The sequence below is a fragment of the Bombina bombina genome, chromosome 6 (genome assembly GCF_027579735.1).
Source record: "Bombina bombina isolate aBomBom1 chromosome 6, aBomBom1.pri, whole genome shotgun sequence".
In the NCBI taxonomy this organism is placed as follows: domain Eukaryota; kingdom Metazoa; phylum Chordata; class Amphibia; order Anura; family Bombinatoridae; genus Bombina; species Bombina bombina.
The window spans coordinates 155,995,109-156,283,466 of NC_069504.1; the positions used below are offsets into that span (position 1 = coordinate 155,995,109).

The 288,358-nt window shown below is 40.3% G+C and overlaps 2 protein-coding genes across 5 annotated transcripts; both read left to right on the top strand.

Annotated features, from left to right (window-relative positions):
• Positions 1-3,319: 3,319 nt before the first annotated feature.
• Positions 3,320-130,079, top strand: ZNF800 (zinc finger protein 800). Of its 4 annotated transcripts, none has more exons than XM_053716646.1 (6): positions 3,329-3,466; positions 45,479-45,576; positions 45,721-45,832; positions 69,396-69,485; positions 118,857-119,000; positions 125,635-130,079. In XM_053716646.1, exons 2-6 carry the CDS (start codon positions 45,526-45,528, stop codon positions 127,242-127,244), a joined length of 2,007 nt encoding a protein of 668 aa, XP_053572621.1. In that variant the 5' UTR covers positions 3,329-3,466; positions 45,479-45,525; the 3' UTR covers positions 127,245-130,079. The 4 variants fall into 4 exon arrangements, with proteins under 4 accessions (XP_053572623.1, XP_053572624.1, XP_053572621.1 ...); XM_053716647.1 differs by having other exon boundaries at positions 45,721-45,826; XM_053716648.1 differs by lacking the exon at positions 45,479-45,576 and having other exon boundaries at positions 3,320-3,466.
• Positions 130,080-198,458: 68,379 nt separating this feature from the next.
• Positions 198,459-198,959, top strand: LOC128664351 (protein LDOC1-like). The gene has a single exon (XM_053719189.1). The coding sequence runs from the start codon at positions 198,459-198,461 to the stop codon at positions 198,957-198,959; it is 501 nt and encodes a 166-aa protein (XP_053575164.1).
• The last annotated feature ends 89,399 nt before the right edge of the window (positions 198,960-288,358 follow it).

Here is a 288,358-nt window from a genome sequence, read left to right on the forward strand (position 1 = left end):
TTTCCCCAAATATGAAACTGACAATCTGCAAAAGGAAATACATGAACCTGACTCATGGCAAATATAAGTACAATACATATATTTAGAACTTTATATAAATGCATAAAGTGCCAAACCATAGCTGAGAGTGTCTTAAGAAAAAAAAACATACTTACCAAAAGACACCCATCCACATATAGCAGATAGCCAAACCAGTATTGAAACAGTTATCAGTAGAGGTAATGGTATATGAGAGTATATCGTCGATCTGAAAAGGGAGGTAGGAGATGAATCTCTACGACCGATAACAGAGAACCTATAAAAAAGACCCCCGTTAGGAAAATTATTGCATTCAATAGGTGATACTCTCCACATCCCTCTGACATTCGCTGTACTCTGAGAGGAATCGGGCTTCAAAATGCGGAGAAGCGCATGTCAACGTAGAAATCTTAGCACAAACTTACTTCACCACCTCCATAGGAGGCAAAGTTTGTAAAACTGAATTGTGGGTGTGGTGAGGGGTGTATTTATAGGCATTTTGAGGTTTGGGAAACTTTGCCCCTCCTGGTAGAATTGTATATCCCATACGTCACTAGCTCATGGACTCTTGCCAATTACATGAAAGGAAGAAAAGAATTATAGCAATGTGTATATTGTTATTTTTCATATTTTTGATTGTATCATTTTCTTTTTTACATTTTCTGTCTATTGTATAATTTTGTAAAATAAATTTAAAACCCCCCCCCCAAAAAAACCATACAATTCTAAACAACTTTCAAATGTACTTCTATTATTAAATGTGTTTTATTATCTTGTTATCCTTTGCTAAAGGAATATTCCACTATGGCAGTAAACTGCAGGTACCAATCAGCAACTAGCTCCCACTAGTGTAGGATATGTGCATATTTTTCAACAAGGGATACCAAGAGAACGAAGCACATTTGAAAATAATTTAAAAGTGTAATAAAAATGACCTGCTCTAGCTGAATCATGCAAGTTTAATTTTGACTTCCCTATCCCTTTAACACTGACAGATGAATAAAATCTCCCCAGGATCTTTTTAGGCTGATTTTACTGACCACCCCGCTAAAATTTCAGCCAATATTAAAGGGACACTGAACCCAATTTTTTTCTTTTGTGATTCAGATAGAGTATGCAATTTTAAGCAACTTTCTAATTTACTCATATTATCAATTTTTCTTTGTTCTCTTGCTATCTTTATTTGAAAAAGAAAGTCCAAAACTCTGGACAGCACCTGTTTATTGGTGGATGAATTTATTCACCAATCAGCAAGAACAACACAGGTTGTTTACCAAAAATGGGCCGGCATCTAACTCACATTCTTGCTTTTCAAATAAAGATACCAAGAGAATGAAGAACATTTGCTAACATGAGTAAATTAGAAAGTTGTTTAAAGGATTACTAACTTTTGAATTTCTAATGTTAAATTCAACAAACGCTTTGATAATAAAGTATAATAGCAATGTAATTTACCTTCTCAATGTTTAAAACGAAGCCCCCTTTTTCAATAAAATTATATTTGATTTTATTACGATGACATCACGTCATCCAGCCCACAAATGTGGGCCGTCTAATGGCTACCCAAACCGCCAATCGTATCACTGGTTTTTGCATTTAATTTAAATAACTTATCTCCATTAAACGCATGCGCAATACAATACACTTCCTATTGCATGCACATATTGCGGCAATCAAGCGGAGATCATAGCAGACTGTGTCTTATTTAACATAAGATGGTGACGTATCCTGTGACGTTGCGCCAACTCGCGCATGCGCAATGTGTCCAAATCTCGCCATCTTACAACTGCAGTTGTCAGCACGGATTGGGAATCCGTAACAGCTGACATAGAAGTGGGTTCGTAAAAATGTATTATTTAAAACATTGATATTTTAAAAACGGTATTTATTTAATACAGAATGCATATTAGAAAAAAATAGATTTATATGTATACTCCTGTGTGATTGGCATTTGATTTCTGACTACAGTGTCCTTTTAAAATTGCATGCTCTATCTGAATCACAAAAGAAAAAATGTGGGTTCAGTGCTATGTTAGAAAATATTACAGTGCCCACTGCTTCATAATCCCACCCAGCTACTTTATAATGCCACCCAGCTAGCAAACTTTTCCATGGAGAACACTGGAATTATTAGTCACATCCACATATAAGCAAACATGTCCAGTAAATCAGTTCAATAAAATCTTGTTTTTTATTTTGGCGAAAATTGTAATAATCCTTAAAATTAAAAGAGAAAATGCCATTCTCTTTTAAAATACTAGAATCTTTTTTCTTCTATTTTTCTTAGACAATATATATATATAAACATTTTTTGCAAATTACATTTGCAAATATTTAAAAAGTGGTCAAATTATAGGTTTAACATTTCATAGTAATTGGAATTGAAACAATCGGTTGGAAATTAATTAGCAGCACAGAACCCTGCCAAGTCATTAGCCCGGTAGCATTATTGTGGGTTTGCTCTACAGGGACCGCCCACTTTTCACCTGCTTATTAAAACCTCTGCAACAGGTGTTTATTAGTGGAATCATTGTCACTAGGGGGTTCTTTAGGTTTCTGTTATGCAACATTTCCCATTGTACCGAAACAAGCTATATCTAGAAATACTATTGTATTCATAGAGCACGTGAGGTGATTTAGGTCGAATATTAAGATATTTGAGTAATTGTATTATTTTTTTATATATTATGTCACACATATGTTTATCTCTGGATGTTTTTTTTTTTTTTTTTCTAGCGGTTGATAGATTTTTCATTACACAGTTTTTATCTCAAAGTAAAGGAATTTCCAATCTGATTTCGTTTTCAACTTCGGTTTCTGATTTATAGTTTTTAAGTGATTTAAGCTCCTCGTGTTTTAACACCTTATAATTAATGTTCATATATAAATCAAAGGTAAACTCTATGACATCAAAAGTATTTTATCCGGTTCTTTTGCTCTTACTACTTCAATATATGTAATGATGATTTTTATAAATTAGGGTGTTCTGTAAAGCTGATAAAGTGCCTGGCTGAAGCGGTGACAGGCGCGCGTTATACAGTTGGGAAGACGTGCCGCCTGCCTCGTTCTACTAATCCTTTTTTTTTTCCTCTCTCCTATGCACCCATAAAGCGCGCGCTCTCCCCACCACACGGGCTCGTAACCCTTTCTTAAATTCTTCTTGGCTCCTAGAAAGAGTTGCAGAGCAATTAACTACAGTCTCATGCGATAGTTAAGGGCTTAATGTTCCAGTTAACGGAATTACCCTTTTGGATTAGCCCGTTTCCCCATTCTCCCGCATTGGCGCTGCTTGATGACGTACTATCCCCTCCTTCTCCTTCCTTGGGCTTGAGTGTCGGGGCTGGCTAGCTGGCGGGGCGTTGCGCACGGTCAGAGCGCGTCAGTCTGTGGTTGTCTTGGGCGCTCTCCGGTGTGAGTCATGTTTGGGAGGCTGTCTACTGAGCTTGAGGTAACCGGATAACCCTTCATCTGACCCCTTATTTATAACCTGATTCATTCCTTGTGCCCGCGTAACCGGCTTCCTGCGCCTAATGCGCGTCAGCAAACTCCAGGTGTTTGGCCTTTTCTAACTAGGTTTCGATCGCCTAGGGTTCCCATCCATGTCCCCAGTGGCCGTGCATGGGCTCATGCATGACTGGTGTTCCTACTAGGGCCGCCATTCCCCAGCTCAGCGCCATTGTGCCTGATGGCACCAGCTTGGTTCCCGGCAGCCTGTGCCATGGCGAACTAATCTCATTATTATACTTGCTAGTCAGGTTCTTCCACCTGGTTTACGCACGAAGCACTTAGTTAATATAGTAGCAAAAGCTAAGTGGTCGTAGAGCTTAAAAAGCCCAGTATGTCAGTCCTGTTGTGTGCGCAATGGTCAGGGCGGCCGGGAGCGCATGATCAGCTCCCAATTCATGTGCGTCGCATCCAAAACTCACTGGGGAGGGGACACGCACTGGAGTCTCAGCATGGCCAAACTGGCAGGCTAGTAAAGGCTTTTTTATACACAATCTGACAAGAGAGAGTAACCAGGGAGTTATGTATCTAGTCAAACAAAAATGAAATGTGTGTGTGTAGCTGTGTTATAGCGTGATGGGAAGTGGTGCGTATGGAGCGAGAAGGAAATAAGCCATAATTTTGGATATAGTTTAGAGCCTATTTATACAAGTGTTACTGGGACAGGGTTGTGGGGGTATATAGAAACTTCATCAAAAAGCAAAACCGTTTTTTATTTTTAATTTATATGCACCAATGTGTACCAACTTTGCATTTCTCTTGTTATTTAAAGAGACAATAAATGTTCAATACATGTCAGGATGATGTGTTCAAATCAAAGAAAGGTTTGATCAAAATATGCTGGTGTTTATTTTAATATATTGTTTAAATATTGTGCACATTTTTATTGTCCTTTAAAGCAATGGGCACTTTAAAGGCATAACTTTCCTTCTCTGCTGAAGCCAATTTTGGTAATTTATAAAGGAGTCACTGCAGTGTGCAACCAATGTATGTGTGGGACATAGTACTGCAAAACTACATGCATTTTTGCACTGATGTTTAAACTCTGTATTTAACCTCCACAAAGAGGTTAAACGTAAAGTTAGTTGCACATGGGAACTACAATTGTCATGTGGGCCAATTGGCAGCCGAAGTCTCATGACCCTGCCAGTCAGTGAGTGTTATATCAGCAGCAGCTTTTGAGGCTCATAGTGGGACATTAACTATGCATTTAAAGGATGACTAACTTTTTATTTCTAAATGTTAAATTCAATAAACGTTTGGAAGATAAAGTATATTATCTATTAAATGTACCTTGTTATTGCTTGAAACGAAGCATCCTTTCAGAAAATTAGATTTTATTATTTTAAGATGACATCACGTCATCCAGCCCACAAATGTGGGCCGTCTATGGCATAATCAAACCGCCAATAGTATCCTTTTTTATTTGCATCTAATTACAATGAATTACCGCCGTTAAACGCATGCGCAATAGAGTATACATCTTATCGCATGCGCAAATAGCAGCACTAAATTGTCCTGGATTTATTGAACGGAAGATGGTGACGTATCATGTGGCGATAACTTGCGCATGCGCAATACGTCAAAAGAACGCCATCTTCCATCTGCAGTTGTCAGCACGGATTGGGAATCCGTAAATGCTGACATACAAGTGGGTTTGGAAAAATTATTTATGTATAAAATAAATATCTTAATGCTTTATATTTGCTAATGAATACACATTAGAAAATGATAGATTGACATGTATACTCAGGACTAATTGGCATTCCGTTTTTGACTACAGTGTCCCTTTAACCACTTTGTTGCGGTAAACGCACAGAGTTGCAGCGTCAGTAGTGAAAGAATTGCATGATCTAAAAAAATAGTATGTACAGTTTTTGCAGTAGACTGTCCCTCTATATTTGAAATCAGATTTACAACACTTTGGGAAACCCACAATTTTTAAATTTAAATTACAGGAAAAGCAAGCAATATAAAGAATGTTATATTTCAATTTGTCTTTGATATGAATAATTAACTATGTTTTATTACAAGGTGTTTAATGTCCTTTCATGCACCTCCCTCTTATGGGTGCAGATATTTTACAATCTAGGTTACAATGCAGGTATCTGAGTGTTGCTGCAAACACATTAAAGGACCAGTAAATACAGTAGATTTGAATAATCATCAAATGCATGATAAAAGACAACACAATAGCACTTAGTCTGAACTGGAAGGGATGGTAAACCATGTTTTTCTCTACGCTGCCATCCGAAATATGACACACAAATAAGTATCAGTATATATATAAAGAAGTTAAAATGAGGAATAGAAAATATTCTATATTTTTTTTTTTTATACCTATTTTAATCACTTTCATTAGTGCTGCGACCGATTCCGCTATGTAGTGCGTTTTTTTGTTTTTTTTCTTCACCAATCCTGAACTGAGTCAGCTGCCTCGCTGTTTTCTATGTGCGAACGGACTATGAAAATAACGCATGTGTACTAAGTTCTATTCCTACAAGCCCACAAAGTCAGCGTTGCTCGTTCACGATAATTTTCGCACATGTGTGGTGATTTAAATGGGCGTAACTTACTGATGCAATAGTAAACACTGAATCGTAGACACTATTAGGAATCAGTGTTTACTTTGAAGACATCCAGAAGCTTCTATTAGCAAAGCGTTGCAAAATTATACAAGTAAGAATATATAAATTCTAAAAGGTTATGTCTATTTCAATATTTTAAAATGGATCGGCATATTAGCTCAATATTGCAAGCAAAGTGCAATAGTTAATTGGCAATTTAACATAAAAAAAAATATCATTAGAAATTAAAATATATTTGCCACATCCATTCAAATAAATTTCTTTCCAATATTTCAATATATATATATACGTTCCATGCTTTTTGGACAAGTCAACAATGAATCACGTGAATCACTTTTTACTTCAGTTACGTCACTGAAAAAACTAGAGCATGTGCTATGTAACTGATACACAAGAGCGCGCATCGAGTGCTGTATCGCATTGTCCTGTCAATCACTGCGATCAGTACTGCTCAGTTATCTGATGTTTCAGACGATTCACCCAGCAAAGAACGTCACAGATATGAACAATGGGTTTTCAAAGTGGGAGGAGGGAAACTATTGATGAACAGGTATACAAAACTTTAATTTTGAAGAATTTTTTTTTTTTTAAATATATATTGTGATTAGGGTATTGAATCTTAGTAGAACGCATACATATGTTATATTAGTGACAGTTTACCATAACTTTAAATTGAGCAGTAGATTTTTTTTTTTTTTTTTTTTCTCCTACATTATTTCACTTTTAATTCTCAGGCAAAATACTGCACCAAAGCTGACTTTTTTGTTGCTGTCACTGCACATTTTTTGGTACGTAAGTGCCGTATTGAGTCATTACTCTATTTCTGCTGTGTAGGATTATGTATAAACTCAGTTAATACATTGCTAGACAGGCATTCTTTAACCTAATACTGTCCAGGCAGGCATCTTGTTACCGAATACTGATGTTGCACTAAGACACTTTGCTAATTTTGCATCAGCCAGTTCATAAGTCTGCATATCTTTAAAACATTTATTTCTAATGGAAGTGAGAGTCCACAAATTCCTATTCATAACATATGGGGAAATACTTCAACTGGCCACCAGGAGGAGGCCAAGACACCTCAAAGAAAACATTAAATATCCCCCCCCACACACACACACACTTCCCCTACCCTCTGAGTAGTTCTTTGCCTCATTTGATGAAGGTAGGCAGAGAGAGGTGTTCTGCTGAAGATTTTGGATTTTAATGCTCTCAATGGATTGGTTCATGCAAGAGAGAGCAGGTGAGTTGTGGAATGCCATGCAATCCTATTAATAGAGTTATTTTGTGTGCTAGCTGCTGGAATCGCAGGGAAATTCCTATGCCTCTTCCAGCTTAACAATGTTAGCCACCCTTTTCCTGTGAATGGTGATAGTAACACTAATTTCACTCTGTGTTTCAGGATTCTCCAGACAGAAGAAGAGTAAGTCAAGGCTTGTTGCCTAATATAGACAGACTTTATTCTGAGATTGCCAACAGCCTGGTAGGTTTTTTAACTGCATACCCAGGATAGTAAAGGAGGGGTTAAGAATGACTCCTTTATTATGGTATAATTTATGGCAATTCTGGGACTCAATTAGACCTCCGACAGGGTACTTGCCGTTCGGTCCCAGTATGCTCTGAAATCGGCTGTTGTGGGATTGGGGGTGGGCGGCCACATGCCCTCTCATAGCTTTTAATCACTTTTGGCTCCCCACGAGTTGCTGCCTCAGTGTCTAAGGACGCGGATATAGTTTATGTAATAGTGCTAGCTAGCTAGAGTGCACTTTCTAAAACAGGGCCTTTGGCGGTGGGTGTGTTGAACAGTTCCCGCCGCTGGCAGTTTGCATGCCATTGCACCATTTCTGTTCTCTATTAGTGTGTAGTGGCTTTGGAGTGGCAACACGGGAGCTTCGGACAAATATGAAGGTAATAAGGCGACTCAAACAGAGCCTTTACCCTCAGTAGCTTTTGGGGTATAACAGTTTGGAAATACCTAAGAATCACTATTTTATTTCCATAACACAGCCAAAAATAATTTCCTTTATTGTGTGCTCAATTAGGGTTATAGCCTATAGATAGATATTCAGTATGTATGATTCTGTGCTGGAACCTAGTCAGGAGAAGATTGATTCTACTTGATGTGAATAAATGCATCCTATGCATATTGTGTGTCGTTGTCGCCGCCGCCCCCCTCCCCCCGCTCAATTGTGTAGCTCATGCCTTACATCTGTTCTGAAATCTCATTCTGGAGGTGCTGGTATTCAGACGTATGCATTATCCTGGCCTTCTTATTCTTCCCAGTACGTTCTGCGGATTGATAAACCTCTGTATTCCCAGATACGTCAATACTGCAAATGGTGACCTTTACTCCTACACATGCAGTTCCCTTCTGCACAAACTCCTGGTGTTGGGACTTTTCCCCAGGATTTAGCAGCCCAGTTACAGTCTGCGGTGTCAGCTGCCCTGAGTGCTTTGCCAATTGACTGGAAGAGAAGGTTAAGCACTGTTCATTTGAGTCTAGAATCAGCCGTTCTATGGAAGCTGTTATTGTCGACCATACATAACCCTCTAGAGCATCTGAAGGGACTCTGAGGATGTGTTACATTTAGATTTAAGATTGAACATTTAAGATACTTAGAGGTTTTGGCTACTTTAGGTGTACCCAAGTTTAAAAACTGAGGACAAGCAGGTACATAAATTAGACATGGTGTATTAAGGGATAGTCTAGTCAAAATTAAACTTTCATTATTCAGATAGAGCATGCCATTTAAATCAACTTTTATAATTTATTCCTATTATCAATTTTCTTTGTTCTCTTATCTTTATTAAAAATACAAGAATGTAAGCTTAGGAGCCGGCCCATTTTTGGTTCAGCACCTGGTAACGCTTGCTGATTGGCATCTAAATGTAGCCACCAATCATCAAGCTTTACCCAGGTTCTGAACCAAAAATGGTCAGGCTCCTAAGCTTACATAATTGCCTTTTCAAATAACGTTACCAAGAGAACGAAGAAAAATGAATAGGAGTAAATTAGAAGTTGCTTAAAATTGCATGCTCTATCTGAATCATGAAGTCAAAGAACATTTGGGTAACAGTGATCATAACACGGTCACATTTTAAAATCGCTTTCCATAAGTAGTGTTTTAAAGGTTTAACGAAGACTTTAACAACATAAATTGGGACAAAGTATTCTCTAATAAAAATACAAAGGATAAATGGATAACATTTAAAACTTAGTTAAATAAATATACATATCAATAAACCCGACTTCTATTTGTGTGCATCATATCATTTTAACTTTTGACAAATAAAGCTGTTTTTTTTTTTTATATTTTTGGATACTGGGACTTTTGCCTTCTTCTTTTTATCATACATATCAATACATACCACATGGTTATAAAAGTAAAATAAATAAATCCATGCCAATGTGGTTAAATAAAAATGTGTTAAGCGAAATTTAGGAAAAAAACGTAGGGCATTTTAAATTATTCAATGCAAATAGTACAGACTCAACATACCCAATATATAAAGAATGTAACAAAGCATGCAAAAAAGCAATCAAATTAGCCAACATTTTAAATGAAAGATTAATTGCAAAGGACTCTGTCAAACCCTAAAAGTTTTTTTAAGTACATATAAGTAAAATCTAAGAAGGAAAATTCTAGGTACATTAAAATGTGAGAAGGATAGCATGATTAAAGGGACAGTTTAGGCCAAAATAAACTTTCATGATTCAGATAGGGCATGTAATTTTAAACAATTTTCCAATTTACTTTTATCACCAATTTTGCTTTGTTCTCTTGGTATTCTTAGTTGAAAGCTTAACCTAGGAGGTTCATATGCTAATTTCTTAGAAGGCCACCTCTTTTCAGAATGCATTTTAACAGTTTTTCACCACTAGATGGTGTTAGTTCACGTATTTCATATAGCTTACACTGTGCTCGTGCACGTGAAGTTATCTGGGAGCAGGCACTGATTGGCTAAACTGCAAGTCTGTCAAAAGAACTGAAATAAAGGGGCAGTTTGCAGAGGCTTATATACAAGACAATTAGAGAGGTTAAAAGTATATTAATATAACTGCTTTGGTTATGCAAAACTGTGGAATGGGTAATAAAGGGATGATCTATCTTTTAAAACAATAAAAATTCTGGTGTAGACTGTCCCTTTAACAGAGACAGGGAGAAGGCTGAGATAATAAACCAATTCTTCAGTATACACAAGAGAGGAACCAATGGAGGATACTTTGAAACAAATTAGAACATACAAACCCATACTATTAACTGTGTTATCTCTAGAGGATATCAGGAAAAAGTCCACGTCCAGATGGAATACACCCAAGGGTTTTTACAGGAATTTAGCACTGTTATAGCCAAACCTCTACTCTTAATTTTTCAAGACTCATCCTCAGGTACAGTACCACAGGACTGTCATAAAGCTGATGTGATGCCACTCTTTAAAAAGGGACATTATACACTCGTTTTTTCTTTGCATAAATGTTTTGTAGATGATCTTTTTATATAGCCCATAAAGTATTTTTTTTTTAAATGGTTAATTTTGCTTATTTTTAAATAACAACGCTCTGATTTTCAGACTCCTAACCAAGCCCCAAAGCTTTAGGAGAATACCGACATATACCTACTCCAGCTTGCTTCTGTTTGTGTAAAGGGTCTTTTCATCTACAGGGGGAGGGTCTGCTATTTCCCACTTGCAGTGGTTGTTCCAGTAACCTTTTAAACAGAGCTAAACTGGAAGCTTCTAAGTAAGTTTTTAAACGGTTTTATACTGGATTTTTATATCGGTATCGGTGCATATTCTTCTTTATAGTAGTGTCTATTACATACATGTTATATGAAAATGGTTGTATACTGTTTTTTTTTAAGTCTGGCATCAATAGTTGGGAAGATACTTGAAGTGATTAGAAAGAATTAAATTTAAGAGTATATTCGTGTAAACAAGATTAGGAGTTCAAATCAGCATGGTTTTATGAGAAATAGATCATGTCAATCTAATCTAATTACAATCTATGAGGAAGTACAACTATAAATAAAGGGGAATCAGTTGATGTGATATACTTGGATTTTGCAAAGGCATTAGATACAGTGCCACATGAGAGATTAATGTACAAAATTAAGGGACTGGAAATAGCTCAAAATGTTAGCTCATAAATAGCTGGATAAAAGACAGGGAGAAACGAGTAGTAGTAAACAAATCCTATTCAGATTAGACAAAAGGTAATCAGTGGATTCTTTAGGGATCAGTACTGGTTCCTGTTCTTTTAATAGCAACAGCTCTATTTTTGCAGGTACAAAGTTGTGTAAGGTCATTGGGTCAGAGCTGGAGAAACTTGCTTTACAAGGGGATCTGCAAAAATAGGAAGAATGGGCAGATAAATGGAATATGAGATTTAATACTGGAAAATGCAAACATTTTGGAAGTAAAAATAATCTGCAGTTCTGGGGGCTAATCTCAAAAAAAAAAAGACTTTGCAGACTTAGAAAAAGTTCAGAGAAGGCCCACAAAGCTAATAAGGGGAATGGAGAATTTAAGCTATGACGAGAGGTTAGCCAAACTGGATATGTTTTCTCTAGAAAAAGGCGCTTTAGAGGTGACATGATTACGTTATATAAATTATATTCAAGGGCAATATACAGAGATGGTAGATGGTCTGTTTATTCAAAGAAAATTGTTTGTGACACGAGGACACAATTTAAGGCGGGAGGGAGGAAAGGAGATTTAATCTCCTGCAATGAAATTTTTTTTTTTCACTGTAAGTAATAAAATTGTGGAACTCCCTACCCAAAGGAGGTAGTGAATACCAATCAAAAATAAAAAGGTATGCAGCCGAACATATAAAAAGAGGCACCAGGCTGTAGAAACTTGAACAACTTTATTTAGTTTAAAAACCAAAGTACATATTCATGGTTGTCTTGACTAGTTTTGTACCACACCAGGCACTTAATCATAGGATACTGAGTGCTATGCAAACTCCCTATTTAAAGGGAACACACCAGTCTATAATTAGGCAATTGATTAAAGACACATTAAATAAATTAAATATATGTGCAAACACTAAAAATATCAAATTGCTAAGGGCAATGAAAGCACAGGTATACAAGTGATACAAACACCTATACAAGTATATGAATAATATGACAATTATTAAATGATATAGTGAATAAATATGCATACATATTCAGCATAGTGTATATAAAATAATTGTGTTGAAAACACATAAGTACAAATATCACAAGCATCAGAAAGGACAGTATCAGATGTATATATACAAATATGCTAGGTCCAATTAAAGAGCATAAAGAACTAATCTATGAAATAACTCATGTCCCATTCTCTATTGAACCCTGAGGGAGTGATTGTTCGCAACCTATAGATCCAGTATAGTTCCTACTTTTGTAGCAGCTTATGCTTCTCACCACCTCTTAATAGGGGCATCACCTTATCAATTACCTTTACTTTCATATTAAACACATTTTTCATGTGAAACAAATTATAATGCCTCGCCACTGTAGACTCTTTCACAAGGTCCCTAGTGTCGCTAATATGTTCCCTCACTCAGGATCTCAATTCTCTGTAGGTCTGACCTATGTATTGCAGAGAACAAACTTTACACTCCATTAAATAAACCACAAAAGAACTACGACAGCTCACATAAAATTTACTGGTAAACTCCTCATTGGTGACTGTGCTTTTAAAGCCATTGCCAATCTGTACTACACCACAGACATGTGCTATTCCCACACATACGTGCCTTTACTCCTTAACCATTCACTGTTACTAGTGGATCCTGTACATACAATACTCTGAGCCAGTTTAGTCGATAGTGTCATTGTTTTTTTGGGAACAAATTTACATTTTATATTTTATATATATTAACCAAAGAGTTATCATCCATTAGTATATTCAGATTGTTCTTCAATATGGAACATACCTCATAAAAATTGACTAGAATACTCTGTGGAGAAAACTATTTTATCCTGTGTGACCACATTAGTTCTCTTAGTGGGGGAAATCAAATCCCTTTGCTCTAATTTTTTTATTTCAAAAGTATTCTCTGTTTTATGTCATAACCCCTTGCTTGTAGACGTACAAACAAAGCTCTAGCTTGCTTGTCAAATAACTCATTAGAGTGTTTTGCCGTAATCTCATAAACTGGCCCCTGGGTATTGACCTCACCAAATGTGGTGAATGGCATGACTTGGCGTGTAGAATGGTATTCCCAGCGGTAGGCTTACGACATGTGTAACTAATGACAACACCACTTATAGCATCCCCACATAGATTTAAATCCAAAAAAAATAACTAAGTTGCTTGAGGGGATCACCTACAGATCTCAAATTAAGGTCATTAGAATTCAAGTCATTTTTAAAACTCACAAAATCAAATGGTTCCTTAAGTGAATTCCAATACCTTTTTAGATATACAGGGAGTGCAGAATTATTAGGCAAGTTGTATTTTTGAGGATTAATTTTATTATTGAACAACAATCATGTTCTCAATGAACCCAAAAAACTCATTAATATCAAAGCTGAATAGTTTTGGAAGTAGTTTTTAGTTTGTTTTTAGTTATAGCTATTTTAGGGGGATATCTGTGTGTGCAGGTGACTATTACTGTGCATAATTAGTAGGCAACTTAACAAAAAACAAATATATACCCATTTCAATTATTTATTTTTACCAGTGAAACCAATATAACATCTCAACATTCACAAATATACATTTCTGACATACAAAAACAAATCAGTGACCAATATAGCCACCTTTCTTTGCAAGGACACTCAAAAGCCTGCCATCCATGGATTCTGTCAGTGTTTTGATCTGTTCACCATCAAAATTGCGTGCAGCAGCAACCACAGCCTCCCAGACACTGTTCAGAGAGGTGTACTGTTTTCCCTCCTTGTAAATCTCACATTTGATGATGGACCACAGGTTCTCAATGGGGTTCAGATCAGGTGAACAAGGAGGCCATGTCATTAGATTTCTCCAACATAGGTGTGTCCGGTCCACGGCGTCATCCTTACTTGTGGGATATTCTCTTCCCCAACAGGAAATGGCAAAGAGCCCAGCAAAGCTGGTCACATGATCCCTCCTAGGCTCCGCCTTCCCCAGTCATTCTCTTTGCCGTTGTACAGGCAACATCTCCACGGAGATGGCTTAGAGTTTTTTGGTGTTTAAATATAGTTTTTATTCTTCAATCAAGAGTTTGTTATTTTAAAATAGTGCTGGTATGTACTATTTACTCTGAAACAGAAAAGAGATGAAGATTTCTGTTTGTAAGAGGAAAATGATTTTAGCAACCGTTACTAAAATCGATGGCTGTTTCCACACAGGACTGTTGAGAGGAATTAACTTCAGTTGGGGGAAACAGTGAGCAGACTTTTGCTGCTTGAGGTATGACACATTTCTAACAAGACTTGGTAATGCTGGAAGCTGTCATTTTCCCTATGGGATCCGGTAAGCCATTTTTATTAAATAAGAATAAAGGGCTTCACATGGGCTTTAAAGACTGGTAGACATTTTTCTGGGCTAAAACGATTGATATATAAGCATTTTTAATACTTCATAGTTTTGAGGAGTTATTTTATTCTTGGGAATTATGTAAAATAACCGGCAGGCACTGTATTGGACACCTTTTTCACTGAGGTTCTTCTCTAATCATAGGCAGAGCCTCATTTTCGCGCCTCTATTGCGCAGTTGTTTTTGGAAAGCAAGACATGCAGATGCATGTGTGAGGAGCTCAGATACATAGAAAAAGCTTACTGAAGGCGTCATTTGGTATCGTATTCCCCTTTGGGCTTGGTTGGGTCTCAGCAAAGCAGATACCAGGGACTGTATAGGGGTTAAATATAAAAACGGCTCCGGTTCCGTTATTTTAAGAGTCAAATTTGGTGTGCAATACTTTTAAGGCTTTAAGACACTGTGGTGAAATTTTGGTGAATTTTGAACAATTCCTTCATACTTTTTCACATTTTCAGTAATAAAGTGTGTTCAGTTAAAACCGTTACTGTCACTTTAAATTTTAATTTTAAAACGTTTTTTGTACTTTGTTATCAAGTTTATGCCTGTTTAACATGTCTGAACTATAAGATAGACTATGTTCTGTATGTGGGGAAGCCAAGGTTCCTTCTCATTTAAATAGATGTGATTTATGTGACACAAAATTTAGAGAAAATGATGCCCAAGATGATTCCTCAAGTGAGGGGAGTAAGCATGGTACTGCATCATCCCCTCCTTCGTCTACGCCAGTCTTGCCCACACAGGAGGCCCCTAGTACATCTAGTGCGCCAATACTCCTTACTATGCAACAATTAACGGCTGTAATGGATAATTCTATCAAAAACATTTTAGCCAAAATGCCCACTTATCAGCGAAAGCGCGACTGCTCTGTTTTAGAAAATACTGAAGAGCATGAGGACGCTGATGATATTGGTTCTGAAGTGCCCCTACACCAGTCTGAGGGGGCCAGGGAGGTTTTGTCTGAGGGAGAAATTTCAGATTCAGGGAAAATTTCTCAACAAGCTGAACCTGATGTGATTACATTCAAATTTAAATTGGAACATCTCCGCGCTCTGCTTAAGGAGGTGTTATCTACTCTGGATGATTGTGAGAATTTGGTCATTCCAGAGAAATTATGTAAGATGGACAAGTTCCTAGAGGTCCCGGGGCCCCCCGAAGCTTTTCCTATACCCAAGCGGGTGGCGGACATTGTAAACAAAGAATGGGAAAGGCCCGGCATACCTTTTGTCCCTCCCCCTATATTTAAGAAATTGTTTCCTATGGTCGACCCCAGAAAGGACTTATGGCAGACAGTCCCCAAGGTCGAGGGGGCAGTTTCTACTCTAAACAAACGCACTACTATCCCTATAGAAGATAGTTGTGCTTTCAAAGATCCTATGGATAAAAAATTAGAGGGTTTGCTTAAAAAGATGTTTGTTCAGCAAGGTTACCTTCTACAACCAATTTCATGCATGGTTCCTGTCACTACAGCAGCGTGTTTCTGGTTCGATGAACTAGAAAAGTCGCTCAATAAAGATTCTTCTTATGAGGAGATTATGGACAGAATTCATGCTCTCAAATTGGCTAACTCTTTTACTTTAGACGCCACTTTGCAATTGGCTAGATTAGCGGCGAAAAATTCAGGGTTTGCTATTGTGGCGCGCAGAGCGCTTTGGCTAAAATCTTGGTCAGCGGATGCGTCTTCCAAGAACAAATTGCTTAACATACCTTTCAAGGGGAAAACGCTGTTTGGCCCTGACTTGAAAGAGATTATTTCTGATATCACTGGGGGTAAGGGCCACGCCCTTCCTCAGGATAGGTCTTTCAAGGCTAAAAATAAACCAAATTTTCGTCCCTTTCGCAGAAACGGACCAGCCCCAAGTGCTACATCCTCTAAGCAAGAGGGTAATACTTCTCATACCAAGCCAGCGTGGAGGCCAATGCAAGGCTGGAACAAAGGTAAGCAGGCCAAGAAACCTGCCACTGCTACCAAGACAGCATGAGATGTTGGCCCCCGATCCGGGACCGGATCTGGTGGGGGGCAGACTTTCTCTCTTCGCTCAGGCTTGGACAAGAGATGTTCTGGATCCTTGGGCGCTAGAAATAGTCTCCCAAGGTTATCTTCTGGAATTAAGGAGCTTCCCCCAAGGGGGAGGTTCCACAGGTCTCAATTGTCTTCAGACCACATAAAAAGACAGGCATTCTTACATTGTGTAGAAGACCTGTTAAAAATGGGAGTGATTCATCCTGTTCCATTAGGAGAACAAGGGATGGGATTCTACTCCAATCTGTTCATAGTTCCCAAAAAAGAGGGAACATTCAGACCAATCTTAGATCTCAAGATCCTAAACAAGTTTCTCAAGGTTCCATCGTTCAAAATGGAAACCATTCGGACAATTCTTCCTTCCATCCAGGAAGGTCAATTCATGACCACGGTGGATTTAAAGGATGCGTATCTACATATTCCTATCCACAAGGAACATCATCGGTTCCTAAGGTTCGCCTTTCTGGACAAGCATTACCAGTTTGTGGCACTTCCATTCGGATTAGCCACTGCTCCAAGAATTTTCACAAAGGTACTAGGGTCCCTTCTAGCGGTGCTACGACCAAGGGGCATTGCAGTAGTACCTTACTTGGACGACATACTGATTCAAGCGTCGTCCCTACCACAAGCAAAGGCTCATACGGACATTGTCCTGGCCTTTCTCAGATCTCACGGGTGGAAAGTGAACGTAGAAAAAAGTTCTCTATCTCCGTCAACAAGAGTTCCCTTCTTGGGAACAATAATAGACTCCTTAGAAATGAGGATTTTTCTGACAGAGGCCAGAAAATCAAAACTTCTAAGCTCTTGTCAAGTACTTCATTCTGTTCCTCTTCCTTCCATAGCGCAGTGCATGGAAGTAATAGGTTTGATGGTCGCGGCAATGGACATAGTTCCTTTTGCGCGAATTCATCTGAGACCATTACAACTGTGCATGCTCAGTCAGTGGAATGGGGATTATACAGACTTGTCTCCGACGATACAAGTAGATCAGAGGACCAGAGATTCACTCCGTTGGTGGCTGACCCTGGACAACCTGTCACAGGGGATGAGCTTCCGCAGACCAGAGTTAGTCATTGTCACGACCGACGCCAGTCTGGTGGGCTGGGGCGCGGTCTGGGAACTCCTGAAAGCTCAGGGTCTTTGGTCTCGGGAAGAATCTCTTCTCCCGATAAATATTCTGGAACTGAGAGCGATATTCAATGCTCTCAAGGCTTGGCCTCAGCTAGCAAAGGCCAAATTCATACGGTTTCAATCAGACAACATGACGACTGTTGCGTATATCAACCATCAGGGGGGAACAAGGAGTTCCCTGGCGATGGAAGAGGTGACCAAAATCATTCAATGGGCGGAGACTCACTCCTGCCACTTGTCTGCAATCCACATCCCAGGAGTGGAAAATTGGGAAGCGGATTTTCTGAGTCGTCAGACATTTCATCCGGGGGAGTGGGAACTCCATCCGGAAATCTTTGCCCAAATTACTCAATTGTGGGGCATTCCAGACATGGATCTGATGGCCTCTCGTCAGAACTTCAAGGTTCCTTGCTACGGGTCCAGATCCAGGGATCCCAAGGCGACTCTAGTAGATGCACTAGTGGCACCTTGGACCTTCAACCTAGCTTATGTATTCCCACCGTTTCCTCTCATCCCCAGGCTGGTAGCCAGGATCAATCAGGAGAGGGCATCGGTGATCTTGATAGCTCCTGCGTGGCCACGCAGGACTTGGTATGCAGACCTGGTGAATATGTCATCGGCTCCACCATGGAAGCTACCTTTGAGACAGGACCTTCTTGTTCAAGGTCCGTTCGAACATCCGAATCTGGCCTCACTCCAACTGACTGCTTGGAGATTGAACGCTTGATTTTATCAAAGCGAGGGTTCTCAGATTCTGTCATTGATACTCTTGTTCAGGCCAGAAAGCCTGTAACTAGAAAAATCTACCATAAAATATGGAAAAAATATATCTGTTGGTGTGAATCTAAAGGATTCCCATGGAACAAGATAAAAATTCCTAAGATTCTATCCTTTCTTCAAGAAGGTTTGGAGAAAGGATTATCTGCAAGTTCTTTGAAGGGACAGATTTCTGCTTTATCTGTTTTACTTCACAAAAAGCTGGCGGCTGTGCCAGATGTTCAAGCTTTTGTTCAGGCTCTGGTTAGAATCAAGCCTATTTACAAACCTTTGACTCCTCCTTGGAGTCTCAATTTAGTTCTTTCAGTTCTTCAGGGGGTTCCGTTTGAACCCTTACATTCCGTAGATATTAAGTTATTATCTTGGAAAGTTTTGTTTTTGGTTGCAATTTCTTCTGCTAGAAGAGTTTCAGAGTTATCTGCTCTGCAGTGTTCTCCTCCTTATCTGGTGTTCCATGCAGATAAGGTGGTTTTGCGTACTAAACCTGGTTTTCTTCCGAAAGTTGTTTCTAAGAAAAACATTAACCAGGAGATAGTCGTGCCTTCTTTGTGTCCGAATCCAGTTTCGAAGAAGGAACGTTTGTTGCACAATTTGGATGTAGTTCGTGCTCTAAAATTCTATTTAGATGCTACAAAGGATTTCAGACAAACATCTTCCTTGTTTGTTGTTTATTCTGGTAAAAGGAGAGGTCAAAAAGCAACTTCTACCTCTCTCTCTTTTTGGATTAAAAGCATCATCAGATTGGCTTATGAGACTGCCGGACGGCAGCCTCCTGAAAGAATCACAGCTCATTCCACTAGGGCCGTGGCTTCCACATGGGCCTTCAAGAACGAGGCTTCTGTTGATCAGATATGTAAGGCAGCGACTTGGTCTTCACTGCACACTTTTACTAAATTTTACAAATTTGATACTTTTGCTTCTTCTGAGGCTATTTTTGGGAGAAAGGTTTTGCAAGCCGTGGTGCCTTCCATCTAGGTGACCTGATTTGCTCCCTCCCATCATCCGTGTCCTAAAGCTTTGGTATTGGTTCCCACAAGTAAGGATGACGCCGTGGACCGGACACACCTATGTTGGAGAAAACAGAATTTATGTTTACCTGATAAATTACTTTCTCCAACGGTGTGTCCGGTCCACGGCCCGCCCTGGTTTTTTAATCAGGTCTGATAATTTATTTTCTTTAACTACAGTCACCACGGTATCATGATTTCTCCTATGCAAATATTCCTCCTTTACGTCGGTCGAATGACTGGGGAAGGCGGAGCCTAGGAGGGATCATGTGACCAGCTTTGCTGGGCTCTTTGCCATTTCCTGTTGGGGAAGAGAATATCCCACAAGTAAGGATGATGCCGTGGACCGGACACACCGTTGGAGAAAGTAATTTATCAGGTAAACATAAATTCTGTTTTTCTTCTTTTATACCCTTTCTTGCCAGCCACGCTGTGGAGTACTTGGACGCGTGTGATGGAGCATTGTCCTGCATGAAAATCATGTTTTTCTTGAAGGATGCAGACTTCTTCCTGTACCAATGCTTGAAGAAGGTGTCTTCCAGAAACTGGCAGTATGACTGGGAGTTGAGCTTGACTCCATCCTCAACCCGAAAAGGCCCCACAAGCTCATCTTTGATACCAGCCCAAACCAGTACTCCACCTCCACCTTGCTGGCGTCTGAGTCGGACTGGAGCTCTCTGCCCTTTACCAATCCAGCCACGGGCCCATCCATCTGGCCCATCAAGACTCGCTCTCATTTCATCAGTCCATAAAACCTTAGAAAAATCAGTCTTGAGATATTTCTTGGCCCAGTCTTGACGTTTCAGCTTGTGTGTCTTGTTCAGTGGTGGTCGTCTTTCAGCCTTTCTTACCTTGGCCATGTCTCTGAGTATTGCACACCTTGTGCTTTTGGGCACTCCAGTGATGTTGCAGCTCTGAAATATGGCCAAACTGGTGGCAAGTGGCATCTTGGCAGCTGCACGCTTGACTTTTCTCAGTTCATGGGCAGTTATTTTGAGCCTTGGTTTTTCCACACGCTTCTTGCGATTCTGTTGACTATTTTGAATGAAACGCTTGATTGTTCGATGATCACGCTTCAGAAGCTTTGCAATTTTAAGAGTGCTGCATCCCTCTGCAAGATATCTCACTATTTTTGACTTTTCTGAGCCTGTCAAGTCCTTCTTTTGACCCAATTTGCCAAAGGAAAGGAAGTTGCCTAATAATTATGCACACCTGATATAGGGTGTTGATGTCATTAGACCACACCCCTTCTCATTACAGAGATGCACATCACCTAATATGCTTAATTGGTAGTAGGCATTTCGAGCCTATACAGCTTGGAGTAAGACAACATGCATAAAGAGGATGATGTGGTCAAAATACTCATTTGCCTAATAATTCTGCACTCCCTGTATTTAAAAATGGTTTGGATACATTTCTGGCTTGAAACAGAACTCTGTGATACAGTGGCGTATTTAGGTTTTGTGCTGCCCTAGGCACTCAAAATTCTGCTGCTTTACCCCCCTAGGTTTGAGGCTTTTTTTCGGCCATAATATTTTTACACCCCAGGATTTTAACACCCCCCTCTTACCACATTCACTGCAATATTCTCCTGTGACCTGTCCTATGCTGTTCACTGCTACTGTCTTGATCTGCGTGGCTGCTTGCAGATGCTGTCTGTGAAAGCGATGCCAGCTGAGCACGGCACTTGGGGGGCCAGGAAGGGGGAGGGAAGGAAAATGGCTATGATATTAGACAGAAGGAAGCGGGACTGCTGGCTCAACAGGCATTACACTGTCTACACTTACAGACAGTAACTCTCCTGTCCTCGCTCCTTGTCAGCCCTAGCCTACCAGCCCGCTCTCATTAGTGTGCACTGTGCAGCAGCTAACACTTAATGCCTCCTCTGCTAGCAACATTCATATTTTATTGCCTAATGATTAGGCAATAAAATGTTAATGTCGCTAGTAGAGGAGGCATTAAGTGTTGCTGTCACAGTGCACACTGAGATTATTTCTACCTACTGTCAGGACTCAGCCCGTCCATACCTGAGTTAAGTGAAAGTCCTCCTCCACATGAGTCTCCGGCTGTCTCTGTCGCCACTGACTGGACTCCTTCTTGTTCTCCTAACCCCTGTTGCCGCCAAGCAATGTGCATGCATGCGCCAGTGTTAAAACCCCCCAAAATAAATGCAATTGGCTGAGAGTGTATTAAGCAGCACTTTCAAGTTTAATTTTTTTTTTTATTAAATGATGAGCTGCATATTCAGTGCAGCCACGGCAAGTGTCGCCCTAGGCACCGGCCTCATTGGCCTATGTGTTAATACGCCCCTGCCGTGATATGATTGCTTGTGTTAAATCGGTCTCCTTATTTAATGGGATTCATTTAAGCTCAACTGGAGCTTTTTTGTAAGTATATTAGTTTTGTTTAGGTTGTAAAAAAAAAAAAAAGCCATCTAAGTTTTTTGGTTCAGTACTCTGGACAGCATTTTTTTTATTGGTGGATGAATGTATCCACCAATCAGCAAGGACAGCCCAGGTTGTTCACCAAAAAATGGTCCGGCATCTAAACTTACATTCTTGCATTTCAAATAAATACCAAGAGAATAAAGAAAATTTGATAACAGGAGTAAATTATTAAGTTGTTTAAAATTGCATGTTCTATCTAAATCACGAAAAAAAAAAATTGGGTTCAGTGCCCATTTAAGGACATCCTATGGGAGGTTTCCGCTCTTTTTGTCAGAACAAGACGCAGAGGATTGCCTCAACAACCAAGTATGTAACACCCAAGAGTACCTGGAAGCCAATCATGGTGTGGAGCAAGAATAAACGGCCCAAGATATCAAACCCAGACAACAAGAGAGCGTGAAGGGTTGGCTCCCGACCTGCACTCAGGTCAAGTAGGAGGCAGATTATCTCTTTTGCAGGGGGTCTGGACTCCTATACGTTCTGGACCCTTGGGCTCTAGACATATCTCAGGGTTACAAAATAGGGCTCTGATCTTGCCCCTCAAGGGGCAGGTTTCATCATTCAAGAATCTCTGGGGAAGCCTTCCTGTTGTGTGTAGACAATCTGGTATCTATGGGAGTTGTTGTCCCTGTACTTCAAGCAGGGGTGGGAGAAGGTTTTTATTCAAAGCTATTCATCATTCCCAAAAAGGAGGGAACCTTTCCTCCCATCTTAGACCGGAAGTGCCTCCACAAATCCTTAAGGGTACCTTCCTTCAAAATAGAAACCATCAGGTCCATTCTTCCTCTCATGCATGCAGGAGGGTCAATTCATGACTACCATAGAATGCATACCTTCACATTCCAATCCACAGAGATAATCGCCAGTATCTACATTTTGCTTTTCTGGACAAGCATTATCAATTCATAGCTCTTCAGATTGGTTTAGCAATGGCTCCCAGGATCTTTACAAAGGTTCTAGGGGGCCTCCTTGCTGTAGTCCAGACTACAGGGGATTGCAGTGGTGCCATTATTGGACGACATCTTGGTTCAGGCGACATCTTTTCATTTAGCAACATCTCACACAGAGAAGTTACCATGGTCTCATAATAGATTCTATCAACGCAGGGAGAAGCTTCAGTCTGCCTGCTGTCTTCTTAAATCCACTCCTTGGCTTTCAGTGGCTCTATGCATGGAGGTAGTAGGTCTTATGGTAGCAGCTTCTAATGCTATTTTAGGGTTGCAACAACTAATCGGTAAGTTTGATCATAAAAATAGTTGTCAACAAATCTCATTATCAGTTAGGTGGTCAGCGATTAGTTGGTCAGTTGCACAGCACCAGCTGCTTTAATCTGATGATCTACTGCAACTAAGATTGTGCCAAAAAAAATGAATTTATTTTTTAAATCTTTTTTCTCTCCGATTAATCGGACAATAATCATCAGATTAATCGGATAGAAAAAAATAAATAAAAATGTTTGCACAATACCATGTGCAGGAGTTCATCGGATTGAAGCAGCTGGTGCTGTGCAATTAACCAACTAATCGCTGACCACCTAATTGATAATGAGATTCTTTGACAGCTATTTTTTTTGATCAATCTTACCGATTAGTTGTTGCAGCCCTACTATTCATTTTGCTTACTTTCATCTGAGACCACTACAGTTATGTATGCTCAAGCAATGGAATAATTTAGACCTGTCTCATGTAATATCTCTGGATGCAGATACGGGAGAGCCTCTTTCCTGGAGGCTATCTCAGAAATTCGTTCTCCATGGCATGTGTTTCCTACGCCCATCCTGGGAGATCTTAACAGATGTGAGTTTGACAGGCTGGGGTGCTGTGTTAGGGTTCTCTGAGAACTTAGGGCACCTGTTGCCCAGAGGAAGCAATCCTTCCAATCGGCATTCTGGAGCTGAGGGCCATCTTCAACGCTCTTCAGTTGTGGCCCTAGTTGCGTTCCCTCTGTTTTTATTCAATTTCAATCAGAAAACATTACTACGGTGGCCTATGTGAATCAATTGCAGTAATCTGGTGATATAGGAGGTGTCTTGTATCCTTCATTTGGCAGAGACATATCACTGCTAAATATCAGCCATTCACATTCCAGGTGTAAACAGTTGGGAAGAGGATTTTCTTAGCAGACAGACTCTGCACCCCAGGGAATGGTATTTAAACCAGGAGGTGTTTTGCGAGATCACAGGTGGGGGTGTCTAAAGAGAGATCTCATGGCTTCCCGTCTCAATGCCAAACTGCCAGGATATGGTTCGAGATTGAGGGATCCTCAAGCAGAGTTGGTGTCTAGTAATTAGGACTGCCTTCCCTACTTTTCTCTCCCTAAGTTTTTCGTGGACTCAACAGCTTTGGTATTGCTTTCCCATATGTTATGAATAGGAATCCGTGGACTCTCACTGTCATTAGAAAGTAAATATAATTTATTCTTACCTGATAAATTCTTTTCTTGGCAGTGAGTCCACTAACCCACCCTGATTTCTGTAGTGGCGGCAGTATTTTGGCACCTCCTGTACCCCTTTTATCTCTTTACTTTTCCTTATCCTCAGCTTGAACTACTGAGAGGGTAAGGGAAGTGGGAGGGATATTTAATGTTCTGTTTGGGGTGTCTACCTCCTCCTGGTGGCTAGGTGTAGTATTTTACCATATGTTATGGACTCTCACTGCCAAGAAAAAAAGCATTTATCACGTAAGCATAAATTATATTTTAATCGACTATACTCTGTATCAGCGTACAGTCCTACCAGCCACACGTCTCATTCAAGGCCACCAATGAAAGTATTGAATATAAATTAATTTTTTTTTTCTCCACAAACAGTCACTGTTCAAAATTCCTCAAACACCCAGTGGTGGCAAAAAAACATTTATCTGAGAAAGGGTTAATTACCTCCAAGTTTCAAATATATAAACACCAGGCATGGAATCTTGGAATTGGCAGCTCCAACATATGATTCAATAAAATGATGCAATACAGCCTTGTTTGAAATGTTGAAAATATTTTATTGTTACCACAGCATGGGTTGAAAAGTATGTTTAACTCCTGTTGTGGTAACCATAAAATATTTTCATAATTTCAATTGAGGCTGGATGACATCATATTAATGAATCATATGTTGCAGCTGGTAATTACCGTAAAAACAGAGTGTTACCTGGAAACTGTTTAGGGGCTCCATGTACTAAGAGGCGGGCGGACAGCTTCTTAACTCGCGAAGCTGTCCGCCCGCCTCCGCTACACACGGGCAGCGGATCTATTGATCCGCTTGCCCGTATGTATCATTACACACTCAGCGGAGTGTGTAATGCCCGCCCCTTCAGTCGCGCGACCAATCACGCGACTGAAGGGGCTGTCAATCACCGAGAGCGAGCGAGCTCTCGGTGATTTTGCTTCGCCACCTAAGAGGTGGCGTAGGGTGTAGGAAGCAGCGGTCTAATGACCGCTGCTTCTTACATTGCGGGAAGCAGGCTCGCATATGCGAACCTGCCCCGCAAAGGCTCCGGAGCAGCTTTCGCTGCTTCGTACATGGAGCCCTAAGTGCATAGCTTTGAAGCAATTGCATTTCTGAGAATGTTTGTTTGCAAATTTAGTAGTTTGATGGAACCAAAGAAAATTTTGATAGGTGGATTAGACAGGTTAAAGCGCCAAAGAAAAACTCAGGCATTTTTTTTTCTTCTAACTCTATTTTCTATTTAATTGGAAGACAAATCAGATTCTGAACATCATATTTTATTAAGTTTTAGCTGTAAAATGGTGTTATCTATCCTCCTTTTTTTATATCAAGTAGATATATTCAAGTATATATTTTTGTTCTTTAGAGTCTTTTTCTATTAGTTTTCTGTGTTGGATGTGGTAAATAAGCAATACACTGCAAAAAGTCTGCATAAAAATACGTTTTAAAAGCATTTAGCAAAATGTAGTATTTTTTTTAAGTCAAGACACACCATTTTAAAAGCCTCTTTTCTCTGCTGCTGTGGCCATTTATGAGCATCGTGAAATGAACTGCTACATTGATCAAACAATCGCTGTGTATAATGTTGTAGGCTTAGGGTTGTGCAGTCTGCAGCATGCACTCCCAGTTCCTATGGAAATGGGGGGGCAGTTGTCAGATCAAAATAATGAATCTGTACATAAATGTTTTGTGGCAAATTCTAGAAGTGTTTTATGTTTAAAAAGACCAAGGGATTAGCAGTTCAGAAATGATAGCCAGATTTATGCCTAAACATACACCAGATGGATGAATACATGGAGATGATATATTTCCCCTATAGTTTGCCTATCATCATATTCAGCATCACATTAGTGTCCGTGTTCTTCCCAGATCTTATTTTTAAATCTTTTTATTGAAGATAGTTCAGCTGTACACTGTAAAAGATTACGTACAAATAAGTAAAATCCTAGTAATATTTAAAGCATTGATTAATTAGCCCACAAGAGTCCGTGCCAAATAGCATCCGTTATAAAGAACAGAAATATAGGAGTCAATAATTCCAGGTAGCAACAGAAATGAGTTGACTGTTTCACAGAACCATGAAAGAAATTAAATTGTAAAGTGAAATTGTATAATACATACAATGAAAGTACAATGCATTTAATGCATGATACACAATTACTAAAGGGTTCTCGCTGTCACCTGAACTCCTCAATTTTTTTAAAAATAAACTAACATTAGCCGCTTCCTATATGGGAAACCGTTAAAAGGCTAGGAGTCATGCCAAACTCTCTTCCGTATCGCAAGGGCCATCCAAGGCAAGATTTAGCGCTATAAGTTGCGGTACAGGTGCCAATACATCAGCACATTGTTGGTGTTCTTTATATGGGGTCTCGTGATTCGCTAGTCAGAGTGACTCACTCATATTGGCACAACTTGGTACCAGAGAGTCCAGGATTGGTAGAAATATATCTGACCGTTCAGCCAGCACGTTTTCCTTAGCTCACTGCATAGTTAAAACAAGAGCGTGTAGAAGCTGCAAAGAACACTTAATTAAAAGTTGTATATATTAAATTAATATATCATAGTAGAAGAGGTCTGCTTTCCTCTGCTATGGATTCCCAGCAGATTGCCTTCCAAGGTAGACTCATATGGTGTGAGATAATGACTTGAAAGCAGGTATTTTACAAGGTTTCCCTCAGAGCTTCAGAAACTGCCACCATGTTAGAGAGGCAACCACTGGAAGACTCTCCAGATCATATTTAATGAGCACACCACCCAGTTGATTGTACCGACAACCCAGTTTAAATTTTAGCCAATATTAAAGTGAATGTCAATTTTGATGCTAAAGTGCCCGGTTTTTAAAAATTTGATTAAAAACAAAGACTTTAATTCATCAAAATTTACATTTCACTCGTTGTGAAAAAAAACTTACTTTTTAATCTTGAAAGCAGCTCCATATTCTTCTCGTCGTTGCAAGCCATTTCTGACGTCAGAAATGATGAATAGGTCATCCTCCAATCACGGCTTCCCCTCCGGGGAAACAGTGTCTGATTCAACGCTGTGATTGGAGGAAGCCAGATTCCTCATTTTAGACCCAGGAAGAGGCTTTGCGACGGGTGGAGGAAGCTGGAGCTGCTGTGAAGATTAAAAGGTAAGGGTTTTTTTCTCAACAGGAGTGAAATGTAAATTTTGATTAATTAAAGTGCCCCTGTTTTTAATCAAATTTTTAAAAGCCGGGCACTTTAGCATCAAAATTGACATTCCCTTTAATATAAAATTGTTTAATATTAATTTTAAATTAGCCTTTAAACATTTAAACTAAACAATTAATCTGTGCTTTGGATAGCTTACGTAACATTTAAAAATAGCAAAAAATGTTATAAGATTGCAAAGTATTACACCTGACTACCTCATAAAATGTTCTGTGGTGAAAACTGAGTGTGACTGTCAGATTGGCACACTTTTAACAAAATGTATACCACACATTTCTGAAGAACGGACATTTTTAAATAGCTGCATTAAATAGGCGGCTTTGCAGCTGCGGAAATATTTCCATTGCTGAATGTAAAGTGAGCGTGTGTGTGTGTGTGTATATATATATATATGTATATATATGTATGTATATATATATATATATATATATATATATATATATATATGTGTGTGTGTATGTGTGTATATATATATGTATATATATGTATGTATATATATATATATATATATATATATATATGTGTATGTGTGTATATATATATGTGTATGTGTGTATATATATATATGTATGTGTGTATATATATATATGTATGTGTATATATATATATGTATGTGTATATATATATGTATATATATGTGTATATATATATATATGTATATGTATATATATATATATATATATATATATATATATATATATATATATATATATATATATATATATACACACACACATATATACGTAGCCCTCAGTTTACGCCGGGGTTAGGTTCCAGGAGGAATGGTTGTAAATCGAAACCGTTGTAAATTGAAACCCAGTTTATAATGTAAGTCAATGGAAAGTGAGGGAGTTAGGTTCCAGGCCCCTCTCAAAATTGACATAAGTAACACCTAATACATTATTTTTAAAGCTTTGAAATGAAGACTTTAAATGTGAAACAGCATTATTAACCTAATAATATAGATTGTATCATCATCAAACTAAGTTTAATAAACAAAATCATTTGCTAAACTGCACCTAATAAAATTATCACACAAACACAGACTCTATCATCATCAATCTAAGTTTAATGAACAAAAACAAAATAATCACACAACATACTGTATCATCATCAAACTAAGTTTAATGAAGAAAAACGTTTTTTTACTTGCATTTTTCTGCAGCTAAGGGAAGTGGCTGTTAGATCTTGTTCCTTTAAAAATGGCTCCATTGCTCAGGTCTGGTTATACACTGATTAATTTCAGCCATCACAGAACAGACTGTATCATCATCAAACTAAGTTTAATGAACACAAACTTTTTTTACTTGCCTTTTTCTGCAAACAGTTCTCTGCATTGTGTCTGCATCTAAGTGGCTGCTAGATCTTGTTCCTTTGAAAGCTGATCCATTGATCACGTCTGGCTTGCTTTTCTTTGCTTGTGTTTGCTGCAACACAAGCGGACAGCTCCACCTACTGGCTATTTTAATGTATGCATGTGCTAATGCTTTCAATAGCAGTCAATGCTTTTAAATAGCAGTCACATTACTGAAAAAAAGGGCGTTATTCTGAAACGGCGCACATTTAACCGTTGTAAACCAAGGGCCACCTGTATGTATATATGTATGTGTGTGTATATATATATATATATATATATATATATATATTTGTTAAAATAAAGCTGTGATTGCTTTAATGTGTTAAGTCCTGGTGAGTGCTCTCGTTTTTGGATATTTGTAAAAGGCACGCTGTGGCATTGGATGCACCCTGGGCGGTTGTGAAGTGGAGTGAGTGCAGAGTTCATTTGGAAATTTTTATATATATATATATATATATATATATATATATATATATATATATATATATATATATATATATATATATATAGTAGCATTGTTTAATGTTACACTTATTTATTAAATGTGCCTTATACACATTGTATACTCTTAAGATGAATCTGATGCACTTCATTTACTTATGCTAGTGCTGGAGGTTTTCAAACTTGTGGGTGCTTTTATAGGTGTTTAGAAATTATAACCGTAAAACAGACACATTTAATAATTGTGCCAAATGTCTCTATTAGTGACATTCTAATGCAAAATATGTTGGGGTTCTTTAGTTCAAGCAACCTTGCAATATATGTTTTTTTTTCTTTGCTCCTGGTTGGCACAGTTTACAGTCCCTATGTATATGTAGCCACTGATTAACACACATTCTGGTCTGTGAGCATATATAGCCATTTTAAGGAATTCGCAAGATGCTTTGTCCTTTCAGCCATTCGTGAATTCATATAGAAAATTACAAAAAGTTAGTAACCAGAACTATAATTTTAGCCATCATTTTTTTTTGTGTCTGATTTCTCAAGGCCTTGTGTAATATGAAAAAGGATACATTTTCTTTTAAATCTATATACATTTTATACATTGTGCATGCAATTGCAGTTTAAAGGGACATGGAACTCATTTTTTTTCTTTCATGATTCAGATGGAGCAGGTAGTTTAAAACAACTTTTTAATTTACTTCTATTATCTAATTTATTTAGTTCTTAGTATTAGTTGTTGAAAAGCATACCTAGTTAGGCCCAGGAGCTGCTGATTGGTGGCTGCACGTTTATGCCTTGTGTTATTGCTATTTCTTCAACAACGAATACATAGAGAATGAAACAAATAAAATAATAGAAGTAAATTGGAAAGTTGTTTAAAATTTTAATCTATCTGAATTGTGAAAGAAGAATTTTGGGTTTCATGTCCCTTTAAAAGTAGCTAACTTACAGCTAGAACATGTAAAAATCAAATGATTAAAAAAAATGTGTATACCAGCTCCATGCACACACAGAAAGAGAAGCAATCGGCCACGAACGAACAACAACTCAGTGGCTTGTTCTATGGCCTGGTTACCACCTGGGAGTAGCTTCTTTTAGCACAATTGTGCATTTCACAGCATATCAGTCTGATCCAAGTTCAGCCCAGCCCTGGAATACTAGGCAAATCTCCTCCTTTGAACAAGGGAAGTAGCAACCCCAGACAATCGTTTCTAACTTCTTTAGGTCTCTTCAGTTAGCTGCAGCAATGTCCTTTTAGGTACATTGGGCAAGGAGTCCACGTCAGGTTTCCCCCATCACCCTTAGGGAGACTTTCCCCAGGCTCATAATAGATACACATACATAAAGATAATCAACTTACCAGGAACAAACAACAACTCAGTGGCATATTCTATGGCCCAGTTGCCACCTGGGAGTAGCTTCTTTTAGCCAAGCTGTGCTTTTTGCATACTTTTCTAAAGTATATCACTTATTCCCCCCTACATGTCTGTCCAGCCCTGAAATACAAGGCAATTCTCCTCTGAACAAAGAAAATGGCAACCACAGACTATCGTTTCAGGTTCCTTTGGGCCTCTTCAGTGAGGTGCAGCCATGTCCCTCTAGGTAGTTGCGTGGTGTTTCATAACAACTTTCCTTACTAGGCAGGATCAGACTGATATACTTCAGGAATGTTCTCCTCTGTGAAAATCATAATTGGGCTAAAAGAGGCTTCTCCTAGGTGTTAACTCCCCATAGAACACTAGTTTTCAAACCTGCCCTCAGGCCTCCCTAACAGGCCACATTGTGAGGATATCTGAACTACAGCACAGGTGAAACAATCAGCTGATTATTAAACATGGTTATTTTACCTGCTCTCATCCAAGGTAATCCAGAAAACTTGGACTTTTGGGGAGGCCTTAGTGCCATAGAACAAGCTACTGAGCTGGTGTTTGTATCTGGTAGAGCGATTCTCTTTCTGTATGCGTTTGTATTGTGAGCCTGGAGAAGTCTCCCTAAGGGTGATGGGGGAAATCAGAAGTGGGCACCTTACCTAATGTGCTTAGACGGATATGGCTGTACCTCACTAATGAGGCCCACAGAAGGCCGAAACTATCGTCTGGGGTTGCCTTGCCGTTGTTCAGAGGAGAATCGCCTGGTATTTTGGAACTGGACTGTACCATAGAACAAGCCACTGAGCTGTTCATTCCTATGTAAACCATGAATTAACCCCAATATTGTTTTTATTTTCCTTGGTCATTTTGATAATAAAAAAATAAAATAAAACCACCACTCATGGAAAACATAGTCTAATCATCTGAAACCTCTTTTGAGGTTTAGTAACTTTTAGTCACAGTTAAAGGGATATGAAACTACTCCTTTAGTAAAAGCAAATATGTTAAACCAAAGTAAACATAAAAAGAAAAATATTGTGTAACAAAAACAGAAATAGAAAATTCTTGCAAAATTAGCGCTTTATTATCTGAATAGTAAATCAGCTCAAAGTTATTCTAGAAGATTGATGACATCAAGTAGTGATCCCAGTCCCCTTGTAGGGCTGTGGCAGGAAGTAATTGACAGTGCTCAAATGAAGTAAAAAAGAAATAAATAAAAGGTAAAATCCTTTTAACATGATGAATAATACATATTGCAATGATTTCTATTAAAGGGACATGAAACCAAACCTTTTTCTTTCATGATTCAGATAGAGCTTACAGTTTGAAACAACTTTCCAATTTACTTTTTTATTTAATGTGTTTCATTCTCTTGATATCCTTTTATTTAAAGAACCAACAATACATTACTGGGAGCTAGCTAAACACATCAGTAAGCCAATGATGAGGTATATGTGTGCAGTCACCAATCAGCAGCAAGCTCCCACCTTCTGAGCCTACTTAAGAACAGACTTTTTAATATCCTTTTAACAAAATTATTAGAAGCTTCAGACTTCATTTGAAAGCAGTTGATGCCTAGTTCATATTAGGATCCCATGCCCATGTAGAGTCCTGGTGAGACATTTTTGTATTTGTCAGTCACTGCGCTACTTAACATTGGTTATGTTGCCTTATCTTGCAGTTGGAGGAGATTGATACCTAGTCTTTTGAAAGCTGTGCTATAGTTAGTATTAGCTCCCATTACTAGTAGTGAAAACTGTTTAATTGGACGTTATCCCTAATGATCTTATCAGGAATTTGTGGTCCGACATCCAAAATACTTGGATAGGGTTCTTGTTCCTCTACTACTCATAGGTTCCAGGTGATACCGAAACATTTGTGCCCTGCCGAGGAAACTTGTAAGTAATCACAGGAGGTCTGCAATTAGCACAGTAAAACATACACAGATGTGTGGATTTATTTTTGTTTGTTTTTAGCAATTACATCAAGCTACAGAAAGAGATTTAGTAGACACAATAAGCTTTTAAAGACATTAAAGGGACAGTCAAGTCCAAAAAAAAGTTCATGATTCAAATAGGGCATGTAATTTCAAAAAACTTTCCAATTTACTTTTATCCCCAATTTTGTTTTGTTCTCTTGGTATTCTTAGTTGAAAGCAGGTTCATATGGTAATTTCTTAGACCTTGAAGGCCGCCTCCTAATCTGAATGGTTTTTCACCACTAGAGGGCGTTAGTTCATGCATGTCATATAGATAACTGAGCACACACGTGAATTTACAGAGGAGTGAGCACTGATTGGTTAAAATGCAGGTCTGTAAAAAGAACTGAAATAAGGGGGCAGTCTGAAGAGGCTTAGATGCAAGGTAAATTACAGATGTAAAACATGTATTATTATAACTGTGTTGGTTATGCAAAACTGGGGAATGGGTAATAAAGGGATTATCTATCTTTTTAAACAACAAAAATTCTGGTGTTGACTGTTCCTTTAAATATCCTACATTGGCAACTTTAAAGTTTATTTATGGAATCTGTTACTAAAGCCTCTTCTATCAATACCATGAAGTGTTGTGGGTGGTGGGAGATCTTGCTGGCTTATGGGATATTTTTAGTCTGCTTAGAAATAAGTTAAAAATGGGGAAAAAAAAGTGAGCCTCAAGTAAAATCCTGGATTCTGGTTTCCGAAAATGTTAACCTCAGGGATTTTTATATTACAATGCAGGGTTCTGTATGTGATGGAGAAACTTTACTATCTAAAGAAGATAAAAAAACACAAATATTTCTCCAACATTGGTGTGTCCGGTCCACGGTGTCATCCATTACTTGTGGGATATTCTCCTCCCCCACAGGGAAAGGCAAGGAGAGCACACAGCAAGAGCTGTCCATATAGTCCCTCCCAGGCTCCGCCCCCCCAGTCATTCTCCTTGCCGCTCTGAACAAGTAGCATCTCCTCGGGGATGGTGAGGAGTTTGTGGTGTTTAGTTGTAGTTTTTTATTCTTCTATCAAGAGTTTGTTATTTTAAAATAGTGCTGGTATGTACTATTTACTCTGAAACAGAAAGAGATGAAGAGTTCTGTTTGTGAGAGGAATATGATTTTAGCAGCAGTTACTAAAATCGTTTGCTGTTTCCACATAGGACTGTTGAGATGAGATAACTTCAGTTGGGGGAAACAGTTAGCAGGCTCTTCTGCTCAAGGTATGACTAGCCATATTTCTAACAAGACTGTGTAATGCTGGAAGGCTGTCATTTTCCCCTCATGGGGATCGGTAAGCCATTTTCTTAGTCTCAAACAGAATAAAGGGCTTATTATGGGCTATAAACTGGTAGACACTTTTAGGGTCTAAATCGATTGCTTTATTTAAGTATTATATTGCAGTTTGAAGTTGTATTTCACACTTTTATAACATTGGGGAACGTTTTTAGCACCAGGCACTTGTTAAGACACCTTCCCAGTCAGGAAGGGCCTTTCTCTGTAGTAGGCAGAGCCTCATTTTTGTGCCATTACTGTGCAGTTAATTTTGAGTTCAGTACATGCAGCTGCATGTGTGAGGGTCTGGAATCCACTAAAAACGTTCCTAGAAGGCTTCATTTGGTATCATATACCCCCCTGGGATTGGTGAAGTTGCAGCAAAGGCTGTGGCTGGGACTGTAAGGGGGTTAAAATTAAAAACGGCTCCGGTTTCCACATTTAAGGGTTAAATTGGAGTGCAATACTTTGAATGTATTAAGACACTGTGGTGAAAATTTGGTAAAGATTGGATAATTCCTTCCTAGTTTTTCACATATTCAGTAATAAAGTGTGCCCTGTTTAACATTTAAAGAGACAGTAACGGTTTTGTTTTAAAACGGTTTTTGTGCTTTATTAACCAGTTTAAGCCTGTTTAACATGTCTGTACCTTCAGATAGATCATGTTCTGTATGTATGGTAGCCAATGTGGTTCCCCCTTCAAATATAGTGTGATAATTGTGCCATAGCGTCCAAACAAAGTAAGGACAGTACTGTCACAAGTTGTAAAGTTGCCCAGGATGATTCCTCAGTTGAAGGAAGTAGACATAGTTCTACATCATCTCCTTCTGTGTCTATACCAGTTATGCCCGCGCAGGCGACCCCTAGTACTTCTAGCGCGCCAATGCTTGTTACTATACAGTTATTGACGGCAGTAATGGATAACTCCATAGCTAATATTTTATCCAAAATGCCAGCATTTCAGAGAAAGTGCGATTGCTCTGTTTTAAACACTGTAGAGCAGGAGGGCGCTGATGATTATTTTTCTGTCATACCCTCACACCAATCTGAAGTGGCAGTGAGGGAGGGTTTGTCAGATGAGGACATTTCTGATACAGGAAGAATTTCTCAGCAGGCAGAACCTGATGTTGTGACATTTAAATTTAAATTAGAGCATCTCCGCGCATTACTTAAGGAGGTGCTATCTACTCTGGATGATTGTGACAATCTGGTCAACCCAGAAAAATTGTGCAAGATGGACAGTTCCTTGAGGTCCTGGTGCACCCTGATGCTTTTCCGATACCTAAACGGGTGGCGGACATAGTGAATAAGGAGTGGGAGAAGCCAGGCATACCTTTTGTCCCTCCTCCTATATTTAAGAAATTGTTCCCTATGGTCGACCCCAGGAAGGACACATGGCAAACAGTCCCTAAGATCGAGGGGGAGTTTTCTACTCTAGCCAAGCGCACGACCATTCCTATTGAGGACAATTGTGCTTTCAAAGATCCTATGGATAAAAAATTGGAGGGTTTGCTTAAAAAGATTTTTGTACAGCAAGGTTACCTCCTTCAACCTATTTTGTGCATTATTCCTGTCACTACAGCGGTATGGTTCTGGTTCGAGGAACTGGAAAAGTCGCTCAGTAGGGAGACTCCGTATGAGGAAGTCATGGATAGAATTTACGCACTTAAGTTAGCTAATTCCTTTATTTTAGACACCGCTTTGCAGTTAGCGAGGTTAGCGGCAAAAAATTCAGGGTTTACAATTGTGGCGCGCAGAGCGCTCTGGCTAAGAATAAGTCCAATTTTCGTTCCTTTTGCAATTTCAGGAAAGGTCCGGCTTCCAACTCGGCAGCCTCTAGACAAGAGGGTAACGCTTCCCAGACTAAACCAGCTTGGAAATCAATGCAAGGCTGGAACAAGGGTAAACAGGCCAAGAAGCCTGCTGCTGCTACCAAGACAGCATGAAGAGGTAGCCCCCGATCCGGAACCGGATCTAGTAGGGGGCAGACTCTCTCTCTTTGCTCAGGCTTGGGCAAGAGATGTTCAGGATCCCTGGGCACTAGAAATAGTCTCTCAGGGTTATCTTCTAGAATTCAAGGAACTACCCCCAAGGGGAAGGTTCCACATGTCTCACTTATCTTCAAACCAAGTAAAGAGACAGGCATTCTTACATTGTGTAGAAGACCTGTTAAAGATTGGAGTGATACACCCAGTTCCAACTGTGGAACAAGGTCAGGGGTTTTACTCAAATCTGTTTGTAGTTCCCAAAAAAAGAGGGAACTTTCAGACCAATTCTGGATTTAAAAATTCTAAACAAATTTCTCAGAGTGCCATCGTTCAAAATGGAAACTATTCGAACGATTTTACCTACAATCCAGGAGGGTCAATTTATGACTACCGTGGATCTAAAGGATGCGTATCTGCATATTCCTATCCACAAAGATCATCATCAGTTCCTAAGGTTCGCCTTTCTGGATGTGGCTCTCCCATTCGGACTAGCCACTGCTCCAAGGATTTTCACAAAGGTGCTCGGGTCCCTTCTAGCGGTTCTAAGACCCAGGGGCATTGCAGTGGCACCTTACTTGGACGACATCCTAATTCAAGCGTCGTCTCGTTCAAAGACAAAGGCTCACACAGACATTGTTCTAGCCTTTCTCAGATCTCACGGGTGGTAGGTGAACATAGAAAAAAGTTCCCCGTCTCCTTCAAACAAGAGTCCCTTTCTTGGGAACAATAATAGATTATTTAGAAATGAAGATTTTCCTGACAGATGTCAGAGAGTCAAAGCTTCTAAACGCTTTTCAAGTTCTTCACTCTGTTCTACGGCCTTCCATAGCTCAGTGCATGGAAGTAGTAGGGTTTTTTGGTTGCAGCAATGGACATAGTTCCTTTTGCGCGAATTCATCTAAGACCATTACAACTGTGCATGCTCAAACAGTGGAATGGGGACTATACAGACTTGTCTCCAGTGATTCAAGTAGATCAGAAGACCAGAGACTCACTCCGTTGGTGGCTGACCCAGGATCACCTGTCCCAGGGAATGAGCTTCCGCAGACCAGAGTGGGTCATTGTCACGACCGACGCCAGTCTATTAGGCTGGGGCGCGGTCTGGGATTCCCTGAAAGCTCAGGGTTTATGGTCTCGGGAAGAGTCTCTTCTACCGATAAACATTCTGGAACTGAGAGCGATATTCAATGCTCTCCGGGCTTGGCCTCAACTAGCAAAGGCCAGATTCATAAGATTCCAATCAGACAACATGACGACTGTTGCTTACTTCAACCATCAGGGGGGAACAAGGAGTTCCCTGGCGATGAGAGAGGTGACCAAGATCATCAAATGGGCGGAGGATCACTCCTGCCACCTGTCTGCGATCCACATCCCAGGAGTGGAAAACTGGGAGGCGGATTATCTGAGTCGTCAGACCTTTCATCCGGGGGAGTGGGAACTCCACTCGGAGGTGTTTGCCCAGTTGACCCAATTATGGGGCATTGCAGACATGGATCTGATGGCGTCTCGTCAGAACTTCCTTGCTACGGGTCCAGATCCAGGGATCCCAAGGCGACTCTAGTGGATGCATTAGTGGCGCCTTGGACTTTCAACCTAGCTTATGCGTTTCCACCGTTCCCTCTCATTCCCAGGCTGGTAGCCAGGATCAAACAGGAGAAGGCCTCAGTGATTTTGATAGCTCCTGCGTGGCCACGCAGGACTTGGTATGCAGACCTGGTGAATATGTCATCGGCTCCACCATGGAAGCTACCTTTGAGACAGGATCTTCTAGTACAAGGTCCATTCGAACATCCAAATCTAGTTTCTCTCCAGCTGACTGCTTGGAAATTGAACGCTTGATTTTGTCTAAGCGTGGGTTTTCGGATTCTGTGATAGATACTCTGGTACAAGCCAGAAAACCTGTGACTAGAAAGATTACCATAAAATATGGAAAAGATATATCTGTTGGTGTGAATCCAAAGGATTCCCATGGAGTAAGATTAAAATTCCTAGGATCCTTTCCTTTCTCCAAGAAGGTTTGGATAAGGGATTATCAGCGAGTTCTCTAAAAGGACAGATTTCTGCTTTATCTGTCTTGTTACACAAACGACTGGCAGCTGTGCCAGATGTTCAAGCTTTTGTTCAGGCTTTGGTCAGGATCAAGCCTGTTTACAGACCCTTGACTCCTCCCTGGAGTCTAAATTTGGTTCTTTCAGTTCTTCAAGGGGTTCCGTTTGAACCCTTGCATTCCATAGATATCAAGTTGTTATCTTGGAAAGTTCTGTTTTTGGTTGCTATTTCTTCTGCTAGAAGAGTTTCTGAATTATCTGCTCTGCAGTGTAATCCGCCCTATCTGGTGTTCCATTCAGATAAGGTTGTTTCTCCAACATAGGTGTGTCCGGTCCACGGCGTCATCCTTACTTGTGGGATATTCTCCTCCCCAACAGGAAATGGCAAAGAGCCCAGCAAAGCTGGTCACATGATCCCTCCTAGGCTCCGCCTTCCCCAGTCATTCTCTTTGCCGTTGTACAGGCAACATCTCCACGGAGATGGCTTAGAGTTTTTTGGTGTTTAAATGTAGTTTTTATTCTTCAATCAAGAGTTTGTTATTTTAAAATAGTGCTGGTATGTACTATTTACTCTGAAACAGGAAAGAGATGAAGATTTCTGTTTGTAAGAGGAAAATGATTTTAGCAACCGTTACTAAAATCGATGGCTGTTTCCACACAGGACTGTTGAGAGGAATTAACTTCAGTTGGGGGAAGCAGTGAGCAGACTTTTGCTGCTTGAGGTATGACACATTTCTAACAAGACTCGGTAATGCTGGAAGCTGTCATTTTCCCTATGGGAACCGGTAAGCCATTTTCTTTGTTTAAGTAAAAGAATAAAGGGCTTCATTAGGGCTTAAAAAACTGGTAGACATTTTTCTGGGCTAAAACGATTACTTTACTAAGTATATTTGGCAGATTATTACTTTTAATAGTTGTTAAATCTTGGGGATTGTTTTATTAAAAACGGCAGGCACTGTATTGGACACCTTTTTCACTGGGGGCCTTTTCTAGTCATAGACAGAGCCTCATTTTCGCGCCTCTAATGCGCAGTTGTTTTTGGAAAGCATGGCATGCAGATGCATGTGTGAGGAGCTAAGAACCACTGAAAAAGCTTATAGAAGGCATCATTTGGTATCGTATTCCACTCTGGGCTTGGTTGGGTCTCAGCAAAGCAGATACCTGGGACTGTATAGGGGTTAAATGTAAAAACGGCTCCGGTTCCGTTATTTTAAGGGTTAAAGCTTTCAAATTTGGTGTGCAATACTTTTAAGGCTTTAAGTTACTGTGGTGAAATTTTGGTGAAATTTGAACAATTCCTTCATACTTTTTCACATATTCAGTAATAAAGTGTGTTCAGTTTAAAATTTAAAGGGACAGTAACGGTTTTATTGTAAAACGTTTTTTGTGCTTTGTTAACAAGTTTAAGCCTGTTTAACATGTCTGAACCATCAGATAACGATGTTCTATATGTATGAAAGCCAATGTGTCTCCCCATTTAAATATATGTGATATATTTGTGTCATAATGTCCAAACAAAGTAGGGATAATAATGCCATAGATATGATATTGCCCAAGATGATTCCTCTAATGAGGGGAGTAAGCATGGTACTGCATCATCCCCTTCTGTGTCTACACCAGTTTTGCCCACACAAGAGGCCCCTAGTACATCTAGTGCGCCAATACTTATTACCATACAACAATTAATGGCTGTAATGGATAATTCTATTGCATGCTTTTTTTTCCAAAATGCCTACTTATCAGAAAGCGTGATTGCTCTGTTTTAAACACTGAAGAGCAAGAGGACGCTGATGATATCTTTTCTGACATACCCTCACACCTATCTGAAGGGGCCAGGAGGGAGGTTTTGTCTGAGGGAGAAATTTCAGATTCAGGGAAAATTTCTCAACAAGCAGAACCTGATATTGTAACTTTTAAATTTAAATATCAACATCTCCACGCACTACTTAAGGAGGTATTATCTACTCTGGATGATTGTGACAATTTGGTCATTCCAGAGAAATTAGGTAAGATGGACAAGTTCCTAGAGGTTCCGGTGCCCCCCGATGTTTTTCCTATACCCAAGCGGGTGGCGGACATAGTAAATAAGGAGTGGGAAAGGCCCGGCATACCCTTTGTCCTCCCCCTATATTTAAGAAATTAGTTTCCTATAGTCGACCCCAGAAAGGACTTATAGCATACAGTCCCCAAGGTTGAGGGGGCGGTTTCTACTCTAAACAAACGCACTTCTATTCCTATAGAAGATAGTTGTGCTTTCAAGATCCTATGGATTAAAGGTTAGAGGGTTTGCTTAAAAAGATGTTTGTTCAGCAAGGTTACCTTCTACAACCAATTTCATGCATTGTTCCTGTCACTACAGCTGCGTGTTTCTGGTTCGAAGAACTAGAAAAGTCGCTTAATAAAGAATCTTCGTACGAGGAGGTTTTGGACAGAGTTCAAGCTCTTAAATTGGCTAACTCTTTTTTATTTTAGATGCCGCTTTGCAATTAGCTAGATTAGCGGCGAATAATTCAGGGTTTGCTATCGTGGCGCGCAGAGCGCTTTTGCTTAACATCCCTTTCAAGGGTAAAACAAATTCTACACCCTCTAAGCAAGAGGGTAATACTTCTCAAACCAAGCCAGCCTGGAGGCCGATGCAAGGCTGGAACAAGGGTAAGCAGGCCAAGTCACCTGCCACTGCTACCAAAACAGCATGAAGTGTTGGCCCCCGATCTGGGAAGGATCTGTTGGGGGGCAGACTTTCTCTCTTTGCTCAGGTTGGGGCAAGAGATGTTCAGGATCCTTGGGCGCTAGAAATAGTTTCTCAAGGTTATCTCCTGGAATTCAGGGAACTACTCCCAAGGGGAAGGTTCCACGGGTCTCAATTATCTTCGAACAGGCATTCTTACACTGTGTAGAAGACCTGTTAAGCATGGGAGTGATTCATCCTGTTCCATTAGGAGAACAAGGGATGGGTTTTTACTCCAACCTGTTCATAATTCTCAAATAAGAGGGAACATTCAGACCTATTTTAGATCTCAAGATTCTAAACAAGTTTCTAAGGGTTTCATCATTCAAAATGGAAACCATTCGAACAATCCTTTCTACCATCCAGGAAGTTCAATTCATGACCATGGTGGACTTAAAGGATGCGTACCTACGTATTCCTATCCACAAGGAACATTTTCGGTTCCTAAGGTTCGCCTTTCTGGACAAGCATTACCTGTGGCACTTCCATTCGGATTAGCCACTGCTCCAAGGATTTTCACAAGGGTACTAGGGTCCCTTCTAGCGGTGCTAAGACCAAGGGGCATTGCAGTAGTACCTTACTTGGACGACATCCTGATTCAGGTGTAGTCTCTGTCAAAAGCAAGGGCTCATACGGACATTGTCCTAGCCTTTCTCAGATCTCACAGGTGGAAAGTGAACATAGAAAAAAGTTCTCTGTCCCCGTCAACAAGAGTTCCCTTCTTGGGAACAATAATAGTTTCCTTAGAAATGAAGGTTTTTCTGACAGAGGCCAGAAAATCAAAACTTCTAAGCTCTTGTCAGGTACTTCATTCTGTTCTTATTCCTTCCATAGCGCAGTCCATGGAAGTAATAGGGTTGATGGTTGCGGCAATGGACATAGTTCCTTTTGCACGAATTCATCTAAGACCATTGCACCTGGGCATGCTCAGACAGTGGAATGGGGATTATACAGTCTTGTCTCCGACGATACAAGTAGATCAAATAACCAGAGATTCACTCCGTTGGTGGCTGACCCTGGACAACCTGTCACAGGGAATGAGCTTCCGCAGACCAGAATAGGTCATTGTTACGACCGACGCCAGTCTGGTGGGCTGGGGCGCGGTCTGGGAACCCCTGAAAACTCAGGGTCTATGGTTTCGGGAAGACTCTCTTCTCCAGATAAACATAATGGAACTGAGAGTGATATTCAATGCTCTCAAGGCTTGGCCTAGACTAGCAAAGGCCAAATTCATAAGGTTTCAATCAGTCATCATGACGACTGTTACATATATCAACCATCAGGGGGTAACAAGGAGTTCCCTGGCGATGGAGGAGCATCCGGGGGAGTGGGTACTCCATCTGGAAATCTTTGCCCAAATAACTCAATTATGGGGCATTCCAGACTTGGTTCTGATGGCCTCTCGTCAGAACTTCATGGTCCCTTGTTACGGGTCCAAATCCAGGGATCCCAAGGCGACTCTATTGGATACAATAGTAGCACCTTGGATCTTCAACCTAGCTTATGTATTCCCACCGTTTCCTCTCATTCCCAGGCTGGTAGCCAGGATCAATCTGGAGAGGGCTTCGGTGACCTTGATAGTTCCTGTGTGGCCACGCAGGACTTGGTATGCAGACCTGGTGAATGTGTCATCGGCTCCACCATGGAAGCTACCTTTGAGACAGGACCTTCTTATTCAGGGTCCATTTGAACATCCGAATCTGTTTTTCCTCCAACTGACTGCTTGGAGTTTGAACGCTTGATTTTATCAAAGCGTGGGTTTTCAGATTCTGTAGTAGATACTCTTATTCAGGCTAGAAAAATTTACCATAATATATGGAAAAAATATCTGTTGGTGTGAATCTAAAGGATTCCCATGGAACAAGATAAAAATTCCTAAGATTCTTTCCTTTCTACAAGAAGGTTTGGAGAAAGGATTTTCTGCGAGTTCTCTGAAGGGACAGATCTCTGCTTTATCTGTTTTACTTCACAAAAGGCTGGCAGCTGTGCCAGACGTTTAAGCGTTTGTTCAGGCTCTGGTTAGAATCAAGCCTGTTTACAGACCTTTGACTCTTCCCTGGAGTCTTAATCTAGTTCTTTCAGTTCTTCAAGGGGTTCCGTTTGAACCCTTACATTCCATAGATATTAAGTTATTATCTTGGAAAGTTTTGTTTTAGGTTGCAATTTCTTCTGCTAGAAGAGTTTCAGAGTTATCTGCTCTGCAGTGTTCTCCGCCCTATCTGGTCCATGCAGATAAGGTGGTTTTTACGTACTGAGCCTGGTTTTCTTCCGAAGGTTGTTTCCAACACAAATATTAACCAGGAGATAGTTGTACCTTCTTTGTGTCCGAATCCAGTTTCATAGAAGGAACGTTTGTTACACAATTTGGACGTTGTCCGTGCTCTAAAATTCTATTTAGATGCTACAAAGGATTTCAGACAAACATCTTCCTTGTTTGTTGTTTATTCTGGTAAAAGGAGAGGTCAAAAAAGCAACTTCTACCTCTCTATCTTTTTGGCTTAAAAGCATCATCAGATTGGCTTATGGGACTGCCGGACGGCAGCCTCCTGAAAGAATCACAGCTCATTCCACTAGGGCCGTGGCTTCCACATGGGCCTTTAAGAACGAGGCTTCTGTTGATCAGATATATAAGGCAGCGACTTGGTCTTCACTGCACACTTTTACCAAATTTTACAAATTTGATACTTTTGCTTCTTCTGAGGCTATTTTTGGGAGAAAGGTTTTGCAAACCGTGGTGCCTTCCATCTAGGTGACCTGATTTGCTCCCTCCCATCATCCGTGTCCTAAAGCTTTGGTATTGGTTCCCACAAGTAAGGATGACGCCGTGGACCGGACACACCTATGTTGGAGAAAACAGAATTTATGTTTACCTGATAAATTACTTTCTCCAACGGTGTGTCCGGTCCACGGCCCGCCCTGGTTTTTTAATCAGGTCTGATGATTTATTTTCTTTAACTACAGTCACCACGGTATCATATGATTTCTCCTATGCAAATATTCCTCCTTTACGTCGGTCGAATGACTGGGGAAGGCGGAGCCTAGGAGGGATCATGTGACCAGCTTTGCTGGGCTCTTTGCCATTTCCTGTTGGGGAGGAGAATATCCCACAAGTAAGGATGACGCCGTGGACCGGACACACCGTTGGAGAAAGTAATTTATCAGGTAAACATAAATTCTGTTTTTGCGTACTAAACCTGGTTTCCTTCCAAAGGTTGTTTCCAACAAGAATATTAACCAGGAAATAGTTGTGCCTTCTTTGTGTCCGAATCCAGTTTCAAAGAAGGAACGCTTGTTACACAATTTAGATGTAGTCCGTGCTTTAAAGTTCTATTTAGAAGCAACAAAGGAATTCAGACAAACGTCTTCTCTGTTTGTCGTTTATTCTGGCAAGAGGAGAGGTCAAAAAAGCTACTGCTACCTCTCTTTCCTTTTGGCTGAAAAGCATCATACGATTGGCTTACGAGACTGCCGGACGGCAGCCTCCTGAACGAATCACAGCTCACTCTACTAGGGCTGTGGCTTCCACATGGGCCTTCAAGAACGAGGCTTCTGTTGATCAGATATGTAAGGCAGCGACCTGGTCTTCTCTGCACACTGTCCAAATTCTACAAATTTGATACTTTTGCTTCTTCGGAGGCTATTTTTGGGAGAAAGGTTTTGCAAGCCGTGGTGCCTTCTGTTTAGGTAACCTGATTTGCTCCCTCCCTTCATCCGTGTCCTAAAGCTTTGGTATTGGTTCCCACAAGTAATGGATGACACCGTGGACCGGACACACCAATGTTGGAGAAAACAGAATTTATGCTTACCTGATAAATTACTTTCTCCAACGGTGTGTCCGGTCCACGGCCCGCCCTGGTTTTTTAATCAGGTTTGAAGAATTTCTTTCTCTATACACTACAGTCACCACGGCACCCTATAGTTTCTCCTTCTTTTCTCCTAACCGTCGGTCGAATGACTGGGGGGGCGGAGCCTGGGAGGGACTATATGGACAGCTCTTGCTGTGTGCTCTCCTTGCCTTTCCCTGTGGGGGAGGAGAATATCCCACAAGTAATGGATGACACCGTGGACCGGACACACCGTTGGAGAAAGTAATTTATCAGGTAAGAATAAATTCTGTTTTTGCATGATTACTCTTTATGGCAGCTAGGTTTTTGTCATCAGGCCTGAGTTCTTCACTTTGGTATTCAGACAAAGATAAGATAAGGAAGCATTTATGTGTGTAAAAAGTGATAGTCAGATCTGGTCTGACTGCTATTTCATATACAAAAACAAAACTAAATGAACAATTTCCCATACAATTTATACTCTTCAGCTTGTATAAGAAGTTATTGGAAATACATTAAAGAGAAACCAATTGTACAGTATACTATACCTTTAAGGAAAAGCAAAACACTGAATTGTGGTCTTAAACCTAAAAAGGGATGCTTTACAAATGTATCATATAACTTTCTCAGATGATGGTGACCAGTGTTATGGAGATATTTTTTTTAAATCATGTTCTTCTGTAATGCTGCATATTTTTATTAATATGGTTTAACATAAAACAAACTTCTTGTAATGTCTACATTAATCCTTAGCAGCTTAAAGACCACCCTTGGCAGGAGCAACAACAGTTACTTTTCCTGGTGTTCACATAAAATATACTTTTATTTTCCAGTCTGATGCAGCAAGCTTAGTAATACTGGCTTTGTCTTAAAATAAACCATGGAAAAAAATTACATAGCACTTCGGAAGACGCACTTTTTGCGCAATAAGGTATTCTCCAAATTTTATCCTTTTTTTTTTGCATCCCTGCATGAAACTGATAAAAATGCATGTGTGTTTTAAGTGTACTATGTATTACAGCTGTAACTTGTAATGTGGATTGTGACCTCTATTTGTTCTTTTTTTTCTTAACAGAATAAAAATGAGATTGAAGCTGGAGAAAGTAGAATGAATGCTCAAAAAATACCCGTAAGGGACAAATATTGTCAGACTGACCATGATGTGGGCCCTTTTGAGCAAGGTACATGTATGTAACTTCTTTTTTTTTTTTTTAATATCTGAATCGTTGATCTGTATACAAATTTATCAATATGTTTTATTTATTTTTAATTTAAAATTTATATTATTGCGTACATTCATAATGTTTAGGTGTGTAAAAAAAATCCTATTAATTAAAACTTTTTCTTTGCTGTTTGAGACCTGTTTTTCTGACGGCAAATACAATAATTATTAGTACTGATAAATATTAAAGGAGTCTTAAGCTACCCACACTACAACCAAGGGTGCAGTAACTCATGACTACAGTATGAAAATTCCCCTTTCGATTGGTAATTTGTTTATGGGCAAACGGTGGTTTAGATCCTAGCTGTAAATAAATAAAAAGCGCTCAACCTGGGAACGGTGGTTTAGATCCTAGCTGTAAATAAATAAAAAGCGCTCAACCTGGGAACGAACAACAGCATAACAGTTTGTTCTATGGCTAGTTTCCACCCAAGAAGCAGCCTCTTTTTGCTCAACATGTGCCTTTCACGAGAATAACTTTCCTGTAGTATATGTCTTATCCTGACTTAACAGTGTAGTCCAGTCTCGAAATACCAGTCAATCACTCTCTGAACGAGAAAAATGGCAAAACTCCAGACGTACGTTTCGGGCCTAGTGTGGGCCTCATCAGTGAGGTGCAGCCATATCCCTCTAGGTACACTGAGCAACGGGTCCATGTCTGGCTTCCCGCATCACCCTTAGGGAGACTTTGTTCAGAGAGGGATTGCCTGGTATTTCGGGGCTGGACTGTACTTTTAAGTCAGGATCAGACTGATATGCTACATCAAAAGTCTTCTCTGTGAAAGGCACATGTTGAGCAAAAAGAGACGGCTCCTTAGGTGGTAACTAGCCATAGAACAAGCTATTATGCTATTGTTCCTTCCCAGGTTGAGCGCTTCTCTCTCTTTTATATCCTAGCTGTGACAGTTAAACATATTACATTTTCCACATAAAGTCTTACGTTTGCAAGGTGTTTGTGGATTGCACCAACCGGACAAGATGCTATACATTTTCTTGACATGTTTATACCTTTATTAGGCCAGATTGGTTCTCAGTTTCTTATAAAGAGCGCTCTGCTCTATAATTCATTCATTAGTAATATGACTGTGTACTATTCTACCTGTTGACCTTTTTTGGTCCTCCAGAACATACCTCCTTTAATTGTAGAAGGATTTTTCATCTTTTGTATCATCTTGTCTCTGTTGGTCAACAGCTAAAATTGTTTTAAATGCTATTATAATTTCTAGTAAATGGCAAACTAAGTTTAAACACTGAGAATGAAGCATTTTCCATGACACAGCTTAATGGCAGAATTAAAGGGACATGATAACTATATGTTGAAGCACTTGAAAAGTGATGCAGCACAGCTGTTAAAAGCATCTCTATGTAAAAATTACCTAAAAATTTCCTAAGTTTACACACCCCACTGTAAAGGAAGTTTACTGTGAAATCTCATGAGATCACAACAAAGCAATTCATGAGCTCAGCACTGCTGAATGGCCTATTGTTTTTTTTTTGTTTTTTTTACTTGCAGCTTTACAGCAGCTCTAACTGTTCTCAGAGCACTTACTCTGGTGAGCTGAATAAATTTTGTGGTAAAATATCTTCCCTATTTACATAGAGATGTTAAGGTGATATTTTCATGTCAACTTTTTACAGTTATGCTGCATCACTTTCAAGTGATTTAGCATATGAGTATTATGTCCCTTTAAGTGTAAGTTATCTCTGTTACTTAGCTATTTATGATTAATAAATATAAGCCACCACTTCACAAAGTGATACTTCTCCAGTGACTGCTGGAAAATACTATATAGAAGCCAATTTGTATTGTTAGCAGGTTTGATAAATCCCAACTTTTTATGTACACATCTGTTAGGACTCTGTTGCATGAACTGGTGTCTGAGTGACAAAAACTTTTTTAACCCCTTAAGGACTGGGCATTTCAGACAAAAAACTTCTCCTAAAGACCAGAGCATTTTTGCCGTCACTACATTTAAACAGAAATAGAGCCTTTTTTATGTTTACCTATCAAAACTATATATATTTTTTTTAGTAGAGAGCCCAAAGTATTGATCTAGGCCCATTTTGGTATATTTCATGCCACCATTTCACTGCCAAATGTTATTTTTTCACAATTTTAGTTTTTTTTAACTGAAATTATTTACAAAAACTTGTGCAATTATGGCACAAATGTTTGTAAATGCTTCTCTGGGATCCCCTTTGTTCAGAAATAGCAGACTTTGGCTTTGGCATTGCTTTTTGGTAATTAGAAGGCCACTAAATGCTGCTGCGCACCACACTTGTATTATGCCCAGCAGTGAATGGGTTAATTAGGTAGCTTGTAGGGTTAATTTTAGCTTTAGTGTAGAGATCAGCCACCCACCTGACACATCCCACCCCCGATCCCTCCCTGACCTATCTAAAACATCTCTCTTCCCTCCCCCATCTTAAGTACTGGCAGAAAGTCTGCCAGTACTAAAATAAAAGGCTGGTTTTTTTACCCAGTTTGTAGCAAATTAGGCAATAACATTTTTTAAATAAATACCCTTTTCTTTCCTAAGATATGGAGAGTCCATGGAGTCCTCAATTACTGTTGGGAATATCATTCCTACCCAGCAGGAGGAGGCAAAGAGCACCACAGCAAAGCTGTTAAGTATCACTCCCCTTTCCACAATCCCCAGTAATTCTCTTTGCCTTCAGTGCAAGGAGGAGGTGAAGTTAGGTGTCTGTTGGTGATTTTTCTTCAATCAAGATGTTATTATTTTAAAGCCAGTGCAGGCTTGCTCTGATCTGTGCTGACAAATCTTCGAATAGCTGTACTCCACGTTAGTCTCTTCAGTAGGGCTGTAGTAGTTGGGAACTTGTGGGGTGGGCCTCACTGCATTTTCCTAACAGGTTTTCAGGTTTTTGCCCTTACATTGAAAGCCAGGGAAAGTTTTCTCTGTCCTCTCTTGCGTTCACAGGTCTCTGTGAGGAGTGGCATCCTCTCATACCGGGTGAGCTGTCCTCCTGCCGAACAGTCTGAGGTGCAAGTAAGTGCCATTTTGTTGTTTTATATAGAAGACACAGGAATTTGGCACTAAAATCGGTAACTGCATTTTATTGGGCACTTAAGGAGCAGGCACTGGGGCTTTGAGAGTGGTTAAACGTATGGGGAGAACCCAGGTACTTTTAACTAAGGTGGTTAGGTCTGGACATGTCTCAGTTTAGACATCTAATTCCTGAGACATGTTGACGGAGCGCTTTTGTGGGAATTTGGTCACATATCTGATAATGGCCGCTGGGACCGCCTTTACGATGCTTAGGGAGGCCGGTCCGTTTCTGTGGCGGTTAAGTTTTCCCTACTTGCGCACTTTTATTTTTTCAGCGTAACTGATAACGGAAGTGCTGCTACATCAAGCTCCTCAACAGAGCTGTCGATTATAGTCACTACAGACTTTGTTACTGTCAACAGGTTGTGTCCGGTGTGCAGAGGGGACAGGTAGGTACATCCAGTGACACGCTGAGGTGTAGATTTGCCTGTGTTTGTCAAATTGTCTTTTATTTCATTACTTGCCTAAGAATATTGCCAAAGTTAGCGGTTTTTATTGAGCCTTGTCTTAGCGTTTTCTGTTGGGAACGAATGCTCTTATAGGGGCAGTAAATAAAAAAAAAAAAAATAGTTTATTTGTTTTTTGTTTGTTTTTTGCAAGATGGATCAAGAGTCTGTGACTCCTGCTCAATGCAAGCTTTATCTAGAAGGACAAGTTGAACCCCTTTACCTTTTTGTTCTGATTGTATTGAGAGAACTTTAATGTACAAGGATAGACTTTTTGTTAAGCCACCATTCTCTCAGATTGATGCTGCTCAGGCAATGCCGCAGCTTTCTCCTCAAGCGTCCCAAGTTCTTACCATTTTAGTGCCCTGCGGTTCCTCACCATCTACTGGAGGAGTGTATTTGATGCAGAAACTGCGGCCCAGGTATCTGAGGTGTTAGCTGCCACTTCAGGTGAAACGCAAGAAGAATCAGATTGTAAGGTTTCTGATCCAGTCCAGGCTAACCAAATTGCTCTTTCTCTGAAGACACTTCGGTAGCCTCTGAGGGCGAGTTCTCAGATTCAGATAGTATAATTCCTTCTTCTGATGCTGAAGTTGTTTCCTTCAGATTTAAGCTTGAACTCCTTCGTGTTTTGTAAAACAAGGTTTTAGCTACCTTGGACAACTCTGATACTCCTATGGTTGTCAACCCTAAAAAAATCTATCAAATTAAATAGCTATTTTGATGTTCCCTCCTCTGTGGAGGTGTTTCCTGTGCCAGACCGTGCTACGGAGATCATTGCCAAGGAATGGGAGAGACCTGGAATCCCTTTTTCCCCGTCCTCGGTTTTTAGAAAGATGTTCCCGGTGGCTAACTCCATTAAGGAATCATGGCAGACGGTACCCAAGGTGGAAGAGGCGATTTCTACCTTGGCTAAGAACCACTATTCACATTGAGGATAGTTTTTTTTTTTTTTAAGGACCCTATGGACAAGAAGCTGGAGGCTTACTTGAAAAAGATGTATATTCATCAGGGTCTTCAGTGGCAACCGGCGGTGTGTATTGCTACTGTGACAAGTGCTGCAGCCTATTGGTTTGACGCCTTGTCTGAGTCTCTTCAAGCAGAGACTCCCTTGGAGGAGATACAAGATAGGATTAAGGCTCTTAAAGGGACAGTTCACCCAAACATTTTCTTCCCTTTAAATTATTCCCAATGATCTATTTTACCTGCTAGAGTGTATTAAATTGTTGGTGGTGGCGGTGTTGGCATCTTACTCTCCCCCTCCTGCTCCTATCGGTACCTATCCCCATTTCCATCTCTCTCCTTTTCTTCCTTTGAATTCCACTGCATTCGCCTGTTCTCCCCTCTCTCTCTGAGTGGCAGTTATCTATTGCCGCCCTGGACCAACTTCCCAATTCCTTGACAACTTTGCTGCCTGGCTTCCTTAATTTCTCTCCACAAATACATCTGCTCTAATCCTAGGGGACTTCAACATCCCCATTGACAACCCATCTGCCCCTGCTGCCTCTAAACTTCTCTCACTCACTTAACTCCTTCGGCCTCTCACAATCCACCCTGTTCCCTACCCACCGCGATGGACACTCGATTGATCTGGTATTCTCCTATCTCTGCGCTCTCTCTAATGTTGCATGTCGCCCATTTCCCATCTCAGACCACCATCTGCTCACCTTTAATTCGAATATAGATACTAAACCTACTTCCCCCTCTCGCCCCCGCACCAGTAGAAATCTGCACACTGGACGCTCCCCAACTCTCCAATCTTATTCAACTACGCTTCCCCCTCGCAAAGCCACACGTCGTCCGCTCCAACCCTGGCACTCCCAACAAACGCGTCACCTACAAAAATGCTCCCGCACTGCTGAACGTGTTTGGAGGAAATCTCGCTCTGAACATGATTTCATGCACTCTAAGTTCATTCTCTACTCTTACACCTCTGCCCTTCGCTTATCTAATCAAACCTACTTCTCCTCTCTTATATCCACTCACTCCTCAAACCCTAAAAGACTCTCCTCTATTTTCAACTCTCTCCTCTACTCACCTGCACCACCCCCCTCATCTGCATTCAGTGCTCAAGACCTTGCTGACTATTTTCTCAATAAAACACTTGCAATCCGAGGAAACATCCCAACACAAACCTGCAATCTCCCAACTCCGCTCCCAGTCACCCCCTCTGCCACTCTCTGCACCCTCCTTCCAACCACTGAGAGTGAAGTGGCTTCCCTTTTGTCTTCCTCACACCTCACTACCTGCCCACTTGACCCTATTCCTTCACATCTAATCCCTCCTCTGTCTACCACCCTCACTCCGGCTCTTACTCACATATTTAACCTATCCCTTTCTACCGGCTCATTCCCTGCCTCCTTCAAACATACGAAGGTCACCCCCATCCTCAAAAAAACCCTCCCTCGACCCTAACTCCCCTACAAACTACCGCCCCATATCACTGCTCCCACTAGCTTCAAAACTCCTTGAAAAACTAGTTTTCAATCGCCTAACCCTCTTCCTGTCCTCCAACTCATTGCTCGACCCCCTGCAATCTGGCTTCCGTCCCCAACACTCAACTGAGACTGCCCTCACCAAGGTTACTAACGATCTCCTTTCTGCTAAAAACAAAGGCTACTACTCTATACTCTTCTTACTTGAATTATCTGCTGCCTTTGACACTGTTGACCATCCCCTTCTCCTACGGTCTCTCAGTTCTCTTGGTCTCTGTGACACTGCCCTCTCCTGGATTCACTCTTATCTCTCTAACAGATCCTTCTCAGTCTCTTTTGCTGGTGACTCCTCCTCTCTATTGCCCCTGTCTGTTGGAGTACCTCAAGGCTCTCCTGGGTCCTCTACTCTTCTCTATTTACACTTCTTCACTGGGTAAACTTATCAACAGCTATGGCTTCAGCTATCACCTCTATGCTGATGATACCCAGATCTACCTTTCCACTCCTACACTCTCTCCTGTCAACTCTCACATCAGCGACTGCTTATCTGGCATTTCCTCCTGGTGGCCTCTCACCACCTAAAAATAAATATGTCCAAGACCGAACTACTTCTAATTCCCCCCTCTAGCTTCACTCCAGTCTCTAGTTTTTCTATCACTGTTGGCGGCACCACTATCTCCCCATCACCCCAAGTCCGCTGCCTCGGAGTCACGCTTGACTCAAATCTGTCCTTCATTCCCCACATCCAACTGCTCTCTTCATCCTGCCGCAACCACCTACGCAATATCTCCAAAATTCGTCCGTTTGAGTACTGAAACTACCAAACAGCTCATCCACTCCCTGGTAATTTCCCGTCTTGACTACTGTAACAACTTACTAACTTGCCTCCCTCTCTCCCGCCTCTCTCCCCTCCAATCCGTCCTAAATGCATCTGCCAGGCTAATCCACCTCTCTCAACGCTCTGATTCTGCTGCGCCTCTCTGTGAGTCCTTTCACTGGCTCCCAATTCACAACAGAGTTAAATTCAAAATTCTCACCCTGACCTACAAAGCCCTCACCAATGCTGCCACACCCTACCTGTCCTCACTCATCAACAAATATACTCCTGCCCGTCCCCTAAGATCCAACAACGACCTGCTTCTTGCGTCCTCTACCATCACCTCCTCTCATTCTAGAATACAGGCACCATCCCTCTGGAACGCACTTCCTCGAGACGTCAGGCTTGCCCCTAACCTCTCCTTTTTTAAAAGTTCCCTAAAGACCTTTCTGTTCAGGGAAGCTCATCACCCGACTTATTAACAAACTAACTTCAATTAACTAACAGTTGCCCTCTATCTCCTCACTAATATCATTCTCACCTCTGCAGTCCCCACCTCCTGTTTTCATTCCTCCTACCCGTCTAGATTGTAAGTTCCCACAGGAATAGGGCCCTCAATTCCCCCTGTATTTGTCTGTAAAAGTTTGTGTCGTATTGTATTGTTTCTCCACTGTACTGTTATCCTTGTACCCATGGGCAGCGCTGCGGAATCTGTCGACGCTTTATAAATAAAGAATAATAATAATAAATCATTTACAAGTAGCTCCTTTACTCTTCTTTTAAGCATTTAAAATAGCTGATTTAGCCTGTGGTATCCCAACCTATACTGAAAGTTTTGATACTGGAGTATATGCTATTGACAAGCCTAAGTCAACACAGCCAGCAGAAGAAGTTACACTCTCAGTGGGCTGCAGGATAGTTAAGCAATAAAATGATAATTTCCCATTGTTCTCTCTATGTATTGAGCTTTGGTGTTCCAGACAAATATTAGATAAGGAAGCAAGTCTGTTTACACAAACTTGTGACATAATGAGATCTGATAATACCTTTAATTTCAACCCATTGTAATAGGCTTGGTTTCAAAGCACAAAACCAGCTGCTTTATATACAAAAAAACCCTGAAAATGCAATTTCTCAAATATTTTATACTCTGCAGCTGGTATAACAAGTAATTGAAAAGACATTAATGGCAAAACTATTTTATAGTGTACTGTCCCTTTAAAGGGACAGTCAACACCATCATTCTTGTTGTTTAAAAAGATCCCTTTATTATCCATTCCCCAGTTTTGCATAACCAACACTGTTATAATAATATACTTTTTACCTCTGTGATTAACTTGTATCTAATCCTCTTCTGACAGCCCCCTGACCACAACATTTTATTTGTTATCTATTGACTTTCATTTTAGCCAATTAGTGCAGTGTCTGACACAATATCCGGGCGTGATCACAATGTTATCCATATGGCTGACATGAACTAGCTCTCCCCTGTTGTGAAAAGCAAATAAAAAATCATGTGACAAGAGGTGGCCTTCAAGGGCTTAGAAATTATCATTTGAGCCTTCCTAGGTTCAGCTTTCAACTAAGAATAGCAAGAGAACAAAACAAAATTAGTGATAAAAGTAAATTGGAAAGTTGTTTAAAATTACATGTCCTGGGGAAATTGGGGAAAATATTTTTTTTTTGTGTGTGTGAATTGTCTTGCCCTTGTATTGTTTTTTGTTTTTTCTATTTTCTGATTAGTTAACTGAATATATATTATATGTGTTGGGAAAACTGTCCATTCCTGTTTTTTTATTTCTCTCTAATAAAGCTTCTTGACAATATATGTGAATTATTCATTATTTTTTTCATGTGTCTATATACTGTCATTTTTTCCCTTGTAACCTATGGAATTGGACATTAAATAAAAAGATTTTATATATATATATATATATATATATATATATATATATATATATATATATATATATATATATATATATATATATATATAAAAAAATTACATGTCCTATCTGAATCATTAATTTTTTTTTTGGACTTTACTGTCCCTTTAAGTTAGCCAATTCCTTTATTACTGATGCCTCCTTGCATGTAGTCAAGTTGGGGGCCAAAATATCTGGTTTTGCGAACTTAGCGTGCAGAGCATTATGGCTGAAGTCATGGTCAGCAGATGTTTCCTCTTAAGGCTAAACTTTTGGCGATTCCTTACAAGGGTAAGACCTTGTTTGGGCCGGGTTTGGCAGAGATTATTTCTGATATCACTGGTGGTAAAGGATCTTTTCTGCCACAGGATAAGAAGATTAGGCCGAAAGGACGTCAGAGTAATTTTCGTTCCATTCGTAACTTCAGAGGTAAGTCTTGCCCCTCCTCTGCCAAGCAGGAATAGTCCAAGCCTTCTTGGAAACCCAGTCGGTTTTGGAATAAGGGGAAGCAATCCAAGAAGCCTGCAGCTGAGTCTAAGTCAGCATGAAGGGTTCGCCCCCGATCCGGTACCAGATCAAGTGGGGGGGGGCAGACTCTCTGTTTTCTCAGGCATGGATACGGCATGTTCCATATCCATGGGCCGTGGACATAGTATCCCAGTGTTACAAATTAGAATTTAAGACTGTTCCTCTAAGAAGCAAGTTTCACCTCTCAAGATTATCTGCAGACCAAATAAAAAGAGGCATTCTTATGGGAGTGATAGTTCCAGTACAAGAACAGGGTCTAGGGTTCTATTCCAATCTGTTTGTGGTTCCCAAAAAGGAGGTAACTTTCAGGCCTATTATAGATCTGAAGTGTCTAAACAAGTTTCTCAGAGTGCCGTCCATTAAAATGGAGACTATCCGTTCCATTCTTCCTTAAGAACTAAAGGGCCAGTTCATGACGACCATAGACCTGAAGGATGCATATCTCCATGTTCCTATTCACAGGGATCATCACAAAGTCCTAAGATTTGCCTTTCTGGACAGACACTTTCAGTTTGTGGCTCTTTCTTTTGGCCTTGTCACAGCTCCCTGAATTCTCTCAAAGGTCCTGGGGGCTCTTTTGGCAGTAATTTGGTCTCTGGGAATTGCTGTGGCGCCTTATCTGGAGGACATTTTGGTACATGCGCCATTTTTTCAACTTGCAAAATCTCACACAAAGATCTAATTGTCTTTTCTTTGCGCTCATGGTTGGTAGGTGAATTTGGGAAAGAGTTGCCTTGTTCCGGCCACAAGGGTGGTCTTTCTAGGAACAATGATAGATTCCCTTTCAATTAAGATATTCCTGACGGAAGTAAGAAGAGCAAAGATTATTTCCTCTTGCCTATCTCTACAGTCTGCTGTACAGCCATCAGCGGCCCAATATATGGAGGTAATTGGCCTGATGGTGGCTTCCATGGACATAGTTCCTTTTGCCTGATTCCATCTGAGAGCCCTGCAGTTATGCATGCTCAGTCAATGGAACGGAGATTATGCAGATCTGTCTCAGAAGATAGTTTTTGATTTGAAGACAAGAGACTCTTCCATGGTGGCTGTCTCAAGAACATCTGTTTCAGGGGACATGCTTCACAAGACCCTCATGGGTGGTTGTGACCACGGACGCCAGCCTAGTGGGCTGGGGAGCAATCTGGGACTCTTTGAAAGCGCAAGGACTTAGGTCTCAGGAGGAATCTGCTCTCCCCATAAACATTTTGGAGTTGAGAGCGATTTTCAATTCCTTTATGGCTTGGCCTCAACTGGCCTTAGCCCAGTTTATCAGGTTTCAGTCAGACAACATAACCTCAGTGGCTTACATCAATCACCAGGGGGGAACTCGAAGTTCCTTAGCCATGAAGGAAGTGGCTCGGAATATTCAATGGGCGGAAGCTCACAATTGCTGTCTATCTGCCTTCCACATTCCAGGAGTGGACAACTGGGAAGTGGATTTCCTGAGCAGACTGACTTTTCCTCCCGTGGAGTGGGAACTTCATCTGGAGGTGTTTTAAAGGTTAACAATCAAATGGGGAGTACCGGAATTGGATCTGATGGCGTCTCGTCAGAACGCCAAGCTCCCAAAGTACGGTTCAAGGTCAAGGGATCCTCAGGCCTTCTTGATAGATGCTCTGGCAGTTCCTTGGAGCTTCAGGTTGGCATACCTATTTCCTCCGTTTGCTCTCCTTCCGCGAGTCATTGCTCGTATCAAGCAGGAGAGGGCGTCTGTGATTCTAATAGCTCCTGCGTGGCCTCGCAGGATCTGGTATGCAGACCTGGTGGAAATGTCATCTCTACCGCCATGGAGACTTCCTTTGAGGAAGGACCTTCTACTTCAGGGTCCTTTTCTTCATCCAAAATCTGACTGCCTGGAGATTGAACACCTAATTTTATCCAAGCATGGATTTTCTGAGTCTTCATTGAGACCATGATTGAGGCTCATAAGCCTGTTACTAGAAAGATTTACCATAAGATATGGCGTAAATATCTTTATTTGTGTGAATCCAAGGGTTACTCTTGGAGTAGTTTCAGGATTCCAAGAATTTTAGCTTTTCTCCAGGAGGGTCTGGAGAAAGGTTTATCTGTTAGTACTTTTAAGGGTCAGACTTCTGCTCTATCTGTTTTGCTGCACAAACGTCTGGCGGATGCGCCAGATGTGCAATCTTTTTGTCAGGCCTTGGTCAGGATTAGGCCTGTGTTTAAATCTGTTGCTCCACCGTGGAGCCTTAATCTTGTTCTTAAAGTTTTGCAACAGGCTACGTTTAAGCTAATGCATTCCATAGATATTAAGTTGTTATCTTGGAAGGTTTTGTTTCTTATAGCTATTTCTTCTGCTCTGAGAGTTTCTAAACATTACGCTTTGCAGTACGATTCGCCTTATCTTATATTTCATGCAGGTAAGACAGTCCTTCTTTCAAAGTTTGGTTTTCTTCCGAATGTTGTGTGGGACAGAAATTTTAATGAAGAGATTGTGGTTTCTTCTCTATGTCCTAATCCTCCTTCTCATAAGAAACGTCTGCACAACCTAGATGTAGTGCGTACTCTTAAGTTTTATTTGCAGGTGACCAAAGATTTTCGTCAGTCTTCTGCGTTGTTTGTGTGTTTTTCTGGGAAACGTAAAAGGCCAGAAAGCTACTTATTTCTCTCTTGTTGAGAAGTATTATTAATTTGGCTTATGAGACTGCTGGTCAGCAGCCTCCTGAGAGAATTACAGCTCATTCCACAAGGGCTGTTTCTTCTTCTTGGGCTATCAAAAATGAAGCTTTTGTTGAGCAGATTTGTAAGGCTGCAACTTGGTCTTCTTTTGGGAGAACGGTTCTTCAAGCCTTCCATTTAGGTATACCTGTCTCCTCCCTCCCTAGTGCTCTGTGTCCTTTAGCTTGGGTATTAGTTCCCAACAGTAATTGAGGACTCCGTGGACTCACCATGTCTTAGGAAAGAAAACAAAATGCTTACCTGATAAGTCCACGGCCCACCCTGTATGTTAGGACAGTTTTTCCGACTAAACTTCAGGCACCTCTACACCTTGTGTTACTCCTTTTCTCCATTTTCCTTTGGTCGAATGACTGGGGATTGTGAGAAGGGGAGTTATACTTAACAGCTTTGCTGTGGTGCTCTTTGCCTCCTCCTGCTGGCCAGGAGTGATAGTCCCAACAGTAATTGAGGACTCCGTGGACTCACCATGTCCAGGAAGAAATACATTTATCAGGTAAGCATAAATTTTGTTTTGTTTTCTGTAGTGTAGCTGCCCCCTCACTACCATACCCCCTCCCAGATCCCTTTCCCTCAATGGATCCCACATAGGATCCCACTTCCTCCCTCCTCCCCCCCCCCCCCTCACTTTCCGGCTCTTTTTTTTTCCTAACGTGTTGCGTGGTGTAGCAGTCACGCCTCCTCCAACGATGGGCCGCCCGCCCGCCTCCCTCATTACACTCCCACCCACCAACGATCGGCACCGCTGCTGTGCGATGCAGAGAGGGCTAGTCGTGAGGCATGCAGAAATAGCGCAATCTCGCTATTTTGAGCGAGATCGCGGTTGAGAGAAGCCCAGGACTGCAGCGACTTACAGGGCACATCGCTGGTCCTTAAGGGCAGGTCGTTTAGGGGTTAAACTTTCTCTGATCAAACCTCTGTAGAGTCAGTCCCTTAAATGGACAATCTAGATCCAATACATAATTTTGATTACTTATTGATACATAAAAGAGAAGCATCCTGCAACTGGTCCCACAGCTATAAGCTGGTAAGAAGTATATAAAACATTGAAATAATCATTGTTTATCCAAAATGCCTGCCAAGCTCCGCCCACCCATTGAGTGTTTATTTTGGTATGTTAAGTTTCTCCAATCACGATCAACTCTTAAATAAGATTTCCTACTCGCACATGCTGATTTGTGCATATGCAATTTGAAATAGCTAACTGAAAAATAGTAAATGTGCTTTTTTTAACTGTCATACAAGAAAACGACTAACTGGACAAGAAGAAAGCTGTGTGTGGAACTTGGAGGCCATTTTAGGCTGCTAACAAACAATTAATATTTAAATGTTTTATGTACTTCTTGCAAGCGTATAGATATGGAACCTGTTGCAAGATGCTTGTCTGGTATGTAACAATAACTGATAAAGAAAAAAATATTGGGTTTAGACTGTCCCTTTAATTTACCAAATAACCTTCTGAGCAACATTATTCATTAAATGTTCTGTTTTGGTTAACACATTGAACTGTTTATTAAATACATTAAGGGATGTTCTATTATAAATAAAAAGTCAGTAGTTAAGAGCTTTCTGGGCTAACGCCGGTTTATAAAGCTCTTAACTACTGTGCTCTAAAGTACACTAACACCCATAAACTACCTATGTACCCCTAAACCGAGGTCCCCCCACATCGCCGCCACTCGATTAAATTTTTTTTAACCCCTAATCTGCCGTCCGCACGCCGCCGCAAGATACGTTATACTTATGTACCCCTAATCTGCTGCCCCTAACACCGCCGACCCCTATATTATATTTATTAACCCCTAATCTGCCCCCCTCAACGTCGCCTCCACCTGCCTACAATAATTAACCCCTAATCTGCCGACCGGATCTCACCGCTATTATAATAAAGTTATTAACCCCTAATCCGCCTCACTCCCGCCTCAATAACCCTATAATAAATAGTATTAACCCCTAATCTGCCCTCCCTAACATCGCCGACACTTCAATTATTAACCCCTAATCTGCCGATCGGATCTCGCCGCTAGTCTAATAAATGGATTAACCCCTAAAGCTAAGTCTAACCCTAACACTAACATCCCCCTAAGTTAAATATAATTTTATTCTAACAAAATAAATTAACTCTTATTAAATAAATTATTCCTATTTAAATCTAAATACTTACCTGTAAAATAAACCCTAATATAGCTACAATATAAATTATAATTATATTGTAGCTATTTTAGGATTAATATTTATTTTACAGGTAACTTTGTATTTATTTTAACCAGGTACAATAGCTATTAAATAGTTAATAACTATTTAATAGCTAAAATAGTTAAAATAATTACAAATTTACCTGTAAAATAAATCCTAACCTAAGTTACAATTAAACCTAACACTACACTATCAATAAATTAATTAAATAAACATAGCTACAATTACCTACAATTAAATAAAATACGTACAAATAACTACAATGAAATAAACTAACTAAAGTACAAAAAATAAAAAAGAACTAAGTTACAAAAAATAAAAAAATATTTACAAACATTAGAAAAATATTACAACAATTTTAAACTAATTACACCTACTCTAAGCCCCCTAATAAAATAACAAAGCCCCCCAAAATAAAAAAATGCCCTACCCTATTCTAAAATTAAAAAAGTTCAAAGCTCTTTTACCTTACCAGCCCTGAAAAGGGCCCTTTGCGGGGCATGCCCCAAAGAATTCAGCTCTTTTGCCTGTAAAAAAAAAACATACAATACCCCCCCCAACATTACAACCCACCACCCACATACCCCTAATCTAACCCAAACCCCCCTTAAATAAACCTAACACACTGAAGATCTCCCTACCTTGTCTTCACCTCACCGGGTTCACCGATCGGTCCAGAAGAGGGTCCGAAGTCTTGATCCAAGCGGTGGCTGAAGAACTCCATCATCGGGCTGAAGTCGGAAGTCCATCATCGGGATGAAGTCTTCTATCAAGCCGCATCTTCTTTCTTCCGGAGCGGAGCCATCGTGGATCCAACCTCTTCAAGCGACGCCTACTCGCCGAATGACGGTTCCTTTAAATGACGTCATCCAAGATGGCGTCCCTCAAATTCCGATTGGCTGATAGGATTCTATCAGCCAATCGGAATTAAGGTAGGAATATTCTGATTGTCTGATGGAATCAGCCAATCAGATTCAAGTTCAATCTGATTGGCTGATTGGATCTATTGGCTGTTCTGATCATTTTTGTTGCCTTGAATAATAAATATTTCTGCTGTCGCCTCGCTTTTTACTTTTTACTTTATAATGCAGCCACCAGGCTGACAAAATCTTCTGTGAAAACACTGCCCTATATGGGGCTAAACACATAGGGCTAGATTACAAGAGGAGCGGTATTTACCGTCTCCACTAGAGCGCCAATTGCTCTAGTATTAAGATTTTTGCACTAGTCTGGTTGTATGTTTATTTTGCCACCAGGAGAAGGCAGAGACACTGCATACCAGAGATCTTAAATAGCCCTTCTACTTCCTCTACCCTTCCAGTAGTTTTTTGCTTCGTCAAGGAAAAAGGTGTTGTGAAACAAAGGAGGAGAGGGCTCAGGAGAGTACTGCTATGCTGACTAATTCTCTTTGTTAGAGTTTTGCACACAGTCAGGCCATTGGTGTCGCTTGGTAGTCCGTAAGCTTTCTCTTGTCTGGCCAGGTGTATGTACTTTCCAGCAGTTCCTTTACTGTCAGTTACAGTACAGGACATAACATATCTGCACAGGACTGCATCAAAGCAGTTTTCAGATTCAGGACATGTAAGTACCCAACATTTTGTCACATTGGCGGCAGGAATGGAGTCTTAGTTAGTATTCCTAGCCACCACATTGCATCTGTGGAAGCTGGACCAAACTTATGAGGATTTTTCTCATAGGGTGACAGTTAGGGACAGTCTAATTGATCTTGTGGGTATTGTACTCCTAGATTGGGCTTTTCAGCAATGGGGGATAATTGTGCGCTTGGTTGGGAGCTTTGTTTCAATTTGTTTGGGAAATAGCTCCTGGAACTTTAAATTTCCCCTTGGTCTCTGGTGCGCTGAAACGTCAGCAGTGTTCAGGGGAGAGCGGGAACATAGTGTGCTTATTTTACTGCATTGGGGAAGGAGTTGATTTTCCTGCCACAGGAGTGGCTTTGGTGCACATCCAACCTCTTCCTTTCTCTCGGGATAGCCGTATTTGCAGAGTGCAACTCTACTAACACCGTTTCTTACCTGCATCATGTAAGAGGCTTCTGGATGGAGTAAGACCCTATACCTACCGGAGCACAAGGGGCTACTTTAAGTTATATATACCTTTTTAAGTACAGGTGGCCCTCGGTTTACGCCGGTTCAATTTGCGCCGTTTCAGAATAACAACCTTTTTTTTAAGCCATGTGACTGCTATTGAAAAGCTTTGGAAAGCAAAGTGCACTAATTAAAATAGCCAGTAGTTGGAGCTGTCCGCTTGTTTTGCAGCAAAGTTATGCTATTTAACAGCCTGATATTGATCTGTGTACACAGAGCAGCAGACATTAGCTATCGAGCAAGATGTAGCAGCCACTTCCCTATTATCTTCCTGTCCAGCAGCTTGACCTGAGGGTGCCTAACTGCCTATTAATCACTGCAGATTGAAATGCATAGAATAGTTGCAGACCCAATATTATCTAACATGCTAACAATGCAGAGAACTGATTGCAGAAAAATGCAAGTAAAAAAACGTTTTTGTTCATTAAACGTAGCTTGATGATGATGCAGTCTTTTGTGTAATTATTTTATTAGGTGGGGTTTAGCAAATGTTTTTGTTCATTAAACTTAGTTTGATGGTGATACAATCTATATTATTAGGTTTATAATGCTGTTTAACATTTAAAGTCTTCATTTCAAAGCTTTAAAAATAATGTATTAGATGTTACTTATGACAGTTTTGAGAGGGGCCTGGAACCTAACCCCCTCACTGTCCATTGACTTACATTATAAACTGGGTTTCAATTTACAACGGTTTCGAATTACAACCATTCCTCCTGGAACCTAACCCCGGCGTAAACTGAGGGCTACCTGTATTGCATATGCTTTATATAGGCACAATTTTTGAGTGCTATAGTTTAGTGACACATCGTTAGTTATCTGCAAAAGGGGAAACTTTATTACCTAACTTAAAGTGAAGGTTAACTTTGATGAATGAAAGCCGTTTTTTAAAAATACTATTAAAAACAGGGGCACTTTCATTCATCAAAGTTTACAAAGCAGCCGTTTTGATTAAAAATGTACCTTTTTTTTTCTCTTCACAGTCAGAGCAGCTTCCCCCTCCTGGAAATCCTCTCTTCACACGTCAGCAATGACTAATCTGGCTTCCTCCAATTACATCATGGCCTCAGGAAATGACTACCCTGGGGGGAAAGCCGTGATTGGAGGAAGCCAGATTAGTCATTGCTGACGTGTGAAGAGAGGATTTCCAGGAGGGTGAAGCTGCTCTGGCTGTGAAAAGAAAAAAAAGGTAAGTTTTTAATCAGGACGGCTGCTTTGTAAACTTTGATGAATAAAAGTGCCCCTGTTTTTAATAGTATTTTTAAAAAACAGGCTTTCATTCACCAAAGTTTACCTTCACTTTAAGGGTATATAGGGTATTGCTCTTAGCAGTGAGCTACTTTCTCCACCTTTTTGTACATTGTTAGAGAGGGCTAGTGCCTTTTTCCTTTTGTTAGTCATGGAGCATTCTGAGTCTGCAGCGATTTCTGAAATTTCATCTGAGGGTACTCCTTCAGACATTTATTCCAGTTAATTTATGTATGTTGTGCAGGTTGGTCAGGGTATGCCCCCTGCTCAGCTTTGTTGCTCTTGCCTGGCATCTGTTCTTCAGACTCATTCTCAGGGTTCCAATTCCCCGTCTTCTAAGGAACATCCTCCTGTTAATATTACACAGGGTGGACTGACAGAGTTTATCCCAGAATTCAAATCACAGTTACAGTCTGTAGTTACTGAGGCGATTGCAGCAATGCCGCCTGCAAGTAAGTGTAAGCGCAAGCTGTACATCATTTCCCCAGGATTTTCCAAGGGTAACACTCCTGCTTGCCCTTCTGTTGCCAGATTTTCCCGGGATTCTGATGTTGACAAGTCATCTTCTGGTTCAGAGGGTGATTTCTCTTCAGATGAATCTCCTGCGGAGTCTGAAAAAGAATTTGAGGATATCACTTTTCAGTTTAAGATGGATCATCTAAGATCCTTACTTAAGTATCTTAAAGGCTCTCAGTGTTCAGGAAACTAGACAGGTTAAGGAGAAACCAGTGCAAAGGTTGGATCTCATTTTTAGACCCAAGTCTAGGACTCCTGAAACCTTTCCAGTACCATCCTTGGTTTCTGAGATCGTTGCCAAGGAATGGGATAAACCAGGAATGTAAGAAACATTTTCCTGTAGTTAACTTGGAACTATGGGGCACCATTCCCAAGGTAGACTGTGCTATTTCTTCAATTGCCAAGCAAACAACTATTCTGTTGGAAGAGAGTACTTAATTAAGGACTCTATGGACAGGATACTTGAGGGTTTACTTACAAGGAACTTTTTACAGGGGGGGGGGGGGCTATTTCAACCTGCTGTAGGTATTGCGGCGTTCTGGTGTGACTCCTTATTGGATCTGGGGTTGGTGGAATCATTAGAGGAGATCCATGACCGCATTCTTTCCTTAAAAACAGCAAATTCATTAATTTGCCACACAAATGCCAAAATAAAGCCTTAGCAGTCTTTTCCAGACGTGCTCTCTGGCTTAAGTCATTGTCTGCTGACATGTTATCTAAGTCTTAAAGGGATACTGAACCCAATTTTTTTCTTTAATGATTCAGATAGAGCATGCAATTTTAAGCAACTTTCTAATGTACTCCTATTATCTTTATTTGAATAAGCAAGAATGTAAGCTTATGAGCCGGCCCATCTTTGGTTCAGCACCTGGGTAGCACATGCTGATTGGTGGCTACATTTACACACCAATTTGTGCTTTGTTGTGTCCCATATATCCACTTTTATATTCCAGCAATAAAACGATGGTAGTGTACATTGATCATTTAGGGGATACTTGCAGTTCCCTAGCAATGCAGGAAGTATCTTATATTTTGACTTGGGCGGAGGTGCATCATTGCACAATTTCAGCCATTCACATCCCAGTAGTGGGCAACTGGGAAGTCGTTGGGCTATCCACTCAAGAGAATGGTCTGTCAATCAGGAGATTTTTGACCAGTTAATAAGTCGTTGGGATTCTCCAGAGATAGATCTCATGGACTCCCATTTAAATCACAAACTGATAGATGCTTTGGCTACTCCATGACAGTATTATGTAGTTTATTTGTTTCCACTGATTATTGTTCTTTCCATAGTAGTAGCGCATCTCATGTTTCAGTGATTTTCATAGTTCCAGCATGGCCCTGCAGAGCCTTGTATGCAGACCTGTTGCGGATGTCCAGTGCTAGTCCGTGGCAGCTCCTGCAGATGCCAGATCTGTTGGCTCAAGGACCGTTCTTTCATCAAGATTTCTCTTAGTCTGTCATTGAAACTTTTATTCAGGCTCTTAAGCCTGTGAGCAAACGGATCTATTGTAAGGTTTGTAAAGTTTATTTGTCTTGTTGCTCTGATTGAGGTTACTCCTGGCATTCGGTTCTGGATTTTCTTCAGGAGGGCGTAGACAAGAGTTTGTCTGTCAGTTCTGTTAAAGGGACACTAAACGTTTGAAAAAACTTGTCTTAAATCGCTTTATCCATCTTTGATAATGATATTTCTAATAGGCTTTGCTTGTCATATTATTACCGTTCTCTTAAAATTCTGCTGCTAACATTAATTGAATTCCAAACCCACCGTTATAAGCTGTATTTTGAATAAGAAATCATTCACGATAACCTGAGTTATCAAGATGGCTGATTTTGTCCGTACTGCGCATGCACGCTCTATCTAACACAGTTTACCGTGGAATTTACTGCATTCGGGTTTACTGTGGAATCAAAGCGGCAATCTGCACATGCGCGAAAGGCCGGATTGTATTGCGCATGCGCCGGGTGATGAAACGATGCGTTAATCATATGCACGAAAACGTATTGTGATTGGAGACACGATTTTGTATTGAAGGCACCATAAAAAGGGGTTTGGCTTCTATGACGGTTTTTGCCAAATAAAATATAGCGTTTTATTACGCTGATAACACTTGTTTTAAGGTCAAAATGAGTAAGTTTTGATAAGTTATGTAGATTGGTTTGTGATAATTTAATTACAGTATATGCAAAAAATGAAACTTTTGGAATCCTTTAAAGGTCAAATTTCAGCTCTTTCTGTTCTGTTACACCGCAAATGGACTTGTTTACCAGATATTTAGTCCTTTGTACAGGCTTTAGCGAGAATTAGACCTGTGATAAAGCCTATTGCTCTTCCTTGGAATCTGAATTTTGTTCTTCGAGTTTTGCAACTCCCTCCATTTGAATCCATGCATTCCTTAGACATCAGGATGTGGTTTTTGTTGGCTATATCTTCCGCCAGAAGTTTTGTGATGTGCCTTACTTGGCGTTACATCAGAATAAGGCTGTTTTGTGCACTAGGGGGCCGAATTATCGAGCTCCGAAACAGCAGTTATGAAGCAGTGGTCTTAAGACCGCAGCTCCCTAACTGGTCCGCTACCTCTGAGGCTGCGGTCTGCAATCTGCTCGATCCTATATGATTGGGCTGATTGACACCCCATGCTAACGGCCGATTGGCCGCAAATCTGAAGGGGGCGGCATTGCACAAGCAGTACTGATGAACTGCTTGTGCAATGTTAAATGCCGACAGCGTATCATGTCAGACAGACATTGATAAATCGCCCCTAGGTCTAGTTTTTTACCAAAGGTAGTTTCAACGGGGAGCATTAATCAAGAAATTGTTTCATAGTTCTGCCCTAATCCTGCTTCTGATAAGGAGCGTCTTTTTAAATCATTTGGATGTTTTTAGAGCTTTGAAATTCTACAAGCGACAAAGGAATTTAATCAGTCTTCCAGTCTGTTCTACAATGTATCTTAAATAGAAAACTATCTTTTAATTAGATTTTTCTTTAAAAGAATGTATTTTAAAAAAAAATAGTAAAAATTGTTGTAAACTGCTCAGTGGCATCAAAGAAACCATATTGTTTCTTAAAATCCTGAGCTGGAAGTAGCTATCAGCCAATGAGCATTAGTAAGAAGTTATTATTCTATGTATTATTAGTATTATTATGATTTGTATAGCGCCGCAAATTTTTGTAGCACTGGATTCAGAAATTACAAATATTTTTGATAAGATACAAATACATAACAGACTAAACAAATCTAGTCAAACTTACAATCTCTTTTCAACTAATGATGCTGATGCTGTTTTAGTGCACACCGTTTGTGATGACCTCTTTAGATATTTCTCTTGAAATTCAACATTTTTCTGTCATGATTCACATATAGTATACCATTTTAAACATCTTTCCTTCTATTATCAATTTTGCTTCATTCTCTTGGTATCCTTTATTGGAAGGTGCAGCAATGCACTACTGAATCAATAAAGGGAGGCATATATGTTCAGCTATCTCCCTGCTCCCGAGCCTACTTAGCTATGCTTTTTTTTTGTTTTTACCAAGAGAACAAAGCAATTTAGATAATAGAAGTAAATTAGAAAGTTGTTTAAATTTGTATTCTCTATCTGAGCTATGAAAGAAAATGTTGGGGTTTCATGTCCCTTAATAAATGCACTATTGATTGCATATAACTAAATCAATGACAAATGAAGTGTGTGTGTAACTGCCAATCAGCAGGTGTCTCCTAGTAATCCATTGCTGCATTACTGAGACTGACTAGGCTTTTCAACAAAGGATACCAAGAGAGCAGAGCAAAATTGATAATAGAAGTAAATGGAAAAGTTTCTTAAAATTGCGTGTTCTGTCGGAACCATGAACATTATTAGTCTGTCAGTTTCTGGTACGGGTTGCTTCCTGTCGGTTTTCTATTAGTTTCCTGTTTTTAATGTTCAAACCTCAGAAATATATAAGGTGGTGTGTATGTATAACTGCTAATTGTCTGTGGCTGCTCTTATTTTATGGTTCTATGATCACTCACACACACCGTTCTCCCTCAACTTCTTTCATTTTACTGAGCCCTTTATGCCTATAAGAAATATTAGCAATTAAATGACAGCAGGTAGCAGGAATTACCATTATGTGTTTGAACATGTTTACTCTTTAAACAGAAAATATATTTGGAGTAGTGCTTAAAGGCACCTTAAACTCATTGGTATTACACACTTTTTTTTTCTTGGAATAAATCAACATTCTGGGTGAAATTGGAAATCTTTGGAATGCATTGTCTCCTTGTTTTCTGCAATTGTTTTCAATAGCCAAACTCTCCCAATCTGGACTTAGTTACTGGTGTAGACACAGCTAGCCATAGGCATTATATTAGCATAATCTACATTGTTTTGCAGTTTTTATGTTCTCATAATTTTGAAAACTCAGACGTAGACATTTTATTTTACAATGTTGTCCCTTTTTAATGTCACAAATGTTTGCACCGCTGCAGTTCATGCATAATTTGTGTGTGGGTAGTGCCACATGCATAAATCGCTGAATTCTCTTAAAGGCACAATTTGGCATAATCTAGGGGTTGACAGATATGTTTAAAATTTAGGATCCATTAAAGGGACACTGAACCCAAATGTTTTCTTTTGTGATTCAGATAGAGCATGCAATTTTAAGCAACGTTCTAATTTACTCCTTTTTATCAATTTTTCTTTGTTCTCTTGCTATCTTTATTTGAAAAAGAAGGCATCTAAGCTATTTTTTTGTTTAGACCACTGGACAGCACTTGTTTATTGGTGGGTGAATTTATCCACCAATCAGCAAGAACAACCCAGGTTGTTCACCAAAAATGGGCCGGCATCTAAACTTATATTCTTGCATTTCAAATAAAGATACCAAGAGAATGAAGAAACTTTGATAATAGGAGTAAATTAGAAAGTTGCTTAAAATAGCATCCTCTATCTGAATCATGAAAGAGAAAAATTGTGTTCAGTGTCCCTTTAAGAATATTTAGGAGCCAGCTATACATTTAGGAGCCAAACAGTGGTGTTTGTATATAGATATTTAGAGAAAAGCTCAAAAAGTACAGAGCCAGGGGTAAAATTCTAGGAGCCGGTGGCTCCCTGGCTCCTGAGTTTTTAGAGCCTTGATATAGCATATGTGAAATGTATCCTTTGTTTATTTTTGTATTTGAAGTAGATGATTTTGCACATTTAAACTTTTGCCCATTGTTCTCAAGAACAGAACCGTTCAGATGGGTTGCAGAAAGAGCCAACCTTATTTTCTGTCTCTTTCTGTGCACAAAGACCAATACTTAGGTACTGAAATGTTTTGTTATTTTGCATTCTCTTGGTATCCTTCATCAAAGGATACCAAGAGAATGAAGCAAATCAGATAATTAAAGCAAATTAGAAGGTTGTTTAAAATTGTACGCTATTTCTAAAAACATGAAAGTGTCTTTGTGCTTTATGTCCCTCTAAGTAACTAATATAGTACGAGCCAAATGTTCATAAATGGTGTCAATTTATTTTGATGCAGTTTAAGAACCTATCAATCTTGTCATCTGTTTCAGTTTCGGAGCCTGGAGATCCACCTCTACTACAGCAGCAGGTGCAGACTTCAAAATCTGGAATCCAGCAAATTATTGAGTGTTTTCGATCTGGTATGATTCCTCTACTTTTTTTTTTTTTTTTTTTTTCTCTTGACTTACTCAAAATTTCAAATAATAGAATTTATAAGTATTTGTTATCAGAGCTTCCCTTTGTGTGTTGTACTCATTATGGTTTATTTGTACTAGTACATGTATATCCAGGGACTGACAACTTTACAGCCCACAGCTCCTGTTTTTTTGTCTACAACGCACCCCCCATCTAATTTTGCTTTATAGTGTGCATAATCATAAAAACTTACTGTCTGATCTGAGCTTTTTTCCACAGTTGTGGAATCCCTATCTTTTCATGGACCTTGCATCACTTGATGAAAAATGTTTTGCTAACGTGCAGTAAGGCAATATGGATTAGTCTGCCAAGCACCCTAAATGTTATTTTCCAATATATATAGCTAGTCCTAAAGCCTGTGTACGTGGGCCATTTTCTGCAGTGCAGCAGTCCCACCTGCCCGGTCACGCCTCGTCACACTCAATCCCGCTCGATGCCACACCTGCTCCCACCCACCCTCTATGCTGTCTGATCCTCCGTTACGGTGTCAACGGCCAGGTATATTTGTCCTCGCACAGTCTCTACTGTGCATGACCGCTTCAGAGAAACATACCTGGTCTTTTTTTTATAGGATAATGCATATATTGATAATACTTAGAGTTAAGAAAAAATAAATTGTTTGGGGATTCATAATGCTTAGTATTTTCTTAAATATCTTTATGTGCACATACCCTTCTATGTTGGTTGGCGCATGATCATAGCTTAATTCCTTTCTTAAATTGTTAGCTTGAATCACACATTTTTCTTTTTTTAATACAAAACTTCATTTTAACTTTACTGCCTCATTAAAGTGCCATTATAGTGAGAAAAAAAATACTCTGAATCAGCATCAGTAGTCGCACTACCCGACTATGCAGCTAACACTTCTGATTGGGTCAGCAGCAGTTTCCACTCTGGACCAGCAGTTCTCTATGGCTCCTAAGCGTTACTTTAACTGGGGTTAAACCCATAGATTTTCTTCATAAATGGATAGAGTCCACAGCTGCATTCATTACTTTTGGGAATTCAGAACCTGGCCACCAGGAGGAGGCAAAGACACCCCAGCCAAAGGCTTAAATATTCCTTCCACTTCCCTCATCCCTCAGACATTTTTTGCCTTTCGTCCCAGGAGGTTGGCAGAGAAGTGTCAGAAGTTTTAGTTAGTCTTTTATGGAGGGTAGTACCTCTTTGGCATGGGACTGGAGTTTTAAGTAATCCTGTCAGTCTCTCAGTGAGAGCATGGGTGAAAGTTAGAGTCCGGAGATGCAGGGAGAGTCTTACTGCGAAACCATCCAACTCATATTAACAGCTCCACAAGCAATCAGCGTTGACGAGTTTCGCTGCCTGCTTTCTTCTCTCAAGTCCATGGCAGAAGCGACACTACTATCTGTCACACTTGAAGGGCCGTATTCCTGTTCCACGGCGTAGATTCCGGTAAGATTGTTTCATTTTTACTTTCATCATGGATGTATTGTAATTACAACTGTTTATCCGAGAGGGGCTACAACCTTTCGGGGATAACCTTATCATAGGGTCTCAGTGAGACTCCTTTTGTATCTTGGAATCAAGGGTTAATATCTCTTAAGGTGGGTTATTGAACAGGGTTTTTTTTAATCATGTTTATTTGAGTCTGTCTGCTACTGTGTAGTGATACTTCGGCTCATGGCTATTTTGGAACATAACGTCCTATGTTTAGTGACGCGGCCTTTACCGTCGGGTGCACTTTTTTTAATGGACTGCACAGTTTACCTTTAGCTCTCCATTTCCGCATTCCTGACCGTGTGGCGACTGAGAAATTCTGGTCCGCTGGTGTCTGGTTTTCAGGAGGTGGTGAGTGTCCCAGCCATTGGGGGTGTAAGGTGCCGTTTAGATTTTTCTTATTGATCCATTTTTTAATCAATATCCCAGTTATGGAGGATTCTGATTTTGTGGAGACGGATGTCTCTGATTCAGATTCTACTTCTTGCAAAGAATATGAATTGGCCCGGGTGATACATGCCCATCAGTTATGTTGCGAATGTCGTTTTAGAGTGCTCTGTTCCTCGAGATCGGGGAATCAGGGGCCCGCTGAGCCATCCGCCTCTGGGGATTCCATTTCTTCCCACAAGGCAAGTTCCCTACCACCAACTCTTACTAAGCATTCAGGTAACCTAAATGCTGCTTATCCTTCTATGGAGAGTGGCTTGTTCCCACCGGAGGTTACGACACGGTTCCGCATGGCCATATCTTTGGCACTGGTGTATCTGCACATCCCCGAAGTGTGCTTACGATATTGTCTGTGTTCCGTTAACTGGGACTTGTCAGGCGTGGGATCACCTGGTCCAGTTCAGCCCTCCGGGGGAGCGACTGCCCCTGAGGACTCAGGGGGTCAACCCTCAGGACCGGTGTCTTCATTTGTCCCGGCGGAGGTTTGTTGCGCCTTTCGTTATAGACTGGTGCGCCTTTTTGTTCTACTGAGGCACGTTTTGGCCTTGCTGGAGGATCCCACTCTTAATGGGGAGATTTCTCAGTCTTCCTCTTCGACTGGCTTGCATGATTGGACATAAGGGGATGAGGTAATCTTATAGTCTTTGTTATTTGAGTATCCGTTTCCAGTTCTGAGCTTGGAAGATTCGGATTCCTGTTGGTCTGGTCCTGCGGGTGTGTCCGTTTTTCCTGGGCGATAACCTACGGGTTGCCTGATCTTTTATTTAATCCAGTGAGGATAGATTTTCTTTGGTTTAAAGCTCATGTTGTCGTAATGTTTTCTTCGGGAACTTTCTTCTCTGGAATTACTGCTCACGATTTTGTGGTTGCACTGTTTACTTTTACAAAAGTTTGTTTAAGAGTGAGGATGTGCTAGTCCTATGTTTGTCTGTTGTCTATCCCTCCATCTCGGTTTCAGGCTGGTCCTGACTTGGTAAAAATCCTGTCTTTGAGGCCTAGTTCAGACACGTGGCGCCTAGTGCTCACAATATGACTTGTTTTGTTTTCCTTGTTTTTATTTTACAAGTTTCAGCTAGCATCCTAAGAGGACTTGATGGTCCGTGGTTTGCTTAGGGGCATGGGGGATGGTTCAGTCCTCATTAGCCTGTCAATCTAGTTGGCCGGGTTTCCGTTGAGATCCGCTGCGACATGCTCTGTTGTTTCCGATTTTTTTGCGGGGATAGTTTTCCTTGCCGTTGTGGGTTGGAGGTTTGGAGGATTTAGGTCCTTCATGCCGCCAGTTCTTGGCGGTCTTGCCCTTTTTAAGGTCTATTTGGGAGTGTCCTTTTAGGACTTGTTCCTTCTAGAGGTTCTCTTCCTTCAAGTCGAGACTTCTGGATTTCTTCCGGGTTTCTGCCGGCTTTGAGCTAGGTAGCCTGGCTGAGAGGTCTAAGGTGCTGGATCTCTTCGGAGGCGTGGGTTCAGATCCACTGCTGCCACATGCATTATTTAATTTTATTTAGAAAGTGAGGGCCGTGCGGCTTTGTCTTCTGCCGAGAGTTAGTCGTCTCCATATCGGGACGATAGGCGGTGTTGTCTCCTTTTCTAAGTGTTTGCTTAAGGGATTTTTCTACCAGGGTTTGGGATGCTCTGCATTCTTCTTCCTTGGGTGTAGTCCTCCGGAAAGTTATGTCTGAAAGGATTATGGAGACTAGCCTTTTTCTTCTCTCTCTTTCGGGTGACTCTGTTCTCATTCCCTTGTCTTGGACTTCATGCGAGTTGTCCTTGGGGCCTGGAGCTCTAGAGTGACGGTGTGACTTTGTTGCGGCCTAGCACCGTGTTTGGGTGGTGTTGACCTCCTGCTAAGGGTGTTCTCTTCCCTTTGGGCTGGGAATTACGAGTGAGTCCTGTACCCGTTCTCCGGGTTAGCCCAGTTATTGTCCCCTGTGAGGTCTGTTTTTCTTCAGACGGGGTATCTTGTGTTCCCTGAGGGTGTTGTTCGTTTTAAGGCGATCCGGGCCCAGGACCTGCAGGACTAAGTGGCCTAAGGGATTAGTTCCGGCCTAGCAAGCCGTAGGCTTGGAGTTTTAATCCTGCTGTTGCAGTTTTCTTAAGAGACTTATGATCCTGGGGACTGCTTTGGGACGCCCCAGTTTTTTCAGGGAGACTCTGTTTGGACATAGGGGCTAGCTCATTGAGCTTGCAAGCAGCATGGCCAGGGTTCATATCCACCTTTGGGTCCTGGTTTTAAACTTTAAGGCCTCCCTTGTCCTTCAGACGGAGTGTGCTCCTTTTCATGGGGGTTTTTCTCTGTGGGATTCAACAGTGGTGTCTCGATGATTTTTCATTCGTTCCGTGTTTTGATCAGTCTATGGAGTCATGTCTTGGGGCATGTGCGCTGTTTTTATCTGTGCCCTCCCCTTTGAGAGGTTAGCTTGTTTTGCTTAAAGGGACAATCAGGTCAAATTAAATTTTTTTATGATTCAGATACAGCATGTAATTTTAAACAACTTTCCAATTTTCTTCCATTAAAAAAAATGTGCACAGTCTTTTATATTTACACTTTTTTAGTCACCATTTACTACTGAGCATGTGCAAGAATTCACAGACTATACTTATATGCATTGCTATCACATGGTACAGGGGGAGTGGAAATATACATAACTTTAAAATTTGTTAGAAAAAAATCTACTACTCATTTGAAATTCAGAGTAAATGCTATTGTATTGTCTTATCTTGCATTTGTTGATTATGCAAATCTACTGTGTTTACTGGTCCTTTAAGAGCTGGGGTTTCCTCTCCCTGGAAGGTCATTGTCCTGCCCTGTGTGTAGGAGGTTGGAACAGGTGGCTTTTGTTTCTGTGAGGGACAGCAGTCTGCTGCTCTGTGGAATGCCCTGTTTCAACTGTTGGAAATTGAAATCTTAATTTAGAGACTGTTAAAGAGAGTTGTAACAGGTCTTCCTAAGGATCTATTGCACTTTCTCTGTTCCAGGTCCTAAGGGGTTCTCCTTGAGGGTGCCTTATTGGTGGAGCGGATTCGGTTGGCACCCGAGCTCTGCTGGGGTGGGTGAGTCCCCCCATTATTTCCTGTCCCTGGGGGCCTGTGGTTGGGGTCTTTCTGTTCTCCGGTCTATCAGTTATGCCTGTCGCTTGGGCTGGTCCGGTGTTTGGAGCAGGATCTGTGATCTGTTGCTCTGCTAATCGTTCTCGGGTCATTCGAGGTACGGTGAGCCTCTTTGAGGTTCTGTTTTTTTCTCCACGTTCAAAGATCTGTGGGAAGGACTGGAGACTCTTGGATAGCCTGTGACATTATCCACTGGTTGGTGGATGCTTAGCAGCCTGAAGGATCCTATTTCAGCTGCTCCTTACTTGCCCTGCAAGTATTCAAGTGTCTGCGTCATTTTCGATGACGGCAGCATGCAGTGTTTTGTCTCCAGGGGTTGTACGTCGGTTGTTCACCTTTCTGAGCTTGCTGCACGAGGTTCGGTTCTGAGAATTTAGATATTTAGAGCTACCTTTTTACGACTCTGGGGACCTTAACTAGAGTGTGGTTACACTGTGTTAGGGGAAGATTCTCTTCTCTGTTCAGACTTCCGGTCTTAGTCCGTGGTTTCTGTATCTCTGGGGTCTGGGCTTTGCCTCCCCTTTTCTTCTACGAGACTGGTTGGGTCTCTGTTAGCCTGACCCGGTTTCTCAGGTTTTTGCTCTTTTTAAGGACTCGTTGTGCCCTTTTTTAGTTTTTTTTTTCTGGAGTTCCTTATACTTGTTTTCTGTCTTTTCTTCTTTGTGGAAGAATACGGTAGTTTGTTCCCTTTCTCTAGTAAGGGGTGTGTTTGGAGACCGACTGCTGGGCGACGGGGTCTTCTGGAGGCTGTTATCTCAGTAGTTTCTGCGGTCTCTAGCAAGGCTTGTGGACTATCTGCGGGTCAGTGTCCTTAAGCCTTTTTTTTCTTTTTTCAAAAGGTTGTTCTTGGCTTTAGACAAAGCAGGATTTTGTTGGGTAGGGGTTTTTCAGGCTTGGTGCCCTCATAATGGGCCGCCTCTTGTACCCTCCCGTTTTAGCATTCAGTGTCCTCTATAGCTTGGCTATTGTCTTCCCAAAAGTAATGAATGCAGCTGTGAACTCTTTCCATGTATGAAGAAAAACATAAATTATGCTTACCTGATAATTTTCTTTTCTTCAGATAGAAAGATTCTACAGCTCCCCACCCGTGTTTTTATGTGGGGCGGCTGTAATTTTTCACCCATTTCACCCTGATATTTCTTCTACTGTTCCTTGTTCCTCGGCAGAATGACTTGAGGATGAGAGAAGTTGGAGGAGTTTTTAAAGGGACAGTCAAGTCCAAAAAAAACTTTCATGTTTTAAATAGGGCATGCAATTTTAAACAACTTCCCAATTTACTTTTATCACCAATTTTGCTTTGTTCTCTTGGTATTCTTAGTTAAAAGCTAAAACTAGGAGGTTCATATGCTAATTTCTTAGACCTTGAAGACTGCCTCTAATCTGAATACATTTTGACCACTAGAGGGCATTAGTTCACATGTTTCATATAGATAACATTGAGCTCATGCACGTAAAGTGACCTAGGACTGAGCACTGATTGGCTAAACTGCATGTCTGTCAAAAGAACTGAAATAAGGGGGCAGTCAGCAGAAGCTTAGATACAAGATAATTACAGAGGTAAAACGTGTATTATAACTGTGTTGGTTATGCAAAACTGGGGAATGGGTAATAAAGGGATTATCTTTCTTTTTAAACAACAAAAATTTTGGTGTTGACTGTCCCTTTAAGCCTTTGGCTGGGGTGTCTTTTCCTCCTCCTGGTGGTTCCTCCTCCTGGTGGCAGCTGTGGACTCTCTCCATCTGAAGAAAAGAAAATAATCGGCCAAGCATAAGTGGAAAAACATATGGAACTTACATCTTTTAAGCCTTTCACTAGGTGATAATCAGTTAGACATTTGCTTACTTTTATAAACCTGTACTAAGAAAATCCAGAAGAGGAAATCCTTATTTGGTAAGAACATTTCAGAAGGCTTACCTTATTTCTTGTGAAATGAGAAGTCTCCTCCTTTCAAGCTGCAGGTTTGTTTGTTTTGTTTAGCGTTAAAACATAATCATGAGCTAGCTATCAAGAGGCCTTTGTGAAACAGATGTGCAAGGTAGTGCCTTTTGTTTCCCTTGCTAACATTTAATAAAGTTTAAAGTAATTGCTTCTTCTGAAGCAGTATTTTGCAGGTGGGTGAGAGTCCACACAATTCTTTACTGTTGGGAATTTTATCACCTCAAGGAGGCAGACACCCTACACCAAATGCTTTAATATCTCTCCTACTTCCATGACCCACCCAGTATTTTCTTTGCCTAGCTTAGCAGCTGGTAAAGCTAGAAGTTTGAAGTGAAACTTTGAAGAGAGGGACATAGAGTAATTTAGCCTCCTCCTGTTTGGCCATGATGTACTCCCTCAGGCTCTCTACTGTATCCTCAGTAATATGGGTAAGGACAGTGGAGGGGACATTTTCTGGGTAAGTACCTGCATTTCTCACACAGCCAAAAGGCTACAAAGGATACAGTTACTACATAGCCAGTTCACAGCAGCTTAGGTCTCTCAGCAGATTTTTAACGATGTAGACTGTTAGTGCACATAAAGATTTATCATTCTATTTATTAAGCGGCTTCATTTTATTGATATAGTATATAGTTTGCTCAGTAACAGAGGGCTTATACATCTTTAATGTTTGTTGTGTCCTGTTGTTACTGTTATTTTGGTGCCATGTATTTCTGTGGTACCGACCCCTTTAACAGCTCCATTTAGCATTGCAGCCTCCATTCTTAGCGCTCCTAGTACTGACAAGCAGCTGCAGGAGTGCTAAGAAGATGTCTGAGAATCGTTTTGCAGTGGGAAGAGAAAAGGCTGTTGACATTTCTCCCCCGGAGAGCAATAACTGCCATTTCGCACCGGTTGTAATTTTGGCGTGCTCTCCCCCTGCTAATGCGGCTTCTGCGCACTACTGGAGTAAATGTCTTAACATTGCAGATCAGCATCGGAGGGAGTAAGATCCTATACCAAGATCAATAGGGGGCTTGCTCATTACTATTAGGAGTCTCTCTTGAGGTGCCTTGTTAGAATTCTTTTGTGTGTTTCGTGAGGCGGATTATTTCACACAATCGCTATCATTGTAAAGAGGCATAAATAATACAGTGTATTCTACTTTGCAATAAAATCACATTTTCTCCTGTATGGATACCATATACAAGCATTTTAAGACATTTAAACATTTATTCATACCTTGGTTAGACTTCGACCAGGCATCAAGCCCATTTTCTTTTACAAGATATGATGAGTCCACGGATTTCATCCTTACTTATGGGATATCGCATCCTGGTCAGCAGGAGGAGGCAAAGAGCACCACAGCAGAGCTGTATATATAGCTCCTCCCTTCCCTCCCACCCCGTCATTCTCTTTGCCTGTGTTAGTGATAGGAAGAGGTAAAGTGAGGTGTTAGTTTAGATTCTTCAATCAAGAGTTTATTATTTTTAAATGGTACCAGTGAGAACTATTTTTCTCAGGGTAGAGCTACAGGCTTTTCAGCAAGGGACCGGGGAGATCTTTGTTCTGTGACTCCCATACTATTTGCTGCCCTGATGATGATGGTCTTAGCAAACATTATCTAAGACCCTGTTTGTTCCCACAGATCGGCTGAAGGTGATGAAAGGAACATCTTCATTGTGTGGGACCACGTCATGCTGCGCTCAGCATTAAGGTATGTGCAGTCAATTGCTTCTGGGGAGACAGGTATCTCAGAACAGACTGGCATTTATTCCCTATACCGGGAAGGGGTAATCAGTTTGCACAGTGATCATGAGTGGTGTGCATGGGTGTCCCTGTTTTATTAGGTGAAGTCAACTGTGTTTTCAGTGCCCTAATATGTAATTAACCCGGTGGGGGTAATATGTTTGTGGGTTTGACGCTGGGAGATGGCAGAGTTATTCCCCAAGTGGTCTAGCGTTAACTGTGGTTAAAAAAGAGTTAATGACAGGACAGGGGAGTGTGTTATTTATTTGAGAGCCACATTGGCAGTACACTTTATTATGGTTTGCATTGGTTATAACCGACATTTTTATCCCCATGTGGTTTTCCTTTTGCCGGACACGTAGTTTCCGCCCACAATGGGCGAGGCTTAGCTTTGTGCGCTTAGCCGCGCAGTTGTTATCCGGATCCTCGATCGGCAGCAGGTCTCTAGGCTCCGGTGTGGCCTAAGTCAGCTTGTGTCTGCAACGTTCACAAGCAGGCTTAGGAGCCTTTTTTAAGCTAAAAAACGACCAATATTGCTATTGCTGGTTTGTCTATCATTGCTGAACTTCAGGAAAGTACATGTTCTATGTGTTTAGATGCCAATGTGGAACCCCCTATTCCTTTTTGTCCCTCATGTACTGAGAGGGCTTTACAGTTTAAAGAACAAATTTTCGTAATTGCAAGTATCTCTAAGGATGCTTCTCAGACTGATGAGACTCGGGGTATGCCGCATCTTTCTCCCCAAGCGTCACAAACTTTAACGGCCGCTCAGGCGATGCCGTGTTCTTCAACTGCGTCCACTTCATTTACTCTGCAGGATATGGCTGCAGTTATGTCATCCACTTTTACAGAAGTTTTATCTAAGTTGCCAGTTTTACAAGGCAAACGCAGTAGGACAGAGACCCATGTGGTCCCTGCGACTTCTGATGCTTTGATGGCTATCTCTGATGTACCCTCCCAGGGCTCTGAATTGGGGGGTAGGGAGGCCCTGTCTGAGGGGGAACTGTCTGACTCAGGAAGTGCATTGCCCCCGACAGATTCGGACGTCATGTCCTTCAGATTTAAGCTTGAACACCTCCGCCTCTTGCTGTGGGAGGTCTTGGTGACTGTGGACGACTGTGACTCTATTGTGGTCCCACCAGAGAAATTGAGTAAGATGGACAAATACTTAGAGGTCCCTTCTTATTCCGATGTTTTTCCGGTTCCTAAGAGAATTTCGGAAATTATTGCAAGGGAATGGGAAAGCCTGGGTATCCCGTTCTCCCCTTCCCCTATTTTTAAGAAAATGTACCCTATAGCTGACACCGTTCGGGACTCTTGGCAAACGGTCCCTAAGGTGGAGGGAGCTATTTCTACCCTGGCGAAGCGTACGACTATTCCTATTGAGGACAGTTGTGCTTTCAAAGACCCCATGGATAAGAAGTTGGAGGGTCTTCTAAAAAAACCTCTGTTCATCAAGGGTTTTTATTGCAACCGGCAGCCTGCATTGTAACAGTCACGACTGCGGCTGCTTTTTGGTTTGACGCTCTAGAAGAGTCTCTTAGAACTGAGACCTCTTTAAAGGAAATACAGAACAGAATTAAGGCCCTTAAGCTGGCTAATTCTTTTATTACGGATGCTTCCTTTCAGATCACCAAATTAGCGGCTAAGAGTTCGGGATTCTCCATTTTAGCACGAAGGTCTTTATGGTTAAAATCTTGGGCTGCGGATTTGTCCTCTAAATCCAAGCTTTTGGCTATTCCTTTCAAGGGAAAGACCCTATTCGGGCCTGATTTGAAAGAAATCATTTCTGATATTACGGGATGTAAAGGTCATCTCCCTCAAGACAAAACGTCTAAGCAAAGGGGACGACAGAGTAATTTTCGTAATTTCAAAGGAGTCCCCCCTTCCTCTTCCACTAAACAGGAAGGGAATTATTCTCAAGCCAAGCCCACCTGGAACCCAAGAAGCCCGCTGCTGCCCCCAAGTAGGGGGCAGACTTTCTCTCTTTGTCCAGGCCTGGATAAGAGACGTTCAGGATCCCTGGACACTAGAAATCGTGTCTCAAGGGTATCAGTTGGAGTTCAAAAATTCTTTCCCAAGGGGAAGGTTTCTTCTTTCTTGTCTGTAGACCATATAAAAAGAGAGGCATTCTTACTTTGTGTAAAAGACCCCTCTCCACTATGGGAGTAATTTGTCCCGTTCCAATACAGGGGCAGGGTTTTACTCAAATGTTTTTGTGGTTCCCAAAAAAGAGGGAACGTTCCGACCCATTTTAGATCTCAAGAGTCTAAACAAGTTTCTCAGAGTTCCATCCTTCAAGATTGAGACTATTCGGACAATTCTTCCATTGATCCAGGAGGGTCAATATATGACTACAGTGGACTTAAATGATGCATATCTTCATATTCCTATCCACAGAGATCATCACCAGTTCCTGAGGTTTGCCTTTCTGGACAAACATTTTAAGTTCGTAGCCCTTCATTTCGGACTGGCCACGGCACCCAGGAACTTCACAAAGGTTCTAGGGTCTCTGCTGGCGGTTCTCAGGACACGGGGCATTGCAGTGGCGCCTTATCTGGACGATATTCTGATCCAGGCGTCGTCTTATCAGCTGACAAAGTCTCATACCGACATTGTTCTATCCTTTCTAAAGACTCACGGGTGGAAGGTGAATCTAGAAAAGAGTTCACTAATTCCACAGACAAGGGTTCCTTTCCTGGGAACTCTAATAGACTCTATATCCATGAAAATCTTTTTGACGGAAGTCAGAAAATGAAAGATTCTGAATACAGGGAGTGCAGAATTATTAGGCAAATGAGTATTTTGACCACATCATCCTCTTTATGCATGTTGTCTTACTCCAAGCTGTATAGGCTCGAAAACCTACTACCAATTAAGCATATTAGGTGATGTGCATCTCTGTAATGAGAAGGGGTGTGGTCTAATGACATCAACACCCTATATCAGGTGTGCATAATTATTAGGCAACTTCCTTTCCTTTGGCAAAATGGGTCAAAAGAAGGACTTGACAGGCTCAGAAAACTAAAAAATAGTGAGATATCTTGCAGAGGGATGCAGCACTCTTAAAATTGCAAAGCTTCTGAAGCGTGATCATCGAACAATCAAGCGTTTCATTCAAAATAGTCAACAGGGTCGCAAGAAGCGTGTGGAAAAACCAAGGCACAAAATAACTGCCCATGAACTGAGAAAAGTCAAGCGTGCAGCTGCCAAGATGCCACTTGCCACCAGTTTGGCCATATTTCAGAGCTGCAACATCACTGGAGTGCCCAAAAGCACAAGGTGTGCAATACTCATAGACATGGCCAAGGTAAGAAAGTCTGAAAGACGACCACCACTGAACAAGACACACAAGCTGAAACGTCAAGACTGGGCCAAGAAATATCTCAAGACTGATTTTTCTAAGGTTTTATGGACTGATGAAATGAGTGAGTCTTGATGGGCCAGATGGATGGGCCCGTGGCTGGATTGGTAAAGGGCAGAGAGCTCCAGTCCGACTCAGACGCCAGCAAGGTGGAGGTGGAGTACTGGTTTGGGCTGGTATCATCAAAGATGAGCTTGTGGGGCCTTTTCGGGTTGAGGATGGAGTCAAGCTCAACTCCCAGTCCTACTGCCAGTTTCTGGAAGACACTTTCTTCAAGCAGTGGTACAGGAAGAAGTCTGCATCCTTCAAGAAAAACATGATTTTCATGCAGGACAATGCTCCATCACACGCGTCCAAGTACTCCACAGCGTGGCTGGCAAGAAAGGGTATAAAAGAAGAAAATCTAATGACATGGCCTCCTTGTTCACCTGATCTGAACCCCATTGAGAACCTGTGGTCCATCATCAAATGTGAGATTTACAAGGAGGGAAAACAGTACACCTCTCTGAACAGTGTCTGGGAGGCTGTGGTTGCTGCTGCACGCAATGTTGATGGTGAACAGATCAAAACACTGACAGAATCCATGGATGGCAGGCTTTTGAGTGTCCTTGCAAAGAAAGGTGGCTATATTGGTCACTGATTTGTTTTTGTTTTGTTTTTGAATGTCAGAAATGTATATTTGTGAATGTTGAGATGTTATATTGGTTTCACTGGTAAAAATAAATAATTGAAATGGGTATATATTTGTTTTTTGTTAAGTTGCCTAATAATTATGCACAGTAATAGTCACCTGCACACACAGATATCCCCCTAAAATAGCTATAACTAAAAACAAACTAAAAACTACTTCCAAAACTATTCAGCTTTGATATTAATGAGTTTTTTGGGTTCATTGAGAACATGGTTGTTGTTCAATAATAAAATTAATCCTCAAAAATACAACTTGCCTAATAATTCTGCACTCCCTGTACATGCCTATCCCTTCAGTCCAATCCTCGGCCATCAGTGGCTCAGTGCGTGGAGGTAATTGGATTGATGGTGGCGGCAATGGACATCCATTCCGTTTGCTCTTTTTCATCTCAGACCTCTGGATTAGGAGACAAGGGACTCACTTCTTTGGTGGTTGTCACCGGATCATCTGTCCCAAGGGACATGCTTCCGCAGACCCTCATGGGTGATAGTGACAACGGACGCCAGCCTACTAGGATGGGGTGCAGTCTGGAATTCCCTGAAGGCTCAGGGTGTGTGGACTCGGTCGGAGTCTCTACTTCCCATCAATATTCTGGAGTTGAGAGCAATATTCAATGCGCTTCAGGCTTGGCCTCAGTTGGCTTCGGCCAAATTCATCCGATTTCAGTCGGACAACATCACGACTGTGGCTTACATCAATCATCAAAGAGGAACAAGGAGTTCCTTAGTGATGACAGAAGTATCCAAGATAATTCGGTGGGTGGAGGCTCACTCTTGTTATCTGTCAGCAATCTACATCCCAGGAGTGGACAACTAGGAAGCAGATTTTTTGAGCAGACAGACGTTTAATCCGGGGGAGTGGGAACTCCATCCAGAGGTCTTTGCCACCCTGATTCTCAGATGGGGCAGACCGGAGCTGGATCTTATGGCATCTCGTCAGAATGCCAAGCTCCTAAGATACGGATCCAGGTCCAGGGATCCTCAGGCCGAACTGATAGATGCCTTGGCAGTGCCTTGGTCGTTAGACCTAGCTTATGTGTTAACACCGTTTCCTTCCCCGGGTGATTGCTTGGATCAAACAGGAGAGGGCTTCGGTGATTCTCATCGCTTTTGCGTGGCCTCACAGGACTTGGTATGCCGATCTGGTGGACTTGTCCTCTCTGCCACCGTGGAAGCTTCCATTGAGACAGGACCTTCTCATTCAGGGACCCTTCCATCATCCGATTCTAATTTCTCTGCAGCTGACTGCTTGGAGATTGAACGCTTGATTTTATCTAAGCGAGGGTTCTCTGATTCAGTGATTGATATCTTGATCCAGGCATGTAAGCCTGTTACTAGAAAGATTTACCATAAGATATGGCGTAAATATCTTTATTGGTGCGAATCCAAGGGCTATTTATGGAGTAAGATTAGGATTCCTAGGATTTTGTCCTTTCTCCAAGAAGGATTGGAGAAAGGGTTATCAGCAAATTCCTTAAAGGGACAGATTTCTGCTTTATCTATTTTGCTACACAAACGTCTGGCAGATATTCCGGATGTTCAATCTTTTTGTCAGGCTCTGACTAGGATCAGGCCTGTGTTTAGACCTATTGCTCCTCCTTGGAGTTTGAATTTAGTTCTTAAAGTTCTTCAAGGGGTTCCGTTTGAACCTATGCATTCCATAGATATTAAAGAGACATTATACACTCATTTTTTCTTTGCATAAATGTTTTGTAGATGATCTATTTATATAGCCCATAAAGTTTTAAAAAAAAATAAATGTATAGTTTTGCTTATTTTTAAATAACATTGCTCTGATTTTCAGACTCCTAACCAAACCAAAGCTTGCTGCTGTTTGTGTAAAGGGTCTTTTCATATGCAAAAGAAGGGGGGGGGTGTCTTATTTGCCACTTGCAGTGGGCTTTCCAGCAGAGCCAAACTGACAACTTCTAAGTAAATTTTTAAACAGTTTTATACTGGATTTTTATATCAGTATCTGTGCATCTTATTCTTTATAGTAGTGTCTATTACATGCAGTTATATGAAAATGAGTGTATACTGTCCCTTTAAGTTGTTATCTTGGAAAGTTTTATTTTTGGTTGCTATCGCTTCTGCTCGCAGAGTTTCTGAGCTTTCAGCATTGCAGTGTGATTCTCCTTACCTTTATTTTTCATTCCGATAAGGTAGTGTTACGTACCAAACCTGTTTTTCTTCCTAAGGTTGTTTCCAACAAAAATATTAATCGGGAAATTATTGTTCCTTCATTGTATCCTAATCCTTCTTCTAAGAAGGAGCGTCTGTTACATAACTTGGACGTGGTCCGTGCCCTGAAGTTTTACTTGCAGGCAACTAAAGAATTTCGTCAATCATCTTCATTATTTGTTGTTTTTTCTGGAAAACGTAGGGGCCAGAAAGCTACGGCTACCTCCCTTTTTTTTTTTTTTTTTTTTTTTTTTTTAAATAATTTTTATTGAGGTAATAGTGTATAAACAACTTACAATGGCAAGTAACATGGCAACACGCCTATTTGACATATGATACTCTTTACGTGCCTCGTACAAGAGGCATGTCTTATACATCACAACCAATCTCAGGTCAGATCCCAGAAGGGGAACTGTCAAGCCATGGGTAATACCTCATTTTACATACATGCATGCATTCTCAAATGGACATTGACATACAAATTAACCTACGGCGGTCTTTAGGCCTAATATCAGTAAAAAATATCTAAATAAAGGTGAGTAGGCCTGTAATTGTCCATGTTATCCAAAACAGAACATATAACTAAACAGTATAGCACAGGAATTAAGTTCACATATATTGTTATCACCTGAGGTAAACCTCCTCCCCAGACTTGAACAAGTCTGAGGGGTTATGTTTCATTTACATTGCAGTCGTATCCAGGTGCGTAAATTGTAGTTCTAAATATTGAAGGGAATTGGAAGCCCCGGAGCGACAGGGCTATAGAGAGAGAAGAAAAGAAAGAAGAAAAAAAAAAAAGGGAGGGGAGGATGGGGAAACTAGAGGCCAAAAATATTCTCCTACAGGGGCAAAGAGCACTTCCCGCGCTATTATCAACATCCATTCATAATTATCATTACCCCCTAAGTAGCTGCCCTGTTCCCCCAGTTTTCCCAGAGTACCCAAACTTGTCCGTGTAAACCTAGTTTACCCATGCATCTCAAGGAGAATTCTTCCATTGAGCGAATATATTCAATGATATCTCTGACCATATTAAGTGTGACCTGTGAGTTTCCCAACCAACACCTTGCTATTGCTAGTTTCGTGGCAAGGAGTATAACAACACACAACGTTCTCTCCGTTTGGGTCAGTTTCCCCAGTCCTAAGTGAAATAGGGCAGTGCCTGGTGTTTAATCTATGCAGTAAGCCAAATTGGTCCAGCAATGTCGCCACCTGTTCCCATATCCCCTATATTCTATTGCAACTCCACCAAGTATGGAAGTGAGAACCCCTGCGGCCACACCCCCTCCAGCATCTATCTGATGTCTGTGGGAACATTTTATGTAAGCGCTCTGGTACTCTGCCAGCGCAAAATTAATTTTATAAATAACTTGTATAATGTAACACAGTGTATTGCCGCTCTGGTATATTGTACGGCTTGTTGCCATTCTAATTCTGTATGCTCCCGCCTCATATCTCTTTCCCACTCCAGTACACGGAATGTCTTCACAAATCCCTCTGAGTCTAATAGGAGTTGGTAGTGAATTCTCATGGCCTTTCGGAGAGGTCTGCCAGTGAGCCACCTCTTTTCCCACTGGGTCATTTCTCTAGGATTACTTTTTTTGGAACTTCCAGGATACCATCATAGAGATGAGCCTGAAATACTCAAAGTGATACTTCTTGGGAACATCTATGGTTGACAGATCCGGAGCTTGCACTGCTAAGCCACATGGTGAGTAAAGGTCCCGGGCATGCTTTATACCCCAGACAGACCACATCTGCGGGTGCGACTCCGGTAGACAAGACAATAGCGCTCTGAGTGTACAGGTGACGGGTGTGGTGCAACCCGTGCCAAGTTACGGAGTTCTCTCCAAATTTTAATACAGGCTTTAATAATAGGGTTGTCAACTCCTATAAGTACATGTGTGTGCTGAGGGACCCAAATAAGATCTTAAAGTTCTGTTCAAGTTGTCCCCATCTGGTATCTTCAGGCGGGACCCCCCATGCTATCACATAGGAGAGCATGGCCGCTTTATAATATTTACAGAAGTTGGGAGACGCCAACCCTCCATGTAGGATAGGTTTTTGCAACTGCTGCATAGCAATCCTCGGGGGCTTACCATGCCAGATAAATCTGTTTATAACTGATTGAAAGCGATTCAGGATATAATTCGGAACTATGAGTGGGATGCACCTAAAGAGGTACGTGACCTTAGGTAATAATGTCATCTTAACCGACTGGATTCTCCCAATCCATGAGATCTCATATTTAGCCCACTTTGCGGTAAGAATTTCGAGTTCTCTTAAAAGAGGATCATAGTTCGCCCGTATTACTGTTTTCGGATCCGATGAAAGGATAACCCCTAAATGTTTTAATTGGGTTGAAGACCAACCAAATGGGTAGGTCTCCTTAAGCCAGGAGAGCTGTGCTGAGGGGAGGTTCAAGGCCCCCGTCTTTGTGTAGTTGAGCCTATAGTAGGACATTTCGCCGAACTTCTGTAGGCATTTGAAAACCGCCGGTATTGAGGTCTCAGGTTCTGTAACGAACAGAGTGAGATCATCTGCAAATAAGGCAATCTTTTGCATAGTATCATGGATCAATAGTCCCTGCACCTCGTTTGCTTGTCTAATCATGGCTGCCAGAGGCTCAATTGAGAGTACGAAGTGCATGGGGGACAACGGGCACCCTTGTCTGGTCCCATTCCTGATCTCAAAGGAACTAGAGCAGAACCCTTTTCCTCTAAGTCTGGCTGAAGGGCCAGAATACAATGCCATAATGGCTCCGATGAGGTGAGCTGAAAACCCAAAGGCCCCCAGAACCTCCTCCATATACTCCCACCGCACCCTGTCAAATGCTTTTTCTGCATCTAGTGACAGGGCAACTAGTGGGAGTCCCAGAGATTTAGATTCAGTAAAAATATTTAGTAAGTGGCGCGTGTTGTCCGAGCCCTGCCGACCTCACACAAAGCCCACCTGGTCTAGAAGAACCATAGAGGGGAGTACTTTGCTCAGCCTATTGGCCAGAATTTTTGAGTATAATTTAATATCCACATTAATCAAGGGTATAGGCCTATAGCTTTCACATCGACTCGGATCTTTACCTGGTTTGGGGATAGTCACAATTTCTGCCTCTTAAGTATTCTTTAGGGAAATATCCAGTCTGGAGGGCTGAATTAAAAACAGAAACCAGAATGGGGCCAACTTCAACCGAAAGTTTTTTGTAGAATATAGAAGAGAAGCCGCCTGGTCCCGGGGCTTTATGTAATTTTAACCCCTTAATCGCCTGAATCACTTCAGTAATAGTAATAGAGGTTGATAAAAGTTCTTCGGTTTCTTTAGAGACCTTAGGCAGATTGAGATCGTGTAAAAACCTCACTATGTCCTCTCTTGGGAGAGTTTGCCTTTTCTCCGCAGAGGATATCTGGTAAAGCTTACTGTAGTACTCTACAAAGGCTTCTCCAATGTCCCTAGGTGAGTAACACCTCCCCTCCCCTGTTTGTATATAAGATATTCTGTTTAATAGTGTTTTTTTGGAAAGCTTATTCACTAGCAGGCGATCAGCTTTGTTGCCACTATGGTAGAATCTCAATTTCAGGTATTTAAGATTTTTTTGGGTTTGCTCTAGCTCCAAATTTCGGATTTGAGCCTTTATGTTCTGCCACTCAACAACGTCTGAGGAGGAGGCACTAGTCTCAACCTTCCTCCTAAGCGAGCCCAGCCTGCTATATAGTTGTGCCAATGTCTCTTTTTTCTATTTTCTATTCTGAGACTCCTTTTTTATAAGGAGTCCCCTCATATAAGCTTTCAGAGCCAACCAGACTATGGACACTGAGGTTTCCCCAGTGTCGTTTATCCTCAGAAAATCAAGAGTCTCTTTAGACTCTTTAGACCATTCGGGCATGGAAACATCTTGAAATAGATGTTCAGGCATACGCCATCTCCTAGGCCCCTCAAAGGCACCTCTTGAATCCAAGGTAACCATCACTGCATCATGATCAGACCACGTACAAGGCATTATGACAGAACTCCGTACCTTCTGCATTGCCCAAGTGTCACAGAAGATGTAGTCCAGCCTGGAGAAGGAAGAGTGCGGGGCTGAATAGAAAGTATGATCGCAGGCATCTGGGTGCAAAGCCCTCCAGATATCATAGAGATCGTTTTGAGCTGTCAGTTCCCTAAATTTTTGGGAAGTAAAATCCCTATTTCTGTCTCCCATCAGTTTTGGATTCCCCCTCCTATCTTTCTTGGGGTCCCAGATCATATTGAAATCACCTACTAGGAGGGTGTGGCCTTGCTTCACTTTGTCTACTCGCATAGTTTCATGTTTAATGTTTAAGAGGGGGAATACAGGGGGGAAAATGAAAGAAAAAAAAAGGGGGGGGGGGAGAGAAGAAATATAGTGGGGAAAGCCTGGAGAAGGGAAGCTATGTAGAGCTTGAACTTAACAGGCCGAAGACCCTGTCGCCCTGAGATGGCAGAGAGCTCCCAACTGCCGGGTATATGTGGAGGGCTCTAGAGTCCCCTAACCGCAAGTGATTTTAGTTTAATGGATTGTGGAGTAATGGAGTAAAGTGGAATGGCATGTAGTGAGATGAATACTATGGAATGAAGTGAAATGGAACAAGAACTAATGAAATGAGATGGGATGCAGTGTAATGAGATGGGATGGAATGAAATAAAATGAGGGGGGCGGAGCCAGCAACAGTCCCACAAACCCCCCCCCCCCAAAACATGTAATTTGAAAAGCATGTATAATAAGATAACATCAATGAAAACATAAGAAGAGGCCAGTTACCTTATATAACTCTTATAGGTCCACCAGGTCTCAAATATTGACATCTTTTTAACAAAACATCAAACAAGACAACATTATTTAGGAGACAAGCATATAAGCAGGATCATGTTTGACTTCTGTATGTCTACTAGTACCCTCTGTTTAAGTGAGATCCAAGGATGCGTCTCCAGTTAGACCTAGTGTCACTCAATTAGTACAAACCCTATAACAGGCATTGAGTAGGGCTAGTGAGATAGTAGCAGACCCTTAGTAGCTCTCAACCCCCGTATACCCACTAGGGTGTTAAAATAATCTTGTCTGAGTAGATTTTCTATAGGGAGCTGAAAGCAGATCAGGCCTATAAGAGCAGTGAGTCAAGCCCAAGGCTATGGGCTTCCTGGGTTCCATTCTTGGGCGTTTGCCCTCAGGTCCGGGCTCATTCTATGTGAAAGGGCAGGCACATTAGGATCATTAGGGGGCCTCCTTGCTGCAGCAGCTGCCAGGTCCTTAGGAGCTCCTGCCCCTGTTGGGGTGTCAGGATAATATGTTGAGCTCCATCTTTCGTGGCTATCAGCTTAGTTGGGAACCCCCACCTGTATCGGACTTTATTACTTCGTAGGACTTTGGTGACTTCTGAGAAGCTTCTCCTCTGCGCCAAGGTGTAAGAAGACAGATCCGGGAACAGCGAGACCTCCCTGAATTGCCCATTAAGTTGTGGTGATCGCAACATTGCTCTCATCAGCTTATCCTTGTATGAGTAATAGTGTAGGCGGGCTATAGTATCTCTGGGTTTACCAGGAGGAAGATTTCTAGGTCTCGCCGTCCGATGAATCCGATGAATTCTATTTGTGTCGCCTGTAGTAGGGCCAAGGATTGACTGGAAAAGGCGCTGGGCATATTCTTCCAGGTCTTGCGGGAGGACCGACTCAGGAATTCCTCTCAGCCTCACATTATTTCGCCTGGATCTATCCTCCAGGTCCGCCACTTTCGCCTCTAAGGAAGACACTTGATCTGTCAAACTTTGTGTCTGCCCCACCCAGTTAACATGGTCTACCATCAGATCCTCTTGTTTCCTTTCAATGGTGTCAGTTCTTTCACTGATAGAAGAAATATCACGTCTCAGGTCTTCAAATGATCTTTCCAATTTGTCGAACCGTTAAGTAAGGGTCTGGTTCTGATTTTCAAACATGCGCTGGATGGACTCAAGCGGTAGAGCTGGGGCGTCCCCCTTCTGTCAGGAGTACTTGAATTAGAAAGTCTACTTTCCATGTGGTCATCTGGCATGTCTGAGGCAATAGATTGCTCATCTTCAGATCTTACAAATTCTCTTTGTCCCCGCGGGTGAAAATGGTCCATCACTGTTTTCCTAGGCCCAAAGTTGCCTTTTTGTTTCTTCTTCGCTTGTTGCGACATGTTGGCTGAGACTATCACTGCTAGTATAGCCACTGTACTGCCCTATGTTTAGATGTTATCTTCTTGAAATATATAAGTAGGGGGGCGGCACATAGGGCCCTTTTTAGATTGACATTCTGCTGACGGCCTCTCTCAAGGTGTGTAAGACTGTGTACAACCTGTGGAGACCCTCCACAGGGGGGGTGACTCCCCTATCTGCAGTAAGCCAGAGTACAGTAGTTATATTTATTTCCTAATCTTGAATGGAACCAGCTTTATTGTTCTTTACTTATGCGGTCCTCTCCTAGGGAAGTTGTCACCATAGGACGATGTGGGGAAAGGGGATAGAGGTATGACCCGCCAGCGATAGCCTGGCGGGAAAGGGAGGAGAGGACACACCTAATACCTGAGAAAGAAGTTTACGTTATTAGTTCAAGTGTACCTCAGCTGTCTCACCGGCTATGTCTATAAAATATACAGGTGTGATATACACCGTACCCCAGGCACACAATTATGCTGTACTATGGGCCTATATATACTCTGTAACTAATATCCCAATATGTAGCGTGCACAGCAGATAATTACACTTTTGTATATGGTGTTATATATACTTAGCATAAAGGTATAACATACGCAGTTAAAATTGACACTCCACTCTGGGCATCAGCCACAGAGACATATATGCTGACGCAGCAACTCAAATTAACTATCTTTAATACAAAAACACAGTTGTCACAGCTTCTATTATGAGATAGAGTTCCCAGTGGGAAGATGGTATACCAGCTTAGGCTGCAGTCCAGGGGGCAGGGTGACCCACCAGTATAGGTGACAGTAGTATGTGGGTCCTGGAACAGTGGAATATATGGGGTCTCAGCCTCACTAGTCAATGCAGGGGGAGCTTGTAGAAGGGGATAAACAGTAAAAGATCAAGGAGCTAGGTTATATGTATAGCAATTTAAATAACCAGGTTGCTGGGCATGCGTGTACCCAGTGCAGAGTCTCCCCAGATTAAAGGCCTTGGAGCCGGTTAGTAACCTCTAGGATGGAATGATGGATTTGCCTTCACCAGGATGGTCAAGTTACTTTATTTATTATCCCCCTAAAAGATATAAATGGCACCCTGCAGTCCCAAAGTATGAGGGCCAATGTAATTAAGAGTACCTGTGCCAGTACCACCCCACGTGGGTGAGGGCCCGGCAGCGTGGTGTTTTCCACTTATCAAAGGTTCTCCTCTGTGCCACCAGTACCTCCCCCCACACCTTTTCTCCTCACCTGGTTGTGAGAGTGGAGCTAGGCTGTTGCCCCGTGGACTGCACAACAGATGATCACTACTCCGGAGCGGAGCCCAGACCTACCGGAGTATTAAAGGGGTTTTGCCGGCTCAATGGATGCAAGAACTCACCCGTCAGCAACCCCAAACGTGTGTGCAGGGAACAATCTGCCTCTTCAGTTGTCGGGTGGCCCTAGCCGGATCTAGATGTCTCCGCCGATCATGGGGCCTCAGTAGCTTAGGAGCCGGTATTACGGGTAGGCCCATGATGTCCTCTTTTCGCACCTTTTTGTCTGGACTGCTGGAGGTAAGAGTCTATCACCTTGTACCTTATGCCAAAAGCAGGCTTATTCTCCCGATACTCCGATTGTCTCCCGGAGCCTTTCTCCTTTGCTATGTGGGTTTTTGCACGCTCCTATTAGCTCACAGGTGCCCAGCTGATGTCACTTGGGTGTTCCGGCTTCTGGAACTCAGGCCTCAGTGTAGTAAACGCGCCCGGTGCTAACGATACTCCTAGGCAAATCTGGGACAGCAGCAACGGCTCCGGAGTCACAAATAGCCAAAAGTCAACCACTTATTGTCCGGGCAGCTGCTGACAAATCTGGGAGCGCGTTAAAGGCTTATCTGCCTAGTAACCCAAAGTTGGCAATCTAAGGTTAAAAGTCCTCCACTTTAAGTCCCAAGGTGCCGGGTCAGACTAGCAAGCCCCCTAAATAGAGCTAACTGCAAAATTTGCTGATAGAAGCAATTTATTCAAAATCAAACTGCCTGCAGTTGCCGGAGCTTCTACACTATGCCTCTGGACAGCTCGGCGGCTGGCTCCGCCCCCCCCTCCCCCCCCTTTTCTTTTTGGCTGAAGAGTATCATCCATTTTGCATATGAGACTGCTGGACAGCAGCCTCCTGAAAGAATTACGGATCATTCTACTAGGGCTTTGACTTCCTCTTGGGCATTTAAAAATGATGCTTCTGTTGAACAGATTTGCAAGGCTGCAACTTGGTCGTCTCTTCACACTTTCTCCAAATTTCACAAAATTTTTACTTTTGCCTCGTCCGAGGCTGTTTTTGGGAGAAAGGTTCTTCAAGCAGTGGTGCCTTCCGTTTAGGTTCCCGTCTTTCATCCGTGTCCTATAGCTTTGTATTGTATCCCATAAGTAAGGATGGAATCCGTGGACTCGTCATATCTTGTAAAAGAAAAGGACATTTATGCTTACCTGATAAATTTATTTCTTTTACGATATGCCGAGTCCACGGCCCACCCTGTTATTTTTTCTAAGACAGGTCTTTATTTTTGTTAAACTTCAGTCACCTCTGCACCTTGGCTTTTCCTTTCTCTTCCTAACTTCGGTCGAATGACTGGAGTGGGAGGGAAGAAAGGAGCTATATATATACAGCTCTGCTGTGGTGCTCTTTGCCTCCTCCTGATACCCAGGAGGCGATATCTTATAAGTAAGGATGAAATCCGTGGACTCGTCATATTGTAAAAGAAATAAATTTATCAGGTAAGCATAAATTTCCTTTTTTCTTAATTGGAATTTGAGCTTGTCATTTCCTCCCTTTTTGAACCTTTGAATACATCAGACCTACAGTGGTTTTCTGGGAAGGTTATGCTTTATGTTTGCCACCATATCGGCTAGGACAATCTCTGAATTATTGGTTCCTTCTTGTGATCCCCCGTACCTGATGTTTCCTCAGGACAAAGCGGTGCTAGATTCTTCTTATCTTAAAGCATACTAATCAGGACGTTGTAGTGCATTCCTTATGTTCTTATCTAAAATCTTTGAAAGATTATGACAAAATATCAATGTAGTCAGGGCATTCAGGTGTTCTGGCCCCTGAGACTTTTTCTCCTTCTTCCAGTTTGTTAGTTTCTTTCCTATGGCATGGAGAGTCAACAACTTCATTCCAATTACTAGTGGGATATTCAACTCCTGACCAGCAGGAGGAGGCAAAGAGCACCCCAGCAAAGCTGTTAAGTGTAACTTCCCTTACCCATAACCCCCAGTCATTCTTTGCCTCTTTAAACGGGAGGATGGCGAAGATGAGTGTCTGAGAAGATTTATTCCTTTAATGGGTACTTTTCCTTGCAAGCAAGAATTGGGGCTATGCTGTGTCTATGTCAATCTCTTTAGTAAGAGTAATGGTGGCTTTTAGCAGTTAGAAAGCAGCGAGGTTGTCTTTGCTTTTTCCATCTTAATATGGGAAGAGTCCACAGCTGCATTCCTTACTTGTGGGAAATAATGAATCTGGCCACCAGGAGGAGGCAGACACCCCAGCCAAAGGCTTTAAATACCTCCCCCACTTCCTCATAACCCCAGTCATCCTTTGCCTTTCATCACAGGAGGTTGGCAATGAAGTGTTAAAAGATTTCAGAGTAGTCTCTTATGGAGGGTAGTACTCTTCGAGATGGGACTGGAGTTTTAAGTAGTCCTGTTAGCCTCTCAGTGAGAGCATGGATGAAAGTCCGGAGATGCAGGGAGAGTCTTTCTGCAAAACCTTCCCGACTCATATTAACAGCTCCATAGGAAATCAGCGTTGACGAGTTTCGCTGCCTGCTTTCTTCACTCAAGTCCATGTCAGAAGCTACTATGCTACTATCTGTCACACTTGAAGGGCTGTGTTCCTGTTCCACGGCGTAGTTTCTGGTAAGATCGTTTCATATTTTATACATGTATAACGCAAGAAGACAGGGTCACAGTGTGACTCCTTTTATCTGTATAGAATCAAGCGTTAGTATCTCCTTAGGGGGATTATTGAGCGGGGGGGAATAATCTTGTATGTTTATTTGATTTTATGCTGCTTTTATGTGTGAGATGTTTGGGCTCATAGGCTGTTATGGAATATACAGGTTTCACTTTCACTTTGAGAGCCATGCAGCTTACAAGCTAGGCGCGCTTTCTCATAGTAGGGACGGTCCTGCATTGTGCACCATGTGATTCATTCCCTTTTTCCTGACCGGGTGTCTATCAGAGAGGAGTCCTAAATCTCTGTACTGTCTGGGTCATAGTTGGTGGTGAGTGCCCGTGCCACTGGGGTATAAGGGTGCTGTTTTTTGGAATAAAATAAGATGTTTTATTTCTCTAGTTCTCCGGTTATTGCACTAGCGATGGAGGATTCTGTTACTTTAGAGGGCACTCCCTCTATTCCTAATTAATAATTCCTGTTTATATGGTGAGGAGGCCTTAGTTCCGCCCTCTCAATTATATCCCATATGCCTTGATAATGTGATAATATCAAACATGTTTGATACCACAGAGCCGTCCACCTCTGAGGGGTTGTCCAGTGTGGTGCGTACCCTACATTCGTATATCTCTACACATGCAGTTTTCCTGTAGCATTGCTGATCCTCCATCTGGAGGGGGCCTTTTTTCACCAGACGTTACTGTGCAGTTCAGACGGCGGTGTCTGCGGCCTTTAATGCTTTACCTCGCCCTGCTAAGCGCAAGCGAAAGGTTACATATTGCACTCCTTCCCAGAGTAATTTATTGGATTTAACTGAGGGTTATCCGAGGATGAAGTTCTTTCTGAGACTTCAGAGTATGAACATTCTGGGTCGGAGTCCACTGCCTCTAAACCTTCGACTGCGGAGAAACCAGACTTTAAGAATTTGCACTTTCTTCTAAAGGAAGTTTTTGGCTCCAGGGGCCAAATTCTGTCATCTGTTTAGCCATCAGTGGCTTAGTGCATGGAGGTAGTTGGTCTGATGGTAGGTTCCATGGATATCATTCCTTTTTCTTGCTTCTATCTGAGACCTCTGCAGTTATGCATGCTCAGTCAATGGAACGGAGACCACTCAAATCTCTCACAGAGAATAGATCTGGATCCTCTAACAAGAGACTCTCTCTTGTGGTGGCTTGTTCAGTACCATCTGTCTCGGGGCACATGTTTCCTAAGACCTTCCTGATGATTGTGACCATGGACACCAGCCTGTTAGGCTGGGGAGTAGTTTGGGGCTCGTTAAAAGCTCAGGGTCTGTGGGCTTAAGAGGAGTCTGCTCTTCCCATAAACATCTTAGAGTTGAGAGCAATCTTTAATGCCTTGACAGCTTGGCCCCAATTATCTTTAGTCCGGTTTATCAGATTTGAATCGAACAATATCACCTCAGTGGCTTACATCAACAACCAGGGAGGAACTCTGAGTTCTTAAGCTTTGAAGGAGGTGACTCGCATTCTACAGTGGGCGGAAGCTCACTATTGTTTCCTATCTGCCATCCACATCACAGGGGTGGATAACTGGAGGCGGATTTTCTGAGCAGACAGAACTTTCATCCCAGGGAGTGGGCTCCCCATCCGTAGGTGTTCTGAAAGATAACCCTCAGGTGGGGGGTTCTGGAGTTGGATCTGATGGCGGCTCGTCGGAACGCCAAGCTTCCAAAGTACAGTTCAAGGTCAAGAGATCCTCAGGCCGCTCTGATGGACGCTCTGGTGGTCCCCTGGAACTTCTCTCTCTGGCATACCTGTCTCTTCCATTTGCTCTCCTTCCACGAGGAGAGAGCATCTGTGATTTTGATAGCTCCTGCATGGCCTAGCAGGATCTGGTTCGCGGATCTGGTGAAGATGTCATCTCTTCCGCTTTGGAGGTTGCCTTTGAGGATTTCAGTGTCCATTGCTCCATCCAAATCTAGATTCCCTGAAGCTGACTGCTTGGAGATTGAATGCATAATTTTAGCTAGGCATGGGTTTTCTGAAGTGGTCATTGATACCATGCTTTAGGCTTGTAAACCTTTTACTCAGAAGATTTACCATAAGGTATGGCGTAAATACCTTTATTGGTGCGAGTCAAAGGGTTTTTCTTGGAGTCGGGTGAGGCTTCCCTGCATTTTGTCTTTTTTTCTTCAGGATGGCCTGGAGAAAGGTCAGATTTATGCACGGTCTATTCTTTTGAATAAACGTCTGGCAGATTTGCCGGATGTTCAATCTTTTGTTCAGGCTTTGGTCAGAATCAGGCCTATGTTTAAACCTGTTGCTCCTCCTTGGAGCCTTAACCTTGTTCTTAAAGTTTTGCAGCAGGCTCCATTTGAGCCGATGCATTCTTATGATGTTAAATTGTTATCCTGGAAGGTATTGTTTCTTCTTGCTATTTCTTTCACTATCAGAGTTTCTAAACTTTCGGCTCTGCAGTGTGATTCCCCTTACCTTATTTTTCATGCGGGTTAAGGCGGTTCTTCGTACTAAGCTGGGTTTTCTTCCTAAAGTTGGGTTGGATCGCAATATTAATCAGGAAATTGTTGTTCCTTCTTTTTGTCCTAATCCTTCTTCGTAGAAGGAACGTCTTTTGCATAACATGGATGTTGTGCGTGCTCTAAAATTTTACCTTCAACCAACTAAAGATTTTCGACAATCTTCTGCCCTGTTCGTCGTTTTCTCTGCTAAGCGTAGGGGTCAGAAGGCCACGTCTACTACCCTTTCTCTCTAGTTGAGAAGTGTTATCAGTTTAGATTATGAGACAACTGGACAGCAGCCTCCTGAGAGAATTACAGATTATTCCTCTTCCTGGGCTTTCAAAAATGAAGCTTCTGTGGAGCAAATTTGCAAGGCTGCAACATGGTCCTCTTTGCATACTTTTTCCAAATTCTACAAATTTGATACTTTTGGGAGAAAAGTTCTTCAAGCGGTGGTGCCTTCCGTTTAGGTCTGCCTGTCTTGTTCTCCCTCCCTTTTTTCATTCGGTGTCCTCTAGCTTGGGTATTGGTTCCCATGAGTAATTGGAATGAAGTCGTGGACTGTCCATGCCCTGAAAGAAAGAAATTTATTAGGTAAGCATACATGTTTCTTTTTTTGGCTGAGGTAAAAGTAAGGGTCAGCAGGTAGGTTTTCTTATTTTAGCTCCATGGTTGAAGACTCTAATTCTCAGAGCCTACCTTGAGGCAGGGCAGTCCACACCTTTGCGTAGTACAACTTATTCAACTCGTTCTAAGGCTACTTCTTGGGCCTTCAAAAATGAGGCTTCAGTAGACCACATTTGCAAGGCTGCAACTTTCATTAAAAATTTCTAATTTTCATGTATTTGAAAATTAGTGACCAGACCATTTTTCAGTTGTCTTACCGTTAAAGGGACACTGAACCCAAATTTTTTCTTTTGTGATTCAGATAGAGCATGCAATTGTAAACAACTTTCTAATTTACTCCTATTATCACATTTTCTTCATTCTCTTGGTATCTTTATTTGAAATGCAAAAATTTAAGTTTAGCTGCCGGCTCATTTTTGGTGAACAACCTGGGTTGTTCTTGCTGATTGGTGGATAAGTTCATCCACCAATACAAAAGTGCTGTCCAGAGTACTGAGAAAAAAAAAGCTTAGATGTCTTCTTTTCTTTCATGTAATTAACAAGAGTCCATGAGCTAGTGACGTATGGGATATACATTCCTACCAGGAGGGGCAAAGTTTCCCAAACCTTAAAATGCCTATAAATACACCCCTCACCACACCCACAAATCAGTTTTACAAACTTTGCCTCCAAGGGAGGTGGTGAAGTAAGTTTGTGCTAGATTCTACGTTGATATGCGCTCCGCAGCAAGTTGGAGCCCGGTTTTCCTCTCAGCGTGCAGTGAATGTCAGAGGGATGTGAGGAGAGTATTGCCTATTGAATGCAGTGATCTCCTTCTACGGGGTCTATTTCATAAGGTTCTCTGTTATCGGTCGTAGAGATTCATCTCTTACCTCCCTTTTCAGATCGACGATATACTCTTATATTTACCATTTCCTCTACTGATTCTCGTTTCAGTACTGGTTTGGCTTTCTACAAACATGTAGATGAGTGTCCTGGGGTAAGTAAGTCTTATTTTCTGTGACACTCTAAGCTATGGTTGGGCACTTTATTTATAAAGTTCTAAATATATGTATTCAAACATTTATTTGCCTTGACTCAGAATGTTCAACTTTCCTTATTTCCAGACAGTCAGTTTCATATTTGGGATTATGCTTTAAATTATCATATTTTGTCTTACCTCAAAAATTTGACTTTTTTCCCTGTGGGCTGTTAGGCTCGCGGGGGCTGAAAATGCTTCATTTTATTGCGTCATTTTTGGCGCGGATTTTTTTGGCGCAAAAATTCATTTCCGTTTCCGGCGTCATACGTGTCGCCGGAAGTTGCGTCATTTTTTGACGTTATTTTGCGCCAAAAATGTCGGCGTTCCGGATGTGGCGTCATTTTTGGCGCCAAAAGCATTTAGGCGCCAAATAATGTGGGCGTCTTATTTGGCGCCAAAAAATATGGGCGTCGCTTTTGTCTCCACATTATTTCAGTCTCATTTTCATTTGCTTCTGGTTGCTAGAAGCTTGATGTTTGGCATTTTTTTCCCATTCCTGAAACTGTCTTATAAGGAATTTGATTTATTTTGCTTTATATGTTGTTTTTTCTCTTACATATTGCAAGATGTCTCACGTTGCATCTGAGCCAGAAGATACTACAGGAAAACCACTGCCTGCTGGATCTACCAAAGCTAAGTGTATCTGCTGTAAACTTTTGGTAGCTATTTCTCCAGCTGTTGTTTGTATTAATTGTCATGACAAACTTGTTAAAGCAGATAATATTTCCTTTAGTGATGTACCATTGCCTGTTGCAGTTCCCTCAACATCTAAGGTGCAGAATGTTCCTGATAACATAAGAGATTTTGTTTCTGAATCCATAAAGAAGGCTTTGTCTGTTATTTCTCCTTCTAGTAAACGTAAAAAGTCTTTTAAATCTTCTCTCTCTACAGATGAATTTTTAAATGAACACCATCATTCTGATTCTTTGGACTCTTCTAGTTCAGAGGATTCTGTCTCAGAGATTGATGCTGATAAATCTTCATATTTATTTAAGATGGAATTTATTCGCTCTTTACTTAAAGAAGTACTAATTGCTTTAGAAATAGAGGATTCTAGTCCTCTTGATACTAATTCTATACGTTTGGATAAGGTTTTTAAAGCTCCTGCGGTTATTCCAGAAGTCTTTCCTGTTCCTAATGCTATTTCTGCAGTAATTGCTAAGGAATGGGATAAATTGGGTAATTCATTTACTCCTTCTAAACGTTTTAAGCAATTATATCCTGTTCCGCCTGACAGGTTAGAATTTTGGGACAAAATCCCTAAAGTTGATGGGGCTATTTCTACCCTTGCTAAACGTACTACCATTCCTACGTCAGATGGTACCTCGTTTAAGGATCCTTTAGATAGAAAAATTGAATCTTTTCTAAGAAAAGCTTATCTATGTTCAGGTAATCTTCTTAGACCTGCTATATCATTGGCTGATGTTGCTGCAGCTTCAACTTTTTGGTTGGAAACTCTAGCGCAACAAGTAACAAATCGTGATTCTCATGATATTATTATTCTTCTCCAGCATGCTAATAATTTCATCTGTGATGCCATTTTTTGATATTATTAGAGTTGATGTTAGATTTATGTTTCTGGCTATCTTAGCCAGAAGAGCTTTATGGCTTAAGACTTGGAATGCTGATATGGCTTCTAAATCAACTCTACTTTCCATTTCTTTCCAGGGAAACAAATTATTTGGTTCTCAGTTGGATTCTATTATTTCAACTGTTACTGGTGGGAAAGGAACTTTTTTACCACAGGATAAAAAATCTAAAGGTAAAAACAGGGCTAACAATCGTTTTCGTTCCTTTCGTTTCAACAAAGAACAAAAGCCTGATCCTTCGTCCTCAGGAGCAGTTTCAGTTTGGAAACCATCTCCAGTCTGGAATAAATCCAAGCCTGCTAGAAAGGCAAAGCCTGCTTCTAAGTTCACATGAAGGTACGGCCCTCATTCCAGTTCAGCTGGTAGGGGGCAGGTTACGTTTTTTCAAAGAAATTTGGATCAAATCTGTTCACAATCTTTGGATTCAGAACATTGTTTCAGAAGGGTACAGAATTGGTTTCAAGATGAGACCTCCTGCAAAGAGATTTTTTCTTTCCCATGTCCCAGTAAATCCAGTGAAAGCTCAAGCATTTCTGAATTGTGTTTCAGATCTAGAGTTGGCTGGAGTAATTATGCCAGTTCCAGTTCCGGAACAGGGGATGGGGTTTTATTCAAATCTCTTCATTGTACCAAAGAAGGAGAATTCCTTCAGACCAGTTCTGGATCTAAAATTATTGAATCGTTATGTAAGGATACCAACGTTCAAGATGGTAACTGTAAGGACTATATTGCCTTTTGTTCAGCAAGGGAATTATATGTCCACAATAGATTTACAGGATGCATATCTGCATATTCCGATTCATCCAGATCATTATCAGTTCCTGAGATTCTCTTTTCTAGACAAGCATTACCAATTTGTGGCTCTACCGTTTGGCCTTGCTACAGCTCCAAGAATTTTCACAAAGATTCTCGGTGCCCTTCTGTCTGTAATCAGAGAACAGGGTATTGTGGTATTTCCTTATTTGGACGATATCTTGGTACTTGCTCCGTCTTTACATTTAGCAGAGTCTCATACGAATCGACTTGTGTTGTTTCTTCAAGATCATGGTTGGAGGATCAATTTACCAAAAAGTTCTTTGATTCCTCAATCAAGGGTAACCTTTCTGGGTTTCCAGATAGATTCAGTGTCCATGACTCTGTCTTTAACAGACAAGAGACGTCTAAAATTGATTACAGCTTGTCGAAACCTTCAGTCACAATCATTCCCTTCGGTAGCCTTATGCATGGAAATTCTAGGTCTTATGACTGCTGCATCGGACGCGATCCCCTTTGCTCGTTTTCACATGCGACCTCTTCAGCTCTGTATGCTGAACCAATGGTGCAGGGATTACACGAAGATATCTCAATTAATATCTTTAAAACCGATTGTTCGACACTCTCTAACGTGGTGGACAAATCACCATCGTTTAATTCAGGGGGCTTCTTTTGTTCTTCCGACCTGGACTGTAATTTCAACAGATGCAAGTCTCACAGGTTGGGGAGCTGTGTGGGGATCTCTGACGGCACAAGGAGTTTGGGAATCTCAGGAGGTGAGATTACCGATCAATATTTTGGAACTCCGTGCAATTTTCAGAGCTCTTCAGTTTTGGCCTCTTCTGAAGAGAGAATCGTTCATTTGTTTTCAGACAGACAATGTCACAACTGTGGCATACATCAATCATCAAGGAGGGACTCACAGTCCTCTGGCTATGAAAGAAGTATCTCGAATTTTGGTTTGGGCGGAATCCAGCTCCTGTCTAATCTCTGCGGTTCATATCCCAGGTGTAGACAATTGGGAAGCGGATTATCTCAGTCGCCAAACGTTGCATCCGGGCGAATGGTCTCTTCACCCAGAGGTATTTCTTCAGATTGTTCAATTGTGGGGGCTCCCAGAGATAGATCTGATGGCCTCTCATCTAAACAAGAAACTTCCCAGGTATCTGTCCAGATCCCGGGATCCTCAGGCGGAGGCAGTGGATGCATTATCACTTCCTTGGAAGTATCATCCTGCCTATATCTTTCCGCCTCTAGTTCTTCTTCCAAGAGTAATCTCCAAGATTCTGAGGGAATGCTCGTTTGTTCTGCTAATAGCTCCGGCATGGCCTCACAGGTTTTGGTATGCGGATCTTGTCCGGATGGCATCTTGCCAGCCATGGACTCTTCCGTTAAGACCAGACCTTCTGTCACAAGGTCCTTTTTTCCATCCGGATCTGAAATCCTTAAATTTAAAGGTATGGAGATTGAACGCTTGATTCTTGGTCATAGAGGTTTCTCTGACTCCGTGATTAATACTATGTTACAGGCTCGTAAATCTGTATCTCGAGAGATATATTATAGAGTCTGGAAGACTTATATTTCATGGTGTCTTTCTCATCATTTTTCTTGGCATTCTTTTAGAATACCGAGAATTTTACAATTTCTTCAGGATGGTTTGGATAAGGGTTTGTCCGCAAGTTCTTTGAAAGGACAAATCTCTGCTCTTTCTGTTCTTTTTCACAGAAAGATTGCTATTCTTCCTGATATTCATTGTTTTGTACAAGCTTTGGTTCGTATAAAACCTGTCATTAAGTCAATTTCTCCTCCTTGGAGTTTGAATTTGGTTCTGGGAGCTCTTCAAGCTCCTCCGTTTGAACCTCTGCATTCATTGGACATTAAATTACTTTCTTGGAAAGTTTTGTTCCTTTTGGCCATCTCTTCTGCTAGAAGAGTTTCTGAATTATCTGCTCTTTCGTGTGAGTCTCCTTTTCTGATTTTTCATCAGGATAAGGCGGTGTTGCGAACTTCTTTTGAATTTTTACCTAAAGTTGTGAATTCCAACAACATTAGTAGAGAAATTGTGGTTCCTTCATTATGTCCTAATCCTAAGAATTCTAAGGAGAAATCATTGCATTCTTTGGATGTTGTTAGAGCTTTGAAATATTATGTTGAAGCTACGAAATCTTTCCGTAAGACTTCTAGTCTATTTGTTATCTTTTCCGGTTCTAGGAAAGGCCAGAAAGCTTCTGCCATTTCTTTGGCATCTTGGTTGAAATCTTTAATTCATCTTGCCTATGTTGAGTCGGGTAAAACTCCGCCTCAAAGAATTACAGCTCATTCTACTAGGTCAGTATCTACTTCCTGGGCGTTTAGGAATGAAGCTTCGGTTGACCAGATCTGCAAAGCAGCAACTTGGTCTTCTTTGCATACTTTTACTAAATTCTACCATTTTGATGTATTTTCTTCTTCTGAAGCAGTTTTTGGTAGAAAAGTTCTTCAGGCAGCGGTTTCAGTTTGAATCTTCTGCTTATGTTTTTTGTTAAACTTTATTTTGGGTGTGGATTATTTTCAGCAGGAATTGGCTGTCTTTATTTTATCCCTCCCTCTCTAGTGACTCTTGTGTGGAAAGATCCACATCTTGGGTAGTCATTATCCCATACGTCACTAGCTCATGGACTCTTGTTAATTACATGAAAGAAAACATAATTTATGTAAGAACTTACCTGATAAATTCATTTCTTTCATATTAACAAGAGTCCATGAGGCCCACCCTTTTTTGTGGTGGTTATGATTTTTTTGTATAAAGCACAATTATTCCAATTCCTTATTTTATATGCTTCGCACTTTTTCTTATCACCCCACTTCTTGGCTATTCGTTAAACTGATTTGTGGGTGTGGTGAGGGGTGTATTTATAGGCATTTTAAGGTTTGGGAAACTTTGCCCCTCCTGGTAGGAATGTATATCCCATACGTCACTAGCTCATGGACTCTTGTTAATATGAAAGAAATGAATTTATCAGGTAAGTTCTTACATAAATTATGTTTTTCAAATAAAGATAGCAAGAGAACGAATAAAAATTGATAATAGAAGTAAATTATAAAAGTGCTTAAAATTGCATGCTCTATCTGAATCGCAAAAGAAAAAATTTGGGTTCAGTATCCCTTTAAGGACCAGGACTATTTTTACATTTCTGCTGTGCTATTTTCATCATCCTATATTATAAAAGGTCAAGTGTGTTTGTCTGAAGCCGTCATGCGCAGTAGAGACAAACACACTTGGCCTTAGATTGACCTCGCGAGAAAGAGAGAACGAGAGAGAGAGAGAGAGAGAGAGAGAACGAACACTGCGATACCTAATAAATTGGCCCGTGTACACGGGCTTTAGGACTAGTATCCTATAATTTACTATGAAAAAATAGAACAAAACACACTTTTTCTAACTTTGACTACCAAAATCTGTTACACATCTACAACCACCAAAAAACACCTATGCTAAATAGTTTATAAATTTTGTCCTGAGTTTAGAAATACCCAATGTTAACATGTTTTCTCCAACATAGGTGTGTCCGGTCCACGGCGTCATCCTTACTTGTGGGATATTCTCTTCCCCAACAGGAAATGGCAAAGAGCCCAGCAAAGCTGGTCACATGATCCCTCCTAGGCTCCGCCTACCCCTGTCATTCTCTTTGCCGTTGTACAGGCAACATCTCCACGGAGATGGCTTAGAGTTTTTTAGTGTTTAACTGTAGTTTTTTATTATTCAATCAAGAGTTTGTTATTTTGAAATAGTGCTGGTATGTACTATTTACTCAGAAACAGAAAAGAGATGAAGATTTCTGTTTGTATGAGGAAAATGATTTTAGCAACCGTAACTAAAATCCATGGCTGTTCCACACAGGACTGTTGAGAGCAATTAACTTCAGTTGGGGGAACAGTGTGCAGTCTCTTGCTGCTTGAGGTATGACACATTCTAACAAGACGATGTAATGCTGGAAGCTGTCATTTTCCCTATGGGATCCGGTAAGCCATATTTATTACGATCGTAAATAAGGGCTTTACAAGGGCTTATTTAGACTGTAGACTTTTCTGGGCTAAATCGATTCATTATTAGCACATATTTAGCCTTGAGGAATCATTTTATCTGGGTATTTTGATATAATAATATCGGCAGGCACTGTATTAGACACCTTATTTCTTAGGGGCTTTCCCAAAGCATAAGCAGAGTCTCATTTTCGCGCCGGTGTGGCGCACTTGTTTTTGAGAGGCATGGCATGCAGTCGCATGTGAGAGGAGCTCTGATACTTAGAAAAGACTTTCTGAAGGCGTCATTTGGTATCGTATTCCCCTTTGGGCTTGGTTGGGTCTCAGCAAAGCAGATACCAGGGACTGTAAAGGGGTTAAAGCTTATAACGGCTCCGGTTCCGTTATTTTAAGGGTTAAAGCTTCCAAATTTGGTGTGCAATATTTTTAAGGCTTTAAGACACTGTGGTGAAAATTTTGTGATTTTTGAACAATTCCTTCATGTTTTTTCGCAATTGCAGTAACAAAGTGTGTTCAGTTTAAAATTTAAAGTGACAGTAACGGTTTTATTTTAAAACGTTTTTTGTACTTTCTTATCAAGTTTATGCCTGTTTAACATGTCTGAACTACCAGATAGACTGTGTTCTGAATGTGGGGAAGCCAGAATTCCTACTCATTTAAATAAATGTGATTTATGTGATAATGACAATGATGCCCAAGATGATTCCTCAAGTGAGGGGAGTAAGCATGGTACTGCATCATTCCCTCCTTCGTCTACACGAGTCTTGCCCACTCAGGAGGCCCCTAGTACATCTAGCGCGCCAATACTCCTTACTATGCAACAATTAACGGCTGTAATGGATAATTCTGTCAAAAACATTTTAGCCAAAATGAACCCTTGTCAGCGTAAGCGTGGCTGCTCTGTTTTAGTTACTGAAGAGCATGACGACGCTGATATTAATATCTCTGAAGGGCCCCTAATCCAGTTTGAGGGGGCCAGGGAGGTTTTGTCTGAGGGAGAAATTACTGATTCAGGGAACATTTCTCATCAGGCTGAATCTGATGTGATTACATTTAAATTTAAGTTGGAACATCTCCGCATTTTGCTTAAGGAGGTATTATCCACTCTGGATGATTGTGAAAAGTTGATCATTCCAGAGAAACTATGTAAAATGGACAAGTTCCTAGAGGTGCCGGGGCTCCCAGAAGCTTTTCCTATACCCAAGCGGGTGGCGGACATTGTTAATAAAGAATGGGAAAGACCCGGTATTCCTTTCGTCCCTCCCCCCATATTTAAAAAATTGTTTCCTATGGTCGACCCCAGAAAGGACTTATGGCAGTCAGTCCCCAAGGTCGAGGGAGCGGTTTCTACTTTAAACAAACGCACCACTATACCCATAGAGGATAGTTGTGCTTTCAAAGATCCTATGGATAAAAAATTAGAAGGTTTGCTTAAAAAGATGTTTGTTCAGCAGGGTTACCTTCTACAACCCATTTCATGCATTGTCCCTGTCACTACAGCTGCATATTTCTGGTTTGATGAACTGATTAAGGTGCTCGATAGTGATTCTCCTCCTTATGAGGAGATTATGGACAGAATCAATGCTCTCAAATTGGCTAATTCTTTCACTCTAGACGCCACTTTGCAAGTGGCTAGGTTAGCGGCTAAGAATTCTGGGTTTGCTATTGTGGCGCGCAGAGCGCTTTGGTTGAAATCTTGGTCGGCTGATGCGTCTTCCAAGAACAAGTTACTAAACATTCCTTTCAAGGGGAAAACGCTGTTTGGCCCTGACTTGAAAGAGATTATCTCTGATATCACTGGGGGTAAGGGCCACGCCCTTCCTCAGGATAGGCCTTTCAAGGCAAAAAATAGACCTAATTTTCGTCCCTTTCGTAAAAACGGACCAGCCCAAAGTGCTACGTCCTCTAAGCAAGAGGGTAATACTTCTCAAGCCAAGCCAGCTTGGAGACCAATGCAAGGCTGGAACAAGGGAAAGCAGGCCAAGAAACCTATCACTGCTACCAAGACAGCATGAAATATTGGCCCCCGATCCGGGACCGGATCTGGTGGGGGGCAGACTCTCTCTCTTCGCTCAGGCTTGGGCAAGAGATGTTCTGGATCCTTGGGCGCTAGAAATAGTCTCCCAGGGTTATCTTCTGGAATTCAAGGGACTTCCCCCAAGGGGGAGGTTCCACAGGTCTCAGTTGTCTTCAGACCACATAAAAAGACAGGCGTTCTTACATTGTGTAGAAGACCTGTTAAAAATGGGAGTGATTCATCCTGTTCCATTAAGAGAACAAGGGATGGGGTTCTACTCCAATCTGTTCATAGTTCCCAAAAAAGAGGGAACGTTCAGACCAATCTTAGATCTCAAGATCTTAAACAAATTTCTCAAGGTCCCATCGTTCAAGATGGAAACCATTCGAACTATCCTTCCTTCCATCCAGGAAGGTCAATTCATGACCACGGTGGATTTAAAGGATGCGTATCGACATATTCCTATCCACAAGGAACATCATCGGTTCCTAAGGTTTGCATTCCTGGACAAACATTACCAGTTTGTGGCGCTTCCTTTCGGATTAGCCACTGCTCCAAGGATTTTCACAAAGGTACTAGGGTCCCTTCTAGCGGTACTAAGACCAAGGGGCATTGCAGTAGTACCTTACCTGGACGACATTCTGATTCAAGCGTCGTCCCTCCCTCGAGCAAAGGCTCACACGGACATCGTCCTGGCCTTTCTCAGATCTCACGGCTGGAAAGTGAACGTGGAAAAGAGTTCTCTATCCCCGTCAACAAGGGTTCCCTTCTTGGGAACAATTATAGACTCCTCAGAAATGAGGATTTTTCTAACAGAGGCCAGAAAGACAAAGCTTCTGGACTCTTGTCGGATACTTCATTCCGTTCCTCTTCCTTCCGTAGCTCAGTGCATGGAAGTGATCGGGTTGATGGTAGCGGCAATGGACATAGTTCCTTTTGCGCGCATTCATCTAAGACCATTACAACTGTGCATGCTCAGTCAGTGGAATGGGGACTATACAGACTTGTCTCCAAAGATACAAGTAAATCAGAGGACCAGAGACTCACTCCGTTGGTGGCTGTCCCTGGACAACCTGTCACGAGGGATGACATTCCGCAGACCAGAGTGGGTCATTGTCACGACCGACGCCAGTCTGATGGGCTGGGGCGCGGTCTGGGGATCCCTGAAAGCTCAGGGTCTTTGGTCTCGGGAAGAATCTCTTCTACCGATAAATATTCTGGAACTGAGAGCGATATTCAATGCTCTCAAGGCTTGGCCTCAGCTAGCGAGGACCAAGTTCATTCGGTTTCAATCAGACAACATGACGACTGTTGCGTACATCAACCATCAGGGGGGAACAAGGAGTTCCCTAGCGATGGAAGAAGTGACCAAGATTATTCTATGGGCGGAGTCTCACTCCTGCCACCTGTCTGCTATCCACATCCCGGGAGTGGAAAATTGGGAAGCGGATTTTCTGAGTCGTCAGACATTGCATCCGGGGGAGTGGGAACTCCATCCGGAAATCTTTGCCCAAGTCACTCAACTATGGGGCATTCCAGACATGGATCTGATGGCCTCTCGTCAGAACTTCAAAGTTCCTTGCTACGGGTCCAGATCCAGGGATCCCAAGGCGGCTCTAGTGGATGCACTAGTAGCACCTTGGACCTTCAAACTAGCTTATGTGTTCCCGCCGTTTCCTCTCATCCCCAGGCTGGTAGCCAGGATCAATCAGGAGAGGGCGTCGGTGATCTTGATAGCTCCTGCGTGGCCACGCAGGACTTGGTTTGCAGATCTGGTGAATATGTCATCGGCTCCACCTTGGAAGCTACCTTTGAGACGAGACCTTCTTGTTCAGGGTCCGTTCGAACATCCGAATCTGGTTTCACTCCAGCTGACTGCTTGGAGATTGAACGCTTGATTTTATCGAAGCGAGGTTTCTCAGATTCTGTTATCGATACTCTTGTTCAGGCCAGAAAGCCTGTAACTAGAAAGATTTACCACAAAATTTGGAAAAAATATATCTGTTGGTGTGAATCTAAAGGATTCCCTTGGGACAAGGTTAAGATTCCTAGGATTCTATCCTTCCTTCAAGAAGGATTGGAAAAAGGATTATCGGCAAGTTCCCTGAAGGGACAGATTTCTGCCTTGTCGGTGTTACTTCACAAAAAACTGGCAGCTGTGCCAGATGTTCAAGCCTTTGTTCAGGCTCTGGTTAGAATCAAGCCTGTTTACAAACCTTTGACTCCTCCTTGGAGTCTCAATTTAGTTCTTTCAGTTCTTCAGGGGGTTCCGTTTGAACCCTTACATTCCGTTGATATTAAGTTATTATCTTGGAAAGTTTTGTTTTTAGTTGCAATTTCTTCTGCTAGAAGAGTTTCAGAATTATCTGCTCTGCAGTGTTCTCCTCCTTATCTGGTGTTCCATGCAGATAAGGTGGTTTTACGTACTAAACCTGGTTTTCTTCCAAAAGTTGTTTCTAACAAAAACATTAACCAGGAGATTATCGTACCTTCTTTGTGTCCGAAACCAGTTTCAAAGAAGGAACGCTTGTTGCACAATTTGGATGTTGTTCGCGCTCTAAAATTCTATTTAGATGCTACAAAGGATTTTAGACAAACATCTTCCTTGTTTGTTGTTTATTCAGGTAAAAGGAGAGGTCAAAAAGCAACTTCTACCTCTCTCTCTTTTTGGATTAAAAGCATCATCAGATTGGCTTACGAGACTGCCGGACGGCAGCCTCCCGAAAGAATCACAGCTCATTCCACTAGGGCTGTGGCTTCCACATGGGCCTTCAAGAACGAGGCTTCTGTTGATCAGATATGTAGGGCAGCGACTTGGTCTTCACTGCACACTTTTACCAAATTTTACAAGTTTGATACTTTTGCTTCTTCTGAGGCTATTTTTGGGAGAAAGGTTTTGCAAGCCGTGGTGCCTTCCATTTAGGTGACCTGATTTGCTCCCTCCCTTCATCCGTGTCCTAAAGCTTTGGTATTGGTTCCCACAAGTAAGGATGACGCCGTGGACCGGACACACCTATGTTGGAGAAAACAGAATTTATGTTTACCTGATAAATTTCTTTCTCCAACGGTGTGTCCGGTCCACGGCCCGCCCTGGTTTTTTAATCAGGTCTGATAATTTATTTTCTTTAACTACAGTCACCACGGTACCATATGGTTTCTCCTATGCTATTATTCCTCCTTAACGTCGGTCGAATGACTGGGGTAGGCGGAGCCTAGGAGGGATCATGTGACCAGCTTTGCTGGGCTCTTTGCCATTTCCTGTTGGGGAAGAGAATATCCCACAAGTAAGGATGACGCCGTGGACCGGACACACCGTTGGAGAAAGAAATTTATCAGGTAAACATAAATTCTGTTATTTGTTTTTTTGCAAGTTATAGGGCAATAAGTACAAGTAGCACTTTGCTATTTCCAAATCATTTAAAAAAAAAAAAAATAGTGATAGTTACTTTGTAACACTGATATCTGTTAGGAATCCCTGAAAAACCCTTCACATGTGTGTAAATATTTTTTTTAGTAGATAACCCAAAGTATTGATCTAGGCCCATTTTGGTATATTTCATGCAACCATTTCACCACCAAATGCGATCAAATAAAAAAAAAAAGTTAACTTTTTCACTAATTTTAGGTTTCTCACTGAAATTATTTATAATCAGCTTGTGCAATTATGGCACAAATGGTTGTAAATGCTTCTCTGGGATCCCCTTTGTTCAGAAATAGCAGACATATATGGCTTTGGCGTTGCTTTTTGGTAATTAGAAGGCCGTTAAATGCCGCTGTATTATGCCCAGCAGTGAAGGCGTTAATTAGGTAGCTTGTACGGTTAATTTTAGCTTCAATGTAGAGATTAGCCTCCCACCTGACACATCCCACCCCCTGATACCTCCCTGACCCCTCTCAAACAGCTCTTTTCCCTCCCCCACCTCACAATTGTCACCGCCATCTTAAGTACTGGCAGAAAGTCTGCCATTACTAAAATAAGTTTGTTTTTTGTTTATTTAATCTTTCTCCAACATAGGTGTGTCCGGTCCACGGCGTCATCCTTACTTGTGGGATATTCTCTTCCCCAACAGGAAATGGCAAAGAGCCCAGCAAAGCTGGTCACATGATCCCTCCTAGGCTCCGCCTACCCCAGTCATTCTCTTTGCCGTTGTACAGGCAACATCTCCACGGAGATGGCTTAGAGTTTTTTAGTGTTTGTTGTTTATTCAGGTAAAAGGAGAGGTCAAAAAGCAACTTCTACCTCTCTCTCTTTTTGGATTAAAAGCATCATCAGATTGGCTTACGAGACTGCCGGACGGCAGCCTCCCGAAAGAATCACAGCTCATTCCACTAGGGCTGTGGCTTCCACATGGGCCTTCAAGAACGAGGCTTCTGTTGATCAGATATGTAGGGCAGCGACTTGGTCTTCACTGCACACTTTTACCAAATTTTACAAGTTTGATACTTTTGCTTCTTCTGAGGCTATTTTTGGGAGAAAGGTTTTGCAAGCCGTGGTGCCTTCCATTTAGGTGACCTGATTTGCTCCCTCCCTTCATCCGTGTCCTAAAGCTTTGGTATTGGTTCCCACAAGTAAGGATGACGCCGTGGACCGGACACACCGTTGGAGAAAGAAATTTATCAGGTAAACATAAATTCTGTTTTTATTTAAAAAAAGTATAATTTCTGCAGTGTAGGTCCCCCTAACCCCCCAACCTCCACGGCCCCCCCTCCCAAACAACTCTCTTAACCTCCCCCTTTTCCTATTTGAGGCCATCTTAGGTACTGTCTGCCAGTACCCACTTTGCACTAAAATTGTACTGTTTTTTTGTTTGTTTCTTAATCCATATTTCTTCTATAAGGTACGACGAGTCCATGGATTCATCCTTTACTTGTGGGATATTATCCTCCTGCTAACAGGAAGTGGCAAAGAGCACCACAGCAGAGCTGTCTATATAGCTCCCCCTTAGCTCCACCCCCAGTCATTCTCTTTGCCTACTCTAAGTACTAGGAAGGGTAAAGTGAAAGAGGTGATGATAAATTAGTTTTTACTTTCTTCAAGCAAGAATTTGTTGTTTTAAATGATACCGGTGTGTACTATTTACTCTTAGGCAGCAGATGGATGAAGACTTCTGCCTGGAGGATGATGATCTTAGCATTTGTAACTAAGATCCAGTGCTGTTCCCACAGAGGCTGAGGAGTACAGGAAACTTCAGTGTGAGGAACGTTTTCATGCTATAAAGCAGTGAGGTATGTTCAGTCATTTTTTCTGGAGAGACTGTGTATTTCAGAAAGGCTGACTATCCCCATGAGGGTAAGGGTAAGCAGTAATCCTTAGAGCTATAGAAAGGCATTACTAAGCTTGCATAAGGGGCTAATTAAAATATGGTTGACACTGGTTTTTGAATGTTTGTGGGCAAACGTTTTATGAACTGGGAGTGCTATTAACGTTTTGTTGGCAACTTTATTGAGGGTACACTTGGCTTATTTTTTGGGTCTCAGAACCCACATGGCTCTGGTGCGGTTCTTTGAGGCTGTAGAGACATCGAGTGAGATGGGCGGGGCCTATTTTCGCGCCTCAGATGCACAGTTTTCACGCAGCAAGCTCCAACTCCTGAGGGCCCTTGTGGATGTTTTGGGCCAAATCGAAGCTTTAACCCCATATTTACTATCCCTGAGGGCAGGTAGGTGCCACAGCAGGGCTGTGGCAAGGTGCTGGGGGTGTTTTTTTCCGGATTTAGGCCTTAATTCAATCCGGTTTGCACAATAAAGGGTTAACTGTTAAATTTTCTTGTGGGGCAAACTTAACTACACATTTGAAAACTTTGGAGCATTTTAAAGCAGTTTTGCAGAACGTGTATGCTATTTTTCTCTTAAAGGCGCTGTACCGTTTTTTTAAGATTGTTGTTTTTTTCACTAAATAAAGTGTTTTCATGCTTGTTTGTAGTCATTACTAGCCTGATCAACATGTCTGACATTGAGGAAAGTCATTGTTCAATATGTTTAGAAGCCATTGTGGAACCCCCACTTAGAATGTGTCCCTCATGCACTGAAAGGTCAATAAATTGCAAAGAACATATTTTAGCTACTAAAAGTATGTCGCAGGATGATTCTTAGTCGGAAGGGAATCCGGTTATGCCATCTAATTCTCCCCAAGTGTCACAACCATTAACGCCCGCACAAGCGACGCCAAGTACTTCTAGTGCGTCTAATTCTTTCACCCTGCAAGATATGGCCGCAGTTATGAATACTACCCTCACAGAGGTTTTATCTAAGCTGCCTGGGTTGCAGGGGAAGCGCAGTAGGTCTGGTGTGAGAACAAATGCTGAGCTCTCTGACGCTTTATTAGCCATATCCGATGTACCCTCACAATGTTCTGAGTTGGGGGTGAGGGATTTGCTGTCTGAGGGAGAGATTTCTGATTCAGGAAAGATGTTCCCTCAGACAGACTCAGATATGACGGCTTTTAAATTTAAACTAGAACACCTCCGCTTATTGCTCAGGGAGGTTTTAGCGACTCTGGATGATTGTGACCCTATTGTAGTTCCAGAGAAATTGTGTAAAATGGACAGATTTCTAGAGGTTCCTGCTTACACTGATGTTTTTCCGGTCCCTAAGAGGATTTCGGACATTGTTACTAAGGAGTGGGATAGACCAGGTATTCCGTTCGCTACCCCTCCTACTTTTAAGAAAATGTTTCCCATATCAGACACCATGCGGGACTCGTGGCAGACGGTCCCAAAGGTGGAGGGAGCTATTTCTACCCTGGCTAAGCGTACAACTATTCCTATTGAGGACAGTTGTGCTTTCAAAGATCCTATGGATAAAAAATTAGAGGGTTTCCTAAAGAAAATATTTGTTCATCAGGGTTTTCTTCTCCAACCTATAGCGTGCATTGTTCCCGTAAATACTGCAGCTGCTTTTTGGTTCAAGGCTCTGGAGGAGGCTCTTCAGGTTGAGACCCCATTAGATGATATTCTGGATAGAATTAGGGCTCTCAAGCTAGCTAATTCTTTCATTACAGATGCAGCTTTTCAACTGGCTAAATTAACGGCAAAGAATTCAGGTTTTGCCATTTTAGCGCGTAGAGCGTTATGACTTAAGTCCTGGTCTGCTGATGTGTCATCAAAATCTAAGCTTTTAGCCATCCCTTTCAAGGGTAAGACCCTATTCGGGCCTGAACTGAAAGAGATCATTTCAGACATCACTGGAGGGAAAGGCCATGCCCCTCAGGATAAGACAAATAAGATGAGGACCAAACAAAATAATTTCCGTTCCTTTCGAAACTTCAAAGGTGGTCCCTCTACCTCTTCCCCTGCTGCAAAGCAAGAGGGGAATTTTGCTCAATCCAAGTCAGTCTGGAGACCTAACCAGACTTGGAACAAAGGTAAACAGGCCAAGAAGCCAGCTGCTGCCACCAAGACAGCATGAAGGTGTAGCCCCCGATCCGGGACCGGATCTAGTAGGGGGCAGACTTTCTCTCTTTGCTCAGGCTTGGGCAAGAGACGTTCAGGACTCCTGGGCTTTAGAAATTGTAACCCAGGGGTATCTTCTAGATTTCAAAGATTCTCCTCCAAGGGGGAGATTCCATCTTTCTCAATTGTCTGTAAACCAGACAAAAAGAGAGGCGTTCGTACGCTGTGTAGAAGACCTATATACCATGGGAGTGATCTGCCCAGTTCCGAAAACAGAACAGGGTGAGGGGTTCTACTCCAATCTGTTTGTGGTTCCCAAAAAAGAGGGAACCTTCAGACCAATTTTAGATCTCAAGATCCTAAACAAATTCCTCAGAATCCCATCCTTCAAGATGGAGACCATTCTGACTATTTTACCAATGATCCAGGAGGGTCAATATATGACCACTGTGGACTTGAAGGATGCGTATCTACACATCCCTATCCACAAAGATCATCACCAGTTCCTCAGGTTCGCCTTTCTGGACAAGCATTACCAGTTTGTGGCTCTTCCCTTCGGGTTGGCCACAGCTCCCAGAATTTTCACAAAGGTGCTAGGGTCCCTTCTAAGGCCGCGGGGCATAGCAGTGGTGCCCTATCTGGACGGTATCTTAATTCGGGCGTCGACTTACCAACTAGCCAAATCTCACACGGACATCGTGTTGGCTTTTCTAAGATCTCACGGGTGGAAGGTGAACGTAAAAAAGAGTTCACTTATCCCTCTCACAAGAGTTCCATTCCTGGGAATTCTGATAGATTCGGTGGACATGAAAATTTTTCTGACGGAGGTCAGGGAATCAAAGATTTTAGCCACCTGCCGAGCTCTTCATTCCATTCCTCGGCCGTCAGTGTCTCAGTGTATGGAGGTAATCGGACTAATGGTAGCGGCAATGGACAGTTCCGTTTGCTCGCTTGCATCTCAGACCACTGCAACTATGCATGCTCAAACAGTGGAATGGGGATTATGCAGACTTATCTCCTCAGATAAATCTGGATCAAGAGACCAGAGACTCTCTTCTTTGGTGGTTGTCACAGGATCATCTGTCCCAGGGAATGTGTTTCCGCAGGCCAGCGTGGGTCATAGTGACGACGTACGCCAGCCTATTGGGCTGGGGTGCAGTCTGGAATTCCCTGAAAGCACAGGGTTTGTGGACTCAGGAGGAGGCTCTCCTCCCGATAAATATTCTAGAACTGAGAGCGATATTCAACGCGCTTCAGGCGTGGCCTCAGCTGGCTTTGGCCAGATTCTTAAGATTCCAGTCGGACAATATCACGACTGTAGCATATATCAATCATCAGGGGGGAACAAAGAGTTCTCTAGCGATGATAGAGGTTACCAAAATAATTCGATGGGCAGAGACTCACTCTTGCCATCTATCGGCAATCTATATCCCAGGAGTGGAGAACTGGGAAGCGGATTTTCTAAGTCGTCAGACTTTTCATCCGGGGGAGTGGCAACTCCATCCGGAGGTGTTTGCACAATTGATTCAGCAATGGGGCACACCGGAATTGGATCTGATGGCGTCTCGTCAGAACGCCAAACTTCCTTGTTACGGGTCCAGGTCAAGGGATCCTCAGGCAGTACTGATAGATGCTCTAGCAGTACCCTGGTCGTTCAACCTGGGTTATGTGTTTCCACCATTTCCTCTCCTTCCTCGTTTGATTGCCAGAATCAAACAGGAGAGAGCTTCAGTGATTTTGATAGCACCTGCGTGGCCACGCAGGACTTGGTATGCAGACCTGGTGGACATGTCATCTCTTCCACCATGGACTCTGCCACTGAGACAGGACCTTCTGATTCAAGGTCCGTTCCAGCATCCAAATCTAGTTTCTCTGCGGCTGACTGCTTGGAGATTGAACGCTTGATTTTATCCAAGCAGGGTTTCTCTGAGTCTGTCATAGATACCTTGATTCAGGCTCGAAAGCCTGTCACTAGGAAAATGTATCATAAGATATGGCGTAAATATCTTTATTGGTGCGAATCCAAAGGCTACTCATGGAGTAAGATCAGGATTCCTAGGATTTTGTCTTTTCTCCAAGAAGGATTGTAGAAGGGGCTATCAGCTAGTTCCTTAAAGGGACACTCAGGTTTTATTACATTTTCATTATTCAGATACAAGATGTAATTTTAAACAACTTTCCAATTTACTTCCATTAAAAATAATGTGCAGAGTCTTTTATATTTACACTTTTTTTTAAGTCACCAGCTCCTACTGATCATGTGCAAGAACTCAGACTATACGTATATGCATTTGTGATTGGCTGATTACTATCACATGGTACAGGGGGAGTGGAAATATACATAACTTTGAAATGTGTTAAAAAAGAATCTACTAGTCATTTGAAATTCAGAGTAAATGCTATTGCATTGTCTTGTTATCTTGCATTTGTTGATTATGCAAATCTGCTGTGTTTACTGTTCCTTTAAAGGGACAGATATCTGCTTTATCAATTCTACTGCACAAGAGTCTGGCAGATGTTCCAGACGTTCAGTCGTTCTGTCAGGCTTTAGTTAGAATCAAACCTGTGTTTAAACCTGTTGCTCCGCCATGGAGTCTGAATTTAGTTCTTAAAGTTCTTCAAGGGGTTCCGTTTGAACCTATGCATTCCATAGATATTAAGCTTCTATCTTGGAAAGTTCTGTTTTTAGTTGCTATCTCTTCGGCTCGAAGAGTTTCTGAACTATCTGCGTTGCAATGCGACTCGCCTTATCTTGTTTTCCATGCCGATAAGGTAGTTTTGCGTACCAAACCTGGATTCCTTCCTAAGGTTGTTACTAATAGGAATATCAATCAGAAGGAGCGTCTGTTGCACAACTTGGACGTGGTTCGTGCTTTGAAGTTTTACTTGCAAGCAACCAAGGATTTCTGTCAAACATCTTCTTTGTTTGTTGTCTATTCTGGAAAACGTAGAGGTCAAAAAGCTACGGCTACCTCTTTCTTTTTGGCTCAAAAGCATCATCCGTTTGGCATACGAGACTGCTGGACAGCAGCCTCCTGAAAGGATTACAGCTCACTCTACTAGAGCGGTGGCTTTCACATGGGCTTTTAAAAATGATGCTTCTGTTGAACAGATTTGTAAGGCTGCGACTTGGTCTTCGCTTCATACCTTTTTCAAATTTTCCAAATTTGATACTTTTGCTTCTTTGGAGGCTATTTTTGGGAGAAAAGTTCTTCAAGCAATGGTGCCTTCTGTTTAACCATCTGTCTTGTCCCTCCCGTTCATCTGTGTCCTGTAGCTTTGGTATTGTATCCCACAAGTAAAGGATGAATCCGTGGACTCGTCGTACCTTATAGAAGAAAAGTAAATTTATGCTTACCTGATAAATTAATTTCTTCTATGGTACGACGAGTCCACGGCCCGCCCTGTCATTTTAAGACAGATTATATTTTTTTATTTTAAACTTCAGTCACCTCTGCACCTTTTAGTTTCTCCTTTTTCTTCCTGTACCTTCGGTTGAATGACTGGGTGGTGGAGCTAAGGGGGGAGCTATATAGACAGCTCTGCTGTGGTGCTCTTTGCCACTTCCTGTTAGCAGGAGGATAATATCCCACAAGTAAAGGATGAATCTGTGGATTCGTCGTACCATAGAAGAAATTAATTTATCAGGTAAGCATAAATTTACTTTTTTCCATATAGTGTAGCTGCCCCCCTCCCAGATCTTTTCCTCAAGACTTATCCCCCTCTCCCTCCTTCCTTTATGTACGGAGTGTACTAAGTAGCGCACGCACTCTAGCCCCCCTCGCACGCTCCCAACGCCCTCGCCGCACTACCGGAACAGGATCCACGATCAGTGGAAGTAATCCAGCGAAGGGCCGCCCTCCCACCTCCCTCGTATCCCCCCCACCTCCCTCCCACACCACCAACGATCGGCACCATTGCTGGCCGATGCAGAGAAGGCCACAGAGTTTGTGCTTAAAAAGGGTATTGCATGATGCCCCAATATTGAGGCATCACTGCAATACCCTGAAAGCGGCTGGAATCGATCACGATCGCTTCCAGTGCTTGAAAACAGAGGACATGCAGGTTAATTAAGCACACATCATTTAAACAAAATTTTAATTGTTCCTCATTCATGGGGCTTGTTTTAGTAATTATTTTGTTTATTGTTTATCTTAATTTTATTATTTCATTATTTTGAGATGATATCCTAGGCTCCTAATATTTTATTTACAATTCCAGAATGTTTAAGAGTCTCTAAAAGCATTGCCTGCTTGGACTCTAAATAGTGCATGTTTTATAACTGTTCTAATTTTGTTCACACCTTTGCTGCCTTCACTCTTGAAATTCTTACATGACAATTTTATTTTATTTTTTTATTTTAATTTTCTGTAGAAGAATTAATCAAGTTTATTTTCTCTTTCTCTCAGGAACAAAACAGCTTAAACACATGCTACTAAGAGAAGTTGACACCATCTTTGAATGCAAAACATGCCGCAGTCTCTTCAGAGGACTACCCAATCTGATCACGCACAAACAGTTTTACTGCTTATCAAAAGTTTGTGTGGATGAAAGTTAGTGTTTTTTTTTATTTTGTTTTCTTGGAAATGTAATATAGTATTCAGTCTCACTAAGTCAACAGGCTTCTAGAGTACTCCTCAAGTACCCCCTGCAAGACAGAATTTTTCCCTTTCTGGGCTGATTTTAGTCATTTTGTGTTGAATCTCTTGTGGGAAGTTAAGGGATTCTTTTTAAATCTTCAAAGGGACATTCTACACTAAAAGGTTCTCCCCTTTTAATGTGCTCCCATTGGTCTACTTTACCTGCTGGAGTGTGTTTGCAAAAAGCTAATTTCCATCTAAAGGGGAGGAGAGTCCACAGCTTCATTTATTACTTTTGGGAATTAAGAACCTGGCCACCAGGAGGAGGCAAAGACACCCCAGCCAAAGGCTTAAATACCTCCCCCCTCATCCCCCAGTCATTCTTAGCCTTTCGTCACAGGAGGACGGCAGAGAAGTGCCGAAGATCGGAGTAGTCTCTTATGGAGGGTAGTACTCTTCGAAATGGGACTGGAGTTTTAAGTAGTCCTGTCAGCCTCTCGGTGAGCGCCTGGGTGAAAGTTAGAGTCTGGAGATGCAGTCTTTCTGCGAACCCATCCAGACTCATATTAACAGCTCCACAAGCAATCAGTGTTGACAAGTTTTGATGCCTGCTTTCTACACTCAAGTCCATGTCAGGAGCGAGGCTACTAACCTGTCACACTTGAAGGGCCCTGTTCCGGTTCCACGGCGTAGATTCTGGTAAGATTGTTTCATTTTTATTACATAATGATAACATCTAAGACAGGCACCTTTTATCTTTTAGGAATCCAGGGTTAATATTCCTGGAAAGGGGATTATTGAACAGGGGGGGTTTATACATGATATTGTTTATTGTGTCATTGCTGCGTGACGAGGCTCTGGCAATGTGTGGAACTTTCAGGTGACTTACGGAAGTATGGCGCAGCCCTTTTTTGGCCCGTTTTCTCCTTAGGCAGGGGCAGTTTCTACCGGGCATTCCATGTGACCGGGCGTGACTTCCTCTGTTGATCAGCGGCGCAGGAGACAAAACGGTTTCTGTAGTCCGGGTCATAGGAGGTGGTAAGTGCCCCGACCATTGGAGGTTATAAAGGTGCCTATTTATTAAGTTAATCTAGTCCTTGATATCAGCGCATGCTGTGGAGGACTCTGACGCGTTAGAGGGCTCGCCCTCTTTAACTAGGTCTCATTCCTGTGTTTGTGCGGAGGTTCTGGTAGAATAGCCTGCTCAACTATGTTCAACATGCCTTAAAGTGAAGTTAAACTTTGATGAATGAAAGCCAGTTTTTTAAAAATACTATTAAAAACAGCGGCACTTTCATTCATCAAAGTTTACAAAGCAACCTTTTTGATTAAAAACTTACCTCTCTTCTTTGCACAGCCAGAGCAGCTTCCCCCAACCCGGAGATCCTCTCTTCACACGTCATCAATGACTAATCCTGCTTCCTCCAATCACAGCTTTCCCCCCCAGGGTATTGCCTGAAACCATGCTGTGATTGGAGAAAGCTGGATTAGTCATTGGGGGAAGCTGCTCTAGCTGTGAAAAATACAAAGGTAAGTTTTTAATCAAAACAGCTGCCTTCTAAACTTTGATGAATGAAAGTGCCCCTGTTTTTAATAGTATTTAAAAAAACGTGCTTTCATTCATCAAAGTTTACCTTCACTTTAATAAAGTTACGACATCTAAGAGCAAACGGATGTCTAGTACTACTGAGCCATCCACCTCTGAGGGGTACCAGTCCCGTGAGGTGCATTCCCTGCATCCATCTCCTATTGCACATGCAGCGCCCCAGGGTCCAACCATTATTCCTGCAAGAGAGATTCGTTGGCCGTCAGATTTTGCGGATCAACTGCAAACGGCGGTATCGAAAGTGATCCATGCCTTACCACGTTCTGCTAAGCACAAGTGTAGGGTGTATCATGGCGGCCCGGCCCAGGGGTTGTCTGCGCCTGAGGAGATTTCTGAGGCGTTACACGATGACGAGACCCACTCTGACTCTTCGGAGGAGGCCCCTTCTGGGTCGGAGTCCGTGTCATCTAAACCTCCGGCTGCGGAGGAGCCTGACTTTAGGTTTAGGATGGAAAATTTCCGCTTTTTGCTGAAACAAGTGCTTGCTACTCTGGAGGTTCCGGAACCAAAACTTCCAGAAGAACCTGCGATTCTTAAGCGTGATAAAATATATGAGGACAGGGTGGTGCCTCGGGCCTTCCCGGTTCCTGTTAAGTTGGCAAATATTATTAAGAATGGATGGGAGCGATTAGGTTCTTCCTTTTCCCCTTCTTCCTTTAAGAAACTGTAACCCGTCCCGGACTCTCAGTTGGAGCTGTAGGGTACTGTTCCTATGGTTGATGGTGCTATCTCCACGCTCGCGAAGCAGACAACTATTCCCCTGGAGGATAGTTCAACGTTTAAAGAGCCCATGGATAAAAAGCTGGAAAACATGTTGAGGAAAATGCTTCAACACGCAGGGTTTGTTTTTCAGGCAGCAGCGGCTTTAGCCACGGTTGCCGGAGCTGCGACATATTGGTGTGAATCCCTGTGTGAAATGGTCGAGGGGGAGACTTCCATCAACTAGATGCAGGACAATATTAAGGCGCTGAAAATCGTCAATTCTTTCATATGTGATGCCAATATGCAAATTATCCGCCTCAACGCTAAGGTGTCAAGTTTTTCCATTTTAGCTCGCAGGGCTCTGTGGCTAAAGTCTTGGTCTGCGGACATGACCTCTATGTCGAGGGTGTTGTCGCTGCCTTTTCAAGGAAAGATTCTGTTCGGTCCAGGATTGGATTCAATCATATCCATGGTTACAGGAGGCAAGAAAGCTTTCCTACCGCAGGATAAGAGGGCTAAGCCTAAAGGATCTACTTTTTCGTCCCTTTCGTGTGGACAAGGCCTAGCGCCAGCAGCCCGCTGCGGAAGCGGACCAGTCCAAGGGTACTTGGAAACCGTCTCATTCTTGGAACAAGTCTAAGCAGAGCAAGTAGCCCGCCAAGACAAAATCGTCATGAAGGGGCGGACCCCGACCAGTCTCTGGACCTAGTAGGGGGCAGATTATCTCTCTTCTCAGAAGCCCAGGGCTACAGGATAGGGTTCAGATCCCATCCGCCCATGGGCAGATTCCTCCTATCAAAGACCGGAATCTTCAAGACCGGAAAAGAGAGAAGCCTTTCTAGAATGTGTGAGAGATCTCTCCTCTCTAGGTGTCGTCGTACCAGTACCTCAAGCAGAAAGGGGTCTAGGGTGCTATTCAAATCTTTTTGTGGTTCCAAAGAAGGAGGGCACGTTCCGCCTGATTCTGGACCTAAAGTCTTTGAACAAGTTTCTGAGGGTTCCATCGTTCAAAATGGAAACGATCTGATCTATTCTGCCCCTAGTTCAAGAGGGACAGTTCATGACAACCATAGACTTGAGACACCTTCATGTGCAAATCCACAGGGACCACTTCAAGTTCCAGAAATTTGCGTTTTCTTTTGGTCTGGTGACGGCCCAGAGAGTCTTCACGAAGGTTCTGGGGGTGCTACTTGCAGTGGCCAGAACCAGAGGCATTGCTGTGGCACCCTATCTGGACGACATCCTAGTCTAGGCGCTGTCGCTCAGTATCTCTTCTTCTTTTGCTCCAATCTCACGGTTGGAAGATCAACTCAGGAAAGAGTTTCTGGCAGGATGGGGAGCGGTTTGGGGTGCCAGGATGGCACAAGGAAAATGGTTCCTGGAGGAGTATCTCTTTCCGATAAATATTATGGAACTCTGAGCAATCTACAATGCTCTGAAGGCATGGCCTCTTCTGGGGTCGTTCAGCTTCATCAGATTCCAGACCGACAACATTACCTTGGTGGCTTATATCAACCACCAGGGGGGTACAAGGAGCTCCCTAGCTATGAGGGAGGTGTTTCGGATCTTGGAGTGGGAGGAGTCCCACAACTGCTCTCTCTCAGCGATTCACATTGCAGGTGTGGACAACTGGGAAGCAGACTTTCTCAGCAGGCAATCCTTCCATCCGGGGAATGGTCTCTTCATCCTGAAGTGTTTGTGGAGATTTATCTCAGGTGGGGAGCGCCGGAGATAGACCTCATGGCGGCCAGACTCAATTGCAAGCTACCTCGATACAGGTCGAGGTCCAGGAAACCCCAGGCAGAGCTGATAGATGCCTTAGCGGTGCCTTGGGAGTTCAACCTAGATTACATGTTTTCACCGTTACCACTTCTACCTCGTGTAGTGGCACGCATCAAACAGGAGGGAGCTTCGGCCTTACTGATTGCTTGATCGTGGCCACGGAGGACGTAGTTTGCGGGATGTCATCCTCTCCGCCGTGCTTACCCTGGCGCTGGATCTGCTGGAACAGGGACCATTTCAACATCAAAATCTCTATTCTTTGAGGCTGACTGCGTGGAGATTGAATGTCTAGTCTTGGCCAAGAGAGGCCTTTCAGAAAGTGTGATTGATACTCTAATTCAGGCAAAGAAGCCAGTCACTCGTATCTACCATAAGGTGTGGAGGACTTACTTGTCCTGGTGTGAGAAGCATGGATATCCATGGCATAAGATGAAGGTATCCAGGATTCTGTCCTTTCTTCAAGATGGTTTGGAGAAGGGTCTTCCCGCTAGTTCCTTAAAGGGACAGATTTCGGCATTTTCAGTCTTGTTGCATAGGAGACTCGCTGAGCTCCCTGACATGCAATCCTTTGTTCAGGCTCTGTCTAGAATCAGGCCTGTCTTTAGACAGCCTGCTCCCCCATGGAGCTTAAATTTGGTCCTTACGGTTTTGCAGAGGGTTCCATTTGAGCATATGCATTCCGTTGACATTAAGATTCTGTCCTGGAAGGTTCTCTTCCTGTTGGCCATTGCTTCGGCACGCAGAGTATCTGAGCTGGCTGCCTTGCAATGTGAGCCACCTTATCTGGTTTTTCATGAGGATAAGGCTGTGCTTCGCACTGGTTTGGAGTTTCTTCCCAAGGTTGTTTCTATCTGTAACATCAATCAGGAAATAGTGGTTCCTTCTTTGTGTCCTAACCCTTCTTCCTCTAAGGAGTGGTTACTTCATATTCTGTATGTGGTTCGTGCTCTGAAGTTTTATTTTAAGGCTACATCTCTTTTTGTGGTGTTTTCAGGGAGGCGCAAGGGGCAGAGAGCCTCTTCTACTTCTTTGTCCTTTTGGTTGAGGAGCTTGATTCGCTTGGCATATGAGACAGCAGGACTTAAGCCTCCTCAGAGGATTACGGCTCATTCAACTAGAGCTGTGGCCTCTTCTTGGGCCTTCAAGAATGAGGCCTCTATGGAGCAAACTTGTAAGGCGGCTACCTGGTCCTCCTTACAGACTTTTACAAAGTTTTACAAATTTGACATTTTTGCTTCTGCAGAAGCCGTTTTTGGGAGAAAGGTTTTGCAGACTGTGGTGCCCTCAGATTAGGGTCCGCCTTTTACCCTCCCGGTTTCATTCAGTGTCCTCTAGAGCTTGGGTATATGTTCCCAACAGTAATGAATGAAGCCGTGGACTCTCCTCCCTTTTAGATGGAAAACATAAATTATGCTTACCTGATAATTTCATTTCCATCGAGGGGAAGAGAGTCCACCGATGGGCGGACCTAAATTTTATTTGTCTTCTGGCACCATTTATACCCTGATATTTCTTTTACTGTTCCTTGTTCTCTTGGCAGAATGACTGGGGGATGAGGGAGGTGGGAGAGGTATTTAAGCCTTTGGCTGGGGTGTCTTTGCCTCCTCCTGGTGGCCAGGTTCTTAATTCCCAACAGTAATAAATGAAGCCATGGACTCTCCTCCCCTCGATGGAAATGAATTTATCAGGTAAGTATAATTGATTTACCTTTATTTTGTCATTTGAAATAGCTGGGTTTGCCTGTATAAACCACCAAATACACTGAAAATATGAATAGCATAGTATTATCTGCAAAATGTAATCTGAAACAGCTGGTTGTGCCCAGCCATTATTAGCATTTCTTTACTTAACTATGAAGGCTAGACAGATAGCATTTACCTGCAGGCTCAGTCCATTTTTATGGGCATGTCCTTGAGAAGATAAGATGATGGTTTTAATGAGCAATGCCAGATATTTTAAATACAAAAATAAACACAAAGGAACAATTTCCCATTTATTTTAAAACATTGCTCTAGGTATAACAAGTCAATTGGAACACATTAAGGGGAAGTGAATTTGATAGTACAGTGTGAAATGGAACAAAGAAGATAACTGAAATAATTCACATTTTATAAGATAGTTTACTATGTTCTTGAAGTTTACCGCTTACATCTTTAACCTGTATTTATTCATGTTCCTAAAAAACTGAATTATCTACAGCACTCATCGTAGGTATTTTATGATGCACGCACTTGCATTTCTTTGTCTTTACCATATTTATAAATACAAGCTGTAGGTTATTCAGGTTTAATGAGTCTGTGTAAAATCTATGTAATTGCCGTGCAGAAAAAAAGCAAACCTTTCAAATCATTCTATAAAAAATAGTTTTGTGTCTTCTAAAAGTATACCCAGAAGCCAATAAAAGGGAATTTAAAATTACTTTCTTTTAGAAATGTGCTGTGTAAACAATAAACAAAGGTTTTTTTTGTATGTACTTTAATTACTCCAACTTTATCTAATTGTGTTTTTTCTGTTTAGATCCACCCAATGAAAATGATAGACAAAGTCGAGCCATAAAAGATCTGCTAGAGGCAATTTATCCAAAAGTCAACGAACCAGAATATGTAATAAAACTAGAACCCATTCAGACCAATAAAAATGCTGTTTTTCAATATGTAACACCTGCTGACGCTGCAAATGAGTGTGTTCGTAAAGGACCTGTACCAGATTCAGATGAAATTCAAGTAGATTCACCAACCTCTAATAAAACTCTAGCAACTGAAATAGCAGAATCTACTCCTACAGTGCGTTTAAAAAGGGATCTAACTACCTTTGATTTAAAGAAACCAGTGATAACAGACTGTGTTGTATCTTTGGTTAAAGAAGTAAGTATTACTCACCCATTTTCATGTCGTGTTTGCAAGAAAGATTTTAACTGTCGGAGAGGTGTACGCAGACACCTTAGAAGGGTGCACAAAAAGAAGCTGGAGGACATAAAGAAATTTATTGAACTGCAAAGAAGGCCAATTCTGACTACTGCAAGAGGGCTCAGTATAGTCGATTATACACCAAGTGGTACAAAGTGTCAAGTTTGCTTTAAATCATTTGCCACAAAAGCAAATGTAAGAAGGCATGTTGATGAAGTCCACAAAGGAATGAGACGGGATTCACCCTCTGAGGCCCCTACAAAACCTGGGATAGCTTTGGAAACTGGGTCCCCTAAAAAATCTCTGAAAACTCAGAAGTCCCCTGTAAACTCTGACTTTACCCTAAGTTCATGTAAATGTCCCTATTGCAAACGACGCTATACCTCACGCTTCCTTCTAAAAAAGCATGTACAGATTGTACACAAGACCATTCTTCCTGCCGTACATTCCAAACTGGACAAAGGACACACGGGTAACACAGACAGCAAAGTAAAAGTGGAAAGCTCTGTAGACTCTACTGCCACTTCTGGTTCCCACTCACCTCAGAATGAATTAAAGGGAGCAAATAATGCAAATGAGAAAAAGAGTACACTAACTACACAGAAGAATAAAGTTAAAACTGATGCAGATTCTCCCAAGGCAAGTCTTCCAGTGGTAGGTAGCAAGAAAAAATACCAGAAGACTAAACTTACGGCTAGCTTTGACTTTAAGCAGCTTTATTGTAAGCTCTGTAAACGCCAGTTTACTTCTAAGGAAAATCTATCAAAACACATTGAGTTACATACGGATGGAAATGGTCTCTATGTGAAGTTTTACCGATGCCCCCTCTGCAATTACGAGACTCGCCGTAAACGTGATGTAATAAGGCACATAACAGTGGTACATAAAAAGACAGCAAAAGCTCTAGTAAAACTTACTGCAAATTTGGAAAGCAGAGCGATCAAAAAACCTATTGATTGTATTCTCAGTAAAGATTTAAAACGAGGGCCCCAAAAAGATGCAACAAAAACATCTCCCATAAAAAAGCAAGATGGAGTTGAAGCTAGCATTGAAGTTAAAGTCACCAAAAACTTTTCTTTGCTTAAATGTAATAAGTGCGGAAAAGCTTTTGCAAAAAAGGCTGATTTGGAACATCATAAAAAAACCCATAAAACAAATTCCAACAATTCTTCAGTGGAAACAAAAGGAAGAAGTACCAGATCTAAAATGCATGCTTCTTGAATGTACCCAAGTAAATCGATTTTTTTTTTTTTGAAGGCAAGATATAATTCATTTGAAACTTTTTCAGCAAACTTAAAAACAAACTATCCCGTATTTGCCTTCCTATTTTATGACCTTATATACTGCTGGATGCTGCGGTTTAGAGAATAGGTCATTTTAGTTTTTGCCTGTTTATACAGGATGTAATCTTATCTAGTAGAAAAAAAAAATCTGAAGAACGTTTAATTGAAATTTGTTTTTTTGGTAGTTTCAAGACACTTATGAAGGATGACCAGCTGATGTTAAGATAGTTCTTAAGTAAGATGAGTTTTGTAACTGGATAAAATTAATTGTAACCTTGAGAGAGACATCATGTCTTTGTTACACTGATATGAGTTAAATTTTGAAAAATCCTGAAATAAGGGAACATAAGTTTAAATGTGATGTATTAAAATGACAAGCAAAGTCGGCAAGTTGCAGCGTGAGGGGAAGTGGGTCTACATTTTGTAATCTACTGCCTGAATTTTTAAAATAGAAGTCAGCTTTCTGATTGCTGTTGTGTTGTTGTTTTTTTTTTCGTTTTTTTTTCTTTTCAACTCATATTTGACTATGTTGCTGTATCCTCGAATATGGAAGTTTCTAAAGGAATATTAAAAAAAAAAGTGAAGAGAAAAAAAAAATATTCATGTGCATAATTTAATAATTCATAATTCCCCTCCTGGATATTTTAGATGAAAAGTGCAACTCAAAAGCTCACTTTTTTATACAGCTATTGAGTTGCACTTCAGTTCTAATATATCCATTCCAGTGTCAGACAATTTTGTTATTCGTTTGTGCAACGACTTACAAAATTATGCACCTGTTTACTTTTTATAGCTGTTGATTTGTATTAATATAAGTTTTGCAACACTTCATACCGAAGTTGGATTTATTTAAAAGAGGTATTTCAGAATTTAATTTTTTTTATTTTTTTTTAATAATGCATGATCCTGTTCAGAATAAACAAGTTTTTTGTCGGTCTTCTGCTCCATCCACAAAGCTTTGTTGGTTGGCCTTTTCAGCCAGCGACCATATACAACTGATACTGCAGTAATTGTTTAAACATATACATTTTTAGCAAGTTTAAATGCTTCCCTTTTGAATCCATGATAGAATTGTTTGAAGTACAATGTCCCTTTTAAGCTTGACTCAAATGCTAATTCTGAATCCAAAGCCACCTTCATCAAAATACTGTATAACTATACTATTAATCAATTCTTTTGACAATATTATATCACCATGTTTATTTTTTTATAACTTAATTTTTAAATATTACTATGCCTATGGGGAAATCTGATCACAATATAATTTATGTTTAATATATTTGTCAACCACTGCATCAATTAATAACTGGATACCAATTTGATACTTTAAAAATAGTTTGTAAATATGTATATGAGGATCCTTTATTCTCGTGTAGTGTGACTCTTTTCCTTAGCCGAATTTATTCTTGTGAAAGATCACCTCACCAAGATTTGTGCAAATCCAGATCTTAGTGTGGTGATCTTTCACAAGAATAAATCTGGCTTCAAAAAGTGCCGAACAGCATGAGCAGGCTCCTATTTCCGCATTCTGATCCTCACAAAGGATCCAAATGTACATCCTCGGAACACACACCATGGCTCCAAGCAGCTACACACTGCAAATCACAAGGGCATAACATTTCAGCGGATCCTCCCCCAAGCTTGGAGTGTCCGAACAGCGGCAGATCGAGCTGCACATGTAGCTTCCCGGCACAAAAAGAACTATGGCACTACAAGGTGATGTAAAATAAAACGCCAATTTATTAGAAGTATTCACAAATACAATGACAAACCTGGATGGCATCCAAGAGTTGGTTTGTCTGTTGAGTTCTGCACCCCCTAGAGGAGCTTAGTCATAGTCTGACTAAGCGCCTCTAGGGGGCGCAAAACTCACCAGTCAGACCTTCTCTTGGACACCATCCATGTCTGCCATTGTATTTTTTAATACTTCTAACACCTTGTAGTGCCGTAACTTCTTTTTTGTACCTGCCTTTCTTGAATTTATGACATTAACAGCAGTTTAATTGTTTGAGCAAGCTTTTTTGCAGTCTTGAATATCTCCATAGATTTTTTTGGAAAGGAAAAACTGTTAAATTATTAAGCTTGATGATAATCTCCCCCATTATAATAATATGAAATTGACCTCCAAATTTAAAACTTTCGTGTAGTTATTAAGATTTGTAAATGTGGCATTTTGTTATGACCTTTCATTTTTACATAATCTATTGCATTTTAATTTCCTGGAGTAACTGTAGGAAGCTCCAGTATTAAATTAGTACTCTGCCTGTGTTTTCTGGGATGGAAAAACCCAGAACAGAAATGTCTTACTGTGATGCAATGTTTATTATCACATTTTATTTTCAAAGCATTCGTGTTGGCACCTGTGAGTGCTTTCTGAGATTACTTAAAAAATGTAACAGTTTGTCCACTTCTCTATATTAAAATAGGTGTTTTGCTAAACCAAGCAGGACAATAGTACGTAATATGTTTTGTAAGTGGAGGTCTACAGCAATTTCCTCTTACGAGATAGGGAATGGTGGAAAATTCTGATTCAGGTACACCTGTGACTTGTAAAACAACCCTTGTCAACATTTAAAGGGCACTGCTGTAAAAATGTCCCTCTGTGATATGTACCCAATGATCTGTTTTACACGTTGGAGCGTATCATTTTGGTTATAATTGGTTCCTTTATCTTTAGTTTGTCATTTAAAATAACTGATTTTACCTGTTAATAAACTATGTAAAAATTGCAATAACAAGTTCCCAATGGGGGTGGAATAAAGAGATAATACAATTTTTTCTTTTTCAATTGCTCTCTCTAAGTATTTACCATTTTGTTCAGAGATACGATGCCTTAATGTATAGAGAGAGATAAGATTAGGAGGTCTGCTATTTCTGCTGGCTCAGTTTATCTATATGGGGATGTTCTTCAGAACAATGGATTGAGGCTTTGGTTAGCATATATTGCCATTTCATATATAAAAATAAATGTAAGGGAGCAATTGCTCATATATTTTAAACCCTGCAGCTGCGGTAACAAGTAATTGGGAGCCCAATTTTACAGTACAGGTGGCCCTCGTTTTACAACAGTTCAATTTACACCGTTTCAGAATAACAACCTTTTTTTCCAGTCATGTGACAGCTATTGAAAAGCATTGAGAAGCAGTGCATTTATTAAAATAGCCAGTAGGTGGAGCTGTCCGCTTGTGTTGCAGCAAAGCCAAGCAAGCTGTAATTAATCAGTTTAACCAGACCTGAGCTATCGAGCAGATTTCAAAGGAACAAGATCTTCCTGTCTATAAATCAATCCAGATTGGAATGCATAGAAAGAACTGTTTGCAGAAAAATGCAAGTGAAGTCTGTGTTGTGTGATTATTTTATTAGGTTTATAATGCTGTTTAGCAAATGTTTTTGTTCATTTAACTTAGTTTAATTATATATTCTGTGTTGTATGATAATTGTATTAGGTTTATAATGCTGTTTAGCATTTTAAGTCTTCATTTCAAAGCTTTAAAAATAATGTATTAGGTGTTACTTATGACAATTTTGAGAGGGGCCTGGAACCTATCTCCCTCACTTCCCATTGACTTACATTATAAACTGGGTTTCAATTTACAACGGTTTCGATTTACAATCCATTCCTTCTGGAACCTAACCCCTGCGTAAACTGAGGGCTACCTGTACGGTGTCACATTAATGGCAACAAATTTAGGACTCTACTGTCCCTTTCATATATGTACCTTTGTCTTTGCTGCTCTGGCTTTTTCCAAACCTTTACAAAATGTTCTTCTTTTAACACTACTGATGTTATTTTGACATTTACCTTACATCCATGATTTATTTTGTAGGAATCAATGTGACAAAATGAAAAATGTATGTGTTTCACTAAAAATACTTTACTATATTATGTTCAAAGAAACATTGTTATTAGAATGAAGAAAATAGATAATAAAAAAAGGAAAGAAAAGAGAGTGAACTCCTCACTAGCCAATCAGAACTATTCATCATTCAGATATAAACACCACTGCAGCATGTGCCAAATATAGAGAAAGGACATCCTGTGTTTTCCTGCATCTACGTAGTAGATTGTTCTGTTTCACACATTATACTTTAACCTGTGGAACTGTGTAAAATGTTTGAAACGGTCAACCACATAGCCTTTTAAAAATTACCAAACTTTTGTTTTAAAAGTAAACCTTTGCTAAAAAGTAAATGAATAATAGTTTAAACTATTTACCAAACGTACAATATATTTTTGTACAGTAGTTCTATTACTAAATAGCTTTCACTGTCATGAATGCAGTTTGTGAAGTTTTTACCTCATTCTGTCAAAAACAGCCCAATTTTTTACTATGAATGTATAAAATACTATCACTAATACATTTTGTAAATATGGTAGATCAACCTGAGTTTTTTGTGTGGATATATATATATATATATATATATATATATATACAGTATATATTTTAATTAGGCCTCTTTAAAGGTACATTGTAGTGTTAATTGTTCTCCCCTTTAGTGTATCCCCAGTATTCCAGTTTACCTTCTGAAATGTACTAAATTGTTTACAAACAGATCCTTCACCTTTATTTTGTCATTTAACAGGCTGATTTTGCCTGTTAAATCTGTCACCAATGCTGAAAATATGAATACATTTGTGGTCTCTAAAGAAAAAATAAGTACATAAGAGGTATTTGCAGCCCAGTGGGGTTGGTAGAGAGGGGTTCATAATGATTTAATTTTCAAATGATTTAGTATTGAGATAAGATAAAGGTGTGTTTAGAGAAAGATAAAGATGCACACTTTTTGCATTCTCAACCCATTGAAATGTATTGTAGCTTCAATGAGAAAAAAACACATTTCACCTACAAAAATAAATCTAAAGGAACAATTTCCCATACACTTATAACAAGGTATTGGAAACACATTAAGAAGAAACACTTTTACAATACAGTGCTATTTAATTGTAAGACAACTTCATCATAGTTTATGGCCAAAAAAGTATTGTGTCCCTTTCCAGTGATCGCTTCATTGGTATATTTGATCTAAGAACACAATTTTAAAATGTGAAGGATGTTTATAATTGGCTTTGAACAGCTGGAAGGCATATACGTAAAACAGGAGTCCATCATAGGTTGAAGAAAATTTATATATTTACAAAGATTTTAATAGAAGTGAATGCTGCTGATTTATTATACGTTTAATTTCCTTCCATAAGGCAGGGAGAGTCCATGACTTAATTCCGTACTGTTGGGAAATACAACACCTGGCCACCAGGAGGAGGCAAAGACACCCCAGCCAAAGGCTTACATATCCCTCTCACTTCCCCTACCTCCCAGTCATTCTTTGCCTTTCGTCACTATAGAACGTGGCAGAGAAGTGTCAGAAGATTTGGATAGTCCTGTAATGGGTATGTTCCCTTCAAGAAAGGACTGGAATTTTAAATAATCATTTCAACCTCTCAGTGAGAGTATTGATGAAAGTTAGAGTCTGGAGATGCAGGGAATGTTTTTCTGCAAACATATCCATACTGTCCCCTGAGCAATCGGTGTTAACGAGTTTCACTGCTTGCTGTTACACACTTAAGTCCATGTCAGAGTATCACTGCAAGACTGTCACACTTGAGAGGCTGTGCCTGTTCCACAGCATGAATCCTGGAGGGTAAGACCATTTTATATATTACCTTTTGCTATACAGGGTCACAGTGTGGCTCCTTTATGCCTCAATAGGATCAAGGGTTAAAGGGACATTAAACCCAAAAAATTTCTTTCATGATTCAGATGGAGAATACCATTTTAAACAACTTTCTAATTTACTTTTATTATCTAATTTGCTTCATTCTCTTGATATTCTTTTCTGAAAAGCATATCTAGATAGGCTGAGTAGCTTCTGATTGGTGGCTGCACATAGATGCTTCATGTGATTGGCTCACCCATGTGCATTGCTATTTATTTAACAAAAGATATCTAAAGAATGAAGCAAATTAGATAATAGAAGTAAATTGGAATGTTGTTTAAAATTGTATTTTCTATCTGAATCATGAAATACATTTTTTGGGTTTAATGTCCATTTAATATCTCCTTCAGGGAGATTATTTGAACAGCTAGGGGTTATTTATAACTGTGTGGAGGTGGTGAGTGCCCCAGCCATTGGGATTATAAAGGTGCCGTTTTCTCTTGTAAGATGTATCGAGTCCACGGATTCATCCTTACTTGTGGGATATTCCCCTTCCCAACAGGAAGTGGCAAAGAGAGCACCCACAGCAGAGCTGTCTATTTAGCTCCACCCCCCAGTCATTCTCTTTGCCTACTCTAAGAAACTAGGAAGGGCAGAGCGAGTGGTGACAAAAATGTTAGTTTTTTATTTCTCAAGCAAAAGTTTGTTATTTTAAATGGTACCGGTGTGTACTATTTACTCTCTGGCAGAAAAGGGATGAAGATTTCTGCAAGGAGGATTATGATCTTAGCACTTTGTAACTAAGATCCACTGCTGTTCTCACAAGGGCTGAAGAGCACAGGAAAACTTCAGTTTGGGGAACGGTTTGCATGCTAAGCTGCATATGAGTTATGTTCAGTCTATAACAAACTGTTAATTCTAGAAAAGGCTGGCAATATCCCCATGAGGGCAGGGTAAGCTGTATTCAGACACTTGGATAGGAATTTCAGCTTGCTTGAAGGGCTCATAAGTTACTGGTGACACTGTTAGGAAAAAACGTTTTTGTTCAGTAAATGTTGCAATTATAACGTTTTTTTGAAGAGGCTAGAGGGGTCATTGTGGCTTGTTTTAGTGTTTTTTAACCCACATGGTTAATTAAGAGACACTCAGGTGTTTTTCTAATAGGCCTCAAAACATCGAGTGAGGTGGGAGTGGCCTATTTTCGCACCTCAGTTGCGCAGTTTCTTTTCCTTAGAGACATCCAACTGCTTCTCCAGTGGTTCCTGCAGTGTTTGAGGGCTGTAAAGGAGGTTTTCCCCACAAATCGTTCTGAAGGGCAGGTAGGTGCCACAGCAGAGCTGTGGCAAGGTGCTGAAAGTCTTTTTTTTACCGGTTTTGACGTTTTTTCAATCCGGTTTTGCCATTAAGGGGTTAATTGTTTATTTGCATAGCTGTGCAAAGTTACTAAGGTTGTAAGATACTACTGTAAAAATGTTGTTGTTTACTGCTTTTTTACACTGTTTTGCAGAACTTGTGCAGGGAACTTTCAGACCAATCTTGGATCTCAAAATTCTAAACAAGTTCCTCAAGGGTCCATCATTCAAGATGGAGACTATTCGGACTATTCTACCTCTGATCCAGGAGGGTCAATATATGACTACCGTGGACTTAAAGGATGCGTATCTACACATCCCTATTCAGAGATCATCATCAATTTCTCAGATTCACCTTTCTAAACAGGCATTACCAGTTTGTGGCCCTTCCCTTCGGGTTGGCCACGGCTCCCAGAATTTTCACAAAAGTGCTAGGGTCCCTTCTGGCGGTTCTGCGACCACGGGGCATAGCAGTGGCGCCTTATCTAGACGATATCTTTATTCAGGTGTCGACTTTCCAGCTAGCCAAGTCTCACACGGACATCGTGTTGGCTTTTCTGAGAGCTCATGGGTGGAAGGTGAAAATAAAAAAAAGAGTTCTCTCTTCCCTCTTACAAGAGTTTCCTTCCTAGGGACTCTGATAGACTCGGTAGAAATGAAAATATTTCTGACGGAGTTCAGAAAATTAAATCTCTTAACCACTTGCCGAGCTCTTCATTCCATTCCTCGGCTATCAGTGGCTCAGTGTATGGAGGTAATCGGACTCATGGTAGCGGCAATGGACATAGTTCCTTTTGCCCGCCTACACCTCAGACCACTGCAACTATGCATGCTCAAACAGTGGAATGGGGATTATGCAGATTTATCTCCTCAACTGCATCTGGACCAGGGGACCAGAGACTCTTCTCTGGTGGTTGTCTCAGGACCACCTGTCTCAGGGAATGTGTTTCCGCAGGCCAGAGTGGCTCATTGTAACGACAGATGCCAGCCTGCTAGGCTGGGGTGCAGTCTGGAACTCCCTGAAAGCACAGGGCTTATGGTCTCGGGAGGAAGCTCTCCTCCCGATAAACATTCTAGGACTGAGAGCGATATTCAATGCTCTTCAGGCGTGGCCTCAGCTTGCTGTGGCCAAATTCATCAGGTTTCAGTCAGACAACATTACGACTGTAGCTTATATCAATCATCAAGGAGTCCTCTAGCGATGATGGAGGTAACCAAAATAATCCGGTGGGCAGAGGATTACTCTTGCCATCTCTCGGCAATCCACATCCCAGGGGTAGAGAACTGGGAGGCGGATTTTCTAAGTCGTCAGACTTTTCATCCGGGGGAGTGGGAACTCCATCCGGAGGTATTTGCCCAGCTGATTCAGCTATGGGGCACACCAGAATTGGATCTGATGGCGTCTCGTCAGAATGCCAAACTTCCTCGGTACGGGTCCAGGTCCCAGGATCCCAAGGCGGTACTGATAGATGCTCTAGCAGTGCCTTGGTCCTTCAATCTGGCCTATGTATTTCCACCGTTTCCTCTCCTCCCACGTCTGGTTGCCAGTATCAAGCAGGAGAGAGCTTCGGTAATTCTGATAGCACCTGCGTGGCCACGCAGGATTTGGTATGCAGACCAAGTGGACATGTCCCAATCCAAGGTCCGTTCACGCATCCAAATCTAATTTCTCTGCGTCTGACTGCTTGGAGATTGAACGCCTGATTCTATCAAAGCGTGGTTTCTCTGAGTCGGTCATTGATACCTTGATTCAGGATAGAAAGCCTGTCACCTGGAAGATCTATCATAAGATTTGGCGCAAATATCTTTATTGGTGTGAATCCAAAGGTTACTCGTGGAGTAAGATTAGGATTCCTAGATTATTGTCTTTTCTCCAAGAAGGTTTGGAGAAGGGATTATCTGCTAGTTCCTTAAAAGGACAAATACCTGCTTTGTCTATTCTACTACACAAACATCTGGCAGATGTCCCAGACGTTCAAGCATTTAGTCAGGCTTTGGTCAGAATCAAGCCTGTATTTAAGCCTGTTGCTCCGCCATGGAGCCTAAACTTAGTTCTTAAAGTTCTTCAAGGGGTTCCGTTTGAACCTATGCATTCCATAGATATTAAGCTTCTATCTTGGAAAGTTTTGTTTTTAGTAGCTATCTCTTCGGCTCGAAGAGTTTCTGAGCTATCTGCTTTACAAAGTGATTCCCCTTACCTTGTTTTCCATGCAGATAAGGTGGTTTTGCGTACCAAACCTGGGTTTCTTCCTAAGGTTGTTTCTAATAAGAATATCAATCAAGAGATTGTGGTTCCTTCTCTGTGTCCTAATCCTTCATCTAAGAAGGAACTTCTGTTACACAATCTTGATGTGGTTCGTGCTTTAAAGTTCTACTTACAAGCAACTAAAGATTTCCGTCAAACATCTTCTTTGTTTGTTGTTTATTCTGGTAAACGGAGAGGTCAAAGGGCTACAGCTACCTCTCTTTCCTTTTAGCTGAGAAGCATCTTCCGTTTAGCTGGACAGCAGCCTCCTGAAATAATTACTGCTCATTCTATTAGAGCTGTGGCTTCCACATGGGCTTTTAAAAATGAGGCTTCTGTTGAACAGATTTGTAAGGCGGCGACTTGGTCTTCACTTCATACTTTTTACAAATTTTACAAATTTGATACTTTTGCTTCTTCGGAGGCTATTTTTGGGAGAAAGGTTCTACAAGCAGTGGTGCCTTCCGTTTAAGGTCCCTGTCTTGTCCCTCCCTTCATCCATGTCCTAAAGCTTTGGTATTGGTATCCCACAAGTAAGGATGAATCCGTGGACTCGATACATCACACAAGAGAAAACATAATTTATGCTTACCTGATAAATTTATTATCTTGTTATGTATAGAGTCCACGGCCCGCCCTGTTTTTTAAGACAGGCATATATATTTTTAAACTTTCAGTCACCACTGCACACTATAGTTTCTCCTTTTTCTTCCTAGCCTTCGGTCGAATGACTGAGGGGTGGAGCTAAGGGAGGAGCTATATAGACAGTTCTGCTGTGGGTGCTCTCTTTGCCACTTCCTGTTGGGAAGGGGAATATCCCACAAGTAAGGATGAATCTGTGGACTCGATACATCACAAGAGAAATACATTTATCAGGTAAGCATAAATTATGTTTTTTTAATAGAAGCATTTTTTTGTGTGTGTCTGTCTTTCTGTGGATATATCTTAGCTATGGAGGACTCTGATACTACATTAGAAGTCCTGAGAGATTACTACCCTTTCTACACTACCCACTCCACATGCAGTTCCCCACGGCTCAACTAATCCTCCATCTGGAGGGGGCTTTTTTCCTGCAGACTTTACCGCACAGTTATAATTGGTGGTGTCTTACCTCCCTCTAGCAAACGTAAGAGAAAGGTTAAACCTAGTTCTCCTGACCAAGAGTCATCTTGATATTTGTCAGATTTAGCTTTTCTAAACCTTCAGCGGAGGAACCCTCCTTTAGATTTAAAATTGAGCATCTGTGTTTTTTTTTATTAAAGGAGGCTCTGTCTACGCGAGAGGTTCCAGAGGCTAAACTCCCTGAGGAACCTAAGATCCTTAAATTAGACACGGTTTATGAAGACAGGAAGGCCCCTCTGACTTTTCCTGTGCCAGTTAAGATGGCGAACATTATTAGTAACGAATGGGAAAGAATAGGGACTTCTTTTTCCCCCTCGTCTACTTTAAAAAAAATATTCCCGGTCCCTGACTCTCAATTAGTTTTGTGGTGCTCCATCCCTAAGGTGGATGACGCTATTTCTACGCTAGCTAAGTGTACTACTGTCCCTCTGGAGGATAGTTCTTCTTTAAGACAGCCTATGGACAAGAAATTGGAAACTTCTGAGGAAGATACATACAGGGTTTTTATTTCAACCGGCGGCAGCTGTAGCTGAAGTTGCTGGAGCAGCTACCTACTGGTGTGACACTCTGTCGGAGCTCATTGAGGTAGAGACTCCCCTTGACATTCAGGAGAGAATTAAAGCTCTTAGAATTACGAACTCCTTTATCTGTGACGCAAATATGCAGATTATTCGCCTAAATGCAAAGGCTTCTGACTTTGTGGTCATAGGCCGCCGGGTTTTCTGGTTGAAGTCTTGGTCTGCGGATATAACTTCTAGATCCAGACTCCTTTCTCTTCCTTTTAAGGGTAAGATTTTTGTTCGGTCCAGGGCTGCACTCAATTATTTCTACAGTTACCGGAGGGAAAGGTGCCTTCCTACCGCAGGATAAGAAGAATAGGCCTAAGGGACGGCAATTGTCTAATTTTCGTTCTGACAAATCACAACGACAGCAATCCTCATCCAAGTCCGAACAGAAGCCGGCTCAGTCCTGGAACAAGTCCAAACAGACTAAGAAGCCCACCGAGAACAAATCGTCATGAAGGGGCGTCCCTCGATCCAGGATCGAATCGAGTAGGGGGCAGACTGTCTCTTTTTTCAGATGCTTGGTTCCAGTATGTGCAGGATCCTTGGGTCCTGGCGGTTGTATCTCAGGGGATACAGGATAGGATTCAAATCTCATCCGCCAGGTACTGATTCCTTCTCTCCAGACTGTCTACAAGACCAGAAACGAGGACTGCCTTTTTAGGTTGCGTACAGAATCTCTCTTCTCTAGGAGTAGTTGTCCCGGTACCTACAGCAGGAAGAGGTTTGGGGTTTTATTCTAACCTTTTCGTGGTTCCAAAAAAGGAGAGAATATTTCGACCATTTCTTGACTTAAAGTGCCTAAAGTTTCTGAGTGTTCCCTCTTTCAAGATGGAGACAATACGGTCAATCCTTCCTCTGGTTCAGGAAGGACAGTTTATGACCACCATAAACCTGAAGGATGCATACCTTCACGTTGCGATACACAGTTTCTGAGGTTTTCCTTTCTGGACCAGCATTTTCAGTTCATAGCTCTTCCGTTTGGCCTAGCTACTGCTCCAAGGATATTTTCGAAGGTTCTGGGGGCTCTTGAGCCGTTGCCAGAACACAAGGTATTGCAGTAGCGCCTTACGTAGAGGATATCTTGGTACAGGCTCCATCTTTTCATCTAGCGGAAGACACTCAGAGTCCCTTCTCAGTCTACTTGATCACATGGATGGAAAATACACTTGGAAAAGAGTTCTCTTACTCCAAGTACAAGGGTGAATTTCCTGGGGACGATAATAGACTCCATATCCATGAGAATATTTCTGACAGATCAGAGACTTTGCAAGCCAACTACTGCATGTCTTGCCCTCCAGGCTTCCTTGAGATCCTCAGTGGCCCAGTGTATAGAGGTGATCAGACTCACGGTGTCCTGTATGGACATTATTCCCTTTGCCAGATTCCATCTCAGACCTTTTACAACTATGCATGATGAGACAATGGAATGGTAACCATTCAAATCTGTTTCTACAGATTGTGCTGGACAACCTGTTGAGAGACTCGCTCTCTTGGTGGCTCTGTCCCAAGGCACGTGCTTCTTGAGACCGTCCTGGGAGATTGTGACTATGGACACAAGCCTTTCCGGCTGGGGAGGCATTTGGGGTGCCAAGAAGGCACAAGGGCTGTGGACTCCTGATCTATATATTGGAACTCCGTTCAATCTTCAATGCCTTGAAGGCTTGGCCCCTTCTGGGTTTGTCCCAGTTTATCAGATTCCAATCAGACAATATAACCTTGTTGCCTACATCAACCATCAAGGGAGAACGAGAAGTCCCTTGGCGATGAGAGAAGTATTTCAGATACTAGAGTGGGCAGAGACTCACAGATGTCCGGGTGTGGACAACTGGGAAGCTGACTTCCTCAGCAGGCAATCCTTTCACCCAGGGGAATGGTCTCTCCAAGGTGTTTGCAGAGATCTACAGCGAGTGTGGGATGCCAGAGATAGATCTCATGGTATCCTGCCTCAATACCAAGCTACCCAGGTACGGGTCGAGGTCGAGTTATCCGCAGGTGCCCTATCAGTACCTTGGAGGTTCAGACTCATCGTTTTCCTTCATTACCGCTTCTCCCTCGTGTGGTGGCTTGCATGAAGCAGAGAGCGAGCATCAGTGATTCTGATTACTCCATCGTGGACGCGAAGGATGTGGTTTGTGGATCTGGTGGGAATGTCCTCATCTTCTTAGTGGAGGTGACCTTGTCGCAGAGATCTGCTGATACAGGGTCCCTGTCTCTAGATTCTCTGAGGCTCACTGCGTGGAGATTGAACGCTTAGTCTTAGCCAAGAGAGGGTTTTCTGAGAGTGTTATAGACACTCTGGTTCAAGCTCGTAAGCCAGTTACTCGTATCTACCATAAAGTGTGGAGGACTTGTGGTTTGAAGAGTGTGGCTTTTCCTGGCATAAGGTTATGGTTGCCAGAATTTCTCTTGTTAAGTGTATCCAGTCCACGGATCATCCATTACTTGTGGGATATTCTCCTTCCCAACAGGAAGTTGCAAGAGGATCACCCACAGCAGAGCTGCTATATAGCTCCTCCCCTCACTGCCATACCCAGTCATTCTCTTGCAACTCTCAACAAAGATGGACGTAGTAAGAGGAGAGTGGCGTATTATAGTTAGTTTTTTAACTTCAATCAAAAGTTTGTTATTTTTAAATGGTACCGGAGTGTACTGTTTCATCTCAGGCAGCATTAGAAGAAGAATCTGCCTGTGATTTCTATGATCTTAGCAGAAGTAACTAAGATCCACTGCCGTTCTCACATATTCTGAGGAGTGAGGTAACTTCAGAGGAGGAATGGCGTGCAGGTTTTCCTGCAATAAGGTATGTGCAGTTAACATATTTCTAGGGATGGAATTTGCTAGAAAAATGCTGCTGATACCGGATTAATGTAAGTTAAGCCTTAAATGCAGTTATAGCGACTGGTATCAGGCTTATTAACAGAGATACATACTCTTATAAAAGTGTAATATAAAACGTTTGCTGGCATGTTAATCGTTTTTATATATGTTTGGTGACAAAACTTATTGGGGCCTAGTTTTTTTCCACATGGCTGGCTTGATTTTTGCCTAGAAACAGTTTCCTGAAGCTTTCCACTGTTGCAATATGAGTGGGAAGGGCCTATTTTAGTGCTTTTCTGTGCAGATAAAAATACTGACAGAGACATTCAGCTTCCCTCTGCATGATACAGGACATCTCTGAAGGGCTCAAAAGGCTTCAAAGTCGTGTTTGAGGAGGGTAACAATCACAGTAGACTGTGGCAGTTGTGACTGTTTAAAAAACGTTTTTGTCATTTATTATTCTATTTTTGTTATTAAGGGGTTAATCATCCATTTGCAAGTGGGTGCAATGCTCTGCTGACTTGTTACATGCACTGTAAAAATTTTGTTAGTGTAACTGCCTTTTTTCACTGTTATTTCAAATTTTGTCAAAATTTGTTTCTCTTAAAGGCACAGTACCGTTTTTTATATTGCTTGTTAACTTGCTTTAAAGTGTTTTCCAAGCTTGCTAGTCTCTTTGCTAGTCTGTACAAACATGTCTGAAACAGAGGATACTTGTTCATTATGTTTAAAAGCCATGGTGGAGCCCCATAGGAGAATGTGTACTAAATGTATTGATTTCACCTTAAACAGTAAAGATCAGTCTTTATCTATAAAAGAATTGTCACCAGAGGGGTCTGTCGAGGGGGAAGTTATGCCGACTAACTCTCCCCACGTGTCGGACCCTTCGCCTCCCGCTCAAGGGACGCACGCTAATATGGCGCCAAGTACATCAGGGACGCCCATAGTGATTACTTTGCAGGACATGGCTGCAATCATGAATAATACCCTGTCAGAGGTATTATCCAGATTGCCTGAATTGAGAGGCAAGCGCGATAGCTCTGGGGTTAGACGAGATACAGAGCACGTAGATGCTGTAAGAGCCATGTCTGATACTCCGTCACAATATGCAGAACCTGAGGACGGAGAGCTTCAGTCTGTGGGTGACGTCTCTGAATCGGGGAGACCTGATTCAGAGATTTCTAATTTTAAGCTTGAGAACCTCAGTGTATTGCTTGGGGAGGTATTAGCTGCTCTGAATGACTGTGACACAATTGCAGTGCCAGAGAAATTGTGTAGGCTGGATAAATACTCTGCAGTGCCGGTGAGTACTGATGTTTTTCCAATACCTAAAAGGCTTACAGAAATTATTAGTAAGGAGTGGGATAGGCCCGGTGTGCCCTTTTCCCCACCTCCTATATTTAGAAAAATGTTTCCAATAGATGCCACTACACAGGACTTATGGCAGACTGTCCCTAAGGTGGAGGGAGCAGTTTCTACTTTAGCAAAGCGTACCACTATCCCGGTTGAGGACAGTTGTGCTTTTTCAGATCCAATGGATAAAAAAATTAGAGGGTTACCTTAAGAAAATGTTTATTCAACAAGGTTTTATTTTACAGCCCCTTGCATGCATTGCGCCTGTCACTGCTGCGGCGGCATTCTGGTTTGAGGCCCTGGAAGAGGCCATCCATACAGCTCCATTGACTGAAATTGTTGACAAGCTTAGAACTCTTAAGCTAGCTAACTCATTTGTTTCTGATGCCATTGTTCATTTGACTAAACTAACGGCTAAGAATTCCGGATTCGCCATCCAGGCGCGTAGGGCGCTATGGCTCAAATCCTGGTCAGCTGATGTGACTTCAAAGTCTAAATTACTCAACATTCCTTTCAAGGGGCAGACCTTATTCGGGCCTGGTTTGAAAGAAATTATTGCTGACATTACTGGAGGTAAGGGTCATACCCTTCCTCAGGACAGGGCCAAATCAAAGGCCAAACAGTCTAATTTTCGTGCCTTTCGAAATTTCAAGGCAGGTGCAGCATCAACTTCCTCTGCTTCAAAACAAGAGGGAACTTTTGCTCAATCCAAGCAGGCCTGGAAACCTAACCAGTCCTGGAACAAGGGCAAGCAGGCCAGAAAGCCTGCTGCTGCCTCTAAGACAGCATGAAGGAGCGGCCCCCTATCCGACAACGGATCTAGTAGGGGGCAGACTCTCTCTCTTCGCCCAGGCATGGGCAAGAGATGTTCAGGATCCCTGGGCGTTGGAGATCATATCTCAGGGATATCTTCTGGACTTCAAAGCTTCTCCTCCACAAGGGAGATTTCACCTTTCAAGATTATCTGCAAACCAGATAAAGAAAGAGGCATTCCTAAGCTGCGTACAAGAGCTCCTTGTAATGGGAGTGATCCATCCAGTTCCGCGGACGGAACAAGGATAGGGGTTTTATTCAAATCTGTTTGTGGTTCCCAAAAAAGAGGGAACCTTCAGACCAATTTTGGATTTAAAGATCCTAAACAAATTCCTCAGAGTTCCGTTATTCAAGATGGAAACTATTCGAACCATTTTACCCATGATCCAAGAGGGTCAGTACATGACCACAGTGGACTTAAAGGATGCCTACCTTCACATTCCGATTCACAAGAATCATCATCAGTTCCTGAGGTTTGCCTTTCTAGACAGGCATTACCAATTTTTAGCTCTTCCATTCGGGTTGGCTACAGCCCCAAGAATTTTTACAAAGGTTCTGGGCTCACTTCTGGCGGTCCTAAGACCGCGAGGCATAGCGGTGGCTCCTTACCTGGACGATATCCTGATACAGGCGTCAAGCTTTCAAATTGCCAAATCTCATACAGAGATAGTTCTGGCATTCCTGAGGTCGCATGGGTGGAAAGTGAACGAAGAAAAGAGTTCTCTATCTCCTCTCACAAGGGTTTCCTTCCTAGGGACTCTAATAGATTCTGTAGAAATTAAAATTTACCTGACGGAGTCCAAGTTATCAAAACAAAGTCAGTGGAATGGGGATTACACAGATTTGTCCCCTCTACTAAATCTGGATCAGGAAACCAGAGATTCTCTACTCTGGTGGTTATCTCGGGCCCATCTGTCCAAGGGTATGACCTTTCGCAGACCAGATTGGACAATTGTAACAACAGATGCCAGCCTTCTAGGTTGGGGTGCAGTCTGGAACTCCCTGAAGGCTCAGGGTTCATGGACTCAGGAGGAGAAACTCCTCCCAATAAATATTCTGGAGTTAAGAGCAATATTCAATGCTCTTCTGGCTTGGCCTCAGCTAGCAACACTGAGGTTCATCAGATTTCAGTCGGACAACATCACAACTGTGGCTTACATCAACCATCAAGGGGGAACCAGGAGTTCCCTAGCGATGTCAGAAGTCTCCAAGATAATTCGCTGGGCAGAGACTCACTCTTGCCACCTGTCAGCGATCCATATCCCAGGTGTAGAGAACTGGGAGGCGGATTTTCTAAGTCGTCAGACTTTTCATCCGGGGGAATGGGAACTCCATCCGGAGGTGTTTGCTCAATTGGTTCTCCATTGGGGCAAACCAGAATTGGATCTCATGGCGTCTCGCCAGAACGCCAAGCTTCCTTGTTACGGATCCAGGTCCAGGGACCCAGAAGCGGCACTGATAGATGCTCTAGCAGCGCCTTGGTTCTTCAACCTGGCTTATGTGTTTCCACCGTTTCCTCTGCTCCCTCGTCTGATTGCCAAAATCAAACAGGAAAGAGCATCGGTGATATTGATAGCGCCTGCGTGGCCACGCAGGACCTGGTATGCAGACCTAGTGGACATGTCATCCTTTCCACCATGGACTCTGCATCTGAGACAAGACCTTCTAATACAAGGTCCTTTCAATCATCCGAATCTACTTTCTCTGAGACTGACTGCATGGAGATTGAACACTTGATCCTATCAAAGCGTGGCTTCTCCGAGTCAGTAATTGATACCTTAATACAGGCATGAAAGCCTGTCACCAGGAAAATTTACCACAAGATATGACGTAAATATCTTCATTGGTGTGAATCCAAGAATTACTCATGGAGTAGGGTTAGGATTCCTAGGATATTGTCCTTCCTCCAAGAGGGTTTGGACAAAGGATTATCAGCTTGTTCTTTAAAGGGACAGATTTCTGCTCTATCTATTCTTTTACACAAGCGTCTGGCAGAAGTTCCAGACGTTCAGGCATTTTGTCAGGCTTTAGTTAGAATTAAGCCTGTGTTTAAACCTGTTGCTCCTCCATGGAGCTTAAACTTGGTTCTTAAAGTTCTTCAAGGGGTTCTGTTTGAACCCCTTCATTCTATTGATATCAAACTTCTTTCATGGAAAGTTCTTTTTCTGATGGCTATTTCCTCGGCTCGAAGAGTCTCAGAGTTATCTGCCTTACATTGTGATTCTCCTTATCTGATCTTTCATTCAGATAGTTGTTCTGCGTACAAAACCTGGGTTTTTACCTAAGGTGGTTTCTAACAAGAATATCAATCAAGAGATTGTTGTTCCATCATTATGTCCTAATCCTTCTTCAAAGAAGGAACGTCTTTTGCATAATCTAGACGTAGTCCGTGCCTTGAAGTTTTACTTACAGGCTACTAAAGATTTTCGCCAAACATCTAACCTGTTTGTTGTTTACTCTGGACAGAGGAGAGGTCAGAAGGCCTCGGCAACCTCTCTTTTTGGCTTCGGAGTATAATCCGTTTAGCCTATGAGATTGCTGGACAGCAGCCTCCTGAAAGGATTACAGCTCATTCTACTAGAGCTGTGGCTTCCACCTGGGCCTTTAAAAATGAGGCCTCTGTTGAACAGATTTGCAAGGCTGCAACTTGGTCTTCGCTTCATACTTTTTCCAAATTTTCCAAATTTGATACTTTTGCTTCTTCGGAGGCTGTTTTTGGGAGAAAGGTTCTACAGGCAGTGGTTCCTTCCGTTTAAGTTCCTGCCTTGTCCCTCCCATCATCCGTGTACTTTAGCTTTGGTATTGGTATCCCACAAGTAATGGATGATCCGTGGACTGGATACACTTAACAAGAGAAAACATAATTTATGCTTACCTGATAAATTTATTTCTCTTGTAGTGTATCCAGTCCACGGCCCGCCCTGTCCTTTTCAGGCAGGTCTAAATTTTAATTAAACTACAGTCACCACTGCACCCTATGGTTTCTCCTTTCTCGGCTTGTTTCGGTCGAATGACTGGATATGGCAGTGAGGGGAGGAGCTATATAGCAGCTCTGCTGTGGGTGATCCTCTTGCAACTTCCTGTTGGGAAGGAGAATATCCCACAAGTAATGGATGATACGTGGACTGGATACACTACAAGAGAAATAAATTTATCAGGTAAGCATAAATTATGTTTTTCTCTAGGATGGACTGGAGGAGGGTCTATCTGCTAGTACTCTGAAGGGACAGATATCGGCCCTGTCGGTGTTAATGCACAAGAGATTGATTGACTGAGCTTCCGGATGTGTAGTCCTTTGTTAAGGCTCTGGCTCAGATCTGACCTGTGTTTAGATCTGGAGCTCCACCTTGAAGCCTCAGTCTTGTTCTTAGTGTTTTGCAGCAGGCCTGGTTAGAGCCTATGCATACTGTTGACATTAAATTATCTTGGACGGTTTTTTTTTTGTTGGCTACTGCCTCTGCGCACAGAGTTTCTGAGATTTCTGCTTTGGAATGTGACCCCCCTTATCTTGTTTTACATGCTGATAAGGCAGTTTTACATACTAAATTTAGGTTCCTCCCTAAGGTGGTGTCGGATCATAACATTAATCAAGAAATTGTTGTTCCTTCCTTGTGTCCTAATCCTCCAGCGAAAGGAATGCTTGCTTCACAATCTAGATGTGGTTTGTGCCTTGAAGTTCTATCTTCAGGTTACTAAGGAATTTAGACAATCTTCCTCTTTGTCATCTACACGGGGAAGTGTAAGGGGCAGAAGGCTACTACGACTTCCCTATCTTTCTGGTTGAGGAGTGTCATCCGCTTAGCTTATGAGACAGCGGGGTGACAGCCTCCTGAGAGGATAACGGCTCATTCCACTAGAGCAGTGGCTTCCTCCTGGGCTTTTAAGAATGAAGCCTCTATGGATCAGATTTGTAAGGCGGCTACCTGGTCCTCCTTACACAAATTTTCTAAATTTTACAAGTTGATGTGTTTTTTCATCATCATTTATGCTTACCAGATAAATTCCTTTCCTTCCTGGCAGGTAGAGTCCACGACCCCGCCTGTAATTTTATTTTTGTTGGGCAGCTCCTTTTTTATATTATTTCTTCTGGCACCTTTATACCCTGATGTTTCTCCTACTTCTCCTTGTTCCCTCGGCAGAATGACTGGGGGATAGGGGAAGTGGGAAGGATATTCAAGCCTTTGGCTGGGGTCTTTCTCCTCCTGGTGGCCAGGTGTTGTATTTCCCAACAATTAGAAATGAAGTTGTGGACTTTCCCTGCCAGGAAGGAAAGGAATGTATCTGGTAAGCATAAATTATGTTTTAGTTTGCATTGGCATCATGTAGAAGGTTACCCATCCCCGTTATTTTAAACCTATTTAATTTATGTATCTATTTAAAGGTTATTTTGCTTTTTAAGTTTTTTGTAAACCTAGCCTTACTAACAACTTACCCAGATAAGTATTAAGCCTATGTTTTGTCTAATGCTTGGAACTTTTAGGATTGAAATGCAGAGGTTTTCCTGCTCAAGCCTAAATGTATACAGACTATTATGTGTATTAATATTTAGATCTATTTCAAAGTATTTCATAGGTATGATATGGTTATGAATAGGAAATGTTCTTCAGTAAATGGAATACCTTCAACAAAGACTGTAATAGTTCCCCTAAATGTTCTGTATTTAATGTAAATGTCCTTACTTGATTTGTGTATTCCATTTGCTGGAAATAAAGTAAATATTTTACAATATGTTAACGTTTTTCCGCCTGAAGTTTGCAGTAATACATACAAAGATAATACACACATGGCTGAAATACAAAAATATATATATATATTTTTTTAAAAATGCACATTTAGGCAGTTCTCACTCTGAAAGTGCAAGATGCCAGATCAGTTAGGATTTTCCATGCCGCCCTAACGATGTTAAAGCCCAGCGCTGTTAGGACGGCATGGAATGTTCTAATGTCATTAAGTGCTTAAACAGTATATTGTAATTAAAGGGACAGTCAAGTCAAAACATTCATGATTCATTTAGGGCATGCAATTTTAAACCACAATCCAATTTACTTTTATCATCAACTTTTTTCTATGTTCTCTTGATATTCTTTGCTGAAAGCTAAACATAAGTAGGCTCGTAACTGATTACTAAGCCATTGAAGAAGTTTGTTAGGGACAACGTTTCAGTCCAACTGACCTTAATCATGTTGCATTAAGGTCAGTTGGACTGAAACGTTGTGCTGATATGTTTATGTGATGTCCCTAATAAAAATTTTGTGAACTTGACCAAGTGCTGCTACTCCTTTGGATTTTTGGATACTGTGTTAGGGGTGAGTGCAGAACCCTAGTAACATGCACCTGGATTCAGTAGTGCTTTACATATTCTCTGATTTATTAAGTCATTGAAGGCTGCCTCTTATCTCGGTGCATTTTGATAGTTTTCACAGTTAGACAGTGCTAGTTCACATGTGCTATATAGATAACATTGTGCTCACTCCAGTGGAGTTGAGTCAGCACTGATTGGCTAAAATGCAAGTCTGTCAAAATAACAGATAAGGGGACAGTCTGCAGAGGCTTAGATACAAGGTAATCACAGAGGTAAAAAGGGCATCAATATAACAGTTATGCAAAACTGGGGATTTGGGTAATAAAGGGATTATTTATCTTTTTAAACAATAAAAAATTTCAAGTAGACTTTCCCTTTATTGCAAAGTTTCCTCGATCTTCACATGAATTGTGGCACAATGCAACTTGGAGAGAATTACAGAATGTGTCCATCAGTTAAATGAAAGTTCAGACCACTTTTTCCTCATGGAATGTGTTACCTTTAGAATAAAAAAAAAATACTTTATAAATTTAAAATAAGTGTGCTATAAGCTTTACGTTAAAAAGGGTCCTAGCTGCTACTTAGTCTATCCCTCCCAAAAAAAACAGACAGTACTGTTACAAACAAAAAACTCAGTGCTATAAAAGCCTGGACCATACAGTGTATATATCCATGTTTCCATATTTTTTACATAAATATTCTTTAAAATGTAATGTAAATTTTTTTTATATCACTTATACAACTTATTTTAAAACAACCTCACAGTAAGAAAGTGTTGAGTAAAAATGAGTCCCGAAACAAGTAAAATATAGAACCAATTCAGGTTAAGCAAGATATTGTTACCACTGACTATTATCACTTTTTAAAATAGCACATGTGTGTATAAAAAGTGGGTTGTCTTTACCTCTTGTGAAGATGTTCCTTGCCACTGACCTTATTGCAGACATTGCTTTTAGGATCAATGTCCTTACTGTTATCACAAAGAGCAAATAATAAGTATCTACGAAGTTGGCATTCACCAGATTTCCTGTGTGGTAATCCGTGGGTCACGTGACTGTGATCTATGGCGTCACATTACTGTCTCTCTTGAGACTTTTCAGAAATGGTTTTAATTTCAGCCGTGGATTCTCTCCGATGTACAATCCGCTGATCAGGTCCTTTTAGAAGCTCCTACTCTCACGCACAAAAAGTGCCTAATAGAGACTTTTCAGTTAAGGCTCCACAGGGCAGGTGACAATTCTTTAGGGGACATTAAAAATGTGTCCTGTCAACAGGTTTTGCCCTCTGCAAGGCTTTGTCAAGACTTTGTTTTTTTTAAATCCCTTCTTTCCTATTTAAAGTCCTCCCTTTCATTTCATTGGTCCAAATTTTAAATGTACTTTAAGGTGGTATTGCGTTATTTATTCTAAAAGTGGTGTAACCTTTTTTTTTAAAAAAAGGTGGTGTAACCTTTTTTTTTTTTTAAAAAAAAAAGGTGGTATAACCAGATCCCATATTTGGAAGCAGTCTATTCACGCTCTTTTTGAGTGTTCAACCTTTTTAAGATACTCTTTTAGATACTAAATCCAGTTACGTTTTTGTTAAGTTACTAAGAAATCCTTATGATTCTTAACATATGCAGTCAAAAATTTGAAATAATTCTCCACTATAACTTTTTGCATTAATCTCCATAAGGAACTCTATATGCAAACATTGAGATCACATTATAAAAACAATCTTTAGCACTTTCAAAGTTACTATAATTCCATGAGATAAACACTCTCTATAACCCCTTAATCACAGCTTTGTAAATCTATATTCCCCCATTTTAGAGATAGAAATCGAAGTCATTCCGTACAAAATATATAGTATATATGTATACTGTATATTTTTATAAGGTGTGTCCGTTGTATGTTTACTAATGTATCAAAATGTCCAATTTAGAATTCAAACCCAATGGGAAAAGTGTTTATATTATATATTAGTTCTGCTTCTTTATGTAGCAGTAGTTGCTCAAAGTTTTCACCTCTCCAATTGGATTTCACCTTTAAAATCCCCCAAAATTTGAAATCTTTCAGATGATTCTTATGCACCTCTTGTAAGTGATTATATAGGTTAGTATTTAGGTTCCCTCTCTCGATGCAAGACAGGTGTTCCCTAATCCGTTCTCTCAGGGTCCTTGTTCTCTACCCTATATATTGTTTGTTAAATGTGCACTCAATCAAGTAGATCACTCCCTTATCCTGACATCTTATAATCTCTTGAATTGGGAACTCTTGTCTTGTTTGTTCAGATTTGTCAGTTTTCTGTATATTACTATAGTTGGATGCTCTGCAACCAAAACAGGGAGAAGAATCCACTCAGACAGTTCCCCTGTAAATCTTTTTCTATATATATTTCTTCAAAAGTTGTGGTGAGTCCACGGGTTCATCTTAATTACTGTTAGGAATACCACTCCTCGCCAGCAGAAGGAGGCAAAGAGCACCACAGTAAAAACTGTTAAGTATCACTTCCCTACCCATAAACCCCAGTCATTCTCTTTGCCTCTATGTGCATGGAGGTGGTGAATTTTTTTGTGTGTAATTAAAATTATATTTTCAAAGAAGATTGAGTCTTCAATCAAGCTACAGGGTATAACCCATCCCACGTTAGTCTTTGCAGTTGAGATGTGGTGGTTTTAAAGTGGTGGAGAACCTGCAAAATGGTACTTGCTCCGTTTCTCTACCTAAGCTGCCCTAATTTTAGATATCTAAGTTTGTTACGTGGCTATCAATGTTATCCTAGTCGCTGTGAGGAGAATGTGTCCTCTCATATTAGGAACTGTTGTCAAGTCAGACAGCAGAGCAGGTAAGTGCTGTTTTCCTTCCTATGGGGAGAGGGGTACTTCAGAATACCTGTTTTATTTAATGTAAGGGACCGATAATGCACTCATTGGATGGGTGTTATTACTAGACATGCTCGCAGGCACAGATTATAGAGACATGTGAGACTGAAGAGTCTCAAGGCGAATTTTTTGTTTTTTAGATGCACTGTTTATTATTAGTTAAACGGTTTTGTTTTTTGCTTCAGTTTGCGGGCGGGTTTTAACCACGCCCACCTCCTTGTTCAGACCACGAGAGCAATTGATGCATTGCAGGATTGATCTATTTCAAGTGGTGGTAAGAGCACCTCGGTATACTTAGGTGCGGAGGGAGGTTATTTCTGAGGTCATTTTATTAAGTGTTTATTAAAGTCTTATTCTTTTTAATTGTTTAATTCTTGTTGTATATTAAACGCTAGAGAGTTTGAATAGAGGATAATACCAGTTATGTCTGATATGAATTCCACTAATTTCAATCCCTGCTTATTGTTTTTAGACACACAAATTGCAGCTCCTATGCAGTTCTGTTCTTCCTGTGTAAAACAGACATTGCAGGGTAAAGACAAGTTTTTTTAATGTTGAGCCTTATTTCTCTGAGGAGGATGTTGTCCAGTTAATGCCAGGACCTTCCCCTATTTTGTCCCAAGCATCTATGGCAGCTAACACTAGGCTAGATTACGAGTTTTGCGTTATGTGTGAAAAAGCAGACTTATGGGTTATAACGCTGCTTTTTCACTACCGCTGCTATTATGAGTCTTGTCAAAAAAAGCTGTATAGCGCCAATATTACAAGCTTTTTCTGGGAGGCCAAAAAGTGAGCGGTACAGCCTATTCCGCAAGATTTGTAGTGCAATCTTAAATCAGTAGTTAATAGTTTTACGCTACAAAGCTGTAGCATAAACTCATAACTAAAGTGTTAAAAAGTACACGAATACCCATAAACTACCTTTCTCCAACATAGGTGTGTCCGGTCCACGGCGTCATCCTTACTTGTGGGATATTCTCCTCCCCAACAGGAAATGGCAAAGAGCCCAGCAAAGCTGGTCACATGATCCCCCCTAGGCTCCGCCTACCCCAGTCATTCTCTTTGCCGTTGTACAGGCAACATCTCCACGGAGATGGCTTAGAGTTTTTTAGTGTTTAACTGTAGTTTTTATTATTCAATCAAGAGTTTGTTATTTTGAAATAGTGCTGGTATGTACTATTTACTCAGAAACAGAAAAGAGATGAAGATTTCTGTTTGTATGAGGAAAATGATTTTAGCAACCGTAACTAAAATCCATGGCTGTTCCACACAGGACTGTTGAGAGCAATTAACTTCAGTTGGGGGAACAGTATGCAGTCTCTTGCTGCTTGAGGTATGACACATTCTAACAAGACGATGTAATGCTGGAAGCTGTCATTTTCCCTATGGGATCCGGTAAGCCATGTTTATTACGATCGTAAATAAGGGCTTCACAAGGGCTTATTAAGACTGTAGACTTTTTTTGGGCTAAATCGATTCATTATTAACACATATTTAGCCTTGAGGAATCATTTTTCTGGGTATTTTGATATAATAATATCGGCAGGCACTGTATTAGACGCCTTATACCTTAGGGGCTTTCCCAAAGCATAAGCAGAGCCTCATTTTCGCGCCGGTGTGGCGCACTTGTTTTTGAGAGGCATGGCATGCAGTCGCATGTGAGAGGAGCTCTGACACTTAGAAAAGACTTTCTGAAGGCGTCATTTGGTATCGTATTCCCCTTTGGGCTTGGTTGGGTCTCAGCAAAGCAGATACCAGTGACTGTAAAGGGGTTAAAGTTTAAAACGGCTCCGGTTCCGTTATTTTAAGGGTTAAAGCTTCCAAATTGGGTGTGCAATACTTTTAAGGCTTTAAGACGCTGTGGTGAAAATTTGGTGAATTTTGCACAATTCCTTCATGTTTTTTCGCAATTGCAGTAATAAAGTGTGTTCAGTTTAAAATTTAAAGTGACAGTAACGGTTTTATTTTAAAACGTTTTTTGTACTTTGTTATCAAGTTTATGCCTGTTTAACATGTCTGAACTACCAGATAGACTGTGTTCTGAATGTGGGGAAGCCAGAATTCCTATTCATTTAAATAAATGTGATTTATGTGATAATGACAATGATGCCCAAGATGATTCCTCAAGTGAGGGGAGTAAGCATGGTACTGCATCATTCCCTCCTTCGTCTACACGAGTCTTGCCCACTCAGGAGGCCCCTAGTACATCTAGCGCGCCAATACTCCTTACTATGCAACAATTAACGGCTGTAATGGATAATTCTGTCAAAAACATTTTAGCCCAAATGAACACTTGTCAGCGTAAGCGCGGCTGCTCTGTTTTAGATACTGAAGAGCATGGCAACGCTGATACTAATATCTCTGAAGGGCCCCTAACCCAGTCTGATGGGGCCAGGGAAGTTTTGTCTGAGGGAGAAATTACTGATTCAGGGAACATTTCTCAACAGGCTGAACCTGATGTGATTGCATTTAAATTTAAGTTGGAACATCTCCGCATTCTGCTTAAGGAGGTATTATCCACTCTGGATGATTGTGACAAGTTGGTCATCCCAGAGAAACTATGTAAAATGGACAAGTTCCTAGAGGTGCCGGGGCTCCCAGAAGCTTTTCCTATACCCAAGCGGGTGGCGGACATTGTTAATAAAGAATGGGAAAGGCCCGGTATTCCTTTCGTCCCTCCCCCCATATTTAAAAAATTGTTTCCTTTGGTCGACCCTAGAAAGGACTTATGGCAGACAGTCCCCAAGGTCGAGGGGGCGGTTTCCACTTTAAACAAACGCACCACTATACCCATAGAGGATAGTTGTGCTTTCAAAGATCCTATGGATAAAAAATTAGAAGGTTTGCTTAAAAAGATGTTTGTTCAGCAGGGTTACCTTCTACAACCAATTGCATGCATTGTCCCTGTCGCTACAGCCGCATGTTTCTGGTTCGATGAGCTGATAAAGGCGGTCGATAGTGATTCTCCTCCTTATGAGGAGATTATGGACAGAATCAATGCTCTCAAATTGGCTAATTCTTTCACCCTAGACGCCACTTTGCAATTGGCTAGGTTAGCGGCTAAGAATTCTGGGTTTGCTATTGTGGCGCGCAGAGCGCTTTGGTTGAAATCTTGGTCGGCTGATGCGTCTTCCAAGAACAAGCTACTTAACATTCCTTTCAAGGGGAAAACGCTGTTTGGCCCTGACTTGAAAGAGATTATCTCTGATATCACTGGGGGTAAGGGCCACGCCCTTCCTCAGGATCGGCCTTTCAAGGCAAAAAAATAAACCTAATTTTCGTCCCTTTCGTAGAAACGGACCAGCCCGAGGTGCTACGTCCTCTAAGCAAGAGGGTAATACTTCTCAAGCCAAGCCAGCTTGGAGACCAATGCAAGGCTGGAACAAGGGAAAGCAGGCCAAGAATCCTGCCACTGCTACCAAGACTGCATGAAATGTTGGCCCCCGATCCGGGACCGGATCTGGTGGGGGGCAGACTCTCTCTCTTCGCTCAGGCTTGGGCAAGAGATGTTCTGGATCCTTGGGCGCTAGAAATAGTCTCCCAAGGTTATCTTCTGGAATTCAAGAGACTTCCCCCAAGGGGGAGGTTCCACAGGTCCCAGTTGTCTTTAGACCACATAAAAAGACAGGCATTCTTACATTGTGTAGAAGACCTGTTAAAAATGGGAGTGATTCATCCTGTTCCATTAAGAGAACAAGGGATGGGGTTCTACTCCAATCTGTTCATAGTTCCCAAAAAAGAGGGAACGTTCAGACCAATCTTAGATCTCAAGATCTTAAACAAGTTTCTCAAGGTTCCATCGTTCAAGATGGAAACCATTCGAACTATTCTTCCTTCCATCCAGGAAGGTCAATTCATGACCACGGTGGATTTAAAGGATGCGTATCTACATATTCCTATCCACAAGGAACATCATCGGTTCCTAAGGTTCGCATTCCTGGACAAGCATTACCAGTTCGTGGCGCTTCCTTTCGGATTAGCCACTGCTCCAAGGATTTTCACAAAGGTACTAGGGTCCCTTCTAGCTGTGCTAAGACCAAGGGGCATTGCTGTAGTACCTTACTTGGACGACATTCTGATTCAAGCGTCGTCCCTTCCTCAAGCAAAGGCTCACACGGACATCGTCCTGGCCTTTCTCAGATCTCACGGATGGAAAGTGAACGTGGAAAAGAGTTCTCTATCTCCGTCAACAAGGGTTCCCTTCTTGGGAACAATAATAGACTCCTTAGAAATGAGGATATTTCTGACAGAGGCCAGAAAAACAAAGCTTCTAGACTCTTGTCGGATACTTCATTCCGTTCCTCTTCCTTCCATAGCTCAGTGCATGGAAGTGATCGGGTTGATGGTTGCGGCAATGGACATAGTTCCTTTTGCGCGCATTCATCTAAGACCATTACAACTGTGCATGCTCAGTCAGTGGAATGGGGATTATACAGACTTGTCTCCGAAGATACAAGTAAATCAGAGGACCAGAGACTCACTCCATTGGTGGCTGTCCCTGGACAACCTGTCACAAGGGATGACATTCCGCAGACCAGAGTGGGTCATTGTCACGACCGACGCCAGTCTGATGGGCTGGGGCGCGGTCTGGGGAGCCCTGAAAGCTCAGGGTCTTTGGTCTCGGGAAGAATCTCTTCTACCGATAAATATTCTGGAACTGAGAGCGATATTCAATACTCTCAAGGCTTGGCCTCAGCTAGCGAGGGCCAAGTTCATACGGTTTCAATCAGACAACATGACAACTGTTGCGTACATCAACCATCAGGGGGGAACAAGGAGTTCTCTAGCGATGGAAGAAGTGACCAAAATCATTCTATGGGCGGAGTCTCACTCCTGCCACCTGTCCGCTATCCACATCCCAGGAGTGGAAAATTGGGAGGCGGATTTTCTGAGTCGTCAGACATTGCATCCGGGGGAGTGGGAACTCCATCCGGAAATCTTTGCCCAAGTCACTCAGCTGTGGGGCATTCCAGACATGGATCTGATGGCCTCTCGTCAGAACTTCAAAGTTCCTTGCTACGGGTCCAGATCCAGGGATCCCAAGGCGGCTCTAGTGGATGCACTAGTAGCACCTTGGACCTTCAAACTAGCTTATGTGTTCCCGCCGTTTCCTCTCATCCCCAGGCTGGTAGCCAGGATCAATCAGGAGAGGGCGTCGGTGATCTTGATAGCTCCTGCGTGGCCACGCAGGACTTGGTATGCAGATCTGGTGAATATGTCATCGGCTCCACCTTGGAAGCTACCTTTGAGACGAGACCTTCTTGTTCAGGGTCCGTTCGAACATCCGAACCTGGTTTCACTCCAGCTGACTGCTTGGAGATTGAACGCTTGATCTTATCGAAGCGAGGGTTCTCAGATTCTGTTATCGATACTCTTGTTCAGGCCAGAAAGCCTGTAACTAGAAAAATTTACCACAAAATTTGGAAAAAATATATCTGTTGGTGTGAATCTAAAGGATTCCCTTGGGACAAGGTTAAGATTCCTAAGATTCTATCCTTCCTTCAAGAAGGATTGGATAAAGGATTATCTGCAAGTTCCCTGAAGGGACAGATTTCTGCCTTGTCTGTGTTACTTCACAAAAAGCTGGCAGCTGTGCCAGATGTTCAAGCCTTTGTTCAGGCTCTGGTTAGAATTAAGCCTGTTTACAAACCTTTGACTCCTCCTTGGAGTCTCAATTTAGTTCTTTCAGTTCTTCAGGGGGTTCCGTTTGAACCCTTACATTCCGTTGATATTAAGTTATTATCTTGGAAAGTTTTGTTTTTAGTTGCAATCTCTTCTGCTAGAAGAGTTTCAGAATTATCTGCTCTGCAGTGTTCTCCTCCTTATCTGGTGTTCCATGCAGATAAGGTGGTTTTACGTACTAAGCCTGGTTTTCTTCCAAAAGTTGTTTCTAACAAAAACATTAACCAGGAGATTATCGTACCTTCTCTGTGTCCGAAACCAGTTTCAAAGAAGGAACGTTTGTTGCACAATTTGGATGTTGTTCGCGCTCTAAAATTCTATTTAGATGCTACAAAGGATTTTAGACAAACATCTTCCTTGTTTGTTGTTTATTCTGGTAAAAGGAGAGGTCAAAAAGCAACTTCTACCTCTCTCTCTTTTTGGATTAAAAGCATCATCAGATTGGCTTACGAGACTGCCGGACGGCAGCCTCCCGAAAGAATCACAGCTCATTCCACTAGGGCTGTGGCTTCCACATGGGCCTTCAAGAACGAGGCTTCTGTTGATCAGATATGTAGGGCAGCGACTTGGTCTTCACTGCACACTTTTACCAAATTTTACAAGTTTGATACTTTTGCTTCTTCTGAGGCTATTTTTGGGAGAAAGGTTTTGCAAGCCGTGGTGCCTTCCATTTAGGTGACCTGATTTGCTCCCTCCCTTCATCCGTGTCCTAAAGCTTTGGTATTGGTTCCCACAAGTAAGGATGACGCCGTGGACCGGACACACCTATGTTGGAGAAAACAGAATTTATGTTTACCTGATAAATTACTTTCTCCAACGGTGTGTCCGGTCCACGGCCCGCCCTGGTTTTTTTAATCAGGTCTGATAATTTATTTTCTTTAACTACAGTCACCACGGTATCATATGGTTTCTCCTATGCAAATATTCCTCCTTAACGTCGGTCGAATGACTGGGGTAGGCGGAGCCTAGGGGGGATCATGTGACCAGCTTTGCTGGGCTCTTTGCCATTTCCTGTTGGGGAGGAGAATATCCCACAAGTAAGGATGACGCCGTGGACCGGACACACCGTTGGAGAAAGTAATTTATCAGGTAAACATAAATTCTGTTTTTAACCCCTAAACCAAGGCCCTCCCGCATCGCAAACACTAAAATAAAATTATTAACCCCTAATCTGCTGCTCCAGACATCGCCGCCACTATAATAAACATATTAACCCCTAAACCGCTGCACTCCCGCATCACAAACACTAGTTAAATATTAACCCCTAATCTGCCGCCCCTAACATCGCCACCACCTACCTACATTTATACTTTATAAATTTAAAATAAGTGTGCTATAAGCTTTACGTTAAAAAGGGTCCTAGCTGCTACTTAGTCTATCCCTCCCAAAAAAAACAGACAGTACTGTTACAAACAAAAAACTCAGTGCTATAAAAGCCTGGACCATACAGTGTATATATCCATGTTTCCATATTTTTTACATAAATATTCTTTAAAATGTAATGTAAATTTTTTTTATATCACTTATACAACTTATTTTAAAACAACCTCACAGTAAGAAAGTGTTGAGTAAAAATGAGTCCCGAAACAAGTAAAATATAGAACCAATTCAGGTTAAGCAAGATATTGTTACCACTGACTATTATCACTTTTTAAAATAGCACATGTGTGTATAAAAAGTGGGTTGTCTTTACCTCTTGTGAAGATGTTCCTTGCCACTGACCTTATTGCAGACATTGCTTTTAGGATCAATGTCCTTACTGTTATCACAAAGAGCAAATAATAAGTATCTACGAAGTTGGCATTCACCAGATTTCCTGTGTGGTAATCCGTGGGTCACGTGACTGTGATCTATGGCGTCACATTACTGTCTCTCTTGAGACTTTTCAGAAATGGTTTTAATTTCAGCCGTGGATTCTCTCCGATGTACAATCCGCTGATCAGGTCCTTTTAGAAGCTCCTACTCTCACGCACAAAAAGTGCCTAATAGAGACTTTTCAGTTAAGGCTCCACAGGGCAGGTGACAATTCTTTAGGGGACATTAAAAATGTGTCCTGTCAACAGGTTTTGCCCTCTGCAAGGCTTTGTCAAGACTTTGTTTTTTTTAAATCCCTTCTTTCCTATTTAAAGTCCTCCCTTTCATTTCATTGGTCCAAATTTTAAATGTACTTTAAGGTGGTATTGCGTTATTTATTCTAAAAGTGGTGTAACCTTTTTTTTTAAAAAAAGGTGGTGTAACCTTTTTTTTTTTTTTTAAAAAAAAGGTGGTATAACCAGATCCCATATTTGGAAGCAGTCTATTCACGCTCTTTTTGAGTGTTCAACCTTTTTAAGATACTCTTTTAGATACTAAATCCAGTTACGTTTTTGTTAAGTTACTAAGAAATCCTTATGATTCTTAACATATGCAGTCAAAAATTTGAAATAATTCTCCACTATAACTTTTTGCATTAATCTCCATAAGGAACTCTATATGCAAACATTGAGATCACATTATAAAAACAATCTTTAGCACTTTCAAAGTTACTATAATTCCATGAGATAAACACTCTCTATAACCCCTTAATCACAGCTTTGTAAATCTATATTCCCCCATTTTAGAGATAGAAATCGAAGTCATTCCGTACAAAATATATAGTATATATGTATACTGTATATTTTTATAAGGTGTGTCCGTTGTATGGTTACTAATGTATCAAAATGTCCAATTTAGAATTCAAACCCAATGGGAAAAGTGTTTATATTATATATTAGTTCTGCTTCTTTATGTAGCAGTAGTTGCTCAAAGTTTTCACCTCTCCAATTGGATTTCACCTTTAAAATCCCCCAAAATTTGAAATCTTTCAGATGATTCTTATGCACCTCTTGTAAGTGATTATATAGGTTAGTATTTAGGTTCCCTCTCTCGATGCAAGACAGGTGTTCCCTAATCCGTTCTCTCAGGGTCCTTGTTCTCTACCCTATATATTGTTTGTTAAATGTGCACTCAATCAAGTAGATCACTCCCTTATCCTGACATCTTATAATCTCTTGAATTGGGAACTCTTGTCTTGTTTGTTCAGATTTGTCAGTTTTCTGTATATTACTATAGTTGGATGCTCTGCAACCAAAACAGGGAGAAGAATCCACTCAGACAGTTCCCCTGTAAATCTTTTTCTATATATATTTCTTCAAAAGTTGTGGTGAGTCCACGGGTTCATCTTAATTACTGTTAGGAATACCACTCCTCGCCAGCAGAAGGAGGCAAAGAGCACCACAGTAAAAACTGTTAAGTATCACTTCCCTACCCATAAACCCCAGTCATTCTCTTTGCCTCTATGTGCATGGAGGTGGTGAATTTTTTTGTGTGTAATTAAAATTATATTTTCAAAGAAGATTGAGTCTTCAATCAAGCTACAGGGTATAACCCATCCCACATTAGTCTTTGCAGTTGAGATGTGGTGGTTTTAAAGTGGTGGAGAACCTGCAAAATGGTACTTGCTCCGTTTCTCTACCTAAGCTGCCCTAATTTTAGATATCTAAGTTTGTTACGTGGCTATCAATGTTATCCTAGTCGCTGTGAGGAGAATGTGTCCTCTCATATTAGGAACTGTTGTCAAGTCAGACAGCAGAGCAGGTAAGTGCTGTTTTCCTTCCTATGGGGAGAGGGGTACTTCAGAATACCTGTTTTATTTAATGTAAGGGACCGATAATGCACTCATTGGATGGGTGTTATTACTAGACATGCTCGCAGGCACAGATTATAGAGACATGTGAGACTGAAGAGTCTCAAGGCGAATTTTTTGTTTTTTAGATGCACTGTTTATTATTAGTTAAACGGTTTTGTTTTTTGCTTCAGTTTGCGGGCGGGTTTTAACCACGCCCACCTCCTTGTTCAGACCACGAGAGCAATTGATACATTGCAGGATTGATCTATTTCAAGTGGTGGTAGTGTTCTTCCTGTGTAAAACAGACATTGCAGGGTAAAGACAAGTTTTTTTAATGTTGAGCCTTATTTCTCTGAGGAGGATGTTGTCCAGTTAATGCCAGGACCTTCCCCTATTTTGTCCCAAGCATCTATGGCAGCTAACACTAGGCTAGATTACGAGTTTTGCGTTATGTGTGAAAAAGCAGACTTATGGGTTATAACGCTGCTTTTTCACTACCGCTGCTATTATGAGTCTTGTCAAAAAAAGCTGTATAGCGCCAATATTACAAGCTTTTTCTGGGAGGCCAAAAAGTGAGCGGTACAGCCTATTCCGCAAGATTTGTAGTGCAATCTTAAATCAGTAGTTAATAGTTTTACGCTACAAAGCTGTAGCATAAACTCATAACTAAAGTGTTAAAAAGTACACGAATACCCATAAACTACCTTTTAACCCCTAAACCAAGGCCCTCCCGCATCGCAAACACTAAAATAAAATTATTAACCCCTAATCTGCTGCTCCAGACATCGCCGCCACTATAATAAACATATTAACCCCTAAACCGCTGCACTCCCGCATCACAAACACTAGTTAAATATTAACCCCTAATCTGCCGCCCCTAACATCGCCACCACCTACCTACATTTATACTTTATAAATTTAAAATAAGTGTGCTATAAGCTTTACGTTAAAAAGGGTCCTAGCTGCTACTTAGTCTATCCCTCCCAAAAAAAACAGACAGTACTGTTACAAACAAAAAACTCAGTGCTATAAAAGCCTGGACCATACAGTGTATATATCCATGTTTCCATATTTTTTACATAAATATTCTTTAAAATGTAATGTAATTTTTTTTTATATCACTTATACAACTTATTTTAAAACAACCTCACAGTAAGAAAGTGTTGAGTAAAAATGAGTCCCGAAACAAGTAAAATATAGAACCAATTCAGGTTAAGCAAGATATTGTTACCACTGACTATTATCACTTTTTAAAATAGCACATGTGTGTATAAAAAGTGGGTTGTCTTTACCTCTTGTGAAGATGGTCCTTGCCACTGACCTTATTGCAGACATTGCTTTTAGGATCAATGTCCTTACTGTTATCACAAAGAGCAAATAATAAGTATCTATGAAGTTGGCATTCACCAGATTTCCTGTGTGGTAATCCGTGGGTCACGTGACTGTGATCTATGGCGTCACATTACTGTCTCTCTTGAGACTTTTCAGAAATGGTTTTAATTTCAGCCGTGGATTCTCTCCGATGTACAATCCGCTGATCAGGTCCTTTTAGAAGCTCCTACTCTCACGCACAAAAAGTGCCTAATAGAGACTTTTCAGTTAAGGCTCCACAGGGCAGGTGACAATTCTTTAGGGGACATTAAAAATGTGTCCTGTCAACAGGTTTTGCCCTCTGCAAGGCTTTGTCAAGACTTTGTTTTTTTTAAATCCCTTCTTTCCTATTTAAAGTCCTCCCTTTCATTTCATTGGTCCAAATTTTAAATGTACTTTAAGGTGGTATTGCGTTATTTATTCTAAAAGTGGTGTAACCTTTTTTTTTAAAAAAAGGTAGTGTAACCTTTTTTTTTTTTTTAAAAAAAGGTGGTATAACCAGATCCCATATTTGGAAGCAGTCTATTCACGCTCTTTTTGAGTGTTCAACCTTTTTAAGATACTCTTTTAGATACTAAATCCAGTTACGTTTTTGTTAAGTTACTAAGAAATCCTTATGATTCTTAACATATGCAGTCAAAAATTTGAAATAATTCTCCACTATAACTTTTTGCATTAATCTCCATAAGGAACTCTATATGCAAACATTGAGATCACATTATAAAAACAATCTTTAGCACTTTCAAAGTTACTATAATTCCGTGAGATAAACACTCTCTATAACCCCTTAATCACAGCTTTGTAAATCTATATTCCCCCATTTTAGAGATAGAAATCGAAGTCATTCCGTACAAAATATATAGTATATATGTATACTGTATATTTTTATAAGGTGTGTCCGTTGTATGTTTACTAATGTATCAAAATGTCCAATTTAGAATTCAAACCCAATGGGAAAAGTGTTTATATTATATATTAGTTCTGCTTCTTTATGTAGCAGTAGTTGCTCAAAGTTTCACCTCTCCAATTGGATTTCACCTTTAAAATCCCCCAAAATTTGAAATCTTTCAGATGATTCTTATGCACCTCTTGTAAGTGATTATATAGGTTAGTATTTAGGTTCCCTCTCTCGATGCAAGACAGGTGTTCCCTAATCCGTTCTCTCAGGGTCCTTGTTCTCTACCCTATATATTGTTTGTTAAATGTGCACTCAATCAAGTAGATCACTCCCTTATCCTGACATCTTATAATCTCTTGAATTGGGAACTCTTGTCTTGTTTGTTCAGATTTGTCAGTTTTCCGTATATTACTATAGTTGGATGCTCTGCAACCAAAACAGGGAGAAGAATCCACTCAGACAGTTCCCCTGTAAATCTTTTTCTACATATATTTCTTCAAAAGTTGTGGTGAGTCCACGGGTTCATCTTAATTACTGTTAGGAATACCACTCCTCGCCAGCAGAAGGAGGCAAAGAGCACCACAGTAAAAACTGTTAAGTATCACTTCCCTACCCATAAACCCCAGTCATTCTCTTTGCCTCTATGTGCATGGAGGTGGTGAATTTTTTTGTGTGTAATTAAAATTATATTTTCAAAGAAGATTGAGTCTTCAATCAAGCTACAGGGTATAACCCATCCCACGTTAGTCTTTGCAGTTGAGATGTGGTGGTTTTAAAGTGGTGGAGAACTTGCAAAATGGTACTTGCTCCGTTTCTCTACCTAAGCTGCCCTAATTTTAGATATCTAAGTTTGTTACGTGGCTATCAATGTTATCCTAGTCGCTGTGAGGAGAATGTGTCCTCTCATATTAGGAACTGTTGTCAAGTCAGACAGCAGAGCAGGTAAGTGCTGTTTTCCTTCCTATGGGGAGAGGGGTACTTCAGAATACCTGTTTTATTTAATGTAAGGGACCGATAATGCACTCATTGGATGGGTGTTATTACTAGACATGCTCGCAGGCACAGATTATAGAGACATGTGAGACTGAAGAGTCTCAAGGCGAATTTTTTGTTTTTTAGATGCACTGTTTATTATTAGTTAAACGGTTTTGTTTTTTGCTTCAGTTTGCGGGCGGGTTTTAACCACGCCCACCTCCTTGTTCAGACCACGAGAGCAATTGATACATTGCAGGATTGATCTATTTCAAGTGGTGGTAAGAGCACCTCGGTATACTTAGGTGCGGAGGGAGGTTATTTCTGAGGTCATTTTATTAAGTGTTTATTAAAGTCTTATTCTTTTTAATTGTTTAATTCTTGTTGTATATTAAACGCTAGAGAGTTTGAATAGAGGATAATACCAGTTATGTCTGATATGAATTCCACTAATTTCAATCCCTGCTTATTGTTTTTAGACACACAAATTGCAGCTCCTATGCAGTTCTGTTCTTCCTGTGTAAAACAGACATTGCAGGGTAAAGACAAGTTTTTTTAATGTTGAGCCTTATTTCTCTGAGGAGGATGTTGTCCAGTTAATGCCAGGACCTTCCCCTATTTTGTCCCAAGCATCTATGGCAGCTAACACTAGGCTAGATTACGAGTTTTGCGTTATGTGTGAAAAAGCAGACTTATGGGTTATAACGCTGCTTTTTCACTACCGCTGCTATTATGAGTCTTGTCAAAAAAAGCTGTATAGCGCCAATATTACAAGCTTTTTCTGGGAGGCCAAAAAGTGAGCGGTACAGCCTATTCCGCAAGATTTGTAGTGCAATCTTAAATCAGTAGTTAATAGTTTCTTTCATGTAATTAACAAGAGTCCATGAGCTAGTGACGTATGGGATATACATTCCTACCAGGAGGGGCAAAGTTTCCCAAACCTTAAAATGCCTATAAATACACCCCTCACCACACCCACAAATCAGTTTTACAAACTTTGCCTCCAAGGGAGGTGGTGAAGTAAGTTTGTGCTAGATTCTACGTTGATATGCGCTCCGCAGCAAGTTGGAGCCCGGTTTTCCTCTCAGCGTGCAGTGAATGTCAGAGGGATGTGAAGAGAGTATTGCCTATTGAATGCAGTGATCTCCTTCTACGGGGTCTATTTCATAAGGTTCTCTGTTATCGGTCGTAGAGATTCATCTCTTACCTCCCTTTTCAGATCGACGATATACTCTTATATTTACCATTACCTCTACTGATTCTCGTTTCAGTACTGGTTTGGCTTTCTACAAACATGTAGATGAGTGTCCTGGGGTAAGTAAGTCTTATTTTCTGTGACACTCTAAGCTATGGTTGGGCACTTTATTTATAAAGTTCTAAATATATGTATTCAAACATTTATTTGCCTTGACTCAGAATGTTCAACTTTCCTTATTTTCAGACAGTCAGTTTCATATTTGGGATTATGCATTGAATTATCATATTTTTCTTACCTCAAAAATTTGACTTTTTTCCCTGTGGGTTGTTAGGCTCGCGGGGGCTGAAAATGCTTCATTTTATTGCGTCATTCTTGGCGCGGACTTTTTTGGCGCAAAAATTCTTTTCCGTTTCCGGCGTCATACGTGTCGCCGGAAGTTACGTCATTTTTTGACGTTATTTTGCGCCAAAGATGTCGGCGTTCCGGATGTGGCGTCATTTTTGGCGCCAAAAGCATTTAGGCGCCAAATAATGTGGGCGTCTTATTTGGCGCTAAAAAATATGGGCGTCGCTTTTGTCTCCACATTATTTCAGTCTCATTTTTCATTTGCTTCTGGTTGCTAGAAGCTTGATATTTGGCATTTCTTTCCCATTCCTGAAACTGTCTTATAAGGAATTTGATCTATTTTGCTTTATATGTTGTTTTTTCTCTTACATATTGCAAGATGTCTCACGTTGCATCTGAGCCAGAAGATACTACAGGAAAATCACTGCCTGCTGGATCTACCAAAGCTAAGTGTATCTGCTGTAAATTTTTGGTAGCTATTCCTCCAGCTGTTGTTTGTAATAATTGTCATGACAAACTTGTTAAAGCAGATAATATTTCCTTTAGTAATGTACCATTGCCTGTTGCAGTTCCCTCAACATCTAAGGTGCAGAATGTTCCTGATAACATAAGAGATTTTGTTTCTGAATCCATAAAGAAGGCTTTGTCTGTTATTTCTCCTTCTAGTAAACGTAAAATGTCTTTTAAATCTTCTCTCTCTACAGATGAATTTTTAAATGAACACCATCATTCTGATTCTTTGGACTCTTCTAGTCCTCTTGATACTAATTCTATACGTTTGGATAAGGTTTTTAAAGCTCCTGCGGTTATTCCAGAAGTTTTTCCTGTTCCTAATGCTATTTCTGCAGTGATTTCCAAAGAATGGGATAAATTGGGTAATTCATTTACTCCTTCTAAACGTTTTAAGCAATTATATCCTGTTCCGCCTGACAGGTTAGAATTTTGGGACAAAATCCCTAAAGTTGATGGGGCTATTTCTACCCTTGCTAAACGTACTACCATTCCTACGTCAGATGGTACCTCGTTTAAGGATCCTTTAGATAGAAAAATTGAATCCTTTCTAAGAAAAGCTTATCTGTGTTCAGGTAATCTTCTTAGACCTGCTATATCATTGGCTGATGTTGCTGCAGCTTCAACTTTTTGGTTGGAAACCCTAGCGCAACAAGTAGCAAATCGTGATTCTCATGATATTATTATTCTTCTTCAGCATGCTAATAATTTTATCTGTGATGCCATTTTTGATATTATTAGAGTTGATGTTAGGTTTATGTCTCTAGCTATCTTAGCCAGAAGAGCTTTATGGCTTAAAACTTGGAATGCTGATATGGCTTCTAAATCAACTCTACTTTCCATTTCTTTCCAGGGAAACAAATTATTTGGTTCTCAGTTGGATTTTATTATTTCAACTGTTACTGGTGGGAAAGGAACTTTTTTACCACAGGATAAAAAATCTAAAGGTAAAAACAGGGCTAACAATCGTTTTCGTTCCTTTCGTTTCAACAAAGAACAAAAGCCTGATCCTTCGTCCTCAGGAGCAGTTTCAGTTTGGAAACCATCTCCAGTCTGGAATAAATCCAAGCCTGCTAAAAAGGCAAAGCCTGCTTCTAAGTTCACATGAAGGTACGGACCTCATTCCAGTTCAGCTGGTAGGGGGCAGGTTACGTTTTTTCAAAGAAATTTGGATCAATTCTGTCCACAATAGATTTACAGGATGCATATCTGCATATTCCGATTCATCCAGATCATTTTCAGTTCCTGAGATTCTCTTTTCTAGACAAGCATTACCAATTTGTGGCTCTACCGTTTGGCCTTGCTACAGCTCCAAGAATTTTCACAAAGATTCTCGGTGCCCTTCTGTCTGTAATCAGAGAACAGGGTATTGTGGTATTTCCTTATTTGGACGATATCTTGGTACTTGCTCAGTCTTTACATTTAGCAGAGTCTCATACGAATCGACTTGTGTTGTTTCTTCAAGATCATGGTTGGAGGATCAATTTACCAAAAAGTTCTTTGATTCCTCAAACAAGGGTAACCTTTCTGGGTTTCCAGATAGATTCAGTGTCCATGACTCTGTCTTTAACAGACAAGAGACGTCTAAAATTGATTACAGCTTGTCGAAACCTTCAGTCACAATCATTCCCTTCGGTAGCCTTATGCATGGAAATTCTAGGTCTTATGACTGCTGCATCGGACGCGATCCCCTTTGCTCGTTTTCACATGCGACCTCTTCAGCTCTGTATGCTGAACCAATGGTGCAGGGATTACACGAAGATATCTCAATTAATATCTTTAAAACCGATTGTTCGACACTCTCTAACGTGGTGGACAGATCACCATCGTTTAATTCAGGGGGCTTCTTTTGTTCTTCCGACCTGGACTGTAATTTCAACAGATGCAAGTCTCACAGGTTGGGGAGCTGTGTGGGGATCTCTGACGGCACAGGGAGTTTGGGAATCTCAGGAGGTGAGATTACCGATCAATATTTTGGAACTCCGTGCAATTTTCAGAGCTCTTCAGTTTTGGCCTCTTCTGAAGAGAGAATCGTTCATTTGTTTTCAGACAGACAATGTCTCAACTGTGGCATACATCAATCATCAAGGAGGGACTCACAGTCCTCTGGCTATGAAAGAAGTATCTCGAATTTTGGTTTGGGCGGAATCCAGCTCCTGTCTAATCTCTGCGGTTCATATCGCAGGTGTAGACAATTGGGAAGCGGATTATCTCAGTCGCCAAACGTTGCATCCGGGCGAATGGTCTCTTCACCCAGAGGTATTTCTTCAGATTGTTCAAATGTGGGGGCTTCCAGAGATAGATCTGATGGCCTCTCATCTAAACAAGAAACTTCCCAGGTATCTGTCCAGATCCCGGGATCCTCAGGCGGAGGCAGTGGATGCATTATCACTTCCTTGGAAGTATCATCCTGCCTATATCTTTCCGCCTCTAGTTCTTCTTCCAAGAGTAATCTCCAAGATTCTGAGGGAATGCTCGTTTGTTCTGCTAATAGCTCCGGCATGGCCTCACAGGTTTTGGTATGCGGATCTTGTCCGGATGGCATCTTGCCAACCATGGACTCTTCCGTTAAGACCAGACCTTCTGTCGCAAGGTCCTTTTTTCCATCCGGATCTGAAATCCTTAAATTTAAAGGTATGGAGATTGAACGCTTGATTCTTAGTCAAAGAGGTTTCTCTGACTCTGTGATTGATACTATGTTACAGGCTCGTAAATCTGTATCTAGAGAGATATATTATAGAGTCTGGAAGACTTATATTTCTTGGTGTCTTACTCATCATTTTTCTTGGTATTCTTTTAGAATTCCGAGAATATTACAATTTCTTCAGGATGGTTTAGATAAGGGTTTGTCCGCAAGTTCCTTGAAAGGACAAATCTCTGCTCTTTCTGTTCTTTTTCACAGAAAGATTGCTATTCTTCCTGATATTCATTGTTTTGTACAAGCTTTGGTTCGTATAAAACCTGTCATTAAGTCAATTTCTCCTCCATGGAGTTTGAATTTGGTTCTGGGAGCTCTTCAAGCTCCTCCGTTTGAACCTATGCATTCATTGGACATTAAATTGCTTTCTTGGAAAGTTTTGTTCCTTTTGGCCATCTCTTCTGCCAGAAGAGTTTCTGAATTATCTGCTCTTTCTTGTGAGTCTCCTTTTCTGATTTTTCATCAGGATAAGGCGGTGTTGCGAACTTCTTTTCAATTTTTACCTAAGGTTGTGAATTCCAACAACATTAGTAGAGAAATCGTGGTTCCTTCATTATGTCCTAATCCTAAGAATTCTAAGGAGAAATCGTTACATTCTTTGGATGTTGTTAGAGCTTTGAAATATTATGTTGAAGCTACTAAATCTTTCCGAAAGACTTCTAGTCTATTTGTCATCTTTTCTGGTTCTAGAAAAGGCCAGAAAGCTTCTGCCATTTCTTTGGCATCCTGGTTGAAATCTTTAATTCATCTTGCCTATGTTAAATCGGGTAAGACTCCGCCTCAGAGGATTACAGCTCATTCTACTAGGTCAGTTTCTACTTCCTGGGCGTTTAGGAATGAAGCTTCAGTTGATCAGATTTGCAAAGCAGCGGCTTGGTCCTCTTTGCATACTTTTACTAAATTCTACCATTTTGATGTATTCTCTTCTTCTGAAGCAGTTTTTGGTAGAAAGGTACTTCAGGCAGTGGTTTCGGTTTGAATCTTCTGCTTATGTTTTTCACTTTATTTTGGGTGTGGATTATTTTCAGCAGGAATTGGCTGTCTTTATTTTATCCCTCCCTCTCTAGTGACTCTTGTGTGGAAAGATCCACATCTTGGGTATTCATTATCCCATACGTCACTAGCTCATGGACTCTTGTTAATTACATGAAAGAAAACATAATTTATGTAAGAACTTACCTGATAAATTCATTTCTTTCATATTAACAAGAGTCCATGAGGCCCACCCTTTTTTGTGGTGGTTATGATTTTTTTGTATAAAGCACAATTATTCCAATTCCTTATTTTATATGCTTCGCACTTTTTTCTTATCACCCCACTTCTTGGCTATTCGTTAAACTGATTTGTGGGTGTGGTGAGGGGTGTATTTATAGGCATTTTAAGGTTTGGGAAACTTTGCCCCTCCTGGTAGGAATGTATATCCCATACGTCACTAGCTCATGGACTCTTGTTAATATGAAAGAAATGAATTTATCAGGTAAGTTCTTACATAAATTATGTTTTTACGCTACAAAGCTGTAGCATAAACTCATAACTAAAGTGTTAAAAAGTACACGAATACCCATAAACTACCTTTTAACCCCTAAACCAAGGCCCTCCCGCATCGCAAACACTAAAATAAAATTATTAACCCCTAATCTGCTGCTCCAGACATGGCCGCCACTATAATAAACATATTAACCCCTAAACCGCTGCACTCCCGCATCACAAACATTAGTTAAATATTAACCCCTAATCTGCCGCCCCTAACATCGCCACCACCTACCTACATTTGTTAACCCCTAATCTGCCGCTCCGGCCGCCACTATAATATACATATTAACCCCTAAACGTAACCCTAAATCTAACCCTAACACCCCGTAACTTTAATATAATTAAAATAAATCTAAATAAAACATACTATTAATAACTAAATAATTCCTATTTAAAACTAAATACTGTACATACCTGTAAAATAAACCCTAAGCTAGCTACAATATAACTAATAAAAAAGTTTGTATTTATTTTAACTAGGTAGAATAGTTACTAAATATTTATTAACTATTTACTAACTACCTAGCTAAAATAAATACAAATTTACCTGTCTAATAAAACCTAACCTGTCTTACACTAACACCTATCCTTACACTACAATTAAATCAATTACTTAAATTAAATACAATTACCTAAATTACAAAAAAACCCCACTAAATTACGCAAAATAAAAAAAGAAATGATCAGATATTTAAACTAATTACACCTAATCTAATAGCCCTATCAAAATAAAAAATCCTCCCAAAATAAAAAAAAAACCTAGCCTAAACTAAATTACCAATAGCCCTTTAAAGGGCCTTTTGCGGGGTATTGCCCCAAAGAAATCAGCTCTTTTAGCTGTAAAAAATAAAAATACAAACAACCCCCCAACAGTAAAATCCACCACCCACACAACCAACCCCCCAAATAAAATCCTAACTAAAAAAACCTAAGCTCCCCATTGCCCTGAAAAGGGCATTTGGATGGGCATTGCTCTTAAAAGGGCATTGAGCTCTTTTTCAAGTGCCCAAACCCTAACCTAAAAATAAAACCCACCCAATAAACCATTAAAAAAACCTAACACTAACCCCTGAAGATCCACTTACAGTTTTGAAGACCGGACATCCATCCTCATCCAAGCCGGCAGAAGTCTTCATCTAGATGGTATCTTCTATCTTTATCTATCCGGCGCGGAGCGGGTCCATCTTCAAGACATGCGGCACGGAGCATCCTCCTCTTACGACGGCTCTTCTGGAATGAAGGTTCCTTTAAGTGACGTCATCCAAGATGGCGTCCCTTGAATTCCAATTGTCTGATAGAATTATATCAGCCAATCGGAATTAAAGGTGAAAAAATCCTATTGGCTGATTGGATCAGCCAATAGGATTGAGCTTCAATTCTATTGACTGATTAGATCAGCCAATAGGATAGAAGCTCAATCTCATTGGCTGATTGCCTCAGCCAATAGGATTTTTTTTTCACCTTTAATTCTGATTGGCTGATATAATTCTATCAGACAATCGGAATTCAAGGGACGCCATCTTGGATGACGTCACTAAAAGGATTGGATGACGACTTCTCCCGGCTTCGTTGAGGATGGATGTCCAGTCTTCAAAACTGTAAGTTTGATCTTAGGGGGTTTGTGTTAGGTTTTTTTTAAGGGTTTATTGGGTGGGTTTTATTTTTAGGTTAGGGTTTGGGCACTTGAAAAAGAGCTAAATGCCCTTTTAAGGGCAATGCCCATCCAAATGCCCTTTTTAGGGCAATGGGGAGCTTAAGTTTTTTTAGTTAGGATTTTATTTGGGGGGTTGGTTGTGTAGGTGGTGGGTTTTACTGTTGGTGGGTTGTTTGTATTTTTTTGACAGGTAAAATAGCTGATTTCTTTCTGCCCCGCAAAAGGCCATTTTAAGGGCTATTGGAAGTTTATTTTAGGCTAGGGTTTTTTTTATTGGGGGGGGCTTTTTATTTTGATTGTGCTATTAGATTAGGTGTAATTAGTTTAAATATCTGATAATTTCTTTTTTTATTTTGTGTAATTTAGTGTTTGCTTTTTTGTAAGTTAGGTAATTGTATTTAATAAATGTAATTTATTTAATTGTAGTGTAAAGTTAGGTGTTAGTGTAACTCAGGTTAGGTTTTATTTTACAGGTACATTTATATTTATTTTAGCTAGGTAGTTAGTAAATAGTTAATAACTATTTACTATCTATGCTACCTAGTTAAAACAAATACAAACTTGGGGGCGGAGCCAACTGCAGTACTGGCTGGACGTGTCTGGGTGCAGCTCCCGGGCCCATGATCCTAATTCTACGGTCCAATTGTGTATCTCAGCATTCCTTTATAATCGGAACCTATGCAGATGAACCCAGGAACTGTTAGTTTAATTTTATCTACTTTTTAGGGCTCCAGTGAGTCTGCACCGGGATACCGTTACTGGCCTATACTGTGGAGCTGAGAGGGGGAGCCGCCATATTGAAAACGCTACTCTTCTATCTTATAACCGTCTACCTAGCATGGCAACTGAAAATGTACCTCTCATAGTTTCCTCTCCAGCTCGCACCATGAGATTCTCGCCCTATTTTTTGGAGGAGTTGAGGCTCTTACTTCAGAATCACCACGCTTCCTTGGCTGACAAGCTATATGCAGCACCTAGCAGTGATGGCGGCTGTCAACTCCGGCAGCCCGCCATTGTTGAGCCCGTCTTGCCTGGAAGAGATGGGGGCAGTGTTGAGGAGCCCCGGCGCTTGCCCCCCCGCCTGCAACACAGCTATGGTGAATCAGGAATGTGGCACAACAAAAAAGCCAGGCCATCTTGTCTATCTGGCGGCTAGAGGGGCAGAAACTACTATAGCAGCTATGGGTGCCCTCCCTCACATCGGCGCGATCCCACTTGAGGCTCTCGCACAGATTCTGGCGCTCGGTCATAGCAGCAAGCCCCTGAAGCTACATGCTGCAACTTTAGCTACCGCTACAGTACCTCTGCATGCTCTCCTACACGCCTCAGAGCAACAATCACAGACTCCATTACAAGTTAGCGTAATACCCTGCGCAATTCACTCTCTGCTGAGACTTTGGGACCCTGGGGGTAAGTTGCAAGCTATAGGAGTTCGCACACATGCTAACAGATGTCTATACCTGTGGACACATACTTGAAGTGACATATCACACCATAAATAGCCCAGAATGTGGCGGATCCAGCTCTTTAAACACAGGGCACTGTTTTTGATAACCATTTCCCTGGCTATGTCCCATAAGGAACACTTGTGGAGATGGGGAATGAAGAGACACTCTTTTTCAGTATGGAGGCTGGCGTGGAGATGATTTCTTTATGCTTATTAAAAGAAACTATTGCTTGTTTGGGAGTGATTTAAAAGTGAGACGCTTCTCTGCCATGCTGAACATTTACTGTTTTTGTTTGACAGTCCCGGGGGCCACGTATTCCTCTTCTCTAGACATGCAGAATGTTTATCTCATAGTCACTAGTTATGTTGGGTTGGTTTTATTTTATTTGTAGTATTGTGGTTGTTTATGATTGTTACAGATGCAGACTACATGACATGTCTCTCACAGATCCAACAAACGCCATGTTCAATTCAATTATTTGTATAGCATAACTTGTTGTTAATATATATCTTGTATAGTCCTGTAAGACACACTTAGTCTGTTATAATTTATATTCCATAGATAATAGTTGGCCCTGCGCACTTCCTATTTAGATACCTTGCTCTTATATTATGCCTGTATGGATGTGCATCTGATGTCTTTCAGTTCAAACTTATCAATTTAATGAGTAATTTGTGTATGTATTTATAATGCACTTATGGCTTCCCAGACTGCCCTCCTTAACATTTTGGAACTCCCATATTCCACACTTCGCTGACTATGCTGTTTAATGCACTGCATTGGTAATATTTATGTAGTCCTCATATCTGCTCACTAAAATGGGTCTTGTTGTGCCGTCTGCGGCCGGGACGGCTCGGCTGGGACTTCAACCTGCTTTTTATATCTAATGTGGGATGTTTGTTGTAGACCTAATGATTTATTAATGTGCATACTGGGGAGGAGCATTTGTCACGTCACCTAAGTGGGCCGGACCCACATGACTACTCTGACTGGTGGTTCCCCTCCATATAGAACCCTATTTTAGCCATGTCTAAACAAAAGATATAGTTCTTTAGGCTCTAACGGGCCAAACTGGTCAGAGGCCTAGTAAGAAACCAACCCTTCTGTATCATTCCCTTGGTAACCCATATGCTCCTGAGAGCAATACTGAAGCTCACCCCACTTCTGAGTTAGTATAATATAAATTATTCTGTTTCTATGCCACACTCTATACAACCACCCCCTCCCCTCCTCCCAACTATAATGTCTCACCTAGTTAAGGTGACTTAAAAACACGTTTTTCTAGTCCACGCCAGTTAATCTCTCTTGACTCTCATCTCCATACTACTACCTCCCCCCCCCCCCTTAATATACCTCCTAGTATAGGAGGGTTAAATATGCGGCTTCTCTTGCCAATGCCGCACCTCCACAACCTTTATCATTACCTACTAACTGAATGTGCTAAATGGTTTTCTCTTTCTTTGTTTTTTCCCCACCTCGAGTTAATATCTAGATTAGGTTCAATAATGGCCTATTGAATTATAAGAAAGATGTTTAAGTTTATTTGCCATACCGAACATAAAGTATTAAAAACGAGGTTTATCTCTTGAGATCCATAAGTGGTCTCCTGGGGTCGCAATTACCTTCTTTTTCCTACAATATTATTTAGAAGGTCCCTAGGTGACTGATAGTGCATTTATACAATGTTCACATGATATATATATTATTAATTTTGTGTTTTTTTATGATCTAATTTTTCTTATTGTTCGTACCTTCTGTAAAACTGCTATCTTACCTCTTGTGACACGAGATTCTATATGTGTAATATTGTACATTTCTAAATGAACCTCAATGAAAAAAAAAAACGAAAAAAACAAATACAAACTTACCTGTAAAATAAAAATATACCCTAAGATAGCTACAATGTAACTATTAGTTATATTGTAGCTAGCTTAGAGTTTATTTTATAGGTAAGAATTTAGTTTTAAATAGGATTTTTTTAGGTAATGATAGTAATTTTTATTTAGATTTATTTTAATTATATTTAAGTTAGAGGGGTTAGTGTTAGACTTAGGTTTAGGGGGGTAATAAATTTAATATAGTGGTGGCAACGTTGGGGGCGGCAGATTAGGGGTTATTAAATGTAGGTAGGTTGTAGCGATGTTAGGGGTGGCAGAGTAGGGGTTTATAATATTTAACTAGTGTTTGTGATGCGGGAGTGCGACGGTTTAGGGGTTAATATTTTTATTATAGTGTCGGCAATGTCGGGAGCGGCAGATTAGGGGTTAATAACATTATGTAGGTGTCAGCGATTTGGGGGGCAGCAGATTAGGGGTTAATAAGTGTAAGATTAGGGGTGTATAGACTCGGGGGTTCATGTTAGGGTGTTGGGTGTAAACATAAATTTTGTTTCCCCATAGGAATCAATGTGGCTGCGTTACGGAGCTTAACGCTGCTTTTTTACAGGATTAGACTTTTTTTCAGCCGGCTCTCCCCATTGATGTCTATGGGGTAATCGTGCACAAGCACGTAAAAATATCTCACCTCGACTTTCAGCAGCACTGGTATTGGAGTGCGGTATGGAGCACAATTTTGCTTTACACTCACTTCTTGCCTGCTAATGCCGGGTTTTTATAAACCTGTAATACCAGCGCTGTAGGGAAGTGAGCGGTGACAATAACATGCAAGTTAGTACCGAACAACTCTTACCGCAAAACTCGTAATCTAGCCGACTGTGTCCTGCAGTTCTTCTTTAACTCATTTTTAAAGGCAGAGATTGCTGCATGGGTATCCTCAGCCATATCTGCCGCCTTAGCCGAGTTTCCCAGATTCTCAGGGAAGCGCAAGAGGAAATCTAAGATTTCAGAGACTAGGGTATCTGTTTCTAATGCTGACCCTAAGTTTCCTTTAAGATTGGACGATGAGGAGAATTCTCGATCAGAGGGTGAGATTTCAGATTCAGACCGTATAATGCCCTTCTCTGATACTGAAGGTTCTTCCTTCAGGTTTAAGCTATTTGATGTTCCTCTTCAAAGGTTTTTCCTGTCCCAGATAGGGCTAAAGAAATCATAGCGCAAGAGTGGGAGAAACCAGGAGTGTTTTTTAATCAGTGTGTTTAAGAAAATGTTTCCAGTAGATTCTTCCATTACGGAGGTTTTATCTTCAGTACCCAAGGTAGAGGGTGCCATTTCCACTCTAGCCAAGAGGACGACTATACCTATTGATGATAGTTGCGCCTTCAAGGATCCTATGGATACAAAGATGGAGGGTTATCTTAAGAAGATATATGCACATCTTGGTCTTCAATGGCAACCAGTGGTCTATATTGCTATGGTGACTAGTGCTGCCTCATAGTGGTTTGAGGCATTAACAGATTCTCTACAGGAGGAAACGCCTCTTGACGAGATTCAGGACAGAATCTGAGCTCTCAGGTTTGCCAATTCCTAAATTGCTGATGCGATCCTCCAGGTCCTTAGATTGGGAGCTAAGGCTTCTGGTTTTGCTGTATTGGCCAGATGGGCTTTATGGTTGAAGTCCTGGTCAGCTGATGTTTAATCTAAGACTGAACTGATGGCTCTTCCTTACAAGGGGAAGACCTTATTTGGACCGGGTTTGGTGGAAATAATTTCTGATGTTACAGATGGAAAAGTGTCTTTTCTGCCCCAGGATAAGAGGAGCAAATCGAAGGGACATCAAAGTAATTTTGTTCTTTTCACAACTTTAGAGGAAAGTCCTCCTCATCTTCATCCAAGCAGGGTAATAACAAGCCAGCCTGAAAATTGACTCACTCCTGGAGAAAGAGTAAGCAGGCCCAAAAGCCTGCTACCGACTCTAAGTCTGCACAAAGGGGTGGCCCCTGATCCAGACTTGGATCTAGTGGGGGCAGACTCTGTTTGCTCAAGTCTGGTTAAGGGACGTTCCAGACCCATGGGCGGTGGAAATTGTGTCTCAAGGCTACAGGTTAAAATTCAAGGGTTGTCCCCCCAGGTGCAGGTTTCACCTTTCCAGGTTATCTGCAGACCAGATAAAGAGAGAGTTGTTCTTGAGGTGCATCAAAGACCTCTTGGCCCTGGGGGTGATTGTTCCGGTTCCAAAGTTGGAACAGGGTCCTCTGGGTTTTTATTCAAACCTGTTCATGGTTCCCAAAAAAGAGGAAACCTTCTGCCTGATTCTAGACTTAAAATGTCTAAACAAATTCCTCAAGGTTCCATTGTTCAAGATGGAAACCATTCTGACAATTATTCCTTTGATCCAAGAGGGTCAGTATATGACGACCATAGATTTAAAGGACAATTACTTACATGTTCCCATCCACAGGGATCATCACAAGTTTCTGAGATTTGCATTTCTGGATCGTCACTTTCAGTTTGTGGCCTTGCCTTTCGGCCTGGCCACAACTCCCAGAATATTTGTGAAGATTCTAGGGGGCCTTCTAGCAGTGGTCCGGTCAAGGGGGATAGCAGTGGCCCCCTATCTGAACAACATTCTAATTCAGGTTTCCTCCTTTCCAAAAGCAGCATCTCACAAAAAGATGTTACTCTCCTTCCTCCGGTCTCACGGGTGGAAGGTAAATATGTAAAAGAGTTCTCTGGTCTCTGGTTCCAGCAACAAGAGTTGTGTTTTTAGGGACAATAATAGACTCTGTTCTGATGAAGATATTCCTGACGTAGACCAGAACAGTTACACTCCTATCGGTTTGTCAAGTCCTTCAGGAGACACTTCGTCCTTCAGTTGCTCAGTGTATGGAAGTAATTAGACTTATGGCGGCAGCCATGGACATTGTGCCATTTGCTCGTTTTCATCTGAGAGCTTTACAGTTATGCATGCTCAATCAGTGGAACGTAGATTATCTGGATCTTTCTCCAAAGATAGTGATGGATCAGAAGACAAAGGATTCTCTTCATTGATGGCTTTCTCGGGAGCATCTGTCCTGGGGAACTTGCTTTTGGAGACCATCTTGGGTGATAGTGACTACAGACGCCAGCCTGGTGGGCTGAAGGGGCAGTCTGGAAATCCCTCAAAGCTCAGGGTCTTTGGACTCAGGAGGAGTCCAAACTACCGATCAACATTCTGGAGTTGAGAGCAATTTACAATGTGCTTTTAGCTTTGCCTCAGTTGGCCTCGAACCAGTTCATCAGATTTCAGTCAGACAACAAAACATCAGTAGTGTACATCAACCATCAGGGAGGAACACGAAGTTCCCTAGTGATGAGAGAGGTGTCTCAGATCATTCAGTGGACGGAAGACCACTGTTGTTGTCTGTAAGCCATCCACATCCCAGGAGTAGACAACTGGGAAGCGGATTTTCTAAGCAGGCAGACTTTCCATCCGGGGGAATGGGAACTCTATCCGGAAGTGTTCGTCAAACTGGTATCCAGATGGGGGATGCCAGAGTTGGATCTCATAGCGTCCCGCCAAAATGCAAAGCTTCCAAGGTATGGTTCCAGGTCAAGGGATCCTCAGGCCTTTCTAATAGATGCCCTAGTAGTTCTGTGGGACTTCCAGTTGGCTTATCTGTTTCCTCTGTTTGCCCTCCTGTCTCAGGTGATTTCCCGCATAAGACAAAAACAAGCATTGGTGATTCTAATCACCCCAGCTTGGCCTCAGAGAATCTGGTATGCAGATCTAATGGAGATGTCAACTCTACCTCCGTGGAAGCTTTTCCTGAGGAAGGACCTTCTTCAGGGGACTATTCTTCATCCAAATCTCATTTCTCTGAAGCTGACTGCTTGGAGATTGAACGCTTAATTCTATCTAAGCGGGGGTTTTCAGGGCCATTGATTGAGACACTGATCCAGGCTCGTAAGCCGGTCACTAGAAGGATTTACCATAAGATATGGAGGAAATATCTTTTTTGGTGTGAAGCTAAGGGATATTATTGGAGTAAGGTTAGGATCCCAATAATATTATCCTTTCTATAGTAGGGTCTGGATAAAGGCTTGTCTGTTAGTACTCTGAAGGGTCAAATTTTGGCTTTATCAATCCTTTTACACAAATGTTTGGCAGATGTGCCGGACGTTCAGTCTTTTTATCAGGCTTTAGTCAGAATTAGGCCTGTGTTTAAGGTGATTGCTCCTCCTTGGAGCCTTAATCTTGTTCTAAAGGTTTCACAACGGCGTCCGTTTGAGTCGTCTTTGCATACTTTTTCAACATTTTACAGATTTGATACATTTTGCCTTGGCTGAGGCAGCTTTTGGGAGAAAGGTTCTTCAAGCGGTGGTGCCTTCTGTTTAGACATGCTGGTTTTGTATCCCTCCCTATTCATCTGTGCACTCTAGCTTGGGTATTGGTTCCCCACAGTAATTAAGATGAACCCGTGGACTCACCACATCTTTAGAAGAAAACTAAATTTATGCTTACCTGATAAATTTATTTCTTCAAGATGTGGTGAGTTCATGGACCCACCCTTTGTTTTTTGGGTAATTGTTTTAGGTTTTTGACTAAACCTCAGTCAACTCCACACCTTGTGTTACTACTTTTTCTACATTTACTTTTGGTTGAATGACTGGGGTTTATAGGTAGGGAATTGATACTTAACAGTTTTCACTGTGGTGCTCTTTGCCTCCTCCTGCTGGCGAGGAGTGGTGTTCCCAACAGTAATTAAGATGAACTCGTGGACTCACCACATCTTGAAGAAATACATTTATCAGGTATGCATACATTTTGTTATTTCTCTTCTTCCTTAAAGGATTACTTTCTGTTATAATTTTTAAGCTAAACAACTAACATATTAAAGTTAATAAACATTAATTTAAACCTACTGACCTATATTTTCTCCAAAACGAAGTTTCATAACGTTCTAAAAGTTATATCTTTTATTCGCCGATGATGTCACGTTATCCTGCCCACTATTTTCAGCACTGCGTGTTCAAAATACTTAAACCAATAACTTTGTGTTTAAAGCGCCATTTTGAAACCTAGGTATTGTAAATGGATTGGTACAGAGCAAAGGATACCCACAGAGTGGGTTTGGAAAACAATTAAATTTGCAGACAAGATTTCTGATATACGGTAGAGATATGTTAATGAAATGCTATTGATAAAAAGTGTATTTGGGGTAGTTAGTTAGTAACAGGCATAGAAAATATTTACTTACAGTGGCCCTTTAACTCACTTGGGGCCAAAATAGATTTAAAGGGACACTAAACCCAAATTTTCTTTCATGTTTCAGATAGTTTTCTCTTGCTATCTTTATTTTAAAAGCAGGAGTGTAACACTTAGGAGCTGGCCCATTTTATTTTTAGCATTCTGGATAGCACTTGCTTATTGGTGGCTACATTCTAGCTGCTAATTTGTGGCTGCATATATAAATAGATTGTTATTGGCTCACCCATGTGTTCAGTTAGAAACCAGTTGTGCATTGCTGCTCCTTCAACAACTTATACCAAGATAATTAAGCAAATTTGATAAAAGAAGTAAACTGGAAAGTTGTTTCAAATTGTATGTTCTACCTGTTAGGTGTTTCCCCAGGGGGGTAAGTGTCAGGTCAGGCCGAAGCCACGGGCCCAGTGTACCACCTGAGGCATATGTAGATTATCTGATAAGGGCCCCTTAGAATGACTCAGACCACGCAGCATTATGATCTAAAGCCAATCCTGTTTATTGCGCAGTGCAAGCATTTCTTATAACAGCATACAGGGTTAAGGGGATGACACGTTAGGACCGCGTCATCTTACACAGTTTTACACAGTAGAGCACAGTGTGATTCTGGGAATTCACCAGCTCATAACAATCATGTCATAGTCATAATACGCTAACATCTGCGGAGACGACAAGGTTTCTGAACCATCTTATTGACATTATCTTCTTCTGGGCATATAGCCAGAGTACATTGACAAGGCCGAACAGCTAAGGAAACTATCATAACATGCACATAATTCCCACTACATAATAACCCAGTATAATAAAGTTTAATCATTACAAAATGGATGTTATTCATCACAAAATGGCTGCGGGGAACAAGATGGCTGCCGTCAGGTTCATATTACCCCTAACATACCATCCTTTTATTCTAACAGAATAACATAAAAATAGACAGGCATAGAAAATTAGTAAAGCCTTATATTATGGTAACAGAACTCTGTGAGAATGCTAAGGAGAAAAATGTTCCTGTGTCGTGATATACTTTTATAGGCTAATTGTCACTGCATATAGATACAGCCCCTCCAATACCTTCCATCTATCTTCCAGCCTTCCCAAAACTACCGGTCTACCGGCACAGAGACCCAACCAGCCCCCCCCCCCATCTACCCCCAAACAACGCTGCATCGTTTATTTCTCCACCTGCATTGCTAGCACCCCCCAATATGTCCAACAGTTCCTTTTCCACAGTAAAGCATGACATAGCAACAGCACAACTGTCTCTAGGTGGCCTCTGAACACTTTAAGAACAGTCTTTGTCCATTTGAGAGCGATGCACCTTGACACTTTGCTATAATACAGTTCTCCAACAGTTCATTTGCAGTAGGGGTGCTTATCCACGGTTCTTCCGCAGGGAGATACTGGAAATCTGATGGTTTGTTCATGGGGTAGACAAGGCAACCAGTGGATACCCATGGCAAGCAAACACTCGAGTCACAGGGAGTCTAGGAAGCAAACAGAAACAGTACAGGATGAGTACACACCGCAATACAATCACAATTATGTCCAAATAAAACGTCACTTTCATCCTATGTCATTTAAAATCAAACAAAACATTGTTGATATATAATACAAACTAAATACATTGATATTTCTCAGAGAATAATTTACAACTTCTCTATACACTTTTAAATGATACTTCATGAATACTAAGCAAGTGAAAACTTGCCAGACTTCATTAAGGGCCTGAAGGGTTATGCCAAAACTTATGCTAAGGCCTGCCCTGTAGCAAAAATGGAAAAAAAGAAAACAGTCAATAAAAATAAATGAATTTGGGGACACCCGGGCGGCGGCCATCTTACAGGTCGCACTGAGCTTCAGCTCCTCAAGCTATCTTCACTGGAACCTGATTTAGCAGTGCATTTTTAGCAACACCTTGCTTAAAACAGTGGAGAGGCTGGACTGAAGAAGTCCGAATTCAATATATAGGGTTTTTGAATAGTGACTAGGCTCTATAGCCCTCAGTACCGGACTTTGCACTTTGAGGCCTTCCCCTATTATAGAAGCCTCAGCCTGTCCCCACAACTAGCTGTGCCCTGAGTGCGCAGAAGACACTACCAATCTTTATAACTACGGAGCATAGCTGATGACTTACTTCTCTACAACAGAAACTCTGCTTTCTTTGGTAATGAGGGACATACCATATTTACCTTAAACCCTCGCATTATCGTTTTCAAAATGGCGCTGGACTCTAAACTGTTCCTGAGGGAAGTCAGAGCCTTGCTGGAGGAACATCATAATAAGCTCCACGCAGTACTCAATGAAGAATTTAGTTCCCTACAAGCGTTATGTGCTAATATAAAAGGAAAGAGGCAGCCTTTGCAGGAGCTGCAGAATAAATCTCTCCCGCACCCGACCCAACTATCTCCTGTCAATCCGACCAAAGAGGCCCCACAACATTCACCTAATGGCGAAACTTGCCTGAAAAGGGACTTCAGATCTGAGGGATTAAGTCCGGAGACACCAGGGAATGGAGCTCTGCTATCGGCTCATGTTACTCATTTTCAGGAGGTCAGTCCGTTTGTATATGAAGGGGACAAATTATCTCCAGAAATCAGCGGTTTGCTGAGTCCCCATATGTTGACTAAGGTCTGGCTTGGACTCGGAGGCTTGGGAGGATCCGAGATGCCTGTCACTCTTGAGGGCTACATCTTTACTATGCCGCGATATGACACAGTGTGGGAGAGGGCATTTGGCCTGCGACAGGCAATAGGCACAACGGAATCGCTGCTATCCCAAAGGGCTCGCAGAGAAACGGCATCCCTAACTCAGACGAGCAAGCAGCAAGCAGAACAGCCGAGGGAGATACCTTCTTTCCCACACAGCTTCATGCAACAGCACTCGGCACGGTCACTTAAAACCGGGGTAGGTTAAATGCCCCTCTTAATTGAAGTCGCATGGCAGACTTTTCTTCAGGCAACCCTGATGACAATCCACAAGCCTGCGTTGCGAAATAACACTCACAATTTTTGGGGGTATTACTGTGTTAAAGTACACTGCCCTCAGACACCTATATTTTGTTTCCCTGCTCAAGTCCTCTCCATTGCAACCTAGAATTAACTTTTTCTCTTCATGGGACATATTACCAGACTTTAACTTTCCCACTTTGGCAGGACAGATGTCTCATCAACCAAAAGCACCCAATAACCAAACCGGTCCTCACTTATAATATGTCCTATGCTTCCCTAAATACAACTCTGTCAGCTAGCTCCAACTTTGCAATGCCAGACTAGGGTGTATTATGCTGTATGTTTTATTATCGCTATTATGTTGGTAATGCCCTCTATGGCTTTAATGGGCTCGCAACTAATTCCTTTGTAGTCTCATATGGTTGAGTTTGTATGTGTGAAACAAGTTTTCTTTACCCCCTTTTTAAGTCAGTTTTCCCCATGCTTATTAATGGTTAAAATTTGCTGGAACATGGGAACAAACCCACCATAGAGTCAGATAGGACTGTATACCCCAGAATGGATCTAGGTACTGTGGATGTGTGTATTTATGTATTTCATGGCCATTCAACTACACCTTTCACAGACATGGTTTAACATAGACAACTAGTTTATGGTAGAGCTAATCCCCACATATTGAGCCAATGCTCCTCCCAGTTTTAGCAGTCCCTCCCCACTAGTCCAAGCTCTATATTCCCTAAGGATATGCTAGGTTAAGAAATGACCCCTCTACCTTCTACGTATGTTCCATTCCTCAGCTTATATTATCAACCCTGATAACTGCATACAACCGGTGGTATCAGATATACTGATATTATGACTGTATTTTTCTTTTACAAAGCTGGATAGTAATATTGAATAATCATTGACTGCATTCACCTGTATATTAATTGTTATAATACTGGGCTAGCGTAGGTACAACTAAGGTTAAAAAACATGTATCTGCTTTGCATTATTTCTCACAGAGGCCTTCCTAGTCCTTTAAACCCCCTCCAATAGTATAATCCAATTTTCAGCTGCCCAAAAAGTTTAGTTACTTTTATTTTTTTTATTTTTTTTTGGGTGTACAATTCTTAATCCTTCAATGGAAATTACTGACCAATAGCCTATGGGTTCATTTTATTTTAAGTATGCTAAGCTTGAAGTAAGTTGGTATTAGCCTGTTTAGTTTGTCTCCAATCTCCATAGTTCCTTAGTTTTCTTTTCTAAAGGGTCCAAAAGTGGCCCTATATCATTAAATATCCACCCCCGTTATTTATCACATAATAATTTGAAAGTCCAAGAGTGACTTAGTGTGCCAAAGGAGGTGTAAGAACCAAATATTCAGATACTAATTTTCCTCCGCTAGATCATTTAAGTCTTGTGTAGGTCCAAGAGGGATCTATTGCGACCAGTGAGGAAACTATTTAAGGAGAATATTTAAAACTGAGGTTCCAGAAGTTTACCTATTTCTGTTATTTATGAAGATTTCACGTATTAACATTGTTCTTTGTTTTATTGAAATTGTTATCTTATGTTCTGTGGTAATCTGTATATGATATTTTCTTTGTATAACCTCAATAAAAAAATTAAAAAAAAAAAAAAAAAAAAAAAAAATAAATGAATTTCTTTACAGTGTCACTTTGAACCTCTAAAAAAAAAATAAAAGAAGCTTGTGTTGCTTTGTTCTGCATGGCTGCTATCTATAATGTTTATAATTCTCCAACCATGATCCTAATATTCAACAATCTCATCTGATATAAACACTACTAGTTTCCTAATTATTTTATGCAACCTAAATTCTCTCACACTCCTGTATGAGGAACGCCTACAAACAGAACATCATTTAAAACTACAAACTCTTTTAAAGGTAAACACATCTTTATGGTAAGAATTACTCTCTTTGACAAACATCAGGAGTGACCAAATTCACTTTGCAGATACCATACTAATTAATAAAAGGGAAAAATACATTTGCTTTCATAAACTATAATGATGCTATTCCCCAAACAAACATTTCTCCGTATATTTAATATAAACTCCTAGCTTAAACGTGTCCTCCTTATGTTCTAAAGGGTGAAGGGTCTAAAATATTATGATATGTTGCAGCATTTTCATTAAACATATTTTTATACTCAGTGGGCCATTCAATAGGGTACAATACTGTGAAGTTCACAGTTACATTTATCTAAAGGGTTACTTTGTTAAGCACATAAACTACAATGTGCACTAATACCAATGAAGCATATGATTTCTTATACCAAATATGATCAATAAAAATAAAACAAATACCAGAGAATACAAAACAAGCAATATAAGGAATGGAGTTAAAACAATACTCCCCTAATTTAATTGGTTGACCCTGTAACAGCATAACAGGTCCTCCATATCGAGCGGTAAGGCACAGTCCAGAGAAGGATAGTCTTTATGTCCTGAAGACACACATCAGAGGAAACAGTCATGGATTACCCAGAGTCCAGTTCTGGGGCTGGTACCAGCATGCAAAGCAAAGAATGGATCCAAAGATAGTTCAGCAACTTTTACTGCAGTATGGTGGTTAAAACAAGCTTGACAAAAGGTCTTTCATCTTCATCTTTTCTTTTTTTAAAGGTTTACTTGCTTTCAATCTTTAATCTTTTGAAGAGTGCACTTATGGTAATTTTGCCTGTACAGATTTTACCTAAATATGGAAACTCAAAAATAATTCAGTTAGTGTCTTTCAATCTCTGAAGACAACTGCATACTCTCATCCTGCAAATACAAATATAGTGTTAAGAACCAAATAGAAAAATAAAACATTTTAGGCATCTGAAATATGAGAGCAAAATACAACACAAAAAGACAATAAAAAGATCTAATCCACCAGGGAGGGGAAAAAAAAGGAGTGGGGTCTGGCTGTACAGGCTACGACCGGGGTGGCCATCAAGGTAGATGATGTCCGTGGCCAGAATCCCAATGAAGGAAAGTTCTAGACAATCCTAGGGATGTAGGGCATCCTGCATTGGGACAAGACAAGGACATTTAGGGCACAGCTGGTGGTTAGGCAATAACATTGTAAGAGGAGATTCAAAATGCTTTAGGTTCACCTCCTAAAAACAATCACCCCCATTACATAAAGATATTCATCAATACTCATCAACACTTCCCCCATGTTTGCGTGAAACATCTCATGTGACACGCAAACACAAGATAACAAGAAACTAAACGACAAATCACGCACTCCACTCATGCAGAGACAATTCTCAATAGCAAGCAAAATAAAATACACTTCACAATTCAATATGCTGTCCATACAGCACGCTTCCACACGCAGTCACAAAAACATAACAAACAAACATTGAAAACCAATTGTTCCTGTCTTTCACAAAACAAAACATTAGCTGCTGACACAAATTTCAAACAACCACAATTAACCTAAAATTCAACACATATTCTGACATTCACTAGAATGCAACACTCTCAGAACATTACAAACAATTAAAAACATCCACTATGTACAAAACTTAAGAAAGCAATCACAGCAGATGCCCAAGAAACTTCAGGTGCAGATTGTACAAATAAAATTGTGCTTAACGATCAGATAACCAGTTCTCCTGCAGCATGCACCATGCAAATCCACTGTTAAAGGGACATTCTAGTATAAATGAAAATTTCATTATTCAGATAGGACTTTTAATTTTAACCCACTTTCCTAGATTAAACCAAACATAGGTAGGCTCAGATGCTAATTTTTAAGCCTTTGAAGGCTGCCTCTTATCACAGGCTGTTTAAATCTTTCAAGTTATGTAAATTCAGTAGAAACAGATAAATCTTGTATCCTTTGTTTGCATTCACCTATTGCCTTAATATAAGGATGTTTATTGTAGACACATTATAGATAGGGTTGCCACCTCAGCCATGTTTTCTTGGACACTTATGAGTTACACATGCTACAGGGAGAAACATGTATTGTGTTTCTGGACAGCACTATTCATATTCCTCCCTGCAGCATGTGCAACTTATAAGTGTTCTGTATTTTAAGGGACGGGTGGCAACCCTAATTATAGACCACGGCTTAGCTGGTAAGCAGCAATCAAACTTAATACAGTTATAGTTGTTGACTGGTTAGTAGACAAATAACTATATATATTTTAAAGTGTCACTAAAAATCACTTCATTAAATAATATCTCATTTATTTATTGAGCGCAGTGGGGGTTATTTTAAATAACAAAGAGTTCTGTAATATCTTTGACAGCAGACGGGCACAGAAATAAAATGATCAGTTTTACGCTATATTCTGTGACAGAATGTAATATAAATACTGATTTCTTTGTAGTGAGCAATTTATATTTATCATTTTTTTATAACATAGAACACCAGTACTACCGCTTTAAATGTAAAGTACAAATCTTTCTCTCTGCGACGAAGCCAAACACAAGAGAGAACTTTTTTTTTTTTTTTTTTTTTTTTTTTAAAGAAAACCAAAACATGCACAGTGTTCTCAGTCTTTCTCAAGGATAGTAAGGCAAGCTCAAAGTTTCATTTTTACTTAAAGGAGAAACACTGTTTACTGCTTAAAAATATAAAATTCACACTAAAACTTGATAAATGCTAATTAGTTTAACCACAACAAAATTATTGGATTTAACGTTGTGTATAATTTGATATTCACCATTCTGCAGCTCTCCAGCCAAATATAACAACCGCATATAACACAAAAATAAGCTTGCTACAAAAGAATAAGAATACAATTTCCCCTTTAAATTATTCCCAATGATCCAGTGGCCTTACTTATAATAAAAATGTATACTGACGTTCATTAAATAGCCTAAGCAAGCATAAGCAGCATAAGAACGCACTCACAGTGGGATGCAGGCTAGTTAAAGGGACATTTTACCCAAACTAAAAAAATAATCTTTAATTGAAGCTGCTAACACAGTGAAATATACTAGTGTTAGGCTCACAGTAAACCTCATTGTCTGTTCTGTAAATATTCCCTTAAATTCTCAGATGTTATATCAGTTTGCCCATATCCCTTTAAATATTTTCACTCCTCTGTGTTTTTGTTTTTTTTTTTCCGTCTTTTTTTCCGCTAGTCTCACAGATCGCTACACTAAAATTGTAGACAACTTATCACTTCAGTTTGCATTACAGAGAGAATTAAGTTATACTGCAAAAATAAATATCTGCTATCTAAACAGCAGATTTAAAATAAATATATACAAAGAAAGGTCTCTTAAAATATATTTTGCAAACTACTAATACAGTGTAACTGATCCTTTAAATAATAAAATGACAATTTTCTATTGCTCCATCTACACACTGAGCTCTGATTTTACAGCCAAATATAAGATAATGAGATATTATTATTATCTAAAATTCAACCCCTTGCAATCAACTGTGTTTTGAAAGCATAAAACCAGCTACTTCATATATATACAAATAAACTTGCAAATGCAATTTCTCCTATATTTTATACTATGCAGCTTGTATAACAAGTCATGGACAATACATTAATAGCAACATCTTGTTACAGTGTACTGTCCCTTTAAGGACTAACCATTCATCACGTAAATTACATATATATATATCCCAACCATAATTTAGGCTGCTTGTATGATTTACCACACAAATTTCACCTCTGTACTGTAGCATGACCTGCAGATTGATTTACTTGCAACAAAAACAGACGTACTTTTAGATAAACTTTCAATTACAGCCTATAAATATATTTCATTGCGTGCACCAACTCCGTGCACAGACCTTACAAATACAACATACGTTAACCCATTAATCATACCAGAAACAGTTTCATATTTACCAGAGCGTGACAAAAAAAAATCACACACACCCTCGCACTTTCAAAGCCACTTTCAAAGCCGTTACTTCACTTGCAAAAACAATATCATATCTTTACATGCCGAAAAACAATTATCACTTAAAACTAAAAATGCTTATTAATACCACATCCTTAAAACATGCTGGTGACTTTAAAATACAGGTATATAAAATAACATTACAAAATATCTTCTTAAAACGTCTGATTCCCCAGCAGGGAAACAGAAAGAAACATTTTTACAGCTACACAGACACAGACACACAAGCTCATTTCATCTCGCATACCAGAGATTCACTCCCTTTTTTCCTTTCTCAGAAAAACATCTAAATCATAGCGTACCACATATATATATTTAAGACCACCAGATTAACTTGTCACCAAGTTCAAAATGTATTTTTCTTTCCGAATCCCCCGCAAAATGGCCACTTTTGCACGGATTGGGAACAATCATTTTCAAATAATACATTCTGTATTTTGGTTTTGGTTTAAAGTAAATCTGTTACACGCATACCACAGTGAGAACCTACAGACCATCACACATTATGTATCTCAGAGCGTGACAAAATTTCCTTTTCATTACTGCAAGCAAACAAAAAGTCTTACAAACGGAGCTGCTGTAACAGGTTTCTTTCTTTTTTTGATCTATGTGCACGCTCAGTGGTGGCCCCCCTTCTTTGCCTGCTACATTCTTTAACACAGATATTTCTCTATTTACCACACAGCAGTACTCACTGACAGTGTTTTAAAAATATTTCTGTCTTTTGCAGAAACTATTAACTCTTCTTTTTTTCGACCTTATACATGTAATTTTCTCTGTGCATTCTTATCCATAAGCAGATCCCATTTCTCAACACAATAATAGCCACAATAATAACATGCATAGCCACTTAATATTTTCTACGCAATTATATAGCAGCAACATAAAAAAAAACTACTTGTTTTGTACGGTATGGTGCGTTAAGCTCCATACCGCACAAAAGCCAAGTCCTGACATCAATGGAGGTATAAAAGATATTAACCCCTAATCCGCTATCCCCAGAATCGCAAACACTAAATAAAGCTATTAACCCTTAATCCACCGCTCACCCGCATCGTCAACACTACAATAAACCTATTAACCCTTAAACTGCCAAACACTCAACTAAAACTATTAACCCCTAAACTGCGAAACACCAACATCAAGACTACATAAATGAAACTATTAACCCCTAAACTTAACACCCCCTAACATTAAATTAAAGTTACAATATAATTACCTTAAAATAAATAAAAACTTACCTGTGAAATAAAAAAAACTAAGCTTAAACTATAAATAAACCTAACATTACTATTTAAAAAAAAATATATATACTAAAACTAAAAAACTTCTAAATTACAAAATTAAAAAATCCTAACACTATGAAAAAAAAAAACTAAAAAAAACTAACATTACAGAAAATAAGAAAAGAAATTATCCAAAATATAAAAAATTTAACCTAATCTAATACCCCTATAAAAACAAAAACGCCACCTCAAAATAAAAAAAACCCTATTCTAACAATAAACTACCAATAGCCATTAAAAGAGCCTTTTGTAGGACATTGCCTTGAAGAAATCGGCTTTTACATAAAAAACTACAAATTAACACTAAAACCCCCCACCCACCCATCCCCCCAAAATAAAAAAGACCTAACACTAAAAAAACCTAATCTACCCATTGCCCCTGAAGGGGCATTTGTATGGGCAATCATCTCTTAAGTGCCCCCGAAATAGGTACTCACCATTCCTGAAGTCCGACCGTGAAGGTCTTCTTCCATACGGCTCCATCTTCATCCAACGCGGGGACATCTTCTTTCTTCATCCCGGTGGCGCGGTGCAGAGCAGGAATGGTGGCCACGTAGATATCCAGTGTGGAGGATCCTCTTCATACAATCTTCTGTGATTTGATCAGAAAATAGGATTTAAGATGCTCTCATACTATTGGCTGATTTGAATATTTCAGCCAATAGAAATGCAAGGGTACGGTAGGTGCGGTGGCTGATTGCATGAAAAGGATCCTCCACGCTACATGTAGCAGCACAGCCACCGTTCATGCTCCGATCCGCACTGCCTTCGCTCCACGCCATCGGGATGAAGAAAGAAGATGACTCTGCACTGGTTAAAGATGGAGCCATCTGGAAGAAGACCTTTACTGCCGGACTTCAAGAATGGTGAGTACCTATTTCGGGGTTAGTGTTAGTTGTTTTGTTTTTTTGGGCAGGGGGGGTTAAATTAGGGCTTTTTTTTTTTTTTTTTTTAATGGGCACCAAAGAGCTGATTGCCTTTTTAATTTGTAGTTTTTTTATGTAAAAGAGCTAATTTCTTCAGGGCAATGCCCTACAAAAGGCTCTTTTAAGAGCTATTAGTAGTTTATTGTTAGATTAGGTTTTTTTTTTATTTTGGGGTGGTTTTTTTATAGGGGTATTAGATTAGGTTTAATTTTTTTAATTTGGTTTATTATTTTCTGTAATCTTAGATTTTTTTTATTTGTTGTAATTTTAGTTTTTTTGTTTTTTTTCTTTCATGTAAATGGCAAGAGTCCATGAGCTAGTGACGTATGGGATATACATTCCTACCGGGAGGGGCAAAGTTTCCATAACCTCAAAATGCCTATAAATACACCTCCCATCACACACATACTTCAGTTTTACAAACTTTGCCTCCTATGGAGGTGGTTAAGTAAGTTTGTGCTTGATTTTTATGTTTTCTTCTATGATAAGCGCTTCTAAGCATTCTGAAGCCCAATTCCTCTCAGAGTACAGTATTTGTCAGAGGGATGTGAAGAGAGTATTACCTGTTGAATTTTATGGTTTCACTCATGGGAAATCTTTTCAAGGGTTTTCTGTTATCGGTTGTAGGGATTCATCTCCTACCTCCCTTTTCAGATTGACGATATACTCTTATACCATTACCTCTGCTAATAGTTTTGAATACTGGTTTGGCTGTCTGCTATATGTGGATGGGTGTCTTCGATAAGTAGGTATCATTATTTAAGACTCACTCAGCTATGTTTGGTGCTTTATATTTTAATATAAAGTTTTAAATATATGTATTTACTTATATTTGCCATGAATCAGGTCTATGTGTATTTCCCTTTGCAGTCTAACAGTTTTAGTATGAGAATCATGTTTTAGGAAGTTATTTTTAAAAAAAAAATCTTACCTGGGGTTTAGTCTTTTTTTCCAATTTGACTTGTTTTTCCTTAAATTTCGCGGGCAAGTCTAGACTCGTGTGGGCGCAAAATGCTGTTATTTATTGCTGCAAATCATTTTTGTTGCAAAATTTTTTTGCCGCAAATTTGCGTCTATGGTGTCGCAAGTTTCGTCATTTCCTGTGTCTTTATTGACGTTAGTTTGTTGGGCGCAAAGTTGCACTTGTTATGTCGCGATTTGCGTCCTTTCCGGATGTTGTTTGGTGCCAAAAATATTTCACTTTGCGTTGTGCGTCATACTTGGCACCAAATATTTTTTTAGTTATATTACCCCACTTCCTTTATTCTCCCTGCTCTCTTTATATTCTAGAGCAGCGGTCGCCAACCAGTGGTCCATGGACCACTGGTGGTCCACGAGAATATGTTGGTGGTCCTTGACACCATCAAGCAGGAATTAATCTCCTCTGATGGTGTCACCCCCATCGCGCTGCAACTCCCTACAGTGCGTGGCTGGACATCAGGGAAAACCGACGGAGGAGTTAAATTACAATCTCCTACGCATGTTGCGTAGTACTGCACAACTTGCGTAGCTAGATTGTATTTTTAATTCCTCCCGCCCAGCGTGCTGCTCAGAGGAAGATGCTTCCATTCTAAAGCCAACAGAGGTTGGTATAGTCTTGGCTTGAAATAGTGGAATTAAAGTATATATATATAAAAAAAAGAAAATATTAAAAAAAAAAATCTCTCTTAAATTTCATTTATTTTCTTCCCTTTACCTGTCTCTTTGTAGTAGTTTTCCTTCAGATGGACTTACATCACTGTTTGTCTTCCTCCCCTCCATCTTCTTTTTTTTTAATTATTAAATATTAAAGGGACATTGAACCAAAAAAAATTTATTTCATGATTCAGATAGAGCATGCTATTTTAAGCAACTTTCTAATTGACTCCTATTATCAAATTTTCTTCATTCTCTTGGTATGTTTATTTGAAAAACAGGAATGTAAGTTTAGATGCTGGTCCATTTTTGGTGAACAACCTGGGTTGTCCTTGTTGATTGGACAGCACCAATAAACAAGTGCTGTCCATGGTCCTAAACCAAAAATTTGCTGGATCCTTAGCTTAGATGCATTCTTTTTCAAATAAAGATAGCAAGAGAATGAAGAAAATTTGATAATAGGGGTGAATTAGAAAGATGATCAAAATTGCATGCTCTATCTGAATCATGAAAGAAACAAATTGGGGTTTAGTGTACCTTTAATTATTTTTCATTCTAATAATTTTCCTGTGCACAAAGCCATTCCACCTGAATTCCAGTAATTGCTATCCAGCAGATTAGCCCTATCCCAACAGTATTGTAGTAATTGCCAGTAACATCAGTTGTGGTTAGCTCACATCCATATTGAGAGTTTTTTTTATATAAACTTAATTTATGACTCCATTGTCTGTCCATGATCATAAGTAGTTTTGAATAATTCCTAACTGGGGAGGTAACTTGGAAGTCTTGTGGTCCTTTTAAACATAATTCTTTTTTTCCCCACTTTCTGTGTCTGTTTCCAGCTCAAAAGTTGGCACTCACCCTTCATCTATCATTTGGAAGTATTCTCTCAGTTCTGTCATTCAGTTATTTAATTCCAAAAAATAATTCTTAAACCTTAGCTATGGTTATACTAGTTATGTACAGTATGTGTATGTGAGTATATATATATATATATATATATATATATATATATACATATACATACATAAACATATATATATATATATATATATATATATCAGCGCTGCGGAATCTGCTGGCGCTCTACAAATACCTAATAATAATAATATATATATATATATATATATATATATATATATATATATATATATATATACACATACACATATACATTATAGAGGTTTATACCTTTTTAAAAATTATGTTATGAGTTTAGTGGTCCCTGAGGTCCGAAAGGTTGGCTACCCCTGTTCTAGAGGGCTATGCTATTTGCTTTTTTGCCTATTTAGCATATGCATTTTTTCCCATTCCTGAAATTGCTATATGAGGAAATTGGATATTGTGTTTAAATGTTATTTTTTTCTTTTGCATTTTGCAAGATTTGACAGTCTGATCCTGTCTTAGAAGCTACTGTAGGAACCATGCTGCCTGAACACAATTCTACCAAATCAAAGTGTATCTGTTGTAAGCAAGCTGAGATTTTTCTCTGGCTATATTATGTAACAGATGTCATGATAAGCATTTGCATGCCGATAATGTTTCTATTAGTACTAGTACAGCACCTGTTGTTCCTTCAACATCTAATGTACGATATCCCTGTTGATATGACAAATTATATTGCTGATGCAATACAGAAGGCTATGTCTGCTATTCCACCTTCTAATAAACTTAAAAGGTCTTTTAAAACTTCTCATAAAACTGATGAAGTTTGTGATGACTGACAACATAATGAAATATCCTCCTCTGAAGAGGATGTCTCTGCTTCAGAAGATCCTACTTCAGACATTGAAATTGATAAATCTTCGTATCTTTTTAAGATTAAATATATTCGGTCTTTGTTGAAAGAAGTATTGGTTACTTTGGGTATTGAGGAGTCTGATCCTCTTGATAACAAAACCAGTAAACATTTAAATTCTGTTTTTAAAATGTCTGTGATTACTCCTGAGGGTTTTCCTGTTCCAGATGCGGTTTCTGATGTGATTACTAAGGAATGGTCTAAGCCTGGTGCTTCTTTTAATCCTTCTTCTAGGTTTAAGAAATTATATCCTTTACCAGTGGTTAATTTGGAGTTTTGGTAAAATGTCCCTAAGGTTGATGGGGCTATTTCTACTCTTGCCAAACGTACTACTATTCCTATGGAAGATAGTACTTCTTTTAAGGATCCTTTAGATAGGAAGATTGAATCTTATCTAAGGAAAGCTTATTTACATTCTGGCTATATTCTAAGGCCTGCCATTTCTATGGCTGATGTTGCGGCTCCATCAACTTTTTGATTGGATAGCTTAGCACATCAGGAAACAGATCCTGATTTGTGTAGCATTGTTCGTTTGCTTAAACATGCTAATCATTTTATCTGTGATTCTATTTTTGATATCATCAAGTTTAATGTTAAATCTATGTCTTTAGCTATTCTGGCTAGAAGAGCTTTATGGCTTAAATCATTGAATGCTGACATGGTATCTAAATTTAGATTACAATATCTATCTTTCCAGGGTAATAATTTATTTGGTTCTCAGTTCCACTATCACTGGTGGGAAGGGAGTTTTCTTGCCTCAAGATAAAAAGTCTATGGGTAAATCTAAAGCTTCTAATCGTTTTGTTCCTTTTGTCAGAATAGAGAACAGAAAACCACTCCTTCCCCTAAGGACTCTGGCTCCAATTGGAAGCCATCTTCAAGTTGTAATAAATCCAAGCCTTATAAGAAGCCAAAGCCAGCCCCCAAGACTGCATGAAGGTGCAGCCCTCAATCCAGTTAAACTGGTGGGGGGCAGATTGAAATTATTTCAAAACATTTGGGCAGATTCTGTTCAGTGGATTCAGAGCATTGTTTATCAAGGATATCGAATAGTTTTCAGAATAAGATGACCTTGAGAAGATTCTTTTTCATGTTCCAAAAAATCCTGTAAAAGCTCAGGCATTTCTGAAGTGTTTTTCAGATCTGGACCTTTAGGGGTGATAACACGAATTCCGCTTCAGGAACAGTGTCTGGGTTTTTATTCAAATCTATTCATTGTCCCAAAGAAAGAAAATTCATTCAGACCAGTTCTGGATCTGAAGTTTTTGAATAGTTTTGTAAGTGTTCCAACTTTCAAGATGGTGACTATAAAGGACTCTTCTGCCTTTTGTTCAGCAAGGTCATTACATGCCTGCAATAGACTTACAGGACGCTTATCTTCACATTCTGATTCATCCAGATCACTATTGGTTTCTGAGATTCTCTTTTCTAGACAAGCATTACCAATTTGTTGCTCTTCCATTTGGCCTAGCAACAGCTCCAAGAATCTTTTTGAAGGTTCTCGTGCCCTTATATAGGTAATCAGAGAGCAGGGTATTGCAGTGTTTCCTTATTTGGATGATATCTTGGTACTGGCTTAATCTTTTCATTTAGCAGAATCTCACACGAATCAACTTGTGTTGTTTCTTCAAAGACATGGTTAGAGGATCAATTTACCAAAGAGATTCTTGATTCCTCAGACAAGGGTCACCTTTTTAGGTTTCCAGATAGATTTAGTATCCATGACCCTGTCTTTAACAGACAAATGAAATTGGTTTCAGCCTGTTGAAACCTTCAGTCTCGATCATTCCCTTCAGTGGCTATGTGCATGGAAGTTTTAGGTCTCATGAGTGCAGCATCGGACGCGGTCCCCTTTGCTCGTTTTCATATGAGATCTCTGCAGCTTTGCATGTTGAATCAATAGTGCAGGGATTATACTTGAATATCACAATTGATATTCTTAAATCCCAGCATTCTACTCTCTCTGACTTGGTGGTTAGACCCTCATCGTATTATTCAAGGGGCTTCTTTTGTTCGTCCTTCCTGGACTGTAGTCTCATCAGATGCAAGTCTTTCAGGTTGGGGAGCTGTCTGCTATATGTGGATGGGTGTCTTTTGGTAAGTATGTCTCATTTACTTAAGACACTCTCAGCTATGGTTTGTCACTTTATATATAAAGTTCTAAATATATGTTTGTACTTATATTTGCCATGATTCAGGTTTATCAGTATATTTGCAGACTGTCAGTTTCATATCTGGGAATTGCATTAAAAAAAAATAAAAAAATTCTTACCTGAGGTTTTCTAAATTGCGGGCTGTATTAGGCTTGCGAGAGCGCAAAATGCTATAATTTATTGCGTCATTCTTGGTGTGAGACTTTTTTGGAGCGAAAATTATGTTTGTGTAATGCCGAGTCTTTTCTAGAGGTTGCATCATCTATGACGCTCGAGTTACGTTCCAAACATTTTTTAATTATTTAAGACCTCATTCCTTTTGCCTCTGGCCTTTTTTTCTATGTCAGAGGCCTATTCTGTTTGCATTTTTTCCCATTCCTGAAACTGTCATATAAGGAAATTGATAATTTTGCTTTATATGTTGTTTTTTCTTTTACATACTGCAAGATGTCTCAATCTGATCCTGTCTCAGAATCTACTACTGGAATCCAGCTGCCTGATATCGGTTCTGTCATATTTTTATGAATGGTCTTGTTCTTTTAGTATCGTTTGTTCCCTTTGCTCTTGCACCTATATCGACACACCTACTTCCAACTTCCTATAAAGGATGAACTTACCCTTATCTAATTGCTTGGTATTTGTGCCGCCTACTCTAAGCAACTGCACTCAAGCTTCAAGCCATTCTTAGATTCGGAATCTCTCTGAACTACTACTCCCAGCAACTATCGTGTGACGTCACACGCCACCAGAAGTGCACTCGACATCGTCTCTGAGCAAACCTGTTAGCCGCATCTCGCAGCAGACAACTCTACTAAATTCAACTGAACTTTATCCACTTACTAAACTCGTCCTTACCGGTAAGCGACATAACAGAGTTATATTTAGAAAATCATACTGGAGCTCAGCTGAAATAATATTTGTATCTTGGGGAATCATTCTACATAAGTTCTTTAACGGCTATTACTGGATACTAGATTTGACTAAATTACCAACTGTTTATAACATAACATTTAACCAGATAACTGACAAAGAGATTTCTCCTAACTTAGTAAGGAAATTCTAAGATACATATAAATTAATTAACTTACTTGCAAGTACCTAGGGCTACCATACCTTATTCTTTGTTATCATCACCATTTACTCAGTTACCGGTTAAACTGTTTTTCACCCTGTGCAAAGAAATAATATTCTCCCATCTCAGATGTGAAAGCAGCATTACCGTATAGTATATGAAAGGGGATTGTAGAGACACCACAGTTACCACATTCCAATTTACCTATGTGGGAAGTGCTCTCCATCACCCATCCAACACATAAATATTTAACCTGCAGCTGAGGTCCTTATCTTCCACTATTTCTCTCAAATTTAGGGGAAGAATTAATCGTTACACTAATACCAAGCCATTGAATATGGACCCAGCAGGATTAATCAGCCATGTGGAGGCACTCACCCTGACTGTAGAGAATTTAACTAAGGGAATGACTGCCTTACAAACAGAGAACACTTCTCTTAAACAGTATATTAATGACAAAATAGACACACTTAAGGTTACTCTAAGTACCCATGAGCCACAGCCCAACCCCCCTCAACCTTTCTCAGGTAACCGCAATGAATTTAGAGAATTTAAAAATTCTTGTTACCTATACTTTCAGTTAAAACCAAAAACCTATCCCAACGACCACTTAAAGGTTCTCACCACCATTTCATATTTACGGGGAGAACCACGCATATGGGCTAACTTTTTCTTTGAGACTGATGACCCAATTCTTTATTCACTTGAACAATTCTTTAAAGCTATGGCACAACTCTATGACGACCCTTTTAAGCAGCTCTCAGCTGAAACAGCTATGCGCTCCCTACGCCAAAATAAGAGACTTACTAGATCTCTTCGTAGTAATTTACCTCGATGACATTCTGATATATTCTCCCACTCTTGAGGAGCATATAAAGCACGTCAAAATTGTCTTAACACGTCTTAGAGAAAACTCCCTGTATGTGAAATTAGAAAAGTGTATTTTCCACTCAAAAAGGATCAATTTTCTGGGTTATGAAATAACCCCAGATGGTATACAAATGGAAGGTAACAAGGTAGCTGCTATTCTCAAATGGCCAGCTCCGACCACTAAGAGGGATGTTCAGAGGTTTATGGGCTTTGCTAATTTCTATCGCAAATTTGTAAAAGATTTTGCAGCCCTAACCAGACCACTAACTAACCTCACTAAAAAGGAGGGAAGGTTCATATGGAATGAACAATTACAACAAATCTTTGACTTCTTAAAATCTGCATTTACATCAGCTCCAATTCTACGATTTCCAGATCCTAAACTCCAGTTTGTTCTTGAGGTAGACGCCTCAAATTATGCACTTGGAGCTATATTGTCCCAAAGACAAACTAGCACCGAACCCCTACATCCAGTTTCCTTCTACTCCAGGGTTATGACCTCTCCTGAATTGAACTACCCGATAGGGGATAAGGAACTATTGGCAATTAAGGCTTCATTGGAACATTGGAGACACTTACTCGAGGGTACTGAAATACCAATCTTGATATATACTGATCACAAAAATTTGGAGTACCTCAAAAGCAATCGGACTCTCTCTTCACGACAGGTACGTTGGAATTTATTCCTTGCCCGTTTTAACTATCTCATCACCTATAGACCTGCTTCTAAGAATAAAAAGGCTGATGCTCTCTCTCGCCAATTTCCTCAACCACTTATCCATCCTGAAGAATCTTCTTTAATCCCTCTAGAACGTTTTAAAGGACTCTCTGTAAAACATACTAAACTTTTCAGAGATGAACAAATGAAAGATGCCACACTACCCAAAACTGCCTTGAACCAATATTCCGACGGGTTATACTATCATCATGACAAGGTTTACGTACCCCCCGTCCTTAGAGAACAAGTCTTAAGCACTCTTCATGAGTCACTACTGGTTGGACATCCAGGCATCAACAAGACTCAAGAACTCCTTTCTCGCTTTTTCTGGTGGCCTAATCTTTTATCAGACACAGCCAATTTTGTAAGGACTTGCAAGGTTTGTACTGTCTCAAAATCCTCCAGGACCTCACCTACGGGGAAATTAATACCCCTACCCACTCCGGAACGTCCTTGGTCAGAAATTGCCATTGACTTCATTGTCGATCTACCAATTTCCAAGAGACAGAACACTATCCTAGTAGTTGTAGATCTATTTAGTAAGATGGCTCATTTTATACCCTTCCATAAACTTCCTACTACTCTTGAAACAGTCAATTTACTACTCTCTCATGTCTTCAAGTTACATGGACTTCCTACAACTATAACCTCTGATAGGGGGACTCAATTCACCAGCAGACTGTGGAAGGAATTATGCCGCACTCTCCGTATCACCAGCCGCCTCAGTACATCATTTCACCCACAGACTAACGGTCAAACAGAAAGGACTAACCAATGGATTGAACAATACCTCCGCTGTTTCATTTCAGCTTGACAGGATAATTGGGTAGACCTACTACCTCCTGCTGAATTCGCTTTCAACAACACCTACCACAGTTCCACCAAAGCATCTCCATTTTTTATCAACTACGGATTCCATCCCACTTTCCATTGGCAAAACTCTAACCAAAACACCTGTCCAGTGGTGAATGAACTGGTAAACACTATCTCAGATGCCTTTTCGTTAACAACTGAAAATATAAAGCTTGCCAAGGAAAGATATAAACGCCACTATGACAAAAGACATTCACCATCCCCAGAATACCGACTGGGTGACTACGTTTGGCTTTCTACTCGTAACCTTCGTCTACCTTTTCCTTCCAAGAAGCTCTCCTCTACTTATATAGGACCATTCCCCATTGCTAGAATAGTGAATGCGAACGCTGTGACTTTGACCTTACCATCTCATATGAGGACTCATCCTACCTTCCATGTTTCCCTCCTCAAGCCTTATCGAACCCTCCGTCAACATTCTATACAGGATCTTCATCTACCTTCATTGCCTCTGCCCCCAGACGAGTATGAGGTCCACAGTATCCTTGACTCTCGTCTACTCCGAGGCTCTCTACAGTATTTGATACATTGGAAGGGTTACCCCGACTCTGAGGATTCTTGGGAACCGGCTGCTAACCTCTCAGCTCCCCGACTCCTTGCCCAGTTCCATAGCCGCCATCCTGACCGTCCTGCTCCTGATCACCGGAGTTGATCATTTGGGGGGGGGATCCTGTCATATTTTTATGAATGGTCTTGTTCTTTTAGTATCGTTTGTTCCCTTTGCTCTTGCACCTATATCGACACACCTACTTCCAACTTCCTATAAAGGATGAACTTACCCTTATCTAATTGCTTGGTATTTGTGCCGCCTACTCTAAGCAACTGCACTCAAGCTTCAAGCCATTCTTAGATTCGGAATCTCTCTGAACTACTACTCCCAGCAACTATCGTGTGACGTCACACGCCACCGGAAGTGCACTCGACATCGTCTCTGAGCAAACCTGTTAGCCGCATCTCGCAGCAGACAACTCTACTAAATTCAACTGAACTTTATCCACTTACTAAACTCGTCCTTACCGGTAAGCGACATAACAGAGTTATATTTAGAAAATCATACTGGAGCTCAGCTGAAATAATATTTGTATCTTGGGGAATCATTCTACATAAGTTCTTTAACGGCTATTACTGGATACTAGATTTGACTAAATTACCAACTGTTTATAACATAACATTTAACCAGATAACTGACAAAGAGATTTCTCCTAACTTAGTAAGGAAATTCTAAGATACATATAAATTAATTAACTTACTTGCAAGTACCTAGGGCTACCATACCTTATTCTTTGTTATCATCACCATTTACTCAGTTACCGGTTAAACTGTTTTTCACCCTGTGCAAAGAAATAATATTCTCCCATCTCAGATGTGAAAGCAGCATTACCGTATAGTATATGAAAGGGGATTGTAGAGACACCACAGTTACCACATTCCAATTTACCTATGTGGGAAGTGCTCTCCATCACCCATCCAACACATAAATATTTAACCTGCAGCTGAGGTCCTTATCTTCCACTATTTCTCTCAAATTTAGGGGAAGAATTAATCGTTACAGGTTCTAACAAAGCTAAGTGCATTTGTTGTAAACTTGTGGTAACTGTTCCTCCAGCTGTGGTTTTTAATAGTTGTCATGATAAACTTTTGCATGCAGAAAATGTTTCCATCAGTAGTAGTTCATTACCTGTTGCTGGTCCATCAACATCTAATGCTCAGGATATTCCTGTAAATTTAAGAGAATTTATTTCTGATTCTATTCAGAAGGCTTTGTCTGCCATTCCGCCTTCTATTAAACGTAAAAAGGTCTTTTAAAACTTCTCATAGAGTTGATGAATTTTCTAATGACCGACAACACACTGATTTATCTATCTCTGATGAGGATCTGTCTGATTCAGAGGATCTTGCCCCATATATTGACACTGAAAAATCCTCTTATTTATTTAAAAGGGAGTATATTCGTTCTTTATTAAAAGAAGTGTTGATTGCATTAGATATGGAGGAGACTAGTCCTCTTGATACTAAAACTAGTAAACGTTTAAATTTGGTTTATAAACCTCATGTAGTTATTCCAGAGGTTTTTCCAGTTCCTGATGCTATTTCAGATATGATTTCAAAGGAATGGAATAGACTGGGTACTTCTTTTACTCCTTCTTCAAGGTTTAAAAAATTGTATCCTTTGCCTACTGATAGATTGGAGTTTTGGGAAAAGATCCCCAAAGTTGATGGGGCCATCTCTACTCTTGCTAAATGTACTACTATTCCTATGGAAGATAGTACTTCTTTTAAAGATCCTTTAGATAGGAAGCTTGAATCTTATCTAAGGAAAGCTTATTTATGTTTAGGTCATCTTCTTAGGCCTGCTATTTCTTTGACTGATGTTGCAGCTGCCTCAACTTTTTGGTTGGAAACTTTAGCACAACAAGTATCAGATCATAATGTGTATAGCATTGTTAAATTAATTCAACATGCTAATAATTTCATTTGTGATGTCATTTTTTATATTATCAGAATTGATGTTAGATATATGTCTTTAGCTATTTTAGCTAGAAGAGCTTTATGGCTTAAATCTTGGAATGCTAATATGACTTCTAAATCAAGATTGCTATCTCTTTCTTTCCAAGGTAATAAATTATTTGGTTCTCAGTTGGATTCTATCATTTCTACTGTCACTGGGGGGAAGGGAGCTTTTATGCCTCAGGATAAAAAATCTTAGGGTAAATTTAAAGCTTCTAACCGTTTTCGTTCCTTTCGACAAAATAAGCAACAGAAACCTAATCTTTCCCCTAAGGAATCTGTCTCCAATTGGAAGCCTTCCTCAATCTGGAATAAATCCAAGCCATTTAAGAGATCTAAACCAGAACCCAAGTCCGCATGAAGGTGCGGCCCTCATTCCAGCTCAGCTGGTAGGGGACAGATTACATTTTTTTCAAGGATGTTTGGATAAAACATTGTCTCTCAGGGGTACAGAATAGGTTTCAGGGTAAGACCGCCTGTGAGAAGTTTCTTTCTCTCACGCATTCCAGTGAACCCAGAGAAAGCACAGGCTTTCCTGAAGTGTGTTTCAGACCTGGAGTTATCTGGGGTAATCGTGCCAATTCCTTTTCAGGAACAGGGTCTGGGGTTTTATTCAAATCTGTTCATTGTCCCAAAGAAAGAAAATTAATTCAGACCAGTTCTGGATCTAAAAGTCTTGAATCATTATGTAAGAGTACCAACATTCAAATGGTGACTCTAAAGACTATTCTGCCTTTTGTTCAGCTAGGGCATTGTATGTCCACAATAGACTTACAGGATGCATATCTTCATTTTCCGATTCATCCAGATCGCTATCAGTTCCTGAGATTCTCTTTTCTATACAAGCATTACCAATTTGTTGCTCTTCCTTTTGGCCTAGCGACAGCTCCAAGGATCTTTTCAAAGGTTCTCGGTGCCCTACTCTCTGTAATCAGAGAGCGGGGTATTGCGGTGTTTCCTTCTTTGGACAAAATCTTGGTACTTGCTCAGTCTTTACGTTCTGCAGAATCTCACACGAATCAACTAGTGTTTCTTCAAAGACATGGTTGGAGGATTAATTTACCAAAAAGTTCTTTGATTCCTCAGACAAGGGTAACCTTTTTAGGTTTCCAGATAGATTCAGTATCCATAACTTTGTCTCTAACGGACAAGAGATGTCTGAAATTGGTTGCAGCCTGTCAGAAACTTCAGTCTCAGTCATTCCCTTCAGTAACTATGTGCATGGAGGTTTTAGGTCTCATGACTGCAGCATCGGACACAATCCCCTTTGCTTGTTTTCACATGAGACCTCTTCAGCTTTGTATGCTGAACCAATGGTGCAGGGATTATACAAGGATATCACAATTAATATCTTTAAATCCCAATGTTCGACTATCTCTAACTTGGTGGTTAGATCACCATCGTATAGTTCAAGGGGCCTCTTTTGTTTGTCCAACCTGGACTGTGATCACAGATGCAAGTCTTTCAGGTTGGGGAGCTGTCTGGGGATCTCTGACAGCACAAGGGGTTTGGAAATCTCAAGAGGCGAGACTACCAATCAATATTTTGGAACTCTGTGCGATTCTCAGAGCTCTTCAGTTTTGGCCTCTATTGAAGAGAGAGACGTTTATTTGTTTTCAGACAGACAATGTCACAACTGTGGTGTATGTCAATCATCAGGGTGGGACTCACAGTCCTCAGGCTATGAAAGAAGTATCCCGGATACTTGTTTGGGCAGAATCCTAAGAATTTGCTTGAAAAATTGTTACGCTCTTTGGATTTGGTAAAGGCTTTGAAATACTATGTTGAGGTTACTAAGGATTTCAGGAAGACTTCTAGTCTATTTGTTGTCTTTTCTGGTTCTAGGAAAGGTCAGAAAGCCTCTGCCATTTCTTTGGCATCTTGGTTAAAGCTTTTGATTCACAAGACTTATTTGGAGGTGGGACAGTCTCTGCCTCAGAGAATTACAGCTCATTCTACTAGATTAGTTGCCACTTCTTGGGCTTTTAAAGTGACAGTATACACTAATTTTCATAGAACTGCATGCAATAGACACTACTATAAAGAATAAGATGCACATATACTGATATAAAAATCCAGTATAAAACTGTTTAAAAACTTACTTAGAAGCTCTCAATTTAGCTCTGTTTAAAAGGTAGCTGGAAAGCCCACGGCAAGTAGGAAATAAGACATTCCCCCTTCTTTTGCATATGAAAAGACCCTTTACACAAACAGGAGCAAGCTTGGTTAGGAGTCTGAAAATCAGAGTAATGTTATTTAAAAATAAGCAAAATATACATTTAAAAAAAGAAAAAGACTATGGGCTATACAAATAGATAATCTACAAAACATTTATGCAAAGAAAAAATGACTGTATAATGTCCCTTTAAGAATGAAGCTTCAGTTGATCAGATTTGCAAAGCAGCAACTTGGTCTTCTTTGCATACATTTTACTAAATTTTACCATTTCAATGTATTTGCTTCTTCAGAAGGAGTCTTTGGTAGAAACGTTCTTCAGGCAGCTGTCTGTTTGATTCTTCTTTTTATAAGAAGAACTTATTTTTTGGATTTAATTTCTCAGCGGAAATAGCTGTTTTTATTTTATCCCTCCCTCTCTAGTGACTCTTCTGTGGACTTCCACATCTTGTGTATTTTATCCCATACGTCACTAGCTCATGGACTCTTGCAATTTACATGAAAGAAAACATAATATATGTAACAACTTACCTGATAAATTAATTTCTTTCATAATGGCAAGAGTCCATGAGGCCCACCCTGTTTTTGGTGGTTATATTTTTTTTGTATAAAAGCACAATATTATTTTCCAGTTCCTCTTTTTTGCATGCTTTTTTACTCCTTTTTTTTACCTCACTACTTGGCTATTCGTTAAACTGAAGTATGTGTGTGGTGAGGGGTGTATTTATAGGCATTTTGAGGTTTGGGAAACTTTGCCCCTCCTGGTAGGAATGTATATCCCATTCGTTACTACCTCATGGATTCTTGCCATTATAAAAAAGAAATTAATTTATCAGGTAAGTTCTTACATAAATTATGTTTTTCGTAGTGTTAGGATTTTTTTAATTTTGTAATTTTTTTAATTTTATTTTTTTTAAATAGTAATGTTAGGTTTATTTATAGTTTAAAACTAGTTTTTTTTTAATTTCACAGGTATGTTTCTATTTATTTGAAAGTAGTTATATTTTAAGTTTAAGTTAAAGTTAGAGGTGTTATGTTTAGGGGTTAATAGTTTAATTTAGTTTGTCACAATGTTGGGGGTGTGGGGGGTTTAGGGGTTAATAGGTTTATTTTAGTAGTAGTGATGTGGGGGGGTCAGCGGTTTAGGGGTTATTAGGTTTATTTTAGTAGTTGCAATGTGGGGGACCGGCGGGTTAGGGGTTAATAGGATTATTTAGGGAGTCGCAATGTGGGGTCAGTGGTTTTAGGCTTAATAGGTTCATTTAGTGTTGGCAATGCGGGGGGGGGCAGCGGATTAGGAGTTAATACTTTAATTTAGTGTTGACGATGTGGTTGGGTGGCAGATTAGGGGTTAATAGGTTTATTATAGTATCTGCGATGCGGGGGATGGCGGTTTAGGTGTTAATAGGTAGTTTTTGGGTGTTAATGTACTTTGTAACATTTTTGTTATGAGTTTTGTGAAACATTTTTGTTTTTCAAAATCCATAACTACTGGTCTTTTATTGCGGAATGGATTGTTAGAGTATAAGCCATAATGCTAGCGGAATAGCCGGATTGCACAACCTGTAATACAAGTGAGCTGAATATTCCACACTCAAAAGCCAACTAGCGACTTGTAATACGGGTCTAAATCCCTTAGAACTATCTTCTCATTTATTGTTATAAAATAAAATAGAAATTAGCCATATAATCTGTTAAAAATATCTTTTTGAACTAGTTTCTCAAATAGTTCAAAGTTTCTACCCTTTTCATTAGTTGGATAACACTTGGAGTTTAATTTCAAATCAGTGTGCCTCGTTCCTGTTGTCATTACTTCTGGATTTCTGTTTATGTTGTTAATCATAGTATTTCTTTCTATAGGATTCTTCGCAAAGAATCTTTTCAAAATCAGTTTTCTGACAAATTGGCTTGCATGTCTAATATAAGTATTAAATTTGATCATTCTAAAAGACAGTCCTAGACTCAAAATTCTCTTTTTTTCATTACTTAATGATTGGCTACTCTGATTAAATATACCCTTATATGGCTCTATTTTATCCTTTTCATTAGTTTCTCTTTCTTCCTACTCTATTGTTCGTTTTCTTAAGTGGTTCTATTCCAAAATCTTTCATTTAAAAAAAAAAATCTTCCATTAAATTTGAATTTCTAAGTGTATCATATTTATTATTGTGGGTTTCCTCCAGTCATTGTAACAATGACCAGTAGAAGACTTTCTATAGCTAGAACTACCAGGTTTGTCTATATATATATATATATATATATATATATATATATATATATATATATATATATATATATATATATATATATATATATATATATATATATATGTATATATATATATATATATGTGTATATATATATATATATATATATGTATATGTGTATATATATATATATATATATATATATATATATATAAATATGTATATATATATTTATCTATATCATATCCTCCTCCCTCCCTTTTATTATTATTATCGGTTATTTGTAGAGTGCCAACAGATTCCACAGCTTCCTTCTATTGTTCCTTTTTTTTTTTTTTGGCTCTCTCCCTTTCTTTCATATGGCCATCTATTCCTACCTCCCTCCTTAAACTTTCTTTCTTTTCCATCATATACCCAATCTTTTTCAAGATAATTATGTTCCCTTCTCTGGTTATTATATCTATTATATGGTCTATTATTTTCTGTCACTCTGTACCATCTTCAAGTATTTTCTAGGTTTACCATATTCATTTCTATCACTATACATCTCTGATTTATGTTGTTGTTTAGTATGACTTATTAAACCTAGGCATTTGTCTATTAAGCAATCCACCCCAAATTAAAAGTCTGCATGAAGGTGCAGCCCCTGATCCAGAGGCTCTGGTTATGTCTTTTTCTGGAGGCTTGGTCTCAGTCTGTTCCAGATCCCTGGGTTTTGAAAATATTTTCTCAGAGTTGTCAGATAGGCTTAAGAACAAGGGCTCCCAGAGGAAGGTTTTTTTTTTCTGTCCAATGTTCCAAGGAATCCCTTAAAGGACCAACCCTGATTTCAGTCAGTTTCAGATCTAGAAACTAGGGGAGTGATTGCTCCAGTTCCTTTTCAGTTCTGGATCTGAAAGCTCTGAACAAGTTAGTCTGAATTCCTAATTTAAAAATGTAGACCGGACTATTCGGTTATTTATTTAACAAGGTCAGTTTATGTCTACTATAGATTTAAAGGGACACTAAACCTACATTTTGTATTTTGTGATTCAAATAGAGCATGCAATTTTAAGCAACTTTCTAATTTACTCCTAATTTACTCCTATTATCAAATTTTTGGCTTAGACTCTGGACAGCACTTGTTTATTGGTGGGTGAATTTATCCACCAATCAGCAAGAACAACCCAGGTTGTTCACCAAAAATAGGCATCTAAACTTACATTCTTGCTTTTCAAATAAAGATACCAAGAAAATGAAGAAAATTTGATAATAGGAGTAAATTAGAAAGTTGCTTAAAATTGCATGCTCTATCTGAATTTGAAAGGAAAAAAATGAGTTCAGTGTCCCATTAAAGGATGCTAATCTTCATAATCCAGTTCAGTGAACATTACCAATTTCTGAGGTTTGCCATTCTAGACAATCATTTTCGGTTTGTTGCTCTACCATTTGGTCTGGCTACAGCTCCCAAGAATTTTTTTACAAAGGTTTTGGGTGCCCTTCTGTCTGTGATCAGATTTCAAGGAATTGCACGATATCTTGGTTCAAGCTCCATTTTTTTATTTAGCAGAGTCTCAAATCAATAGACAGTTGTTGTAGCTTCAAAAGCATGGTTGTAAGGTCAATTTTCCAGAGAGTTCTTTGGTGCCTCAGACAAGGGTTACTTTTTCTGGAGTTTCAGATAAAGACTCATTTAGACTGAATCTCTCAGATCATAGAAGGCTAAAATTGCTGTCAACTTGTATGAGCTTTCAGTCTCTTTCTCTTTTCCCTCTGTTTCTCTTTGTATGTAAGTACTGGGTCATATGATTGCAGCCTCAGATGCAATTCCATTTGCTCAATTTTGCAATGAGACCCCTACAGTTTTATATGCTTTGTCTGTGGTGCAGGGATCATATATATCTGTCTCAAAATATTTTTTCTGGATATCAGAACAAGTCAGTTTATTGTTCAGGGGGCTTTTTTGCTAGTCCTTCCTGGACTTTGTTCACTACAGATGCAAGTCTTTCATGTTGAGGAGCTGTTTGGGGGTCTATGAGAGAACCAGGGGTTTGGGCTCAATGGGGAGGCCAGGTTGCCAATAAATATTCTAGAACATGCTATTTTCAGGTTTAAGACTTGGCCTCTGTAGAAAACTGAGTCTCGTCTCCACTTTCAGTCAGACAGTGTCACAGCAGTTCTGTAGCCCTGATGGAAATGTCTTGAATTCTATATACTCCGCTGTCTAAAAGGATATTTTAGATCTCTGTACAAGTCAGTCTCTAATCCTACCTTGACAGTGATCACTACAGATGCAAGTGTCTCAGGTTTAGGAACTAGGTGGTCTCTGATAGAACAGGGAGTTTGGGATCCTCATGAGTGGAGGGGAGGTTACCAATCAATGTTCTAGAACTCCATGCAATTTTCAGGGCCCTTCAAGCTTGGCATCTGACTGGAAATGGAGATTAGACTCCCTTGTCAACAGACGATGACACAGCAGTCACTTATGTCAACCATCAGAGGGGGAACTCGCAGTTTACCTGGCAATGATGGAGGTGCCTCAGATTCTCTATGGGCAGAAGCCAATTCCTGTCAGATTTTCTCAGTCGTCAGTCTCTGCATCTAGGGAATGGTTTCTTCAACAGGATGTGTTCAATCAGATTGTGGATCTTTAGGGTCGTTTATAGGCAGAAACGTATGTCTGGGGTTAGCCGTACAAATATTTTGTTCAGATGAGAATTGCTTGATATTTTGGGGCTGGAGTGTCCTTTTGAATGGGGACAGACTGATATGCTACAGGAAATTTCTCTTCTGTGAAAAGCACAGATTGGGCAGAGAGAGGCTGCACCCTTGGTGGGGCCATCCCATAGGGAGAGCTATTGATCACCATCCATTCCCAGTAGAGATCCTCTCTTTTTTGTGATTTTAGTCTCCCTAAGGATAATGGGGGTGACCAGATGTGGACCCCTTGCTCACTGTGCCTAGAGCAATATAGCTGCACCTCCTCTGACATGTCACATGTACACCAAAATGTACGTCCGGGTTTAGCCATATAAATCCTTTGCTCAGATGAGAATTGCCTGGTATTTTGGGGCTGGACTTTCCTTTTGGATGGGGTCCAACTGATATGCTACTGGAAAGTAAAAAAACACAGATTGGGCAGAAAGAGGCTGCACCCTGAGTGGGGACCATCCTATAGGGTGGGCTATTGGGCACCATCCATTCCCAATAGAGCTTCTTTCTTTTATGTGTTTTGATCTTAATGGTCTCCTAGAGATAGATCTGATGGCTTCTTGTTTAAACAACAAACTTCCCAGGTACTTTGCAAGGTTGAGAGACCCTCAAGCTGAGTTTGTGTATACTCTAGTAGCTCATTGGTCATTTCAGCTTGCTTATCTGTTTCTTCCTATGGTTCTTCTAGAACTAAGGCTAAAGAAATTGTCAGTAATATTGAAAGCTATTGTTTGAGCATTGAATTATTATATTGATGCTATTAAGGATTTCAGACAAATTTCTTGTTTGTTTGTTAACTTTTCTGGCTCTAGGAAAGGACAGAAAGTTTCTACTTTTTATTTGGCCTCTTGGTTGAAACTTTTGATTCATAGGGCTTGGAGGCAGGTCTGCTTCCACCTTCCTCCATTGCCATCTGTAGCTCAGTATATGGAGGTAGTGGGTCTTATGATAGCCGCTTCAGACGCAATTCCTTTTACCCGCTTTCACTTATGTCCCCTTCAACTCAGTCAGTGATCAAAGAATTATCTACATTTGGAGCAACAAATCACTCTGTCTTGATGGACACAAAGTCCTACATCTTTTCTTTATCTCGGTCATGTACCATTGTCAGGAAGGATGTCAGTCTGATAGGCTGGGGGACAGTCTGGAATTCTCAAAGAGCGCAAGGAGTTTGGTCTCTTTTAGAGTCAAGGTTACCAACAAACATTCAGGAACTTTGAGTGATTCTTTGAGCTCTTCAGGCCTGGTCTCTGCAGGAAGAAAAATGTATCGACTTCCAGATGGACAATATCACAGTGGTGGACAAAATCATTCATAAGTGGAGGTACCCGCAGTCTAGTATTTGACAAAGGCAGCGCAAGTGTTGCTAGTTCCAAGGTACCTTCGATAATAATATGTACTCCTAATTTCTTAAAAAACAGATTTAATAAGGCGGCAGCCAATATAACTTAAAACAACTATTTATTTAAACATCTCGATTGATGTGTGTTTAAATAAAAAAAAAAATGATGTCTAAAACATATACAAACATATGTGGATCTCAAAATATATATAAAATTTCTTTCCAGTAGATGCTATTTAATAATAGTTCTCTTGACTCAATATATATAAATATATTACTGTTTCATATTTAAAACTGCTAAAAACGTAATAAAATTTATGCAGGTAAAATTTGAAACAAAAATATATACTTGTCTTTTTCAAGCCGCAATCACTATTAATTAATGTGTCTATTTCAGAGTCTCATTAGTTAATTTAGCTTAGGGTGGATTCTCAGAAGATGAACAAGATATAATATTTCTGTAATTGAGCTGACAATCGATTTGGATACTTTGTATCTTAAAGTGAATGTAAATGTTAATGAATTAGTGCCCGTTTTTAAAAATACTATTAAAAACAGGAAAGTTTACATTGCAGCGTATTTTACAAATACTTACCTTTTTCTTCACCAAAGCCGGATCAGCGATCCCCCACCCACTTCTTCCTGCTGTACTCACACAGCAATGATTAAAACAGCTTCCTCCAATCACGGCGTGGCCTCATGAGATGGACGCTCTGGCGGGAAAGCCATGATTGGAGGAAGCCGGTTTCATCATTGGTGAAGGACAGAGGAACTGCGTGCGGGGGATCGGCGATACGGCTTTACTGAAGAAAAAGGTATTTCTAAAATACGCTGCAATGTAAACTTTCATGAATAAAAGTGCCCCTGTTTTTAATAGAATTTTTAAAAACCGGGCACTGATTTATGAAAATTTACATTCACTTTAATGTTGTGTGGTGAAAAAAGGATCTCTCCTAATTCACATGTTTTACTTATGTGTGTCTTTTTACAAGTCCCTTAAAATATATATTTTTTCATGTAAGTGGCAAGAGTCCATGAGCTAGTGACGTATGGGATATACATTCCTACCAGAAGGGGGCAAAGATCTCCAAACCTCAAATGTCTATAAATACACCTCCAACCTCATTAATACCTCAGTTTTACAAACTTTGCCTCCTTAGAAGGTGGTGAAGCATGATGTGCTTGATTTCTTCTGTGAAAGGCACGTCTAAGCATATTGAAGCCCAGTTCCTCTCTAAGTACAGCGTTTGTCTGAGGGATGTGAAGAGAGTATTGCCTGATGATACCATGTTTTTGCCTATGGGAAATCGATTCTAGGGCTCTCTGTAAATTTGGTCGCGGGGATTCATCTGCTGCCTCCCTTTACATATCGACATTATACTCCTCTACCATTACCTCTGCTGATATGTTTCAGTACTGGTTTGGCTGTCTGCTATATGTGGATGGGTGTCTTACACGGTAAGTATATACTTTTATTATATAAGACACTCTCAGCTAGGGATTGGGCACTTTTTAAGTAAAGTTGTTATATATTGTTTGTATACATGCCTTGAGTCAGTAATTCAGTGCTCCTTTTTTAGCGACTTTATTTGTGGCTAAATATTTGTCAAGGTTAGTAGAGTCTGTGAAACATACAGGGTTTTTTTTGGAGCTAGTAATTTATTTATAAATTAGGATGCTAAGTATTATGTTAGCCTCATGGAATGTTGATAATCACATTTTATGCAGAATGTATTCATTAGGCTTTATTTTGGTTCATTTAATTTCTTACCTGCTTTTTAGATTGATAGGTGAATTAGAAATCCTCTTCAGCTTTGCATGTCGCGCATGTGATGATGCTATTTATGTCATAGGGTGACGTGTCATCATTGTGTGCTATTTTTTTGGCGCCAAAAATGTAAATGTTCCCACCAAAATTTCCCCTGCCAAAATTGCTGTTATAAGCTCCTACCCAGCTCATTCAGGCCTAGATTTAGAGTTCGGCGGTAGCCGTCAAAACCAGCGTTAGAGGCTCCTAACGCTGGTTTTGGGCGCCCGCTGGTATTTGGAGTCAGTGATTAAAGGGTCTAACGCTCACTTTTCAGCCGCAACTTTTCCATACCGCAGATCCCCCTACGCCATTTGCGTAGCCTATCTTTTCAATGGGATCTTTCTAACGCCGGTATTTAGAGTCGTTTCTGCAGTGAGCGTTAGAGCTCTAACGACAAGATTCCAGCCGCCTGAAAATAGCAGGAGTTAAGAGCTTTCTGGATAACGCCGGTTTATAAAGCTCTTAACTACTGTACCCTAAAGTACACTAACACCCATAAACTACCTATGTACCCCTAAACCGAGGTCCCCCCACACCGCCGCCACTCGATTAAATTTTTTAACCCCTAATCTGCCGACCGCCACCTACGTTATATTTATGTACCCCTAATCTGCTGCCCCTAACCCCGCCGACCCCTGTATTATATTTATTCACCCCTAACCTGCCCCCCACAACGTCGCCGCCAGCTACTTACAATAATTAACCCCTAATCTTCCGACCGCAAATCGCCGCCACCTACGTTATCCCTATGTACCCCTAATCTGCTGCCCCTAACACCGCCGACCCCTATATTATATTTATTAACCCCTAATCTGCCCCCCTCAACGTCGCCGACACCTGCCTACACTTATTAACCCCTAATCTGCCGAGCGGACCTGAGCGCTACTATAATAAAGTTATTAACCCCTAATCCGCCTCACTAACCCTATCATAAATAGTATTAACCCCTAATCTGCCCTCCCTAACATCGCCGACACCTACCTTCAATTATTAACCCCTAAACTTCCGATCGGAGCTCACCGCTATTCTAATAAATGTATTAACCCCTAAAGCTAAGTCTAACCCTAACACTAACACCCCCCTAAGTTAAATATAATTTTTATCTAACGAAATAAATTAACTCTTATTAAATAACTTATTCCTATTTAAAGCTAAATACTTACCTGTAAAATAAATCCTAATATAGCTACAATATAAATTATAATTATATTATAGCTATTTTAGGATTAATATTTATTTTACAGGCAACTTTGTAATTATTTTAACCAGGTACAATAGCTATTAAATAGTTAAGAACTATTTAATAGTTACCTAGTTAAAATAATAACAAATTTACCTGTAAAATAAATCCTAACCTAAGTTATAATTAAACCTAACACTACCCTATCAATAAAATAATTAAATAAACTACCTACAATTACCTACAATTAACCTAACACTACACTATCAATAAATAAATTAAACACAATTGCTACAAATAAATACAATTAAATAAACTAGCTAAAGTACAAAAAATAAAAAAGATCTAAGTTACAGAAAATAAAAAAATATTTACAAACATAAGAAAAATATTACAACAATTTTAAACTAATTACACCTACTCTAAGCCCCCTAATAAAATAACAAAGCCCCCCAAAATAAAAAATTCCCTACCCTATTCTAAATTAAAAAAGTTACAAGCTCTTTTACCTTACCAGCCCTGAACAGGGCCCTTTGCGGGGCATGCCCCAAGAATTTCAGCTCTTTTGCCTGTAAAAGAATAAATACAATACCCCCCCCCCCCAACATTACAACCCACCACCCACATACCCCTAATCTAACCCAAACCCCCCTTAAATAAACCTAACACTAATCCCCTGAAGATCTTCCTACCTTGTCTTCACCATCCAGGTATCACCGATCCGTCCTGGCTCCAAGATCTTCATCCAACCCAAGCGGGGGTTGGCGATCCATAATCCGGTGCTCCAAAGTCTTCCTCCTATCCGGCAAGAAGAGGACATCCGGACCGGCAAACATCTTCTCCAAGCGGCATCTTCGATCTTCTTCCATCCGGTGCGGAGAGGGTCCATCTTGAAGCAGGCGACGCGGATCCATCCTCTTCTTCCGATGTCTCCCGACTAATGACGGTTCCTTTAAGGGACGTCATCCAAGATGGCGTCCCTCGAATTCCGATTGGCTGATAGGATTCTATCAGCCAATCGGAATTAAGGTAGGAATTTTCTGATTGGCTGATGGAATCAGCCAATCAGAATCAAGTTCAATCCGATTGGCTGATCCAATCAGCCAATCAGATTGAGCTCGCATTCTATTGGCTGTTCCGATCAGCCAATAGAATGCGAGCTCAATCTGATTGGCTGATGGGATCGGCCAATCGGATTGAACTTGATTCTGATTGGCTGATTCCATCAGCCAATCAGAAAATTCCTACCTTAATTCCGATTGGCTGATAGAATCCTATCAGCCAATCGGAATTCGAGGGACGCCATCTTGGATGACGTCCCTTAAAGGAACCGTCATTAGTCGGGAGACATCGGAAGAAGAGGATGGATCCGCGTCGCCTGCTTCAAGATGGACCCTCTCCGCACCGGATGGAAGAAGATCGAAGATGCCGCTTGGAGAAGATGTTTGCCGGTCCGGATGTCCTCTTCTTGCCGGATAGGAGGAAGACTTTGGAGCACCGGATTATGGATCGCCAACCCCCGCTTGGGTTGGATGAAGATCTTGGAGCCAGGACGGATCGGTGATACCTGGATGGTGAAGACAAGGTAGGAAGATCTTCAGGGGCTTAGTGTTAGGTTTATTTAAGGGGGGTTTGGGTTAGATTAGGGGTATGTGGGTGGTGGGTTGTAATGTTGGGGGGGGGGGGGTATTGTATTTATTCTTTTACAGGCAAAAGAGCTGAAATTCTTGGGGCATGCCCCGCAAAGGGCCCTGTTCAGGGCTGGTAAGGTAAAAGAGCTTGTAACTTTTTTAATTTAGAATAGGGTAGGGAATTTTTTATTTTGGGGGGCTTTGTTATTTTATTAGGGGGCTTAGAGTAGGTGTAATTAGTTTAAAATTGTTGTAATATTTTTCTTATGTTTGTAAATATTTTTTTATTTTCTGTAACTTAGTTCTTTTTTATTTTTTGTACTTTAGCTAGTTTATTTAATTGTATTTATTTGTAGCAATTGTGTTTAATTTATTTATTGATAGTGTAGTGTTAGGTTAATTGTAGGTAATTGTAGGTAGTTTATTTAATTATTTTATTGATAGGGTAGTGTTAGGTTTAATTATAACTTAGGTTAGGATTTATTTTACAGGTAAATTTGTTATTATTTTAACTAGGTAACTATTAAATAGTTCTTAACTATTTAATAGCTATTGTACCTGGTTAAAATAATTACAAAGTTGCCTGTAAAATAAATATTAATCCTAAAATAGCTATAATATAATTATAATTTATATTGTAGCTATATTAGGATTTATTTTACAGGTAAGTATTTAGCTTTAAATAGGAATAAGTTATTTAATAAGAGTTAATTTATTTCGTTAGATAAAAATTATATTTAACTTAGGGGGGTGTTAGTGTTAGGGTTAGACTTAGCTTTAGGGGTTAATCCATTTATTAGAATAGCGGTGAGCTCCGATCGGAAGTTTAGGGGTTAATAATTGAAGGTAGGTGTCGGCGATGTTAGGGAGGGCAGATTAGGGGTTAATACTATTTATGATAGGGTTAGTGAGGCGGATTAGGGGTTAATAACTTTATTATAGTAGCGCTCAGGTCCGCTCGGCAGATTAGGGGTTAATAAGTGTAGGTAGGTGTCGGCGACGTTGTGGGGGGCAGATTAGGGGTTAATAAATATAACATAGGGGTCGGCGATGTTAGGGCAGCAGATTAGGGGTACATAGGGATAACGTAGGTGGCGGCGTTTTACGGAGCGGCAGATTAGGGGTTAAAAGTGTAATGCAGGGGTCAGCGATAGCGTGGGCGGCAGATTAGGGGTTAATAAGTGTAAGGCTAGGGGTGTTTAGACTCGGGGTACATGTTAGAGTGTTAGGTGCAGACGTAGGAAGTGTTTCCCCATAGGAAACAATGGGGCTGCGTTAGGAGCTGAACGCTGCTTTTTTGCAGGTGTTAGGTTTTTTTTCAGCTCAAACAGCCCCATTGTTTCCTATGGGAGAATCGTGCACAAGCACGTTTTTGATGCCGGCCGCGTCCGTAAGCAGCTCTGGTATCGAGAGTTGCATTTGCGGTAAAAATGCTCTACGCTCCTTTTTTGGAGCCTAACGCAGCATTTGTTTGAACTCTCGATACCAGAGTTAAATTCATGGTGCGGCCAGAAAAAAACCTGCGGAGCGTTAACAGCCCTTTTACCGCCGAACTCTAAATCTAGGCCTCAGTGTTCTCAGTAAACACTTTCGCTCTCTTTCCCATTCTCTCAAGCCTGTCATATATATATATATATATATATATATATATATATATATATATATGTATACACACACACACACACACAGAGTATATATATATATATATATATATATATATATATATATATATATATTATATATATATATATATATATATATATATATATATCATGTATAGGAACATGGATATACATTTGCAGAATTCATTTATTTTTATTTTTTTTATTTTGTTTTTCTGCAATTATGTCTCAAACTGAACCTGCCTCTGATGTTACCATAGGAGCTGCCTAAAAAGGTATTTAAAGGATTACTTTCTGTTATAATTTTTAAGCTAAACAACTAACATATTAATAAACATTAATTAAAACCTACTGACCTATATTTTCTCCAAAACGAAGTTTCATAACATTCTAAAAGTTATATATTTTATTCGCCGATGATGTCACATTATCCTGCCCACTATTTTCAGCACTGCATGTTCAAAATATTTAAACCAATAACTTTGTGTTTAAAGCGCCATTTTGAAACCTAGGTATTGTAAGCGGATTGGTACAGAGCAAAGGATACCCAAGGAGTGGGTTTGGAAAACAATTACATTTGCAGACAAGATTTCTGATATACGGTAAAGATATGTTAATGAAATGCTATTGATAAAAAGCGTATTAGGGGTAGTTAGTTAGTAACAGGCATAGAAAATATTTACTTACAGTGGCCCTTTAACAAAGCTAAGTGTGCATGTTGTAATTAAGCTGATCTAAATTATTCAGGTTTATTATGTTCCCTTGTTTAGCAAATTGTTAAATATATCTATGAGTACAAATACACACATTGTTATTCCATCTCAGTCTAAATGTACACATCATTACTGCAGAAATGTAAAATTTTATTGCTACAGCTATAGAGAAGGCAATGACTGCTATTTTGCCTTCAAATAAATGTAAAGGTTTTTGAAACATTTTCCTAAACTTAGTGAATTAAGTTCTGACCTTCAGCATACTGAAGTATCCTCTACTGATGGGGTCTCCTCTGATTCAGAGGATGCCACGTCAGAGACTGATATAGACAAATCTCCTTTTTTTTAAAAGTTAGAATATATTTGTTCTCACTTAAAGGAAGTATTTGTTTACTTTAGGTATTGAGGAGTCTAAATCTCCTGATGATAACGCTAGTAATTGTCTAAATTCTGTATTTAAGACTACTGTTATTACTTTTATTACTATTCCTGATGCTATCTCTAATGTGATTGCTAAATAATGATCTAAGCCTAGTACCTCTTTTAACCCTTCTTCTAGGTTTAAGAAATTGTATGCTTTACCTGTAGTCAAGGATTCTTTATATAGGAAGCTTGCATCTTATCCTAGAAGGGAATATTTACATTCTGGCTATATTCTGAGACCTGTTATATCTATGGCCGATGTTGCTGCTGCTTCTACTTTTTGGTTGGACAGTTTAGCACAGCAGTTGTCTTCAGATTCTGAATTATCTAACATTATATTACTTCAACATGATATTTGATGTTAGGAAGATCAATGTCAAATCCATGTCTTAAGCCACTAGAAGAGCTTTATGGCTTAAATCTTGGAATGCTGACATGGTGTATGGAACTATATTATCTCTCTCTTTTCAAGGTAAAAATCTTTTTGGTTCACAATTGGATTTTATTATCTCCACTGTTACTGGGGGTAAGGGAGTTTTTCTGCCCCAAGACAAGAAATCGAAGGGTAAATTTAAAGCTCCCAATAGTTTTTGTTCCTTTTGTCAGAATAGAGAACAGAAATCCACTCCTTCACCTAATGCCCCTGGCTCTAATTGGAGACCATCTACGAATTGGAAAAAATCCAAGCCTTATAAGAAATCAAATCCTGCCCCTAAACCTATATAAAGGTGCGGCCATCAAGCCAGTTCTTCCGGTAGGGGGCAGACTAAAACTATTTCAAAGAGTTTGGACAGACTTTGTCTAAAATCAGTGGATTCAGAATATAATTTCTTAGGGGTGTCGAATAGGATTTAAAATAAGACTTTCTTTGGGAAGATTCTTTCTTACCCATGTAACAAAAAAAACAGTAAAAGCTCAAGTCTTTCTGAAATGTGTTTTAGATCTAGAAACTTCAGGGGTAATTTTTCCCAGTGCAACAGCAGGAACAAGGATTGGGGATTTTATTAAAATCTATTCATTGTACCTATGAAGGAAAATTCTTTCAGACCTACTTTGGATATGAAAACTTTAAATGGTTTTGTAAGAGTCCCAACTTTCAAGATGGTGACTATAAGGACTATTCTGCCTTTTGTTCAGCAAGGTCACTTTATGTCCACTATAGACTTATAGGACGCTTACTTCACAAATTCAGATCACTATCGTTTTCTGAGATTCTCTTTTCTTAACAAGCATTACCAATTTGTTGCTCTTCCATTTGGCCTTGCAACATCATCAAGAATATTTTTAATAGTTTTAGGTGCCCTTCTATCTGTAATCAGAGAGCAGGGTATTGCAGTGTTTCCTTATTCGGACGATATCTTGGTACTAGCTCAATAAATTTCCAGATAGTTTCAGTGTCCATGACTCTATCCCTAACAGAAAAGAGATGTTTGAGATTGGTTTCAGCTTGTCTAAACCTTCGCTTCTCTTATCATTCGCTTCAGTGGCTATGTGCATGGAAGTTTTAGGTCTCATGATTGCTGCATAGGATGCAATCCTTTTTGCTTGTTTTCACATGAGACCTCTACAGTTTTGCATGTGGCACCGAACTCTCCACCCTCTCTCTGACTTGGTGGTTATACCATTACCTTATTGTTTAGGGGGCCTCCTTTGTTTGTCCTACCTGGACTGTAATCACAACAGGTGCACATCTCTCAGGTTGGGGAGCTGTTTGGATTCTCTGACATCACAAGGAGTTTGGAATCCTTGTGAGGTGAGGTTACCAATCTATATCTTAGAACTCAGTGCTATTTTCAGAGCTCTTCAGGCTTGGCCTCTATTAAAGAGAGAATCGTATATATTTGGTTTCTAACAGACAATGTCAAAACACTGCCATATGTCAAGCATCAAAAAAAGTATCTCTAATACTTTCTTGTGCAGAATCCAATTCTTGTGTAATCACTGCGATTCATATACCAGGTGTAGACAATTTGGAAGTGGATTATCTCAGCCATCAGATTCTACATCCTGGGAGTAGTCTCTCCATCCAGATGTGTTCTATCATATTGTGCAGACATGGGGTCCTCCAGACATAGATCTGATGGCCTCTCATCTAAACAAGAAACTTCCCAGATACCTCTCAAGGTCCAGGGATCCTCAGGCGGAAATTATAAATGCTCTAGCAGTTCCATGGTTTTACCAACCTGCTTACATTTTTTCACCTCTGGGAGTGATCTCAAAGATCATAATGGAACAATCTTATGTGTTTCTAATAGAACCAGCATGGCCTCACAGGTTCTGGTATGCAGACCTTGTCCAAATGTCCAGTTGCCAGCCTTGGTCACTTCCTATAAGACCAGACCTTCTGTCTCAAGGCCCAGTTTTCCATCAGGATCTCAAATTTCTAAATTTGAAGGCATGGAAATTGAACGCTTAGTTCTTAGTCATAGACATTTCTCTGACTCAGCAATTAACACTATGATACAGGCACATAAGTTTGTTTCAAGTAAAATTTACAATTGGGTTTGGAAAACCTATATTTCTTGGTGTTCCACTCATGATTATTCTTGGCATTCATTTAGAATTCCTAGGATTTTACAGTTTCTTCAGGATGGTTTGGATAAAGGTTTGTCTGCCAATACTTTGAAAGGACAAATCTCTGCTCTTTCTGTCTTATTTCATAGAAAGATTATCAAGCTTCCTGATATTCACTGTTTTGTTCAGGCTTTGATTAGTATCTAGCCTGTTATTTGATCAATTTCTCCTCCATGGAGTCTCAATTTGGTTTTAAAGATTTTACAGGCTCCCTCTTTTGAGCCTATGCATTCTTTGGATATTAAACTACTTTCTTGGAAAGTTTTATTTCTTTTGGCTATCTCTTCTGCTAGAAGAGTTTCTGAATTGTCTGCTCTCTCTTGCGAGTCTCCTTATCTGATTTTCTATCAAGATAAAGCTGTTTTGCGGACTTTCGCGTTTACATTTTTGCCAAAGGTCAGTTTCCAAAAAAGGTCAGAAAGTCTCTGCCATTTCCTTGGCATCTTGGTTGAAGCTTTTGATTCACAAAACCTATTTGGAGGCGGGACAGTCTCCACCTCAGCGTATTACAGCTCATTCTACTAGATTAGTCCCCACATCTTGCAAGAATGAAGCTTCAGTTGATCAAATTTGAAAAGCAACAACTTGGTCTTCTTTGCATACATTTACAAAATTTTACCATTTTTTTGTGTTTGCATCTTCAGAAGCAGCCTTTGGTTGAAAGGCTCTTCAGGCAGCTGTCTCAGTTTGATTCTAGTGCCTATGATTTGAGTTTTTTTTTTTTTTTAATTTACATTTTTAAGTACATTTAATTATTTTTTGGATTTAATTTCTCAGCGGAAATAGCTGTTTTTATTTTATCCCTCCCTCCTCTAGTGACTTGTGGACTTCCACATCTTGGGTATTATATCCCATATGTCACTAGTTCATGGACTCTTGCCACTTACATGAAAGAAAACATAATTTATTTAAGAACTTACCTAATAAATTCATTTCTTTCATAGTGGCAAGATTCCAATATTTTTTGGAGTTATGATTTTTTATATATATAATGCACTTTATCCTGTTCCTCTCTTTTATGCTTTTTTACACCTCACTAACTTGGCTATACATTAAACTGAGGTATGAATTAGGTAGGAGGTGTATTTATAGGCATTTGAGGTTTTAAAAAATTTGCCCCCTTCTGGTAGGAATGTATATCCCATACGTCACAAGCTCATGGACTCTTGCCACTATGAAAGAAATGAATTTATCAGGTAAGTTCTTACTTAAATTATGTTTTTTAAATATTTTAATATCGTTTTTATTACTGTAATAATAAAAAATACGTACGCACTACTTACAAATTATCATTATTACCATATGTTAACAAGGTGCTAAATTATATAAAAAGTAAATTGGAATACTGATAAGAAGAATGATAAATATAAATGAGGGAAAACAATGTATAAGCAAAGAAAACAACAAAATGGAATGAAGGAGTTAAGTAAGGGGTGGAACTAAAAAAGCTTTAAAAAGAAGAAAGACGATCACATACGGTATCTTGAGAAAGGCTGACAAGCCGAAACGCATAGAACCTAAGTAACGGAGAGATCGAGGAGGAGAATATCTGGTATAACGAAGGCTGCTTGGGAATCCAATCCAATTCGAGAATTCCAACAGGATAGCCAAACAAAGATACATTTGGCGGGCCTTTCAGAAAAATACAGTCATTCATCACAGTGCACTGCGAAATCCATTGTAAAAAAGACCACAGTACATTAAGGAGCTGCAGAAGTTGGTAAACTGGCTGATGAGCCGACGGTCGGAAGAGACACGTAAGTAAAATGTGTGAATTAGGAGAGATCCTTTTTCCACCACACAACATTAAGATACATGGGGGCCGATTTATCAAGGGCCAAATGGCCCTTGATTCCTCCAGTTTTCACGCTGGAAACAGCAGTTATGAAGCAGCGGCCTTAAGACCGCTGCTCCTTAACTGGTCCGCTGCCTCTGAGGCTACGGACATCAATCCGCCTGATCTTGTACGATCGGGTTGATTGACACCCCCTACTAGTGGCCAATTTGCTGTGAATCTGGAGGGGGCCGCATTGCACAAGCAGTTCACTAGAACTGCTTGTGCAATGTTAAATGCTGACAGCATATGCTGTCTGCATTCAGCCATGTCTGGCAGACATGATACTCTACAGCGTATCATGTCCACCAGACTTTGATAAATTCGAATCGATTGTCAACTCAAATACAGAAATATTATATCTTGTACATCTTCTGAGAATCCACCCCAAGCCAAATCAACTAATGAGACTCTGAAATAGACACATTAGTAAATAGTAATTTCGACTTGAAAAAGAATGGTATAAATTTGTTTAAAATTTTACCAGCATAAATTTTATTATGTTTTTAGCAGTTTTTAATTTGAACCAGTGATATATTTATATATTGAGTCAAGAGAACTATTATTAAATAGCATCTACTGGAAATAAATATTGTATATATTTTGAGATGCACATATGTTTGTATATGTTTTAGACACCGGTGTCACGTGAATGTTTGTTTTTTAAACACACATTAATTGAGATGTTTAAATAAATAGTTGTTTTAAGTTATATTGTCTGCCACCTTATCAAATCTGTTTTTTAAGAAATCAGGAGTACATATTATTATTATTATCCAAGGTACCTTGGAAGTAGCAATCACTTGCACCACCTTTGTCAAATACTAGTATACCTAACTTTTTTCTGGGAAGAATCATTTTAAAGGTGAGCTAAAGTTCCAATCTACCTTCCTGGACATATTTACATTTTACTTAAGGTACCCACAGTCTACTGGCCATGTAGGAAGTCTCTCAGATTCTGTCCTAGGTGGAGAGGAATCCGTTCTGGCTATCAGAGATTCACATACCAGGTGTGAACAACTGGGAAGCGGACTATCTCAGCCAATCAATCAGTCCGTCCAGAAGAATTGTCTCTCCATCAGGATGTATTCAATCAGCTAATGATCAAATGAGGCCTATCAGATATACACTGTGTGTACAATTATTAGGCAAGTTGTATTTTTGAGGATTAATCTCATTATTGAACAACTACTGTGCTCTCTGTCAATCCAAAATGTTAAATAAGCTCAAACCTACATATTTAAGAAAGTAAAAGTGAGGTTTTGGCTTTATTGGGCAACTATTAGTGTGCATATTTATTATGCAACTAAATGAAAAATGAACATTTTCCCATCTCACTTGTTTATTTTCATCTGTTAAAGTGAGAATAATAAACAAACAACTCAAAATTTACAAATCAACATCTCTGACATTTCCACAAAAAAAAATCACTGACCAATATAGCCAACCTTCTTGTCAATAGCAGTCATAAGCCTTCCATTCATGGAGTCTGTCAGTTTCTTGAACTGTTGATGATCAACTTTTTGTGCAGCAGCAACCACAGCCTCCGAGACACTGTTCAGAGTGGTGTACTGCTTTCCTTCACCGTAAATCTCCCATTTAAGAAGGGCCCACAAGTTCTCAATAGGGTTTGGGTCAGGTGAGAAAGAGGGCCATGTCATTATTCTTTCATCTTTAAGGCCTTTACTGGCCAGCCACGCAGTGTAGTACTTCAATGCATGCAATGGAGCATTGTCCTGCATAAATATCATGGTCTTCTTGAAAGATGCAGACTTTTTCTTGTACCACTGCTTGAAAAAAGTGTCTTCTGCAAACGGGCACTAGGTTTGGGAGTTGATTTTGAGTCCATCTTCAATCCAAAAAGGTCCAACTAGCTCATTTTTAATAATACCAGCCAATACCAGTACTCCCCCCACCTTGCTGGCATCTGAGTCAAAGTGGAGCTCTGTGCCCATCACTGATCTAGCCACAGGCCCATCCATCTGGTCTGTCAAGAGTCACTCTGATCTCATCCGTCCATAAAACTTTTTTTAAAAATTCTTCAGATATTTCTTGGCCCAGTCTTGACATTTCAACTTATGTGTCTTGTTTAGTGGTGGTCAAATTTCAGTCTTCCTTACCTTAGCCTTTTCTCTGAGCACTGAACACCTTGTACTTCTGGGCACTCCAGGTAGGTTGCAGTTCTGGAATATGACAACACTGGAGGATAATGGGTTCCTGGTAGCTTCATGTTTGATTCTTCTCAAATCTTTGGCAGTTAATTTGCGTCTTTTTTTTCTCAACACATTTCTTGTGACCCTGTTGACTATTTGCAACAAAATGTTTGATGGTTCTCTGATCATGCCCCAATATCTTAGCAATTTCAAGAGTGCTGCATCCCTCTGAAAGACTTTTTTTTTTTTACAATTTTTGACTTTTCAGAGTTGGTTAAATCTCTTTTTTGGACCATTTTGCTTGAGGAAAAGAAGCTGCCTAATAATTATGCACACCTTGATATAGGGTGTTGAACTTCTAAGGCCACACCCTACCTCATTACACACATAACCATCACCTGATATGCTTAAATCTAGTAAGCATTCAAGTTTATATAGCTTAGATTTGGACAATATGCATACAATTATGGTATGGTCAAAATACTCACTTGCCTAATAAATGTGCACACAGTGTAGATCTGATGGCTCCACACTTAAATCACAAACTTCCAAAGTACTGTGCAAAATCAAGAGATCGATGAACTCACATGGTAGACACCTTTTTATATTCCATCTAGCATACCCATTTCCTCAGTTTGTTCTTCTGTCAAGAGTCATTGCTCGGAACAAACAGGAGTCAGCATCAGTAATATTAATTGCTTCAGCCTGGCCCCACAAGATATGGTATGCAGACCTAGTACAGATGTCAATGCCTCCATGGCGACTTCCTCTGAGAGAAGTCCTGTTACCACCACCTTTAAAAGGGAAGACAAATAAAAGGAAGGACAAGAAACTTTGCAGAGAATGGCACTAAGTTGGTTCTGTGAGCTCAGAGTCGGGTACGTGCTTATTCAGATGTGCTGACCTACAGTTAAACACAGAAACTTTCAAGGGACAGAAGGTGAACCTTCACATACCTTGAGCTCACCAGGTATATCCACCTGGAGTTACCCATCTAAGTAACTTGTGAAGAAAAGGGGTATATTGGTATCTGAAATTTCCTCCTCTTAGGAAGATTTCTCAGAATATCAGGACCTATCTTCTAAATATGTGTCTATCAATTTCATGCTTGAGCCTATAAACACTCTATTGCAGGAAGTTTTACTGGCTTTGGAAGTAGAGGTTCCTTCAAATACAGACAAGCAAACAGTAAAAAAGACTGATACCGTCTTTAAGGCAGCTCCTAAACTATAGTCTACCTTCCCTGTACTAGACTCTGTTTCTGAATTGATTACAACGGAATGGAACAAACTTGGGATTTCCAAGTTTAAGAAGATGGTCCTGCTCCCTTCTGCAAAATTGGAGGTATGGGAAATTATCCCAAAGATGGATGAGTAATATTTACTCCTGTCACATGGACTACAATTCCCTTACAAGAAATTACACAGAAAGCTAGAAAGCCTTTCAGTTGGTGGACTTTATGTTTAGACCAGCTGTCAATGTAGCTTGCATGTAGTAATTGCTGAGGTTTGTTGTGGAAACCTAGTCAAACTTATTCCTAAATAAGCATTCCTGGAAGACATTCTGGATCACTTAAACATGGTCAGTACTATAAACAGCTTTATTTGTGATGCAGCTATTAAAATTACTCAGGGGTTTGCAACTTTAAAAAGGGTTAGCAAATTAAACTATAGCAGGCTTCCTTGAGGCTACATACACTGAGTTTTAAATATACTCTCTCTCTCTGTTCTTGTCCAAAATCCATTTATTGAAATGTGCTGCAGCTAAAAAAATGTTTAAAATTGCACCCCTGAGACACAAAGTAGAATTATTAGTTGTGAAGTGTCAATTACTCAAAGGATATTTTTAGATCCTAGTACAAGTTAGTTTCTAAATTGGTGGCAGGATCATCAGTTTTTTATTCATGGGGCTACTTTTGCTCATCCTACCTGGTCTGTGATCACTACAGATGCAAGTCTCTCAGGTTGGGGAACTGTTTGGGGGTCTCTGACAACACAGGTAGTTTGGTATCCTTGGGAGGGGAGGTTACCAATCAGTGTTCTAGAACTCCATGCAATTTTCAGGGCTCTTCAAGCTTGGTCTCTGTTGAAGAGGGAGTCTAATTTCCGTTTCCAGTCAGACAATGTCACATCAGTAGCTTAAAACAACCATCGGGGGGGGGGGGCAAATGACAATAATGGAGGTGTCTCGGATTCTCTCATGGATAGAAGCCAATTTTTGTCTAGTCTCTGCAATTTATAGTCCAGCAGTGAGCAACTGAGAGGCAGACTTTCTCAGTCATCATTTTTTTACATCCATGGGAGTAGTCTCTTTACCAGGATATGTTCAATTAGATTTTGAATCTTTGAGGTATCCCAGAGATATATCTAATGGCCTCTCATTTGAACACCAAACTTCCCAGTTACTTTGTGAGGTCTAAGAATCCTCAGGTAAAGTTTGTGGATGCTCTAGTAGTTCCTTGGCCTTTTCAGCCTGCTTATCTGTTTCCACTTCTGGTTCTTTTTCCCAGAGTAATTTCCAAGATAAGGCTAAAGAAGTCGTCTGTAATCCTGATTGGCCCAGAGTGGCCTCGCAGGATTTGGTATGCAAATCTGGTTCAGATGTCTAGTTGCCCTCCTTGGCCTGTTCCTCTGCAGTCAGACCTTCTTTCCCAAGGTCCCTTTTTCCATTAAGATCTCAAGTCAAGTCTCTGAATTTGATTGCAAGGAAATTGAATGCTTAAACCTTAAGCATAGGGGTTCCTTTTGATTCTGTGATTGAAACCTTGATTAAGGCTCGTAAGCCTGTTAATAGGATGATCTATCACAAGGTCTTGTGTATGGATCATGGTTTTTATTGGCATTCTTTCAGAATTACTATGATTCTGCAGCTGTTGCAGGATGGTCTAGATAAGGGCCTATATGCCAGTTCTCCGAAGGGGCAGATTTCTGCTTTGTCAGTCTTGTTACACAGAAAGATTGCTAATCTTCTGGATATATTTATAATTTTATTCAGGCTCTGGTTCGTATTAAACCTGTTATCAAGCATATTTCTCCTCCATGGAATCTTAACCTGGTGTTAAGGATTTTGCAGGCTTCTTCTTTTTTCTTCAGAAAATATTAGCAGAGAGATGGTTGTTCTTTGTGTCCTAATCCTAAAACTGCTTCTGAGAGCTCTTTACATTCTTTTGATGTTTTTATGACATTGAAATATAACATTGATGCTAGTAAGGACTTTTGACAAACTTCCAGTTTGTTCTTTTGTTCTTGCCCTAGGAAGGGTCAGAAAGCTTCTACTGTTACTTTTGCCTCTTGGTTGGAACTTTTGACAAAGCTTACGTGGAGGCAGGTCAGCCTCCACCGCAGTGGATTACTGCTTATTCTACTAGGTCAGTTGCCAATTCTTCAGCTTTCAAGAATGAAGCTTCAGTCGATCAGATTTGCAAGGCAGCTACTTGGTCTTCTTTGCATACTGTTACTAAATTGTACATTTTTTATGTTTTTCTTTCTTCTGAAGCAGCATTTGGTAAGATTTAACTTTAATTTCTCAATGAAAAAGATGTTTTTACTTGTGGACTCCAAAGTTTGGGTATTATTTCGCAAGAGCAATGGATCATGGACTCTCACCACCTGTATGAAAGAAAATATAATTTATGCTTTCCTGATAAATTAATTTCTTTCATGGTGGTGAGAATCCATGAGACACCACCCTTTTTGCTTTTTTTTTGCTTTTTTCTTCAGTACATATTTTTTCCATGCTCCTTGTATGTCTCGTATTCCTTTTTATTACCTTACTTTAGACTAAAGTATGTGTGAGGTGCGAGGGGTTTTATAGCTCTTGGGGTTTGGGAATCTTTGCCTCTTCCTAGTGGTCTAGAAGAGTAATTCCCAAGAGTAATGGATCATGGACTCTATGAAAGAAATTAATTTATCAAGTAAGCATAACATTTTTTTTTTTTTAGAACTATTTGAATACATATGGAATTCTGGTGTAAGTGAAATATGTATTCTGTTTTAAATGCAAAATAATATAAGTGGAGTTTAAAGTAGATTTGTAATGGGAAAAAAAAATTCTGGCTCATTCTTTTGTAAAACACAGACACGTTGTTACGCCTGTGTTGGATTATTTAATTTTCTCTCTAACAGTAGCTGTCAAGATTTATGTCTAATGGGCTAATTTATCTTCCTATTATATGGCATATAACATTGATTACAATTAATGTAGCTGTTAATTGTATGGCTACCAAGTGTCTTCAGGTCATTAAGATAGATTGAGACTACAAGAAACTAATGGTGCTGTATCTGGAAATATTGCTGAAAATGACAGAAATATACTTTACCTGTTCAATTGTTTCAAGACTCAAAATACTAGATCACTACAGGAGAACTAAATATAATGATTTTGAAGCGTCAGTCTAAACATTATAAGCGAAATATATTGAATATGTTTTCAGCACCATCAAAATTACTAAATACATTAGCATGTTTATCAATCATTTGCACATAATGTTTTAGCATCCAGCACCTTTTTCTATAGTAGGTACAGTATATCATTTAATTAAACTGCAAAATTGACAACTCTACAGATCTATTAGAAATTCATCCTTTCATAGGAAATGGTTGTTTTCAGCAAAAGAAAACCCATCAAAGTTTTATCGGCAATGTTGAAATGTCTTTATTACCTTGAATATCTGGTTATCTTATTCAGTTCCTGGTAGTAATATATATGTTGTTCTTATTATAACTAGCAGATAATACAATTATATTCTTGTGTGTTTTCTGATACGTAATAATTTAACAACATGTATAAGTATTGCTATAGTGACCTACATCAAATAATATACAGTATATACAATTTAAAGTCTTAAATTTGATATAAAAAACACACACAAAGAACAAAGGAACATTAAGGAGCACGCTGCTTTAAATTAAAAGTTGATTCTAAAAATTTCTGTAGCTCCAAAGGAATAGTAACTATAAAAAGCATTAAGTGCTATTGCAGAGTTCAGTTCTCAATTGAGTGTAGTTTGCACTGTTTATAGAGGCTCAGTAGAACCATTATGAAATCATTGCTCACCATCTGAAGATAAAAAAGTTAAAAAGATTTTAAGGTCATAACAAACATTTTGGCAAACACTACCGCTATATCATGCTCCGAACATATATATGTTCCTTAGCATACCTCAATAGTGATTTCACAAACTTAAAATTTTTGGTTCGCGAATGGCGGACTCGAACTTCCGGTATTGTTCGCGAACCTGCGAACCGCCATTGACTTCAATAGGCAGGCGAACTTTAAAACCTACAAGGACTCTTTCTGGCCACAATAGTGATGGAAAAGTTGTTTCAAGGTGACTAACACCTGGACTGTGGCATGCTGGAGGAGGATCCCTGGCAAAACTCCCATGTAAAATTACATAGTTTATGCAGAGTCTGCTTTTAACCCATAAAGGGCCTAAATCACCTAACATTCCCAAATTGTTTGCAATAACGTGCTTTAAAACATCAGTAATGATGTCGTATCTATCAGGTAGTGTAAGGGTTACGGCTGCATCACAGTGACAGAGCAAACTCCAAGTGTAACGCACCGCAATCAACCGCAAACAGTCCACTTGCAGAACCACGAGATAGATAGATTTGATAGATAGATACATAGATTACATAGCTCAATCGATGCAATATACATATGATCGATACACTGTACATAGCTCAACAGATGCAATATACATTTGATAGATACGAATTACATTGATAAATAGATGCAATATACATTTGATAGATACGAATGTTATCGAATCAAAGATGCAATATACATTTTATAGATACGAATGACATCACCCAAAATATGTAATATACATTTTATAGATACGAATTACATTGATCAATAGATGCAATCTACATTTGATCGATACGTTTGATAGTTCGATCGATTTGATATATAAATAAATCGATTTGAAATATATATAATTTCCCTGACAGAGTATAACAATAAGACATGTGGTCTGTGACCCGTGGTGTGTAAAGTAGTACTATTCTTAACATTTTACTACAACCTGTTACTCTCCCTATCGGATGAGGTCTATATGGCCTTCATTTTTGGAACCGGGAGATGGAAGAAGATGATTATTCTGTCCTCCTACTTCAAATTTGTCAGAAACACAAGTGGCTGTCTCAAAACAGTCCGGACAGAAGATAGATCGATCGATAGGATAGATAGATATACATAGATTGATAGTTAGATAGAATCGATAGAAGAGAACTAGATAGATTTTTTAGATATATAATTACCCTGATAAAGTCTAATAATTAAACATGCGGTCTTGGATCCAACTAGGTTGTGTTAAGTAGTACTATTCTTCGCACTTTCAGCTCTGTAACTCCCCCTATTGGTGGCGGTCTATATGGCGGTTATGATTACCCTGACAAAGTATAACAACAAGACATGCGGGCTGGGACCCATGGTAATTTTGTTGTGTTAAGTAAAACTTTTCTTATCACTTGAATCCCTCTTACCCCCTTTTGTTGGAGCTCTATATGGCCTACATGATTAGTCTGACAAAGTATAATAAGAAAACATCTGGTCTGGGACCCATGTTAATTAGGTTGTGTTTAAGTAGTACTATTCTTAGAACTGTAATCCCTGTTACTCCCCCTATCAAGGGAGGTATATATGGCCTGCATGATTACCCTGACAAAGTATAACAACAAGACACACGGTGTTGGACCCATGGTAACTAGCTTGTGTTAATTAGTACTTTTCTTAGCACTTTAATCCCTGTTACCCCCCCTATGGGGGGAGGTCTATATGGCCTGCCTGATTACCCTGAAAAAATATAATAATAAGACATGCGGTCTGGGACCCATGTTAACTAGGTTGTGTTTTAAGTAGTACCATTCTTAGCACTTTAATCTCTGTAACTCCCCCTATTTGGGGAGGTCTATACGGCCTGGATGATTACCCATACAAAATATAATAATAAGACATCTGCTCTGGGTCTGTGACCCATGGTAACTATGTTGTGTTAATTAGTAATGTCCTTAGCATTTTAATAGCTGTTACTCATATTCACCCTATTGGTGGAGGTCTATATGGCCTGCATGATTACCCTTACAAAATATAATAACAAAACATGCGGTCTGGGACCCATGGTAACTAGTTTGCGTTAAGTAGTAATTTCCTTTGCATTTTAATACCTGTTAGGGGAGGTCTATATGGCCTGCATGATTACCCTTACACAATATAATAACAAAACATGCGGTCTGGGACCCATGGTAACTAGGTTGTGTTAAGTATTACTCTTCTTAGTGTAGGAGGTCTATACGGCCTGCATGTTTACCCATACAAAATATAATAAGACATCTGCTCTGGGTCTGTGACCCATGGTAACTAGGTTGTGTTAATTAGTACTGTTCTTAGCATTTTAATACCTGTTACACCCTTTTGGGGAGGTCTATATGGCCTGCATGATTACCCTGACAAAGTATAACAACAAGACACGCGGTGTGGGACCCATTGTAACTAGCTTGTGTTAATTAGTACTGTTCTTAGCATTTTAATACCTGTTACTCACCCTATCTGGGGAGGTCTATATGGCCTGCATGATTACCCTTACAAAATAGAATAACAAGACATGCGGTCTGGCACCCATGGTAACTAGGTTGTGTAAAGTAGTACTCTTCTTAGCATTAGTAATGTCCTTCGCATTTTAATAGCTGTTACTCATACTCACCCTATCGGGGGAGGTCTATATGGCCTGCATGATTAACTGAACAAAATATAATAATAAGACATATGCTCTGGGACCCATGGTAACTTTGTGTTAAGTAGTACTGTTCTTAGCATTTCAATACCTGTTACAACACCGAATGGTGGCAGGTCTATCTGGCCTTCATGTTTAGCCACACCCAAACCCAAAAAAAAGCCAAGCGGTCTTAGACTAACACCCATGGCTAACTCGGTTGTTTCAATTAGTACTATTCTTAGCACTTTCATCCCTGTTACTTTCAGGCATCTTGGGGGTGGTCTACATGGCCATCATGATTAGCCTTAGTCTTCATAGGCCCTTCATTGGCTGTATTTTGGTAGTACTGTTCTTATTATTTTAATACCTGATACAACACAGAATGGTGGCAGCTCTATATGGCCTGCATGATTAGCCGCACCCAAACGAAAAAAAAGCCAAGCGGTCTTGGATTAACACCCATGGCTAACTTGGTTGTTTCAAGTAGTACTATTCTTAGCACTTTCATCTCATCCCTGTTACTTCCAGGACTCTCGGTGGTGGTCTACATGGCCATCATGATTAGCCTAACCAAATACTACAATACAACCTTGGCTCAGTCTTCATAAGGCCCTTCATTGGCTGTATTTTGGTAGTACTGTTGTTATTAGCTTAATACCTGTTACAACACCGAATGGTGGCAGCTCTATATGGCCTGCATGATTAGCCGCACCCAAAACAAAAATAAAGCCAAGAGGTCTTGGATTAACACCCATGGCTAACTCGGTTGTTTCAAGTAGTACTATTCTTAGCACTTTCATGTCATCCCTGTTACTTCCAGGACTCTCGGTGGTGGTCTACATGGCCATCATGATTAGCCAAACCAAATACTACAATACAACCTTGGCTCAGTCTTCATAAGGCCCTTCATTGGCTGTATTTTGGTTGTTCTGTTCTTATTAGTTTAATAGCTGATACAACACCGAATGGTGGCAGGTCTATATGGCCTGCATGATTAGCCGCACCCAAACCAAAAAAAAGCCATGCGTTCTTGGATTAACACCCATGGCTAACTCGGTTGTTTCAAGTAGTACTATTCTTAGCACTTTCATCTCATCCCTGTTACTTCCAGGACTCTCGGTGGTGGTCTACATGGCCATCATGATTAACCTAACCAAATACTACAATCCAACCTTGGCTCAGTCTTCAAAAGGCCCTACATTGGCTGTATTTTGGTAGTTCTGTTCTTATTAGTTTAATAGCTGATACAACACCGAATGGTGGCAGCTCTATATGGCCTGCATGATTAGCCGCACCCAAAGTCCAAAAAAAGCCAAGCGGTCTTGCACTAACACCCATGGCTAACTCTTTGTTTTCAAGTTGTACTATTCTTAGCACTTTCATCTCATCCCTTACTTCCATGCCTCTCGGGGGTGGTCTACATGGCCATCATGATTACCCTCACCAAAATATAACAACAATACGTGCGTGCAGGGAACCATGGTAAGGTTACTTCCTTTCGCAAAATCGAGTATAACAGTTGCAGGCAGATGTTCTGACCCTGCATTATGGCTGCACCTCTCCCTAAAAGAGGCATGTGTTACAGAGTCTGTGGAAATGTATGCAAAGAGCTTGCCTGCCTAAAAGGAGCAGCAAGGCATTACAGGTCGTTCTCCTTCAGCCGTTTTATACGCTGTCCCAAGGCCACGACCCTCAACTGCCACAACAGAATGAAACACCACATATGCCATCCTTTTGAACAATAGAGTACAGGTATGGCATTGATTTTAGTTACACGGCGATATTTATTATGACCCTCAACAAAAACAACAGCAGGAAAGAGGACATATGGCATCCTTTTGAACAATAGATGACAGGTACATCATTGATTTTAGAAACCCAGAGATAATTTTTGGCAAATGGGAAATAGAAAAAAACATTCATTGGACACCCAGTACACTTCTTTATCCTTAGGCCTTTTTATAAGAGGGTCCCGGACCCTCAACAGAAACGACAGCAGGAAAGAGGATGTATGGCATCCTTTTGAATAATAGATGACAGGAAAGGCATTGATTTTAGAAACCCAGAGATAATTTGTTGCAACCGGGAAATCTAAAAAAACATTGATTAGACACCCAGTTCACTTATTTATCCTTAGGCCTTTTTATAAGAGGGTCCCAGAGCCTCAACAGAAACAACAGCATGAAAGAGGACATATGGCATCCTTTTGAATAATAGATTACAGGAAAGGCATTGATTTTAGAAACCCAGAGATAATTTGTTGCAACCGGGAAATCTAAAAAAACATTGATTAGACACCCTGTACACTTATTTATCCTTAGGCCTTTTTAGCAGAGGCTCCAGGACCCTCAACAAAACCAGCAGCAGGAAAGAGGACATATGGCATCCTTTTGAAAAATAGATTACGGGAAAGGCATTGATTTTAGAAACCCGGAGATAATTTGTTGCAACCGGGAATTTGAATCAAACAAATGATTCGATGGACACCCAGTACACTTCTTTCTCCTTAGGCCCTTTTATAAGAGGGTCCAGGACCCTCAAACAAAACACCAGCAGGAAAGAGGACATATGGCATCCTTTTGAACAATAGAGTACAGGTACAGCATTGATTTTACAAACCCAGAGATAATTTTGGGCAAATGGGAAATAGAAAAATACATTGAGTGGACACCCAGTACACTTCTTTCTCCTTAGGCCTTTTTATAAGAGGGTCCAGGACCCTCAAACAAAACACCAGCAGGAAAGAGGACATATGGCATCCTTTTGAACAATAGAGTACAGGTACAGCATTGATTTTACAAACCCAGAGATAAATTTGGGCAAATGGGAAATAGAAAAATACATTGAGTGGACACCCAGTACACTTCTTTCTCCTTAGGCCTTTTTATAAGAGGGTCCAGGACCCTCAAACAAAACACCAGCAGGAAAGAGAACATATGGCATCCTTTTGAACAATAGAGTACAGGTACAGCATTGATTTTACAAACCCAGAGATAATTTTGGGCAAATGGGAAATAGAAAAAAACATTGGACACCCAGTACACTTCTTTCTCCTTAGGCCTTTTTATAAGAGGGTCCAGGACCCTCAAACAAAACACCAGCAGGAAAGAGAACATATGGCATCCTTTTGAACAATAGAGTACTGGTACGGCATTTATTTTAGAAACCCAGAGATAATTGTTTGGAAACGTGAAATTGCCCAAAAAACCATGCTTGGACGCCCACTCCAGGTCGTTCTCCTTCAGCATTTTTATAAGAGGGTCCAGCACCCTCAACAGAAACAACTGCAGGAAACACCACCACATATGCCATCCTTTTGCACAAGCGAGTACAGGTATGGCGTCCATTTTAGAAACCCGGAGATAATTGAGAGGAACCGGGAACATTTTTCTAAAAATTTGCTGGGGCACCCATTACAGGTCGTTCTCCTTCAGCCTTTTTATACCATGGGCCACGACCCGCAACAGGCACAACAGCATGAAACACCACATATGCCACCCTTTTGCACAATAGAGTACAGGTATGGCATAGATGGAACACGGAGATAATTTAGAGCAACCAAGAGACGGATAAAGATGCTTGGTCGGTCCTCCTCCTTCAAATTTGGGGCACTGCGCGTTCAATTTAATGGTCCACCAGATATGAGTGGTGTGCTAAGTTGTACTATTCGTAACAGTTTAATCACTGTTATGTGCCTTATTTTTTTTATTTGAGTTTTGTACCCACAGAGCAGCAGCAGAGGCCAGAAAAATTAGGAATGTACAAATGACTGAAAAATTTGGGTATTGTTGTAGCAACTGCTGTAGCAGCGGCCAGAAAAATTGATGTTTGTAAAACATTTATAAAGTGCCCTAAAAGCTTGTGGCTTGAACACTAGTTGTTGGCGGATAAGTCAAGCAAGTCCTCCGGCTTTATAACAAAAAAAAAAGGCCAGCCTGTGTACCAGTTGTAGCCCAAGCCAGCTCATCTCATCATCAGGCCTTTTTTAATCAAATGTATCGCCCAATGTCAGTCCCTTCAGGATCCATCCCTCATTCATTTTTATAAAAGTGAGATAGTCAAGGCTTTTTTGACCTAGGCGACTTCTCTTCTCAGTGACAAAACCTTCTGCTGCACTGAAAGTCCTTTCGGACAGGACACTTGAAGCGGGGCAGGCCAGAAGTTCCATTGCAAATTGGGATAGCTCAGGCCACAAGTCAATCCTGCACACCCAGTAGTCAAGGGGTCCATCGCTCCTGAGAGTGTCGAGATCCGCAGTTAAAGCTAGGTAGTCTGCTACCTGTCGGTTGAGTCTTTCTCTGAGGCTGGATCCCAAAAGGCTCTGGTGATGCATGGGAGTTAAAAAGGTATGCATGTCCTCCATCAACAAGACGTCAGGCAAGTGTCCTGTCCTTGCCGCCGTGTTCGTGCGAGGAGGAGGATTCATTTCATCTCTTCCCCTGTTACATTCCCGTGGTGCTGTGACATCACCCTTATACGCTGTGTAAAGCATAGTTTTTTATTTATTCTTAAAATGCTCCATCCTTTCCGACTTGCGGGAATTTGGTAACATTTCAGGCACTTTATGCTTATACCGGGGGTCGAGGAGCGTGGACACCCAGTACAGGTCGTTCTGCTTCAGCTTTTTTATACGAGGGTCCCTCAACAGGCACGACAGCATGAAAGAACCCATTTGAACAAGGTTGGATGCCGAGCTAATCATGTCCCGTTCCTCGTCCTCACTGATCTCACTGAGGGTATCTTCTTCCCCCCAGCCACGTACAACACCACGGGTACCAGAGAGGTGACAACAACGAGCACCCTGGGATGCCTGTTGTGCTCTGTCTTCCTCCTCAAAGCCACATTACTCCTCTTCCTCACAATCCTCTTCCTGCGTTGCCGCAGGTCCAGCAAGCGATGCTGATAAGGCTGTTTGTGGGGGTGATGGACACCACAACTCATCCTCTTCCTCTTCACGCTCATCTACTTCCTGATCCAGCACTCTTCGCAGGGCACGCTCCAGGAAGAAAACAAATGGTATGATGTCGCTGATGGTGCCTTCGGTGCGACTGACAAGGTTTGTCACCTCCTCAAAAGGACACATGAGCCTACAGGCATTGCGCATGAGCGTCCAGTAATTTGGCAAAAATATCCCCAGCTCCCCAGAGGCTGTCCTAGCACCCCGGTCATACAAATACTCATTAACAGCTTTTTCTTGTTGGAGCAGGCGGTCAAACATTAGGAGTGTTGAATTCCACCGTGTCAGGCTGTCGCAAATCAAGCGCCTCAATGGCAGGTTGTTTCGACGCCAGGGCCGTGTAGGAATGCCTGAAATGGCCACACACCTTCCTGGCCTGCTTCAGGATGTCCTGTAAGCCTGGGTACTTATGGATAAATCGTTGTACAATTAGATTACACACATGTGCCATGCACGGCACATGTGTCAACTTGCCCAATTTCAATGCCGCCACCAAATTACTTCCATTGTCAGAAACAACCTTTCCAATCTCCAGTTGGTGCGGAGTCAGCCACTGATGCCACTGATCCACCTGTGCGTTCAGGGCGGTCAGGAGTGCTGGTGCGGTGTGACTCTCCGCTTTCAGGCAAGTCAACCCGAAGACGGCGTGACACTGCCGTACCCAGGCAGTAGCATAGTACAATGGGAGCTGGGGGGGGGGTGCCATAGATGTGGAGCAAGACGCCGAAGTTGAAGAGGACTCAGCCGAGGAAGAGGTTATGGAAGAGGATGGAGTAGGAGCAGTAGAGGAGGTAGCAGCAGGCCTGCCTGCAAGTCGTGGCGGTGTCACCAACTCTTCTGCAGAGCCACGCATTCCATGCTTGTCAGAAGTCAGCAGGTTTACCCAATGTGCAGTGTAGGTGATATACCTGCCCTGACCATGCTTTGCAGACCAGCTATCCGTGGTCATATGGACCCTTGCCCCAACGCTGTGTGCCAGACATGCCATTACTTCCTTTCGAACAACAGAGTACAGGTTTGGGATTGCCTTTTGTGAAAAGAAATTTCTGCCAGGTACCTTCCACTGCGGTGTCCCAATAGATACAAATTTTTTGAAAGCATCAGACTCCACCAGCTTGTATGGTAAAAGCTGGCGGGCTAAGAGTTCAGACAAGCCAGCTGTCAGACGCCGAGCAAGGGGGTGACTTTGAGAAATTGGCTTCTTACGCTCAAACATGTCCTTGACAGACAGCTGACTGTGGGCAGATGACCAGGAACTGCTACGTAAGAGAGACTGAGTGGAGGATGGTTGAGAGGGGGCAAGGAGGACAGCACTGGTTGACGTGGCTGAAGATGCTGGAGCAGGAGGAGGAGGGCGGCTTTCACTTTGTGTGCTGCTTCTACTCATGTGTTCTTCCCATCGGCCTTTGTGATGGGAGACCATGTGCCTTCGCAAAGCAGTTGTACCTAGGTGGCTGTTGGACTTCCCACGACTCAGTTTCTTTTGGCACAGGTTGCAAATGGCATCGCTGTTGTCAGAGGCAGACACACAAAAAAAATGCCACACTGCTGAGCTCTGCGATGACGGCATTCTGGTGGTGGCAACAGCATGCGTTGATGGGCATCGGCGTGCTGTCTGGCTGACCCCGGATGCCGATGCATGCTGTCTGACTGTGCCACTAGCTCCTTGAGATGACCTCCCCATGCTTCCAAATCGTCTCCTCCTCCTCCTCCTCCTCCTCTCTGTCTCCCCATCTGAACTTTCCCCCTCTTCTTCTTCTCTTCTAGCAGGCACCCATGTGACATCCACCGACACATCATCATCAACCGCTTCACTTGTATCTGACACATCAAGAAAGGAAGCAGCAGCGGGTACAACATCATCATCATCATCATCATCATCATCACACTGTACCTCCATGTCGGTAATGCTGCCTGACTGAGACTGATCACTATTATCTACATCCTCTGTCAATGATGGTTGCGCATCACTCATTTCTTCCAACTGATGTGTCAATAACTCCTGTGACAGATCAAGTGAAGCGGATGTGGTGCTAGTGTTGGTGGTGGCGACAGGCGGGCGAGTGGCACTGGTCACTTGAGACCTGCCCAAAGCACAGCTGGACGTAGATGGTGCATCAAGGTTAGGAGGACTATCAGCGGAAGCTGAAGAAGATTGGGTGTCCTGTGTTAGCCATTCAACTAGGTCCTCCTCAGAACTTTTCGCGTCCCCCTTGGCACCCGGTGTCTGAACAATGTGCATATTTGTAGGGTCTAAAGGAATCACAGCACCACGACCACGGAACCTTTGGGGTGGCCTGCCTCTGCCTGTCATTTTTTTTTAAATGGATACTAACAATACTATTACACCAATTATATGAGTGGTGGCACTGTGCAAGTGGGCACAGTATATGCTGTGAGACTGACAACAACAAAAAAGACAGATGTTTTAAAAATCACAACTTGTTAATTTTTTAAAATATTAAAAGTACTGTGACAACAAATATGATTGTTGGCAATAGTTGGCAAATGGGCCTGTCTGGCACACGCTGGGAGAAAGGAAACTGCAATTCAATAGCACTAGGAGACTGAAGAATCACAGTCAAAACAGTTATGATTAACAAAAATTTCAATCCTGTTACAATAAATATGATTGGTGGCACTAATTGGCTAGTTCCAGCGCTACGGAATTTGGCGGCGCTATACAAATAAATGATAATAATAATAATAATAATAATAATAATAATAATAATAATAATAGCTGGGACTGGCACACAGGCAGGCAGGCAGGCAGGCAGGCAGGCAGGAGGAAAATGCAATTCAAAGGCACTAGTAGACTGCAGATTGACAGTCAAAACAGTGATGATTGACAATTTTTGCAATACTGTTAAAAGAAATATGATTGCTGGCACTAATTGGATAGTTGGTCCTGGCACACAGGCTGGCAGGCAGGAGGAAAGTGCAATTCAATGGCACAAGAAAACTGAGGATTCAGAACAACAGTCAAAAAATTTTAAATTTTAATTAGTAACAATACTGTGACAACAATTATGATTGGTGTAAATAGTTGGCAAGACGGCCTGGAACAAAGGCTGGCAGGCAGGAGGAAAGTGCAATTCAATGGCACGAGCAAACTGAGGATTCAGAATAATCAAAAAAAAATATTTTTAATTAATAACAATACTGTGACAACAAATATGATTGCTGGCACTAATTGGCTAGTTGGGCCTGGCACACAGGCTTGCAGGCAGGAGGAAAGTGCATTTCAATGGCACTAGCAAACTGAGGATTACGAATAACAATCCAAAATTTTTTAATTTTAATTATTAACAATACTTTGACAACAAATAAGATTGGTGTAACTAGTTGGCAAGTCGGCCTGGCACACAGGCTGGCAGGCAGGAGGTAAATGCAATTCAAGGACACTAGGAGACTGAATACTGACAGTCAAAACAGTGATGATTGACAATTTTTGCAATACTGTTAAAAGAAATATGATTGCTGGGAATAATTGGCTAGGTGGGCCTGACACACAGGCTGGCAGGCAAGAGGAAAGTGCAATTCAATGGCACGAGCAAACTGAGGATTCAGAACAACAATTACCAAAAATTTTAAATTTAATTATTAACAATACTGTGACAACAAATATGATTGGTGTAAATATTTTGAAAGTCAGCCTGGCACACAGGCTGGCAGGCAGGAGGTAAATGCAATTCAAGGACACTAGGAAACTGAGGATTACGAATAACAATCCACATTTTTTTAATTTTAATTATTAACAATACTGTGACAACAAATAAGATTGGTGTAACTAGTTGGCAAGTCGGCCTGGCACACAGGCTGGCAGGCAGGAGGTAAATGCAATTCAAGGACACTAGGAGACTGAATACTGACAGTCAAAACAGTGATGATTGACAATTTTTGCAATACTGTTAAAAGAAATATGATTGCTGGGAATAATTGGCTAGGTGGGCCTGGCACACAGGCTGGCAGGCAGGAGGAAAGTGCAATTCAATGGCACGAGCAAACTGAGGATTCAGAACAACAATTACCAAAAATTTTAAATTTTAATTATTAACAATACTGTGACAACAAATATGATTGGTGTAAATATTTTGAAAGTCGGCCTGGCACACAGGCTGGCAGGCAGGAGGTAAATGCAATTCAAGGACACTAGGAAACTGAGGATTACGAATAACAATCCACATTTTTTTAATTTTAATTATTAACAATACTGTGACAACAAATAAGATTGGTGTAAATAGTTGGCAAGACGGCCTGGAACAAAGGCTGGCAGGCAGGAGGAAAGTGCAATTCAATGGCACGAGCAAACTGAGGATTCAGAATAATCAAAAAAAATTATTTTTAATAAATAACAATACTGTGACAACAAATATGATTGCTGGCACTAATTGGCTAGTTGGGCCTGGCACACAGGCTTGCAGGCAGGAGGAAATTGCAATTCAATGGCACTAGCAAACTGAGGATTACGAATAACAATCCAACATTTTTTAATTTTAATTATTAACAATACTGTGACAACAAATAAGATTGGTGTAACTAGTTGGCAAGTCGGCCTGGCACACAGGCTGGCAGGCAGGAGGTAAATGCAATTCAAGGACACTAGGAGACTGAATACTGACAGTCAAAACAGTGATGATTGACAATTTTTGCAATACTGTTAAAAGAAATATGATTGCTGGGAATAATTGGCTAGGTGGGCCTGACACACAGGCTGGCAGGCAGGAGGAAAGTGCAATTCAATGGCACGAGCAAACTGAGGATTCAGAACAACAATTACCAAAAATTTTAAATTTAATTATTAAGAATACTGTGACAACAAATATGATTGGTGTAAATATTTTGAAAGTCGGCCTGGCACACAGGCTGGCAGGCAGGAGGTAAATGCAATTCAAGGACACTAGGAAACTGAGGATTACGAATAACAATCCACATTTTTTTAATTTTAATTATTAACAATACTGTGACAACAAATAAGATTGGTGTAACTAGTTGGCAAGTCGGCCTGGCACACAGGCTGGCAGGCAGGAGGTAAATGCAATTCAAGGACACTAGGAGACTGAATACTGACAGTCAAAACAGTGATGATTGACAATTTTTGCAATACTGTTAAAAGAAATATGATTGCTGGGAATAATTGGCTAGGTGGGCCTGGCACACAGGCTGGCAGGCAGGAGGAAAGTGCAATTTAATGGCACGAGCAAACTGAGGATTCAGAACAACAATTACCAAAAATTTTAAATTTTAATTATTAACAATACTGTGACAACAAATATGATTGGTGTAAATATTTTGAAAGTCGGCCTGGCACACAGGCTGGCAGGCAGGAGGTAAATGCAATTCAAGGACACTAGGAGACTGAGGATTACGAATAACAATTCAACATTTTTTAATTTTAATTATTAACAATACTGTGACAACAAATAAGATTGGTGTAACTAGTTGGCAAGTCGGCCTGGCACACAGGCTGGCAGGCAGGAGGTAAATGCAATTCAAGGACACTAGGAGACTGAATACTGACAGTCAAAACAGTGATGATTGACAATTTTTGCAATACTGTTAAAAGAAATATGATTGCTGGGAATAATTTGCTAGGTGGGCCTGGCACACAGGCTGGCAGGCAGAAGGAAAGTGCAATTCAATGGCACGAGCAAACTGAGGATTCAGAACAACAATTACCAAAAATTTTAAATTTTAATTATTAAGAATACTGTGACAACAAATATGATTGGTGTAAATATTTTGAAAGTCGGCCTGGCACACAGGCTGGCAGGCAGGAGGTAAATGCAATTCAAGGACACTAGGAGACTGAGGATTACGAATAACAATCCAAATTTTTTTAATTTTAATTATTAACAATACTGTGACAACAAATAAGATTGGTGTAACTAGTTGGCAAGTCGGCCTGGCACACAGGCTGGCAGGCAGGAGGTAAATGCAATTCAAGGACACTAGGAGACTGAATACTGACAGTCAAAACAGTGATGATTGACAATTTTTGCAATACTGTTAAAAGAAATATGATTGCTGGGAATAATTGGCTAGGTGGGCCTGACACACAGGCTGGCAGGCAGGAGGAAAGTGCAATTCAATGGCACAAGCAAACTGAGGATTCAGAACAACAATTACCAAAAATTTTAAATTTAATTATTAAGAATACTGTGACAACAAATATGATTGGTGTAAATATTTTGAAAGTCGGCCTGGCACAAAGGCTGGCAGGCAGGAGGTAAATGCAATTCAAGGACACTAGGAGACTGAATACTGACAGTCAAAACAGTGATGATTGACAATTTTTGCAATACTGTTAAAAGAAATATGATTGCTGGGAATAATTGGCTAGGTGGGCCTGGCACACAGGCTGGCAGGCAGGAGGAAAGTGCAATTCAATGGCACGAGCAAACTGGGGATTCAGAACAACAATTACAAAAAATTAAAATTTTTAATTATTAAGAATACTGTGACAACAAATATGATTGGTGTAAATATTTTGAAAGTCGGCCTGGCACACAGGCTGGCAGGCAAGAGGTAAATGCAATTCAAGGACACTAGGAGAATGAATACTGACAGTCAAAACAGTGATGATTGACAATTTTTGCAATACTGTTAAAAGAAATATGATTGCTGGGAATAATTGGCTAGGTGGGACTGGCACACAGGCTGTTAGGCAGGAGGAAAGTGCAATTTAATGGCACAAGCAAACTGAGGATTCAGAACAACAATTACCAAAAATTTTAAATTTAATTATTAAGAATACTGTGACAACAAATATGATTGGTGTAAATATTTTGAAAGTCGGCCTGGCACACAGGCTGGCAGGCAGGAGGTAAATGCAATTTAAGGACACTAGGAGACTGAGGATTACGAATAACAATCCAAAATTTTTTAATTTTAATTATTAACAATACTGTGACAACAAATAAGATTGGTGTAACTAGTTGGCAAGTCGGCCTGGCACACAGGCTGGCAGGCAGGAGGTAAATACAATTCAAGGACACTAGGAGACTGAATACTGACAGTCAAAACAGTGATGATTGACAATTTTTGCAATACTGTTAAAAGAAATATGATTGCTGGGAATAATTGGCTAGGTGGGCCTAGCACACAGGCTGGCAGGCAGGAGGAAAGTGCAATTCAATGGCACGAGCAAACTGAGGATTCAGAACAACAATTACAAAAAAATTTAATTTTTAATTATTAAGAATACTGTGAAGACAAATATGATTGGTGTAAATATTTTGAAAGTCGGCCTGGCACACAGGCTGGCAGGCAGGAGGTAAATGCAATTCAAGGACACTAGGAGACTGAGGATTACGAATAGCAATCCAAATTTTTTTAATTATAATTATTAACAATACTGTGACAACAAATAAGATTGGTGTAACTAGTTGGCAAGTCGGCCTGGCACACAGGCTGGCAGGCAGGAGGTAAATGCAATTCAAGGACACTAGGAGACTGAATACTGACAGTCAAAACAGTGATGATTGACAATTTTTGCAATACTGTTAAAAGAAATATGATTGCTAGGAATAATTGGCTAGGTGGGCCTGGCACACAGGCTGGCAGGCAGGAGGAAAGTGCAATTCAATGGCATGAGCAAACTGAGGATTCAGAACAACAATTACCAAAAATTTTAATTTTAATTATTAAGAATACTGTGACAACAAATATGATTGGTGTAAATATTTTGAAAGTCGGCCTGGCACACAGGCTGGCAGGCAGGAGGTAAATGCAATTCAAGGACACTAGGAGACTGAGGATTACGAATAACAATCCAAATTTTTTTAATTTTAATTATTAACAATACTGTGACAACAAATAAGATTGGTGTAACTAGTTGGCAAGTCGGCCTGGCACACAGGCTGGCAGGCAGGAGGTAAATGCAATTCAAGGACACTAGGAGACTGAATACTGACAGTCAAAACAGTGATGATTGACAATTTTTGCAATACTGTTAAAAGAAATATGATTGCTGGGAATAATTGGCTAGGTGGGCCTGGCACACAGGCTGGCAGGCAGGAGGAAAGTGCAATTCAATGGCACAAGCAAACTGAGGATTCAGAACAACAATTACCAAAAATTTTAAATTTAATTATTAAGAATACTGTGACAACAAATATGATTGGTGTAAATATTTTGAAAGTCGGCCTGGCACACAGGCTGGCAGGCAGGAGGTAAATGCAATTCAAGGACACTAGGAGACTGAGGATTACGAACAATCCAATTTTTTTTAATTTTAATTATTAACAATACTGTGACAACAAATAAGATTGGTGTAACTAGTTGGCAAGTCGGCCTGGCACACAGGCTGGCAGGCAGGAGGTAAATGCAATTCAAGGACACTAGGAGACTGAATACTGACAGTCAAAACAGTGATGATTGACAATTTTTGCAATACTGTTAAAAGAAATATGATTGCTGGGAATAATTGGCTAGGTGGGACTGGCACACAGGCTGGCAGGCAGGAGGAAAGTGCAATTCAATGGCACGAGCAAACTGGGGATTCAGAACAACAATTACAAAAAATTTAAATTTTTAATTATTAAGAATACTGTGACAACAAATATGATTGGTGTAAATATTTTGAAAGTCGGCCTGGCACACAGGCTGGCAGGCAAGAGGTAAATGCAATTCAAGGACACTAGGAGACTGAATACTGACAGTCAAAACAGTAATGATTGACAATTTTTGCAATACTGTTAAAAGAAATATGATTGCTGGGAATAATTGGCTAGGTGGGACTGGCACACAGGCTGTTAGGCAGGAGGAAAGTGCAATTTAATGGCACAAGCAAACTGAGGATTCAGAACAACAATTACCAAAAATTTTAAATTTAATTATTAAGAATACTGTGACAACAAATATGATTGGTGTAAATATTTTGAAAGTCGGCCTGGCACACAGGCTGGCAGGCAGGAGGTAAGTGCAATTTAAGGACACTAGGAGACTGAGGATTACGAATAACAATCCAAATTTTTTTAATTTTAATTATTAACAATACTGTGACAACAAATAAGATTGGTGTAACTAGTTGGCAAGTCGGCCTGGCACACAGGCTGGCAGGCAGGAGGTAAATGCAATTCAAGGACACTAGGAGACTGAATACTGACAGTCAAAACAGTGATGATTGACAATTTTTGCAATACTGTTAAAAGAAATATGATTGCTGGGAATAATTGGCAAGGTGGGCCTAGCACACAGGCTGGCAGGCAGGAGGAAAGTGCAATTCAATGGCACGAGCAAACTGAGGATTCAGAACAACAATTACAAAAATTTTTAATTTTTAATTATTAAGAATACTGTGACAACAAATATGATTGGTGTAAATATTTTGAAAGTCGGCCTGGCACACAGGCTGGCAGGCAGGAGGTAAATGCAATTCAAGGACACTAGGAGACTGAGGATTACGAATAGCAATCCAATTTTTTTTAATTATAATTATTAACAATACTGTGACAACAAATAAGATTGGTGTAACTAGTTGGCAAGTCGGCCTGGCACACAGGCTGGCAGGCAGGAGGTAAATGCAATTCAAGGACACTAGGAGACTGAATACTGACAGTCAAAACAGTGATGATTGACAATTTTTGCAATACTGTTAAAAGAAATATGATTGCTGGGAATAATTGGCTAGGTGGGCCTGGCACACAGGCTGGCAGGCAGGAGGAAAGTGCAATTCAATGGCACGAGCAAACTGAGGATTCAGAACAACAATTACCAAAAATTTTAATTTTTAATTATTAAGAATACTGTGACAACAAATATGATTGGTGTAAATATTTTGAAAGTCGGCCTGGCACACAGGCTGGCAGGCAGGAGGTAAATGCAATTCAAGGACACTAGGAGACTGAGGATTACGAATAACAATCCAAATTTTTTTAATTTTAATTATTAACAATACTGTGACAACAAATAAGATTGGTGTAACTAGTTGGCAAGTCGGCCTGGCACACAGGCTGGCAGGCAGGAGGTAAATGCAATTCAAGGACACTAGGAGACTGAATACTGACAGTCAAAACAGTGATGATTGACAATTTTTGCAATACTGTTAAAAGAAATATGATTGCTGGGAATAATTTGCTAGGTGGGCCTGGCACACAAGCTGGCAGGCAGAAGGAAAGTGCAATTCAATGGCACGAGCAAACTGAGGATTCAGAACAACAATTACCAAAAATTTTAAATTTTAATTATTAAGAATACTGTGACAACAAATATGATTGGTGTAAATATTTTGAAAGTCGGCCTGGCACACAGGCTGGCAGGCAGGAGGTAAATGCAATTCAAGGACACTAGGAGACTGAGGATTACGAATAACAATCCAAATTTTTTTAATTTTAATTATTAACAATACTGTGACAACAAATAAGATTGGTGTAACTAGTTGGCAAGTCGGCCTGGCACACAGGCTGGCAGGCAGGAGGTAAATGCAATTCAAGGACACTAGGAGACTGAATACTGACAGTCAAAACAGTGATGATTGACAATTTTTGCAATACTGTTAAAAGAAATATGATTGCTGGGAATAATTGGCTAGGTGGGCCTGGCACACAGGCTGGCAGGCAGGAGGAAAGTGCAATTCAATGGCACAAGCAAACTGAGGATTCAGAACAACAATTACCAAAAATGTTAAATTTAATTATTAAGAATACTGTGACAACAAATATGATTGGTGTAAATATTTTGAAAGTCGGCCTGGCACACAGGCTGGCAGGCAGGAGGTAAATGCAATTCAAGGACACTGGGAGACTGAGGATTACGAACAATCCAATTTTTTTTAATTTTAATTATTAACAATACTGTGACAACAAATAAGATTGGTGTAACTAGTTGGCAAGTCGGCCTGGCACACAGGCTGGCAGGCAGGAGGTAAATGCAATTCAAGGACACTAGGAGACTGAATACTGACAGTCAAAACAGTGATGATTGACAATTTTTGCAATACTGTTAAAAGAAATATGATTGCTGGGAATAATTGGCTAGGTGGGCCTGGCACACAGGCTGGCAGGCAGGAGGAAAGTGCAATTCAATGGCACAAGCAAACTGGGGATTCAGAACAACAATTACAAAAAATTTAAATTTTTAATTATTAAGAATACTGTGACAACAAATATGATTGGTGTAAATATTTTGAAAGTCGGCCTGGCACACAGGCTGGCAGGCAAGAGGTAAATGCAATTCAAGGACACTAGGAGACTGAATACTGACAGTCAAAACAGTAATGATTGACAATTTTTGCAATACTGTTAAAAGAAATATGATTGCTGGGAATAATTGGCTAGGTGGGACTGGCACACAGGCTGTTAGGCAGGAGGAAAGTGCAATTTAATGGCACAAGCAAACTGAGGATTCAGAACAACAATTACCAAAAATTTTAAATTTAATTATTAAGAATACTGTGACAACAAATATGATTGGTGTAAATATTTTGAAAGTCGGCCTGGCACACAGGCTGGCAGGCAGGAGGTAAGTGCAATTTAAGGACACTAGGAGACTGAGGATTACGAATAACAATCCAAATTTTTTTAATTTTAATTATTAACAATACTGTGACAACAAATAAGATTGGTGTAACTAGTTGGCAAGTCGGCCTGGCACACAGGCTGGCAGGCAGGAGGTAAATGCAATTCAAGGACACTAGGAGACTGAATACTGACAGTCAAAACAGTGATGATTGACAATTTTTGCAATACTGTTAAAAGAAATATGATTGCTGGGAATAATTGGCTAGGTGGGCCTGACACACAGGCTGGCAGGCAGGAGGAAAGTGCAATTCAATGGCACGAGCAAACTGAGGATTCAGAACAACAATTACCAAAAATTTTAAATTTAATTATTAAGAATACTGTGACAACAAATATGATTGGTGTAAATATTTTGAAAGTCGGCCTGGCACACAGGCTGGCAGGCAGGAGGTAAATGCAATTCAAGGACACTAGGAAACTGAGGATTACGAATAACAATCCACATTTTTTTAATTTTAATTATTAACAATACTGTGACAACAAATAAGATTGGTGTAACTAGTTGGCAAGTCGGCCTGGCACACAGGCTGGCAGGCAGGAGGTAAATGCAATTCAAGGACACTAGGAGACTGAATACTGACAGTCAAAACAGTGATGATTGACAATTTTTGCAATACTGTTAAAAGAAATATGATTGCTGGGAATAATTGGCTAGGTGGGCCTGGCACACAGGCTGGCAGGCAGGAGGAAAGTGCAATTCAATGGCACGAGCAAACTGAGGATTCAGAACAACAATTACCAAAAATTTTAAATTTTAATTATTAACAATACTGTGACAACAAATATGATTGGTGTAAATATTTTGAAAGTCGGCCTGGCACACAGGCTGGCAGGCAGGAGGTAAATGCAATTCAAGGACACTAGGAGACTAAGGATTACGAATAACAATCCAACATTTTTTAATTTTAATTATTAACAATACCGTGACAACAAATAAGATTGGTGTAACTAGTTGGCAAGTCGGCCTGGCACACAGGCTGGCAGGCAGGAGGTAAATGCAATTCAAGGACACTAGGAGACTGAATACTGACAGTCAAAACAGTGATGATTGACAATTTTTGCAATACAGTTAAAAGAAATATGATTGCTGGGAATAATTGGCTAGGTGGGCCTGGCACACAGGCTGGCAGGCAGGAGGAAAGTGCAATTCAATGGCACGAGCAAACTGAGGATTCAGAACAACAATTACCAAAAATTTTAATTTTTAATTATTAAGAATACTGTGACAACAAATATGATTGGTGTAAATATTTTGAAAGTCGGCCTGGCACACAGGCTGGCAGGCAGGAGGTAAATGCAATTCAAGGACACTAGGAGACTGAGGATTACGAATAACAATCCAAATTTTTTTAATTTTAATTATTAACAATACTGTGACAACAAATAAGATTGGTGTAACTAGTTGGCAAGTCGGCCTGGCACACAGGCTGGCAGGCAGGAGGTAAATGCAATTCAAGGACACTAGGAGACTGAATACTGACAGTCAAAACAGTGATGATTGACAATTTTTGCAATACTGTTAAAAGAAATATGATTGCTGGGAATAATTTGCTAGGTGGGCCTGGCACACAAGCTGGCAGGCAGAAGGAAAGTGCAATTCAATGGCACGAGCAAACTGAGGATTCAGAACAACAATTACCAAAAATTTTAAATTTTAATTATTAAGAATACTGTGACAACAAATATGATTGGTGTAAATATTTTGAAAGTCGGCCTGGCACACAGGCTGGCAGGCAGGAGGTAAATGCAATTCAAGGACACTAGGAGACTGAGGATTACGAATAACAATCCAAATTTTTTTAATTTTAATTATTAACAATACTGTGACAACAAATAAGATTGGTGTAACTAGTTGGCAAGTCGGCCTGGCACACAGGCTGGCAGGCAGGAGGTAAATGCAATTCAAGGACACTAGGAGACTGAATACTGACAGTCAAAACAGTGATGATTGACAATTTTTGCAATACTGTTAAAAGAAATATGATTGCTGGGAATAATTGGCTAGGTGGGCCTGGCACACAGGCTGGCAGGCAGGAGGAAAGTGCAATTCAATGGCACAAGCAAACTGAGGATTCAGAACAACAATTACCAAAAATGTTAAATTTAATTATTAAGAATACTGTGACAACAAATATGATTGGTGTAAATATTTTGAAAGTCGGCCTGGCACACAGGCTGGCAGGCAGGAGGTAAATGCAATTCAAGGACACTAGGAGACTGAGGATTACGAACAATCCAAATTTTTTTAATTTTAATTATTAACAATACTGTGACAACAAATAAGATTGGTGTAACTAGTTGGCAAGTCGGCCTGGCACACAGGCTGGCAGGCAGGAGGTAAATGCAATTCAAGGACACTAGGAGACTGAATACTGACAGTCAAAACAGTGATGATTGACAATTTTTGCAATACTGTTAAAAGAAATATGATTGCTGGGAATAATTGGCTAGGTGGGCCTGGCACACAGGCTGGCAGGCAGGAGGAAAGTGCAATTCAATGGCACAAGCAAACTGGGGATTCAGAACAACAATTACAAAAAATTTAAATTTTTAATTATTAAGAATACTGTGACAACAAATATGATTGGTGTAAATATTTTGAAAGTCGGCCTGGCACACAGGCTGGCAGGCAAGAGGTAAATGCAATTCAAGGACACTAGGAGACTGAATACTGACAGTCAAAACAGTAATGATTGACAATTTTTGCAATACTGTTAAAAGAAATATGATTGCTGGGAATAATTGGCTAGGTGGGACTGGCACACAGGCTGGCAGGCAGGAGGAAAGTGCAATTCAATGGCACGAGCAAACTGAGGATTCAGAACAACAATTACCAAAAATGTTAAATTTAATTATTAAGAATACTGTGACAACAAATATGATTGGAGAAAATATTTTGAAAGTCGGCCTGGCACACAGGCTGGCAGGCAGGAGGTAAGTGCAATTTAAGGACACTAGGAGACTGAGGATTACGAATAACAATCCAAATTTTTTTAATTTTAATTATTAACAATACTGTGACAACAAATAAGATTGGTGTAACTAGTTGGCAAGTCGGCCTGGCACACAGGCTGGCAGGCAGGAGGTAAATGCAATTCAAGGACACTAGGAGACTGAATACTGACAGTCAAAACAGTGATGATTGACAATTTTTGCAATACTGTTAAAAGAAATATGATTGCTGGGAATAATTGGCTAGGTGGGCCTGGCACACAGGCTGGCAGGCAGGAGGAAAGTGCAATTCAATGGCACGAGCAAACTGAGGATTCAGAACAACAATTACCAAAAATTTTAAATTTTAATTATTAACAATACTGTGACAACAAATATGATTGGTGTAAATATTTTGAAAGTCGGCCTGGCACACAGGCTGGCAGGCAGGAGGTAAATGCAATTCAAGGACACTAGGAGACTGAGGATTACGAATAACAATCCAACATTTTTTAATTTTAATTATTAACAATACCGTGACAACAAATAAGATTGGTGTAACTAGTTGGCAAGTCGGCCTGGCACACAGGCTGGCAGGCAGGAGGTAAATGCAATTCAAGGACACTAGGAGACTGAATACTGACAGTCAAAACAGTGATGATTGACAATTTTTGCAATACTGTTAAAAGAAATATGATTGCTGGGAATAATTGGCTAGGTGGGCCTGGCACACAGGCTGGCAGGCAGGAGGAAAGTGCAATTCAATGGCACGAGGAAACTGAGGATTCAGAACAACAATTACCAAAAATTTTAATTTTTAATTATTAAGAATACTGTGACAACAAATATGATTGGTGTAAATATTTTGAAAGTCGGCCTGGCACACAGGCTGGCAGGCAGGAGGTAAATGCAATTCAAGGACACTAGGAGACTGAGGATTACGAATAACAATCCAAATTTTTTTAATTTTAATTATTAACAATACTGTGACAACAAATAAGATTGGTGTAGCTAGTTGGCAAGTCGGCCTGGCACACAGGCTGGCAGGCAGGAGGTAAATGCAATTCAAGGACACTAGGAGACTGAATACTGACAGTCAAAACAGTGATGATTGACAATTTTTGCAATACTGTTAAAAGAAATATGATTGCTGGGAATAATTTGCTAGGTGGGCCTGGCACACAGGCTGGCAGGCAGAAGGAAAGTGCAATTCAATGGCACGAGCAAACTGAGGATTCAGAACAACAATTACCAAAAATTTTAAATTTTAATTATTAAGAATACTGTGACAACAAATATGATTGGTGTAAATATTTTGAAAGTCGGCCTGGCACACAGGCTGGCAGGCAGGAGGTAAATGCAATTCAAGGACACTAGGAGACTGAGGATTACGAATAACAATCCAAATTTTTTTAATTTTAATTATTAACAATACTGTGACAACAAATAAGATTGGTGTAACTAGTTGGCAAGTCGGCCTGGCACACAGGCTGGCAGGCAGGAGGTAAATGCAATTCAAGGACACTAGGAGACTGAATACTGACAGTCAAAACAGTGATGATTGACAATTTTTGCAATACTGTTAAAAGAAATATGATTGCTGGGAATAATTGGCTAGGTGGGCCTGGCACACAGGCTGGCAGGCAGGAGGAAAGTGCAATTCAATGGCACAAGCAAACTGAGGATTCAGAACAACAATTACCAAAAATGTTAAATTTAATTATTAAGAATACTGTGACAACAAATATGATTGGTGTAAATATTTTGAAAGTCGGCCTGGCACACAGGCTGGCAGGCAGGAGGTAAATGCAATTCAAGGACACTAGGAGACTGAGGATTACGAACAATCCAAATTTTTTTAATTTTAATTATTAACAATACTGTGACAACAAATAAGATTGGTGTAACTAGTTGGCAAGTCGGCCTGGCACACAGGCTGGCAGGCAGGAGGTAAATGCAATTCAAGGACACTAGGAGACTGAATACTGACAGTCAAAACAGTGATGATTGACAATTTTTGCAATACTGTTAAAAGAAATATGATTGCTGGGAATAATTGGCTAGGTGGGCCTGGCACACAGGCTGGCAGGCAGGAGAAAAGTGCAATTCAATGGCACAAGCAAACTGGGGATTCAGAACAACAATTACAAAAAATTTAAATTTTTAATTATTAAGAATACTGTGACAACAAATATGATTGGTGTAAATATTTTGAAAGTCGGCCTGGCACACAGGCTGGCAGGCAAGAGGTAAATGCAATTCAAGGACACTAGGAGACTGAATACTGACAGTCAGAACAGTAATGATTGACAATTTTTGCAATACTGTTAAAAGAAATATGATTGCTGGGAATAATTGGCTAGGTGGGACTGGCACACAGGCTGTTAGGCAGGAGGAAAGTGCAATTTAATGGCACAAGCAAACTGAGGATTCAGAACAGCAATTACCAAAAATTTTAAATTTAATTATTAAGAATACTGTGACAACAAATATGATTGGTGTAAATATTTTGAAAGTCGGCCTGGCACACAGGCTGGCAGGCAGGAGGTAAGTGCAATTTAAGGACACTAGGAGACTGAGGATTACGAATAACAATCCAAATTTTTTTAATTTTAATTATTAACAATACTGTGACAACAAATAAGATTGGTGTAACTAGTTGGCAAGTCGGCCTGGCACACAGGCTGGCAGGCAGGAGGTAAATGCAATTCAAGGACACTAGGAGACTGAATACTGACAGTCAAAACAGTGATGATTGACAATTTTTGCAATACTGTTAAAAGAAATATGATTGCTGGGAATAATTGGCTAAGTGGGCCTAGCACACAGGCTGGCAGGCAGGAGGAAAGTGCAATTCAATGGCACGAGCAAACTGAGGATTCAGAACAACAATTACCAAAAATTTTAATTTTTAATTATTAAGAATACTGTGACAACAAATATGATTGGTGTAAATATTTTGAAAGTCGGCCTGGCACACAGGCTGGCAGGCAGGAGGTAAATGCAATTCAAGGACACTAGGAGACTGAGGATTACGAATAGCAATCCAAATTTTTTTAATTATAATTATTAACAATACTGTGACAACAAATAAGATTGGTGTAACTAGTTGGCAAGTCGGCCTGGCACACAGGCTGGCAGGCAGGAGGTAAATGCAATTCAAGGACACTAGGAGACTGAATACTGACAGTCAAAACAGTGATGATTGACAATTTTTGCAATACTGTTAAAAGAAATATGATTGCTGGGAATAATTGGCTAGGTGGGCCTGGCACACAGGCTGACAGGCAGGAGGAAAGTGCAATTCAATGGCACGAGCAAACTGGGGATTCAGAACAACAATTACAAAAAATTTAAATTTTTAATTATTAAGAATACTGTGACAACAAATATGATTGGTGTAAATATTTTGAAAGTCGGCCTGGCACACAGGCTGGCAGGCAAGAGGTAAATGCAATTCAAGGACACTAGGAGACTGAATACTGACAGTCAAAACAGTGATGATTGACAATTTTTGCAATACTGTTAAAAGAAATATGATTGCTGGGAATAATTGGCTAGGTGGGACTGGCACACAGGCTGTTAGGCAGGAGGAAAGTGCAATTTAATGGCACAAGCAAACTGAGGATTCAGAACAACAATTACCAAAAATTTTAAATTTAATTATTAAGAATACTGTGACAACAAATATGATTGGTGTAAATATTTTGAAAGTCGGCCTGGCACACAGGCTGGCAGGCAGGAGGTAAATGCAATTTAAGGACACTAGGAGACTGAGGATTACGAATAATAATCCAAAATTTTTTAATTTTAATTATTAACAATACTGTGACAACAAATAAGATTGGTGTAACTAGTTGGCAAGTCGGCCTGGCACACAGGCTGGCAGGCAGGAGGTAAATACAATTCAAGGACACTAGGAGACTGAATACTGACAGTCAAAACAGTGATGATTGACAATTTTTGCAATACTGTTAAAAGAAATATGATTGCTGGGAATAATTGGCTAGGTGGGCCTAGCACACAGGCTGGCAGGCAGGAGGAAAGTGCAATTCAATGGCACGAGCAAACTGAGGATTCAGAACAACAATTACAAAAAAATTTAATTTTTAATTATTAAGAATACTGTGACAACAAATATGATTGGTGTAAATATTTTGAAAGTCGGCCTGGCACACAGGCTGGCAGGCAGGAGGTAAATGCAATTCAAGGACACTAGGAGACTGAGGATTACGAATAGCAATCCAAATTTTTTTAATTATAATTATTAACAATACTGTGACAACAAATAAGATTGGTGTAACTAGTTGGCAAGTCGGCCTGGCACACAGGCTGGCAGGCAGGAGGTAAATGCAATTCAAGGACACTAGGAGACTGAATACTGACAGTCAAAACAGTGATGATTGACAATTTTTGCAATACTGTTAAAAGAAATATGATTGCTAGGAATAATTGGCTAGGTGGGCCTGGCACACAGGCTGGCAGGCAGGAGGAAAGTGCAATTCAATGGCACGAGCAAACTGAGGATTCAGAACAACAATTATCAAAAATTTTAAATTTAATTATTAAGAATACTGTGACAACAAATATGATTGGTGTAAATATTTTGAAAGTCGGCCTGGCACACAGGCTGGCAGGCAGGAGGTAAATACAATTCAAGGACACTAGGAGACTGAGGATTACGAATAACAATCCAATTTTTTTTTATTTTAATTATTAACAATACTGTGACAACAAATAAGATTGGTGTAACTAGTTGGCAAGTCGGCCTGGCACACAGGCTGGCAGGCAGGAGGTAAATGCAATTCAAGGACACTAGGAGACTGAATACTGACAGTCAAAACAGTGATGATTGACACTTTTTGCAATACTGTTAAAAGAAATATGATTGCTGGGAATAATTGGCTAGGTGGGCCTGGCACACAGGCTGGCAGGCAGGAGGAAAGTGCAATTCAATGGCACGAGCAAACTGAGGATTCAGAACAACAATTACAAAAAATTTTAATTTTTAATTATTAAGAATACTGTGACAACAAATATGATTGGTGTAAATATTTTGAAAGTCGGCCTGGCACACAGGCTGGCAGGCAGGAGGTAAATGCAATTCAAGGACACTAGGAGACTGAGGATTACGAATAACAATCCAAAAATTTTTAATTTTAATTATTAACAATACTGTGACAACAAATAAGATTGGTGTAACTAGTTGGCAAGTCGGCCTGGCACACAGGCTGGCAGGCATGAGGTAAATGCAATTCAAGGACACTAGGAGACTGAATACTGACAGTCAAAACAGTGATGATTGACAATTTTTGCAATACTGTTAAAAGAAATATGATTGCTGGGAATAATTGGCTAGGTGGGCCTGGCACACAGGCTGGCAGGCAGGAGGAAAGTGCAATTCAATGGCACGAGCAAACTGAGGATTCAGAACAACAATTACCAAAAATTTTAATTTTTAATTATTAACAATACTGTGACAACAAATATGATTGGTGTAAATATTTTGAAAGTCGGCCTGGCACACAGGCTGGCAGGCAGGAGGTAAATGCAATTCAAGGACACTAGGAAACTGAGGATTACGAATAACAATCCACATTTTTTTAATTTTAATTATTAACAATACTGTGACAACAAATAAGATTGGTGTAAATAGTTGGCAAGACGGCCTGGAACAAAGGCTGGCAGGCAGGAGGAAAGTGCAATTCAATGGCACGAGCAAACTGAGGATTCAGAATAATAAAAAAAAAATATTTTTAATTAATAACAATACTGTGACAACAAATATGATTGCTGGCACTAATTGGCTAGTTGGGCCTGGCACACAGGCTTGCAGGCAGGAGGAAAGTGCAATTCAATGGCACTAGCAAACTGAGGATTACGAATAACAATCCAAAATTTTTTAATTTTAATTATTAACAATACTGTGACAACAAATAAGATTGGTGTAACTAGTTGGCAAGTCGGCCTGGCACACAGGCTGGCAGGCAGGAGGTAAATGCAATTCAAGGACACTAGGAGACTGAATACTGACAGTCAAAACAGTGATGATTGACAATTTTTGCAATACTGTTAAAAGAAATATGATTGCTGGGAATAATTGGCTAGGTGGGCCTGACACACAGGCTGGCAGGCAGGAGGAAAGTGCAATTCAATGGCACGAGCAAACTGAGGATTCAGAACAACAATTACCAAAAATTTTAAATTTAATTATTAAGAATACTGTGACAACAAATATGATTGGTGTAAATATTTTGAAAGTCGGCCTGGCACACAGGCTGGCAGGCAGGAGGTAAATGCAATTCAAGGACACTAGGAAACTGAGGATTACGAATAACAATCCGCATTTTTTTAATTTTAATTATTAACAATACTGTGACAACAAATAAGATTGGTGTAACTAGTTGGCAAGTCGGCCTGGCACACAGGCTGGCAGGCAGGAGGTAAATGCAATTCAAGGACACTAGGAGACTGAATACTGACAGTCAAAACAGTGATGATTGACAATTTTTGCAATACTGTTAAAAGAAATATGATTGCTGGGAATAATTGGCTAGGTGGGCCTGGCACACAGGCTGGCAGGCAGGAGGAAAGTGCAATTCAATGGCACGAGCAAACTGAGGATTCAGAACAACAATTACCAAAAATTTTAAATTTTAATTATTAACAATACTGTGACAACAAATATGATTGGTGTAAATATTTTGAAAGTCGGCCTGGCACACAGGCTGGCAGGCAGGAGGTAAATGCAATTCAAGGACACTAGGAGACTGAGGATTACGAATAACAATCCAACATTTTTTAATTTTAATTATTAACAATACCGTGACAACAAATAAGATTGGTGTAACTAGTTGGCAAGTCGGCCTGGCACACAGGCTGGCAGGCAGGAGGTAAATGCAATTCAAGGACACTAGGAGACTGAATACTGACAGTCAAAACAGTGATGATTGACAATTTTTGCAATACTGTTAAAAGAAATATGATTGCTGGGAATAATTGGCTAGGTGGGCCTGGCACACAGGCTGGCAGGCAGGAGGAAAGTGCAATTCAATGGCACGAGCAAACTGAGGATTCAGAACAACAATTACCAAAAATTTTAATTTTTAATTATTAAGAATACTGTGACAACAAATATGATTGGTGTAAATATTTTGAAAGTCGGCCTGGCACACAGGCTGGCAGGCAGGAGGTAAATGCAATTCAAGGACACTAGGAGACTGAGGATTACGAATAACAATCCAAATTTTTTTAATTTTAATTATTAACAATACTGTGACAACAAATAAGATTGGTGTAACTAGTTGGCAAGTCGGCCTGGCACACAGGCTGGCAGGCAGGAGGTAAATGCAATTCAAGGACACTAGGAGACTGAATACTGACAGTCAAAACAGTGATGATTGACAATTTTTGCAATACTGTTAAAAGAAATATGATTGCTGGGAATAATTTGCTAGGTGGGCCTGGCACACAGGCTGGCAGGCAGAAGGAAAGTGCAATTCAATGGCACGAGCAAACTGAGGATTCAGAACAACAATTACCAAAAATTTTAAATTTTAATTATTAAGAATACTGTGACAACAAATATGATTGGTGTAAATATTTTGAAAGTCGGCCTGGCACACAGGCTGGCAGGCAGGAGGTAAATGCAATTCAAGGACACTAGGAGACTGAGGATTACGAATAACAATCCAAATTTTTTTAATTTTAATTATTAACAATACTGTGACAACAAATAAGATTGGTGTAACTAGTTGGCAAGTCGGCCTGGCACACAGGCTGGCAGGCAGGAGGTAAATGCAATTCAAGGACACTAGGAGACTGAATACTGACAGTCAAAACAGTGATGATTGACAATTTTTGCAATACTGTTAAAAGAAATATGATTGCTGGGAATAATTGGCTAGGTGGGCCTGGCACACAGGCTGGCAGGCAGGAGGAAAGTGCAATTCAATGGCACAAGCAAACTGAGGATTCAGAACAACAATTACCAAAAATTTTAAATTTAATTATTAAGAATACTGTGACAACAAATATGATTGGTGTAAATATTTTGAAAGTCGGCCTGGCACACAGGCTGGCAGGCAGGAGGTAAATGCAATTCAAGGACACTAGGAGACTGAGGATTACGAACAATCCAAATTTTTTTAATTTTAATTATTAACAATACTGTGACAACAAATAAGATTGGTGTAACTAGTTGGCAAGTCGGCCTGGCACACAGGCTGGCAGGCAGGAGGTAAATGCAATTCAAGGACACTAGGAGACTGAATACTGACAGTCAAAACAGTGATGATTGACAATTTTTGCAATACTGTTAAAAGAAATATGATTGCTGGGAATAATTGGCTAGGTGGGCCTGGCACACAGGCTGGCAGGCAGGAGGAAAGTGCAATTCAATGGCACAAGCAAACTGGGGATTCAGAACAACAATTACAAAAAATTTAAATTTTTAATTATTAAGAATACTGTGACAACAAATATGATTGGTGTAAATATTTTGAAAGTCGGCCTGGCACACAGGCTGGCAGGCAAGAGGTAAATGCAATTCAAGGACACTAGGAGACTGAATACTGACAGTCAAAACAGTGATGATTGACAATTTTTGCAATACTGTTAAAAGAAATATGATTGCTGGGAATAATTGGCTAGGTGGGACTGGCACACAGGCTGTTAGGCAGGAGGAAAGTGCAATTTAATGGCACAAGCAAACTGAGGATTCAGAACAACAATTACCAAAAATTTTAAATTTAATTATTAAGAATACTGTGACAACAAATATGATTGGTGTAAATATTTTGAAAGTCGGCCTGGCACACAGGCTGGCAGGCAGGAGGTAAATGCAATTTAAGGACACTAGGAGACTGAGGATTACGAATAACAATCCAAAATTTTTTAATTTTAATTATTAACAATACTGTGACAACAAATAAGATTGGTGTAACTAGTTGGCAAGTCGGCCTGGCACACAGGCTGGCAGGCAGGAGGTAAATGCAATTCAAGGACACTAGGAGACTGAATACTGACAGTCAAAACAGTGATGATTGACAATTTTTGCAATACTGTTAAAAGAAATATGATTGCTGGGAATAATTGGCTAGGTGGGCCTAGCACACAGGCTGGCAGGCAGGAGGAAAGTGCAATTCAATGGCACAAGCAAACTGAGGATTCAGAACAACAATTACCAAAAATTTTAAATTTAATTATTAAATTATTAAGAATACTGTGACAACAAATATGATTGAAAGTCGGCCTGGCACACAGGCTGGCAGGCAGGAGGTAAATGCAATTCAAGGACACTAGGAGACTGAGGATTACGAACAATCCAAATTTTTTTAATTTTAATTATTAACAATACTGTGACAACAAATAAGATTGGTGTAACTAGTTGGCAAGTCGGCCTGGCACACAGGCTGGCAGGCAGGAGGTAAATGCAATTCAAGGACACTAGGAGACTGAATACTGACAGTCAAAACAGTGATGATTGACAATTTTTGCAATACTGTTAAAAGAAATATGATTGCTGGGAATAATTGGCTAGGTGGGCCTGGCACACAGGCTGGCAGGCAGGAGGAAAGTGCAATTCAATGGCACGAGCAAACTGGGGATTCAGAACAACAATTACAAAAAATTTAAATTTTTAATTATTAAGAATACTGTGACAACAAATATGATTGGTGTAAATATTTTGAAAGTCGGCCTGGCACACAGGCTGGCAGGCAAGAGGTAAATGCAATTCAAGGACACTAGGAGACTGAATACTGACAGTCAAAACAGTGATGATTGACAATTTTTGCAATACTGTTAAAAGAAATATGATTGCTAGGAATAATTGGCTAGGTGGGACTGGCACACAGGCTGTTAGGCAGGAGGAAAGTGCAATTTAATGGCACAAGCAAACTGAGGATTCAGAACAACAATTACCAAAAATTTTAAATTTAATTATTAAGAATACTGTGACAACAAATATGATTGGTGTAAATATTTTGAAAGTCGGCCTGGCACACAGGCTGGCAGGCAGGAGGTAAATGCAATTTAAGGACACTAGGAGATTGAGGATTACGAATAACAATCCAAAATTTTTTAATTTTAATTATTAACAATACTGTGACAACAAATAAGATTGGTGTAACTAGTTGGCAAGTCGGCCTGGCACACAGGCTGGCAGGCAGGAGGTAAATGCAATTCAAGGACACTAGGAGACTGAATACTGACAGTCAAAACAGTGATGATTGACAATTTTTGCAATACTGTTAAAAGAAATATGATTGCTGGGAATAATTGGCTAGGTGGGCCTAGCACACAGCCTGGCAGGCAGGAGGAAAGTGCAATTCAATGGCACGAGCAAACTGAGGATTCAGAACAACAATTACAAAAAATTTTAATTTTTAATTATTAAGAATACTGTGACAACAAATATGATTGGTGTAAATATTTTGAAAGTCGGCCTGGCACACAGGCTGGCAGGCAGGAGGTAAATGCAATTCAAGGACACTAGGAGACTGAGGATTACGAATAGCAATCCAAATTTTTTTAATTATAATTATTAACAATACTGTGACAACAAATAAGATTGGTGTAACTAGTTGGCAAGTCAGCCTGGCACACAGGCTGGCAGGCAGGAGGTAATTGCAATTCAAGGACACTAGGAGACTGAATACTGACAGTCAAAACAGTGATGATTGACAATTTTTGCAATACTGTTAAAAGAAATATAATTGCTAGGAATAATTGGCTAGGTGGGCCTGGCACACAGGCTGGCAGGCAGGAGGAAAGTGCAATTCAATGGCACGAGCAAACTGAGGATTCAGAACAACAATTACCAAAAATTTTAAATTTAATTATTAAGAATACTGTGACAACAAATATGATTGGTGTAAATATTTTGAAAGTCGGCCTGGCACACAGGCTGGCAGGCAGGAGGTAAATACAATTCAAGGACACTAGGAGACTGAGGATTACGAATAACAATCCAATTTTTTTTTATTTTAATTATTAACAATACTGTGACAACAAATAAGATTGGTGTAACTAGTTGGCAAGTCGGCCTGGCACACAGGCTGGCAGGCAGGAGGTAAATGCAATTCAAGGACACTAGGAGACTGAATACTGACAGTCAAAACAGTGATGATTGACAATTTTTGCAATACTGTTAAAAGAAATATGATTGCTGGGAATAATTGGCTAGGTGGGCCTGGCACACAGGCTGGCAGGCAGGAGGAAAGTGCAATTCAATGGCACGAGCAAACTGAGGATTCAGAACAACAATTACAAAATTTTTTAATTTTTAATTATTAAGAATACTGTGACAACAAATATGATTGGTGTAAATATTTTGAAAGTCGGCCTGGCACACAGGCTGGCAGGCAGGAGGTAAATGCAATTCAAGGACACTAGGAGACTGAGGATTACGAATAACAATCCAAAATTTTTTAATTTTAATTATTAACAATACTGTGACAACAAATAAGATTGGTGTAACTAGTTGGCAAGTCGGCTTGGCACACAGGCTGGCAGGCAGGAGGTAAATGCAATTCAAGGACACTAGGAGACTGAATACTGACAGTCAAAACAGTGATGATTGACAATTTTTGCAATACTGTTAAAAGAAATATGATTGCTGGGAATAATTGGCTAGGTGGGACTGGCACACAGATTGGCAGGCAGGAGGAAAGTGCAATTCAATGGCACGAGCAAACTGAGGATTCAGAACAACAATTACCAAAAATTTTAAATTTTAATTATTAAGAATACTGTGACAACAAATATGATTGGTGTAAATATTTTGAAAGTCGGCCTGGCACACAGGCTGGCAGGCAGGAGGTAAATGCAATTCAAGGACACTAGGAGACTGAGGATTACGAATAACAATCCAAAATTTTTTAATTTTAATTATTAACAATACTGTGACAACAAATAAGATTGGTGTAACTAGTTGGCAAGTCGGCCTGGCACACAGGCTGGCAGGCAGGAGGTAAATGCAATTCAAGGACACTAGGAGACTGAATACTGACAATCAAAACAGTGATGATTGACAATTTTTGCAATACTGTTAAAAGAAATATGATTGCTGGGAATAATTGGCTAGGTGGGCCTGGCACACAGGCTGGCAGGCAGGAGGAAAGTGCAATTCAATGGCACGAGCAAACTGAGGATTCAGAACAATTACCAAAAATTTTAATTTTTAATTATTAAGAATACTGTGACAACAAATATGATTGGTGTAAATATTTTGAAAGTCGGCTTGGCACACAGGCTGGCAGGCAGGAGAAAAGTGTAATTCAATGGCACAAGCAAACTGAGGATTAAGAACAACAATCACATTTTTTTTAATTTTAATTAGTAACAATACTGTGACAACAATTATGATTGGTGTAAATAGTTGGCAAGACGGCCTGGAACAAAGGCTGGCAGGCAGGAGGAAAGTGCAATTCAATGGCACGAGCAAACTGAGGATTCCGAATAATCAAAAAAAAATATTTTTAATTAATAACAATACTGTGACAACAAATATGATTGCTGGCACTAATTGGCTAGTTGGGCCTGGCACACAGGCTTGCAGGCAGGAGGAAAGTGCAATTCAATGGCACTAGCAAACTGAGGATTACGAATAACAATCCAAAAATTTTTAATTTTAATTATTAACAATACTTTGACAACAAATAAGATTGGTGTAACTAGTTGGCAAGTCGGCCTGGCACACAGGCTGGCAGGCAGGAGGTAAATGCAATTCAAGGACACTAGGAGACTGAATACTGACAGTCAAAACAGTGATGATTGACAATTTTTGCAATACTGTTAAAAGAAATATGATTGCTGGGAATAATTGGCTAGGTGGGCCTGACACACAGGCTGGCAGGCAGGAGGAAAGTGCAATTCAATGGCACGAGCAAACTGAGGATTCAGAACAACAATTACCAAAAAATTTAAATTTAATTATTAACAATACTGTGACAACAAATATGATTGGTGTAAATTTTTGAACAAAATTATTATTTAAAATTGTTTATATACTGTTAGAAGAAATATGATTGGTGGCACTAATTGGCTAGTTGGGCCTGGCACACAGGCTGGCAGGCAGGAGGAAAATGCAATTCAATGGCACTAGGAGACTGAATATTTGCAGTCCAAAAAATTATGATTTAAATTTTTAATATACTGTTACAAGGATTATGTTTTGTGCCACTAATTGGCTAGTTGGGCCTGGAAAACACGCTGGCAGGCAGGAGAAAAGTGCAATTCAATGGCACGAGCAAACTGATGAATCACAAGCGATCAATTTGGAATTTTAAATATTAACAATACTTTTACAACAACTAGGATTGGTGGCACTAATTGGCTAGTTTGTGCCTGGCACACAGGCTGGCAGGCAGGAGGAAACTGCAATTCAATGGCACTAGGAGACTGAATATTTGCAGTCCAAGAAACTATGATTTTTAATTTTTTAAATACTGTTACAAGAATTATGATTGGTGCCACTAATTGGCTAGTTGGGCCTGGAAAACATGCTGGCAGGCAGGAGGAAAGTGCAATTCAATGGCACAAGCAGACTGATGAATCACAAGAGAACAATTTTGAATTTTAAAGATTAACAATACTGTTACAACAACTAGGATTGGTGGCACTAAGTGGCTAGTTTGGGCCTGGCACACAGGCTGCCAGGCAGGAGGAAAATGCAATTCAATGGCCCTAGGAGACTGAATATTTGCAGTCCAAAAATTATGATTTTTAATTTTTTATATACTGTTACAATAATTATGATTGGTGCCACTAATTTGCTAGTTGGGCCTGGAAAACACGCTGGCAGGCAGGAGGAAAGTGCAATTCAATGGCACGAGCAAACTGATGAATCACAAGCGATCAATTTGGAATTTTAAAGATTAACAATACTTTTACAACAACTAGGATTGGTGGCACTAATTGGCTAGTTTGTGCCTGGCACACAGGCTGGCAGGCTGGAGGAAACTGCAATTCAATGGCACTAGTAGACTGAATATTTGCAGTCCAAAAAATTATGATTTTTAATTTTTTAGATACTGTTACAAGAATTATGATTGGTGCCACTAATTGGCTAGTTGGGCCTGGCACACAGGCTGGCAGATATGAGTCGTGGCTGGTAGGTAGGGCAGCAATTTAACACAGTATGCTGTGTAAGTGACAAAACAGGCCTGATAGAAAATTAAGTTAGATTACACTAGCAAAATATTTTAAAATTTTATATTTTAATATTAAAATAATGTTAAGAAGTGCAATGCACATATGAGTGGTCGCACTGGCTGGCTGCTACGTAGGGCAGCAATTAACAACAGTATGCTGTGTAAGTCAGATAGACAGTTAGACACAGGCCTGATAGAAAATAAAAATAGATTACACTAGCATAATGATTTAAATACTTTTTTGGGGGAATTTAAATAAAAAGGTTAAGCACATACATATGAGTCGTGGCTGATAGCCTTGGAAGGGCAGCTATTAAAAACAGTAGGCTCTGTAAGTCAGATACACACACGCCTGATAGAAAATACTATTAGATTACACTAGAAAAATGATTTAAATTATTTTTTTGGGGGGGAAATTAAAAAAAGGTTAAACACATATGAGTCATGGCTCATAGACTAGGGAGGGCAGCAAGTAAACACAGTAGGCTCTGTATGTCAGCAAAACACACAGGCCTGATAGAAAATGATATTAGATTACACTATCAAAAAAATTTAAACTTTTTTTTTTTATATTTAAATTAAGGTGAATAAGATATGAGTGGTGGCTGCCTGGCACAGACCAATTAACCAAAAGACTGAAAAAAAGAGGTATATAAATGCTGTGTGAGCCTGACAGACACAGGCCTGATAGAAAATGTAATTAGATTACACTAGCAAAATTATTTAATTTTTTTTTAAAATGTAAAATAATGTTATAAACGGATAGTAACACTGGTGGCTGGCACAGAGCAATGAACCAGAGTATATGCTGTGTGACACAGGCCTGATAGAAAATGAAAAAAAATTACACTAGCAAAATAATTAAAATTTTTGGTTGGTTAAATTTAAACTAATGTTGTTAGGGAGATATCAGTGGTGGCAGTAATCACAGCATATGCTGTGAGCCTTAAACACACAGGCTGAAAGCCAGGCAAATGCTAATAAAAATACGGAAAAAAAAACGGCTCGAATTATAGCCCTAAAAAGGGCTTTTTGGGGTGCTGTCCTTGCAGCAGAGATGAGTGGAGTCCTTCTGGACTGTAGTGGACACTAAATACACTAGCCTAGCTATGTATTTCCCTATAATGTCAGCAGCACAAACACAACACGTCCTCTCACTAAGAAAGCAAGGTCGTTATGAGTCTAAAATGGCGGCTTCTGAGTAGCTGGGAAGGTCTGTGAGGGAGTGTCTGATGTTGATTGGCTCTAATGTGTCAGACGGCTGTGACATACAGGGTCAAAGTTTCCTCAATGATGACACATAGGGGGCGGATCGAACATCGCATGTGTTCGCCCGCAGCCGCGAACGCGAACAAGCTCAATATGTTTTTGGTTTTTTTTGGAATGGAGCTAATGGGTCGATTTATCAAGCTGTGGGATAGAAGGTTACCGGATAAACCTATCTGCACGTGTTCAGGACAAGCAAGAAGCATCCAGTGCCAGCATTTAACATTAAAGGAACAAATGCTTGTGCAGCCCCACCCCCAGCTCTCATGAAACCAATTTACAAGAGCAGAGTTTGTCAATCATCCCAGATAAATTGCATGAGCGAGTCTGAACTTCAATGGCTTCCTGCTACGCTGCATCTTTAGCTTTATAAATACAATCCTATGGTTCAACAAAAGTGTCTAAGAGAAAGATGTTAATAGAAGTAAGTTGGAGACTACACAATGTATCTTCACCATTACATTAAAGTCCAACTCAAAGTCTCTGAAGGCTAAAACCACTGGGCCAGAAAAAAGAAATTAAAAACCGTAAATAACAAATACCGTGTTGTGTAAAAGAAAAAAAAATCCCCTGGTGAAGGCCACTGCCAGCTTCAAAGCTCTTTTTTTGTGAAAATGTTTTAAAGCTCTTGAAAAAACATAAATTATGCTTACCTGATAAATTTATTTATTTATGGATATGGTGAGTCCACGACGTCCTCAATTACTAGTGGGAATATCTCTCCTGTCCAGCAGGAGGCGGCAAAGAGCACCACAGCAAAGCTGTTAAATACCACTCCCCTTCCCACAATCCCCAGTCATTCGACCAAAGGGAAATGGAAAAAAAGGAATAATACAAAGGTGTAGAGGTGCCTGAGGTTTAGTAAAAAATAACTGTCTTAAATATAAGAAATAAATGTAACAGGTAAGCATAAATTATGTTTTCTTTCCTAAGATATGGTGAGTCCAAGACGTCATCAATTACTAGTGGGAGAATACCCAAGCTAGAGGACACGGATGACTAAGAAGGGAAAAAGACAGGTAGACCTAAACAGAATGCACCACCACTTAAAGAACCTTCCTCCCAAAAGAAGCCTCAGCTGAGGCAAAAGACGAGAGAACTCAAAAGATGAGACAGCCCTAGAGAAAAGAGCTGTAACTCTCTCAAGAGGCTGCAAAACGAATCATACTTCTCAACCAAAAGGAAAGAGACGTAGCAATAGCCTTCTGACCCTTATGTTTTCCTAAGAAACAAATAAAAAGGGCAGAAGACTGTTGAAAACCCTTAGTCGCCTGTAAATAGAATTTCAAAGCACACACTACATCCAAGTTGTGCAACAGATGCTCCTTATGAGAAAAAGGATTGGGACAGAGAAAAGGAAGAAAAACCCAACCTAGTACGTAGGACCATCTTATCCGCATGAAAGATAAGATAAGGAGAATCACACTACAAAGCCGAGAGTTCCGAAACTCTCCTCACAGAAGAGATGACAACAAGAAACTAGACATGTGCACGGCTAAAAAATTCGGTTCGTTTTCGGTTCGGATCGATTCGGACTTTTCGAATTTCGTTTCGTATCGAATCGGATTCGGCAAAATTTGAATAAATTCGTTTTGGATTTATTCGGATCCGAATAAATTAGTTTCGGATTTATTCGGATCCGAATAAATTCGTTTCGGATTTATTCGGATTCGGCTGAATTCGGTTCTATTCGGTTCCGAAATTCGGTATGTTTTAATACACTAAGGCCTAGATTTGGAGTTCGGCGGTAGCCGTCAAAACCAGCGTTAGAGGCTCCTAACGCTGGTTTTGGCCGCCCGCTGGTATTTGGAGTCAGTGATTAAAGGGTCTAACGCTCACTTTTCAGCCGCGACTTTTCCATACCGCAGATCCCCCTACGCCATTTGCGTATCCTATCTTTTCAATGGGATCTTTCTAACGCTGGTATATAGAGTCGTTTCTGAAGTGAGCGTTAGAGCTCTAACGACAAAACTCCAGCCGCCTGAAAATAGCAGGAGTTAAGAGCTTTCTGGCTAACGCCGGTTCATAAAGCTCTTAACTACTGTACCCTAAAGTACACTAACACCCATAAACTACCTATGTACCCCTAAACCAAGCTCCCCCCACATCGCCGCCACTCGATTAAAAATTTTAACCCCTAATCTGCCGACCGCCACCTACGTTATACTTATGTACCCCTAATCTGCTGCCCCTAACCCCGCCGACCCCTGTATTACATTTATTAACCCCTAACCTGCCCCCCACAACGTCGCCACCAGCTACTTACAATAATTAACCCCTAATCTTCCGACCGCAAAGCGCCGCCACCTACGTTATCCCTATGTACCCCTAATCTGCTACCCCTAACACCGCCGACCCCTATATTATATTTATTAACCCCTAATCTGCCCCCCTCAACATCGCCGACACCTGCCTACACTTATTAACCCCTAATCTGCCGAGCGGACCTGAGCGCTACTATAATAAAGTTATTAACCCCTAATCCGCCTCACTAACCCTATCATAAATAGTATTAACCCCTAATCTGCCCTCCCTAACATCGCCGACACCTACCTTCAATTATTAACCCCTAATCTGCCGAGCGGAGCTCACCACTATTCTAATAAATGTATTAACCCCTAAAGCTAAGTCTAACCCTAACACTAACACCCCCCTAACTTAAATATAATTTACATCTAACGAAATAAATTAACTCTTATTAAATAAATGATTCCTATTTAAAGCTAAATACTTACCTGTAAAATAAATCCTAATATAGCTACAATATAAATTATAATTATATTATAGCTATTTTAGGATTAATATTTATTTTACAGGCAACTTGGTATTTATTTTAACTAGGTACAATAGCTATTAAATAGTTAAGAACTATTTAATAGTTACCTAGTTAAAATAATAACAAATTTACCTGTAAAATAAATCCTAACCTAAGATATAATTAAACCTAACACTACCCTATCAATAAAATAATTAAATAAACTACCTACAATTACCTACAATTAACCTAACACTACACTATCAATACATTAATTAAACACAATTCCTACAAATAAATACAATTAAATAAACTAGCTAAAGTACAAAAAATAAAAAAGAACTAAGTTACAAAAAATAAAAAAATATTTACAAACATAAGAAAAATATTACAACAATTTTAAACTAATTACACCTACTCTAAGCCCCCTAATAAAATAACAAAGACCCCCAAAATAAAAAATTCCCTACCCTATTCTAAATTAAAAAAGTTACAAGCTCTTTTACCTTACCAGCCCTGAACAGGGCCCTTTGCGGGGCATGCCCCAAGAATTTCAGCTCTTTTGCCTGTAAAAGAATAAATACAATACCCCCCCCCAACATTACAACCCACCACCCACATACCCCTAATCTAACCCAAACCCCCCTTTAAATAAACCTAACACTAAGCCCCTGAAGATCTTCCTACCTTGTCTTCACCATCCAGGTATCACCGATCCGTCCTGGCTCCAACATCTTCATCCAACCCAAGCGGGGGTTGGCGATCCATCATCCGATGCTGAAGAGGTCCAGAAGAGGCTCCAAAGTCTTCCTCCTATCCGGCAAGAAGAGGACATCCGGACCGGCAAACATCTTCTCCAAGCGGCATCTTCGATCTTCTTCCATCCGGTGCGGAGCGGGTCCATCTTGAAGCAGGCGACGCGGATCCATCCTCTTCTTCCGTTGTCTCCCGACGAATGACGGTTCCTTTAAGGGACGTCATCCAAGATGGCGTCCCTCGAATTCCGATTGGCTGATAGGATTCTATCAGCCAATCGGAATTATGGTAGGAATTTTCTGATTGGCTGATGGAATCAGCCAATCAGAATCAAGTTCAATCCGATTGGCTGATCCAATCAGCCAATCAGATTGAGCTCGCATTCTATTGGCTGTTCCGATCAGCCAATAGAATGCAAGCTCAATCTGATTGGCTGATTGGATCAGCCAATCGGATTGAACTTGATTCTGATTGGCTGATTCCATCAGCCAATCAGAAAATTCCTACCTTAATTCCGATTGGCTGATAGAATCCTATCAGCCAATCGGAATTCGAGGGACGCCATCTTGGATGACGTCCCTTAAAGGAACCGTCATTCGTCGGGAGACAACGGAAGAAGAGGATGGATCCGCGTCGCCTGCTTCAAGATGGACCAGCTCCGCACCGGATGGAAGAAGATCGAAGATGTCGCTTGGAGAAGATGTTTGCCGGTCCGGATGTCCTCTTCTTGCCGGATAGGAGGAAGACTTTGGAGCCTCTTCTGGACCTCTTCAGCACCGGATGATGGATCGCCAACCCCCGCTTGGGTTGGATGAAGATGTTGGAGCCAGGACGGATCGGTGATACCTGGATGGTGAAGACAAGGTAGGAAGATCTTCAGGGGCTTAGTGTTAGGTTTATTTAAGGGGGTTTGGGTTAGATTAGGGGTATGTGGGTGGTGGGTTGTAATGTTGGGGGGGGGGGTATTGTATTTATTCTTTTACAGGCAAAAGAGCTGAAATTCTTGGGGCATGCCCCGCAAAGGGCCCTGTTCAGGGCTGGTAAGGTAAAAGAGCTTGTAACTTTTTTAATTTAGAATAGGGTAGGGAATTTTTTATTTTGGGGGTCTTTGTTATTTTATTAGGGGGCTTAGAGTAGGTGTAATTAGTTTAAAATTGTTGTAATATTTTTCTTATGTTTGTAAATATTTTTTTATTTTTTGTAACTTAGTTCTTTTTTATTTTTTGTACTTTAGCTAGTTTATTTAATTGTATTTATTTGTAGGAATTGTGTTTAATTAATGTATTGATAGTGTAGTGTTAGGTTAATTGTAGGTAATTGTAGGTAGTTTATTTAATTATTTTATTGATAGGGTAGTGTTAGGTTTAATTATATCTTAGGTTAGGATTTATTTTACAGGTAAATTTGTTATTATTTTAACTAGGTAACTATTAAATAGTTCTTAACTATTTAATAGCTATTGTACCTAGTTAAAATAAATACCAAGTTGCCTGTAAAATAAATATTAATCCTAAAATAGCTATAATATAATTATAATTTATATTGTAGCTATATTAGGATTTATTTTACAGGTAAGTATTTAGCTTTAAATAGGAATCATTTATTTAATAAGAGTTAATTTATTTCGTTAGATGTAAATTATATTTAAGTTAGGGGGGTGTTAGTGTTAGGGTTAGACTTAGCTTTAGGGGTTAATACATTTATTAGAATAGCGGTGAGCTCCGCTCGGCAGATTAGGGGTTAATAATTGAAGGTAGGTGTCGGCGATGTTAGGGAGGGCAGATTAGGGGTTAATACTATTTATGATAGGGTTAGTGAGGCGGATTAGGGGTTAATAACTTTATTATAGTAGCGCTCAGGTCCGCTCGGCAGATTAGGGGTTAATAAGTGTAGGCAGGTGTCGGCGACGTTGAGGGGGGCAGATTAGGGGTTAATAAATATAATATAGGGGTCGGCGATGTTAGGGCAGCAGATTAGGGGTACATAGGGATAACGTAGGTTGCGGCGGTTTACGGAGCGGCAGATTAGGGGTTAAAAAAAATATGCAGGGGTCAGCGATAGCGGGGGCGGCAGAATAGGGGTTAATAAGTGTAAGGGTAGGGGTGTTTAGACTCGGGGTACATGTTAGAGTGTTAGGTGCAGACGTAGGAAGTGTTTCCCCATAGGAAACAATGGGGCTACGTTAGGAGCTGAACGCTGCTTTTTTGCAGGTGTTAGGTTTTTTTTCAGCTCAAACAGTCCGATTGTTTCCTATGGGAGAATCGTGCACGAGCACGTTTTTGAGGCTGGCCGCGTCCGTAAGCAACTCTGGTATCGAGAGTTGCATTTGCGGTACAAATGCTCTACGCTCCTTTTTTGGAGCCTAACGCAGCATTTGTTTTAACTCTCGATACCAGAGTTAAATTTATGGTGCGGCCAGAAAAAAGCCCGCGGAGCGTTAACAGCCCTTTTACCGCCAAACTCCAAATCTAGGCCTAAGTCACTAACACCCATAAACTACCTATGAACCACTAAACCAAGGCCCCCCCACATCGCAAACCCTATAATAACATTATTTAACCCCTAATCTGCCGATCGGATATCGCCGCAACCTACATTATAGCTATTAACCCCTAATCTGCTGTCCCTAACACCGCCGACCCCTACATTATAGTTATTAACCCCTAATCTGCCCCCCCCAACGTCGCCACAATCTAACTACAAGTATTAACCCCTAATCTGCCGACCCGATATCGCCGCCGCCTACATTATAGCTATTAACCCCTAATCTGCTGTCCCTAACACCGCCGACCCCTACATTATAGTTATTAACCCCTAATCTGCCCCCCCAACGTCGCCGCAATCTAACTACAAGTATTAACCCCTAATCTGCCGACCCGATATCGCCGCCGCCTAAATTATAGCTATTAACCCCTAATCTGCTGTCCCTAACACCGCCGACCCCTACATTATAGTTATTAACCCCTAATCTGCCCCCCCCCAACGTCGCCGCAATCTAACTACAAGTATTAACCCCTAATCTGCCGACCTGATATCGCCGCCGCCTACATTATAGCTATTAACCCCTAATCTGCTGTCCCTAACACCGCCGACCCCTACATTATAGTTATTAACCCCTAATCTGCCCCCCCCAACGTCGCCGCAATCTAACTACAAGTATTAACCCCTAATCTGCCGACCCGATATCGCCGCCGCCTACATTATAGCTATTAACCCCTAATCTGGTGTCCCTAACACCGCCGACCCCTACATTATAGTTATTAACCCCTAATCTGCCTCCCCCCAACGTCGCCACAATCTAACTACAAGTATTAACCCCTAATCTGCCGACTGCAAATCGCCGCCACTATAATAAATGTATTAACCCCTAAACCGCCGCACTCCCGCCTCGCAAACACTATAATACATTTTATTAACCCCTAATCTGCCCTCCCTAACATCGCCGCCACCTACCTACAATTATTAACCCCTAATCTCCCGCCCCCAACGTCGCCGCTACTATAATAAGGTTATTAACCCCTAAACCTAAGTCTAACACTAACACCCCCTAACTTAAATATAATTTAAATAAAACGAAATAAGTTTACTATAGTTAAATAAATGAATCCTATTTAAAACTAAAGACTTACCTGTAAAATAAACCCTAATATAGCTACAATATAACTAATAGTTACATTGTAGCTATTTTAGGATTTATTTTTATTTTACAGGCAACTTTGTATTTATTTTAACTAGGTACAATAGCTATTAAATAGTTAATAACTATTTAATAACTACCTAGCTAAAATAAATACAAATTTACCTGTAAAATAAATCCTAACCTAAGTTACAATTACACCTAACACTACACTATCATTAAATTAACTTAATAAATGAATCATATTTAAAACAAAATACTTACCTGTAAAATAAACCCTAATATAGCTGCAATATAACTAATAGTTACATTGTAGCTATTTTAGCATTTATATTTATTTTACAGGCAACTTTGTATTTATTTTAACTAGGTACAAAAGCTATTAAATAGTTATTGACTAATTAATAGCTACCTAGTTAAAATAATTACAAAATTACCTGTAAAATAAATCCTAACCTAAGTTACAATTAAACCTAACACTACACTATCATTAAATAAATTAACTACAAGTACCTACAATTATCTACAATTAAATAAACTAAAGTACAAAAACCCCCCACTAAATTACAAAAAAAAACAAACACTAAATTACAAAAAATAAAAAAATATTACAAGAATTTTAAACTAATTACACCTAATCTAAGCCCACTAATAAAATAACAAAGCCCCCCAAAATAAAAAAAATGCCCTAACCTATACTAAATTACAAAAGTTAACAGCTCTATTACCTTACCAGCCCTGAACAGGGCCCTTTGCGGGGCATGCCCCAAAGAAAACAGCTCTTTTGCCTGTAAAAAAAAAAACACAATCCCCCCCCCCCACATTACAACCCACCACCCACATACCCCTTCTCTAACCCAAACCCCCCTTAAATAAACCTAACACTACCCCCCTGAAGATCTCCCTACCTTGAGTCGTGTTCACCCAGCCGGGCCGAAGTCTTCATCCGATGGGGCAGAAGAGGACATCCAGACCGGCAGAAGTCTTCATCCAAGCGGGTTAAGAAGAGGTCTTCCATCCATCATACAAGTACCAAAATACAAACAAACACTAAATTACCAAAAATAATAAAATATTACAATAATTTTAAACTAATTACACCTAATCTAAGCCCCCGACTAGCTATTAATATAGCTTCAATATAACTAATAGTTACATTGTAGCTATTTTAGGATTTATATTTATTTTACAGGCAACTTTGTATTTATTTTAACTAGGTACAATAGCTATTAAATAGTTAATAACTATTTAATAACTACCTAGCTAAAATAAATACAAATTTACCTGTAAAATAAATCATAACCTAAGTTACAATTACACCTAACACTACACTATCATTAAATTAACTAAATAAATGAATCCTATATAAAACTAAAGACTTACCTGTAAAATAAACCCTAATATAGCTGCAATATAACTAATAGTTACATTGTAGCTATTTTAGCATTTATATTTATTGTACAGGCAACTTTGTATTTATTTTAACTAGGTTCAATAGCTATTAAATAGATATTGACTATTTAATAGCTACCTAGTTAAAATAATTACAAAATTACCTGTAAAATAAATCCTAACCTAAGTTACAATTAAACCTAACACTACACTATCATTAAATAAATTAACTACAAGTACCTACAATTAAATACAATTAAAAAAACTAAACTAAAGTACAAAAACCCCCCCACTAAATTACAAAAAATAAAAAAATATTACAAGAATTTTAAACTAATTACACCTAATCTAAGCCCCCTAATAAAATAACAAAGCCCCCCAAAATAAAAAAATGCCCTACCCTATACTAAATTACAAAAGTTAACAGCTCTATTACCTTACCAGCCCTGAACAGGGCCCTTTGCGGGGCATGCCCCAAAGAAAACAGCTCTTTTGCCTGTAAAAAAAAACCACAATCCCCCCCCCACATTACAACCCACCACCCACATACCCCTACTCTAACCCAAACCCCCCTTAAATAAACCTAACACTACCCCCCTGAAGATCTCCCTACCTTGAGTTGTGTTCACCCAGCCGGGCCGAAGTCTTCATCCGATGGGGCAGAAGAGGACATCCAGACCGGCAGAAGTCTTTATCCAAGCGGGGCAAGAAGAGGTCTTCCATCCATCAGAAAAGTACAAAAAAACAAACAAACACTAAATTAGCAAAAATAATAAAATATTACAATAATTTTAAACTAATTACACCTAATCTAAGCCCCCTACTAGCTATTAATATAGCTACAATATAACTAATAGTTACATTGTAGCTATTTTAGGATTTATATTTATTTTACAGGCAACTTTGTATTTATTTTAACTAGGTACAATAGCTATTAAATAGTTAATAACTATTTAATAACTACCTAGCTAAAATAAATACAAATTTACCTGTAAAATAAACCCTAACCTAAGTTACAATTACACCTAACACTACACTGTCATTAAATTAACTAAATAAATTAATCCTATATAAAACTAAATACTTACCTGTAAAATAAACCCTAATATAGCTACAATATAACTAATAGTTACATTGTAGCTATTTTAGCATTTATATTTATTTTACAGGCAACTTTGTATTTATTTTAACTAGGTACAATAGCTATTAAATAGATATTTACTGTTTAATAGCTACCTAGTTAAAATAATTACAAAATTACCTGTAAAATAAATCCTAACCTAAGTTACTATTAAACCTAACACTACACTATCATTAAATAAATTAACTACAAGTACCTACAATTAAATACAATGAAATAAACTAAACTAAAGTACAAAAAAACAAACACTAAATTACAAAAAATAAAAAAAATTACAAGAATTTTAAACTAATTACACCTAATCTAAGCCCCCTAATAAAATAACAAAGCCCCCCAAGATAAAAAAATGCCCTACCCTATACTAAATTACAAAAGTAATCAGCTCTATTACCTTACCAGCCCTTAAAAGGGCCTTTTGCGGGGGCATGCCCCAAAGAAAACAGCTCTTTTGCCTGTAAAAAAAAACACAATACCCCCCCCACATTACAACCCACCACCCACATACCCCTACTCTAACCCAAACCCCCCTTAAATAAACCTAACACTACCCCCCTGAAGATCTCTCTACCGTGTCTTCACCCAGCGGGCCGAAGTCTTCATCCGATCGGGCAGAAGAGGACATCCAGACCGGCAGAAGTCTTCATCCAAGCGGGGCAAGAAGAGGTCTTCCATCCATCAGAAGTCTTGATCCAGGCGGCATCTTCTCTGTTCATCCATCCGGAGCGGAGCGGCAGAATCCTGAAGACATCCCACGCAGAGCATCCTCTTCTTTCTTGATCCGACGACTAAGTGACTGTACCTTTAAGTGACGTCATCCAAGATGGCGTCCCTTGAATTCCGATTGGCTGATAGGATTCTATCAGCCAATCGGAATTAAGGTAGGAAAAATCTGATTGGCTGATTCAATCAGCCAATCAGATTCAAGTTCAATCCGATTGGCTGATGGAATCAGCCAATCAGATTGACCTCGCATTCTATTGGCGGTTTTAAATAGGATTCATTTATTTAACTATAGTTTATTTCGTTTTATTTAAATTATATTTAAGTTAGGGGGTGTTAGTGTTAGGGTTAGACTTAGGTTTAGGGGTTAATAACCTTATTATAGTAGCGGCGACGTTGGGGGCGGGAGATTAGGGGTTAATAATTGTAGGTAGGTGGCGGCGATGTTAGGGAGGGCAGATTAGGGGTTAATAAAATGTATTATAGTGTTTGCGAGGCGGGAGTGCGGCGGTTTAGGGGTTAATACATTTATTATAGTTGCGGCAATTTGCGGTCGGCAGATTAGGGGTTAATACTTGTAGTTAGATTGCGGCGACGTTGGGGGGGGGGCAGATTAGGGGTTAATAACTATAATGTAGGGGTCGGCGGTGTTAGGGACACCAGATTAGGGGTTAATAGCTATAATGTAGGCGGCGGCGATATCGGGTCGGCAGATTAGGGGTTAATACTTGTAGTTAGATTGCGGCGACGTTGGGGGGGGCAGATTAGGGGTTAATAACTATAATGTAGGGGTCGGCGGTGTTAGGGACAGCAGATTAGGGGTTAATAGCTATAATGTAGGCGGCGGCGATATCGGGTCGGCAGATTAGGGGTTAATACTTGTAGTTAGATTGCGGCGACGTTGGGGGGGCAGATTAGGGGTTAATAACTATAATGTAGGGGTCGGCGGTGTTAGGGACACCAGATTAGGGGTTAATAGCTATAATGTAGGCGGCGGCGATATCGGGTCGGCAGATTAGGGGTTAATACTTGTAGTTAGATTGCGGCGACGTTGGGGGGGGGCAGATTAGGGGTTAATAACTATAATGTAGGGGTCGGCGGTGTTAGGGACAGCAGATTAGGGGTTAATAGCTATAATGTAGGCGGCGGCGATATCGGGTCGGCAGATTAGGGGTTAATACTTGTAGTTAGATTGCGGCGACGTTGGGGGGGCAGATTAGGGGTTAATAACTATAATGTAGGGGTCGGCGGTGTTAGGGACACCAGATTAGGGGTTAATAGCTATAATGTAGGCGGCGGCGATATCGGGTCGGCAGATTAGGGGTTAATACTTGTAGTTAGATTGCGGCGACGTTGGGGGGGGGCAGATTAGGGGTTAATAACTATAATGTAGGGGTCGGCGGTGTTAGGGACAGCAGATTAGGGGTTAATAGCTATAATGTAGGTGGCGGCGGTATTCGGTCGGCAAATTAGGGGTTAATAAAATAATGCAGGTGTCAGCGATAGCGGGGGCGGCAGATTAGGGGTTAATAAGTGTTAGATTAGGGGTGTTTAGAGACTCGGGGTACATGTTAGGGTGTTAGGTGCAGACTTAGTGTTTCCCCATAGGAAACAATGGGGCTGCGGTGTTAGTTTTTTTTCAGCTGAAACTCCCATTGTTTCCTATGGGGAAATGCCGAATTTTACCGAGCTAATTCGGATTTATTCGGAGATACGGCAGCTATTTCGGATTCATTCGGTAGATTCGGAAGTATTTTAATTCGGAAATCCGAATCAATCCGAATCTCCGAATTTACCGAATTTACCGAATTTCCGAATTAATCCGAAACGAACCGCACATGTCTACAAGAAACAAAACCTTCCAAGATAACAAGGTAATATCTATGGAATGCATTGGCTCAAACGGAACCTGCTGCAAAACCTTAGGAACAAGGTTAAGACTCCAAAGAGTAACAACCAACTGAAACACAGGCTTGTTTCTGACGAAGGCCTGATAAAAAAATTTAACATCTGGCACGACTGCCAAACGCTTACACAACAGAATAGATAAAGCAGAAATCTGACCTTTCAGAGTACTGACTGACAACCTCTTCTTCAGACCTTCCTGGAGAAAAGACAAATTCCTAGGAATCCTAACCCTACTCCAAGAGTAGCCTTTAGTTTCACACCAATAAAGGTATTACGCCATACCTTATGGTAAATCTTCCAAGTAACAGGCTTGCAAGCTTGAATCATGGTCTTAATGAGGATTTAGAAAAACCACACTTAAAAAAAGCTAAGCGTTCAATCTCCAAGCAGTCAGTTTCAGGGAAACTAGATTTGGATGGAAGAAAGGACCCTGTGTTAGAAAATCCTTCCTCAGAGGAAGCAGAAATTACATGTTTACTAGGTCTGTATACCAGATCCTGCGAGGCCATGCAGGAGCTATTAGAATTACTGACTCTCTCTTCTGTTAAATACAAGCAATGACTCGTGGAAGAAGAGCAAACGGAGGAAACAGATAAATTAGACCAAACTTCCAAGGCACCGCCAGAGCATCTATCAGAGCTACCTGCGGATCTTTCGACCTTGAACCGTACCTTGAAGCTTGGCGTTCTGCCTAGATGCCATCAGATCCAACTCCGCAACCCCCACTTGAGGATTAACCTGGAGAACTCCTCCAGATGGAGAGCCCACTCCCCGGCTTGAAAAGTCTGTCTCAGAAAATCCACTTCCACTCCTGGAATGTGGATTGCAGATAGACAATAATTGCAAACTTCCATCCACTGAATAATATGAGCCACCTCCCTCATGGTTAAGGAACTCCCTGGTGATTGATGTAAGCCACAGAGGGGATATTGTCCGACTGAAATCTGATAAATCAGGCTAAAGCCAACTGAGGGCAAGTTATCAGAGAATTGTAAATCGCCCTCAACTCAAAGTTGTTTAAAGGGAGAGCAGACTCCTCCCAAGTCCATAATCCCTGCACCTTAACAAGTCTCAGACTGATCCACAACCTAACAGGCTGGCATCCATGGCCATAATCACCCAAGAAGGTCTCTGGAAGCATGTGCCCTAAGATAAATGTTCCTGAGAAAACCACCACAGAGTAGAGTCTCTTGTTAATTCGTCTAGATCTATCCTCTGGGACAGATCCAAATGATTTCCGTTCCATTGCTTGAGAATGCATAATTGCAGAGCTCTCAAATGGAATCGAGCAAAGGGAATGATGTCCATAGAAGCAACTATCAAACCAATCGCTACCCTACATTAGCCTACACATGGCCGAACAGTATACTGGAGAGGTAAACAGAGAATTTTGGATTTCCTGACCTCCGTCAGAAAAATCTTCATAGATAGGGAATCTATTATAGTCCCTAAGAACACCACCCTTGTAGCTGAAATAAGGGAACTCTTTCTCAGATTCACTTTCCATCCGTATAAACTTAGAAAAGATAACAAGATCTCTGTATGGGAGCTTGCTAGTTGAAAAGATGTTGCCTGAATCAGAATGTCGTCTAAGTAAGGTGCCACTGCAATTCCTCAAGAACTGATCACTGCCAGGAGAGCCACCAGAATTTTTGAGAAAATTCTGGGGACTGTGGCAAGGCCAAACGGAAGAGTCACAAACTGAAACTGTTTTGTCTAGAAAAGCAAATCTCAGAAATTTGAGTTGATCCCTGTGAATAGGAACATGAAGATAAGCATCCTTCAGGTCTATGGTCATCATGAACTGATCTTCCTGGACCAAAGGAAGAATGGACCGAATGGTCTCCATTTTGAGGGTTGTGTCAGGGTTTTTTTCCCTGTTTTGTTTGCCATGTGCTGCTGGCAGCCATTTTACTCACCTCTCTTGCTGAGTCTGGTGCAGAATGTGTGATGCTGCTCATTTCCTGCACACCCTCTTATGGTCAGACTGGTGTACATCATCCGTGTGTGACAGGTTGCAGTCTCAGATTTACAATTCTCTGCCCTTGCGTTGTCTCAGACCTGTTTGTCAGTCCTAGTTCCTGTGTATTACCTGGCTGTCTGGCGTCCCTTGTGGTTCCTGATCCCTGGCTTGTTCCTGACTCTGCTGTTCTCCTTGTTCCTGATTCCGGCTCGTCTGACTACTCGCTTTGGTTCCTGACTCGGCTTGTCTGACTATTCGCTTTGGCTCTTGACTTGGCTCGTCTGACTACCAGCTCTGGCTTTGACTCCTGGCTTGTTATTTGACTTGTGGACTTTTTATTATTTTTTGTTATTAATAAAGGTGCAATTATTTTTGCACTTCTCGTCTCAGTCTGATTCCTGGCACCCTGACATTACGCAAGGGCCATGAATCCTGATGGTGCTAATAATCCACCATTATCTACCATCATTTCCAAGATGGATCAACAGGATCACCATTTGGATCAATTTGCACTAGCCCTGCAAACCCTGCTGAATCGCACTGCACATTTGGACCAAAGTGTCCCGCAAGTTGTGGCTGCTCCTGTTTCCACTGCTGCACCTAGTCCTACCAGGAGCATGTCCAGTTCTGCATCTCTACCTCAGCGATATTGAGGTGATCCTATTCAGTGCAGAGGGTTTTTGAACCAGGTGGGCATTTACTTTGAGATGTTACCTCAGAGCTAAGGTGGGATTTCTAATCTTGTTACTCTCTGACACAGCTCTTGCCTGGGCTAATCCCTTGTGGGAGACTAATAAAGCTGTGATTTCAAATTACCCTCAATTTGTGGCCTCCTTTCGAAGGGTATTTTATGTTCCTGCTCGCTCCTCCTCTGCTGCTAAACAACTCATGTCCATTCAGCAAGGTATAAGATCTGTTGCTCAGTATGCTATTGCTTTCTGTACGCTTGCCGCAGAGGTAGGTTGGAACAATGAAGCCCTTGTTGCCGCCTTCTTTCATGGGCTCTCTGATGCGATTAAAGACGAAGTTACTGCCAGAGATTTAACAGAGGATCTCGAGGCATTGGTGTCTTTTTTTGATCCTAATGGACACCAGACTCAGTGAGAGGCCCTCTTTCAAGGAGCGCTTGCGGAAGCCTCCTGTTCCGTTGTCTCCTACATGTTCGTTCCCACCCATGCATCCCTCTCCTCCCATGCCTCCTGGTCCCGAGTCACCAGGTACTGCTGAGCCGATGCAGTTGAGATTCACGCATCTCTCCACAGCAGAGAGGGCCTTTAGGAGGATGGAGGGGCTTGGCCTCTATTACAGGTTACAGGGCCACCTTTTAAAGTCTTGTCCTACATGGCCGGGAAACGCTCACACCTAAGGTCCTGTCAGGGGCAGACCTTGGGTGGTTTATCCTCTTCCCCGGAACCACTAAAGGAGAAACCTTTGATCATGATTGTCCTTTCCTGAGTGGACTCCTCCATAGTCACCCACGCTCTTGTTGACTCCAGTGCTGCGGGCTATTTCATTGACAGTGCTTTTGTATCAAAGCACTCTATTCCTGTTTTGCCTCGGTCTGTTCCGTTTGCTATTGAGGCCATTGATGGCAGGCCCCTTCAGCCCGCACTCGTTATCCATGGCTGTTGGGGCTCTACATTTTTAAATCCTCCCGTTCCAGGTGATAAACTAACTATTGTACCTAGTTAAAATAAATACAAAGTTGCCTGTAAAATAAATATAAATCCTAAGATAGCTACAATGTAACTATTGGTTATATTGTAGCTAGCTTAGGGTTTATTTTATCGGTAAGTATTTAGTTTTAAATAGGATTAATTTATTTAATTATGTTACATTTTTTTCATTTAATTTAAATTATATTTAAGTTAGGGGGTGTTAGGGTTAGACTTAGTTTTAGGGGTTAATAACTTTATTATAGTGGCAGCGACGTTGGTGGCGGCATATTAGGGGTTAATAAATATAATGTAGGTGTCGGCGATGTTGAGGGCAGTAGATTAGGGGTTCATAAGTCTAATGTAGTTGGCGATGGTGTCCGGAGCGGCAGATTAGGAGTTAATAATATAATGTAGGCATCATCAATAGCGGGGGCGGCAGATTAGGGGTTAATAAGTGTAAGATTAGGGGTATTTAGACTTGGGGTTCATGTTAAGGTGTTAGGTGCAGACATCAATTTAATATTCCCATAGGAAACAATGGGGCTGCATTAGGAGTTGAACGCTGCTTTATTGCAGGTGTTAGGTTTTTTTCAGCCAGCTCAGCCAAATTGTTTCCTATGGGGAAATCGTGCACGAGCATGTTTTGCCAGCTTACCGCTACCATAAGCAACGCTGGTATTGAGGTGAGATGTGGAGCTAAATTTTGTTCAACGCTCACTTTTTTGAGGCTAACCCTGGCTTGCAGAAAACTCGTAATACCAGCGTTGTCTTAAGTGAGCGGTAATAAAAAAAGGAGCGTTAGCACCGCACAGCCTTACCGAAAAAACCCCGTAATCTGGCCGTATGAATCCTCTTGTCTTGCCATAAATCTATTGATTACCATATATGGTTTTAATCAATAGTTAATACAGAATTTAACTATTTAACCATTTAATACTATATATGTTTAGAAACGTCATATCCACTATATATGGCAGTGAATAATTGTTTGAGGTAATGATTCAATCATTGAATTCCTCATTATTTATCACCTTATATGGTTTTACATTACCACCAGTTTCCAAACATTACCACCTTAATGAAAACTAGGCCAAAGTCTATTGAGATTGTTTATGTTACCACCAGTTTCCACACTTTACTACCTCAATGGAAACTAGGCATATGAATGAATTCTGATTACACTAATTCTGATAACACTATTAAATCCCTAAGTAGTTGTGTTTGAAAACTATAACAGAGGGTATGCACAGAATACATGTATATGCCACTGATACAGCTTTTATTATAGTAATTTCAGGCAATTAAGCTCTTTTTACATTAAGCTGCTCACATTAAATGTTTTAGGATAGTAAAAAAATAGTTAAATGCAAATAACTTTTGGTATGTTTTACCAAATGTCCTGAAATGTTCAGAATATGTTTGAATATATAGATTATTGTATTGTGGGAAATTGGTTACCATCTCATTTCAATTTTGTATGTTAAGCCACATTAAGCTCCCCAAAAAACAAGCGTAATCTCACTCATTTGCCTTGTGGGACACTAAAATCCATGAAACTTCTAGGATAGGCTTGGAAAGTGAAAATCTTGGGTTGTGCAAAATTATGCAGCAATTGATTAACGTTTGGGCAGTTTTTTTATCTCATTAAGCTACATTAAGCCATTTTCACATTAAGGTGTCCATTTATCATTGTGCGGACAGACATGATCCGCATATGCTGTCGGCATTTATCATTGCACCAGCAGTTCTTGTGAACTGTTGGTGCAACGCCACCCCCTGCAGATTCGCGGACAATTGGCCGCCAGCAGGGGGTGTCAATCAACCCGATTGTATTGGATCAGGTTGATTTTCGCCGATGTCTGTCCGCTGCCTCAGAGCAGGCGGACAGGTTATGGAGCCGCAGTCTTTAGAGCAGCGGCCATAACTTGTGTTTCTGGCGAGCCTTCCACGGGCATCAAGCTCCGTTTGGAGCTTGATAAATAGACCCCTAATGTTTTAGGATGTCGACATAAATAAATCATAACTCAAATATAGGATTGTAATGGTAAACCAGGTCAATTTATGCCAATAGGCCCCAGTCCAAACTATTTTATGGGTATATATATATATATATATATATATATATATATATATATATATATATATATATATATATATATATATATATATACACATATACAGTACTGTGCAAAAGTCTTAGGCCACCATTAGATTTGTTGTTTTAGCAATGGTATAATGACGATATATCATTATTTCGCAGTCTCTTTATAAGAAAACAACCAGAAAATACAGAGTATTTGTATGCAGTGTTAAAAATAGAAGAAAAATCAGAAAAAACAGCTTCAATAGGCTAAAGTGGCAAATATTTAGTGTGACCTCCCCTTACACTTGAGCAATAGCAGGAACCTGGCTCTCGTAAACCTAAATAGAATTGAACCCTAATTAATGTCATTGCTAACAATTTGTCCTACTATTTTGTGTCAAAATGACTGTTGTCAAAAGGTCTATTACACTAGGTTTGTGCAAGATATGCTTTAGCATTACATACACGTGTGGTATGCGTTTCATTCGTTGGAAGCTTGCTAATAAGACCAACTTTTAATCACATCATTCCATTTAAAATGCCAAAGATTACAGAATTTTGCAGACATAAAATCATCCTTTTGCATCAGCAAGGCCACTCTCAAAAGAGAAATCAGTACACAAACTGGATACTCAAGATATGGTATTCAAGCTGTTATAAAGCAATTTGAAGAATCAGGCGAGGTCAAGGACAAAAAAGGACTGGAAGGCCAAGAAAAATCTCAAAATCTGATGAGAAATTTCTCAGAATTGATCAGGAATGGTAGCAGCCAAGAAACCACTTTTTTTTCAGAAGGGGAGTAGGGTGAAAAGGCTAAGATATGCTAAAGCTCACAGAGATGGGAATGAAGATCAGTGGAAAAGAATATTATGGAGTGACAAATCCAAGTTCCGCCAGTGGTGTTGGTGATATTGTCCAAATTGATGGGATCATGAATGCTGAAAAGTACAGACAGGTTTTAATTAATCATGTCATTCCTTCTGGAAAGCACCTGATTGGGAATGGTTTTATTTTTCAGCATGATAACGATCCCAAGCACAATGCAGTGAAATCATAGTTGGAGAGAAAAACAGCTGATAAATCACTGACAGTCATGGACTGGCCTCCACAGAGAACAGACCTGAATATTATAGAGGCAGTATGGGATCACCTGGACAGTGAAATAATAGACAACCTAAATCTTAAGAAGAACTATAGGTAGCGCTGAAAGAAGCCTGTATAATATGCCAGAAAATTACTTCATAAAACTTCAGGACAGTTTCCTCAAAAGAGTTCAAGATGTGCTTAATGCCAAGGGAGGTCACACTAAATACTGACTTTTGTCTAAAAAAGGCATTTTGTCCTGAAAATTGTGTTTTTTTATATTTTGTGTACATATTTCCTGTATTTTCTATTTGTATCTAAAGAGACCAAAAAGTAAATATGGATGATCATTAAAAATTAAAACTTTGATAAAATGACAAATCTAATGGTGGCTTAAGACTTGCACAGTACTGTATATATATATATATATATATATATATATATATATATATATATATATATATATATATATATATATATATATATATATATATATATATATATATATATACAGAATATATATATTTACATATATTAGGGTGGCCATATTGTCGCTTTAAAACAGGACACATATGAAAAATACATATGTCAGGGCTGTTTAAAGAAATGTTTGGAATAATGTTCCATTATAAGAACCTTGACATATGTCTTTTTCATATGTGTCCTGTTTTAAAGCAGAAATATGGCCACCCTAATATATATATATAGGTATACCTCACTCATACGGTGGGTTAGGGACCGCCTTAAAGTGAAACAGTGTGGTTTTAGCTTTCTTTTCACTTGCCAGTGTGTTTAAAAGCTTGAAAACATGTTTGAACTAGGTGTGCAATATCACTAAGTTTAGTTAAACACTAGCACAGTACAGTATTCAAATAGTATTTAATAAAAAGTGTACCTGTTAATTAGTGACAATTACTGTTCAATTTGCCAGACTACAACACTGAGACACAGATTGCACTGTAATGCTGTAAATAGAGTGAAATGGGCATAACAAAATGGTGCCACTCACTTTTCTCACAATCTCACAGTGAGTGCAGCACTGTTTCAAAATCCTTGGAGGTTGAACTTCAGCTCCACAAAGCGCTGTATTAGCGAAGCGCTGTAAAGTGAATCACTGTAAAGTGAGGTATACCTGTGTGTGTGTATATATATATATATATATATATATATATATATATATATATATATATATATATATATATATATACACACTGTATATACATACACACACACACACACACACACATATATATATATATATATAT

Bases quoted from the DNA above. Each gene is read 5' to 3' on its own strand.
- LOC128664351 (XM_053719189.1), top strand. From the start codon at position 198,459: ATGGACCCAGCAGGATTAATCAGCCATGTGGAGGCACTCACCCTGACT.
- ZNF800 (XM_053716646.1), top strand. From the start codon at position 45,526: ATGGAAAAAAATTACATAGCACTTCGGAAGACGCACTTTTTGCGCAAT. The intron at 45,833-69,395 runs GTATGTAACTTC...CATCTGTTTCAG, and splicing joins CCCTTTTGAGCAAGGTACAT to TTTCGGAGCCTGGAGATCCA. The intron at 119,001-125,634 runs GTTAGTGTTTTT...TTTTCTGTTTAG, and splicing joins AAAAGTTTGTGTGGATGAAA to ATCCACCCAATGAAAATGAT.